Consider the following 288358-nt stretch of genomic DNA (forward strand, 5'->3'; position numbering starts at 1 on the left):
AAGGTGCCACAGGACTCCTCATCGCTTTTGCAGATCCAGACTCACACGGCTACCCCTCTGATACTTGACATTCTCAGAGAGTAGTTATTAATGGTTCATAGTCATGTGGCAAGGGCATAACAAGTGGGGTTCCACAGGGGTCTGTTTTGGGACCAGGTCTGTTCAATATCTTCATCGGTGATTTAGATGATGGCATAGAGAGTAAGATTATTAAGTTTTCAGATGATATCAAGCTGGGAGGGGTTGCAAGAGCTTTGGAGGATAGGGTCAAAATTCAAAATGACCGGGAGAAACTAGAGAAATGATCTGAGGTAAGTGGGATAAGGTTTAATAAGGACAAATGCAAAGTACTCCACTTAGGAAGGAACAATCAGTTTCATACATACAGAATGGGAAGTGATTGTTCAGGAAGGAGTACTGCAGAAAGGAAATTAGGTGCTATAGTGGACCACTAGCTAAATATGAGTTGCAAAAAAAGTAAATGTGATTCTGGGATGGATTAACAGGAGTGTTGTGAGCAAAACATGAGAAGTCATTCTTCTGCTCTACTCTGCGCTGATTAGGTCTCAGTTGGAGTAATGTGTCCAGTTCTGGGCACCACATTTCAAGAAAGACATGGAGAAACTGGACAAGGTTCAGAGAAGAGCAACAAAAATGATTAAGTCTAGAAAACATGACCTATGAGGGAAGACTGTTTAACTTAGAAAAGATAAGAATGAGAGTCAACATGATAGCAGTTTTCAAGTACCTGAAAGGGTGTTACAAAGAGAAGGGAGAAAAAATTGTTCTTCTTGATCTCTGATGATAGGAAAAGAAGCAATGTGCTTAAATTGCAGCAAGGGAGGTTTAGGTTGGACATTAGGAAAAACTTCCTAATTGTCAGGGTGGTTAAACACAGGAATAAATTGCCTAGGAGGTTGTGGAATCTCCATTTCTGGAGATATTTAAGAGCAAGTTGGTTAGACATTGATCAGGGATGAGGGGAAAGTAATTAGGAATAGTCATCATGGATTCACCAAGGGCAAGTCATGTCTGACCAACCTGATTAGCTTCTATGGTGAGGTAACTGTCTCTGTGGACATGGGAAAGTCTGTGGATGTGATATACCTTGACTTTAGCAAAGCTTTTGATATGGTCTCCCACGGTATTCTTGCCAGCAAGATAAGGAAGTATGGATTGGATAACTGGACTATAAGATGGATAGAAAGCTGGCTAGATTGTCATGCCCAACTAGTAGTGATCAAGGGCTCGATGTCTGGTTGGTGGTCGGTTTCAAGTGGAGTGCCCCAAGGATCGGTTCTAGGGCCAGTTTTGTTCTACATATCTATTAATGACCTGGATGAGGGGATGGATTGCACCCTCAGCAAGTTTGCAGATGACACTAAGATAAGGGGAGAAGTAGATACGCTGGAGGGCAGGGATGGGGTCCAGGGTGACCCAAACAGATTAGAGTATTGGGCCAAAAGAAATTTGATGAGGTTCAACAAGGACAAGTGTAGAGTTCCGCACTTGGGACAGAAGAATCCCAAGCACTGTTTCAGGCTGGGGACCGACTGGCTAAGTAGCAATTCAACAGAAAAGGACCTGGGGATGATTGTTAATGAGAAGCTGGATGTGAGTCAACAGTGTGTCCTTGTGGCAAGAAAGCTAATGGCGTATTAGTATAGGCAGGACCCTCTGTCAGGATAAATAGTTATTATGTAAAATAAGTTAATAGATTGATGTATAATGGTATTATGGGCTGTTTGGGTAAATATCAAAATGGAGTTGACAGACAAAATGGAGTTTGTAAGACATGTGACTTTGGGGAAGGGAGGAGTCATTCCTATGGAGTGATAAACAAGAACCAGTACAAACCGGATTTTCCCACACAAAAGTTTATATAAACTTGGACGCAGCCAAGGAGGGGTGCTGTCCACCTGAGAGAGAGTGTTCGCGTGGGTATTGAGAGACCTGCTCCAGCTGTGGACCAGTCTGGAGAGTGGGAGAGGAACCATCTATCACCTTCCATCCTGCAAACACCACCTGCCTGCCTGCCTCTCCGGAGTTCTTTACCATCAGTGAGACTCCCCGGTGTACCTCCCTGAGGGCTCCCAACCAGCCTAAGAGTTGTAGGTCCTGAGCAACGCTCTCTGGATCCTGTCACTCCAGTTCAAGAAGAGCAAGTAGCCATCTGTAGTTGGGGCACAACTTACCTTTATATTCGCGCTGTCTATGGTTATATAGAAGGTTTTTACTGTTCACTTTCACTGTTTTGTTGATGATTATTAGTTTGCTCCGGGCTTCTTCCCCTCATTCTTCCCTATTTTTGTACACAATCCCTAATACAGTTCCTGCTTGTTTTCACCTTTAATCAGAGTCTGTTATTCTTTTCCCTTTGTTTTCTAATTCACAGGTGATAGACCCTGAGGGAGGAGGTGGATTTGTTGTCTTTTTGACTGGGGCTTTTACCAGCAGGCCATATTAGGATGTTATCCAGGCCCCAGGGGTAACATTAGGGTGCATTAGGAGGAGCATTGGTGATCTAGAGAAGTGATTATTCCCCTTTAGTTGGCACTGGTGAAGCCACATCTGGATAATTGCATCCAGTTTTGGCTCCCCCTCTATAGAAAGGATGTGGATGCATTGGAGAGGGTTCAGTGAAGGGCAACCAAAATGATTAGGGGGTTGGAGCGCATGACTTACGCGGAGAAACTGAGGAATTTGGGCTTATTTAGTCTGCAGAAAAGAGTGAAGGGGGATTTGATAGCAGCCTTCAACTTCCTGAAGGGAGGTCGCAAAAAGGAATGAGAGGGGCTGTTCTCAGTAGTGACAGATGGCAGAACAAGAAACAATGGTCTCAAATTACAGTGGAGAAGGTCTAGATTGGATATTAGGAAAAACTATTTCACTAGGAAGGCGGTGAAGTACCGGATTGGGTTACTTAGGAAGGTGGTGGAATCTCCATCCCTACAGGGTTTTAAGTCCCGGCTTGACAAAGCCCTGGCTGGGATGATTTAGTTAGGGTTGGTCCGGCTTTGGGCAGGGGGCTGGAATCAAGGATCTCCTGAGGTCTCTTCCAGCCCTAGGATTCTATGATTCTAGACAGTGCTTGGTTCTGCCATGAGGGCAGTGGACTGGACTTGATCACCTCTTGAGGTCCCTTCCAGTTCTACTATCTATGATTCTAGGGTTCTATTATCTCTTTGGTTCTGTGGGTAGCAGATCCCTATGCTGTAATCCAGTGTCTAGATACTAGTCCTTTTTGTTTATTGTCCAATGACACTCCTTGAATCTTCTGGAATTTCTTGGTAATCTTAGATTTATTAAAAACTTATAGAAGCATACCACAGATGTTCTCAGATGTTAACTCTGCCAGGACTCATGAATGCAAATTATCCAGACCTGCTGATTATAAAATGTTTATTCCTAGTAGATTAAATTAAAATATTTTATTTGCAAATTAAAAATATATCCCTCTGAATTGAAGTGTGAGGGATGTGAAAGGTATTCAGATTGGAGGATCACATTAATGGGGATTTTGCGTTCCCCCCTCCCAGTTTCTATTCTTCTCTACTCATTAGTCAGCTAGTAGGGAGAAGATTGCAACTTCTTTTTCACTATTTGAAGTATTAAGAAGGGACAAAATTGAAGTCTTCAGCCACTGTCAGTGTTGCCCTTCCTCCAACTGAAAGGAAATGTATTTTATTCTGCTAAGACTGAGGGAACAAAACACAATAGACGTGCTTACAGCTGTTTTGTACTTTGAGTATTTAAATCTCTACTTAGAACATTAGTTCTTATTGCTTTTTACTTGTCCTTATACTTTGTTTCAATCCTAGAAATGCAATTCCTTCTTGTGTATCTGACAAGCATCAACTTTTTGCTTTGCAGCAGCCTCTGAATTCTTTCATGGTTTGTGGCTCCATCTAGTGGACATGGTGGTTTATTGAAAAGAACAACCGAAATATAATTTATGCTATCATGTGCCGAAAGTGTCCGTCTGCTATGTACATTGGACAAACGTCTCAGACACTTCGCCAAAGGATTAATGCCCACAAAACATATATCAGACAAGATCACAAAGAAAAAACTATTTCTTGCCATTTCAACCAGAAAGGACACTGTCTCAACGACTTCACCACCTGCGTTCTTCTACAAAGACCTTTTACATCTGCACTTGAAAGAGAATCCTCTGAACTGTCATTCATGTTAAAATTCGACACTCTCCGGGGGGGCGGATTGAACAAAGACCCCAACTATCTTACCCATTACCAGGATAGCTTCCCCAATTATCACCTCTAATACCATTAGCTCACAGACATCTAACTTTCCCCACCTCTAATATCATTAACTCACAGATACTTACCTTCCTTCCTCCCCCCCCATCCCCCTTCTGTTCTGAAATGTGATTTGTCCTTTTCATATGTGTTCATTTTTTTAATTGTATCCTTTGGTATATATAGTTGTGACTATTTTCTTCCACTATTTGATCTGAGGAAGTGGGTCTGGCCCACGAAAGCTCATCATCTAATAAACCATCTTGTTAGTCTTTAAAGTGCTACATAGTCCTGCATTTTGCTTCAGCTACACCAGACTAACACGGCTACATTTCTATTACCATTCAAACCCAAGCACTGTTTCATTTATACTTGTTTAGGATTGAAAAACACAGGGGATGGGAAGAAGTTGAAATGACAATTTCTAGTTAGAATGCCTGACCCGGTAACTGCAACTGGGACAGCCATTGTTTGATTCTGCTTCCACTCACAGTAATTGATTCTGCTTCCACTCATAGTCATGATGCTTAAGTATCTTTTCTTTAGGTTCAGAGGGGTAGCCATGTTAGTCTGTAACTGGAAAAACTTAAACAATGAGTAGTCTAGCAGCACATTAAAGACTAATATAGTAGATGGTATCACGAGCTTTTGTGGGTACAACCCACTTCTTCAGATGAATGGTGTTAATAAAGATCCAGTTCCAAAATATATAGGATGGGGAGAAGGAAAAAGGGGAAAGAAATAGTCAATTACAGTGTTTCGTTGTTATTCCTGATTCACATTGGTGAAACTGAAAGCAGGAGCAGGCATGCAGCATTTTAGGAAAAAAGCAAGTCTCAAAACAGACTGTAAGTCTGTGTATGTTACAATTTTCCTAGGGTACACCTACAGAGCAGCTTTATTTCAGATTAACTGACATTATGCTAAAATAACATAGTGCACATCTACACAGCAAGCCATTATTTCAAAATAATGGGGAGCAGAAGGACTTCTTACTCTGACTCCTGCAACCTTCATTTCATGAGGAGTAGGGGAAGTGGAAGGAAGAGTGTTCTTCCTTTGACTTCTTGCTGTGTAGATAGCACCAAAATCCTAATTAAGCTATTTTGACTTCAGCTATGCAATTGACATACCTAAAGTGGCCTAGCTTAATTTAATTTTTGCCCTGCTGAGTAGACGTGCTCCTAGTGAATGGTTGCATTATTTGGAAATCCAGGAGTTCCATAATGGTAGGTAAATAGTTAATAGAGGCACAGTTGCTATTGCCTTTAGAAAAAGTGCCTCTAAGATACTTGTGGGGACAGTTTGAATTTACCAAGACTCCATTTATCATATTTATTAATGCTGTGCTTGGCACTTTATGGGTCAGCTTCAGACTTTGTAAAAGCAGGTTAAACCTTCAAGAGAAATGGTGGAGTTATAGCTCTTTCTGAACTGAACATTCACAGTCCTGACTTATATCTTGAACAAAATTAGTTACAGCCTCTGAATTCTGTTTCCTGAGCTTGCAACCCTGTTCAATGAAGACATATGGTCTGCTGTACTGCATTTAAAAAAAATAAAAATAAACTTTCATTTAAATGCTAGAAAACACATCACCTTTCAAGTCACATTTTCCAGATCTTCTGTTTGATGACTGATCTCTCACATCAGAGCAGTTTTAGAATAACTCCAGAAGGGATTATGTGGAGGAAGAAGAAAAGACAATATAACCCCAGTGCTGTACTGGTTCAAAAGGGAAATCTTTGGACAGCATAGCTGTAAAATTAAAGCTGCTCTCAGAAATACCTTACTAAAATAGAATTTTTCAGTCAGTACTTGTAATATTATACTGGAAAGATGTGACCTATATAAATATAAGCCAAGCACTTTTTGACATGTATTTATATCCCCAGTGTCTAAGATAGAATCAAAGAGAAAATAGACTGTGTAAACCTAAAAGTATATATAAACATCTATACAGAACAAGAAGTTGCCCAACAGTATGGCCTTCTTTTTTAAAGCACGTAGACTACGTCTACATTGGCATGATCCTGCGCAAATACTCTTTAACGCAAGAGTTCTTGGGTTAAAGTATTTGCACAAGAGAGCGTCTACACAAGCATGTGCCTTTGAGCAAGAGATGTGCTTTTGCGCAAGAGCATCTGTGCCAGTGTAGACGCTCTCTTGCGCAAGAAAGCTCCGATGGCCATTTTAACCATTGGGCTTTCTTGCGCAAGAAATTCATGTTGTCTGTCTACACTGGCCTCTTGCGCAAGAACAGTTGTGCAAGAGGGATTATTCCTGAGCGGGAGCATCATAGTTCTTGCGCAAGAAGCACTGATTTCACATATTAGAACGTCAGTGTTCTTGCACAAGAACTCTCTGCCAGTGTAGACAGGCAGCATGTTTTTGCGCAAAAGCGGCCGCCAATGTAGACACAGCCATAATGTGTATGTAGGTAGGAAATACTACATGAAATTCATAGAAGAAAAGCTATTGAAGACTTGAAGAAAATATTTTTTAAAACTTTTTGTCTATTATGCAATGTTTAGATGTGTGATCACCCTTCACTCTCCCCTTCCTACGAGCTTCACCAGGTGTTTCCTTTTCCATTTATAATTTTATTTTGTGCCAAAAAATGAGGTAAACTTTTTACAGACAAGTATCCAGAGAAGCTCCTTATCCTGAAGACATTACAATCTAATTGCCAGTTTATTGCCTGGATGAAGGAGGAGGAAAGGGAGCAATCAAAAAAAGCAAGTGATGTGTATTCTACTTCTTGTGAATAGTAGCTGCCCTGTTGACCTTATCAGCTGAAGCACACTAACAACCTCCTCTTAGATCTCTTGTTTTGTTTTTTTCTGTATGTCTAGATAGTTTTGGTGGCTGGAAGTCCTGGGCCAGATCCCTAGGCTCATCTGGGTGGAGGGGGCTCTAAGCCACTTTCTGTGCTTCTGTATCCATTGGTATCCAAATCTGCCTCCAGTATAATTTGTTGTGAGGGCTACAGAGACAGGAATGGTTCCACAGAGGCTCTGGTTCTGCTTCCCCTGCCCTCTGAAATGCCCCCTATGCTAAGGAAGTGAGTGTATGGAATAAAACCAGGGACTCTGGCCAGGGATTCCCTCATGTAGAAAATCATCAGCAGTTGATCTTATACCCTTTGAGGGTACATGGATCAATGATCTGTCCAACTGTCTTCTAGCTTAGATGTCTCCATTTCTCATGTGTTGGCTCTTGTGAATTGCATTCTGAGGCATCAATCTCGCCCCACTCATTGCACAGGGAGCTAAGGTTTTATGAATCATAGTTATCTTCTAGGTACCTAGGTAGATTTATGATGCAATTGTCATTCCCCATCAAGGCGGCCTCTCTAGGCTCAACATTATCCTCCTCTACTCCCCTAGAGCATTTGCATCACTTGGGGAAAGCTGCCAGGAAGTCAAATGAGGTACAAGTGTAACCAGACAGGCCACTCAAAGGAGGCAGGGTGAAGGGAGGAGAACAGCTGTTCCAAGCATTCCGAGTTTTACATTCTACATAGCTATGATGTGAACAAGGCCTCAAGACATTTATTATGTTGGATAGAAGCCTTTTTTGGTTTTAAAGCTTGCTTACTCTGTTTTACTTATTATTTATTAGGTATTCTACTATATGCTGAAGTGTGCTACCTAACTGGTACTGCTGCCTTACAACAATAGAAATGCAACATCTGAGAATCATACTATGATGGTTCTTTGGCACAAAAGTACTTTTAATAGTTACACCCTTTTACACTAATATCAAGCTGTCTGTGTGCAACTGTAGCCCATAGATTTTGCAGTTTAAAATAGCTGAGAGATAGTGTTCGTCATATTTGCCTGTACACATAGGCTCAGGAGCTGAGGGGATAGGGTGCTGCAGTTTTTGGAAGGTGTCCTAGCCTAAGGTTCCAGTATTCCATTCCCAAAATGTTCATAACTCTGAGGTTCTGCTGTAATATCTTTTCTTGAAGACAAAATAACCCAATAAAAGATCTGACCTCATCCACCTTGTGTTTCTGTGACAAAGGCATTTTTAAGTAATGGCTTGAAATCAGCGATTAGTTGTTAACTCTGGAGTCCTGTGGGGATCCATGTATATGGGCAAAGGTGTGATGGTATAGATGGGGACTTCAGTTTCTGCATGAAGTGGCCGCATGTGGATTGGAAGAGGATATGGCCTATGAAGGGAGGCTAGTGAAAAGAAGCTGCTGGACAGGAGGGAGGAGAAGAATCAAAAGTCTGACGAAAGCCTAAGGCACAGTGTGCTCACGTCAGTGTGGGATCGTATGTTCTCTGATATGGTAGCAGGGAAGTAGTAATGTTATCCAGTTTAAATAGGGTAGCTTGAGCCCACTTTCTGTCTCATTCTTGGTTTGAGCTTAGCTGGCTGTTGGCAATTAGTTACTCTAAAGAATTGAAGGGGAAGCAAGGAGTAGGAGTTAAATGTTCCGGTTGTAGCCATTCTTAAATTGGTCTAAAGAGTCTTTTCCTCACTGAAGATCTTTTTCAAGATATTAAGAAATCCCGGCGTGTTAAATTTTTGCTTCAATTTTATTCCTTCAGACATTTATGGATAGAAATCATTTAGTTCCTGAACCAAATTTAACACTGCAGAATTACATCGTACCCGATTGTCCTGGGAAGAGCTACCAACTGCTCGCTGTAAAAATAATTGGCCTATGCTTATGTATACTGATGAGTGCATATTACAGACCCTCCTCTGTGCCCATTACACAGAGCATATGAACATCAGACATAATGAGTATACTAGTTCTCTTACTTTGCATTTAACTGATCAACTGGAGGCACTTTACACACACATTAATGTCCTAGGTAAGTATCAGATCTGAGGAAATGTATTTGTGAACATTCCTTGTGCTCTGAAACTGACCTTGATAAAATTCACGAGCCCGTTTATTTGTGAACATTTGTGAGAGCATAACTCTGTTTACAGAAGGAAAAAGCAATGAGTATAGTCACACACTTTTGTATTTGCACTGGTCCCTGTTGCCTTCCTGAAAAACTCTTGTAAGATGAGGAGCTGAAAAGAGAAAGACGCTGGTGTTAACTACAGAGGAGAAGAGTTGGAAGCATAATTAAAATCAGCAGCAGTAGCAAGGGGATGGTGGAGTGTGTGTGAGAACTTCCAAAGAGAAAGGGGATGACAAGGGAGAAAGTTCCGCTCTCTAATTCTCTGTTCACACCTTCCCTTTTCCTTGTGTGGTGAGCAGCGTAGATATTTGTTGTGCATTGCTGTCGCCTAAGTCACATGGGGGGTGGTTGCTGCTTGCTGCCTAGATAACCTTTATAATCAGGAACAGTGTCTGCCAAAACTGTAGGGAACTGAATGTCTCAGAGTGAGGGTGACAGACACAGCAGGAGGTAATTACGCCTAGGAAACATCAAGATACTTAACCTTTCCCTTGGCTCTTTCAAATAAGATAGATCCTTCTATCAGACTACCTACTTGGATCCCAGATTTAATAATAATACTGATCTGCAGATTGTGGGAGAGAAAAAGAGAGCCTGATTTATTGATTCTGTAATGGACTTTGCAGTCACTTTTTCCTGTCACAGTCATGCCCACAGAGTGATTACTACATGTGCAGCTGTGAAGAAAATCCAACTGGATTTTCCATGATTTTTGGGTGCACACCACCCTCTACTATAAAAAAACGTATCCAATGACCACACAAATAATAGGTCATATGACTGCACAGATTGAAATGTCTTTTCAAGTACTTGAGCCCCCAAATAATGGAAAACTCTCAATATGCTAGGGATATTTGAAGAATTCAAAAGCGAAAAGAATGTTAATATTCGTGTACAGTCTGGGAGGATGTATCACTTCCTTAGCAACAAGAGAAGGATAAACTGAGGGAAAATATTAAAAAGACCTAAAAACTAGCTGAAGCTGACAGTGCATCTAGCAGCGTTCAGATTCCCAGAGATCACCTTGGGATAACCGGTGCAAAAACTGTGGGAGGAGAGGGATATTTTCCCCCTTCCTTGACACATTTGTGTTATTCTTTTGATGTCCCCTATTAAGCCTTTGCAGGACTAATACGTTTTCTCTTCTGGTTCCTTCCCTGTCCTCACCCATCCAGATTTTCTTGTGTGGTTTCACCACTGCATTAGCATCCCAGAACTAAATGCCTTTCTACCTAGTATACCTGGGAAGGTCTTCATAGAGATAAGTGGTGAAAAGATAGTTACAAAGTAATTACCAGCTGATGCAAGATACTTAAGCGCATGCCCAACTTTAAGCACCAGAATAGTTTGTTACCTTGTTGAATGGAGACCAAAGAAAGTGCATCCTGGGGGAAGAGGATGAATTTCTACATTTCTGAGGGCTAGAGATCTGGGTGAAAGAGACCTGGAGTTTTCAGAGAAAGTCTGGTATGTTTGAGACAGGAATGTCCTCTTGGTATGACATTTGATTATAGCAATCTTGATTCTTTATGAATAGCAGGCTTCATATGCTTAAAATTCATCATCACCATAGTACAAATGCAGACTGCCTGCCATCCCATCCATCTGCCAATATCTGCCAATATTCCTAAAATGCTACATGTTACGTCCCTGCCATGAACTTCCCATTCTGTTTTTCTGCCCCACACCCTGTTCCTAGTTTTATGGTGATGTACAGCAAGGAGCACAAGAAAGAAGTGAGATCTCAACAGGGTTTAGTATTTTTGTAATGATAACCAAGAGGTGACAGCCAGCAGTGCTCTTAAGGCACCTAAGATCAACATTTATGCACCACTGATCTTCACAAAGTCACCACTCAGCTGCCACCTAACCCTGTAATGGCTTAAGTTTCTGCGGGTGGGCATGTACAAAGCTGCCCAAGAGCTGACACTTCAAAATGACTAGTGCCTTAGCTTGTGTCTAAGCCCCAGGAGGATTCTCAAACCCAGTGTAACCCCAGTTTCTCTCACCTGCAGGGCCCAATCTAGTAGGCATGCTCACAGCACACCAAACCCTCACAGAAGATAACTAGGAACAAGCAAGTCCAGAATTTGGGGGACTGGCTAGGAATACATGCTCCGCAGGATCCTAAAAGCCTAACAGATAGGACACTCCCTTGAGGTATGTCTAGGGAGGAGTATAAATATATTGCTTGAGAATGCATGGGAGTTATCAGGAAGGTGAAAGCACAATTGAAATCGCAGCTAGCAAGGAATGTGAAGGATAACAAGAAAGGTTTCTGCAGGCATGTTAGCAATAAGAGGGTGATCAGAGAGGGCGTGGGGTCCTTACTGGATAAGGGAGGTAACCTAGTGACAGATGATGTGGGAAAAGCTGAAGTACTCAATGCTTTCTTTGCCTTTGTGTTCACGGACAAGGTCAGCTCCCAGACAAATGCACTAGGCAACACAGTATGGGAAGGAGGTGGACAGCCCATGGTGGGGAAAGAACAAGTTAGGAACTATTTAGAAAAGCTAAACATATACAAACCCATGGGCCCAGATTTAATGCATCCGAGAGTACTGCGGGAGTTGGCAAGTGTCATTGCGGAGCCTTTGGCCATTATCTTTGAAAACTCGTGGAGATCGGGAGAGATCCTGGATGATTGGAAAAAGGAAAATATGCCCATATTTAAAAAAGAGAAGAAGGACAATCCAGGGAACTACAGACTGGTCAGCCTTACCTCAGTCCCTGGAAAAATCATGGAGGGGATCCTCAAGGCATCCCCTCTTCCAAGTGCTTCAAAATGGAAAGTGACTGGGAATAGTCAACATGGATTCACGAAGGGCAAGTCGTGCCTGACCAATCTGATTAGCTTCTATGATGAGGTAACTGGCTCTGTAGATATGGGAAAGTCATTGGATGTGATATACCTTGACTTTAGCAAAGCTTTTGATACAGTCTCCCACAATATTCTTGCCATCAAGTTAAGGGAATATGGATTGGATAAATGGACTGTAAAATGGATGGAAAGCTGGCGAGACTGTTGGACCCAAAGGGTAGTGATCAAGGGCTCGATGTCTGGTTGGCAATTGGTTTCTAGTGGAGTGCCCCAAGGATCTGTTCTAGCACTGGTTTTGTTCAACAACTTTATTAATGACCTGGATGAGGGGATGAATTGCACCTTCAGCAAGTTCACAGATGACACTAAGCTAGGAGGAGAGGTAGATATGCTGGAGGGCAGGGATAGGGTCCAGAGTGACCTGGACAGATTAGAGGACTGGGCCAAAAGAAATCTGATGAGGTTCAACAAGGACAAGTGTAGAGTCCTGCACTTGGGACGGAAGACTCCCAAGCATTGTTACAGGTTGGGGACTGAATGGCTAAGTAGCAGTTCTGCAGAAAAGGACCTGGGGAATACAGTGTTATGAGAAGCTGGATATGAGTCAACAGTGTGCCCTTGTAGCCAAGAAGGCTAATGGCATATTGGGGTGCATTAGGAGGAGCATTGGCAGCAGATCCAGAGAAGTGATTATTCCTCTTTATTTGGCTCTGCTGAGGCCACATCTAGAATATTGTGTCCAGTTCTGGGCCCCCCACTATATAAAGGATGTGGATGTATTGGAGAAGGTCCAGTGGAGGGCGACCAAAATGATTTGGGGCTGGAGCGCATGACCTATGAGGAGAGACTGAAGGATTTGGGTTTGTTTAGTCTGCAGAAGAGAAGAGTGAGGAGGGATTTGATAGCAGCCTGCAACTTTCTGAAGGGAAATTCCAAAGAGGATGGAGAAAGGCTGTTCACAGTAGTGACAGATGGCAGAAGAAGGAGCAATGGTCTCAAGTTACAGTGGGGAAGGTCTAGGTTGAATATTGGGAAAAACTGTTTCACTAGGAAACAGGACTATGTAGCACTTTAAAGACTAACAAGATGCTTTATTAGGTGATGAGCTTTCGTGGGCCAGATCCACTTCCTCAGATCAAATTGTGGAAGAAAATTGGCTTATACCTCCAGATCAGCAGCACAGCCATGGGTACACACGTGGCCCCACAGTACGCTAACATCTTTATGGTTGACTTAGAACAATGTTTCCTCAGATCGCATCCCCTCTTACCACTTCTCTACTTACGCTACATCGATGACATCTTTATGATCTGGACCCATGGCCAAGAAACACTGGAGACATTCCACAGAGATTTTAACAACCTACACCCCACCATCAATCTCAGCCTGGACCATTCTACACGAGAGATCCATTTCCTGGGTGCCACAGTACAAATCACCAGTGGTAAATTAGACACCACTCTCTACAGAAAACCCACCGACTCATAAAGTTACCTTCATGCCGCCAGCTCCCATCCAAAACACACCATACGATCCATCTTCTATAACCAAGCCCTTCGATACAATCACATCTGCTCTAATCCCACTGACACAGACCAGAAACTTCAGGATCTCTACCAAGCATTTATAAACCTCAACTATCCACCCAGAGAAATAAAAAAGCAAATTGAAAGAGCCAGACGAATACCCAAAAACCATCTACTTCAAGAAAGACCCAAGAAAACCAACAATAGAACACCACTTGTCATCACCTACAGCCCCCAACTTAAACCCGTCCAACACATAATCAATAAACTACAACCTATACTGGAACAGGATACTAAACTCCGAGAGGCTCTGGGAGACAGATCTATAGTCTCCTATAGACAACCATCTAACCTCAAGATGATTCTTACCAACAACCACAGGACATATCCCACTAACACCAACCCTGGAACTTTCCCTTGCAACAAACCCTGTTGCCAGCTGTGTCCACATATACACTCTGCTGATACCATTATTTAACCTAACCAATTGAGTTATAAGATCAAGAACACATCTTCCTGCTCATCCAGAAATATAATTTATGCTATCATGTGCCGACAATGTCTGTCTGCTATGTACATTGGACAAACGTTTCAGACACTTCGCCGAAGAATCAATGCCCACAAAACAGATATTAGACAGGATCACAAAGAAAAAATAGTTTCTTGCCATTTCAGCCAGAAAGGGCCTTGTCTCAATGACCTGATTATCTGCATCCTGCTTTAAAGACCTTTTAACACCAGACTTTAAAGAGAATCCTCTTAACTGTCATTCATGCTTAAATTGGACACTTTACACCTAAGTCTTAACAAGGACCCTAATTACCTTACCCATTACAAAGACAGCTTCCCCAATTATCACCTCTAATATCATTAGCTCTCAGACATTTACCTCCCTCCTCATCCCCCTTCTGTTCTGAAATTTGATTTGTCCTTTTCATATGTGTTCATTTTTTTGATTGTATCCTTTGGTATGTATGGTCGTGCCAATTTTCTTCCACAATTTGATCTGAGGAAATGGGTCTGGCCCACGAAAGCTCATCACCTAATAAACCATCTTGTTAGTCTTTAAAGTGCTACATAGTCCTGATTCCTATTTTTTGTTTCAGCTAGACCAGATTAACATGGCTACATACCTATTACTGTTTCACTAGGCAGGTAGTGAAGCCTTGGAATAGGTTACCTCAGGTGGCGGTGGAATCTCCATCCCTAGAGGTTTTTAAGTCTCAGCTTGACAAAGCCCCTGCTGGGTTGATTTAGTTGGGTTTGTTCCTGCCTTGGTTAGGGGCTGGACTTGATGACCTCCTGAGGTCTCTTCCAGCTCTATGATTCTATGAGGTATGGGAGACCAAGATTTGAATCCTCTCCTTTGGAGTAGGTACTTGAATTCATGGTTCTCTCAACCCCAGTGAGAGCCCTAATCCCACCAGGCCTATGGGTAAGGATTCTCTCAATCTTTCCTGTTGAAACTATTCCACTTTGTAAAATTAGGTATTCACTGGTGGCAGGGACTTGTAGCCTAACCACTAGGTTATAAAGTCTCTGCTTTTTCACAGGATAGGGCTGACTTGATGTAGGTGTCTAGCTCAAGAGCATGGTTCTCAGCTGAGAATCTTCAGCAGAGATAGGTACTTCTCTTCTCTCCAGCCTATCAGTTAGGTGCCTAGGGCCCTTTGTGGATCTGAGTCTTAAGTCCTATTCTTTTCTGCATTTTACCCCTGGCTAGTTTAGGTGAGTCCCTCAGCTTGATGGTTTCTGCGAGTCCCTTTCTCAGATGCTGAACTCTACCCGTACAAGGCATAGGGAACTATGCACGGAACTTGGAGGTGTGAATTCCACTGGGCAACAGAATGCCTAGCAGGTAGGCATTGGACCACGGAACATTGAATGCCTGTGTCAGCTGTGTGAATCTAGCTGTAAGTCTTTCTGTGCCTTCTAGATTATGTACCTTGTTTGTCCGCCTCTCATTGGACCTGCCTGAATACCCACTGAGGACAAGGAGACTCTTTCATCTGACTTCAACAGGAATTGGATTAAGTCTGCTTAGTTGCATGTGATCTTTGGCCAATGGTGTTTTGTTGCACCTCAGAAGCCAGAGCCCTGTGGGTGTGTTTGCACTCAAGTGACATTTCCTACTACACCCTGAATAAAGGGCATACAGTTGAAAATATTCGGAGTATAATCCAAGGCAGGGAGTACATTCCTATGATCAGTTTTTTAAAGATAGTAAATATACAAGGTGGCACTAAAAGCAGAGCATGTAATCAGAACTTAACAGTACCCTTGCGAAAAACACTCACCCAAAAATACAACAGGAGACAAGAGGGAGCCATGAGTGACCAGAGTGGCTGTTGCTCATGTATTACATGAATGCTGGTGCTGGGCAGCATTTAGGCACTTTCTCTGGCTTTGGGCCTCTAGGCATGCGGACCTTATTTCTGCCTCCCACCCCCCATTAGCAGTGGGGATCCTGCAGTCCAATTGCCAAGGTCATGAAACTAGTGTCATCTTCCCAACCCTCTCCAGAAGCTCTTGCATGTTTCCCACAATCCCAGTACAGGTGGATATGTTTTGGTTTGCTGTTTATTTCTTTGGGGCTATGCAATAGTGAAAACAAACAGGCCAACTTGGTACAGGATTCTGAATCATCATCTAATTACTTAGGTAGCATGAGAAACATGCAGTTCTATACAAAATAATAAACACATTCATAGATATTTCCCTATGGATATGTCTAGACTACATGCCTCTGTCAACAGACATGTAAATTAGACATACCGACATAGTCAATGAAGCGTGGATTTAAATATCCCCTGCTTCATTAGAATAACAATGGCTGCCATGTTTTGCTGGCTCAGCTGTTTGTCGGCACAAACTGGCAGTCAAGACAGGTATCGGTCGACAAGGAAAGCCTTTGTCGACCGATCCCTTATGCCTCATGAAACGAGGTTTACAAGTATTTCTTTAGAGAAACTTGGTTGAACTGGTTTCTTTAGCCTTCAACTGTCCACAATGTTTCCACAAACAAAAGTAACCATTCAAAGTCTAATGATCCACTCCTGTATCTGGTCTGGGAAAGACCAGCTTCAGCCCTGTCAGCAAATTGTGGATTCCACATCTACATCTAAGCATTCAGTGATGCAGCTATTTCATACTAACAACTTCATAACATCAAATAGAATTAATAAATTGTACATAGACAAATTGTCCAGATTGTCACAATAGCCCTAACTTTATCTAATTTACTTTGAAATTCATGGCCAGCTACAATAAAATAATTCAAGACTATACTTTGCACCTATCATTCATAGTTGCGATTTGTGATCTCATTATTTTTAAAATACAAACTAATTCAAAGCATCAATTACATTCATAAGTGTTAGTCAGCTACTAGTTTCTATAATGCTCTTTTATACCTATTACATATTTTCAGTTTCTACTTTTTGTTCTTTGGGCTGTATAATAGAAAGAGAAAAAAAGTGGAAAATTGCTTCAAATTTAGCTTTAGAAAGATCTTTTTTTAAAGATGCCTTGTTTGGTAGGAAAAAAGGGAAAATGATGGTGAAATTACCTGTCATCTGTTCTCATTCTAGAGAAGATTATCCCAGCAAAATGAAATTGAGGGCTTGCTACAGGTTTAATTAGCATTTGTCCATAGCTACTCCAATTGCTCAGGAATCTTTTGGCAAAATGTTTTTCATTAATTGAAAGTGAAACGTCTTGTGAGAAAGAGGTTTTGTGAAACTTCTTTAAAACGTTTTTTCAAAAGTTTTGACATTTTTAAAATCAAAATTTCTCTGTGTCAAAAAGATTGTGTTTTGAAGTATAAGCTAACTATAGTAAATTAGCTCAGTATTGGAACTAAATGTTTCAAAATTATTGAAATAAACCATTTACCAATTAAATTTTTCCTGGGTTAGCAGTCTTTGAAAAATTTCAAGATTTATTCTTATCCCAGTCTGGGATTAGAAAATTTAGTAAAAATCTTGAAAATTTTCCAGGATTAGAAAAATCACTTTTTGCCCATCCCTAAAAGCCACACAAATATTGATTGCTAAGAAATCTAAATTAGGAAGAACAAAGCCTCTAGAAGCCCTGCCCAGCTTATACTCTGATGCAAGAGCCAAGCAAAATAAAAGTCTTGCTGTTGGAGGAGTACAGAGATTGCTCAATCACAGTTAAGGTTAAGATTTTAAGTAAAAGTCAAGGATAGGTTGCAGGCAATGACTGGTCATGGGAAGGGCCAACCTTAGGGTAAATGGTGCCCTGGGCAAATTTGTGTTTTGATGCCCCTGTCCTTTGCGGGCATAGCACCATCCGTTTCCCCTGGCACCCATGGGCTCCCCAACCCCTGCCACCCTCTTATGCTCCCTTTACCACTGATCCCTGCATTGTGCCCTTTCATTCCAAACCCTGCACTTTCCTCTCACTTGTGCTCTCAGCCCTAGCCCTGCACTTCCAGTATGCCCTGCCACATGCCCTCCACCCCCTTTGCTCAACACCACCCATGCTCAGGTGCCCCTCACCCTCTGGCTGTGGCACCTTGGGCATAGGCCTGGTTTGCCTAGCCCTAAGGCCAGCCTTGGTCATGGGCAATAAACAAAAATTCAGTGAAGCCCACGATCTGTTCCTGACTTTTACTAAAAAAAACCCTGTGGCTCCGGACTGACAGAGTGCTGCAAGGGCCTGACCTATGGCAGCTGCTCCTGACATGCTGCTGATTCTGGGAGAAGGGCTGACCCAACTCAGGACACTACTCCAGCAGCTCCAGGGCTGACAGTTGCTCCAGCCCTGCCCTGGTAGACATTGCGGTGGTTCTGGAAAGTCCTAGAATCCTTAACCAGTGTGACAGAATCATACCTTTAGTCACAATCCCTGTGTGGGTATATCCCACCATAAAGATGACAGGGAAATGTGGGGAGGTGGATTTATAAACCAGCAACCCTACCACACTGTTCCATGGAGCTGGCTGGCAACAGCAGCAGGGAGAATGTCGTACCATCTGGGTACCAAATTGTGCTGATGCACATGCACACACACAAATATGATTGGCAAGGAGCATCACTCCTATAGTTTATTATGCCAGGCACAAGTCACTCTTCATATATCTACATTGTTATTGTCCCATTTGTGCCTCGAATCTACTTTTTCACATGTGCTGTCTTGTTGTCTTCATATAAATCTGGTAACAACCCTTCAGTTAAGAAATGTACCTGTGAGGCACTCAGAGCACTCAACTTACATTGTAATCACTGGGAAGCAGGGGACACTCCGATCCTCCCAGGATAATGCTCTTAGTGTGTGTATTTTTCTTACTGTATATACTTATATAGCATATATGTGGAAATGCCTTGTATATTACATACTGTGCATACAATAGGCAGAAATATCTCTTTTTTTAACCAAGTTAACTAATTGATGATTAAGATTTTGGAGATCAGTGAGCTGATCTCTTTCTTTTTTCCCATGTTAGCAAGGCTTTTTTATATAGTTGACACAGCTTAACACATGTCAGTGATGTCTTTTATAATCCAAGGAGCTCTTAAAGAGGCATTGGGGAGGCTCAATTTACACCAGGAGGATCTTATGTCTCCACTAATAAAACTTTAAACTGTATGGCTCCACATTGGTCTTTGAAGTCATTACTGTTCTAAAACTTTAACCAACACACAAAAAATGAGATTTTAAATTTTTTTCCTTATCCTTGACTTGGACCACTTTCACACACAACATGACAATGAAGGGGAAACCCTTACCTTTGCATCAATATTTGTTCTTTTTAGGAGAGATTTGTTTGCAACTCAAAAACTAATATTAAAAAATTACAATATGGTAGGTTTTCCCCTTTAAATTAAACTTTAATGCCAATTAGACTGACCTCACTTTTGGGAGAACCACTCAGTTGATTCTATAAATAGCAACACATCTGCCCATAAATGGGAGTGAAGGGGTAGTAGCCTCTCTTTAGAGAGAGAAATTATTTTTGTTTTCCTCAGCCAGAGTCTGCTAAACCGAGTGAGGCTATTCGTCCTCTCAGCTGTGCAATTTTTATTTCTCCGTTGGTAAGTATGTTTCTATTTTTTAAACAATTTTTTAGACCCCCATTGGGGAAAATAAGAAAAAGGCACAATATATGTAAATGAAAAAAGAAAAAGAAAAATGAGCACAAGAGGGGAAATATTGCATGGTTTTACTCCATTTGTTAAATTTATTTTAATGAATACTATATTTTCATCACTATCTTTCTATATGAATACAGACTCAAGGCAGGTGGGTGTATGTACCTTTCTTATTTCAAATACAGAGTTCCTCTTTCTTGTGTATTGACTTACAAAATGTGAAAAAACCATTTAATATAGAATATAAACATAATGTAATTGGGACCAAAAGTACTATGCTGTTTTTGTCAGTTATATTTTAAGTACTTTTCTTTAAAAGATAGACTTCTGATTGTTAATTCTTTGTTTTTCTTGACGTGTTTTTATCCTCCTGAAAATTCCAGATAAATACCTCTGATAGAGCTTTTGGAATTGCATTCATGCTCTTGAAATTATGCCTGCTAAAAAGAGATAGTGGAAGTGGGTGATTACACAGAAGAGCCAATGAAAGTGTTGTAATGAAGAATAATAGATATTGGAATGCTTGGAAGCAACTCACTTTCACTATCTCTGTGTTTCACATTCTTTGTCCTTCAGTTGAAAGGACATTTACAGTGTCCCTGGGAATCCCCATACGTTGAAGAGACTCCGTTGCACACCACTTTTGTATGTGGAAAATTAGGATGATTACATTTCAGGCCAAGGAAGCTTATATGTATTGGGCCAAATGCAGGTCTTGAGTAAGCAGCTATATGACTATGGACTCTTTCTAAAAGAACAAAGTTTATAGGATGATTTTTTTTACTTTGAACATTTACAATCTTCTGGAGAAAAGTTAATCAATGTATGTACTCTCTCTGGTCCAGATTCTTTCTAGAATTGACACAGGGGGACAATGGGAAGAGTTAAAAAAGGAGCCTTCACCTCTAAATAGCCTACAAAAGGACCAAGCAGAATTACAATTCTTACATTCATGGACATGCAAGAACTGTTTTCTTCCTACTCCCCTGAAGGTGCATATTGCCCCAAAGGTGGTGAGGTGAGGTATCCAGGAGGCAGAGCCATGGCTCCACTACCTAAGCAGAGCTGGACGACTGCAGAGGGGAGCCTATGTGGCAACGAAGGCTATGCCTACATTACAGGATTTTTCTGGGATACCAGAGGTATCCTGGAAAAACTCTGCCATGTCCAGGCAACACGGCTGCTCTTTCACTTTTTTTTTTTTTTTTTTTGCAGAAGTGCAGATGCGCTCTTTAGGAACCCCTGTCTTCTACCTCCCACGAGAAAGAAGGGCTCTTCTGAAAGAGGAGGCTTTTCTGAAACTTGGCCCAGTGTAGATGGGCCAAATTTTGGAAAAGCCTCTTCTGAAAAAACTATCTGCAATTTGAGTATCTTTTTCTGAGTGCAATTTGCACATCTTTCTGATAGTTCGGTGTAGTGTAGACCTAGCCAGAGGGGTGAAGCAATGTGCAAAGCCTCTCTGGGCAGTAGGAAGGTCCAGGAAGATCTTGTCTCTATGAGCCAAACTTTTTCTATATCTCCTTGTTGAGGATTATTCATAATCACCTTGTTGGGGATTATGTCAATTTTCATAATCTAGTCCTAAAGATTTTTTTAAGTGTAAGAACTGTAATTGTAGTTGACTCTTGAATATATTAGTATTTACATAGAAACATCAGCATTTAAAAAGTTTTACAATTAAAAAAGGGAAGGTAACACCACACCCCATAAATTCAATTCCATCCTGATTAATTATCTCCTGACTGTTATTTAAGAGCCATAGATGACCCTTGATCTTAACATAAAACTTCCAGCTGCAACCATGTGAGTCTTTCATATTAAGCTATGAGAGAATGTGCCTTTATATAGGAATTTCTAAGAGACTAATTTAGCCATCTGGAAGATACCCGATGTGTACTTTTCTTCCATCCCTGCAGTGTACCGGCAACTGGGAATTAAATATATTCTGGTGCTCTAACAGTTATACATTATTGGGTGTAAAGTGGGAAAATAGGAGGCCCAAAACTGAGCATTCTAGTCTTTTCTAAGTGACAAATAAATAGTGAACCATTAGGCATGTGTGGTCACAGCAGGAATTGGGCAGCAGTTATAGAAAAATATAACTAGAGGTAAACGATGCAAAATATGTGGAAGGTATCAGATTCCTACAGAAGCAAAGGAGAAGGCTATATTGATCGTTCAGTAGGTAAGGTTCAGTTAGAGCAGGCAAGAGCTTGTCAATCACTGTTTGCACTTTTGCAGCCAGACAAGGGCAGAGGTGAGCAGAGAAGTACATAGTGTGTTGTGCAGACTTGACAATGAGGAAGAAAAATATATGCAAGTAGTAAAGCATGGTAGATGAAATGTACTGTAGAAGTAGCAGATTTTACCTCTTCTCCTTGCCCATGGGTATGAAAGTTGTCTATGGTGAGAACAGTCATATTCTCTGTCTCACAGAAATTGAAAAAACTTAAAAAACAAGGAATAGTCTAGCAGCACCTTAAAGACTAACAAAACATGTAAATGGTATCATGAGCTTTTGTGGATACAACCCACTTCTTTAGATGAATGGAGCATTAAAAGTCCAGATCCAAGAATAAATAAGGGGGATGTGGAGAGCAAGGGAGAAAATTTTTCTTCTGAGCAAGACCATGTGTTTGTGTTTATACAGAACCTCACAAAATGGAGGTTCTTGATCTTGATTAGGGTCCCTGGGAGTGACTATAACAGAAATATATAATAAATAGGGCCATCAAGTGATTAAAAAATTTAATTGTGATTAATTGCATGCAACTCCTTTTTGAAACGCCATGGCGGTGTTCCAATGGGGCAGCGCTGCATGGAGCTTGGGATCAACTGGAGTTCCCAGCTGACCCTGTGCTCCATGCAGCTTTGCCCCTTGGAAGCACCACCATGGCATTTTAAAAGGGCAGCGCAAGGTGGAGCCCAGGGTCAGCTCTGCCCCTTTAAGGTGATGGAGTGGCATTTCAAAGGGGCAGTACAAATGGAGCCGGGGATCAGCTAGAGTCCCCAGCTGATTCCCGGCTCCGTATTGCAAAGCCTCTTTGTAGTGCTGAAGTGGCACTTCTAAGGGGCTTTGCAACATGGAGCCGGGCATCAGCTGGACACTCCAGCTGATCCCTGGCTCTGCTTGTGCTGCCCCTTTGAAGTGCTGGAGCAGCACTTCAAAGAGGCAGTACAGCATTAATGCCTGCGATTAATGTGTTAATTTTTTTAATGTGTTAATCCTGTTCTGTTAATCACAGACATTAACACAGATCAATTGACATCCCTAACAATAAATAATAATAATGCACCATTTGCCCTGTTGCACTAATGGGGGTTTCACAAGAAGAGAGAGGGCAGAGTGTGGCCTAGATACTATCCTAGAACTCTAGACCTCATGTAGAGTTAGGGTTAGGGTTTTACAAGAGATAAACTGGAGCAGACTCGAAAAAGACTTACAACAGAGAACATAGAAACTACTCCCATCTTGCTCTAAACTGCCTGGGGTGAATTCTGACCTTATTAAAGGCAATGGGTGTTTTGGCACTGACATTAATTGGTCCAGGAGTTTACCTCTTATTTCCTCCCAAATATGCATCTAAAAGGATTGATTTTGCAGCACTGCTAAGTATTAAACATATAGTCTACAAACATTGTACCTAATTATTATTACATTTTGAACTTGTGCCAGAGAACAGCTGCCCTCTGTGTTAACAGAAGGCTAAATAAATGTGGCTGCTCACAAGTTCTGTTAAGTGCTTCGAGTGAGGGTCTACATTAGAAATGGTTGGCCATTTGTGTTTATTCTACATTAAAGATAGTTGGCCATTCGTCTTTATTCTACATCAAGTTTGGACAAACACTTTAAAATGTTCAATCCCTAATTGTGAGGAAGTCTGGGAGTGGATTCTTTTATAATAAAGGGAAAGAGATGCACTTCCCTGAAAAGTTCATTTTATTTTTAGAAGAGAATTATGAGCAACAAAATAGCAAAACCTTTTGGTAAGGTCTTGAAAACAAAAAGCTTCCTGATCCATAAGCCACAAGCTGATTCTGCTGACTTGTATTTGGTCTTAATAGGACTTAGATGCATAGAAAGTTCAAGAACCAGAAACCTGGGGGTTCTCAGCTACTAATACTTCTGGACCACCACTGGAAGCTTAAGCTCTGCTCTCCTGGAGGATCCAGTGAATCTAGAAATTACAGGAAGGCCCATCGAGACCTAAGTGGAAACCTTCTGCAGAGCACTGATTGGCTCATGCTGGTATATAAATCAGGAAGCCAGCACAGACAGCAGTCTGAGGAATGATGCAGACTGTTGCTTGTGTCTGCTCCAAACCTTGCCTAGCTGTGAATCTTAGACTCTGGTTTCTGATCCTGATTGGTTCCTGACTCTGATTTTCTGCTATTTGTAATCTCGTAGCCTGGTCCTGACTTCCTGGTATACTGACCTGACTCAATCCCAACTCTGCCACCTGCCTCCCACCTGCATCTTGGTATCTAACCCTAATTTCCCAGCATCCTGACTGGGCTTGACAGTGACCTTGCTTCTGGTCTCCTGACTACATCATGATAAATGACCAGTACACACAATCTGTCCATGGCCTGACCCTGACAGAAGGGATACAGGATTGAGTACATGATAAAGAACATATGGTGATATTCACAAAATAGCTTAACTGGACAAATGCATCCTAAAAGCAAACACAGGTAGCTCTTAACACAGCTGTATTAACAGTAGAAGTGAGAGGAGCCAGGAACTTGTCTGTGTGCACCTACCTATCTGAGATTAAACTAACTGTAAAAAGAGAGGGGGAACACAGGACTTTTCATTGCCCGGTTAGCTGGTATATTGGAACAGGTCACATGCTCACAATGGTGGTAGAGCAGGAACACTTTTAGTATTTAATCTGTGTGTGTACACATCAAATTTTTTTAATATGTGTTATATCTATGTTGCCAACTTGCATAATTTATCAGTAGTCTTAAGCTATTTGGTGCGTGTAGTTTTTTTTTTTAAGTTCTTGGATTCCTGGGATTACATGAGAATCTCCACTGTCATTAAAATAAAAGTTTTGAGATTTGGGTGCTGAGACATGTGTGAAAATGTGACTGAAGTGTAGAAAGTGGAGGGTAAATGAAAAGCATCCAACACTTTTAAAAAAACCTCTCTTTTTTTTTTTTTTAATTAACCAAGCCCGCCAATAGCAGCATTAGCAGCGGCCAAAGCCCAGGGCTTTTTAAATTGCCACTGCAGTGCTGCACTGCATGCTGGCTCTGAGAGCTGGGCGGAGGGGAGGGGAGAATATGCCAAGCAGAGGACTGGCTGCCCTTCCCTGCCCCTTCTGTCCAAGGCCCCACTCCTTCTGGGAGCGTGGAGCTGGAACCCCGCCCCCACCCCCCCCACACACACACCATGCCCAGTGGCCCGTGGAGGTTGCTGGTTCCTTTGAAATCAACATCATGTGCACCTACCTATCTGAGATTAAACTAACTGTAAAAAGAGAGGGGGAACACAGGACTTTTCATTTATAGTGCTTTTTAAAAAAAACAAAAATTAAACAGGGCATAATTAGGGGTACTTGAAAATTTTCATGTCACATTTTTATCAAAGATATGTTGAAACTTTTTGTTTACAATTTATTTTCCATTTTCAAACTAACATTTTTGCACCTGATTTTTTACATATTTGAAATAATTGTTTAAAATATCTTATCTCAAAAATAGAAAAAGATTAATATAAATATGTAGTGGAAAATTTGTGTTTAAGCATTACACTAATGCATTTTGTGTGAAAGATAAAGAAACTAAAATTATTTAAAAAGAATCATGATCATTTCATTTTTGGCTTTTTCTATTTTATAAGTCCTATATTTTTCCTGAAATATAATATCCAGCTAAGTTGAATATATGGATTATTCATTTTAATTTTAAAATATAGGTTTGCACAATAGTTGATACATTTCCTGATCTACAGTTTGAAATAGGATATTGATTAAACTATGTCATTACCTTTGATGTTGATTTAAATAAGAAGTTATTTTAATATGTGTATCAGAAGTTGCATCTATTACTATTCAAGCCCCTTCATGTCCTTTGAATACGCAGTAATAAAGGTTACTTCTTAGGTCTTCTTGACAACTGGGAAAATAATTGAGTATGATGGGTGGGATCCCGACAACCATACCCAGTGCCATACCTACTGGCCTTGGCGTGGGTACAATGAAGGATGAGGAGGGTACAAAGAGTCCTCTTTGCCTCCTTGTGTGTACCACAAAAGATCTAGTCCCACTGTACTCCTACAGGGTCAGGACAGAGGTGGGCCAATGGCCCTGTACCTGCTCTGCTCTGCTCTAGGTTGATGAATGGGACCAGAATGCTGTGGAGGAGTAGGCTGCACCCCACGAAGGGATGTAATGGCTGGCACATTCTCCCTGAACTCCAGGGATCTAATCCTTACTAAAGCAAATACTTATTTACCCCAGTAGGAATTTGCCAGCCTAAGGACCTCAGGATTTGACCCAAAGTGCTTTGCAAACTTTATATATAGGAATTGCTCCACTCACCACTGAAATGCAACCACTTCTGGTGTGGAATGTAGCAGCTGCTCAGCTGCTTGAAGCAATCCTGTATGACTATTCAGAGAAGAAGAACAGGAAGTGAAGAATCCCTATCCAACTGAAACTGCAAGAGGAATTTAGGTCATCAGACTATAATTACCCTATCTGGAATTTATCCAGACACCGGTGGTAATATCCCTGCTTTTGGTAAAAGATGTCATTGGATTTTCTGTGAACACAAACAGATAGTACCATTGGCAGTACAATCACATTTCCTGACTCCATGCTTGGGAATTACTTTAGTATTGATTCAGTCAGAAGTATGTCACAGGAGGTCTCCAATTCTAGTACTGATCATATCCAGCCTGGCTTAGTTAGTGAGATCACAGCTTGAGGTGGCTATATTAATCAGGTATGATTTTTTGTTATTCATGAAATGACATTACTCAGGCTGTAGTAAGTAACAAATGGTTCAACAAATCACAATATTGTAAAATTCTCAGGAAAGCATGTTAGGGATTGAAACTCTTGGCTAAATATGAGTGTCACTACTTATTCTGTAGGAATCAGGGCCTACAGAAAATTGCAATATGTCGTCGAAGCGATTGCCATTTTACCAGAGAAGGCATAAACACTTTGATCAGTCCTACCGCAATATTCAGACAAGATACTTGCTCCAAGAGTATGCAGCAAGAAGGTAAGTACCATACATTTTCCATCAGTTTTAGAGGAGCTTCTGTTGTAGAGGAATCTATTTCAAAATGCAGAACTTTGTAAAGGAAAGAAAAAGTGACTTTGTTCTGAATTTCATATCTATATAAAGCAATGTATTTTTCCATGTTGGGAATCCTCTGTCCCATGATCTCCTTACTATCCAGCTGGGAACCCCTTCTGTTTAGCAATATGGAACAGTCGTGTACCCTGATATCTGTTCATTACCCCTACAAGTCGTAAACTCCTCCCTGAAAGCAAAGTAATGACTCATAAAAACTCTCTCTGATTTGAGAGATGAACATTGCTATAGCATATATCTAAGCATGGGAGATGTTTATTTTTACTGAATTATTCTTGCCAAATCAGTTCTGTGGAGATGTTCATTGCCTTGAAGTGGGGCTTTATGCATTTTGGACTATTCCAGGTTGTGGCCATTGGGATTCTTATTTTACATTTTAAAGTAAGCCGGAACTTCTCTCATGTTCAAATTGCCTTTCCTTCATCCATATGGGGGAGGTAATTTAAGTCTCAAGTTCTATTGTTAGCGCTACCTGAGATCCCTTTTCTCTCAGGGGAGTTGAGATAATCTTAGATGCTTGAGCTGATTGGCCCCACCTGCTATGAATGGGACCAAGACTTCTGGAAGCATGTAGGGTGCATGCCCCTGGAACATGTTTCATTCCCTAGTTAATCAGAGACCCTTTGGTGGCCTTCAGAACATGCCAACAATTGGGAGTTGTTTAATGGCAGGAAGATACTATAGGAAGCTTGTGCTCTCTATTGATTGTTCCATAGAAAGGATTAATTATCCTAATGATTTACTGAAATTATTTTTATATAATTGTGCAATAGGATCAGAGAAGAGATTGGGATGGGCACAGTGACTAAAAGACGCTGAATTAAATTGAGATAACATTACTGGGCACTTAAGATGTATGGGAATGAATATTATCCTCTTTCACTGAGTGAGTTCCTACATGCAGCTTAACATGTAAATTCCTCACACAACACTGTTTGGGTACCAGGTGTGCCATTTGACTGCTTCAATGTAATTTCTATAAACTTTGTACTTCTATACTTCATATGTATAGCCTTTTTATAGTGATTTCTTTTTGTATTTGAAGGGTCGCTTCTAGACAAGCAGCCTCTTATAAGTCCTCTGACAGTACAGAAAGAACTACATGTAGGCTCTGTTCCAGGAGGTTGCACACCTCAGCTGAAGAAGAGTCACAAGAATACAGGAAAAGGTAAAGCTTGCATTGGCACCTGTAAATCACTTTGTTGGGTCAAATGTCAGAGAATAGACACTTTCTTGTCAGATACTCTTAGGGAGAAATCCTGGCTTCATTGAAGTCAAGGTCAAGATTTCCCAATAGAACTAGGAATTCACTGTGAAAGGTAATTGTAAGACACAACACTACATTTGCAGTTCAGTAACAGGCACTCTGAGGATTCCATGATGGCTGTTGGCAAAAAGCTACCAAGGAACCACAGAAAAGTAGCAAGGTGGCAAAGTAGATTTACTGACAGAGCTGTCAGCAAGATTGGAGCCTTCTTTGACTTCTGTGTCATGTCTAGAATATCAAAGGGTTGCATGTCTCTTACATCTTATATTTCAGACCTTCAGTGCAGGGTTATGCTCCAAGTTGGCTATGGAAACAGATTTAAAATGAGAAGAAATTGAAATCTATACAGAATCTGGATTTTTTTTAATAAGAGCAAATATTCTGTGCCCTTACTGAATATGAAGATTATGTATTGGGGTCAGTTTAATTGTATTAGTTACCTCCCTCACATCCTGTTTATCAAGGGGATAACTTGTCTCAGTTACAGCATTGATATGAAGTCCTATACTTTATTCCATTCATCAATTTGAATGGCTGTATGTGCCCTGACATACTCCACGGTAAATACACCAAAACCCACAAACAATGTATGTTATGAAGGCTCTAGAATAGAGTGCATATACCTTTTCCTTTGAAGATAATGAGAAGGATTACAAACTATCCTTTTGTTGCCAGTATTACCATCATCCCATCATCAAAAAGAGATGTACCAGTTTTAAAAAAATCTTAATATGCTTTGAATTTGTAACCCATTTTATTATTTAAAGAGATAAAGCACATTCTAAACAGTACAAGGCAGAATAAATCTGGGACTCAAATTATAGTGAAACTATATAAAGAAATAGCATAAACAACCACAGAAATAAGGGCTTGATTCAGCCTCCATTAATGTCAATGGGAGTTATAGAATTGAAGGCCAGAAGGGGTCATTGGATTATCTAGTATGACCCTCTGTATCTCACAGATCACCACCACCATCTAGCAAACACACACTAAGCACAAACAACTGAAATGAGACCACAGTATTACAACCCACAGGAGGCTAGACTAGTATGTGCTACAGGCAGAGAACAAGAGGAACAGAGATTCACCAGTGCTTGGCAGGAAAACAGCTAAGTGAGTTATACTCAGATAATCTCAGCAAGAGACCCATTTCACACACTACAGAGGAAGGTTAAAAATCCCAAATTCATTGCCAGTCGGGCCTGAGGGAAAATTCCTTCCTGACCTCATATATAATGCTGAGTTAGATCCTGAGCATGTGAGCTAGAATGAGCCAGCCAAACATCTAAGGGTATGTCTACACTACCCCGCTAGTTCGAACTATGTATGCATTTGAATTTCCTGGGCTTCATTTGCATAAGCGGGGAGCCGCCATTTTTAAAACCCCGCTGGTTTGAACCCCGTGCAGCGTGGCTACACGGGGCTCGAACTAGGTAGTTCAAAACAATTGCATACCTTTTTCTGACAAAAAAGCAGCAGTCTAGACATAGCCTATTTGATTTCTATAGATTTTGTTCTTATAATGTAACTCTATTTGCAGAATCCCCACATTACTTTTTTAGCTGGGGTAAATGGGCACAGCTCACTGACTTCAATAGCATTATTGCAATTCATTCCTACAGATGATCTGGCCTCATGCTCACTGGGAAGAGCAAGCAAACAGAAGGCTCATTCATTTGCAGTTTTTGAGATGCTTGTTTTGAGAACTTGAGGGGGAGAAATAGTTCACATTATAAAATGTGCACCTTTGTAATGCTGCCACTAATAGGACTTCCAAATCCTCTGCCTCCTGCGTATCAGTAATAATAGGAAAGCCTTAATCCTAGGTTACTTATAAATAGTTTTCTCTTATAATTCAGGACTCATGAACAAAAGTCTGATATAAGTGAACAGAAGAGGATCCGGTTTGCCACTGATTTGGCTGATATGGAAGAAGAGCTTCGTTCAGCTAGACTCCTTGCAAGAGAACATCTGGATAGAGCTACCATACACAGGATGGTACTGTAACAGAATCATTTTATTTCCTTTCTGAGACGAACTGCAAGCTCAAGTGCAGTTTAGAACTATGCTTCAAAGCCCAACAGTAGTTTAAGAACATAAGATAAGCCACACTGAGTCAGAGTAAAGGTACAGTTGATCCAGTATCCTATCTTCCAACAATGACCAATGCCAGGTAGTAATCCATTCCCTGTCACCCATTCATAGCTTCTGGCAAACAGAAGCTAGGGACTCCATCTCTGCTCATCCTGGTTAATAGCCATTGATGGACCTATCCTTCATGAATTTATCTAGCTCCTTTTTGAACCCTGTTATGGTCTTGGTCTTCACAACATCATCTGTTAAAGAGTTACAGAGGCTGACTGTGCTTCCTTTTGTGTGTTAGAAACCTGCTGCCTATTTTTTTCATTTAGTGGCTTCTAGTCTTTATGTTGAAATAGTAAGTAACACTTCCTTATTTGCTTTCTTCACAGCAGTCATGATTTTATAGACCTCAATCTTCTCTTAGGGTACGGCTAGCCTGCGGGAACACGTCCAGGGAACACATTTGCTATTCCACTTTTTTTTGTGGAAGAGCAAATGCACTCTTTGGGAAACCCCTGTATTCCTCGTTCCATGAGGAAGAAGGGGGCTTTTGAAAGACGGTTTTTTCACCTAAATTTGGCCCAGTCTAGATTGGCCTCTTTTCAGAAAAGCCTCTTCTGACAAAATTATCGGAAAAAAATATGCAAAATGTGGAGTACATTTTGTGTATCTTTTTTCTGATAGAGCCTTGCAGTCTATACGTACCCTTTGTTCCCTCTTTTCCAAGCTGAAAAGTCCCACTCTTATTAATCTCTAATATGGAAGCTGTTTATATCCCTAATCATTTTTGTTGCCCTTTCCTGAACCTTTCCCAATTCCAAGATATCTTTTTAAAGATGGGACAACCACATCTGCATGCAGTATTCAAGATGTGGGTGTAACCATAGATTTATATAGAAGCAATATGATATTTTCTATCTTACATATCCTTTTAATGATTCTCAACATTCCATTAAGTTGCAACTGTTAATCTTTGCATATAGCTTTCAGAATCTGGCTCTGGTGCTAGATAATGCTCCACTCCATTTTTTATTTCTATTTCTATACAATAGGTAGAAGAACAAATGGCCTTGGAAAGACACACCATTGAGGAAAGTATAAGTCGTGCTCCTGAAATTTTGGTACGACTGAGGTCTCATACCGTTTGGGAAAAAATGCCTGTGAGGCTTTACTTCACCGTACAAGGATTTCCTACCCCTGTTGTACAATGGTAAGAATCTGTGTTTCCAGTCCTCTGAAATGGATGTTTAGTTTGTCTTCCATTTGGTAGTTCTGACAGAACTATTCTGTCATGTACCCTTTAAAATTCTCATAGATATGCTGGGTAGTAGCTGTGGATACTACAGTTAAAGGAGCAGAAGGACAAACTTTGTGTAATATATCAAGTAGATATACATTTCAGAATGCTAATTACAAAAATGCTCATTAATTTAACTGATAATAACTTAGCAAGTGGTAAAATACATTGAGCTTTGCTAAATGGTAAGTGTTTTCCAGGTTTTAGACCCAGGCCATAGTACCTAGCAATTAAAAAATGGAAAGTCAAAGAGGAAGCCCATACCTGATGAGATGGTAGTGCATTCTCCTGCCAGTTAAAAGGTACAGCTGGTAGGAGAATTTGGCCTTTGACGTTTACCATCCAACAAGTTCTAGCCAGAGATAAGTTATCAGGTGTCTTGTCAAGACTCAGAAACCACAGGAAAAGGTAAATTTTAGGTTTATTGAGTGATTAAAAGATTAATCATGATTAATTGCACAATTAATCATGCTATTAAACAATAAAATTCAATTTAAATATTTTTGGATTTTCTACATTTTCAAATATATTTATTTCAGTTACAACACAGATTACAAAGTGCAGATTTTTATTTATTTTTATTAAAAATATTTACATTGTAAAAAACAAAAGCAGTAGTATTTTCCAAATTCCTCCATTACAAGCACTGCAGTGTAATCACTTTATAATGAAAATTGAACTTATCTTTACTTACTGTTTACAATATGACTTGAAAAACAGAAAAAGCATTTGCATGGCACTGTTGTACCCAGAATTGCAAGATATTTACATGCCAGATGCACTAATGATTCCTTCATGCTTCCTTCATACTTTATCCCCCATTCTAGAGGACATGTGTCCAAGCTAATGAAAGGCTGTGCTTGATAATGATCCAAAACAGTATGAGCAGTATGTTCATTTTCAACACTGAAGTCAGGTGTCACCAACAGATGGTTTATTTTCTTTTGTGATTGTTTTGGTTCTGTAGTTTCTATATCAGAGTGTTGGTCTTTTAAGACTTTGCGATAATATGAAATATAAGGCAGAATATGGGACAAGCAGCAGGAGACATACAATTGTCCCCTAAGGAGTTCAGTCATAAATGTAATTAACTGATTATTTCTTTAACAAGCATAATCAGTATGGAAGCATGTCCTCTGGAATGGTGGTCAAAAGAGACATATACATTTTTAGCATATCTAGCACATAAATACCGTGCAGTGCCAGCTACAAAAGTGCCATATGAATATCTATTCTCACTTTCAAGTGATATTGTAAATCAGCATAAACAAACTTGTTTGTCTTAACAATTGGCTGAACAAGAAGTAGGACTGAGTGAACTCTGTAACAAAATAATTCTACATTTGTAAGTTGAACTTGCATGATAAAGAGATTGCATTACAGTATTTGTAGTAGGCGAATTGAAAAATACTATTTATTTTATTATTTTTACAATTTATTGCAAACATTTGTAATAAAATAATATAAACTGACCATTGTATGTTTTGTACTGTAATAAAAATCAATATATTTGAAAATGTAGAAAAATCCCAATTATTTAATAAATTTCTATTGGTATTTTATCATTGTTTAGCAGTGCAATTAAACTGGAATTAATTGTGATTATTTTTTATCACAATTAATTATTTTAAGTTAAGTGTGTGAGTTAATTGGCTGTCGATTAATCACAGTTTTCACAGAAATGTGAAAACCAGTTTATTCTTAGGCTACAATTTAAAGAAGTTTTTTGGGCAAATTAGACCTTTTGGCAACAGAAAGAATCTGGAATCTCTTTTTTTCTAGAAATCCTTATTGATTGGAAGAGTCAGGTTAATTGATGGATTTAAAATGATGACAATATTATCTTGAATGGCATAGTTATTTTCAGCACTTGAAAGAGTCATGAAGATAGTTTAAAAATTGGAAATGTAGCTGATATATAATATTAATTCCCTACTTCTAAATAACATCCTCTACCATAGAGTGTGCTGAAATATGGGGCCTTATTCTCAGTTCCTCTTCATTTTCTTTTGCACCACTCCAAGAGTGCAAAAGGGATTCAAAGTAGCTGGAGCCAGTAGCTGAGGGTTCCCATTAAATAGATGAATCATGATAAGGTTTTGGGTTGGAATAGCCAACCATGTGCCAACCCCTGCTGGCTCTTCTTCCTGAGCATGGGGCGTGTGTGTGTGTGTGTGTGTGTGTGTGTGTGTGTGTGTGTGTGTGTGTGTGTGATTGCCATGATGGATTGAAGGCATGTCAGAGTGGGAGGTGTGAAATTAGAGCCCCATGCTCTCAGATGATCCTGGCCAGTGTAGCAGCCTTTAGGGGACCATTATCTAGCAGTGCAAACCGTTCTAACCCATGCAGAGGATCAGTTTGACCCCTAGGATTAAGGGGCACAAAAGTGGCATGAAGCCACCTAAGTCTCTTCTTGGTTAGTACACAATATTGATGCTCTTTGGATCTGAGTGTACTGATTAGGCCTGAGTGTGCTCTCAGTTACAGCAGGGTAAATCAGAAGTCACTTCAATGAAAATATCAGACTGTTCTGAGAAGATTAGGCCAGATAGTTTCTCTGCATTCAGCCCTTCCTCTAACCCTTGCATGTCTCATCACCTCCCTCTCATACTGTGCAAAGTATATTTTTATTTGCATGTGGCAGTAATGACCATGCTCTTGTTAGGGCTTTCACCACTTGTGAGTTATGTGGCCAACCTTAGATCATGTGTATAAAAAACGCATTATGGTACCTAACCTCATATATTATCCATGTGCACAGCATATGCAGAGATAACTGTAAGATTTCTATAGGCTAGACTGAACAATAAGGGTTGACATGAAGGTATTCTGTCCTAGAGGAAGCCCAGAGAGAGAATTGTCTCAATAACAGTTTTGTTCCTGCTGATCCCTTTCTTAGGTGAAGTGACTTGTAGAGTTGATGAGGATGCAACTTATTTCTGTTCATGCCAGTGGCTTTGTTGGCTAGTGTGCTGGGAAGTTCAACACACTCTCACTCATTTCTACTCACTCCCCACTTGCCTGCTCAGTGTGAGCGTGTAGCTTTACATTCACATCCCTGTCCAAACTATAATTATTTCCTTTTATTTCCTTGCTTGACCATGTATGGGCAAGTCATGGTCATATTCCCTGTATTTATTCATGTATACTATTTATACAGAGAGAACTCAGTTATTAAAATATGACATCCTGATGGAATAATCACTAAATTGTACTGCAGGGTATTTGTTTTTCTTCTTGATTGTTAGGTATAAAAATGAGGAATTGATTACACCTGCAAGTGAACCAGGAAAATACAGCATTGAAAGCAAATATGGGGTGCATATGCTGGAGATAAACAGGTAAATTATTCTCATGAATAAGAAAATACTATTTAGTGTACAACTGTTAAATATTTTACTGTAAATTTCTAAAATGTGTTATAAAAATGTGAACTATAGCGCACTTAACTTCTGCTCGGCAGTTACTCTGAATTATTTGAGAGGATACTTCCTAAATAGTCTGGGTATAGGGTCATTGTAATGCAGAGGTAGGGAAATCTACCATAGCCCACAAATTGTCAGCAAAAAGAAACAAATCAAGAGGTAAGTGAACAGAAAAAAAGGTCTTTAAGTCCAGCAATGTAAATGTCCCCTTCACATGCCCAACTCTTCTCCGCACCCCACTCATAGTTGCTGCCCTTGGTCAGGGCAGACACAGAGTTCTGAGGTGCATCCACAGAGTTCACCTCCCATCCTGAGTTGAGGGGGAGGTAAGGAGGCATCTTACTCCACTGGTCGCTCACCATCCACCTGCTTGCTACTTTCTGGCACCACCTTGCTGGCCATTTGTCTCACCTCACTGCCACTGCTCCGCTGGCCACTCATTGCATCCTCCACTGGCTTGTGATGGATTTGGCTCTGGGCCAAACCTAGTGAGTTCAGCTCTCGTGAGTTTCTTGTGGCTCAAAACACAGTCTAGTCACAAGAAATTCTAGCATCTACTGAAGTAAATTAAAAATAATAAAGAGATTCCTTATGGAGTCTGCTCTAGTTCTATCATTAGAATGGATGTGTGTGTGGGGGAGAGGGGGAGGGCAGAGAAGGAGGGGGAAAGAGAAAGAGGTTGAACCAGTCTTACAGCTCACAACTGCCCATCCCTCTGGCTGGCTCCCTCTGCCCGTCCCCCAGTTAAATTCACAGAGCAGCTTTGCAGGGGAAGCCTTGTCCATCTGAAGTTCTTTACACTGAGGCTGCATCTAGACTGGCAAGTTTTTCCGCAAAAGCAATTGCTTTTGGGGAAAAACTTGCCAGCTGTCTACACTGGCTGCTTGAATTTCTGCAAGAACACTGACTTCCTACAGTCTGAAATCAGTTCTTCTTGCGGAAATGCTATGCTGGTCCTGTTCGGGCAAAGCCCTCTTGTGCAAATGCTTTTGCGCAAGAGGACCAGTGTAGATTGGCACGGACGCTTTTCTGCAAAAAGTGATTTTGCGGAAAAGCATCCGTGCCAATCTAATGCTCTTTTCTGCAAATGCTTTTAACGGAAAACTTTTCCGTTAAAAGCATTTGCGGAAAATCATGCCCGTCTAGATATAGCCTGAGAGTTTCTCTCATTCGAACTGAGTTAAACAGTCAGACTTTTCTGCATTCCCACAATAAATGCAAGCATTAGTGATCATATCTCACAATCCTTGCATTTAGTGGCAACGCAATGAGGGGCAAAACACCATTATAACAGTTGAATATCTAGCAGGTCAAAGCAAACTAAGTGAACTGTATTTACATGAACACACTTAGAATCACATTCTTTAAACAAAGAATATTTCCCTCCTCTGTGCCAGGTTAAGAACAGACTCTCTTCTTTTGTATTCCCCCAATAATTAAAGAGATTGCAATTAGTTTAACACAATTTGTAACACCAACCACGTTGATTACAGTGAGCAAAACACCATTGTAACAGCCAAATATCTAACACATCTAAGCAAAGCAGGGGCAAGCTGTCTTTATATAAACACACTCGGGCTGTGTCTACATTGGCACTCTTTTCCGTAAAAGGGATGCTAATGAGACCAGTCAGAATTGCAAATGCCGCGGGGGATTTAAATATCCCCCGCGGCATTTGCATGAACATGGCTGCCGCTTTTTTCCGGCTCGGGGTTTTGCCGGAGAAAAGCACCAGTCTAGACGGGATCTTGCGGAAAATAAGCCCTTTTCCGGAAGATCCCTTATTCCTACTTTCAAGCTGGCTGTAATGGAAGCACTGATTCAGCCCCTGCTTACATTTTCAATATTATTTGGGGTAATAAAGTTGATTATTACTTTTCCATGATTTTCCACAGTCACCACCTGAGGCAGGGAGTGGGAGCTTCTGCTATCGGCCCCACACATAGTTGGGCTTCCACTGTAAAAATTGTGGTGGTAGCTTAAAATTGTAGCATCCATAAATACTGCAATATTGCAAGTTAAGTAGGGCCTTAGAAAAGCAAGAAATAAAATCCCACTTTGATAGTACTAGCTGTACCTTTGTAGTGTAAACAAATCCTGCCTACTTCTTGAATTTGGAAGGGGAAAAAAAGATGTGATGTAGACTTTCAGATGGCAGAGCCAACAAGTTGAAATGTGCATATATCTTTTTTTCTGGATACAGGACAGCTAAGATTATTTACCTAACCACTCCTGTACTCTTCTCAGCTGTCCATACCAAAGTGCTGAGCTACATGTCATCTGAGCTGCAGCCTCTTAAAATGGCTTTGGAATTTCTTCTTAGCACTTCTCCAAGGCATATGTACTGAACTTTTACTTCTGATGCAAGTGTGACATTTATTCCTATGAATATACTGGGTATTTTGTCCCCAGATGGAAAATTCTTGAGATGCCAAAAACAGAGCATCACCCCCATTTTAGTTGTAATTGGAAACTTTCATCTGCCCATTTATCTCAGAGGACTCTCAACCTGTGCAGGAACCCAAATCACCTTCATAGCTCTGTTTCAGATTTTTAAGACATCCTTTGGTCAATTTACCATGTCTTCTGGATTCACAAGATACAACCCTTCCCATATTCTGTTGATTTCTGGCTGCTTAGAGGGGTCTTGTGCTAGTCTTTCACCTCCTAGGCTATGTCTAGACTGCATCCCTCTGTTGACAGAGGGATGTAAATCAAGCACATCGAAATTGCTAATGAAGCAGGAATTTAAATATCCTGCACCTCATTAGCATAAACATGGCTGCCGCTTTTTTTTGAAACGTAGTTTTTTTGAAAAAACGGCAGTCTAGATGCGGATCTGTCGAAAATAAACCCTTTTTCAACAGATCCTGTATTCCTCAAAAAATGAGGTTTACAGGATCTGTCAAAAAAGGGTTTATTTTTGACAGATCCACATCTAGCCTGCCATTTTTTTAAAATTTGTTTAGAAAAAAAGTGGTGTCCATGTTTATGCTAATGAGGCATGGGATATTTAAATCCCTGCTTAATTAGCAATTTCAATGTGTCTAATGTGTCCACAGAGAGGTGTAGTCTAGACACACCCCTAGTTGGGCTTCCTTAGTTAAGGCAGAAGGCCAATCTTTTCAAATTTCATCATGTGTGAGCCTTTCCTTGCCTCCACTGATTCTTATTTCCTGACCTGGAACAGGTCATGTTTTTGCTTTATTCTTTTGAGTTAGAATCAACACAGCATTCTAGATGCAGATATACCAATGATTTATATAATAGCAGAACATTTGTATTCTTTCTGCCCCATTCCTTGTTATGCACCTTTTTACACAGTGGCCGCATCTAGACTGGCATGATTTTGCAGAAATACTTTTAACGGAAAAGTTTTTCCATTAAAAGTATTTCCGCAAATGAGCGTCTAGATTGGCATGGATGCTTTTGGGCAAAAGCATCCATTCCCAGTATAGGCGTGCTTTTGCGCAAGAAAGCTCCGATGGCCATTTTAGCCATCGGGCTTTCTTGTGCAAAAAATTAAGGTGCCTGTCTACACTGGCCCTCTTGCACAAGTATTCTTGCACAAGAGGGCTTATCCCTGAGCGGGAGCATCAGAATATTTGCGCAAGCAGCACTGAATTCTTACATTAGAACGTCAGTGCTCATGCACAAATTCAAGCGCCAGTGTAGACAGCTGGCAAGTTTTTGCAAAATCTTGCCAGTCTAGATGCACCCAGTGTGTTTTGTTCTTGGCTACAACAAAATTCAGGTCTCACCTGTCATCGATTACACTGTCAATGATTAATTTAGACCCAGCAATGTTTGTGAATAGGTCAAAAGATTTTGTCCACCATGTATCACTTTGCTCTTCTCAAGATTGCATTGTTGTATTAGCGGCAGCCATTTTTATGCTAATGAAGCGCGGGAGATTTAAATCCCTGCTTCATTAGCAATTGCGATACATCTAATTTATATCCCTTTTCCGAAAAAGGGATGTAGTCTAGATGTAGCCTAAGGATTTGATTCACCTTAAATCTCTCTAGAATAACTCCTCCGTACCCCCATATGCTCTTTGCATCATGAACAGCAACTAGGAAGAGATTTGTTATTTTTCAGTAATAAAAAAACAAACAAAAAACCTGACAGGTCTGGCACCACCACCAGACTTTTCACATGAAAGGAAAGACAAGGCTTGGAAGGGGGCACTTTTTGGGCAACAAGAAGCAGAAGAAATAAACCTGGCTCTTTGTAGAGCATGGGTGGGGGGACAAGAAAAGATAAACCCAGGCACAGGGGCTATCTCCAGCTATAAACAAAGCATGCCCTGAAGAGAAGGACCAGATAGATGCAGGCTGGAGAAGAGAAAGAAAAAACAACATCAAAAGTGTTATTGAGGGTCTTGATAACAGATGAACACAGGCACTTATTGGAGTACCATTTCCCACCACTCCTGCCATCTCTGCAAATGACACACAGCCTGGATTGTGCCACTGGGGCCACAACCCTCTGGAGACTGGAGGAAGGGTAGGCAGCGGGCTAGCTAGCTCAGGGTTCAATCAGTGGGAACAGGTACTCTCCTCTCTCTGCCTCTGTTAAGGACTCTGCAGTTGCAGCTGCTACTTCCTCACTCCAGTAGCAAAAGGAGCAGACAACATTCTTAGCAGAGTGGAGCCATGCTTTCACCTGGGATCAGCTGATCCCAGTCCCGTCCTGGCCTCGCTCCCAAGGGTGGGGGAAATCAATTAGCCCCAGCATTCCCTTGGCTGGCTGCAGCATGGGGGAGGGAGGCTTGTAGTGCACTGCTCTACCTTTCCCCAGATAGAGCACGCTGGAACTGGAATGTTCAGTTGGCCAGAGGGGAAGGGTGAGGAGGAAGAAGGGACCCAAGGTGCAAGATGGGAGAGGCAAAGAAATGCCAAAAAAGGAGCTGTAGGGGAGGGGTCAGCCCTTTGTGGTGCCCCTCTGACTGCAATGCCCTGGGCCTGGGCCCGGGCCCACATCGGCCAACCGTAAGACTGGCCCTGCCTCCTTGGAAGCAACAGGGAGCAGGGAAGCAAATGTGGGTATGTTGACACTCTGGAGACTACACTGACATTGCTATGTTGAAATGGCCCTATAGTGTAGATGCAGGCTATGCAGACAGAAGGGGTTTTTCTGCCCCTACAGGAACATCACCTCCCTGAGTGACGTTAGCTATGCTGATCAAGCCCTGTGCCATCACCTTAGCTGTGTCTACACTGGGTGTCTTGTTGGCATAGCTATGTTGGGTAGGGGTGTGGTTATTTCACACCCCTTACTAATGTAGTTATTTTGATAAACTGCTTTTTACAGTAGACCAGACTTTAGATTTCCCAGGCTCCTTCTAGGAAGTGTAAATAGACACTGCCTCACACACAGGGAATACAGTTAAGACTTTATTTAGCCTTTTGTTAGGTCCCTAGCTCCAGTATAACTGGCTGCAGTCCTTCTTTAAGGAAGATCTAGAGCTGTCATAGCAGGGGCCTTGACAGAGCATTCACCGACTTGTGTGGGGGGAAGATTGCATATAGCTATGTAAGATCTGCTTCAGTATGCCTAACTAACCACAGCTCTTAGTTTTCAAATTCCACAAGCATTGCTTTAAAAAGTAAAACAGAAACCCCCCAAAATGTGTAAGTATCCTGGCTTTGCAAATGTCACTGCAGGACAGGTAAGGTACTAGTAGTGATACATTATGGCACAAGAATCTAAATGTTTTATGCTTGTTTAAATTTAAATACTGAGGGGGAGATCTTCCATCCCTTCTGGATTCTATGGGAAGCACAATCAGACTATGTCTACACAGCAGCATTATTTCAGCAGCGTTATTTTGGAATAACTGATGTTATTTGGAATAACTAATTTAGAAAAAAACAACATTATTTCAAAGTAATAGCAAGCTGCAGGACTTCTTACTCTGACTCTGGTAACCCTCATTTCACGAGGAGTAAGGGAAGTGGAAGGAAGAGTGCTCTTCCTTCTACTTCCTGCTGCGTAGACAGCGCCAAAAGCCAGGTTAAGCTATTTTAACTTCAGCTGTGCAATTGACGTATCAGAATTCCATAGCTTAATTTGACTTTTGCCTTGCTGCATGGATGTGCCCTCAATGTGTAAGGATGTGGGTGTGGCTGCAGAGTCCAAAGGTCATCTTTCATGCTGCAAAGTTGGGTTCTGGAGTGCAGAGCAGCTCGTGGTAAGCTGCCACTCAGGAGGCTCTAGCTTCTATGGGATGGAATGCTTGAATAATAAACAAACAAATATATAAAATAATACGAATGCTAATGTCATCCTTTGTGTCAGAAATCCCAAACAAACCAATTTGACATATAGAGTGTGAATCCTATATGCCACTTATGCTTAAATACCTAGAGATAACTGTGTAGATTAAGAAGAGAATAGAAAACTTACTGCAGGTTTTCCTCGTTTTTTGATCTTTTACATCAGACTGTTAGTGTTATTTTAATTTTATGCTGTATTTTCTTTCCATATTAAGAAGCTAAGGATTCATGTCCAAAGTTTCATAAGACCAGATACCACAGCAAAGGGTCAGTTCAACTTTAGATAGATTTGTGAAGAATTACTGGTTTATTTTGTGTGTGTATTAAAAGAGCAACAATTTTGAGTTAAAAAGTGATTAATTTGTTTTCCCAGCATACACAACAACCCCACATGCTGTAGTATTTATGCCACTATCTTGGTCTCTTGTGGTAATCCAAGCAAGTCGTGGGGTTTTCTATTATGTCTTTGATAATTATTGTAAAAATCTATTCCATATTTTGCCACTTTATTTTGCTACTGTAAACTACAAGGCTGAAGATCTGTCTTTGGGAGGAGCTAGGAGCCCTGTACATTTAATTCTTTTATTTGACCCATCATCTGGTCCTGTTTATGGTCAGCAAGAGGTAAATTTCTGGAAGTAAGTGGCATCAGTTATTCCACTTTGTGGCATGTCACAATCGAAAATATATGACATGGCTCAGAAGCAAATGCGTGCCATTCTTATCACTCCAGCGATATCCATATGGTATGCCACAAAACTTGGGATCCTTGCATCACACACTTTTGAGTGTGCTCTGTTCTTTCACACCTGGTGTCCATAATCTTGCAGCCATATTTTTATCCCTTTCATCTGAGAGTTTCCAAATTAATTTTACACAATCAAAATATTCAGGGGCTCTTAAAAAATACAAAGAGCTCACCACAACTTTACAGCAGTGTGACTCCAGTGGAATTACTCCTGTTTGATCATGATGGAAAAAGAATTAAGCCCATTGTCCTTGGGTGGGGAAGAGTGGGAGTTATTTCAACACTAGACCCTGTGTGGCTGCATTTGATGCAGTGTAAATTATTTTTGATCTTATAATTTCATTTATATTAACAGTACTTTGTCTCTTTTCCCCACAGAGCTAATTTTGATGATACTGCTACCTATACAGCAATTGCAACAAATGTCCATGGACAGGTGTCAACCAACGCTGCTGTGGTTGTGAGGAGTAAGTCTTATAAAACAATTAAGCCTGGAATAAATATAATAAAAAAAACCTGTCCTCATCCTCAAAGGAATGCAAATTACCCTCCAAAGATGAGCCTGGGGACGTACATTTTTAGCTCTTCTAGACACTAAAATCCACAGATTTAATAGAATAGTAATAGAAATGTAGCCGTGTTAGTCTGGTGTAGCTGAAGCAAAATGCAGGACTATGTAGCACTTTAAAGACTAACAAGATGGTTTATTAGATGAAGAGCTTTTGTGGGCCAGACCCACTTCCTCAGATCAAGCAGTGGAAGAAAAGAGTCACAACCATATATACGGTATATATGGTTGTGACTCTTTTCTTCCACTGCTTGATCTGAGGAAGTGGGTCTGGCCCACAAAAGCTCATCATCTAATAAACCATCTTGTTAGTCTTTAAAGTGCTACATAGTCCTGTATTTTGCTTCAGATTTAAGAGAGACATTGGTTTCATGGCTCACTGCAACAATTTGTAACACATACTACTGCCTGCTAATTCTTGATTGCCCATGTCATTTTAAATCTTCATACAGCATGTGTGAAACCCTTGTACTCAACAGTATATGCCCTCCTTATAATTAATTCAGACATTCTGGTGATTTTCTACAAAACTGCAGAAAAGTGCTATTTGAAGGTAAAAAGGTTGTTCCTTACACCAAGAGAAGTTGGGTCAATAAAGGATATTGTCTCTCATATCCTGGTACCAACATGGCTACAACACTTCTACAAATAAGAAATAAATGTCACCCTTATTTGGGTTGATTCTTAACTGTCCTTGTTTACAGGATTCAGAGGGGATGAAGAGCCATACCCTGGTGCAATATTACCCATCCATTGTAAGTGTATTTCTTGTTTGTGAGAAAATGTATCGTTGTGCAATCTTATCATTGCCTGGCACCTGAGTACAGTAATATTTTTTTCAGCTCAAAATAATAAATATTGTCTCTAGCTTTCCTTTCTAAATGTTAAGACATGACAATGTAAGATGTGCATGTGCTTTTAATTTCCCAGCTGCAAGTATTGACTAGCAATATGCATCACCCATGGATTCTATTTACTGCTCTTATCGGGACAACAATCCTCTAGTGCTTAATATTCTCATGATTTCTCTGTGTGCAGTGCCCCTGTCATCAGATGTTTGCTTCACCCATATTGATGTTCAGTTTTTGGAGAAGTTTGGTGTTACCTTTGGGATGGAAGGTGAAACAGTTACACTCAAATGTACTCTGCTGGTCACCCCAGATCTGACTAGGCTTCGACCTCGTGTTGAATGGTACAGAGATAGTAAGTAAATTTTCACTTCATTTGGCTCCATTTAAGTGCATTTTAATTGTTCATGTGCAGATTCTCTCACAGGCTATGTGTGTAGGTTTAGAATTCACCTTCCTAACAGAAAAAAAGATTTATTTTGACAGTTCCCAATAGATCTTTTTTACTTTGTGACTATCTCAGATGAAAGATTTCCCTTCTTAGTCTGACTCTGCTGAAGTGAGCAAAAAACTGACATAAATAGCAGTGAAGAGCGAGAAGATGTAGGTGACAAAATACATAGATATGGAACAAAGAGAATTATGGAGAAGCCAAAGAAGCAGTTTGAAGGAATCTGAGCTTAGTGTCAAGACATAGATTCAGGTCCTGAGGATTTGCATAGGTTCATTGTCCTGCAGGGAAATAGGCATCTATCATACTATTTCAAAGGTGTAGAGATTTACAAAATTTACAATTTGTGTAGCTCAGATTGTGTAGCTTATTTTGAGATGCACCCATGCTAAGAGGAGAATGTTCTCATTGAGGTGAAGATTGGGCATGAAATCCAGGCCTGACTGAAGTCAGTGGGTATCTTGCCATTGGCTTGAATGAGGTTAAGAGTTTATTTCCTATTAAATCGTTTAGATATTGGAGTAAAGAGTATTGTTCTAATGAACATGAGTTAAAAAACTGACCTCTGACACTGACATCATGGGGAGGTTTATGTGTGTATTCTCCCACCCAAGAACTGCGGGGATTAATGTGATTATTATGTGATTGTATTGGATACTTGCTATATGCCTCAAATGTTGGCAGTGAAACTTTTAGGCCAAGAGATCCACTGCATAAATTTTGAGGGCAAGAAGGTTAATAATGGAATTAACATGATGGCTGTCTTCTAAAATTCTCTGATTTAGAAAGAAATGGGCATTGAACTCAAAACTCGGACTTACATTTATTATTTCAGACAAGTTATATTGAATTCTGGTTTGGTATTAAAATAATTTATTTTTTAATTAAACTTCTACAGATTTTATTATTCAAATGATAGACAACTAATGACCTGAGATTGCTCTCTGTGGTTTACTTCTATTAATTATACACAAGAGAATTTGTGTTTGTTCAGAATTAATAAGCTTTAGAGCAGTTCTTGGTCACTAAACTATTCAAAATATATAAGTCACTTGAGTCAAATCCTCTGAATGAAGTCTCTGACAGTAAAAGGCGTTCATTTAAAATTCCTATCTTATTTAAACCAATTTAAGATTGTAAAGAACTTGAACTGAAGTTACCTCTGAAGATTGTTCATTTAAGTCCAGTTTGGATGCAATTTTGACTGGTTGCAGATTTTCTTTAAAAAGTTCTAAAGTAATAAATACATTATAAAGATGGAGGGTCAGAATCTTCACTTGGTCATATGGGTATCTAAGGACTCCATGAAGGTCAAAGAAGTTATATCAGATTTACACAAAAGTGTAAAGAGTGTGGAATGTGGCTGACATTTTAGTAGAATATGTAACATGGGAAATTATAAAGGGAAAAAATGCAAACACTGTAATTTCTATCAGTGCATATGTGATTTAAACAAAAACTAGCTGCAATTTAAGGGAATATGTTTGGTAACTCAGAACACATGGTAAAGCTCTCTGTTTTCAGTGTATCTTGAGAAAAATCAAGGTTCCTGGCACTTCCAGACTTATTCTCAAGAGCTGTGTCTAGACTGCATCCCTTTTCCGTAAAAGGGATGCAAATTAGACATATCGCAATTGCAAGTGAAGCGGGGATTTAAATCTCCCCCACTTCATTAGCATAAAAATGGCTGCCGCTTTTTTCCAGCTCGGAGCTTTATCGGAAAAAAGCACCAGTCTAGACGCGGATCTTTTAGAAAATAAAGCCTTTTCCAAAAAGATCCCTTATCCCTCTTAAAATGAGGGATCTTTTGGAAAAGGCTTTATTTTCCGAAAGATCCGCGTCTAGACTGGCGCTTTTTTCCGTCAAAGCTTCATTATGCTAATGAAGTGGGGGAGATTTAAATCCCCGCTTCATTTGCAATTGCGATATGTCTAATTTGCATCCCTTTTACGGAAAGGGGATGCAGTCTAGACACAGCCAAGAACTTTCTGGAATTGACAGCATATAGCTCATGGTGAAAGAAACATATTCTAGTGGTTTCAGTATGGAAGTGAGAGCCTGGAACTCATATATTATGGCCACATAAGAGGCCATATAACCTGGGCCGGCCCAAGCCATTTTGGCTTCCCGGGCCCCAGGTGTGCGGTGCCGCTTCCGGGGCGCATGGCCCCACCTCCAGGCACACAGCACATGCACGTGGGAAGACACATGGTGCATGCGCTGCCCAGTCGGCCCAGCCACCGCCGATGGCGTGCAGCCCAGGGCCGCCCGGGGCAGGCTGCACCTGGCCATGCAGGGCCCTTCGGCTATGGGGGGAAGGGTGCTGTTGCGGGGGTTAACATGGTCCTTGCACTGGGCGGCCACTGCAGCCCAACAGGAGTCCCCCATAGGTTGGCGCCCTGGGCAGCTGCCCGGCTAGCCCACCCCTTAGTCCGGCCCTGCATATAACTCTAGACAGACAGAACTCCTGGGTCCTATTCTAGTCTCTAAAGCTAATTCCCTCTTAGGCTTTGCTTGGGAAGTTACTGAATCCCCTACATTGTAAAGGAAGGCACCAATGTATATATTCAGGCACCTAAGTAAGTGGCCTGGTTTTCAGAGGAGCTGATCCCTCAGCCTTGAACTTCATTGGGATCACTGTGCTCTAGGTTTTTCATAAACTAGAAGAAAATTAAAAATAAAATGCAAAAGCTGGGAGGGAGGGGGGAGAGTTCAGCTTTCACTTCAGTCTGATCACATGGCTCTACCCAATGCAGTGAGCACAAACTGCAAAATGCATCAGAAGCAGAATCTGGTACGTTATTGTCCAGCCCCGCTAAAATGCTAGGCTCGAAGGGGATGCTGGTAGGATGAGACCACGACTCAAAACTAAAGAAAAATCCTGGTTTTTATTGTTACAAACACTGGCACTCATTTAACTTTTGGGAGAGTTCACCTAAATATAATTTACAGTCAACTGTAGTCAATTACAACTAATTACAATTACCTATGTGGACGCCAGATAATCATTAAAATAAAAAACAAACAGATCACAAGGCAATAACAAATAATTCCCTGGGGTTTTTCTAAATCACAATAACTGGCAAAGTGGACCCAGGGGTTGACAATGGTAAGGTTAGTGCTGGTCTCATTCATGGAGGTAACTATTTACACTTGTTATCTAAATGTGGGATAAGAAAAACTATTAGTGGTCAATTATGTGTGAATGGGTGACTAACAACTCTTGTCACCTCTAAACCAAACTTCCAAGGAATAACAATCAATGAACATCAAAGGAGACCAAAGCAGGTCAATTACAGAGTTGATGGCAAACAGTATGGGAGTGGATTATAAGTTTCAGAAGACAGCAGGAACACAAGGGCCAGCCACATGCTCTCTGACTGCCTCCACTTTAGTGGACCAAACTCGAATATGCACAGCAAACACTCCGGAGCAGGGGAGCAAGGCATCTGGGTGATCAGGCCAGGCGTTCAAAGGATGCAATTCCCCAGTGAGAGGGGTCACCTGCCTGTTTTATCATCTGCTTGCAGATCCAGCTCATTGGATGGTTTTTGCCACAGTGGGAGGAGTGAAGAGGGGAGAATAATTATTCTGTTTAAGTTTTTATGCTCTTATATGGAAGATGTTCCACCCTGCTGACAGAGCCCCCTATACCTGCTCCTGCTTGTGAGATCTCCTGTGGTCAGCTCGCAATGGGCAGCCATTTTGTATGATTCTGCCTTGGACAGTTATATAAAGAGCCCATGATTAAGAGCTGGAAAGAGGTCTCATTGCAATTACCTTGTACAAATCCTGAAAGATTCCCTTAAGAATCAGGCATGTGGAAGTGCCTGGATAATGGTATAACTTCTTGCTTCAATTTATGTAGGCATGTAGCCATATATTCATTACCCAGCCCTTTACTGTCAGCTTTATCACTTAAAGATGTGGCACTTTTTTTCCACCCACCCCCCGTGAAGCTCCATGTTCTATATATATATCTTTGGGCTAAAATGACTTGTCTGCAACCTTTTGGACATCTGCCCCAAAGTGTATTTAAGCAACAGGGCAATAATCAAGCATAGGGCTGTAGCTAAACTTTGCACATAATGCTGTTGCATTGATTATAATAGCACTCAATGGGTTAAAAATCAAGAGTTCTCCTATCAATTATTAAAAGAAAGTGAGACAGAGGGACTTCCTTGGCCAGCATAAAATATTCTGCTCGTTTCATCACTCTCATCTCACTAGTCAATCAGACTAATTTACATTAATCGCAGGGCACCACCTCTGACCTGTGAGAAATTCAGATTTAATTGGATTCCCTGCTCAGCAGGCATGCCTGGAGGATTTAAGAGTCAGTGTGTCTTTACAGCAAAGCTTCAGATTAAATTGAAATTTGGTCTTTAAATGTGCGGAAAGAAATTTGACTAATCTGACATTTGACCTGAATAAGCAGAAAAGTGTGTTTAAAATTAAATACATTACACACTGCTGTTGTTACTGTGTACTGTAGTTTTCACAGAATTATTTCAAAATGGAGCTTTAAATATTTTCTTGTCAGTATATTAAAAATGATGGTGAAGGAAAATCATTTTCTTTAGTGTAACAGGTACAGCACAAAATAGTTAAATTGTACATGCCTCTCCCCATACTCACTGGTGAAATGAGTTTGCAGGGCATAGCTTAATTCGTGTGTGTGTGTGTGTGTATTCATAATATCCACATATAACCATGATGAGTAAAGTTGGCATAAACAGCAGACTGTGCCACTAATTAACAAAGAAGTCAACTTTGGTGAAGATTGTTATTGCTAACTCATTGACATATACTTGATCACAATTCCCTTCCAGATGTGCTACTAAAAGACTCCAAGTGGACAAAAATGTACTTTGGAGAAGGCCAGGCAGCACTGTCTTTCACCCACCTGAACAAAGATGATGAAGGCTTATACACGCTGCGAGTAATTACGAAGGGTGGAGTGACTGAGTACAGTGCATTCATGTTTGTCAGAGGTATGTTTTTCATGCTTTGTTTTGAGAGGGCTTAGCAAGTAGAACATTTAGCTCTATAGTATAATGAAAGAAGCCTAAAAGAAATGAAATAAAAACCTCAATAACAATGGGAGATTTCAACTATCCCCAGATGGACTGGGTACATGAAACCTCAGGATGGGATACAGAGAAAGTTTTTTGAAACCTTACATGACAGTTTCTGGAAGCAGCTGGTTCTGGAACCTAAAAGAGGAGAGACAATTCTTGATTTAGTCTTAAGTGGAGTACAGGATCTGGTCCAAGAGGTGAATATAGTTGGAGCACTTTGTAATAGTAATCATAATATAATTAAATTTAACATCTGTGTCAGGAAAAAAAAAAAAAACAACCACACAGCAGCCCAACACTATGACATTTAATTTCAGAAAGAGGAACTACACAAAAATGAAGAGGTTAGTTAAACAGAAATTTAAAAATATAGTGCCAAAAGTAAATTCCCTAAAAGATGCAAGGAAACTTTCCAAAGACACTATAATAGAGGTTCAACTTAAATGTATACCCCAAATTAAAAAACCACAGTAGGAGCACCAAAAGAGTGCCACTGTGGCTTAAAAACCAAGTAAAAGAAGCAGAGATAGATAAAAAGGCATAATTTAAAAAGTGGAAGTTAAATCCTAGTGAGGAAAATAAAAAGGAGCACAAACTCTGTCAAATGGAGTGTAAAACTATAATTAGTAAGGCCAAAAAGGAATCTGAAATAGAGCTAGCCAAAAACTCAACTAAGTACATCAGAAGCAGGAAGCCTTCTAAACAACCAGTGGTGCCACTGGACAATAAAGATGCTAAAGGAGCACTCAAGGATGATAAGGTTACCGAAGAGAAACTCATTTTTTTTGCATTGGCCTCCATGGCTGAGGATGTAAGGAAGATTCCCAGATCTGAAACATTCTTTTAGGTGACAAATCCGAGAACTGTCCAAGACTGAGGTGTCAGAGGAGGTTTTGGAGTAAATTTGTAAACTAAACACTAACAAGTCACTGGGACCAGATGGCATTCACCCAAGAGTTCTGAAAGAATTCAAATGTGAAATTGTAGAACCACTAACTGTGGATTGTAACCTATCCTTTAAATTATTTTCTATACCTACTAGAGGATAGTTAATTTTTACAAGTGACTATAGAAGTGGTACTGTCTATTACAGGTCGGTAAGTCTAACCTCAATACCAGGCACATTAATTGAAACTATAGCTAAGAACAGAATTGTCAGACACATAGCTTAATATAATTTGTTGGGGAAAAGTCAACATGATTGCTGTAAAGGGAAACCACGCCTCACCAATCTATTCAAATTATTTGAGGGGATCAACAAACATGTGGACAAGGGGATCCAGTGGATATAGTGTACTTCGATTTCCAGAAAGTCTTTGTCAGGGTTCCTCACCAAAGGCTTTTAAGCAAAGTAAGCTGTCATGGGATTAGAGGGAAGGTCCTCTCATGGATTGGTAATTGGTTAAAAGATAGGAAACAAAAGGTATAAATAAATGATGAGTTTTCCGAATGAGAGAGGTAACTAGTGGTGTCCCACAGGGGTCTATACTGGGACCAATCGTACTCAACATATTCATAAGTTATCTGGAGAAAGGAGTAAACAGTGAAGTGGCAAAATGTGCAGATGATACCAAACTGCTCATGACAGTTAAGTCCAAAGCAGACTATGAAGAGCTTCAAAAGGAAACTAGGTGACTGGGCAACAAAATGGCAAATGAATTTTAATGTTGATAAATGCAAAGTAATACAGATTGGAAAACACAATCTCAACTACATGTATAAATTGATGGAGACTAAATTAGCTGCTACCACTCAAGAGAGAGAACTTAGAGTCATTGTGGATATTTGTCTACAAACATCCACCCAATGTGTAACAGAAGTCAAGAAAGCAAACAGAATGTTAGGAATCATTAAAAAAGGGATAGAGAATAAGACAGAATATTTTAGTGCCTCTTTAAATCCATGGTATAACCACATCTTGAATACTGCATGAAGATATGGTTACCTCATTTCAAAAAAGATATTTTTGTATTGGAAAAAGTTCAGAAAAGGACAACAAAAATGATTAGGAGTATGGAACAGCTGAGGTTGGGATTAATTAAACTAAGACTTTTCATTTTAGAAAATAGGAGACTATATGGGGAATATGATAGAGGTCTACAAAATCATAGCTTGTGTGGAAAAGTGAATTAGGAAAGGTTATTTACTTGCTTCCAAACCAAAAGAACTAGGAGTCAGCAAGTAAAATGAATAGGTTGCAACCTGTGGTACTCCTTGCCAGAGGATGTTGTGAAGGCCAGGTCTTTACCAGGGTTCAAAAAAGAACTAGATAAATTCATGGAGGATAGGTCTATCAATGTCTATTAGCTAGGATGAGCAGGAATGGTGTCCCTAGCCTCTGTTTGTTAGAAGCTGGGAATGAATGACAGGGAATGGAGCATTTGATGATTACCTGTTTTGTTCACCCCCTCTGGACCACCTGGCATTGACCTCTGTCTGATACTGGGCTAGATGGACCTTTTGTCTCATCCAAGATGACCATTTTTATGTTCTTGAATCCAAAGCATAGCACTATATAAATATGGAATTTATTCAATGTTCTACAGTGTGGTCACATTACACCAAGAGGCAATTCAAGTGGGATTATCCTCCTGAAAATATGATCCTTTGAGACCCAAAGAGCCTATCCTTAATGGTGGTACAGCCTACTTCTTTCTTTACAGATGGCTACTTTTTCTGCTGACTGGTGCTGTACTATGTAAGGGTATGTCTACACTATCCTCCTATTTCGAACTAGGAGGGTAATGTAGGCATACCGCACTTGCAAATGAAGCCCGGGATTTGAATTTCCCGGGCTTCATTTGCATAAGCGGGGCGCCGCCATTTTTAAAACCCTGCTCGTTCGAACCCCGTGCAGCGCGGCTACATGGGGCACGAACTAGGTAGTTCGAACTAGGCTTCCTAGTTCGAACTACCGTTACTCCTCATTCCACGAACTAGCGGGGTAGTGTAGACATACCCTAACAGAGCAGGGCTTAGTCTGTTCCTGCCTTCTAGCAAAATAGAAATTAGGTCATAATTCGCTGCTTGTGTATTCAAAGTGTGATTTTTTTTTTTACTTACATTTCATTCACCAGCATCTTCATAGTCCCATGAAGTATCCCCCCTTCTGCCAGGACTTTGAGGGCCTGATCATCACAAAGGTCTCTCTTTTCTGAGATCTCTGAGACTAGCCTCAGTTAGACCTGGTCTGCTCTCCTTCTCACTTCTTTCCTGTTTCCTTCTCATCAGTTTCCAGCTGAGGGATTAATTGTCTCTTTAGGTCATCTGCCCCTCATAGCTGAATAGATAATTAACTTTAATTAATTACTACACTCTGGCTTCTCTGGCGGAATTAATTGGTGTCAGAATGATCAACCTGTTAACTCAATGCATTCTGTCATAGATGGCTTTAAATGTGTCTGCACCCAACCTCTCCTCTTCACGCTGGCTTTTGCTGCTGGGCTCACTAGCTGGATCAGGCCATTTAAATTTTCAAGTTCAGGGACTGTGGTTATGCCTGACCCTTGCACAGAGGGATGGGGAATTGATTCCATGTACGCTCCCTTCACTGTACCTTCACCAGAGCCAATCACAGTCCAGCACTATGCGCAACACTTGGGGAAGAAGGGAAAAGAAAGGTTATCTTGCCGTAGGAATGGTTTTTTCACAAGAGATATGGATGAAAAGGAGAGGAATACATTAAAATAGAATACAGGTTAGAGTTTGCCCTTATATTTGCATACAGCTCCCACTGAACCCAGCCTGAGATCCCAAATGCATCTCTGGGCAGAGCTGGCTTGACATTTCTTTTGTTTTTAAAAATGAGTACATTTCTGCCTATGCAGTTCTTTAATTATGATCCTTAGCAGCTGTAAATTGGTGTAACTCCACCAAAATCAAGGGAGATATGCTGATATACATCAATGAGGGTCTGGCCTGTTCTATTTAGAAGTGTACAGTGGATGCATATGGTTTTCCTCACAAAGATTTCTGCTAAACCATTCCATTTATTTGGGTAGGTGGATATGGGTAGTGGCCAGGTTATCAATATTTTCCTGATTTGGCTCTATGGCTACAGTGCATTTCAATGTCCCTGCCCAGAAGGTGACCAATCTCAGGGACCAGGCCTACAAACTCTGGCTCACACTATGGGGATAGAAACATCTGTGTAGACATTCAAGCTCAGGCTCCGAGGCCAGGAAGTGGATGTTTTTTAGACCCTGAGCTCCAGCATGTGCCTGAATGTCCACACCACTATTTTTACTACTGTAGTGCAAGCCCCATGATCCTGAGTCTGTGGACACAGTCTCTGACACTCACTGCCATAGGATTGAAAATGCTGTGTAGATGTACCCTGTGTCCCCAGCAGCTGCACACCCTGCTTTCACTGGAGCCAGGCTAGTGGGGCTTTGTTACGGGGTCCACAGGCTCACCCCGCCCTGGGCAGCCCCGCTGCCCCGGTTGCCGTCCCAGACGCTCCCGGTCTCCATAAAGCGGCGCCCGGTCAACCCTCCCTGTGGCGGGTTTACGGGTGCGAGCGTCTCGTGCCCCCTCCCTTTTTGGCTTCGCACCGAGCCGAGGGCGGAGGGGCTCCACGGACCCACCGCCTTCGTTTGCCCTCCTCGTCCCTGACCCCAGGGTTCGTTGGCAGGGCCTGTTGAGGGTGCGATCACCTCCCGACCAGTGACGGCAGAGAGGGTTCGGCGAACCCCGAGTCCGGGCCCCCTCCTCCGGCCGGAGGGAGAGGGCGGGTTATGGCGTGGTTGGGGAAAAGGGAGTGGGGTCTTGGTCCTTGGATGGTTCCTCTGCTGGTCCAGTCCACCCAGTTCCTAGCTCTCGAGGGTTGCAGGGAGGATGGGGGAGTGGGGGACTGGGCCCTCCCTCACCGCCGGGTCCCAGCCCGAGGCCCTAAGTGGAGTTTGGCGCCTAAACGTCGCCCTCCACGACGGACGGGGCGGCAGCCCTCAACTCATCCGCCCACGGGCGCCAAAAGGGCCCTGCCTCGGGCTCCTTCCACTCCCTGCTGGCCTGCCCCGGAGATGGGGCAGGTCGGGGTTCACTCACCGCACCAGAGTCTCCGGGTCCGTCCCAGTGCGAGCCGCCAGCTGCCGACGCCGTCCTTCCTGGTCGCCCGGGGGGCCGGGAACTTGGTGCCCCTGGAAGCCAGGGCCGCCACCTCCTCGTTCCTACCCCCCCCTCCTGCTGCCCATCCACCACCTTTATGGGCACCGGGGAGTGACGTCCGGGCGCTCCGCCCCACCCGCACAACGCCGCCGCCCCCGCCCTCGCCCCGGCATGGGCCCGTGCCTTGTTCGGGGCCGCAAGCCGGGGGCGGGCGGGCTGGCCGCTTCGGCTCGGTCCGCGCCCTCCCCCGCTTCCGGCGGGGTGCCCCGGTTTGGGCTTGCCGCTGCCCTGACTCCGGGTTTTTCCGGCCGGTTTTTCCGGCGGAAGGGGGAGTCCCGTCCCCTCCTCTAGTGCGGACCCCGCCGGGTCCGACACACTCCCTTTAGTTGCCCAGATGATCCCTCGAGCGAGGAGGTGAGGGCGGTCCGGGCCCTCCCTCTCTCCAGACCCCAGCCCAGGGCCCTAAGGCAGGGGAGACGCTCCTCTCTCCCCCAGCCTGGCTGATGGGGCACGGAGCCTCAGCACATCAGCCCACGGGCTCCAGTACACCCGCCCTGGGCTGCTTCCTCACGCCCTCGTTCGTCCGCTCACCAGCCGGCTTGTCCCGCTGCCTCTTCGTGCCTCTCAGTCCCTTCCTCCGATGTCCTCCTCCTCACCTCCCCCTTCTTCTTCTGACTCTGCTGGTTTTATACCTGGGGAGGGTGCCGCCCCCGCCCATCCAGAACATCTGCACCTGCGTTCACCCGCAGCTCCACCTTCTCCTTCCCAGCTGTCTCTACTCACTCCCGGCGTCCTTCTTGCCGCCGGCAGTAGTGGGGAATAGGGCTGACTGGGGGCGTCTGCGGGGCTGCCCGCCCTGAGGCTGGTGGGGTGGCGTTCCTCCCCCGTTGCCCCTGCCAACCCTAGCGCGGGGGGTCCTTCTCCCGCGGTGCTCGGGACCGCGTTCGTGAAGCTGCCTGCCGGGCGGCGCGTCCTGGTTGCCCCGCCGACCGCATCCTCAGCGGCGGTGCTTCTTTCTGCCCCGCTGGGGGGGGCACCCTCGGTGCGGGGTTGCCTCACCCTCTCACCCCCCACGTTGCTCGGGGCCGCGCTGGCTAAGCCGTCTGCCGAGCGGTGCATCCTGGCTACCCCGCCGACCGCGTCCTCGGCAGCGGCGAGAAAAGCCATGCCGCTTCTCCCTGCCTCGCTGGGGGGGGGGGGCACCTTTAGTGCGGGGTTGCCTCACCCCGTCACAGGCTTCCTTGTACCAAGTCCTCTCCCTGGGAGTGAAATCCAACTTGAAAAGGGAAAAAATCATGGAAAGCATATTAGCTTTCTTGGGGAATCTCCGTTGTGTAGGTAGGTGGATGATGAGCATATTCTTTGGCTCACCTATACTTTCACCTCTTCCCAATCACAGGTCCTTGGATTTATGGAGAGCCTTTACAAGATGCATACCAAGGGGAGACAAACTGGCAGGGGTATACCAGAGCCCCCTTTTCACATTAGCTGTGATCTAATGGTAGAAATTAGCCTCCGTATATATAACATAAGGGTTCAACCAGACCTATCATTCTAAACTTTCAAAGACTGGTATAATATTGAGGATTGGTTCTGAGCATCTGCCTCTAAACACCATTGTCATTGTAATAGGGTAGCTGGTTGTGGACAGAGATATAGGACTTCTCTGAGTCACCCGAAATGCAGGTGCTAGAACCCTGCATAAAAACAGCATCATTACTTCAGCAGGTCGATTTTTCTTGAGGTGCAGTATCTCTCTGAGAATATGCAGAGAAAGCTTTAGGAGCAATCAATGCTTTGGAAGAAGTTTAGATTGAGGTTTCTACTTGGTTGTTGTTGTTTCCATCATCAGTAAGGACAGAGCCAGGAAAGAGGAAGTTTGGAGTACAGTATATCCTATATGGGTATACACCTTTCCTAGCAGGGTGAGAACTCTACCTCTTAACAGGTTTCATATAAGAGTTGTGGGTGCTCAACACTTCTCAGGATCAGGCCACAGACAGGTGTCTCAGCTAAGAAACGTCAGTTACTTAGGAGTGTATCTCAATATTTGAATACAGAAGTAACCTTAGAAATATAGCAAACGCTCACATGCTAAATAACCTTAGGAAATGTCTTTGTCCTGCCCACATGCTCTTCAGTAAGTACCTCTCTCTGACGTAGGAGTGACTGAAATCCATCTTTCTGAGGGGTGAGATTTCAGAAGCACCAAAGTTACTTAGGTGCTCAACTCCCTTTGAAAGTCAGTGAGAATTGGTGCCGAATATCCTTTACTACTTCCCAAAATCTATACCAAGGTGTTTAAACCTATTGGTAGATCTCCTGGGCTTGATTCTCCACTGTGCTACTCCAGGGTAACTTCATGGAAACCATTGGAGTCTCACTGGCATAAAAAAAGAGTAGTACTGTGATGCATGGGACAATCTGTATAATTCATCTTTGTTGTGATATAACAATGGAGTCTCTCTCCAGACCTTAAAGTTTTTCCATTAAAAGTATTTCCGCAAAAGAGCGTCTAGATTGGCACGGATGCTTTTGTGCAAAAAGTAATTTTGCGCAAAAGCATCCGTGCCCAGTATAGACGTGCTTTTGCGCAAGAAAGTTCCGATGGCCATTTTAGCCATCGGGCTTTCTTGCGCAAAAAATTAAGGTGCCTTTCTACACTGGCCCTCTTGCGCAAGTATTCTTGCAAAGAGGGCTTATCCCTGAGTGGGAGCGTCAAAGTATTTGCGCAAGAAACACTGAATTCTTACATTAGAACGTCAGTGCTCTTGTGCAAATTCAAGCGGTGAGTGTAGACAGCTGACAAATTTTCTTGCCAGTCTAGACTCACCCGAAATGTATGGTAGTCGATTCTAATTTGATTTTTTTTTCTGATCTAGATGCTGATGCATTAATTGCGGGAGCACCAGGAGCACCAATGGATGTTAAATACTATGATGCTAACAGAGATTATGTCATTGTAACCTGGAAACCACCAAATACAGCCAGCGAGAGTCCAGTCATAGGATATTTTGTTGATAGGTGTGTATATGTGTGTTTACATTTGTGTTTTTTGTGTATGAGCACTTATGTACTGAAAAAAGTCACCATTTTAATGCCCTGAATACTAATACTGGGTCTATAGTACTAGGGACAGCATAGTTCCCAATTTAGAGGAGCCTTAGGGCTGGTCTAATTTGGACATTGCTGGAACAGCCCACAAGTTCCAGTTGTTGGAGACCAGTGCTCCAGCCATGCCTCCTTCTCCATCATGTTACTGATACTTGTGTATTCCAGACAAGGACTCATCAATTCAAGGGGCTACTCAGCTGGAAGTTTAAGCCAATATGATAGCTCCTTATGTTAGAAGTCCTGTCCAGGACAGGCAGCTCAGGGTGAGGGGAACCAAAGGCTGAGCTGCAATGAATGCTCTTCAGCTGTAGTCACAACCAGCATCTTATCCTTAATGTTAAAAGTAGCAATGTATGATCCACACAAAGATCACTGCTTTAATTTCAATATATATAGTATTCTATATTGAAAATAACAATTTACCCACTGTTGCCACATTGGTACAGCTGATACACTAGTTATATCCTATCTCCCAGATTTCTGGGAACTGTAGGCAAATGTTGATTTTAAAATGGCAGTCATTTGGGTGAAATTCAACACACTGTTGAGATCGCTACAATGTCTATGGACTATTTAAGTTCCATTTATATACTCAAAATAAGGCATAAGACTGATGTGATGTGTAGAAATGGGTGATTTTCACCCATTAAGTGTATAATCTATTATAATGTTCCCTTTGATAAAACACAACTGATTTTCTTTCCGTAATAAAATATTATGGGCCACATACACTGCTGGCATCAGCCAGGGTTGCCCCACGGAAATCAGTGGTGCTACACTGATTTAAATCAGCTGTAGATCTGGCAGTCTGTTAGTAGGCACAATACTAATTGCACACACTCATTTCTGCACCCTCATAAATGATCTTCTTTTCTGACTCAAAGGTGTGAAGTGGGTACTGAAAACTGGATCCAGTGCAATGATGCTCCAGTAAAAATCTGCAAATACCCTGTAACCGGACTATTTGAGGGACGATCTTACATATTCCGTGTGAGAGCGGTGAACAAGGCAGGTATCAGCAGACCATCTAGAATATCTGAAGCAGTTGCAGCTCTTGATCCTGTTGACCTGGACAGATTACAAAGTAGGTAACCTAACAACTAAGAATCTGTTCCACATTTACACTGTAATATTATAAAGAAAGGTTATATTTTCTGGTTCTATTAGGCATGTAGCCAATTGGGCAGCACTAATCTCTTCATTTCAGAGCTGGTTTTCAATTTCTATTCTTTTCCTGAACTCCTCTACTTGCTAATTATAATGAAGGCATGACCTCTGTGACAGCAAGGTCCATACAGGTGACTCATCAAGAGTCAAAAGGTGCCAGTTCATTTACATATACTTGCAAAATTTGTAACTAGAAAAGGGATGCTTCAGGCATAATGGGTAATATTTTCAAACGCACACAGGCCAGATTTCGAAAGGTATTTAGAAATTGTTCTACTTTATTTTGAAACGTATAAGGGCCAGATTTTGGAAAGTATTTAGTGCCTAAATATTAGCTTTACAAACCTGGCCTTATATCTCATTCCAAAGGTGGTGTGTTGCCGATTGGATCAGCATTTTTAATATCTTTAAAAGTCAAAGTTATTTTTGAAAATAATACTCAATATGTCTGTGGTAGCTGAATGAAATTTGCTTGTTGTTTGAATTCATTCTCAGTAAAATCCTGCAGTAGTTACAGGAGGAGGCAAGTCATTGGCTTCATATTGCTCCCCTATTATCACACTGTGAGTACTCCTTTGTCTCACACATTTCTGGTTTGTAAGGGAACATTGTCAGTGCTGCTCCAGGTATAGGTCATGGTGCCACCTGGAGAGTAGTTAGATCAGCATTCCGTTGGCTGAAATTTAGCACTATGCAAAAGGGTCAGCACAAAGGTTATGGATTTCTGACAACTTACTTAAGTTCTGTTTTGTACTGGCTTTCTGTCCAAGGGTGAATTTCATCCCTTATGAAGACCAAACATTCACTTGTTCTTTGTAATATGCTATGCATCACTCACATTCATGACCAGCATTGATTCTATCCATTAAGAATATAATCCCTTGTTTTTCAGTTAATCTTTAGATAGTCCTTTATTACTCCTGAATGAGTACTAGTCAGTGTGAGTAAAGGTGGCAGAATCGGTGTGTAACAATCAATGAGAAGGCACATGTACAAAGCACTCATACCAGATTTGAGACAGCAGTCACTACACAAGACTGTGCATCAGAAAAGAGATGCAAAACTACACAAAAGTGGAGATATAGAAAAATGTTCATGGGCAATGATAAAAGATAATCTCCATAATTTGTAAATATACTACATTTGCACGGGGAACTAACTGTAAATGAATGTTTTGGTCTACAGCTGTTCATCTGGATGGAGGCAAAGAAATTGTAATATATCAGGATGACCTGGAAGGTATGTAGCTCTACCATGATTTCATTTCATCTGTTGATATTCAAGGAATCTAAGATTATAATTAGAAACATGACATATTGAAAAAATAATCCACCTAGTGAGCCAACTCATAATAGAATTAAATAAATGGAGATATTTAGGAGTGCAAGTCTAAGACAAGATCAACAAAGGCAAACTTCTCATTCCAATGAATTTACTACAGAACCCAAACCACCAAAAAAGAAAATCAACCTTTTGTTGGTGGCTTCTAACTCAGAAGATGAAAATGAAGGTGTATTGGTCCACACCTGTCTGCTGTAACTTTTAGGGACACATCTAGACTGTAAGCTTCTGTCAAAAGAAGTTTTTCTGGAAGAGATATTCCAGAAAAACTTTTTTCGAAAGAGAGGGTCTACATAGCAAAAGCACGACGAAAAAGTGATCTGCTTTTTCGAAAGATAGTGTCCACATTGACTGGACGCTATCTCGCATTTCAGTTGTGATTGCTGTGGACAGAGTGGCCACCAGGGCACCTGTGCTTTTTCCTAGGTGGCCTCTTCTTTCAAAAAAAACCACTCTCTTCTGCGTCCACATGTGCTTTTTTCCAAAAAGGCTTTTTTTGGAAAAAGGCTTCTTCATCATAGAAAGAGGTTTACCTCTGTGGGGAAAACCCCTCAACTTTCTGTCAAAAGAACACAATAGCAGAAAAATTGCTGTTTTTTTGGGAAAAACTCTGCAGTGTAGACATACCCCAGGTGACACTGTAAATAAGAAGAAGGCAGTATTGTCTCCTGTAAATGTAAATACACTTGTTTGTCTTAGCAATTGGTTGAACAAGAAGTAGGACTATGTGGACTTGTAGATTTTAAAATTTTACTTTGTTTTTGAATGCAATTATGTAATACAAATAATTCTATATTTGTAATTTGCATTTTCACAATAAGTAGATTGTGCTACAGAATTTATATGAGATAAATTGAGTAAATATTGTTTCTTCTGTTTTTTTAACAGAGAAAATATTTGTAATAAAAATAATAATATAAAGTTAGCACTATACACTTTGTATTCTGTGTTCTGATTGAACTGAATATATTTCAGAATGTAGAAAAACAATCAAATATTTATAGTAAATTTAAATTGGTATTCTATTATTGTTTAATAGTACAATTAAAATCGATTAACTAGATTTTTAAAAAGTCACAATTAATTTGTTTCATGTTAATCACTTGAGTTGCCTGTAATTAATTGACAGCCCTTATTGTTACACCAGATCACAGAATCAGAGGGCTTCGCTTATACTGGTTTTAAACTAGTGCAACTCTACTCAATTTATTTGAGAAATAATCTGCCCCAGAGTTTTGTATTTTTAATTTTGCAGGCACTAGCAATGACATTTGGATTTCTGAATATCTGATTGTGAGTGTTAGCCAGGAATATAACTATCGAAGGGTATGTCTACACTACAGAGTTAGTTCGAACTAACGGACGTTAGTTCGAACTAACTTTGATAGGTGCTACACTAGCGCTCGGCTAGTTCGAATTTAATTCGAACTAGTGGAGAGCTTAGTTCGAACTAGGAAAACCTCATTTTACGAGGATTAAGCCTAGTTCGAACTAGCTAGTTCGAATTAAGGGGTGTGTAGCCCCTTAATTCGAACTAGTGGGAGGCTAGCCCTCCCCAGGTTTCCCTGGTGGCCACTCTGGCCAACACCAGGGAAACTCTATTGCCCTCCTCCCGGCCCCGGAACCCTTAAAGGGGCACGGGCTGGCTACAGTGCCCGTGCCAGGTGCAAGCCTGCCAGCACCCAGCTAACAGACCCTGCACCTGGCACGGCTCGAGCCACCCACCCGATGCCCCCCAGCCCTCCCCCTCTTCCCGGGACCAGGCTGGCGGCTCCCGGGAGCTTGCCCAGGACCGCAAGAGGCGGGCACCTGCCTGGGCTAGTGCGGATATCGTGGACCTCGTCCACGATCTCCGCACTAGGCACAGGAAAGTAGCCGTCTAGGACAGGAGAGCTGCCAGCCTGGCCACCCAGGAGCAGGTGTGCATGAAAATCAAGGGGGTCCACTGAGACCCCCGACCCTGAGCCCTGAGCTTACTGTGGCCGTCCTGGGTCAGACCAAAGGTCCATCTAGCCCAGTAGCCTGTCTGCCAACAGAGGCCCACCCTAGGGACCCTGGAGGGGATGGACCGAAGACAGTGACCAAGCCATTTGTCTCGTACCATCCCTCTCCAGCTTTCCACAAACCTTGGGCAGGGACACCACTCCTACCCCCTGGCTAATAGCACTCCATGGACCCAACCTCCATCACTTGATCTCACTTCTCTTTAAACTCTGTTCTAGTTCTAGCCTTTATAGCCTCCTGCAGCAAGGAGTTCCACAGGTTGACTCTTTGCTTTGTGAAGAACAACTTTCTGTTACTAGTTTGAAGCCTGCTACCCATTCCTTTCCTTTGGTGTCCTCTAGTCCTTCTTTATGGGAACTAATGAAGAACTTTTCTGGATGGACCCTCTCCACCCAACTCCTGCTTTTAGAGACCTCTATCCTGTCCCCCCTCCGTCTCCTCTTTTCTAAGCTGAAAAGTCCCAGTCTCTTTAGCCTCTCTTCATATGGGACCTGTTCCCAACCCCTGAACATTGTAGTTGCCCTCCCCTCTCCCAGCCTCTCTCTTCCCCTCTCCCACCTCCTTTTCCCAGTCTCCCCCAGTTTTGTTCAATAAAGACAGATTCTATTTTTGAACACAATTGTCCTTTATTTTGTACATCAAGAAAAGGGGCTAGGGAAGGGTAAGTGGAAGGAGGTGAGGGAGGAATGGGGTACGAGCCCCCGATGGGGAGGACTGGGCTGGCTCTGCGGGCTTCTGGGGGTGGAAGCTCTCCTGCAGCCTCCCAATTGCCCCCTCTCCCCAGATGGCAGCCTGGGACAAGTGCAGCTGGTCTGATGTCCAAATGCTGTGATGTGCCCAGTGTGGGCACTCCGGGCACTCCAAGCCAGGACTGCTTTGCAAGCGGGGCACCCCTGAGAACTGTCTGTCTGGGGTGGGGGTCGGGTCCCTTTAAGCGCAGCCCTCGGCTAGCCTGAGACAGCATCTCCACGCTCTAAGTCCTCCTCTGATGCCCTCTCGGCACTGCTTCCAGCCATCCTTAAGCCCGGTTCAGGGTCCACTTAATGTGGACATGCTAGTTCAAATTAGCAAAATGCTATTTCGAACTAGTTTTTAGTTCTAGACGCGTTAGTTTGAATTAGCTTAGTTCGAATTAACTAATTCGAACTAAGTTATTTCGAATTAGTGCTGTAGTGTAGACGTACCCCAAATGCTATTAATTATAACCTAATTACTTAAATCTGCAAAATTGGAGGCCAGCTTTAAAAACGTGGTACCTTAGATCACAAAATTTATCCCTACCATTGTCGGATATTCTTGCAATCTGTAAACAGAGGTTGTTAGTTTTACCAGTTCAATATTACATAACAGATGATGTCAGCCTTGGAATTCTAAGGGGTGAATATTTATATAACACTGTATGAATTTAGCTATGTACTTTCCTGATGTTCATATCCTCTTGTCTCAATCCTTATAAATTGTGATGAAAATAGATCTCTTAGAGCTTAAAATAATTTTATTTATGAGACTTCAGCAAGTGTTATAAACTCAGCAGATCAATGTGTTGAATGCAAACAAATTAAAATACATTGCAAACAACAATAAATGATGACAATCGTTAGATGCAAACTTCAAAGCTTCTGATTTTGATTGGGGGAAAAAGTATCATAAAAGATACTTCAAGTATACTTAACAGACTCGTTTTTTCTCTCATTTCTAGTAATATTGCTCAGAGTCATCTAAATGTTTACTTTCATGATTAATATTGCCATCTGGAGAGACATTTTCTCTTGCTCTCTTTTTTAAATTCCAAATTGTAGGCATTTATCTATGCACTATGCTTGGACTTAGAAAAAGAAAATGTCATAAAATATGTTTAAAACCTACAAACAAAATCTCCCTTACACTGAATATTTTAATTCAGGGGGAGCAGGATGTTTATGGATGTCTGTTAAATTACCATTCCTGAACTTTTTGCCAGTTGGCATCTTATTCAGAGCCAGACAAATATAATATTGATAGGCCTTAGTCCTGCTCCTCATTACACCAGCATGTTATTCTATCAAGATAGATCTTAGTCTGACAATGACACTGAACTGTCCTAAAGCTGCCCTAAAAGGGCTGTTTAGTATTCCTTCAAGTGGGCACAGAGCTACACTGGCTCTTTGCCACCTTCCTTGAAGCCTTTTAGTGTGACAATGGAAAAAGTGTGAGGCCATGTCACTACTGCATGCCAACTGATCCCAGTAGGCATGATGGCTTGTGAAGAAAGGAACAAGATGGCTGTACACTTAATTTGCACTCCCCTGATCCTGAGCTTTTAGTGCTTTTTAAATTTACATTGGCTGGTGATACCATCCATATTGTAGAAGATATCATGAATACTTATTTTCTTCCCACTTTATTTTAAGCACCTTTTGTCTTTAGATTCTCCAGACTTTTGAGTGAATCCTCCTTGGGGGTTCAATTTTCTATAGTAACTGTTGGACTCATCAGTTTGATCAAACATCTCTCTTCTTTGCATATAGGGAATATGTTTTGCCAAGGCATTGGCACAGCAGATTAAATTAATTCAAACATGATCAAGGGAAAATCATGAGAGACACATGCTATGGAATATTTTATTTTGGTTGTGAAAATACCCTGTTAGTAATTTGCTTGCTTAGTACCTCAAAATAGAAATGATGCAAGCTATTAAACTGTAAAGTTGATATTCTAGCCCTTAATAGACTTTCAATGCACTGAGTTCAGAAAGATGAGCTGTAGCATAAATGCTGACCTGAGGTTAATCTGTGGTTTAACACTGACTCAGTTTATTACTCCTCCAGGCGATGTTCAGATTCCAGGACCTCCTACCAATGTACATGCTTCAGAAACCAGCAAAACATATGTTGTACTCAGCTGGGAGCCACCTGTTCCCCGTGGCAAAGAGCCATTAATGTATTTCATTGAGAAGGTACTGTACTGTATAGTTACATTGAGCTGTAAGGCATTTCATTGCCACATACAATTTAATTTAAATCATTTTCAGAGCTGCAAAATGAACAATAAAACTAGCTCTCAGTAAGGTCTCTCAGGACTTGAGTGTGTGACTTAAGAGAAGGCAGTGACAATAGAATATCTTATTATGTGATCTAATGGGTGTTGAAATTCAAGAGCCAGAAAAAATTGCCTCAGTGCTATTTTGTTACTGCTATAACAATGAAAACAGAAGTACAATGTACTTTAGCAGTTTAATGGAGAACATCACTGTAACCTTCTCTTCCTGCAGGGGTGGACTGGCACTCTGCAATCTGCCTTTATTAGGGGGTAGCTCATACTTTCCCTTCATAGAATCATAGAATACTAGGACTTCCTAGCAGCAAATCAGTGATTGAATAGTGGCTCACAGTTTGACCCCTTTCTCTATGGAGGAGTAATCTATGCTAGCCCCTTTCTTGGTGCAGTTTACCTCACCCACTCTCCTCCCTGCAGTGGCTGAACTACGCTAGTTTATACATTGGGGTGGGAGATGAACAAAAGCTCCACCCGTTCCTAATTCCTGCATGCTCACTCCCTGTCCCCTTGAGCAGGAGAAGATGTGACTGTCTGGTAGTGGCTGCTTTTCCTCCTGCTCCATTATCCATAATATAGGTAGTCTGTGCTGGTGAGCAAAGGAGGATCACCTGACCTCCACCATTTGTTTCTTCTGCTCCTGTTGTCTCACTGAAAAGCCTTCTTGGAGGAAATCCCATGATGAAGCTGACTTCCTCCATTACAAATTCAGTCTCTTCTTTCAGTTCTGCTATCTTCCTAAATCAACAGCTCGTCTTCTCAAACTTTAACTGAATTGAATGTCAAAAATCCATTTCCTAATGCCCCTTGTGCCCACTCTCATCCCCTTTCTTAACTATTTTGTTAATCTCTCACTATGCTTTGGCTTTTTCTCTTTATGATGCATGTGTGCTTTGTTCTCTCACATCTTAAAAAAAAAAAGATACTGGAATCCACTTGTCTCTCCAACTACCACCCCCATCTTTCTTCACCAGTTCATCCTTAAGATCAGAGAATATGCTGTTTACAATCACTGCCTGGAATTCCTCTCCAATTCCATGCTAAACCCTGTCCAACCTGGAATTTGCCTTTTAGACTCAATTGAAACTATCCTCATCAAGGTTTCTATTGATCTTTTCCTAGCTAAAGCTCAGAACCAGGACTCCATCCTCATCCTTCTTTGATCTGCCAGATGCCTTCAACAATATCCGTGCTCCTCCACTTGGAATATGTCCTACCTTGCCTTTTGTGACGTTGTCATTTCCTGATTCTCTTCCTACTTCTCTAATTGTATCTTAAACATCTCCTTTGGAGGATCCTTCTTATTTCCCTTCCAACTTTCTGTGGGGTTCCACAGGAATCCATCATTGATCCTTCTCTCAGCTTTCTCTGTTGCTTATTTTTGGGTAAGAGTGTTCACAAACACAATTTCAGATATCATCCCTATACTGTCAACTCTCAGGCTTACCTCTCCTCTCCAGACATGTCTCCCGTTGCCCAAAGCAAAATCTCAGCCTGCCTCTGACATCTCCTTGTGGATGTCCAGCCACCAGTTTAAACTAAACCTGGCTAAAAGAGAACTTCCAATCTTCTGTCTCAGCTTCTGTTCCACGGAGTCCTTGCTGCCTGTTTTTTCGATCACTGTGGACAACACTGCCATCCTGCCTGTCACTTAAACCTGTAACCAAAGCATCATCTTCAACTTCAAGTTCTCTAGGTCAGTGGTTCTCAATCTGTGGTCCATCACTATAATCAAGGGGGTCTGCCAATTTATATATGATTTAATTAGAGTTGAGCAGGGGATTGGACAATGACCCCCTGAGGTTTCTTCCAACACTAATCTTCTATGATTGGTCCCTCTCAGAGGCAATGTGGGAGAGGGCAAGATTATGTGGCCCCCCACCCTGCCAGATTTCTGCTTTCTATGGGAACCCATCAGGATGAGCTGCCACTGACTCTGACCCACAGGGTATTGGGTGCAGAAAAGGCTTTGGGCCACCTCTTGCCAGGACACAGAATGGTGAGGAGGGAGCAGCTGTGTGAGAAGGGAGAAAGCAGCAGAGCTGCTGGCTGCAATGCTAAGATCCCCATCCACTGCTATATTGGGCTGCTTCTCCTTCCTGGCTGCTGGCGCCCACTAAGGTAAGTCAGGGAGTGGGGGTGGTGCTCTATTCCCAAGCCTTCTCCCCCATGCAGACTGGTCCAGCCCCTACCCCTGAACATTCTTAAACAGTCACCTCTGGTTCCTGCCTTGCAACTATCAGATTCTGCCCATCAAGTCTGCCAGGAAAGAAAAGTGGGTTGCAGAGCCTCAGAGCCTGGCTGGGAGGAGTGACAGGGCCAGGGGAGGGTCAGAGAGCCACAGAGAGTCATTGACGCACAGACGGGTGCACAATCCTGAACCTGTGCCAACTGCCCTGCTACCATAACAGGAAGCACAGCATTGCTTTTCACCTCATGTGTGAGCCACCGATACCACCTCCCAGTTGCTCTTCTGGCACCCCCAAATTCCCCATCCAGCATCCTCCCAGTACATAGACACCCCTCCAACATCCCTTCAAATGCCCCCATATATTACTTAGAAATGCTGCAATTTATCATTAGTATCTGGTAAGCTGTCCATATTTTAATTGTTCACGTAGTTATCACAAATATTGCTATTGCGAAATTTCTATTACAATAACATGAAAGAAAGAAACTGTGAGTGTCAAAATCATGAGAGGTGAGTTGGGGATTCCAGGGGGTCCCTGGGATAAATCTGATTGAGAATCACTGATCTAGAGCATCACATCCAAACTGTTTACATCTTGCAGATTTTTTTACTGCATAACATCTCTAAGATATAGCATTTGCTATCCATCTGCTCTGCTAAAACTCCCACTGAAGGTCTCATCTTGAATCTCAATTATCACAGTATATCTTTTTTTCCTCTGCCCTTGCAAAATACAGTCTTGCCCTCCATGTATTCATTTGGAATACTAATGTAAAGATCATTTCCCTAGCCCTTTGATTTGACTAAGCCTTGCCTCTGGGTGACTCCACTGGCTGTTCCTTCTCTTTTTTATTTAACATATAAGCTGCTTGTCTTCATTTGCAACACTTTTCACAGCCTGTCTCCTCCCCATCTCTCATCGCTCATTTGCTATTGAGATGTCAGTTCTCACTGTGGATTGGCCAGTCATGCCAGCTTCCATCACCCATTTGTTAACTATTCAAACACGCAACTTCATGTTTTCTCTTATGCTGTCCCTCATGCTTTGGAAAATCTCCACATAATTAGAGTCAGTGTGGGTGGTGAGCATATCTTCCCCTGGCAGGAAACTAGCTCCTTGTCTCACTTTGTCTGCCTGCAGTCTGCCACTTTTCCTCCCCAGGTCTCATCTTCTCCTTGCTCAGTCTCCTCACCATGTTCCTCTTCTCCTTGCCCTCCATGAGGTGCTTGCCAGTCATATCCCTCTTCTCTTCCCTCTCCTCCCTTGCCACGTGCCGTGTCCCTCCTCTCTTCCTTGTCCCTTTTCCCTTGGAAGGATTGCCCACTTTCAGGAACAAGGCAATGGTGGGGCAGGGGGATTTTCAGGGATGGAGGAGACGAGGTATATAAGCAAGTGGTGCTGACTCTGGAGAGGAGGGTTGAGTAAAGATACTCAGCCAGGCAGTGGTAGGTGGTGGGCGCATGCAGGAACAGGTGCAAGCAGAGCACAAGCAGGGCTACCATAAGTATGAAAAATATAGGTGCAGGGGGTTCTGAAGCACCTCCAGGTTTTGCACCCAGCTGCCCTATGTGCAGGGGCTAGCCCCACTGTTGACTATCCGTGGGCTTTGCCAGCTCCAGGTCCCAACCTCCGGGCAGCCGCTGTGTCTCTGGGTTCCCACTGGCCCCACTGGCTTTGCTATCCCCCTGGAGTCCTGGTATCTACAGGCCTGGCGGCTCTGCCAACCCTTGGGGTCCTGCTACAGGCTTGGTCTCTCTGTACACATTGGTTGTCCTTTTCCTTATACCTGGATTGTAAATTATGCAAATTAAAAGAATATGAATAGTAAATTTAAAAAACCCCTTAATGCCATAGTGTACCTACAATATTGCTATAAATGTTCACATGATAATTTTCATATACACAAGATTTACTGAAAAGGCTTTACAAGTACAGAGACAATGAACTTGTTTAGACATAAGGATATCAGACCAATGAGCAATTCATTAAATACAAAACTTACTAAAGGAAAGCAAGGCTGAGAAGTAAAAAGTTAATAGAATAAGTTTTCTTTATATAAATGAATGCCCAACCCCGCAAATCCTTTCTCATGTGAATATTTCTTACTTACATGAGAAATCCATTCATTGCAAATAAGAAGCTTTATTCTTTACATAGGATAGACTATTAGGTTAGGGTATGTCTACACTACAAAGTTAGTTCAAACTAACGGACGTTAGTTCGAGCTAACTTTCATAGGCGCTACACTAGTGCTCCGTTAGTTCGAACTAGGTAATCCTCATTCCACGAGGATTAAGCCTAGTTCAAACAAGCTAGTTTGAATTAAGGGGTGTGTAGCCCCTTAATTCGAACTAGTGGGAGGCTAGCCCTCCCCAGGTTTCCCTGGTGGCCACTCTGGCCAATACCAGGGAAACTCTACTGCCCCCCTCCCGGCCCCGGACCCCTTAAAGGGGCACGGGCTGGCTACGGTGCCCGTGCCAGGTGCAAGCCTGCCAGCACCCAGCCAGCAGACCCTGCACCTGGCACGGATCGAGCCACCCACCCGATGCCCCCCAGCCCTCCCCCTCTTCCCGGGACCAGGCTGGCGGCTCCCAGGAGCTTGCCCAGAACCGCAAGAGGCAGGCACCCACCTGGGCTAGTGCAGACATCGTGGACCTCATCCACGATCTCCGCACTAGGCACAGGAAAGTGGCCAGCTTGGGCAGGATAGCTGCCAGCCTGGCCACCCAGGAGCAGGTGTGCAAGAGAATCAAGGGGGTCCACTGAGACCCCCGACCCTGAGCCCTGAGCTTACAATGGCCGTACTGGGTCAGACCAAAGGTCCATCTAGCCCAGTAGCCTGTTTGCCGACAGCGGCCAACCCTAGGGACCCTGGAGGGGATGGACCGAAGACAGTGACCAAGCCATTTGTCTTGTGCCATCCCTCTCCAGCCTTCCACAAACCTTGGGCAGGGACACCACTCCTACCTCCTGGCTAATACCACTCCATGGACCCAACCTCCATGACTTGATCTCACTTCCCTTTAAACTCTGTTCTAGTTCTAGCTTTCACAGCCTCCTGCAGCAAGGAGTTCCACAGATTGACTCTTTGCTTTGTGAAGAACAACTTTCTGTTACTAGTTTGAAGCCTGCTACCCATTCCTTTCCTTTGGTGTCCTCTAGTCCTTCTTTATTGGAACTAATGAAGAACTTTTCTGTATGCACCGTCTCCACCCAACTCCTGCTTTTAGAGACCTCTATCCTGTCCCCCCTCAATCTCCTCTTTTCTAAGCTGAAAAGTCCCAGTCTCTTTAGCCTCTCTTCATATGGGACCTGTTCCCAATCCCTGATCATTTTAGTTGCCCTCCCCTCTCCCAGCCTCTCTCTTCCCCTCTCCCACCTCCTTTTTCCAGTCTCCCCCAGTTTTGTTCAATAAAGACAGATTCCATTTTGGAAGACACGTTATCTTTATTTTGTACATCAAGAAGAGGGGCTAGGGAAGGGTAAGTGGAAGGAGGTGAGGGTGGAATGGGGTACGAGCCCCCGATGGGGAGGACTGGGCTGGCTCTGTGGTCTTCTGGGGGTGGAAGCTCTCCTGCAGCCCCCCAATTGCCCCCTCTCCCCAGATGGTAGCCTGTGGCAAGTGCAGCCGGGCTGATGGCCGAATGCTGTGATGTGCCCAGTGTGGGCACTCAGGGCACTCCAAGCCAGGACTGCCAAGACCTTTTAAGCACAGCCCTCGGCTAGCCTGAGACAGCATCTCCACGCTTAAGTCCTCCTCTGATGCCCTGCCGGCACTGCTTCCGGCCATCTTTAACCCCGTTTCAGGGTCCACTTAATGTGGACGCACTAGTTCGAATTAGCAAAACGCTAATTCGAACTAGTTTTTAGTTCTAGATGTGTTAGTTCGAATTAGCGGTGTAGTGTAGACATACCCTTAGATACTTCAATCTTAAAATGTATACATGTTTAAAATTCAGCAGTGATACATGAAAAATATAGATATCTTTAAAATTCAACTTTTATAATCAAGAGTGAAAAAGAATGTTTAAATGTCTAAGGAAACACAAAACCAAGGTGGGTTTGTCCCAGCTATATGTCTATAGGAAAGAGCAGTATCTGCTTCCCCTACCCCTGCTCCCTGCACAAGAAATGCAGAGATAGATTAAATCCAGCCACAGTAATATTTGAAAAAAATCTATAAGAAATATCTATATTTTAAGTTATAACTCAATATAAAATGGAACATTGATTTTTGTCTTGTCTGTCACACTGAAGCATGCACAATTGAATTCTTTCAAGTCAAGGCTCAATACTAACATATCAAACATGCAGCATAATAGCATTCTTTCCATATTTCACATCTTTTTTATTAAAGAAAAAACTGAACAATACTCTTTTTCCCCCTATTGAGAACAATGTTCCAGTGGAGTAACCACCAAAGAGATTTAAAAAAATGGATTTGGGATATTTTATCTTTTTTATGAAAGTGCCCATTATATGCAAGGTGCTTTCCAAACATTCATAAATGACTATTTAGGCTTCAAGAGGCTTACAATCTAAGTGGTTTTTCTTCTTAAAACTTCTATAGATATAATCTCATGAAAAATTCACATTTATGCCCCTACTTTTGTGTGTCCTAAGGCGGTTTTACTCAAGCTGTCTCCTGGACAATTCAGTTTTCCTAAAGCCACTAAAATAATCTATGGCTCAGTTTATTCTGAGTCAGCAATTTATTTTAAGAAACTAATAAAAAAGAGTTCTTGAGTACTTGCTTCCCAGAGCTTTGTCTGGGCTCTCTTCCATATGCTATAAAGAGAGTTGTTGAGCTTGTCACAGTTCACGGCAACTGTGTTCCCCGAATGGTCCACCGAGGACACCTACTCTCAGGCTTCTGGTCCCTTAGCTGCTAACTCTCTTGGGCAGAACCTTGCACTACTCTCTCCTGAGCAGAGTATTTCCAGGCTGAACAGGTCTCTGCTGACATGGTGAATTCCCCAGCTGCATCAGGCCTACTCTGTTTTTCTCCTCAGAGGCTATGTAAACTTAACTGTGGGTGATTACATTTATCACACAGCTCTTTCTAAGGAGGCATATGTATGCTTAAGGTAAAGGCATTACAGAGAAAACATTACAAACTATAAAAGAACTGACTGGCATGCTAATGAGCTTACCAAAGATCACCACAACTCCACCAAGGGCTTGGATCAATGTCAGACCTTCCAACTCTTTCTCTTGGATGGAAAGTTCTGTCCATTTGCTGGATCAGAAAGAAGACCCTGAGTCAGTTTAAATTCCAGATAATTGAGCCAAATACTCCTATCTTTGTTTGCTGGTCTCTGGACAACTTCAGTGTGAACCAGAATACACAAATCTCTCCAAGTGGTGGTACCTCTTGCGAAGTGTTGCAACCTGGCTGAATTTGCCAAATTATGACCACTGCCCTTAGTTCCCAGAGGATCTCTTTCCTCTGGATCACAATGATATAAACTTAATACAGTAAGGTCTAACTCGATGCAATAAAGTCTGTCCAGCATATTATAGGAAATTGCCGCCTCTATCAAGGAACTCACTTAACATTCTACTGAATTCTTCAAAACTAATTTGCTCATTTTGTGAAAGTCTAGAAGGGTTTAATTATTACCTGACTCTATAGAGTGTATAAAGGTGTGGTAGGAAGTAAAAAATCTCCCAGTCCTTCTATAGGTTCTCTATTGTGGTCACTTGCATTGCAGCTGAGTTCTGGGTGCTCAAGTAATTGTTGGGGCAACACTAGAGATGATATTGGCTTGCCTTTGCCTCCCTCTTTCCCTTGGCCAGCTGAGATGCATGGCAATGCAGGTTTCATGTTACATTCCATACGAGATGTCACTATTTCTCCCAGTGTATCAGGAGGAGAGGCTTAGAGAAATTATTTTTCTCTGATAGGCACAATGCCTCTCAATACTCCTCTTGGGACTATATACTCATGCCTTATTCCCTACTCTGGACATTCAAATAGTGCAATCTAGTCCTTAACTAAAGAACTGAGATACCATTGTGTTTTGCATAATATAATTGGCTAGATAGGTAAGCAGACACAGAGAGACTGTTAGAACAATTCAAGTAAGTATGTGTATGAGTATGAGCCATTCCAAAACTATTGTTTTAATTTCTTACATTAGATTAACAAATGTAGCCAACACGCCCACTTTATTTAACAATTCTGAAGTAATTATCACCTCTATTTTTTGATAGTCTATGGTTGGCAGTGGAAGCTGGCAAAGGGTCAATGCTCAGGTTGCAGTGAGATCTCCTCGCTATGCAGTATTTGATCTTGCAGAAGGAAAATCTTATGTTTTTCGAGTCTTGTCAGCAAACAAGCATGGTATTAGTGATCCTTCTGAAATAACACCACCAATTCAAGCACAGGAGACCATTGGTAAGACAACATGGTGTATATCACTGATTCTTTTACAAATACACATAAACTATGCTTTAAAAAAAAGTGTGTATGACAATCAAATTGAATTGTATATACAATGGCATTGTAGCATTCAGATTTCTGTGCAGCTGTTGCATTTCCTTTTGTTGAGTAATGGAAATGTTCAGATGTTAAATTAATTTCAGTTGGTCATTCTTCACTGGTGCTTTATTAATGTGACTTTTTACAAAAGCAGGACTAGATGTTCTGGCCAGACTCCAGATTAGGTAATTATAAACTACCTACATTTCCCTGTAGTTTCAGTTAGATAAAATAGCCTTTCCTAATAACCTCACTGAGGATTGTTGCTGCTGCAGAATTATAATTTTTCACAGGTGACTGCTTTTCAGTAATAGTTAAAAATGTATATACACATACAGTGACTCTTTTCCAAAATTCACCTAAATTATATACTTACAGCCTACATTTACATATGCAAATGAGTATTATGGGGAGCAGTTACCTACTTTGTGTTCAAACATGTGGCTGCATATTCAATTTAACAGTGGTCATACATAGAATGCACCAGCTGCCACATTATGAAACTCAGTTATCAGTATTTCATTATTTTTAAGAAAGAATAAGAAATTACCATAATATTTGATATGGCACAATATAGTAAATGCTATAGATAATGACTTATGAGCCAATGTTTTAAATACTCAGTCCATCAGCTATATAGTAATTTGAAATCATTCAGGAGAAATAACAATTTTTTCTGTTTGTGCTTCTAAAGTAGTTTCCATTCATACCTCAATAATAAATATAAATTATTTAAAAGCTTCAGAGGGGTATTTAAATTGTTTCCTTGCCATTACAGTGACCTTGGGCCCTGGTCACCTTAGTCCTCTTCATTTATTGCTTATGGCACAAAGTAGCTAAGTGTCCTGTGAGCTGTAATACTATGGTCTAATTTTGGTTACTGAGTTTCATGTGTTGATGTTGGGTGGTTTTGGTGGCCTCTGATATACAGGTCCCTTCTGGCCTTAAACACTGACTCTAAATCATACAACATTCTATTAAATTAGACAAAAAAAAGACTTGATTTATTTTATCCCACCCCACCTTGAAAATACTGAAGATGGCACAGTTATATTTTGGGGCAGGAAGGGAAAGATCAGTCACACTAGAAACCGCTGAACCTGACACAGTGACAGTTTGGAACAGGAAGTGAAAGATACCATTTCAGTTGAAATGTAAAAACATTTTAAGTAGGCAGAATTTAAGTACCTGAGCTGGGAACTGAGGTTAACTTTCCTACCATTCAAATTACAGTACTTTGTAAATGTAATGTATTATCTATATATTAAATACTAAGGGTATGTCTACACTTGCCCCCTACTTCGAACGAGGGGGGCAAATGAAGCATACCAAAGTTGCTAATGAAGAACAGGATTTAAATATCCCACGCTTGATTAGCATATTCGTGGCCGGTCGCAATTTTAAAATGCCGGTAACCCAAAATTAATTTGTCGTGTGTAGAGATGCGGTAGTCTGATCCAAAAACCCTCCAATGAGTAACAGTTAATTTGAGGGACGGGTTTTTGGATCGGACTACCGCGTCTACACGCAGCGAGTTAATTCGGACTACCGGCATTTTAAAATGGTCACCAGCCGCGAATATGCTAATATGCTTCATTAGCAACTTCGGTATGCTTCATTTGCCTTCTTAGTTCGAACTAGGGGGCAAGTGTAGACATATCCTAACAGAGCACAAATTGTGTCCATTTTCCTCCTTTAGTTTTGTGCTGCTCACTACAGTTCTGGCTACAGTCACTTCAACCTCTTACTTGTATAGTTATTCACTGCTGGATTAAATTTTCTCTTATGCACAAGCTCCGTGCACTATTTATGTCCCATGTAAATCTTATTTTGAGGTCTTAAATGGGAGTTACACGGTGCATAGACCTTGTGCAGACCTTCAGCCACTCCTACAGGTTTTAAGTGTATCCATATTCAAGAGACCATCCCTATTTAACAAAGTTCAGTTAAGCACTTGCTTAACTTCAAGCATGCCCTTAATTGCTATAATGAATAGCAATGCGTTCCTGAACCTTATCAGTTGTCTTGAAAGTAGTTTTTCCTACTGTCTTTGTCTCTTGTAGTCTTTGTACTTTGGATATTTCATTTGCTTCTGATAGGTTCAATAATAACATAGTGGTGAATTTAAAACATTTCTACTGAGTTAAGAGATACTGGCATTTATTGTGAGGGCAAGGGTTCATTCCCATACTTAGAGACTCCTTTGAACAGAAGAAACTGTTATAAGTGACACTACTTTATAAATGTTAAGTATAATCAATAATGGCATATGTGATAGGAATAGACATACGAATTACTTACAGTGCAGGAAGCATGCCAATGTGTTATATAACAAAATGAATAGGAAAAAATAAAAGGCACAGCTAGTCAGATCTAAATACTGGAAAGCATACAATGCTGTATATACCTGAATTAATCACTATTTATATTATCCATTACTATAAACCTAGTGAACCTTTTTGGTCTCTCTTTTGCATAGATATCCCATCTGCCCCTGGTCGTGTACTGGCAACAAGAAATACAAAAACATCAGTTGTAGTACAGTGGGACAAGCCAAAGCATGAAGAAGATCTGTTTGGCTACTACATTGACTCTTCTGTGGTTGGAACAAACCATTGGGAACCCTGCAATCATAAGCCTATTAAATATAATAGGTACTGGTCATACCTCTGTGCATCCAGTTATTTTGAAATCTATTGCATATTAATGTACTATACAGAGCTGATTGAAAACTTTCTAACAAAACTCTTTATATGAAAAATGACTATTTCATAGACATGGAAGTTTTTTATGGGAAATGTCCATCTTTGATGATCCTTTTCAGATTTTTATCAAGCAACCCAGAACTTGAAAACTGAAAAAAAAATTCAGATGCCTGAGCAAAAATTATTCATTTTCACTGACTTTTTCCTTAGAGGGAAAAGGCATTTCTGATAATCTGTAATAATATATCCCAATCATCTCTCAGAAACCTATGTCCATCCCACCTATACTTAGTGGCTTTTGCCTTTGGAGACTCCAAAAACACCATTTTTAAGGGCCCTTTTAAGGCTGACTGTTATACCCAGACTCCCATTTATGGAAGCAGTCTGCTGGAAAATGTATCTAGTTTTCTGCCCCTCATGAGTGTAACACTAATTCCCTCCCTTTGTTTCTCGCCATTGGTTGACTTCTTTGTGAAAGTAATCTCTGACAATTACCACTAGAGTTCCTCCAGGCAGGCTTTTTAAAATTAGGATCATTCACCAACTGCAAAGCCTGTCCATGTTAATTATAGCACACCTGTATACTGATCTATTGTATATTGTAAACTATTAATCAATGGCAGTGACTTTGTATTCTTTGACATCCTTTGATCATCTCATCAAGAACTTGCCTATTAATGAAAATGGGATTGTTTCTTGTGGATGTGATTATAGGGATGGAAACACCATGAAGGAAAGAACCATATCCTACATCTAGCCATATACTGTGACGTCCCATTGTACATATTAGAGCTTGTACAGTAGCATCAACAGCCCCTAACCAAGACTGGGATCCTATTGTGTTAACCAATGTACAAACACATAGGCTGTGTCCAGACTCAGGGTTTTTTTCGGGAAAAGTAGCCTTTTTCCAAAAAAACTTCCCCTGCGTCCAGACTCAAGCCGCGTTCTTTTGAAATTAAATCGAAAGAACGCGGCTTTTCTTTCGATGGCGGTAAACCTCATTTCACGAGGAAGAACGCCTTCTTTCGAAAGTTCCTCTTTCGAAAGAAGGCGTTCTTCAATGTAAATAGGGCTTCTTCAAAAGAGAGCATCCAGACTCACTGGATGCTTTCTTTCGAAAAAGCAAGCCGCTTTTTTGAAAGTTCAACGTGCAGTCTAGACGCTCTCTTTCGAAAGAGGCTCTTTCGAAAGTATCTTTCGAAAGAGCCTCTTTCGAAAAAGGCTTGCAGTCTAGACATAGCCATAGTGAGAGTCCCTTCCACAAATTTAAAAAAAATACCATGAACTTTCATGGGCACAACCCACTTCTTCAGATGAATGGATACTATCTATATTTTTCTGTTGGGCTACGTCTACACTGGCCCCTTTTCCGGAAGGGGCATGTAAATTTCACGAGTCGTCGTAGGGAAATCCGCGGGGGATTTAAATATCCCCCGCGGCATTTAAATGAAAATGTCCGCCGCTTTTTTCCCGCTTTTAAAAAAGCCGGAAAAGAGCGTCTAGACTGGCCCCGATCCTCCGGAAAAAGTGCCCTTTTCCGGAGGGTCTTATTCCTACTTTGAAGTAGGACCCTCCGGAAAAGGGCACTTTTTCCGGAGGATCGGGGCCAGTCTAGACGCTCTTTTCCGGCTTTTTTAAAAGCCGGAAAAAAGCGGCGGACATTTTTATTTAAATGCCGCGGGGGATATTTAAATCCCCCGCGGATTTCCCTACGACGACTTGTGAAATTTACATGCCCTTTCCGGAAAAGGGGCCAGTGTAGACGTAGCCTTAGTCTATAAGGCTGTGTCTAGACTGCAGGGTTTTTTTCAGAAAAAGTAGCCTTTTTTCAAAAAATCTTCACCTGCGTCTAGACTATAGCCGCGTTCTTTCGAAATTAAATCGAAAGAATGTGTTTTTTCTTTCGACGGCGGTACTCCTCATTTCATGAGGAATAACGGCTTTTTTGAAAGAGCTCTTTCGAAAAAAGGTGCTATGTAATGCAAACTGTGCTTTTTCGAAAGAGAGCATCCAGACTGCCTGAGTGCTCTCTTTCGAAAAAGCGGCTTGCTTTTTGAAAGTACTGGTTGCAGTCTAGATGCTCTCTTTCGAAAGAGGCTTGCAGTCAAGACGTAGCCTAAGGTGCTACATGTCATTTTTTAAGGTTTTTAAAGTTACAGACCAACACGGCTACCCCTCTGAGCCATCCATAAATGGTTTACAGTCTAATTAGACAAAGTTAGGAGTGGAGATAGCCCCAGAGTGTGTTGCTTGAGGTAACACAACAGGGAAATGACAGAACCAGGCATAGAATCCATATCTCCTGAGTCCCAACACACTAGCCCTTCCACTGCATGCTACTGCATCACACTCATACATAGTGTTGTGTTTTTAAATAGACTGTGTCCCACTTTGTAAAGCACTCAAGGTGCTGAACTCATTACAATGCTACTGATACCAAGACTTTTCAGTGAACATTAAATTGTGGAGCCTCAACAGACTCTTGAAAAAACAGAAATCTATTTTTTTTAAAAAACCAGGTTTGTGGTTCACAGTCTGACAACTGGAGAGAATTACATCTTCCGTGTGAAAGCTGCCAATGCTGTGGGCATCAGCGAAAATTCTCAAGAGTCTGAACCTATCACAGTACAAGCAGCCCTCAGTGAGTGCTCTGTTTTGCCTTTCTCTCAGGGGTTAAAATTTTGATAAGAACTAGCACCTATTGTCTCATTTAGAATAATCCTTTTCAGGCATGGAACATCTGTCTGTGTTAAAGTTCATTATGCATTTGGCTACTGTGCAAAGGAAAGACAGAGCAAAAAAGAAAATAAAAGTTTTTCTATGGAAGACAATTTAGAAATATAGGGCCAGATTCACGCCTGTGCCATGGGTGCTTTGTATTGCTAAACTAGCCTGTGACCTATGTCTAATACTCATTTAGGGCAAATCAGCCTACTAGTCAGTCTGGTCCCCCAAGAAGAGTTTTGGGTATTGCAGGGTTACACCCAACAGAAAATTGTTTGACTGATCTAACAACCAGAGGAAAAACCTCTTCTGTCCATCACTAACAGCATTGGACACTTTCTATTTAGCCATTTATCATTTATGTATTTATTTATGAGCATCACCAAACCACTATCACAGTCATATGCAGGAAGTATATTTACAACTTTTCCTAATCCTCAGCCCTTTCTCCTGAAAGAGAAAGAACTCTCACCATCCTGAGATCCTTCTTCCTCTGGCTTTGCAAGCCCTTTCCTTTGTACGTGAGTGCTTTCAAGTAGCTTCCTTTCCTTGTGGGATAATTATTTCCTTAGCTCATAAACTCTCAGTCTGTGTAGGCAGTTAAGTACTTTCCTACTCCATCAGGTCTTTCCTGCTGCAGCAGCTAATGAATACTTAAGTGATCAGAGTGCTGGATCAACTACTGTCTGTCACAGAGTAGTAGGTTTGAGAAAACTCAGGTTTCTCTTTAATACAAAATATATCTGGGAAGAGCCATGTCTTCTAGTGTTATACAAACAAAGCCCCAATTTAAGCAATCTATTTCTTCCCTTGGTTGCATGTACATGGCTCTATTGGCTTCAACAGGCATCATCCTTGCTAATAGGAGAGCACAATTCCTATTTGGCCCAGAATGCACACACACAGGTGAACAGTAATCTTTATTTCTGATCTGCCTTTGATCCCCCAATTGCATCCACAGCCTTGAGATTTGAATGAAAAGTTTAAAAAAATCTTGCCCTTGAGAGATCAGTTTGATTAATAGTGTATTCTTTCCATAAGAATAACTTTCAATTTAATATTTGAACATGTTCTCTTTCAGAGTTATACAGGAGGGACAATCAATGTTGATTTCAGAAATAATGTTTTAAAAATTTGCATATTAGAAGACTTTCTTAACCTTTGATGTTTTATTATTGAAAAATCTATTCTATCTGATTATTATAGGAGGGAGTGTACCTCATATCGGTAGGTGGTAGGAAAGCATGTTTACAATTTGTTTACTTAAGATTCTCATACACCTGCACTTTTTAACATTGCAATATCTTTTCTAAGACACCATGACAATCACTTAGTTGGAGAACATACAAAACCCACAGATTTTTAAAAAATTGTCATCACATTTTATTTGAAGTTATGAGTTGCATGGGGTGCATCATCTAATTCTGCACAAACTTATGGCCCAATGTTGCAAACCGTTACACCTGTGAGTACCACTTATGCACGTCAGCAGTCACAGTTAGGTACTTACCTAGCTAAAGTGCTATGTGTGGGTGTGCAGCATAGAGTCCTCATGGATCATTGATTTTTAAGAGTTCACTGATGTTCACTGCTATTTAACTTGTAGTGGTAATAGCAAGAAAGCCCAGGTTGTTTTAGAAAAGCCAACCTCCCTCTGAGGTGCTGAACCATTTGTTGAGATATATTTTAACATCTTTTTTACAACTGGCCTTGAATGGTATTCTGGAGCTTCATCCATATTTTGGAAAGAACAATACCTGCCTTTGCTGATTGCTGTTAGTACTTCATGCACATCACTAGTACAGATCTAAAAGCAGAGAGACTATATCAAGGCCTGTAGGTAAAAACAATTTCCTTTTAAATGTGATGGGCTAAATTCCATGCAGTAAGACCCGGTAACTGAGGAGAAATGCTCCTGGGAACTCAAGGCAAGGGAACCTAGCTACTGTTATCTGTAGAACTCCAGGTACAGATAGGAGCACTGCTAGCAAAGATTATGATCACAGAAGGCAATGTAGGACAGTGTTGGGGAAGATGCATGCTGCACCAATTGAATAGGTGGAACAAGCAGCACAGGCAACATATGCTCTGAGAATATGCTTGTTCTTGACTTAGGCAGGTATGATGCCTCTGAAAAAACTCATGAAGGACATTGTTCTTCCTTGTTCAATGTAGCTTAGGCTTGCGGCATCCCAACTGAGCTCAGAGTGGTCTGATGTAAAGTCTAGAAGATTTAGGAATCCTTTGTCAAGAAATATTTTCATTAATGTCAGCACTGATGAAAATCTTTCAATATTGAGCGAGGTATCCTTGCATCTATTTAAACAGTTCAGCATATTAGGAGTGGGGATATCTGGACAGTTTTCTGTGCCATTCCAGTCATGTTATATCTTGCATAATAAGCATTGTTGCCAAAGAGTGCATAATCTGATCCTATTGGGGCAGACAGAGCAGCAAAAATGCCCTTGGCAACGGGGCTCTTACCTGTTCTCTCTTGTTCATCACTGTTATGTCCAGGTTACTAGTTACCTCAAAGTGAGTTTTTATGACCCTTAGAGTGTGTCCACACTGCACTGGTAGCTCAAAATAAACTATGCAAATTTGAGCTACGCAGTTTGAGTAGCTTATTTTGAGTGTGTTTTGAAATAGCTCATTTCGAATTTCAAAACAAACCGCTATTCTGAAATGTCCCTTAATCCTCGTGGAACAAGATTTACAGAGACGTTGGAATAGTGAGCCCATTATTTCAAAAGCTATTTTGAAATAATGGTCTTGTTTAAAAGACGCGGAATACCTATTTCAGGATACCGGAAGTATCCCGAAATAGCACCACAGTGTAGACGTACCATAAACAGACCTAGATGTGGTAACTTGAAGCCATATGTTATAGAAGAGAACAGGGAAAAATGACTATATTTCCTCTAACACTGTGGTTTGAACATTGTATTAATGCTCAGTACACTTATTTTCTTACAGCTTGCCCATCACATCCATATGGCATCACACTCCTTAACTGTGATGGTCACTCAATGACTCTTGGATGGAAACTGCCAAAGTTCAGTGGAGGATCACCAGTCCTTGGTTATTATATAGACAAGAGGGAGGCTCAGCACCATAACTGGCATGAAGTCAATTCTTCCCCACTTAAGGACAGAATTTATACGGTTGGTATTACTTTACTCGTGGATATTTGGCAAAGTTTTACAAGTTTGGAAGGACATTATTAAAAATGGTCCAGTTCCCTCAACTACGCATCGTTGAGGGCAGCAAAATATGTCAAACTTGAAAACTGGGCTGGAGAGGCATGTGGAGAAGAAAGATAACAATGCAGTGTAATCCACTGTCCCCAGGTACCTACAGAGGAATAGCTAGTTGGATGAGGGAGACTTGAGGAATAGTTGGAAGCATGTTTCCTATTCAGGACAGAGTAACTTATGATCTAAAAAGGTGTCATGCTTTGACAGTGGTACAGGAAGACTTTTAGAAGTGGAGGTGCTGAAAGCCAGCCCTTTACCCCATCTCCTGTCCCAAGCCGGAGGCAGGCGTGCAGCCAGAAGCTAAGACTTGGAGGGAGCAGCAAACGAGATCCAGGGGGCAGTCGCAGATGAGACACAGATTGCAGCAGAAGCTGAGACATGTGTGTATGTGGCAGCCAGGACCCTGGTGCACGGGACCAGTAGCATAGACCCAGCTAAAAGCTGGGGATGTTGCAGCACCCCCTGCACCCTTAGTTCCTATGCCTCTGTGTTTTGATAAGAACTACCTAATCCACCACTTCTTAACATATGGTGAAAGGACAGAGGCATGTGGCTGGGTATAGGCTACTATGCTGCAAGCAGCAGGGGAAGCCTGGAGGGAGGACAAAGATGGGACAAGATAAAAGGGAGTAGACCTGTCCTTCTTATGGATCTGTGCCCTCACTATTTCCTTAAAGCATGTTCCTGACCCTTCCACTCTGCCTCTGGTCCTGCTTCCAGTGCAGAGCAAATCAGTTCCCTGCCTTGGAAGTGGCATCAAGCATCAGTGGCAAATCAGTCCCTCTTGTTCTCCATCTGTGGCACCCAACAGTTTAGTCCCCTGAGGACTGAAATTCTTTAGTCTAACCAGGGCTGTCCCCTGGGCAATTCCTTCTGTAGGCCCCCATTCCACACCTTCCCAAGCCCCGCCCCTGCTCCATCCCCAATCTTTCCCCTTACCCCCTCTGCCAAGAAAAGAAGCCCAGAGGATTATGGGGGCCTAGAGTGACGACAGAAGGGGTCGTTCTCCCACTCAGCCCAGCAAGGTCTGGTGTGTCCACCCTGATTTATCCTCCAGAGGGGACAACTCTGGGTCTAACCTAAGATACTGGACTCCGGATAAGGATAACTGGGTTGAATGTAATATGGGAGGTTAAATTAGATGATCTAATGGTTCTTTCTGGCTTTGAATTGTATGAAACTATAATTTAGAAATTATTCCCGTAGACTTCTCACAATTATCAGTATGAGTCATCTGGTTTCCCTATACATCTCACAGCAGGAGTGAGTCTTTAGGAGAGATTTGAATGCAAAGGAGGCAATATCCTTGCTGATGAGCTCCTGAAGGGTATTTCCTGCATAGGAGCCAGCCTGGAAGACAAAAGGATGTATGTGGGAGAGCTGGCAACTGAAAAGGAAAGGCAGGCATCACTGGCAGATTGGCTGGGTCACTGAGAAATTAAAGGAAGTCAGAGAAGTATGAAAGGGCAGATTTAGTCAGGATGTTAAGGTTTTTTTCCTTCTATGCATTTGTATGCAAATATAATGTAAAGTAAGAAAAACAAATTGGTCTTTAATTTGGTATCTAAGATCTCAGTCCACCAAGTGACTGTGCTTGGATGGAGGAATGTACCTGAATGTTTCTATTTGGAGAACTGAAGACTGAAATACTGATTGAAATAAAGAAAACAAAGTTTTTAGATACACAACATATTTTATTATGTCTGTTAATCAGACTAGGCCCTCAGATATGAAGTATTAGAACATAGATAAATGGAAACCAGGACATATATGGAATTTCATCATTTTCCTGGATTAAATAATTGTACCTTACTCCATGAATATTCTTTGCCCTGAATATTTGGGTTAAATCTTTTTTATTGGCTGTACTAAGTTCTTCTGCTATTAGTTACTTTATACATTAATTCCTCGTATTAAGAAATTCCAGCTAAATTATTTTAAAGCCTGGCATTCTTCTAGCTCAGTTTGGTTTTGCTTTGATCTTGTATTTGACACTAGTTCAGATAAAATTTCAAGCATAACTCTTTCTATTCCCATCAAAAACACTACATTAAGATCTTTCTATTATCTCCTTTTTCTCAAAGTCTATTGACCTAGTTTCTCTAACATATGTGAACATTTAAGATTCTCTAGGCCCTCCATAATTGTGCCTGCCATTAGCTTAGCCTTCCGTTTCACAATTTTAACAGAAAATAAAAAGAGGAGAAAATCTGCAGGGTCTCTGGAATGTCCAAATGCAGAAGCCCCATTAGGATTGTGCTGCTTTGAGCACAAGTGGTGAGATGTTCATTGGAAATCACAAAAGTCCTTGGAAAGCCAGGAGAGTGACAGAAGTGTGGCTAGTGGCTCTGGCTTGGCTCTATTGACCACTAGTTGTACCCTGCTAATCCCAACCTAAGTGCTATCTCCTCCCTTTCTAGTGTCTATAATATTTATGGAAAATAAACAAAAGCTCCACCAAACTAAGAACAACAGCTGAGGAAAAGCACCCAAACAAGCCAAATGCAGGATCTGAGTTATTTAAGAACACTTCTTTTTCAAAGGGTTTATTTTTTTTGCCTTAGATTTCTGTTATCTGCCCTTCTTTCTCTCCACCCCTCAGGGTCTGTCATAATTTTCTGTTATGACCTAGATCAGGCCCTTATTTTACTCAGCTGAGCAGAAAAAAGTTGTCTCTAACAACAAAACCCTGTAGTCTAGACATACCCATATTCAGCTTGTGGTCCACTATAACCCCTAGATCCGTTTCTGCCGTACTCCTTTCTAGACAGTCGCTTCCCATTCTGTATGTGTGAAACTCATTGTTCCTTCCTAAGTGGAGCACTTTGCATTTGTCTTTATTAAACTTCATCCTGTTTACCTCAGACCATTTCTCCAATTTGTCCAGATCATTTTGAATTATGACCCTGTCCTCCAGATTAGTTGCAACCGCTCCCAGCTTGGTATCATCTGCAAACTTAATAAGTGTACTTTCTATGCCAATATCTAAATCGTTGATGAAGATATTGAACAGAGCTGGTCCCAAAACAGACCCCTGAGGAACCCCACATGTTATGCCTTTCCATTAGGATTGTGAACCATTAATAACTACTCTCTGAGTACAGTTATCCAGCCAGTTATGCACCCACCTTATAGTAGCCCCATCTAAGATGTATTTGCCTAGTTTATTGATAAGAATATCATGCAAAGTAACTTAATTCGGCTTTTGGTGCTGTCTTGATAGCAGGAAGTCAAAGGAAGAACACTCCTCCTTTGACTTCTCTTATGCCTTGAGTAATGATGGTTACAGGAGTCGGCATAAGAAGTCCTCCATCTTTCCATTATTTGAAATAATGGGTTGTTGTGTAGACACGCACTATGTTATTTTGAAATAACGATAGTTATCCCAAAATAACACTGCCATCTAGACATTCCCTGACTGAACACAGCAGGATTTGATAACAGCTTTCAAGTACCTGAGGTGGCGGGACGGGGGGGGGGGGGGGGGAGGGGAAGGTTTCAAAGAGGATGGAGAGACGCTGATCTCGATGGTGGTAGATGACTGAATCAGGAACAATGGTCTCAAGTAGTAGTGGGGCAGATTCAGGTTGGATATTATGCAAAACTGTTTCACTAGGAGGATGGTGAAGAACTGGAATGGGTTACTTAGATGATTGAATCTCCTTCCTTAGGAGTTTTTAAGGAGAGGCTCAACAAAGCCCTGGCTAGGATGGCTTAGTTGAGGTTGATCCTGCTTTGAGAAGGGGTTGGACTAGGTAACCTCCTGTGGTCTCTTCCAAATCTAATCTTCTGTCATTCTTTTATGATTGCATCTCAAAGAGGTGTGGGTGAGGGACAATATTAGGGCTGATTGTGGGATGGTAAGAGCTATGCTGATGTGAACTGTTTTGTTTATCTTTGGAACAGGATCTTATTTTATTTTCTTGTACAATCTATGGTGCTTAATAATGATTACATCAATAAATGAATAAGTGTATGATATTATTTACCTTAAGCCTTGAATAAAAAGTAATGGATTTTCATTTATATTAATTTCTCGTTGGCTGTTTTGAAAAGGTAGAGAATTTGAAAGAAAACGCCTTCTATGAATTCAAAGTTGCAGCTACAAACCTGGCTGGTATAGGCCATCCCTCAGATCCCAGCGAACACTTTTTGTGTAAAAACTGGACCATGCCAGAACCTGGTAAGTCCATCAGTTCCTCATAATATTCTATTTTAAATCCTAATGTGACTATATAAGGAAGGTGTAATTTTCTTATAAGGCTGATTGTCAAAGTGCTTCAGTAAGATGTATCTGATTTTCAGAAACCTAAACTAAAAGTGTACTAAAACTGCTGATGCATTGTGGGTGGATTGGATGGTGCAGGTGATAAGAATCATGTCCCTACAAGGCTTGAATCAGGCATTGGTTGGCTATTGGATGGCTGCTCACTGTGCTGTGTCAAATGAACTGCTGCTTTAAATCAATTGCAAGTAAACTGATACCCATATCACCATATATATCTTTACCACTGTAACTGTAGCAATCCCAACAGGTAGGTGATCCCTAATAATGCATTTATAAATAGGTTGATTCAGGAAACAAGTCACCAGTTGGAAGGTGTGGTGGACTGGACTAAGTCCTGCTGGAGGCTTGGCCACACCTTCCCCCAGGAAGAGAGCAGTAAAGGAGACCTTCAAGCTCCTTGGAGCCTGTGTATGAGGGGCAACCAGTCAGGGCCCAGTAGGCTACTATAAAGAAAGTTGCTGGGCTTGAGCCAGTCAGTTCCTCTTTGGAATTCAAGGTGTCAGACTTGATCTCTGATTGACTGGGAGATGGAAGTACCATGGACAGCTCACTGTAGTGCAGACTGGACTATGGTTTAGGCAGTGGTCCCCAACGCGGTGCCCACGGGCGCCACGGTGCCTGCCGGAGCATTTATATGTGCTCGCTGAATGACCAGGGCCAGCCCAAGTCATTCTTGCGCCCCCGCCCCTGGGCGCATGGCGCATGCACGGCCCCCGCCCTCGGGCGCCCAGCAGCCCCAAAAGGTTGGGGACCACTGGCTTAGGGCTGCTACTGTAAACAGGGGATTAGTTGATTGGAATAGCTGCAGAACCCTGGACAGGGTGCCACAAGTATCTTGAGAGAAAGAGTGCAGCACATGCAGTCGGCCAAAGGGGCACTGGTGAGAGGTGAATGCAGTCCCATTATAGAAGGCTATTGGCAGTGTTTAGCAAAACTTTAAGCATTTATCTAGCTCTCACTGAAGTCAATCCAGGAATATCTATGCTAGAAACAAACCACAGCACCAAGTCTCAGAACCCTAGTCAACTGACTCAGGCTTGCAGGACTCAGGCTCAAGGGCTGAAAATAGCAGGGTAAGTGTTCCTTTTCGGGTGACAGCGTGGGCTCTGAGACCTTATCCCCTTGCCAGGTTTCAGAGACCAAGTGGGAACATCTCCACAGCCCTGCAGCCCAAGCCCCTCAAGCTTGAGTCAATTGACCTGCCCTCGGTGACTCATCACCGTGGTTTTTCTTTACAGCATAGTCATACCCTTAGGGTACCTCTGCACTACAGTAAAAGATCTGTGCCACAACTGCAGCTGACCTGGACCAGCTGACTAAGGCTCAGGCTGTAGGTGTAAAATTGGCCATTTAGATGTTCAGGCGTGGTGACAGGGCTTTGGAATCCTATGGGGGAGGGCAGGGGGAATGGGTCTCAGATACTAGGCTCTAGCTTGTGCCTGAATGTCTACACAGAAATTTTTGGCCAAGAGCTGGTGTCAATTGACCCTGGGCTCTGAAAATCAGTGCTGTGGGTTTTTATTGCAGTGGAGCTATATCCCTAGATTCTTCTCAATGACCTCAGAGGGAGTTAGGTTGGGATCTACACAAGAATGGAGATAAACCCCCTAGTTGTGGTCTCAACAGGGTATGTTATGGCACATTGGCGAATTACTGAGAGAGAACTTGCAGTTTTGCTCTTCATCCTCTTACAGCTTTGGGCTTCAGCACTGTTAATTACAAGCATGAAATTCACTTTTAAAAAAATGCTTAGAGAAGAAAATGTTAGCTGTCCAAATTCATAAGCTGTGCTTAATTGTAAAATATACATCTTCTCCTGGTTCTTATTGGGAGCATTCAGTGTGATAATTTTAACTCCAATTTTATTTGATATCAGGTTTTTTAGCAAAGGCTACACTCTGAAGCCCTTATTCACATTAAGTAGTACCTTTCTTAATAAATGGTCTGATTAACACTAGTGGCCCTATTCATATCTGCGTCCTAAAAAAAATGCCTTGTAGTGTTAATTTTCTCTGAAAAAAAATAAACTGGTTTTCCCGAAACTAGACAAAAGTTTTTATTGACTTTGTTGTGGCTTGATGGAGGTGTAAGTCAGAGGAGAGTTTTATGTTTCTTTTTATTTTATATATGGAAAATAAAATTGGCTTGGAATAAGAATCATTTCACTAAATTCTCCTTTAAGTTTCCAAGTTGGCTTCTGTAATGGTGCAGTGGCATAAGAAGGAGAATTTGACATACCATCTATTATCACACATGAGTTTTTTACATTCTTATCTGAGTGCTGAGGATCAACTTGATATCATAGAGGCAGTTGCTCTTGTGAATGGGCAACTACTGCACTGCTTTACACCCTCTGAAATCTTCCATAAAGTCAGTGGGATTACTCAGGGTGTGAACAAGCAAAGAATTTTGCGCCTTTGAGTTTATATCTAAAAATAAAATGAAAGGTATCTGCATGAAGCAAGGAGGGAATAGCTTTCCTTTCCATGATGAACTGCTTGACCTTTTGTGCTCCACAGTCTGATTACATTGTTCTCATTACGCAGTTAACTGGACAGGTGGTATTAAATTTCTTTCTGCTAGAAAAAAAGCTGTTATAATGTTCTCCAGACCTCTTTGAAAGTAGTGTTAGAAAATGGCTTAACAACAATGAAAAGGAGGAAGTGTGATTTGAATTAAGATGGTGTGAGAGTCTGAGACTTTTACATTAATTTCTTAAACAAATTACAGAACAATGTACGTGTCTACCACACATCTACAATTGATGTGACTATTGGAAGTGCTCTTACCCATTTTGATACAGAAGTTAAGTTCTGCTATAGAAATCTAATACAAGATTTTCAATCTGACTGACCAATATCTGATCCAGTGTGTAGGGAAATAGCTGGTGTCAATTTTTCCACTGCAGAACACCAGCCTCGGGCATATTTGTGAGCCTCTATGAGTTAACAATGTTATCTATGAATTATTCTGCTTGAATTAGAATAATGAAAGTCAGTGGGATTTCTACACACTGTCTACAGGTAGCATAAAGTCCCCTTCATCCTACCCCACACTACATTTTTCTTCTGCATTATAAGATTTTAGCAAATACATCTGGCTATAGGAAATTAATTATCTGTGGTCATAAAAACATTTAACTTGGGATTTTCAAAGTCAGTTAGGCATCTAAATTTACCTCATTTAGGGTCCTTTGACAATCTCTGTCTGACATTTACATGATAAATTTACTTACCGGTGCTCATTCATCTAAAAGATGTGCATATGCTTATAAAGAAAACACACTGGTAAATTTACGAATGGGTTCTATGACAAGGTTGCCTGAGACAACAGAGGACTGAACTTGATGACCAAGGTGGTTCCTTTCAGTCCAATGTTCCATATTTTTTAATTATTGAAGAATCACTCCTTTATTGCTTTCTAATGATAGATGGATGTCTACAAAACCATATCCCGATAGAATTTCGTGTTGGTCACTTATCATTATTGAAAGTTGATTGGAATGAAGAGAAACGTTTAATCAAAAGGACTTGCCTTTTTTGTGTTTTTGAATGGCAGTTGATGTTGTATACTGCTGTAGGTTTTGTTTGTGTGATAGAAAACTGATGTGATCACTGTTTTGTACTCTATTAATAAAACTGAATTTGAAAATGTTTTTGTATAAAGAAATGAGATAAGTTGTGGGTGCTAGAACAATTTCAATGTCAGAAAAAGATGTGGTGGTCAGAATATAATATACAAACCACAAAAACACACATACATTGTTACAGTGTCAGGGGAATTTGAGTGCCTACTGTTTTAATACTTCTGTGTCTAAATGCCCTCTTAAATTCCCTACCTTTTAGGGCACTCTCCATCCATCTTCAAAATTGAAAAGTGATCTTCTGTCAGTGCACATATAGCCTACTCCCAAGTTCAGTAGCCTTTGCAATAAAATGGAAACCAGAAATGGAAGTATCAGTGCTTAATCATTAATTTTGTTCCAAACTCAATGGAGCAGCCTTGAATTTGGAATAGTGAATTAATATAGCAATAAAAAGAGGCACCTATCCCTTCTCAGATTATGTTCAAGAAAAAAAGGAAACTACTAGGATCTACCTAACAATGTGCAATTTGGAATACAGTATTAATGTTACTTTTGCATAAGGGAGGTAGTGCAGTATACAGCTTTCTTGAGCTGACATAGTCAAGAGACATATTCACTTTAACTTGGGAAAGGATAGCAATATATAACTTCTTTTTCTAAAGGAGAGGAAAATTTAAACCAAGCCAAATTAAATTGTACCTCCCCAAAGGAGCGGGTTGTAAAACGTCATCAAGTTTGACTAATTTTTCAATATTCAAAATGTTTAGGGCCTGCCTATGATCTGACATTCTGTGAAGTTAGGAATACATCACTGGTACTTCTGTGGAAAGCACCTGTGTACAGTGGTAACAGTCCCATTACTGGATATTTTGTGGACTATAAGGAAGTGGATACCGAAGAGTGGACCACAGTTAATGAAAACCCAATTTCACACTGTTACTTAAAGGTAACAATTCATTCACTAGAAGGTTATTGTAATTATTGTTATTTTAATGATAGTGTGACCAAGCAAGAAAACTTGGAGGTGAGAAGCTGGTCCCAATGAACTTAAAAGGAGTTTTGCCATTTACTTCAATGGGTCCAGGATATAATTCTTAGACTTCTGCTAACAAGTTCTTACTACTCAGTGGTACAAATGTACATAGTTAACACATACTTCATTCTATGTCCTTTTAAAGGTCAGTGATTTACATGAGGGCAAAACCTATGTTTTCAAAGTGCGTGCAGTGAATAAAGATGGTACAGGCAAATCATCTGATATTTCTGAGCCCGTGCTTGTAGAAGCAAGACCAGGTATGAACTAAATTATGTGATCTTGTGTACAAGAACTTCTAAATTGATGATAAAATTTAGAAAATGGTGTAAACAATACTGTAGCAGAAATAAGCATGTCAGGAACTCAGGATAATATAGCAGCGTACTAAAAACCTTGTTAGTTCTACCTGAAATAACCATGTCTACTGATATAGTTATATAAGTATTGTACTTTCTTTTACTTATGGAAGGAAAATAACCAGATTGCTACAAATACTGAGATTAGCTATCTGCAAATCTTAGTTATTTAAAGTGACTGGAAAGTTTTTAGTTGCTGCCTTATCTGTTAAATCTAATTATAACTAAGCCATTTACAACAAATACTATTAATGCCAGCCTCCTTTTGGTAGATGTTGAAAGAACATGTATTACATGCACGTGTATTTAACAAAACCCCAAACATTTTGTTATCATGTTTCTAAATAGTAAAAGCCACATTTTGCCATCCTTATTTACATTGAGTAGTACTACTCAACTAGTCTTGCTCATTTCAGTGAGTCTGCACATACAGTAACATAGTGCCTAATCGGAGTGTGAGAGCATGCTTATTGTTGCATACATTTTTAAATAATTTAGTTTATTTGTTAGAATGTATGTTACCAGTTTACTTGTCAAGTTTACAGTCAGTTTTATTTCAGAGCTTAGTATCTCACTAAGCACCCACTTCTGTTTTTTTGTACATTATAAAAAACTTCATTCTAGTGTGTCAACACATGCTTAAAGTTGGGAATGTGCTAACAAATCCATCCCTATTCAGCAATGCATTTACACAAATGCTTAAGATCTCTTGATAAAGAATATGTGCTCAAGTGCTCTGCTGAAGTGGGGCCTTGAAGAATAAATGCTATTTCTTGACTGATGTGTTTATGAATTGATTCTTAATTTGCAGGAACCAAGGAAATTACTGCAGGTGTGGATGAAGAAGGTAATATTTACCTAGCTTTTGATTGCTCAGAAGTTACAGAGGTATCCGATTTTACTTGGTGCAAATCCTATGAAGAGATTAATGACCCTGATAAGTTTAATGTTGAAACAACAGGTGATCAGTAAGTTCTGCAACTTTCTATAAAAGCATTAGAAGTTTGTTCTTGTAACACTGCCCACTTATGACAAATCTCTTACCTGTATATATCTATTTTTAATTATTTCTTTAGTTCTAAGTTGTACTTCAAAAATCCTGATAAAATGGACTTGGGAACCTATTCTGTAGCTGTTAGTGACACAGATGGCATCTCATCCAGTTTTAATATGGATGAGAAAGGTAAGAGCACTATTATTTAAGCACTGTCTCTCTTTACCTTAGGGATATATTAAAAGAATAAGCTGTACAAGAAAAATAGGTAATTTTATAGGACATTACTTACTGTTCATGACACTAAAGCACCCATTCTATTTTGTGCAGAAAAAAAAAATTAACATGAATAAACATGCATTCAGGCAGGGGCTGTCTATTTTCCTAGCTAGCATTCAAGTGAAATTTCATCATTGTGTACTTAAGGATATAGTTAATTTAAACAAATATAAAGGATGTACACAATTAGTATTCATTTTCAATGTTCCTGCTATGCTAGGATGCAATATAATCTGCAAAAAACCAACCAACCAACCAACCAACCAAACAAACAAAAAAACCAAACAGAAAAAGAAAACCAATAAAAAAACCCCACCACCAATGAAAAACCTAGTTTTAATTGCACTAGCAATTAAGTTAAATTTCTGAAATTCAATTAGCTGCGTGCATTATTTTGTGAATTTGTGTCCCTACTTCTTCAGTTAATGCACTCTGAAAATCAGGCCCGGAGTAGGTTTCTTTTATAATAAACTGTGTAACAGATAATCGACGTAAGCTCAACATTCTATACACCAATCAAAGCGACTTAAAAGTTTTAAAAATTCATATATGACATTTAGAGTTAAGTGTACAGCTCATGATTCTATATATTTTGATTAGTCTCTATGTATTTTGGTTACCCATGGGACTACTTGTTTTTCTGTATTTCCTGGTATTCAGAATCTTTTATGTGTAGGTGCACTTGATGCTCTAAAGACATTGATGGTCAACCTTCACGCCGAGTTAATGAAGTTTTGGTGCACTGAATATCCATTATTAATCTATCTAGTCTTAGACAGCCCCAACCATAAATACTACTCTAGATGTGGACTAATAAAGGCTTTGTCTAGAAAATATAATTTATCATTGTTATTGTTAGCTTTAAGTTAACACACATCACTTATCCATCCAACTACATTTTAGTGGGCCCATCATCACATCATCTGTATGCCACTCTAACACACTTGGTTGCTGACAGCCAGGCACTGTGATCCAAAACTGATGGTATTTACTTTTTGTTCACTCTTCCCATGTGTATCATCTTACTTATTCCACCATTGAAAATAATCTTTTAGCTCTCCAGCCATTTCCTAAAACTAGATTTAATCCTTCTGCAACTTTGTTAAATCCTCCACTGTGTCCTAAAATCTTTGATCATTTCCTTTTGTCTTTGTATTATCTGTGAATTTTGAAATGACGTACTTAGTTTAATCTTCCAAGTCCCTAACAGTAATAAATATGTTAAGTAGGATTAGTCCCGGTTCCCAGCTATGTGGAACTTCACCTGGTACACAGTCTTTATAAGGATTTATTGCCATTTGTATCTTTCCTACAAACCAGCTCTCAATCTAACCGTCTTAGTATAGATACCTTTTGGAAATGATACTTCAGTGAGCCAGGTCAGCAGATAAAGAGGGTGTTAGATGCAGGTTAGATGCTTATTGCCTATACATCTTTAGTGTAAATCCCACTGAAAATCTAAAATGAATTTCAGCTCCATACTTAGAGTCTCATGCATTTTAAATATGAAAACTTACTAAATCCATGGACCAGAATTTAAAGTTTTTTCCTGTCTTCTTAAATTTAGCTTTTGAGAAATGCATTTTCTGAGGCTTTTGGGGTATTTTTCCCACAAGTCATAAGCAGATTATTTATGTACTGGTACTGATTTGTACACTGTTTTAACAGTTGAATTTTTACTCTGTCGGAATAAATTAATTCATGAAACTTTTTCTTAATTTCAGAGCTTGAACGTTTGATGACACTAAGCCATGATATAAAGAACCCAAGTAAGTAGAACTTCTGAGTTGAATAGACAGTTCATGAAAGAATATAATTTCACACTGATGGCTTTGCTACCCATGGACTCCTCTTAAGACAACGAGAGTCTCATTTTTCTCAACAAAATTTGCTTGCTTAACTTTTTGAATAATTGAAAACAAAGATTAGCTTTTATCTGATAGCAATCTTCAACTCTCAAGAGTCTTTTGATGTTTGTCCATGTTTATACCGGAGGGGTATCTATTAAGGAAACTCCTTGAATACTGCATTAAGTATGTAGTGGGTATTGTGCTCCAGTTCCTAAAAGGAAGCTTTAAAATGCACAAGAAGAGTACAGTAGAGTTTTGTTTTTTATTTTTTGTTTCAGTGCTCTGCAGTTTAACATTCCCTAAATAACAGAAATGTACTAATATTTTGCTACATTATTCCACTCTTTTTTTTCTCAGCAAGTTTCATGCATTGACTTTTGCTTACATTTATTCTTGTAGCAATTCCTCTGAAATCAGAATTAGCTTATGAGCTGTTTGATAAGGGAGAGGTTCGATTCTGGGTTCAAGCTGAGAGTTTGTCATCGAATGCCAGCTTCAGATTTGTTATTAATGATAAAGAAGTTGAAAACAGCGATGTAAGTACATGTGGAAGGCTATAGTTGACTGGTTTTCTTTACATTGCTTTTGCATGTGAATTATGCTGCTTACAATATTATTGATGTTGATGTGTTGGTAGTACCTGGAAGCAGTTGCATGCTAAGTACTATACATACATCGCATACAGAAACAGGCCCTGTCCCAAAGATCTTATAATTTAAGCATATCAGGAGATATGGAAGCTAGGGATAAATGGACAAACAAATAGGAAAACAAGGTAAAACTGAGATAGCCTACTTGGTAGAATAAGCAGCAGAATAGTATGCCTGCTGCTCAGCCTTTGCCAAATATTTTGTAGGTATTGCAGCATAGATGAGATTTAAGAAGGAACTTGAAGGAGGACAATGAGGTGGCTGTGCAGGTTTTCTGAGGAGTTCTTCCCATGTGTTGGAATTTCTAATATTTAGGCAGGATATTACCACAACACTAATTTAGCCATAAATTCCTCTATTAAATCCAAAGGCTGAATGTTATTTATTTAATTGCTCTCAACATGCCTTGAAAGCTTAAATAATAAGCAATTTACTACATTAAAACCGTAACAGAACATTTATAAGTATTTAGATGGGTTAGATTCATATTGATTAGGCAGGTATTAGCAATGAAACCTCTAAGAGTTTAGTTGTTTATAGCCTTTAACAAACAAATAATTGTCATTGCCAGTTGTCAGAGCTCAGCTAAGCAGAGATGAATTTTTTATTAGTTGTGAAACAAACTTATATAACCAATTATTTACTGCACCCATGTTCCAATTAACCCTGTTTTATTTCTATTACTCTAGCCCAAACCTTATATAAGATAATACAGTTGGACCTCTCTGGTCCGGCACCCTCGGGACCTGACTGGCCCCAAATGAATAAATTTGTCAGACCAGAAGAGTTCCCCTGCCACCGGCTCCCCAGACCACCTTCCCTCCACGCTGCCAGCCCCAGCTGTACCCCCCTCTGCTGGGCTGTTATGCTGCTGTGGCTCCAGCAGCCCAGACTGCCCTGGCCCAACCCCATTATTGGGGCTGCTGTGTCCCTGGTCCCAGCCCTGCTTCTGGGGCTGCTGTGGCTGTTGCATCTCCAGCCCTGGCCGGGGCTGCTGCAGCAGCTGTATCTCCAGTCCCAGCCCCACTACCATGGCTGCTGCAACTGTCATGTCCTAGCCCTGCTACTGGGGCTGCTACAGTCCCTGCTGCACTACTAGGGCTCCAGTGCCGGTTCCAGGCCCATCCCTGCCACCCTCCGAGTCACCGGCCCCCCTGCCGCTGGGGTTCCCAGCCAGGACTCCCTGGTCCAGGAGCAGCCAGACCATGGATGTTGCCGGATGAGGGAGTCTCAGTGTGGGTCCAACTTGTAGTGGTATTTTGCAGTGTCACTACAAATTTAACACTGCAACTCTTCTTTCCTTTTTGGTCACATGCTTCAGGCCTATTGCTCATTCTAATAGCCCAAATCAATTTAAAGACACAGTTGACTCAAATCTAATGTGGGCCTATATTGCAACACTAGATAATCCTGGAGGATTCTACACACACACACACACACACACACACAAAATAAAATAAATAAAAATTAAAAAATCAAAATTCTGTGCCAAAATTTCAAAATTCTGCATATTTTATTTGTCAAAATAATGCAATATGATTATACCAGTTGCAATTGGTTTGGTAATTTATTTAAATTACAATCAAGAAAAAAATCACAATGACTGTTCAACATCTGCTAAACGTGAAAATTAAGTTACAAACACTTGGACAAAGTCTTCACTGCGAGTTCTTCTGGCAGAAAATATGCTACTGAGGGACAGGCATAATGGTTTTTTTTGCGCAAAACCCCCTGTCCACACTGCTTCTTTTTGCTCAAAAAACCCTCGTGCAAAAAGAAACAGCAGAAAATATGATAATGAGATGATGAGTCCCTCCTTAGCATATTTTCTGCCGGAAGAACTTGCAGTGAAGACGAAGCCTTGGTAACTAATATGCTATATTCCTGTTAAAATCCTGGATCTTCATTTAAATTACATTAGAGAGCACCAAACAAAAATTCTCAGACTTTTACTCATGAAAGTCATACAGTTTTGCCACTCATTTTTCCTGGACAGGGCTGTCCGCAGTGGGAGCACAAGGCCTGGGCAATCTCCCCTGCCATAGGCCTTTTCCCTGACCCTAGCTCTGCTTCACTCTTGCCCACCCCCACTCTCCCCTTTTCTACAACCTCTGTGCCTTTTCCATCCCTGCCTTCCCCAGGATGATGCCCCATCCCCCAAGTGACGTGAGTTGGGGAATTACCAGGGTGCCTGGCATTGGGGAGCAGCAGGGGTCACTAACTCTCCCATGCTGACTAAGATGGCAGGAACTGGAGTGACTGAGCGGCCTGCTGCATTCTGCCCTGCAGCAGCAGCAGCAGCAGCAGCAGCAGCAGCAGGAAGCAGAGTGTTCTGGGGTTAAGGGCAACTGGCTGCCCACCGCTGTGGTGAATGCGTGGGGGGCCCATGCCACGTCTCCAGGTAATCCCATAGGCTGCCCTGGGACTCCTCCTTTGGACGTTTGAGGTGACCGATGCAGGGCTCCCCAACGTGTGAGACCTGGGGCAGCTGTCCCGAACTGTTGGTTCTAGTCCTGGACTTGGGAGGGTAGTTTGGGAAGTGCTTGGTTCCAATTGTCCTGACATTTTATTGACTGCTTGGTATTTGCCCTCAAAGTCATATTTTTTAATGGGCAACTAAAATAAATCCTGATCTGTAATCTACCCTCATTGTACTACTTTGGTGCAGGAAAAAAGTAAGATATCACATTGATCTTCCTAGCTGAGGATTCCCTTTCTGTCATTTATAAGACTCCTTTACATCACCCTGGCAATGTAGGGAGCTTAAAACTTTCACAAGGTTTAAGCTATTGGAGGAATTGAGTGAGAATGGGAACAGTTAACTAACAATAGGAACAACAGGCATGCTGTTACATTTATGCTTCAGAGAATGAGATCAATTAACTCAGGCTGCTTCATTTGTGCCTCTAACCTGCCTCCTGCATAATAAAAAGCCCAGGGCTTAAATGCCAGGGAGCTACCCTTACAAGCTACACTGGCAATTGAGGGACATAGCTTATGTGGATCACAGGTATTTAACCCTCCCCCCTCAGTCCTCTTCAAGGGCAAAAGCTTTCCCTGGACATGGCAAGTCCTAGTGTTAACAGAGCTTTGTCAAGCCAACCTTGCTTTTAGGGTGGAAGATTTGGTGGGCAAAAGTGGGGACAAACAGTGCTTATACTTATGGTGCCCATATTTTCTGAACCAAAAATAGGGACACATTAGCCATGCCCCTGGCCTCATTAGCCATGCCCCCTGACCTCTTAGGTCACACATACCTGACATATGAAGTCCCACCCTCTGGAGATAGTACTTTCGAAGTCAAGATGGACACATGACTGGAAGTAAAGGATGTCATGTGACCCCTCCAAAAACTCCTCCCACTGTCCTCTACCAATAGGGATGAGTTTGGGCCCCTTAGGAACCTTCTCCCCCCCATGCAGCTGTACTGCAATTGCATTAATCCAACTTGCATTACATTAACTTGGGGCGGAGAGGGAGAAGAGGATAAGAGTGCCTCTATATCAGTGCCTAATCGGAGTGTGGGAGCATGCTTATTGTTGCATACATTTTTAAATAATTTAGTTTATTTATTATAATGTATGTTACCATGTACTTGTCAAGTTTACAGTCAGTTTTATTTCAGAGCTTAGTGCCTCTATGAAATATGGGCTAAGGGATCTTTCAGAAAAGGCTTTATTTTCCGCAAGATCAGCTTCTAGACTGGCGCTTTTCTCCGGCAAAGCTCTGTGCCAAAAAAAGCGTCAGCCATTTTTATTCTAATGAAGCGGGGGAGATTTAAATCCCACTTCATTAGCAATTGCGATAGGTCTAATTTACATCCCTTTTACGAAAAAGGGATGTAGTCTAGACGTAGCTGTAGACTATACAGTAGAAGCTTATTCTAACCCTTTGAGGTGGAAATATTTGCCTATGTGTTAAGGCCTAATACAGCTCCCACTGATGTCAGTGGTAAAATTCCCATTGATTTTTTTAAGGAAGTTTGATTGTACCTTTCTGTATTTTATAGCTCTTGTCAATTGAGCATAGTTAGAACAGGCTTTCCCTGAGCTGTCACCATTTTCCTATTTCTGCTGTTAGTCCTGTCCAAAAATACCATAAGAACAGCTTTTCTTGTGTTATTTTCGCATTGCCAGTTTCAGACAGAACTTGGAAGTGGAAAGCACAACTTATCTGAATTTATCAAACCTTAAATGTCCATCTTCAGTTAGAGTCTATAAATGGATCGATACAAATCTGGGGGAATAGAGGGCAGAAGGGATCTCTTTGTTTCATGTGGTTTGTTGTAATATGAAATGTATCTGTCACTTGCATCTAATTGGATTGCCCACAAGTGAGCATGTTAGTGTGCTACAGTGTTTTGGCTGCCGCATAAGCATAGCTTTGCAGCAGAGGTGCTTCTGTTTGGGTATGTCTACACTACAGAGTTATTTTGAAATATCTAATTTTGAAATAGTTAATTTGAAATATCTTATTTTGAAATAACGCGTCTACACACAAAATACATTTCAAAATAGCCTTTTTCTATTTCAAAATAGCGCGTCCACACTGAGTGGATGTTGAATCACATTTAAGGCTGGTTGGAACCAGTTCCGGCAGGGCATCAGGTCAGAAGTTACCTTGTGACCAGGGCGGCAAGCAGGGCACCCTGGGAAGGGCTGGAGGCCCCCTATTTCAAAATAAGCATCTACACAGTGCTTATTTTGAAATGCAGTTTCAAAATTGGAGCTATTCTTTGTGGAATGAGGTTTACCAATTTTGAAATAAGCCCTCCACTATTTCGAATTAATTCCAAAATAATGGAATGGCTGTGTAGATGCTAGGAAAGTTATTTTGAAATAACTGCTGTTATTTTGAAATAGACATACCTTTTAGTGGCAAGATTATATGTTGCCACTAGCATAGACAGCTACGGACACTGGGCCCAGTCACGTGGCTCTTATTCATATGGGAATTCCCAATGATTTCAGCAAGATGCGGCACATATTTTGAATTTGGAGGTTACATTGGGAGTGGCTATGGTTGCCAAGGCACACAAGGGTACGGCAGGAGCTTTCCTTACCTTTGGACTGCTGCACTAAGTCCACTCACCACAGTGGATCCTGTAAAGCAATCAGGGAGGGAGAAGGGGAAGGCAGAGCCATGCTCCCGTCTCCCCTGCCATCATGGTAGGGTACAGAGCCAGCACACAGGAGGGAGCAGCATTATGAGAGCATGTGCCTGTCTGCAGAACAATCCTTCCAGGGTAGGGTGCCTTCATACTGCTCACTGAACATGGTTGTGACTTCAAAGCAATTAATCTGTCCCTTAGGTTCCAGAAAACATTTTTGATCAGAAAAGCTTGTCTGCATTTTTGCAAACCCTAGAGAGGAAAGAGCATTCCCTTGGATTACATATTGACAGGATTAAGAGGGAATATGTCTCTGTTGGAATAATACATTTCTTTCCCCCTTATAGCTTTTCTTGAGAAGCAATAAACTGTAACATTGAAAACATGAATAAAAGATGAGTAGCATCTATTAAGTTGCAATATTCTGGACTGGGTACTGTTTACAGAACTGATTCATCTATTTTTAGTGTACATCTGTTTGAAAGAGTTGATATCATAGATGTTGAGCTGTATTATTTCACCATTTTAATTAGTAATCTACAAGTGACATTTACTTGTGGAGATTGATGATATTTTTGTGGAAAGTCAAATAAAAGCCTTGTATTTATGGTACCCATAAAATCATTGAACTTCATCTTGCAGCATAATGGCAATAGCTAGTAGCCTAATTATTTTCCAAAACCTGCCTAGAAACTGGACTGCAGTCAGTGAACATGTTCAATAGCCCATTGTGCTGGTGAGAATGTAGTTTGATTCCTGTCATTGGTTAGAATGTAATAACTTTCTTCTGGGTCCTAATTGGGAAAACTTCCTTTGGTTCCACTTCTGAAAGATGTTTGAAATACAGTAATGTGCAAGCAGAATTAACTGCCATAGTTCAGCCTCTTTATTTTAATCTTGTTCCCTATGCCCAAAAGTAAGAAATATAACAAATTCAAGAAGCAAGAGAAAGGACAAGATTGAGCCTTTGTGTTTCTCCCCCTTCTAATTCCCTTTCTACTGTTAGAAACACCACTTTAATTTCTCTCTCTTTGGTCTGTTTCTATACTACTGAAATCAATGACCATTTTGCCTTTGACTTCAATAAATACTGGATCTGGACTCTCAGAGAAATATTTTCTTCATTTGGTTGCACTGCTTAATACTTAATGCATAATATGTACGTAGCTTCTTTTAATTTGAAACACAAACTCCTATTTTTAAGCATTATGGCCACCAACTCTTTTGTACCTTCATTTCCTACAAACTTTGATTACATGTGCCAGTGTCCTGTCTAATGTTGTGATTTAGCCAGCTCTCTGTTATCCTGCGATAATACTTTACTATGTGTGTTCAAAGAACGATGTACACATCCAGATTTTATGACCATATCTCATAAGAACATAAGAATGGCCATACTGGGTCAGACCATAGGTCCATCTAGCCAGTAGCCTGTCCGCTGACAGTGGCCAGCACCAGGTGCCCCAGAGGGGATGGACTGAAAACAATGATCAAGCAATTTGTCTCGTGCCATCCTTCACCAGCCTCTGACAAACAGAGGCCAGGGACACCATTTCTATCCCCTGGCTAATAGCTTTTTATGGACCTAACCTCCATGAAATTATCTAGCTTCTCTTTAAACTCTGTTATAGTCCTAGCCTTCACAGCCTCCTCTGGCAAGGAGTTCCACAGGTTGACTACATGCTGTGTGAAGCAGAACTTTCTTTTATTAGTTTTAAACCTGCTACCCATGAATTTTATTTGGTGTCCTCTAGTTCTTCTATGATGGGATCTAATAAATAACTTTTCTTTATTCACCTTCTCCACACCACTCATGATTTTATATACCTCTATCATATCCCCTCTCAGTCTCCTATTTATAAACTGAAAAGTCCCAGTCACTTTATCCTCTCTTCATATGGGACCTATTCCAAATCTCCTTTGCAATTATGTGCAAACAATGTACATATTCTCTTCTCTGTATTTCATTTAATCAGTAAATATTGTATTTTTCTTACTGATTTTTTCTTTACTTCTCCCTTCATTACTTTTTTTTCTTTTCCTTACATTTGATAGTTGCTTCATTGATATTTTAAAATTAAACTTTTGATTTCAGTACCAATAATCTATTTTTCAAAATGGTCTATTGTCCTTAACAAGTAAAAGCCCAATCCTACTACCTCTTCTTGACACAAATTATTGTTGTTCATACTGTAGTAGGCACATTGACTTTAGTGGAACTCTTCACATAAATAAGGGTGTAATATGGGAAACTAAATCTGAACCCATCTTTATTTTCTATTTCTTCCATAATTTTTGTTCCTCCGGATTCTGTAATTTGTAAATCCTTGCTCTTAAATTCACTCCACGTCAAACCCACCATTTTTTCCCCTCAACAATATTTCCAGGATTGTCACCCTGATTCCGACAGCCTCTGTCCATCATGTCAGTGATAAGAACATAAGAATGGCCATAAGGTCCATCCAATTCAGTATCCTGTCTGCCGACAGTGGCCAGTGCCAGGTGCCCCAGAGGGGGTGTACCGAAGACAATGATCAAACAATTTGTCTCTGCTATTTGGATTGGTTACAGTAGGTTTGCCTACAATATTATGATATTTTTTCTAAATCGTGACCTTCCATCTAGTGTCAGTTTGACACTACTCAGGAATAAAGCTCCATGCTGGTAGATACCTTTGCTGAATTGAAGCCAGTAATATCCATTAAAAAAGGGATAGAGAATAAGACAGAAAATATCTTATTTCCTCTACAGGAAACCATGGTACATTCATATCTTGAATACTGCATACAGATTTGGTTTCCTCATCTCAAAAAAGATATATTGCATTGGAAAGGGTTCAGAAAAGGGCAACCAAAATGATTGGGGGTTTGGAATGGGTCCCATATGAAGAGAAATTAAAAAGACTTGGACTTTTCAGCTTAGAACAGAGGAGACTAAAGGGGGATATGATAGAGGTCTATAAAATCATGAGTGGTGTGGAAAAAGTGAGTAAGGAAAAGTTATTTACCTATTTGCACAATATAAGAACTAGGGGTCGCCAAAAGAAATTAATAGGTAGCAGCTTTAAAACAAACAAAAGGAAGTTTTTCTTCACTAAGTGCACAGTCAACCTGTGGAACTCCTTGCCAGAGGGTGCGGTGAAGGCTAGAACTTTAACAGGGTTCAAAAAAGATCTAGATAGATTCATGGAGGTTAGGTCCATCAACGGCTGTTAGCCAGGATGGGTAAGAATGGTGTCCCTAGCCTCTGAATGTCTGGATATGGGTGACAAGGGAGGGATCGTGTGATGATTACCTGTTGTGTTCCCTCCCTTGGGGGCAAATGGTATTGGCTACTGTTGGTAGACAGGATACTGGGCTAGATGGATCATTGGTCTGACCCAACATGGTCATTGTTATGTTCCTATGTTCATTCTGTGGACCAGCTACTCATTCACACAAAACCAGCATGCTCCATTACAATAAGAGTGATAACCTGAGACAAAAGGACTGTTGTTATGACTATTAAACAATCATGTCACAGTTCCAAAGAGGCCCCGTTGTGCTGGGTACTGTACAAAAACAGATAAAGGGACAGTCTCTGCATGAGAAAGCTCCATAATAAAAGGTGAATGATACGAGACTGGGACAAAAAAAATCAGCAAATGACTGGTATGTTATGGAATTATAAATAACTTCCACTACACATCACATTGTGTAACTATATTTACCTAGTGTAATGCTTATTTAATTCCAGAGACATAAAATTAAGTGTGACTATTCAAATGGCATTATTGAGATGTTGATGGACCAATTTACAATTGAAAATGAAGGAACTTACACTATACAAATTGAAGATGGAAATGCCAAGAACCAGTCTTCATTAGTTCTTATTGGAGATGGTAAGTTCCCTGAAACATTTGTCTCAGCCTCTGAATAAATAGTGTACTTCGGTTGTTCTTTTGAGTACTGCAGCAACTAACGTTGTGTTTAACACTTTTCTACCATTAATATAGCATTCAAGGCTGTCTTGGCTGAGGCTGAGCTCCAGAGAAAGGAATATCTCAGAAAACAAGGTAAGTAAGGGAAGGTGGGTGCCTTAGGGCTGAATTTCTGCAGCTAACAGAGCACCTCTTGTGAACGAGGAGTGCCTTCAATTCCCATTGACATCATTAGATCAGGTGACTCATAGGAGGGACACAAAGGTAGCTAAATGGTGTGTGTGACCTTTCCATGTGATACCCCATGTGACTCTGCTTCTCCTGATCCCCAGCCTGGGACCCCACATTGTAACTGTCCCTTTCTTGCTCCATATTACCTGTGGAGAGGGCTCTGTCCTTCCACTGCCTCCCGTACACAGACTTCTGAGTCCTACGGTCCAGGTTCTCCCAGGGACAGCAGCAGCAAAGAATGTGGAGCCAACAAGTAGCCGTGTTGGCACCTCCACCTGTGAGGCTGTTCTGGTATCACCCCCTCTTGTTGACTTCAGTGGGAATTCTAATGATGCAAAACCTTGCAGGATCAGACACACAATTTGTGTTGTTAGGCCCTGAACTTGCAAACATTTGCACATATAGATCCTCACATGAATCATTCCACTGAATTCAGTGGGGGCTATCCCTATCAGGAAAGTTACTCATGGGGATGACTATTTGCAGGATTGGAGCCTGAAAGGGGGAACACAAGTAGTTCATATTTCTCTTTGGAAATATTATAATATCATTTAAATATGCAAATTTAATTTATTTTGGAAAAGTGCTTAGTCCAGGAATTTTTCTTTGAAAATATAATTGGGTGAGCATTATGAGGGATTGGTTTATTCTCCAATTCCCTCTCCATTGATACATCATTTGGACATTTATTGGCAATCCTATTCTGTCTTATTCTTATGCTTAGTTGGCAACTGGGTAAGATCAGATTTAATGATTTTATTTGTCTCACTCAGTAAGCTGTAGTGCATTCAGGAATGGTACATCGCTTCAGCTGCAAACTGAGATGGGTCCCATTTCCCCCTCCTTTCTGTATTCATCATTAATAGAAAAACACTCGCTGAATGGTTTTCCCTTTAGGAAATGTGTGATGATTGGGACCCAGGATCCTGGAATATCATCTGTTTTTCCCTGCTCACACTGAAGTGAGATGTTTCCTTGTAGAATACATAACACATGTTTGAAATTCATTTTGTCTCCCAGGTCCTCATTTTCTGGAGTATTTGCACTGGGAAGTCACAGAAGAGTGTGAGGTTCTACTTATTTGTAAAGTAAGCAAAACTATCTGGAAACATTTTTTAATCAATTTTAGAAAATCGCACACTAATATGTAGGAGATGCCTTAAAACATTATTTGTATTTAATAGTGAGCTAAGCAAACAAACATTTCTTGCATGAATTTAGATGACAAAGTGTCACTTTTCATATTTTTAGTCAATGATTTTGAAAAAGTAAAATCTTAATTTCAAAGTAATGTATACAGAGCTCTGAGATAGCTCTTACAGTCATTAATTGTCCTTACATGCTATTCTAGGAGGCTTTACTATTCTAGTTGCTTTACTTTTTATAAGAACTCATAATGAGAGGTATGAATAATTAAAAGGGTTTAATTTGGGAAGCATCACACTCAGGATGTTCACAGCTTTTTGAGCAGTGCAGACACTTTTGTATTAGTTTTAACTACTCATTTTTAATAGGTTTTGAGTTTCTAATTAGAATTGATTTAATAATTCATTATAAGTAATTTATCTCACACATTTAGTGACTTTTTCTGTTCACAAATTAACTGTGAAAACACATTGGATTTTAACTTTGGCATAACTGAATGGGGAGGGAAAGTGGCTCTAAAAGTGGCTGCTTTCCCAATCCTGGAGCTGAACTCATGTAAATTAGAGCAGACACCTGTATTGGTTACAAGATCACTGACAAAGGAAAGGGGGTGCAGCTGCTCTGGGATCCAGTGATTTAAAAGTGCTTGGGGCTCTGGGGTCCATTGTGTACTATTGCAGGCTCTGCAAGGCTGAGCATCTGGCTCATAAATTAATACAAATCAATTCAGTATTAATAATTGTTGGAACATTTTCTGCAAATTTGTTCTACAGGTTGTTTGCAAACTCTTCACTTCAACGAAGTCATTGGCTTTTGGCACTAGTGACATTTGACTTTGGTCATGTAGTTAACATGGAGGTGTTTCTCTTGTCCAATTGTTTAACATTTTATAATGAGGGGCAGATGGAAGAGTGGTTACCATATTTGCTCTCACTCCCTTTTGTCCCGTTTAAGAATACAAGTAGGCATATTTATATGAAAAAGAAACAAAAAGACCAGGAATACTATCAGACTAAATGGTTACTTTGGATTAGAATTAATGCTCTTGGAAGCTGGTCTGCAGTAGTCTCCTATTCTACTGCAAATAACTAGTAAGAGTATATATTTTACATTGACTATAAAATGCAGTAGTTATGAACCAAACCAATAGCGATAGTGATCCATAAGGTAACACATGCATTTATATATATTTAAACAGAGTCTAAATCAATTCTTCCATTATAGCCAGCTGGAATGGGAAAGAAATCCTGGCTGTGTTTATGTAAATACAGTTTGCCCTCACTTTGCTTAGACCTGCTAGATATTCAACTGTTACAATGGTGTTTTGCCCCTGGTAACCAATTTGGCTGTTATGAGGTCACAAACTGTGTTGACACTAAATGCAGGAATTGTGAGATATGCTTGCAGTTATTGTGGGAATGTAGAAAAATCCAACTGTGTTCAAAGTCTGAACTCAGTTCAAAAGGAGAGAGGCTGTCAGTGTAAAGAACTTCAGATGGACAAGGGCTCACCTGTCAAAGCTGCTCTGTGAAGTTAACTGGGGGGGGGAGAGGGGGAGGGCAAGACTCTGCATTAGTAGGCTGTGTGCCCTCCAGGCATGAGCTGTAAGAATGGTTCAACCTGTTTCTCTCCCTCCATCCATTCTAATGATAGAACAGAGCAAATTCCATAAGGAGTATCTTTATTAATTTTAAATTTACTCCAGTGGATGCTGGAATTTCTTGTGGCTGGACTGTGCTTTGGGCTAAGAGCTGTAATCACTAAGAGCTGAAATCACTAGGTTTGGCTTGGAGCCAAATCCACCACAAGCCAGGGGAAGATGTGAGGCGCGGAGAGCAGAGTGGCAGTAGTACAATGAACAGAGAGGTGATGAAAAGGTGTAATGAGTGGCTAGCAGAGCAGCGGCAGTGAGATGAGATGAATGGCCAGCAAGGCGGTGACAGAGAGCAGTGAGCCGGTGGATGGTAAGTGACTAGTGGAGTTAGTAAGATGCCTCTTTACCTCCCCCCACATGTGCATGTGAAGGGGATGTTTATATAGCTGGACTTAAAAGTCTGAGAGGAAAAGGACATTGCCCAACCTACTTGGGCGAGATTGTTACTCGTGGTGTTGGTTAGGATCTTGTTTGTGGTGTTTTCCCAAATTAATGCGACGTTACTTCCTTTCCCTTTTTATTAAAGGTTTTCTTTTCTACACTCAGACTCTGTACTTGCAAGTGGGGAAGCATTGCCTCTCAGAGGCGCCCCGCAGTGTTGTGTGAATTTCCCAGGTTACTGGGTGGAGGCTCAAGCGAGTTCTGTGTTGGATGGGTTGAGAGGAAGCCCTAGATGTCCAATGTGGCCCTGGCTGCTGCTGGTGCTACCTGGCAGAAGGGTTAAATATATGCTCTCTGTGTGTATAGTAAATGCATTATCTCATGGATCAATTTGCTGATGTTTTGTATCATAGTTTTCAAATCCTAAGTTACGGAAATTCATGTTTAATTTTAAATTTGTTTGGTTTATAGACCTGGCTGGTGTAAATTGTTGTAGCGCATTGAATTCCATTGTGTTATGCCATTTTACTTCAGCTGATATTTGGTGCTGAATTGGTTTGTTTTTATAAATGCAGACCTCTATTAAATTAATTTCAGATGAGTCTAATTTCCACTAGGAATTGTTACTTAGCCAACTGGAAGCATCAAAGATGCCCTGGGAGCTCTTATTTTTGTCTACATATTTTTGTTAAAGACAGTAGGTTTGTCTATCAGCTCCATGTTTTTCCTATTCACGAAGGTTGCATTCCTGATAGCAACCATCTCAGCAAGGAAGACTGATGAGCTCCATCCACGTTTGCTATATTCCATAGGGACAAGTTTCATTATGTTCACCCCCAAAATAATTGGCATTTCATCTGAACCATTAAATTCACTTATCAGGATTATTTCCCTTTTGTATTCCTTTATTTGCCCTCCTTCCTCTCTGATAGGGACCACACATGTCAAAGAAACTCTAATTACTATAAGGCAAATAATTCTCTCTCATTAGTAGCCCAGCAACAACCAACACTCAATTTACACTGGATTTCATATTTTTCCGGTGTTTAACAAAAGAATAAAGAAAATACAAAAGAAACATTTCTACGTTTCACATATTGTATTCTATTCACTCAGAGGGCTTCTAAACAGGATGCTTCCAAACAGCACCCTAAACTCAAAATAAGATACGCAATTTGCACTATGCAAATTGCATATCTTATTTCAATTGTATTTCAAAACAGGTTATTTTGAAATTTGGTGGATCTATACAGTACCAAATTTTGAAAGAATGTGCTATTCTGAGACTCCCTTAACCCTTGTGGAACAAAGACTACAGGGATGCTGGAATAGCACATCCACTATTTCAAAAAATATTTCAAAATAACTGGCACGTTTAAAAGAGGTGGGGTAGCTATTTCGGGATACATTTGGTATCCCCAAATAACCCCACTGTCTAGATGTAGCCTCAATGAGATAATGAATTAGACACTATGCAAAGACTAAAGAACTATTGTAGACAGCAAGGAAAACTCCCAAACAGTGGTCCAGTTGCTCAGCTGGGCTAAGTGGGCATTTCCCCTTTGACTCGGAGAGAAATTCATTTCTGTATCACAACTTGTGCAATTTTGACAAAGAATTCAAAGCTCACTCTAAGAATTGAGCTTACTATTGTTGGTTCTGTTTGCTCCTGGGGCTCAATCACACCGTAAAAACAGTCACAAGCATGCTTGCTGTACATTTCTTAACCATATATTTGAAAAATTGATTCCTCTTTCATTTTAACTTCTAAGCTCTGATTTCAGGGTTCTGTGGTGTGTTAGTGTAGCTCTGCAAAATGAGGCTGTGTTGAATGCTTAATAGTGTTAGGTAAGAGTACTTCTGCTGAAACCACAATATCCTTTTATTTGTCTTGCCTTCAATTTTATGACACCTGTGTTTCTTGGTTTAGGTTAGGCATGAACGCAACCAAGCTGAAACTCTGCACCTTGCAAATCTCTTAAGTGACAAACCTTTTATTGAGAGACATGTTAAATAACATAAAAACAATATAAAAATGACATTGGCAGAATTTCTAGAGTGCTGAATTTCTGCTTCCAGTCATTCTCCTTTTAGTTGCTTCTTTGATGTTACACTTTAAACTTGCCCATCCAGTGATATTTTAAGTGCCACCTAGAACAGTTATATTTCAAACATAAAGCAATGCTAAACCCACAGCTGTAATCTCTTTCTACATTGTTACTAGTGAAAGGCTACTGCTACTTCAAGGTCATTTTAACCTACTGAGCCTCTTCTCACAGCTGCTAATGGATAATTTTGTAGCCAGAACTACCAGATCTGGCCACTCCCCCTTCTACCCATAGCTGCTCCTCATCCTTGGATACTCCCCACATCATGACCCTAACAGGATGATATATGGCTGTGTATGTTACCTCTGTGCAATGCAAGCCTGAGGGAATACTTTTGGCATTGCTTCTGATCCCTCTAAGACTCCTACCAAAGCAGTGTAAGTGGCCTTTGTGGGGATTAGACTGCACAACGTGCATAGGCCTGAAAGAATTGTGCCAGACTGTGCATCTTTCACAGAGAGTAGGAGTTAGTGCTCACGTGGAATGGATGCAGGTCTGGAATGCTCATCAGGATTCTGAAGGTTCTGTAACCAGCAGGCAGGACAAGACATAGAATCTATATGCTACAGTTGTGTTAGGACCAAGAATTGGCCCAGTTCAATTTGCTTGTAACTGTTTCACACTTTATCTGAGCTACGTAATAGATAATAGAAAATATATCCTCTTGCATTTCAAATGCAATGGAAGGGATGGCTTCTGACAACATATAATAATCCATGCATTTTCTGTTGCGCAGGTGGCGAACACTAAGAAGGAGACATTTTTCAAATGGTACAAAGATGGTTCTGGGCTTGAGGATCAAGAGTTGCCTGATTTGCAGAAAGCAGTTTGCCAGCTAACTATTCCAAGGGTATGATATAATCTACTAATTAGTAGTGACAGTTTCTGCTTAACATTTTACCAGGTAGAGTTATAAACCAAGTGTCACTATTTTTATGGATCATTTTTTTTAAAAAAAGGTACTCTAGGTCACTTGCATAGTAGCTAGTGCTTTTCTATCTTTCGTTTTACCACTTATCGACAACAGATTATGTGCTTTCTCTTTGGCTTCAGTTATGCTGAGCTCCTATTTACTGAAGAATGCCTATGTGGCTTGAATAGCTTCTTGTTCCTTGACCTGTAGATACACTGAGTTTTTCCTTCTGTTTTGTGCTTCATTTTTTATTTAGGACTTGAGATGCTATTAAATAACCTTCATGCTAATTCCAAATATTTATATTTCCCCACTTTGACCGACTTCCTCATTTAAATAAAATACAAAAAATCTCACTTTCCATAATGCCACTATAGTAGATTTTAATATTTAACTTTGAGGATATTGAATTTATTTATACCATGAGTAAAAGGGTCCTACATCAGCAGATGGGGCACCGCTGACTCCCTAGAGTGCCCACAAGTCCATGGGGCATGCCTCAGACTTGGCCGAGTGACAGTTTGTGAGGGCCAGCCTGGGGTCAGGGCAGGCGGAAAGACATGGTGTTAATACAAATAGTCACCAGTTCACGGTTTAAGGCACAGCGGTGAGTCAGGGTGACAAGTGTCTTTCACCACTTGTCCAGCAATCAAAGCTCTGGCTGGGTCCCAGCTGGACAGGGGGCTGGGTCTCCTCACTCTGGGAGATCCGACAAGCACAGGGGTTGGGAACCTCTTCTGGGTCAGTGGGTGGCCATGTTGCTGTCCCAGGCTCATTACACTGTAGTCACGATTGCCTCACTATTATTCAAATACTTTAATTGGACTAAATCAGGAATATTGAGGCCATTTTATGTGCTTTAGAGCTAGTTGTTCCAAAAAGACAATAATTATATCTGAAGAGAAATTGCGCCCCTAATCTTTATCTCAATGGTGTGTCCCGTTTGACTAATTTATTTATCAGTAGTTAAGTGCACCCAGGATTAGTGTATTTTTTAGATTTTATTTGACTTTTGAATCTCACTAAACTACTCTTGCTTTTACATTGATTGCAATTGGGCCATATGTATTTGTTTATATGGAACATCAGAGAGAATTAATCTTTTGATAGATAATTGAGCTAACTTCATATTATAGAATAGGATGAGTGATTTAGCACATGTGAATACAATAGAAAAGAGTTTACTAATCAGGCCTAATCCTGAGTTTCTTCTCAGTGGTAGTCATTGTTGAAACATTTCAAAATGAGATCTTTGGTATAGAAAATGGTACTTGCTTACATCTCCAGCTCTAATTTCAATTATACAGTAAACATGCTATGTTTTATTTATAGCTATCTAAAAAGAATCAAGGTGAATATAAGGCAACAGTGACAGATGACAGAGGTCATGATTTGACGATTCTTGATATATCAGGAAAAGGTAAAGATCAATTTGTTATAGTGAAGTAATGCATGACTTTAACGTTTCTTCAAAAGATATCAAAGCATCTTCCCTTGCAAATGGATAACACAGCAAATTTTTAGTTTCCTTTTTATTTCAAGGCTTTTGCTGTGTTGTAGAGGACTTAGAAACATTGACTTTGGACCAAATTCTTTGAACCTTGGGCTGAAGCAACCATTCTTCTTTAAGTAGATATTAATTATTCTTAGAAGATAATATGCATTAATAAGGGAAGCAGATACTGGTCTCCCTTACTAATACTACCTTAGATCACTGGCAGCAAAAAAGGGTTTTATATGTCATTAAAAATGACTGTGATAGTGGTGGACTGGTCCAATTTAATGTATATTTCCACACACTGTTCAGTTAAATGGTGTCAGACTTAATTAAAATATGTGAATAATATAGAATGATTTATTGTCAACATAAATGTTTCTATATAACTATTATAATTTCTTTCCTCCTCCCCACCTTGTTGATTTGCAATATTGCTTTAAACCTAGCAAGGCTATATTCTGAACAAATTTTACTATCTGATGGCATGTTTTCTTTTTTTCTTCTACTCAGTGTTTGATGATATAATCCTGGCAATGAGCAGAGTCACAGGTAAGTAAATCTGTCTCTGACTTTCATGTAATTTTTTTATATTAAAATCTAAGCGCCTGAGGCAACTGGGAAATATCTGGGAGTCACAATGCATATCCTATTATGGGCTTGTTATTAAGTGTCTAAATAGGGATTTGATTTTCTAATTGACATTATTAAAGGGGAACAAAGTACTATTCCAATAGCCTTGTTTGTTTAGTTACTATAAGCATCTTAGGGCAGAATATTTATACTTCTCTGGACAAACTAGAGAAATGGTCTGAGGAAAATAGGATGAAGTTTAATAAGGACAAATGCAAAGTACTCCACTTAGGAAGAAACAATCAGTTTCACACATACAGAATGGGAAGTGACTGTCTAGGAAGAAGTACTGCAGAAAAAAATCTAGGGGTCGTAGTGAACCACGAGCTAAATATGAGTCAACAGTGTGACACTGTTGCAAAAAAGTCAAACATGATTCTGGGATGCATTAACAAGAGTTTTGTGAGTAAGACATGAGAAATGATTCTTCCGCTTTACTCTGCACTGATTAGGTCTCAGTTGGTGTATTGTGTCTAGTTCTTGGCACCACATTTCAAGAAAGATGTGGAGAAATTGGAGAAGGTCCAGAGAAGAGCAAGAAAAATGATTAAAGGTCTAGAGAACATGAGCTATGAGGGAAGACTTAAAGAGCTGGGCTTGTTTAATTTAGAAAAGAGAAGACTGAGAGGGGACATGATAGCAGTTTTCAAGTATCTAAAAGGGTATTACAAAGAGGAGGGAGAAAAATTGTTCTTCTTGGCCTCTGAGGATAGGACAAGAAGCATTGGGCTGAAATTACAGTAAGGATGGGCATTAGGAAAAAATTCCTCTCAGGATGGTTAAACACAGAATAAATTGCCTACGGAGATTGTAGAATCTCCATCATTGGAGATATTTAAGAGCAGGTAAGATAGACATCTATAAGGGATGATCTAGTCGGTGCTTGATCCTCCTGTAAGAGCAGGGGACTGGTCGCAATGACCTCTCAAGGTCCCTTCAAGTTCTGGTATTCTATGATTCTATGATAGTTTTCTTCACATTAACTTCAGGTAAACAAACAACCATTTCTACAATAGGTCTGATTCTGATCCTATTGAAACTGATGCAACCCAGGAGTCAGTTCAAATTACCAGTAGAGCTGCATCTGTGTAAAGCAGTTGTGAAATCAGTATCAGATAAATATTATTTAATGATCATTCAACAAATGGTTTATTACTTTTAAAATAATCATCCCGGTAATAAACTTAATAAATAGCAGCAAAAGAATAATCCCGGGCCACTCTCTGATCATGTGTAAATTTACATAGCTACACTGAAACCAATACAACTATGCCACTTTACACTAGTTGAAGTTCTTGATCCTAAGATATTATTTTTTTCCTATATTAACAATATAGCTGTGGTATTTGTACATGAACCCATGTGTTGAGCGTATACAGTATTATGAAACTGCAATTTGCTTCTGTTATTTTTGTACTACTTTGTGTTCTTTGATAAGCATATGTTTTATTTTGTGCAGGTAAATCTGCTTCTCCACTGAAGATCCACTGTACTCCAGAAGGAATAAGACTTCAGTGTTTCTTGAAGTACTACGCAGATGAAATGAAAGCTAACTGGTATCAGAGGTAAGTGAGAGTGCACATATAGGGCTGGCCAGTCCTTGAATTCAGTGGGAGATCTGAACAGATATTAAGGTCTGCAGGATTTATTTTTGTTGTTATCTTTTTATTTCATAACATTCAGATAGCACCTCCCATACAATTTATCATTTCAACATTTCTCTAAGACAAGGAAATGGTCATCGTTCCCATTTTACAGATGGGGAACAAAGGTACAGAGATATCAAGTGGCTTGTTCATGGTCACAAAGAAAATCTGTAGCAGAGCCAGAAACAAATAGTCTCCAAAATTCCAGTCTCACAGGAAAGGAGGGTTTGCAGGAGAGTGTTTTTAAACTAATTCCTTGATATTCACTGAAGAGAGTGTAGGAAACGAAGTAATTTGAATTAGACATAAAGGGCTTGAACCACCAATACATTAACTGAACAGTTTTATGCTCATGTAACACCATTGATTTCCATGAAGAAACACAGGTATATAATGAGAGTAATACTATTGAATCAAGTTCAAGGAACACAAAGAGCAAATCTGTGAGACTGTTCATAAGGTGAGCTTAGTATCAAATATGTTGCACCCTTTGAACAAATGTGTTGTTAATAGGACTAAAGTAGCAGAAAACCTATTTTTTTATTCACTATGGCTGCTTGAAATTTAAGGCAGCTTATGCCAAATCTGTATCCATTGCATATGGATAGAGTTCCAGAAAATAGACATTGGCAAAGGGGAGGCATCTACAGACATACATTTATACACACTTATTAGAAACGTGCCATCATATAACATGCTTTATGCACAATTTTGTCTTTTAAAATGAAAAGCAGCTATAGCTAAACCAGAAAGGAAATTGCAATCCCACTATGAACAGAACTATTATAAAGCAGAATTATGTAGAGTTAAATCAAAAACTGAAAAAAATATCATCCTGCTTTTTTAAATTAAATTCCAGCTAACCCATTCCTAGAAGACAAGGAGGGGAGACAATCCTTGTTTTTCATAGTCATTAGCTTGGCACACAGCATAGCATGCAAATCCCCAGTCAGCATTGAATCAACCACCACACAGCATACAAATCCTAAAGGCAGCATGCAATCATCCACTCATTGCACAGTGGGGAGCATAGCATAGTTTCTAGGCAGATACCTATCTCGTCTGGTGAGCTAAAGCTAGTTCTCTTCTGAAAAGCTAAGAGTGATGGAAAAACATTCTTTTTCTCATCAGGGTAACTCCTTATAGGTATGAGGCCAAATGAACTCTGTTTGGGCAAATTATTTATTCAACCAGAGAGGTGCTAATTCTGACTTGATAAATTTAAAAATTAACCAGGGAAAAGATAAGGAGAAGGAAGGAAGGAAGGAAGGAAGGAAGGACAGAAGGACGGAAGGACGGAAGGACAGTCCATATTAAATTAAGTTTGGCTAACTAGAGACAAGATCAATTTTAGGAAGTAATCCGGGACAATAGAATTACATCAGTGATTTTGAAGAACTCATTGATTTATTGTAATTGGAAAGTTTGCTTAAAAGGAATGGCACAATATGGCCTGTGATATGTAGTCTCATTTCCTGCCTTTGCCTGCTGGTTGGTAATATAACTGGCTGCAATAGGAGAGTGTAACTGAGGGTATGTCTACACTACCCCGCTAGTTTGAACTAGCGGGGTAATGTATGCAGACCGAACGTACCGGTAGTTCGGAATAGGAACCTAGTCCGAACTACCTAGTTCGAGCCCCGTATAGCCGCGCTACACGGGGTTCGAACCAGCGGGGATTTAAAAATGGCGGCTCCCCGCTTATGCAAATGAAGCCCGGGAAATTCAAATCCCGGGCTTCATTTGCACGTTCGGTATGCATACATTACCCCGCTAGTTCGAACTAGCGGAGTAGTGTAGACATACCCTGAATGTTTATGTGAGTCAGATATGAAGTTCAGCTATTTTTGAAATATTTTGTTAAAAGTTATACATTTTTGTTGTTTTTAGAAGAAAATTCCTACATTTTGAAAAATGCACTGATAACTCTCTACTGAAAAAGTCTTTGTAATTTACCCCCAGACCTTCATCTTTGAGATAATAGTATGCATGGAGAGATTCATCCCAAAGAAGAGGATTTTTTTAGGCGATTAAGATGAAAGTCATATTGCAACCTAACTATAGCAAATAAAAATAAAAATAGACTCTCACAGGCTCAAGACCACCATCATCTTGATACACAAGACTCTGCACATCCGGGAATCTCTCTGAACATACATTTGTCTGAGCGCCAGACGCCTGGAAATTTGACGCAGGGACAGCAGATTATCTTTGATTACCCAGAGTCCCATCCCATCTCTGATGGCAGTTCATAAAAGCATGGGCTGGATTCCTTAAGCACCTTGTCCAGTCGTTGCTTTGCTTCTTAGTCCAGAAACAGGGATCACCAAACTCCATGGAGTTTTACAAACAAGTGAGGAAAAGAGATGCCTCAATGTGTAGGCTAAAGGCCCAAAAATACCCCGGGGTGTATGATTTATGGATACCTGTAGGTGGAGTGATCATATGGTCACAAAAAGAGAAGAAGATATATGGAACCCAATAGATATTGCTTCTGATAGATTCATAGGAATATCAAAATGGATCTGTACCCCACCCTCCAGTTATTCCCAGTGAAGTCAATGGTATTTTGCCAGAATTAGGAATTCAAAGTTAGGCCCTAAGTGTCAGAGATGCATCCTACTGCAAAAAGAAAATCTTAAATTACATGCCAAAGTTCTTACTATTTTTATTATTAAATTATTTCCAATAAATTAGGTGAAAGAAAATAATGCTGTACATTTAGAAAGGTGTATCCTTTTTAATAGATTTCCCCATCAAACTGGTTTAGCATTGTGATATTTTGTAATGTGCAAAAAGCTTTAAAAATATTATACATAATGCATATTTATTAGCACATAATATACATAATGCATATTAACATATGTGTATCACTATCTGTGTGCTTATATACAACTGTATGTGTGTCTCTTTTTACAAATTTAATAGCCAAATATTTATGGAGAATGTACATCAAAGAATTTTCAAACTTTTTTCTGTTCTTTTTTCAAGGGAGTCTAAGGTTTCTTCTGGTGAAAAGATGAGAATTGGTGGAAGTGAAGAGGTTGCCTGGTTGCAGATATGTGAGCCCACTGAAAAGGACAAAGGGAAATACACCTTTGAAATTTTTGATGGCAAAGAATCCCATAAGCGCATGATTGATCTATCTGGACAAGGTAGAATACTGAACATATTGCAGTTATAAGTCATGATGCATTTTCATAAACTGGATTAAGCAAAAGAATCCTTATAAAATGGAAAGCTATCTGTCAAATTCAAGCATGCTGTAAATGCAGCCAACTTTTCTGGCTGCCTTAGTGTTAAGATAATTTCCAGCAGGGTTTATTCTGGCATGTTCAGTTTTCATTAGCAGTGTTGGGCTATGTCTAGCCTGCAGAGTTTTTCCAGGATACCTCACAGCCGTGTCCAGGGAACGCATCTGCGTTTTCGGAACAGTTTCCGAAAAAGCAGGCACATTCTTTCGGCATCCCAGTATTCCTCATTTTATGAGGAATAAGAGATGTTCTGAAAGAGGAGGTTTTTCTGACATTTGGCCCTGTGTAGATGAGCAAAATGTCATAAAAGCCTCTTCCAAAAAAACAAGCAGAAGAATACCTCCCAACTACCCCCACAGGAGTGTAGACATAGCCTTGATACTCTATAATTCTATGAAATGTTTTAAAGGAACATTAGCATAGGACAACATTTACGTTTGCTCATAGATAAGAATTGCATTACATTTTATATAATGCATTGAAATATTTCATTACAGCTTTTGATGATGCATATGCAGAATTCCAGAGACTCAAGTAAGTCCTAAAATTTTTATTTAGATCTTGTAGTTAGTGCCTTAATTATACAGTGAAATATTAATTTAATTTTTTCTTTCCCACCCTCCCCAACTTTAGGGCTGTGGCTTTTGCTGAGAAGAGTAAGTATATTTCATATATTTTAAAGGAAAATCTACTTCTAGTATTGTGACTTTTTTTTACTTAAAGGTAAACCTAATTCCAAGGTCCCATATATTTAATAGCTCTGTCACAGAAGAATCAACACATTGCTGCAGAATTCAGCCACAGATTTTGCTGTCTTTTTTTCAAGTGTGTGTCTATTCCTCTTATTTGCAAAGGAAACCTGCCACATGAGAATGGTCTTACAGGGCCTGAAGCAATAAATTTAGGAGTTAGGAACTTCCTTCATCACACTGGAATGTTGACTCTGAAACATAATGATAGCTATCAACTGGATGCCAGTTTATGTTGTGTTCCAGAGGCTTACACTGTTCCATACTCAGCAGTCAGAGCTTCTGTAACAACTTCTTCAAGGCAATTTTGTATGTTTACAAAAAATCTGTGGTAGATTGTAAATTGAAAATTTGAGGGAAGCATAACATTGCATATCAAAATAAATATTAGGAATACTATATTGATATGATTATTTATTATCCTATTTCATGTAATAAAAATCCCTCTTGTTAAGATGCTTTCTCCTAAATGCTTGAAACTGCCCAAGAATTTCCATATGGTCATAGGTCACCAACTTATTGCTAATTCTACTCCAGGATTTATAAGGATGAATATATTTAGTAAGTAATAAATTCTTTCAGCTTTTGTGATTGTTTGTTATAATAAGATTCTTTTTGTTTAATTCTTAGATCGTGGTAAAGTGATAGGTGGTTTGCCCGATGTGGTGACTATAATGGAAGGCAAAGTAAGGATAACTTTTGTCCTTAAGTAATATTCGTGTGTTGGGATTTTTACATTAGTGGGGAGAAGGCACTCTGATGTTCTGTCAAAGCTGATGTCCTCTGCAGTGTGGAATTTTGATGAAATTCTACCATTCTGTTGATTTTCTTCTGACTGTCAAGTTAATCACACACGGTGTGTCTAGACTACAGGTTTTTTTTCCAAAAAAGTAGCCTTTTTTCGAAAAAACTTCACCTGCATCTAGACTGCAGGTGCGTTCTTTCGAAAATAAATAAAAAGAACGAGGCAGTTTTTTCAATTGCAGTAAACCTCATTTTACAGGGAATAACACCTTTTTTCGAAAGTACTCTTTCAAAAAACGGTGCTATTGAATGCAAACTGTGCTTTTTCGAAAGAGAGTGTCTAGACTTTCTTTCGAAAAAGCAGCTCACTTTTTCAAAAAAACTGCTTGTAGTCTAGACGATCTTTTTTGAAAGAGGCTTTTTCAAAAGTATCTTTTGAAAAAGACTTTTTTGAAAGAGGCTTGTAGTCTAGCCGTACCCACAGAGACAAAGCAAAATGAATGCTAGCTACTGCAGCTTTATTGTAAAAGAATATAGACTACCTCCAGTAATCAGTAAAGGTGTGCTGTATTAGTCTTCATAAAGCTAGAGATAAAGTATTATTAGGCAACCTTCTTTGGTAACATATTCTAGTACTTAACTATCCTTAGGGTTAGAAAATTTCTCCTAATATCTAACCTTAATCTCCCTGGCAGCAGATTAAGGTGATTACTTCTTGTCCTACCTTCAGTGAACATGGATCATCAAGCACCCTCCTCCCTTTATATCAGCCTTTAATGTATTTGAACAGTGTTATCATATGAATGGACTACTGTAGTTCAGTAAAACAGAGCAGCCCTGTAACAGGGTGGACGAGATCCAGAGGCCCCCTACTGGAGGCCTTGTGGTCCTGCCACATTCCACCCAAGAAAAAGGCAGTAAATAGGTCCTCCAAGCTCCTACAGTATCTGTGTGGGAAGCAGCAAATAAGGAGTCAGCAGGTCAGTATAAAAAGAGCTCTAGGGCTAGAGGAGAGCAGATAGTGCTCTGGGCTGACTACTGGGACAAAGCCTGCGATAAAGGTGAAGAATGTGCTGGAACAATGGGGAAGTGGCCCAGAGAATTATAGCAGCAAAACATTTAAAAGGGCATTTCAGACCACTGCTACCTACAGGATCCCTGAGCCAGGACCTGGAGCAGTGAGTGGGTGAAAGTACACCCCAAGCTCCATTAGCTACAACAAACAGAGAATGCAGGCACACACACTTGAACTTGGGAGAGATGAGTGCACCCCCCATTTCAGGCCCCAAATATAGAAGATTGACAGTTTGGGATATGTGCAACACTCTGATTATGAATATTAACGTATTTAAAAAATCTTCAATATTGATGGGTTTTGAGGGCAAAGTGACTTTTAACCATCATGTTCTCTCTCAAATTCTGCAGCTTAATTATTAAGAAAATAGTCACATTTTAAAACTACGCTTTTATTTTAATGAAGTCTGAGGCCTGATCCTGCAAGCACTGACTCATATTAATACAATATTTTTACCCATAAGAACAGTTGCATCAATATCAAAGTTACTCACATACATTACTGTTTTCAGGATTGGGCCCAAAGCTGGGGAGTTCTCTGACATTGGAATCACATGGCACCCATAACCCCTGATTTTAATGTGCTGTGGTTTTGAACACATTTATTAAGTTGCTCATTTTGAACTGTTTTAATAAGTCCTATGCTCTTGAATCATTTAATTGGAGTTCAAGTAAATGATTGTGCACATATGCATGCACAATTACCTTTCTGGGTCTTGAGTATGTGTAATTGGGGAGCTGGAGTGAATATGAAGGAGCAGGCAGTATATCTGTGGAAGAGCCTGGAGTTTTTTAGTAAAAAGGTGGATGTTTGAAGCTGTTCAGTGGCCTGAAATATGAGAAATAACTCCCATCAGAGAGAGAGCTGTAAGCAAAATTCAAAGGAAACAGTCAAAAGTGCATGTTATTTTAAATGAATCACATGACTATACAATGTTTCACATAGGTTTTCTATTAATTGTACAGATATCATTACCACATATATAGTGTATATAGACAGACATAGTTATATAACTATCTGACTTAAATTTCTACATCTTTATATAAAGACACATTCTTCATAAAGTGTTATTGTTTAACCATTAGACAGAACCTAGATGACTTACTGGAAAGTCTATAATATGAATTGCTTTCTCAGTGAATTTAAACATCTCCAGTTATATTTGTAGGAGGTCTGCAGCTGAAGTGGTTGGCTTAGGATTTCCCATGATGCATATGTAGAAACATCAAAGATGTTTTTTAATGTATCATTGTCTGAACATCATGTTAGACTAATGACATGTCAGGAGTCTGCTGCAGGCAAGACTGCAATGACAGTTCAACTTACCATTTTCAGACAATGTTACCCTTGGGCTATTATTGAATCACAGTCATTGGTAAAATGGTGGAAAGTTTGTGTCTAAAACCAAGGAAAGTTAGAATGTACTTAACCATTCTGTATTTGTATTTTCAGTCTTCATAAGTCTAAATATATGTATATTAGCCACCACTTAATTAATGAAGCCAAAGTTAAATCTCAAAATGAACCCTTAAACTAGTAATAATATCCTTATGTATGTTGTGGAATCATAAAAATGAAGGGACTTTGAAAAGGTATCTAGCTCAGCTTTCTGCACTGATATGAGGTCAAGGATACTCAAGCCATCCCTGACAGGTGTTTATCCAATCTTTTCTTAAAAATGCCCAATGTTTGGGATTCCACAATGTGCCCTGGATGTCCATTCCAGTGCATAACAGTATACTTAGAAAGCTTTCCATAATATCTAACCTCCAGATTAAGCTGATTGCTTTTTGGCCTACCTTCAGTGAACATGGAGAACAATTGATAACCTTCCTCACTATAACAACTCTTAATATATTTTAAAACTGTTATCCAATCTCCTCCCTCAGTCTTCTTTTCTCAACACTAAACATGCCTAGTTTTTAAAAGTCATATTTTCTAAACCTTTTATTATTTTTGCTGCTCTTCATTAGATTCTCTCCAGTGTGTCCATAGGTTTCTTATGTTTCTATGGCACCCAGAACTGGACACAGAACTGCAACTGAGGCCTCAAGAATGAGTAGTGGGACAGTCACGTCCTCCATCTGACGTACAACACTCCAGTTAGTATGACTGAGAATTAATTTATCCTCTTCAGCAACTTTATCATGTTGTTGAACCAATGGAAAAGAGTGCCTATGGAGGTTGTGGCAGCTTCTTCACTGGAAGCTTTCAAAAAGGAGCCTGAAGAACCATCTGTCTTGGATGGTTTAGACCCAAAAAATTCCTTCAATCCCTATGATTCAGTGATCCTTATCTTTAGGCGTGTGGATTTGCATGGATTCTAAGATTTTATATTATTACTATAGGTCCTTTTTTGCAGCATTCCTGCTTAGCCAGATATTTCTCATATTGTACTTATGAATTTGATTTTTCCTTCCTAAGTGTAATTCTGTGTTCTTGTTGAATTCAGATGAATTCTTTAATTTCTCAAGTTCATTTTGAATTCTAGTTATGTCATCCAATGTGCTTGAAACTTCTTCTAGCTTGGTCTTACCAGCAAACTTCATAAACATACTCTCTTCTCCTTTATCATAGTCAATAATGAAAATATTGAACATGATCCAGAACAGACCTTTGTAGGATCCCACTAGATATATCCTCCCAGTCTGACAGTGATAATACTCTTTGAGTAGTCTTTCAATCAGTTATGCACCCACTTTAAAGTAATTTCATTTAGACTGTTATGCTTATAAGAAGCACACAGGATCTTTTTCAGGCTGCATCTAGACTGGCATGATTTTGCGGAAATACCTTTAATGGCAAAGTTTTTCCGTTAAAAGTATTTCCGCAAAAGAGCATCTAGATTGGCACGGATGCTTTTGCGCAAAAAGCGCTTTTGCGCAAAAGCATCTGTGCCCTGTATAGACGCGCTTTTGCGCAAGAAAGCTCCGATGGCCAGGAGCTAGGCTCTGATGGTCACAATGCAATGCTCTGAGGCTTTGTAGGACAGAACCCAAAGAATCATGGCAATACACCCTATTTTTATAGCTGTAAATTCCCATTTGAGTCTATGGATTTTGCAATGTCATGCTGTGATTGTCAACCCTTTCCCACATCTGGCTTTGCCTTTATATGTTTCTTTGTCTTCAGGCGTGTATATCTATGCTTCAGGGTGTCAATCTGCTTACTCACTTAGCATTGGGCATAATGGGGGATCTTTTCTGATTGCCTCCTGGTGTCTCCAAGTCTCCCATTTCTTTTGGCTTTCACACCTGTCCTTAATTCTGTATACATCCTTTACTCACACCAAACAATTTTACAGAGAATTTCAGACAGGATTGCATTTTATAAAGGATTAGAAAGTTACTAAAGATATTAAAAAGAATATTTTACAACTTAATTTGTCTCTTCCTGCCTTAACATTGGGGTATGAATTTATCAGCTTACCCAATGCATATCTACCAATGGCACAAGCTGTTCCTTCCGGCTAATCAGAGTGAAACAGAAGCATGCAGAATTTATTAGCAAAACATTATAGAGGACTTATTGTCTTCATTATACTTATTAAAACACTAAAATACTACATTTTGGCTGCAGGACCCCCTTTTCCCACTTTGCTTAAGAGAATGTCATGTAGGACTATGTCAAAAGCCTTACTAAAATCAGACTGTAATACCTTTACAGCTTCTTTCCTGTGATCCAATAGGCCAATATCCAATTAAATAAGAAAATGAAGTTGGTTTGGTATGATTTGTTCATGACAGACCTATCCTGGTTATTCATTATATAACCCTATTATCCTTTAGGTGCTCATAAACTGATTGCCTAATAATTTGTTTGACTATCTTTCCAAGTACTGAAGTTAGGCTGTCTGGCCTATAATTCCCAAAATCATTTTCCCCACCCCTTTTTAAAGAAAGGTACTATATTTGCTTTTCTCCAGTGCTCTGGGACCTGAGCCATTCTCTGTGAGTTCTCAAAGATAATCACTAATAGTTCTGAGGTTGCTTCAGCTAGTTCCTGAAGCACAGTCGGATGCATTTCACCAGGACCTTCTAACTTGAATATGTCTAACATATTTACATATTTTGGCTTGCAGTCCTTCCCGTTTGTTATTAATATGGTGTTAAATATCTCGTCATAATTTATCTTTTTAGTCAAGATTGATTTTAGTCAAGCTTGATAGAAAATAGATATTAAATTCCTCAGCCTTCCAGATATTCTCCATTGTTGGCTCTGCTTCCCTGTTGAGTAAAGGACCTACACTTTCCTCTGTCTTTCTTTTGCTCCTAATATATAAGTGTGGTAACAAATGGCGTGCTCAGATCAACATTATATTTGACTGATGCCTAACATGATTTTTTCTTTTCCTTAGACTTTGAATCTAACCTGTACTGTATTTGGAAACCCTGATCCTGAAGTGATCTGGCTTTGGAATGACAAGACATTTGAACTTAATGAACACTATTCAGTTTCACTAGAACATGGAAATGTTGCCAGCTTCTCAATTAAGGGAGTGTCCTCAGAGGACTCAGGCAAATATAGCATCAATGTCAAGAACAAGTATGGTGGGGAAACAGTGGATGTCACTGTAAGTGTGTACAAACATGGTGAAGAGATGCCTACTATTAAACCTGGTCAGGTTGCTAAACCACGGATAATACCACCAGCCACAGCACATTCGGAAAAAGCAAAAACAACCTCCTGAGAAATCCAGCAGTAAATAAAGTTGAAAGGCCTATTTGACAGACAAGATCATATAGATGAGCTGTAGTTGAAGTGTTGCTGCAAATAGATAACTGGCAGTGTCCAAGGAGATGAGCTTTTAAAGGCATGCATTAAAGACACAGTTGTGCAACACTATTGTACATTTGTGTAATTATATCTTTATGAAAAAAATGCAATAATACATGACTTTTAAATAGCAACAGGCCCAGTACCTGCCATTGGGTTTAATTATCAATGGTAGTTTCCATAAAATTACAGTGATATACATTTTCTTCACTGAGAATCAGTTCCCTAACAACAGAAGTAGCATGCTGAGTTAAATATGCATACAGAACTCTACCTACTTATTACTCACATGGGGAATCTCTTTAACTTTGAAGGTGGTACTCACGTGAGTAAGGCAAACTGAAATGGCCCCTGCAGTCTGTATTTAGTAGCATTGTTATTCTGTAGTGCAAGCTGATCTTTGGTAGTAATCTAGAGACAATGACAGTGGACTTGTTAAAGCATAATCTACATGGTTCTATTTTGTTGTTCTTGCTTTGTGCTGATAAAACATAAAAAGTCACCTTGTGCTTCTCACCGCACCAAATCTCACCTAACTAATTTCGGTTATTTTCTTTCATTGTTTAATTATGGTTTATTGCATAATTTCACAGCTGGTAGCATGCAGACAATGGATTTTCAATAAAGAAAACAAATTGTGGTTAATCACAGTCACTGTGTGGCACTTACAACATTACATTTGCTCTTTATGGTGTAGGTCAAGATACAAATTTAAAATGGAAAAGCAAGACTTGTATACAATTATGCAGTGTTCTAGGGTTATTTTGTGTCTGTTCCTGTTTCTGAGAGTCAATGTCTGTGGCAGCAGGAGCTTAATATTAGACCCTGATTCTGCAGACACTTCAGCATGTGTTCATCTTGGAGCATGTGAGTAGTCCAATGAAATCAGTTTTAGTAGGATTACTCATGTGCCTATCATTAAGCATGCACTTGATTGTTGTCAGTATTGGGGTTTTAGGGCCAGATTATCTACAAAATTATAGGCCATTGTTCACTCAGACTCTAATCTGTCCATAAATGCCCATCAAGAATTCTTCTCTTGGGAGAGTAATGTCCAGCTTACACAAGTAGGCACTGCACTGTGGCCTACTCTCTCCTGAAGCAGGGTAAGTATCAAGGATGAAGAACACGAGAGGGAAGGAGGAATGGAACTCTGCTATTCAAATATTTCATTGGGTAAGCACTTATGGTAGCGGCACAACTCAGTGTAGCCAGCTGAGGGTGTAAGTCACGTTGGGGCTACAGCTGGCCCTGAGAATCAGGGAACCATAACCAGCTGCCTGATGGCTAGCTCCTACATCAAGTTATGTCTCAAGTGTAGGAATCACAGAGCTGGAAGAGACTTCAGGAGGTCATCAAGTCCAGCCCCCAGCCCAAAGCAGGACCAATCCCAACTAAATTAACCCAGTCAGGGCTTTGTCAAGCCAAGACTTAAAAACATCTAGGGATAGAGATTCCACCACCTCCCTAGGTAACCCATTCCAGTGCTTCACCACCTTCCTAGTGAAATAGTTTTCCCTAATATTCAATCTAGACCTCCCCCACTGTAACTTGAGACCATTGTTCCTTGTTCTGCCATCCGTCACTACTTCGAACAGCCTCTCTCCATCCTCTTTAGAACCTCCCTTCAGGAAATTAAAGGCTGCTATCAAATCCCCCCTCACTCTTCCCTTCTGCAGACTAAACAAACCCAAATCCCTCAGTTTCTCCTCATAGGTCACATGCTCCAGCCCCCTAATCATTTTGGAGAGGAGAGAATCTAAATTATGGCCCAACTTCTCAAAGGTAGATAGCCTCCAAGATCCTATTGAAATTAGCAGGAGTTAAGTGGCTAAATACCTTTGAGGATCTGGGCTTATAAACCAAGTCCTGCTTCCCCTTCTCATGTAAGTAGTAGCCCTCTACAGCAATGGGACTACTAGTGTGACTAAGGCAAGCAAGATTTGGTTTGCTAGTATAGTACCATTTGGACAGCTTTGTCATTAAAAAGAAAACTGATTGACAACTTTTAAACTTGGCTACTTTTCCACAGAAACACTTAATGAGGTATGGAGTTCTTGAATAAAAAAATCTGCTCTTGCAACCATTATTAACTGTTAGTAGGCAATGTAAAAATAAGCATAGAGGCTCTGGAAATGACATATTTTTATAATTGTAATGTCTTTTGAACTGTTTCATTTAAGAAACAGCTCCTTTAGGAGCTGCATATCCTTATGGCTATGAAATAGAAAGGTGAAACATATCACCTATCAAACAATGTAAAAAAAAGTTAAACAAGGATCAGAAATGTGTGAATAAGTCCTGTACTGATGACCTGGTTATTAACTGGGATGACCTGAGAGAGAAAAACTGCATTTAACATGAGCTCATTTGATCTGGAGGGTTTAGAGAAGACAAAGGATTTATCACTAAGAAAATGAAATATTTTATTTGACTTTGATATCACAAGGACAAGATTGACCTTCTGAGTAAACTAAAATAACCCAGTTTTTTTCATTATTATTCCAATTTAGTATTTAAGACCTTTTTACAAAACATCAGTGCCAGTCTCCATAGCATGCAAAGTGAGCATCAGCAAGAATTTAATATTATTCTTATCTCCTTCTACAGTACACAGGCTAAATGCAGCTGAGACTATCAAATTATTGCATGTTATGGCAGCTTTTCAGAGGTATCCTTGGGCATATCAGACAAGGTTAGGCTCATCTCAGTTGTACCTTTTAGCTGGCCTCTTTAGTTAAGCAAGTTTCAGCTATTTCCTTTTCAGGCAGAGGGAAATAATTTATTATGACAGCTAATCTTCTGCTGAAGTACAGAAAGTATCATTCACTAAAATATTATATTCAAAAGAAGGATTTCTTATAAGATGTTTAATCTTTTTCAATTTGGAGTGTACCTGTTTTATTTTGTACACAGGGTTCTCATTTTAAAACCAGTAGTAAGAAAATTAGGTGAACTGTCTGTTAAAGGAGATTTTTCAAAGCAAACTTGCATTGAATTCCCCACAGGGATTTTAAGGTCTAATGGGTACTAGAGGGGCAGATAGGTAGCTTAGTAATCAAGCCAAATTGAATTCATGATTAGGTGTGTTACCATTTGCATGTACCCTTTGTAAGCTTAGTTTCTCTTTTAGTTTAATTGAATTACATTTTAGGATGAGGTGAGAAAAAACTGTATATTTACTGGGCCAGATCCTCAGCTGGCACAAATCACTTGAAGTCAATGAAGTGACAGAGTCCATATAGCAGTTGAGGGTCTGGCTTGTGATTTTTACAAAGCCAGGGTACCATTAAAGTTATCCATACTACCTAGAAAATACTTTTATTACAATGATTTTCTGTCACTTTGTGTTCAGTGAGTTTCATGTTGTGCTTTTCTAGGCAATGATAGCCTAACATGGCATAGCTGGCTTTTCACAGGAGACAGATAAGATGTCAGCCAGTTGTGCTGATGGTCCTGAAGTTGCTGCTGGGTCTGTCACATTGGCAGAGTGTTGCAAGGCTGGCAAGGCAGCCTTTCATCTGTGCACCTGCTTATTTGGAATCATTGTTGATTTGTATGCTATTTGTTCTCAAGCAAGCAATCTGAAAATTCCTCTCAAGATCAATTTACAGGTGTTTTTATTGGGAAAGGTTTTTTTTTTTTTGTAAATAGCTATATTTGTCTATAATGTAACTGTTTCTCCAATCCATAGGGTTCCTTTTATATTCTACAAACCAAACATATGCACACATTGCATTAATCTGCTCTCACATGGAGAAAAAGTTTTTGAGGTATAGCGCTCTATGTGCTGTTAACCCAAGATTGTTTTCAAAGGAAACTTTTGAAAAATAACACAGCCCTTTCTTTCTCACTTTGCAGAAGGAGATTTAATCCTCTAGGTGGCACCAAAAGAACAAAGTTAAAAATTAACAAGCCTTAAAAAATTCCGCCAACTTTAGCTTATCCATCTTTTTGATGCAAACACATCACTTATGGAATGGAAGATTATTAAAAGCATTATGCTTATGCCCATGACAAGGACAGGTCCAGCAAATTCTGTTTCCAGGAAATAGATGATTTTGCAGGCTATAATGCTGCCTCTTAATCTTTGCTTTATACACTTTAGGAGGAATAAAACATTCCTTGCAAGATATTACAAGACTCTTCTGGCATTAAGTGTTTTTCATGACATGAAACATACAGAACATGTGACGTACCTATACAGTGTAGTTTGAAGATGAAGTTTAAATGAATACTTATCAAACCTAACAGCCTCAGCAGGTTTTCAAAGCACTGTTTCAAAGCTCTGAACATTTTGCACAGAGGACCAAGTCCTGCTGTTCTTATTCTGTCCTTACCCAGACAAGACTTCTTTTGAAATTAATGTGAGCTCTGCAGGAGTGAAGACCGCAGGATCTGGCTCTAAGCACTGACATCACAAGATCTGTAACAAATTACTCATGGTATATATTAATATTTCATTCCTCCTTGGAATGTGCAGTGGATCGGTGCCTGCGATGTCCTTGGATATTAGCTCAAGGTTCATCAGCCTGCTACATTTTAAAAATAGCATATTTGACCTCTGATCACTTTGTTTATGAACACTTGAATTTTGTGGCTGAGCATTAGAGCACCATTACCCAGCAGTACACTTGTCTTATTGTTTAAATTAACATAGCCTGCTTTTTGGTTGGTGTTGCTACTTTGTTCTATTATTGATGTGGGTGGAAGAAGCAGCACACACTCTAATATAGTTAATGTGGAGGCTGCAACTTTATTTAAAACTATTATATAATTGGGGTAGCAACCCAGCAGGGTGCTTTCTTCTCAGCTGGTTCCAGGAAGATGATTGTAAAGGTCATGCCCCTCCCCTATGCCCTCAAGCATGCTAAAAATCCCTGACTAGAAGTGTGGTTCCTAAATTGCTCCCATGCTGGAGGTGGGAGACATGAGATGAGGGCACTAACAAGCGGTCTAGAAGCTGCATGCTGCTTTTGGTGGCATGTAGTGTATATTCTCAAATAGCCCTAGCATGCGTATAAATATTTGTTTAGACAGTGAGGCATGGCTTAGTTGAGCAGCACAGAAACATGCCTGAAAGGGATGGGTATGTATGTGACTGCATATTCTACAGTTCTACACTTTCCCAAGTAGTGTCTTCCTGTCTACACTACTATTTTAGCAAAGGAGTGTCCTATTGCCTCCCCACTGCCAGAGTCTTTCCTTACTGCCTTCCCATGGTTAGAGCTTTTCTTTGCTGCAGCGAAATGCTCTAGTAGCAAAGTGCTGCTAAAGGCTTTCCATCTAACTCCCTTTGCCCATAGTCTTTCACTGACACGTAGCTACACACCACATAATGGAATATTCCTGCTTTTCATTATGGTGTGTAGCTACAAGTACTGTGCACTGCCACTAAGGCAACCCCCTTATCATCAATGCTGTACTCAGGACTAATGCCCAAAAGGTTACAAGGACCACATGTGGAGGCCAGATTGTTGAAGGCTCTCAGCTTCCATCTAACCATCTAAATAAGGATCAGATTTTTAAAAGCACCCAGCACTTACCACCTCAGCTTTCAAAGTTCTGGGCACTTCTGAAAATCTGGCCACTTATTTAGGTACCTAAAAGCACCTGAGTAATCATGAAAATCCAGTCTCATTCAACGGGCTGAGTCCTTCTGAAAATGGTGGCCATAAACATGTAAATGACACTTACGCATGTAGGATCTGTACTTATAGCAAACAGCCTCACGGTGCCCAGGTAAGCAAGGCAAGATGGGTTATCCCCATTCTACAGAGAGGGAAATGGGGCACAGAGAGATTGAGAGGCATTTTAAAGGCACACATGGAAGTTAGACACCCAACTCTCGCTGATTTTTCAGTGGTGCCTATCTCCCATTTGTATCTCTGAAAATCTTTCCCAAATGACTTGCCCATCGTCAAGCAGGAAGTCACTGGTATAGCTAACAACCGAACAGAGAACTCTAGAAATGCAGCTCTGTGTCTTACTCATAGACCACCCTTCCTCTCTCCACAAACCATTTCACAGTTCAAAACAAAACAAGATTAGATTTAAAAGAAATCTTTTTTATTGTTTTTTTTACAAAAGATAATTGAGAAGTATGATATCAGAATTGCCTATGAAATGCTAGCTGAAACTTAAAGTTAACAAATATACAACTCAGGCCAAGGGACACAATTATTATGGTGTGTAGAAGGTACTGTGTATAATCAAATTATTATCCCTTTAGACAGTGTTCCCATGACCTCTGATTCATTTGATTTGTGATACAATTTATGTATCGACAGACATACTTGGAAAAATTCTGTCTAGCACGCAGGATCCTCTACTCTTTACAAGCTGTCCAAGCTCATAAGCCTGAAGTGAGATTAACTCACTGCTATACTACCACTTTTGCTGCTGGACTGCTGCATGCTCTGTTTTATAATGAGTCAGTGGCTTTGCTCTCCTCCCTTTCCATCATCTTACATGGTATTGAAATAGAACAGGAGAAACAGTGACTTTTCCCAGTTTCCTATATAACCCTCTCCACTTGAACTCCACGTTGCTAGGTCTTTTCAATCCTGGAGTGGATTTGAAGGGGTACAGAGTGGAGAGCAGAGCAAGGAAGCAGTCCCTCTGACTGCCATGTTCAGCATATTTCTATTGCGTTTAATGCAGCTCATACCAAACCAGCATTGTTTTTACAGCTACAGCTCCTACTTCCTGGTAGAAGGCTCTGAGCAGAAGTAAAAGCTTGGAGTAAAAACTGTAGGAGTTGCTGTATAATATATAATTTTTTGCTGGATATTATTGTCTCAACTTACCACAAAAAGTTCTGCATGATTGTACGACCTGTGCTTTAACTGCATTGTGAGTTAAAAGCTCCCTGGCATTCTACCCCAAGTAAACAAGGCTTTGGAAAGTCGCTGCATCATTTCAAATTATCCAGTTGTTTCTCTGGGCATGTCCACACTACACAGCTATAAGCGACACAGCTGTATCAGCAGAAAGATGCTCAGTATAAACACGGTTTGGTGGAAGTTCTGCTGACAAAAAACTTCCATTGCCTATGAGCTGTGTTTGCTTTGTTGGCAGGACAAAACACTGTTTAGAGAAGCACTCCCCCCTACCCCCCTCCCATTAAAGCTTTTGTTGTTCTGGGGTGTGTGTGTGTATGACAAAAACTTTGTTGCTGAATTGTCAGTGTTGACAAAGCCCCTGTCTTCCTTTTCATGCATGCTCAGTGCTCCCTTGACCTTTTCCTTCTTAGCTGCCTCTTGCATTGTAAACCATTAGTACCCATCTCTCTCTTTGAACAGTGACTGGGGTTCAAATAATGCCAGAAGTCATGATAGCAATAATATGCACTTATAGATATATATTTCATGATATGATGTGCCTTTTCATTTGCTGCAGTCTGCAGTTCCTATCTTACTCTGCTGACTAGACTACTGGTATAGCTGACTCATTGGTGAAAAACAAACAATTCAGTTAAAATACTTTCAGAAAATAAACACAATTTAGGCAGTAAGTACAAGACATACTGAGAAATAACAGGACTTTTGTTTCTTTAGAAAACAGAACTTCCTTATGTGTATTACGAATAACACCACAGACTATCCCACACGGAAGAATTAAGAAATCAAATATACTTTTCATTGTTTATGCTCTTTTATTACTTTTTTTTTTTGCCTTTCAGTTTGCACAATGAATATAAACTAGTCAATTTCAATTCTGTTTATGGTCCATTTTGAAATCAATTTCAGTTTCTCAGGCCGTAGCTCAATTCTGCAATATTTGGATTGCAAACCTTGCAGACCACATGCATTTGCTTTTCTAAAATCTGTCTGTGCGTTGGAATTTTAAAAAGTGGAAACATTTCTAGCAGGTTCTGTGTCTATTGTTATTACAGAACCAAAATTTGAGGTAAGCAAACTAACATTTTTTTCTATATATAATTTTTATTTTCCCATACTTCTGCACAGGGGGCCAAGTGGAGACACTCGGTGGTTTTTTGTTTGTTTGTTTGCTCAACAAAAATTTTTAGCTGTGCGTTTGGTATTTTTTGGGAGAGCATTGCTACTTGTGGCCCGCAGCTGTTTTCTTTGGGGTAATATGACCTTTGTCATTTTCTGAGCTGTGCAGGCCTGTTCTATCCCTTTTTTACTGATTCCAAACGTTCTGCTTTTTTGACTGCTGCTGCACATTGAGTGGATGTTTACAGAGAACTGTACATAATGACTCCAAGATCTCTTTCTTGACTGGTAACAGCTAATTTAGACCTCATTATTTGATATATATATTTGTGATTATGTTTTCCAATGTATATTACATACCAATCATGATTAAATTGCGTTTGCCATTTTGTTGTCCAGTTTTGAGAGATCTTTTTGTAGTTCTTTGCAGTCTGCCAAGACATTAATTATTTTGAGTAGAGAGGGTGAAAGTGAATTGATTTCTGAGATGTTATAAAGGAAAAACTAACAGAATATGACATGGCCAGAGTTAGTAGGGAGGAGAGAGAAGAATCAAATACAACACCAACCATGTAAGCCTCACAATGGGAACAATAATGGATATTTTGATTAGTGATAGAAAGAGGAGTTTTCAGGGGGAAGATCAGGACTTTTGTTTTCAGCATTTGGAGTTTTAGCTGTTAGCAAATGTGAAGATATACCAGTAGTCATAATTATGAGACTGGGCAGAGGACTTGTCTTATAAATGGTATCTAAGTTCATGAATGCAGTCACTGATGATTGGCATGTAAAGGAAGAGGCAGAAGGGTTAAGGATGGAAAGTTTCTGGATAAACCTCTGACTAACTTGCAACCATGTGGTCCATGGCTATATCCTGTGTGTGTGTGTATGTGTATTGATGTATACATCACATAATATAAAAGCTTTGTTCAAATGAAAATGCCCCCAAGAGCAGAAAAGCCCTTTTTAAACATCATAATGATGGCAAGAAAGGGCACTAACTTAGCTGTTGATCTCTTTTGCAGATTTGCTGTAATTCTGTGGTTTGACCTAATGAAGTCAAGGTTTCAGAATTAAGTGGGGGAGGGGGCACAGCGAGTTCCTATTCAAAGGAAAAGTTTAGCCAACAGCACAAGGCTCAGAATGCTTTTCAAAACTAGTGGACCGGGCATTGTGGAGCTGTGCTTGGGGCAGACAACTCTCATACTGAGAGAGAGATTTGCAAAACTGAATAGGGATTCAGCTTCTCGCTGAAATTAATGAGCATAATGGGAGCTGAGAGGCTAAATGCTTGACTTGGGCTTGAAAATCTTAATGGCAGCTTGAAACATTCTCTGCTCAGCTTACCAAGCAAGGTGCCATTTCGGAAAGGTGGAGGGGGCAGCAGCCATGCACTCTGGGACACGGCTTGCTTTTCATTCCATTCTCTGGACACTAAAGAAGTGAGGGGAAAAGTGCTTCCATTCCATGCATGCCTCTCACACCTGGCTGGTGAACTCCCTTCACCAGCCAGGTGTGAGAGGCACGCACAGAATTCAAGCACTTTCTCCTTACTCCTTTAGTGCCTGGGGATGGGATTGAAAAGCTAGCTGCATCCAGGAACACACAGCTGCTGCCCCCCTTCTGAAATGGCACCCTTGCTACCTGTCCCACATTTCTGGAGCTATGTAGGGCATGGGAGCTGATAGAATGTTAGAGGTGGAATTTTCACAGCACAACCTATATCACAAGTCACGGAATGCTCATAGGTCCCACTACTGTGAGGAACTAACTTTCCCAAGTGTAGTGGGGCTCATTCTCTTCCATCCTATGGGCCAGTGAAGGGAAGCAGACTTCATGCCAGTGAGCTCCATCTCCTTTTCCTATCTCAGTGTCACAGCAGATCAGTGAGTAAGGAAGCATTCTCCTTCTGTCTGCAAAGCCCCTTTAAATTTCCTTCCCTGGTTGGCTGATAGCAGGACAGAGCTGAACTAGAGCACAGCAGTAATTGCACAGCTATCAGTATTCTCTGTGCAGTGATTTCATACATCAGGGTGTATACAGCCCACTGCTGTGGCTCTACAAACCCAATAATATCTTTAATAGAAAGAAAAGAAGAACTACTGTGCAGTGTCAGATTTACTGATGCGCTCAGGTTTTCTGCACCACTCGAGTGATGCAACACAGCCATAAACCTGGTTTTAGCCAGCTTTATGGCTGCTCTGCATTGCTAGTCTGGTTCAAAGCAGCCAGTGAAACTAGCCCTATATTTTCATGAAGTTCTTTCTGTAGACACTCTGAGCAAGAATTTCTGATGGTTTCATTTCATTATCCTAGTATAAGATATTGACCAATCAGTTGCAACATTGCAGTAGCTGGCAAAAAAGAAAGCTGTCTTTTATTGTATCTACTATTTTATGTTTTTAAAACATCCTGCCCTGTTAGGCATCTTTTATTTTGCTGCATTGTTACAAACTGCTTCCATGCAAAAATCACCTTGTGAAAGTTATGGGAAGCTATTCCATCAGCTTTCACTTTAATTTTGCCACTCTTTTATTTTTGGTGAGTACTTCTATGTCAGTGAATCTTCCTGGCTTTTGAACATGTTATGAATATATCACAAAGCAAAAGATGTAAAATGAATCAGGGAATATTACAATGAAATTCTTTCAGCTGCACAAGTGGGTTGTGCCCACGAAAGTGCATGATACTCTCTTACATTTGTTGTTAGTTTCTAAGGTGGTGCATTTGTTGTTTAAGTTTTTTTTCTTCAGTTACAGACCTTTCTGAGACTTTTGAACCAAATTACAATAAAGTTGCTTGTCTTGGGGCAAAGGATCAGCACTTAATTCTTGTTCTGAAGGTTTAATTAAGGTTGGTGCTTTGACCAAGGGTGAACTGCAACCATGCTATGTAGACACTTCTAGGATGTCAACCAAACTCCTTGCACCACTTTGCTCCTTTCCCCCAGGCTTCCCAAAAACTGCTCACACTTCTTTACTCCTCCCTTAGCCACTCAGTGCTACTGTGTTTCTCTTTGCTCCCTCCCCCAGAAGCCCACTTGTCACTCACAGCTCTTGCCTTCTCCCCTTGCCACTCAATGCTTGTGTGCTTCTCTTTGTCCCCTCCCTGAAAGCTGCCTCCCTAGCACAAACACCTCTTCATTGCCTTCTTCAAGGCCCCCATGTGAATGGAGCGGGCACAAAAAGAGGCAGAGAGAGGAAGGAGTCTTGGGGCATAGCACATGCTAGGCCATGGCTCAAACACCCTTTCGGTGGCAGCTTACTCCAAAGGCAATGGGCCAGCTGATTAGAGAGGTACACCCCTGGCCTCTTATGTCTGATATCCATGGAAGTATCCTCACTCACGTTGTGCTTCTTGCTCTCTTTGTGGTGAGAAATCCAATGATTTGCGATTTTCTGTCTTTCATGGCAGTAGCTGCTGACAGTGCAAAGATAAGCAGATGAGCAGGACAGGTAATATGCAGCAGTTCCAGTTTCTGACTGGTTTCTAGTTTCTATGCAAATGTAGCTATGTAGGAAGCAGAATCTGTGTTAGTTGTGGCTACATTTTCTCACAGAAATCAGCACATCTCAAACATGTCAGTTATTGCTGCATCAACAGAACAGCTGGAAACAGAGGGGATGAATGTCACATCAGACCAAAAAGGTGCACTTATTTGCGTTAAAATTTAAAAATGCAAGTAAAAGGTCAAGAATTGGGCAGGCCAGAACATCTAGTCAAAAGTCAGACTAGACTTTTCCATCAGTTCCTTCCAGCAGTTTTGACACTAAAGCATCATCATTTTCTTTAATAATTGCAACAGGAGTGCCAAAGTGGGGATAGGCGGCCCACTTCTTTTTACCACCCACACAAGTGAGCAAATAGGGGAGGAGGTAGAAAGGAACAAGTGGGTTTGTGGTTGAGGGGAAGAAGAGGTGGCTTGAGGAAGAGCCTTGGTCAGAAGGAGCAGGGCGGGGGGAAGTAGCAGTATGGGGGCAGAACACATCAGGTTTTGGTCATGGGTGATGGGACTTGGGCCTTGGATGGTGGGGTTTCGGCTTCAGCCTTGGGACCCAGCCATTCTGGCAACCCTATTAACACAGGTCACGACCCACTTTGGGATTTCAGCTCACAGTTAGGGTGTGTCTAGACTACCTAGTTTTGTCGACAAAAGTGGACTTTTGTCGACAAAACAATACCAGCGTCTACACTACCGCGGAGTTCTGTCGACATAACGTCGACAGAACTCTGCGGTTTTGTCGACGCTGGTATACCTCATTTTACGAGGCAAAACACCTTCTGTCGACAGACTTCTGTCGACAGAAGGTGTTATTGCCTGTAACGTTGCGTCCAGACTACGGAGTTCTGTCGACAAAGCGGCTTGCTTTGTCGACAGAACTCCATGTGTCTGGACGCAAATTGTCGATGGAAGTTTTGTCGACAGTATCTGTCGACAAAACTTCCGTCGACAAAACGCGGTAGTCTAGATGTACCCTTAGAGAACCACTCTAGACTAGCAGTTCTCAAACTTTGGCAAAGTGAGCACCCTTATTTTAATTTACAAGTTTTTGGGGAGCTCCACCCTGCCTGTTCTTTGAGGTTCCACCCCTTTCCCACCTTTTGTTTGAGGTTCCTCCCCCACTTACTCCATCCACCCTTCCTTTGCTGCTTTGCTCTCTCTCAGCCTTACTCACTTTCACTGAGCTGAAGTAGGGTGTTGGGGTGCAGAAGTGAAGCGAGAACTCCATCTGGGAGTGCAAGCTGTGGGGTAGGGCTGGGGATGAGCAGTTTAGGGTGCAGGAGAGGACTCTGGGCTGGGGCAGAGGGTTGGGGTGTTGAGGAGATGCAGGCTCTGGAAGGGAGTTTGGCTGTTGGAGGGGACTCTGGACTGAGGTTTAGTGTGGGAGTATGGACTTTGGCATAGAGTTTGGGTGTGGGCAGGACTCAAGGCTGAGTTGGGGGATGGGGTGCAGAAAGGAGTGTGAGGTCTCAGAAGCATTTACCACAGCTCCAGAAGCAGGCACTAGGTCCCTGTAGCTCCTATATGAGGTTCTATTTGCTGCCCTTGCATCCACAGGCACTGCCCCTGCAGCTCCCATTGGTTGTGGTTGCTGCATAGTCAGGTGGGGGCAGCACATAGACCCTCCTTTGTCATCCTTGCATGTAAGGGCTGCTGCAGGAACCTGATGGCTACTTTCAAGAGTCATGCTGAAGAAGGGCTGGTAAGAATCCTGGGACAAGGTGGGGAGGAGTTCATCAGCAGGGACACTGGAGTTTTTTTTCCTGATTCCAGTTTGAGAAGTTTTGCTCTAGATCATGCATTTTGTGGTGAAATACAGAACTGAAAAATTAGAAACTGTGTCCACTGAAGAAAGAAATACGAATGACAATTTAATAACAATTAAAAGTAAAAGACAAGGAAAGTGTTTCCTGAGCTTTCTGTGAGATAACTTTCATCTAGTGATTATGTGTGAAACTTTCCTCAGACTCACAGATACGTGTTATGCTATTGGAAGTGTTTGCAGCAAAGAAGTGAGACAATTAACAGTAATAAGCTATGTGCAACCTCTCATGTATCAGGCTGAAATTTTGATTCTCACTGTCTTGCCAAGTCATTGAAAATAATGGGCTTACTTTAAATGACAGTTCCTTGGGCATTCTGGGAGTTGTGGCTCCCAAAGGATTAATTATCTCTTGGGCTACTTTGAGAACTATTACTTGATTTCTATGGTGATTCTAATGATAATAAACATGTAGTTCACATTTAATCTTGAGATTAAAATGTTATTGCAGGGGAATCTTAATTTGTGAGCCTATTGCATGCGCTGCAGGATAAGGAAGCGAGACAGCTTGGACATTGTCCTTTTTTTTTATTGATCCTATAAGGGGAAAGTCTCATAAGAAAGAGTTCACAGCAATGTACCTCTCTGGAATATTTTTCATTACAGTCATAAGAAACCTTACTTCTAAATTGTCTTTGTGGTACATGAAGAATTTTATAGAAATAATAAACACATTCATATTATTTGGACTGTCAAGTGATTAAAAATTAATTGCGCAATTAATCACCATTAAACAGTAATAGAATACCATTTATTTAAATATTTTGGATATTTTCTACATTTCAAATATATTAATTTCAATTTCAAACAAAAATTTATAGTGTATAATGATCAATTTTTAATTTTTGTATTACAAATATTTGCACTGTAAAAATATTTTTTTCAGTTCACCTAATATAAGTACTTATCATGAAAGTTGAATTTATGAATGTAGAATTATGTACAAAAATAACTACTCTCAAAAAATAAAACTATGTAAAACTTCAGAGTTTACAAGTCCACTAAGTCCTACTTTTTGTTCAGCCAATAGCTTAGACAAGCAAGTTTTATTTAAATTTATGGGAGATAATGCTGCTTGCTTCATGTTTACAATGTCACCTAAAAGTGGGAACAGGCATTCATATGGCACAGTTGTAGCCAGCATCACAAGATAGACTCATAGACTTTAAGGTCAGAAGGGACCATTATCATCATCTAGTCTGACCATCTGCAGAATGCAGGTCACAGAATTTCATCCACCCCCTCGTAGAATAATCCTCTCACCTATATCTCAGATATTGAAGCCTTCAAATAGTTCGTAGACCCCAAGATGAAGAGAATCCTCCAGCTGTGATCTGTACCCCATGCTACAGAGGAAGGCGAAAAACCTCCAGGGCCTCTGCAAGATATTTACTTGCCAGCTGTGGTAAGATTCATATGTCCCTTCATGCTTTGGGAACCTTTTCAGAGGAAAGGCATCCATGTCGATGGGTTCTGTGTCATATTGATCCAAAGCAGTACAGACTGATAAACATTAATTTTTATCATCTAAGTCAAATACCACCAGCAGAGGGTTGATTTTCGTTTTTTGGGAGTTTGGATTCAATAGTTTTCATATCAGAGTGTTATACTTTTAAGATTCTGAAAGCATGCTCCATACCTCACCCTTCCCAGATTTTGGAAGGCACTTGAGATTCTTAAACCTTGGGTTGAGTGCTGTAATTATGTCAGAAATCTCACATTTGTACCTTCTTTGTGTTTTGTCAGTTCTGCACTGAAAACATTCTTAAATCAAACAACATATGCTGGAATGTCATTCAAGATTGCTATAACACAAAATATATGACAGAATGCTGGTAAAACAGAGCAGAAGATATACAATTCTTCCACCAAGGACTTTAGTTGCAAATTTAATTAACACATGTTTTTTTAAATGGTGTTATCGGCATGGAAGTATATCCTCTAGAATGGTTGCCAAAGCATGAAGGGGCATATGAGTGTTTAGCATATCTGTCTTACAAATTTCTTGCCATGCTGGCAACAACAGTAACTTGTGAACACTTGTTCTCACTTTCAGGTGACATTGTAAATAAGTGGGCAGAATTATCTCCAATAAATGTAAACAAACTGATTTGTCTTAGTGATCAACAGAATAAGAAATAGGGTTGAGTGGATTTATAGGCTCTAAAGATTTACTCTTTTGTTTTTGAATGCAGTTATACAATAACACAAAAAAGAGAGATGAACTGAAAAATGATATTTCTTTTGTTTACCTTTTTAACAGTACAAACATTTGTAATAAAAATAATAAAATAAAATGAGAACTGTACACTCTGTATTCTTTATTGTAATTGAAATATATATATTTGAAAATGTATAAAAAATCCAAAATATCAAAAAAATTGAGTTAATTGTATAAGTTAACTCCCATTAATCAACCCTAATTATTATTACTTCTTGAAGGTTTATTATTACTACTAAAAAGTTGAAGAATGAAGATAATGTAAGATAAATGTGTATGATAAAACTACAGCTGGAACTAATAGCACCAGTCCTCAATGAAGACACTGAAACATGAGAAACATGAAAAGCAAGAAAGCTCTTGGATTTCCTGGCATACAAGCAGAAGTACAGAAGGGAGAAATCATACATTTGTCCAGTCTCTGTGAAAATTTAGATTATCAGCTGTGTCATTAAATACTAGTTTCACTGGAAAGTAATCACAGTGACTTGCTACTAAAAAAAAATCCAAGTTTCTCCCCTATTTTACACCAGTGTAAATCAAGACAAGATAGTAAAATAAATGTAGTTTCACCTGTATAAAACTTATGTACACTTGTATCAAACTGGTATACAGTATGTCAGAAAATCATCTGGACCTCTAAGTCCAACAATCCCTGAAAAAGTCATAGATGCCTGTTCACTTAGGCCATGTCTACACTAAGAAATTATTTTGAATTTACTAAATTCAACTTCTGGGCACTGATTTTACAAATTTGAAGTTCCATGTCCTCACAACTGGGAAACATTGAATGTAGTCTGAGGCAGGCTCCATTAATATGCATGAGTAACCCACACACCTAGGCTATGTCTATACTGGCGGGTTGTTGCGCCAGAGATATGCAAATGAGGCTAAGCATGGAATATCGCCGAGCCTCATTTGCATACCTAATGAGCCGCCATTTTTGCAGAAGAGGCCCTTGCGCTAGAAGGAGTTGTCTACACTGCCCCTTCTTGTGCAAGAAAAACCTTCTTGTGCAATGTTTGTCATTATTCCTGAAAGTGATCAGCATAGCGGCATTGTGCAAGAGGGTTTTTCTTGCGCAAGAAGGGGCAGTGTAGACAGCTCCTTCTGGCACAAGAACCTCTTCTGCAAAAATGGCAGCTCATTAGGAATGCAAATGAGGCTCGGCGATATTCCATGCTTAGCCTCATTTGCATATCTCTGGCACAACATTGTGCCAGTGTCGATATAGCCCTAGTGTGATTACTGAGCAATGCAAATGGTACCTAGAACACAGCAAATTTTAAGACCAAGAGACCTTTACAGCATAGGTTGGGAGCCAGCTGGCTTTTAGCTCAGAGGGTAGAGGCTCCTATACTCTGCTTCAGAGGGCTCAGGTTCAAATCTGCCTGGTGGTGGTTACACATGCACTACCTAAGACTCAAAGCCACAGGAAGCAATCTGAGGAGCTATGGGAGGCCTCCTGGAGACCAATTAGTTTGAATTAGAGGCATCAGAGCATCCACACTAATGTTATTTTGGATTTAACAAGTTTGGGAATATATATGGCCTAGTCTACACTAGGATCTTAGTCTGAAATTAGCCCCGCAAGGTCGAATTTGTAAGTGTTGTATCCACACTACCAAGCCCATTTTTTTGGAATAAGGGGCTGTGGAATTTGAACTCTAGACCTGCTTTTCACAAGGAATAACATGTGTCTAACTCCCACGGACTCCTATCTCAGCCCTTGAATTCAAGTCCTTTACTGTCAGCAGCCAATGAAAACTGAGTGATTTCAGGCCCTGACCTCTTTAGAGCTCATTTCTATCTCACTGTTATTCAGTTCAGTTGGGGAGAATCATCCCCTCATGCTGCAGACTTCATAAATAGGAAGCAAGTTTCCGTGAGGTATTCAGTGTCTACAAAACAGTCTTCCCCCAGGAAAGTGGAGCCATCCTTTCCAATTGAAGATCTTCATTGGAAGAAGCACTGGGGATTCCATTTCTGTTGACCTGGAGCTCATGCTGGTTCAGACCCCAAAGGGTTTCAGTTTGACCACAGAGTCAATTATAGATTAGAGCAACTTAATAAATGCGAAGGCATTTTGCTGACAGTTGATGCAGAAAGAAATTGTGCTGAATTTTTGCCCAGTCTATAATTAAACTTCTGTCAGGTTTATCAGGAAAAAACAACAACAACAATGCCATCATTCATACAAGGATCTGCTTTTTGGTCACAACAAGGTGCTTATCTGTGCATGAAGCCTACTTGATCATATTCTCATAATAGTTTACTTACTAGAACATGCAGACAAAACAATGATATGATGTACGGCTTTAATGACACACTTTTATCATGAGGACGTAAACTCATAAATAAGCCTCGTTATCTAACCAAATGGGCTGCCCTTTTTATCTTTCATCATTTATTGCTGCTACTCTAAAGCAAATTACTTTGTATTAATTAGCATAATTATCAAGTTACTATAGCAAAAATCTTGACTTGAGAAATGTGTAATAGTAGCCTTCTCTTTTCATTCTGTGGAAGCACTTCCACCACTGTTTTGAACACATGAAGATCACAGTGGGCAAAATTCATCCCTTATGGACCTTTTAAATTTACTGTTAGTGGATTTATGTGGTACATAAGTGACATCTAGGCCTTATGTTAGCCTTTGTGATGAGAGTAAGTCTTCTTTTGCCATTTTTGTTGATAAGTAAAAATCTACCAGAGTCTGAACTGTTCCCCAACAACTTCATAAAATAGATGTCCTTTTAGATGAAGGGCCAAAGTAAAAGAAGAAGGAACATAAGTCATGTTTTTCTGAGAACATAAGGCCCATTCTTCTGTTGTATTCTAGCAAATGGCAGGCATCCAGCAACTCAGAAAATCAGGCTACTTAGGGTACGTCTACAGCGCAACGTTATTTTGAAATAACCTCTCTACTCCTCTAAATGCTTCCTTCAACCAACAGACATCATTGCAATCTGTTCTAGGTTTTGATCAACAGAGATTAACTGGATTTCAGTAACACAGACTCTAACTCCCCTGCGGTACGACTATACAGCAACATTATTTCGAAATACATAACAGGCAGTTATTTTGAAAGGATGTAGAAATATTGTCAAGCTGGAGAGCGTCTTACTCTGATTGTATGAGGAATAAGGGAGGTCAGAGAAAGAGTGCTCTATTTAGAAATAAGGCTGTGTCTAGACTACAGGGTTTTTTCAAGAAAAGTAGCCTTTTTTTGAAAAAAACTTAACCTGCGTCTAGACTACAGCCTCATTCTTTTGAAATTAAATCAAAAGAACGCAGCTTTTCTTTTGACGGCGGTACTCCTCATTTCACAAGGAAGAACGCCTTTTTTCGAAAGTGCCCTTTCGAAAAAAGGCATTCTTGAATGCAAACAGGGCTTTTTCGAAAGAGAGCATCCAGACTGCCTGGGTGCTCTCTTTCGAAAAAGTGGCTCACTTTTTCGAAAGAAGAGGTCGCAGTCTAGACGCTCTCTTTCAAAAGAGGCTTTTTCGAAAGATTCTTTCGAAAAAGCCTCTTTCGAAAGAGGCTTGTAGTCTAGATGTCCCCTAAGTGCTGTGTAGAAATAAGCTATTTTGAAATAAGATACGCAATCGACATAGCTCAATTTGTGTAGCTTGTTTCAAGTTAAACCCTGCTGTGTAGATGCACCCTTATTTAAGTTCCTGAAGTGTAAATTTTCACCCACATATTTTGGCCTGAGTCTGCTCTGTAACATGCTACATCTTCTCTACCTCAGAAAATGGCAACACTCTGCAAATTGCCAAGTGCTAGCAGTTGAAATGCAGCAATCAGAAATTGTAACATTTACTAGCTATCTATACCCACCTCCCCTCATCAGAATGACTTGCTGGTAAGACATCTGAGGCAGAGCTTCTGCCACCTGATTTCTTGTGGCATTTGTCTCATTGAGCAGTAGTTTATTGCATCATGGTTTTTATTGCCTTTTGGTAACTTTGGATCAAAGGCATGTCATCAGTATTCACTCCTGCTATGAACGTAAGTGAAGTGATTTCAACATTAATAGCCCAGATTCTCAGCTACAGCCAAGAAGCACACACAGATGCTTTAAAATACTTCTGCAACTGCCATCCTGACCAAGGCCAGCTGTGCACCAGGTCAGTCCCCTGGCATGAATAACAGCATGCTAAGTGTTGCTCCAGTGACTACTAAAAGGGTTATGCCAGCTATGTGTTACCAAGGCTAAGTGAAGTCCCTTCTGGATCTCTTCTCCTCTGGCCATGCCTTTTATGCTAGTCAGACAGATGGGGTGGCATAGTAGCTATTCTGTACTTTCTATGCCACTAGGCTTCCTCAGATTGGGGTGGTTTTTTTATTTTATTCTGCGTGGATGACAGGCTGCAAATCATCTGGAACACAAGGCACATCTGAGCCAATACATCCTTCCTTGATTTGCATTTGTTTCCATGTTGCTTTCTATTTTATCCAAAAAGCATGGCTACCAATTTTGTTTTAATTGTAAAGCCCTGATCCAAGAAAACCTTTTTAGCAGAATCAAAGAAGTATTCATGTGGGAAAATATGGTAACTGAAAAGAAATGTAATTGGTGAAATTATCCGTCAGTGCAACAGCATTTTCTCTTCAGTCTTTACAGTGTGATCATATTAGCGCATGTGAAAGCTGACTGCCTGCTTTTCGGTGATAAGTATTATCTACTATATTGCAGAGCCTGTGGTCAGAGCTTTGTATGTTTTGCAGGTTTTTGAATATACTTCAAGATCTTAACTTGGAGTTTTGTCATCTGCAGATTATTGTCACAGACAAACTAGCAGAAATGAAAGAACTCCAAACAACATCTGCAGCCAGGAGCGCCAACAAATGAAAGCTCTGAGGTAACACTTGAATCATGTGAAAATAGGACAGGCCTCGCTGAGAACAGCTACTGTTCATCTGTGCAATACAACCCCCATGCAGTGTAAGTCACAATTGTAAAGTTAATGGAGTTTTGGTGAGCAGCAGCTTCCCAGGGAGTATATCCAACATGTAAGAAGCCAACCATACCTTTCTTACTCTCTGCTTTCCCTATCCACAACCCTTAGGATATGTCTACGCAGCAGCGTTATTCCAAAATAACATAGTGCGCGCCTATACTACAAAACTTTATTTCAAAATAATGTAGATCTGGAGGACTTCTTAGTCTGACTCCTGTTAACCCTCTTTTCACAAGGAGTAAGGGAAGTCAAAAGAAGAGTGTTCTTCCTTCGACTTCCTGCTATGTAGATGGCGCCAAAAGCTGAATTAAGCTATTTCGACTTCAGCTATGCAACTGATATTGCTGAAGTTGTGTAGCTTAATTTGACTTTAGCCCTACTGTGTAGATGCACCCTTACAGTTCAAAGTGAGCAATGGTGTATTCAGTTTGGGGCAGTCCAATAGAAAGTCAGGGCTCTTCTGGCCTGCTACCTGGATGGCCCTCTCCAGTACAGTTCCTATTCAGGCAAATAAGTATTCACAGGTTTCTAAGCTCTCAGTGTTTCTCACTGGTGCCCCTCTCTAGGGTTGCTACCTTTCTAGTGGCTGGTAAGTAGACGCCCCCAAGGTTACTCCATTGCTCAAGGTTACTCCATTGCCCCAGTGGGCCCTGCCCACTGCCCCACCCATTTCCCCAAAGCCCATCCCAACTCCGCCTCTTCACTCAAGGCCCTACCCTGTTCCAATTGTTCTCCTGAGGCCCCACCCCTTCTTCACTTCTTCACTCCAAGGCTCCATCCCTGTATGCCACGTGCCATTCATTGTGAGTCACACGAACAGCCTAGCACTTGAGGTAGCAGTGTCTGCTACACTACTTCCTTCCTTCTGCATAGGGTTTCCAATGATAAAAAGGGCACCAGAGTCTGTCAAATGACATCTGGACACACAAGTTAAAACTCAGACTCTATGGATGAAAATTGGTCAGATGACAACCCTATTCTGCTCTAGTTTCTTCTGCAGGTGCTGCTCTGCCACAAGTCCACATAGATAAGCAGCAATTAGAGCCTGTTCCACATGCAGATCTTTCCACAGTTCCTGGAACTTCCCCTTAGCTTCCTATTGCCATCATATGCTTCCAACTCATATTGCAATCATAAGAGTACACTTTTCACTTATCTGGCCAGAGGAAGTTCAGCAAGGTGGGGGCTGATGGGAGTTGTAGTCCCCTTCCATGACAGATCCACCTCAGAGAATCATAGAATCATAGGGTTGGAAGAGAGACCTCAGGAGATCACTGAGTTCAACCCCTTGCCCAAAGCCTGACCAACCCTAACTAAATCACCACAGCCAGGGCTTTGTCAAGCCAGGTCTTTAAAACCTCTAAAGATGGAGAATCTGCCATCTCCCTAGGTAAGTCAATTCAGTGCTTCACCACCCTCCTAGTAATCTAGTTTTTTCCTAATATCTTACCTAGACCTTCCAACTTGAGACCATTTCTCCTTGTCCTGCCATCTGTCGCTAATGAAAATAGCCTTTCTCTATCCTATTTGGAACCTCACCAGTGTCAAATAAAGGGGAATAATCACTTCTTTAGATCTTCTGGCAATGCTCCTCCTAATGCACCCTAATATGCCATTAGCCTTCTTGACTACAAGGGCACACTGTTGACTCATGTTTAGCTTCTCATCCACTGTAATCCCCAATTCCTTTTCTAATGAACTGCTGCTTAGCCAGTCGGTCCCCAGCCTGTTACAGTGCTTGGGATTCTTCCGTCCCAACTGTAGGACTCTGCACTTGTCTTTGTTGACCCTCATCTGATTTCTTTTGGCCCAATCCTCCAATTTGTCTAGGTCACTCTGGACCATATTCCTAGCTTCTGACATATCTACCTCTCTCCCTAGCTTTTGTCATCTGCAAACTTGCTGAGGGTGCAATCCATCCCCTCATTCAGGTAATTAATAACGATGTTGAACAAAATTGATCTCCTAGATCTTACCCTTGGAGCACTCCACTTGGTACTGACTGCCAACCAGACATCAAGCTTTCTTTCCACTTTATAGTCCATTTATCCAATCCATACGTCCTTAATTTGCTGGCAAGAATACTGTGGGAGACTGTATCACAAGCTTTGCTACAGTCAAAGTATATCACATCCATTTCCTTCCCCATGTTCAAAGAGCCAATTACCTTGTCACAGAAGGCAATTAGATTGGTCAGACATGACTTGCCTGTGGTAAATCTGTGTTGACTATTCCTGATCATTTTTCTCTCTTCCAAGTGGTTCAAACTGGATTCTTTGAGGACCCTCCATGAGTTTTCCAGGGGCTGAGTTGAAGTTGACCAGTCTGTAATTCCCTGGATTGTCCTTCTTCCCATTTTTAAAATATAAAATTGCCAAAGGGAGTCGAGAGAAAGGGTTATGGGCTACTTCAGATCTCTCTCTCTCTCTCTCTCTCTCTCTCTCTCCCCCCCAGATAACTGCACTTAAAAGATAACATAGCTGGCTCTCAAAACCTTCATTTGCTTAAAACAAAATGTATTGCAGTGAATCATGGATTATATCCATTCAACTGTCTTTGAAGACATTGGGAAAAGATTTCACTATCAGCCCATTTGTACTGCTTAGAAATTTAATAGATCTGTAATTAGCCAGTAACTGTGCAATGACATTTCCATTTTCTTGGGTGATGTCATTGTTGGAGTTTAGCTCACAAGCTATATTTCTGAGAATATCTTTTGCATAAATGAGCAAATACTCTCTAGAACAGTGTTTCTCAACCAGTGGTACGAGTACCCTTAGGGGTACTCAAGAGAAGTCTGGGGAGGGGTATGGCAACACAACTGATATTTGGAGAAAACTGAATTTTTGTTTAAAGTTTTATAGCATTTTATTATTTTTGTACTTTTAACACCGAAAAATTGCATCACCCGCCTGGCTACGATTAAGTTGTTTAAAGAAATGTATTGCAATGGTAGAAAAAAATTGTGTGTGTCTGAAAACTGTAGGTACTGAGGGTACTTAAGGGTTTTTTTTTTTTTAAAAAGGGTATTTTATAAAAAAGGTTGAGAAACTCTGGTATAGAAGGCCTCTTCATTCTAAAGTTGTATACTGTTTGCCAAAATGCTGATCATTTCTTTAAGTCTTCTAAATGTTATCAGAACATCTAATTTCTCTTCTGGTGTAGGGTCATGCTAAGCTACCAATTTAGTACAGTTGCTATGATGTTGACAGTTGTAAATTGTTCCACATGATTAGTTAGAAGGCCTATTGTTCTTTCAAAGTAGAATTTCAGATTGCGAAATAGATTCTATATCTACTGAACACAATGTAATTTGTACTCATATTGCAGCTTCAGATACTTCCTTGTGGACAAGACTAATTGAAGTTGCTTGATTTTTGTTACCAATTCACAGTCTTTTCAATTTCTATTTCTTTTCATCCTAAAACACTTAAGCTCCTGCTGTATTAGCCGACCTACTCAGGTGTAACATTTTCTCCTGGGTCTGATGGCCTGACCTCATCTCTTCTCTTCTACCAGCTAACATCTGAACACTGCCTCATCAGCTTGGATAATTGTGTGAGAATTTGTTTTTTCTTCTAAAAATTATTACTTTGAAACTAATCCACAAATTCAGGGTCAGACGATCATGCCCTAACAAATTGAGTAGCATCTTGCACCATTGGCTTCAGTTTTTATAGAGTAAGTTATTAATCATTGTAAGAAAATGAACTACAATCTGCCTTTTAATTCTAGAATCATAGAATCATAGGGTTGGAAGAGACCATAGGAGGTCACCGAGTTCAACCCCCAGCCCAAAGCAGGATCATATAATATTAATTTCAAATGCTAAAATTTCAGAAGTGCTTGGGCTAGTCACTCTGCTTGAGCATTGTGTAGAAACTGCAAATACAATTCTCCATAGGAAAAATGGCTTTCTTGTCAGTTGTAATAATCATGGAGTAAGTTATTAATAGAATAATATATGGTCGTACTCATTTTGCATCATCTTTAAAGGCACTTGTTAAAGGCAATCAAAGAGTTTAGTTGGAAATTTCCACGGAAGCATATTCTGCATAGTATATGAGGCTTAGATATAAGAGTGCTGAGTCTAATTCTAGGAAAACAAAATCAAACAAAAATGCATCTGATGGACTATGGTGGGAGCTTACTAACCTATTTGGTTTCAGCAAGAACTTCACATTGACATGTCTTAGATGCCTTCAAAAACAAACAAAAAATGTTACATCCCACCCTTCCACAGAACTAGCCTTTTTAAAAAATTTGTTTTGTTTTGTTTAAAAATGCAAATACATTAAAATGAAAACTGCTTGTAGAACAGGGTCAGATTCAGCAGAGTTCCTGACTCAATAATATGTTTTGAAAAAGTTTTACATTGTCAAATTTTGAACATTTTCTGTTGAAAAAGTCTGTTTTTCTAGCTTGAAGGCACTTCCATTAGAAATTTAAGTTAAGTAGATTGAAAGAATGGTGATAAAGATGAAAACTGAAACAAAATGCTTTGTAATCGTCAAATGAAATGTTTCAGTTGACTCAAAATGAACAAAAAAGTTTTCTCTTTTGTTTTGCAAATATTTTTCACAATTTCTGTTCTTTATCTTGATTTAACATAGGAAAAACTAAAATACACACCTAGGGAAGTTAAGAAATAGATTGAAAGAGCCAGGAGAGTACCCAGAAGTTACCTACTATAGGACAGGCCCACTGGCTATCCTCATAGCCCCCAGCTAAAATCCCTACAGCACATCATTGACACTCTACAACCTATCCTGGAAAATGATTCCTCACTTTCAATTTCATTTGACCTTGGAGATAGGCCAGCTGCCACCTACAGACAACCTCCCAACCTGGTGCAAATACTCATCAACAACCACACACTGCACTACATAAACACTAACCCAGAAACCTATCTCATCAACAAACCCCATTGCCATCTCTGTCCCATATCTATACAAATGACACCATCACAGAACCTAACCACATCAGCCACACCATTATCTACCTGCACATCCACTAATGTTTTATATGCCAGCAATACCCTTCTGCCATGTATCTTGACGAAACCGGACAGTCTTTGTGCCAAAGGATAAATGGACACAAATCAGACACTTGACAGTAACAAATGTAAAAGTATCCATCATTTTCAAAAAAATTTCAAAGACAGGCTACAAAGAGAAAAGAGCTAAAATTAATTTGCAAATGTAACACGACCAATTTGGGACTGAATAAAGACTTAGGATGGTTCTCTAACTACAGAAGCAATTTCCCCTTTCTTGGTATTCATATCTCCACATCTGTTGCCGGGATTGAGCCACATCCACCCTCACTGAGTTGGCCTCATTGGTCTTACACTTGATAAGTAACTCCCATTTTTTAGTGTTCTAGTACTTATACATATCCCTGCCTCTATGATTTCTATTCCATGTATCTGATGAAGTGGTTTTTACCCACAAACGCTTATGTCTAAATAAATCTGAAGTCTCTAAACTGTGGTCTACATGAGGGAGTAATTCCAAAATAACCCTCTTTATGTCAAAATAATAAGTGGAGCGTCCACACTACCAAGCCAGTTATTTTGAAATAATGGGTTGTTATTTTGGTTATTTTGAAATTTATACTCCTGCTTTCCTCAGAGAATAACGCTAACTTCGAAAGAATTATTTTGAAATGGCAGTAATGTGGATGCTCCGGTGCTGCTATTTCAAAATAACTACTCCCCAGAGGTGTATGTCTACTCTGCAGGGTTTTTCTGGGATACTGTTTGATCTTCCACTTTTTTTGTAGAACAGAAAACACGCTCTTTCGGGGAGCCCTGTGTATCACGTTCTATGAAGAATAAGGGCTCCTCCAAAAGAGGAGGATGTTTGGCCATTTGACTCTATTTAGAGGCAGAAAAGCCTCTTCCAGAAAAGCAATCAAAAAAAGCTATAGTGTAGACCTAACCAGAGTAATTTCAAGTAATTACTATTCAGTGCTTCCTGGGCTCTAAGTTGAGGTAGTGCATCCACAATAACGGAGCCTACCTTGGACTAATTTCAAAGCTCCCATGAAGTGGGGATACATTATTTTGATTTTGTTATTTCGAGAGTTATTATTTTGAAATAATTTTCTAGTGTGGATATGACCTAAGGAGCCACAGGACTCCTCACTGTTTTTTCAGATACAGATGGACACAGTTACCTCTCTGAGGGTATGTCTACACTACCCCGGGATTTGAATTTCACGGGCTTCATTTGCATAAGCCGGGCGCTGCCATTTTAAAATCCCGGCTAGTTCGAACCCCGTGCCGCGCGGCTACACGCGGCATGGAGTAGCTAGTTCGGATTAGGCTTCTAATCCGAACTAGCTGTACTCCTCAGGACTCCTAATCCGAACTAGCTACTCTGTGCCGCGTGTAGCCGCGTGGCACGGGGTTCGAACTAGCCGGGATTTTAAAATGGCGGCGCCCGGCTTATGCAAATGAAGCCCGTGAAATTCAAATCCCGGGCTTCATTTGCAAGTGCGGTATGCCTACATTACCCCGCTAGTTCAAACTAGCGGGGTAGTGTAGACATACCCTGAGATTTGTAACCAGATATAGTTTGAGAAAAATTTCAGACCTCAGTTTTCCAGAAATAGGCATAGGAAAAGAAAGAAAAATAAAAGCTAAGGTCTTGATTTCATAACTGAATCCATCTTAATGTCCACCTAAATAGCTCACCTGCTAGATAGGGCTCCTGAAAACTGATGCCATATTATATCAATTTTGATGTTTAAGCATATCAAGACTCACTGGGGATGAATTACATAAGTGAAATTAGATCATGCTGTGAAAATTAGTCTGGCTCTACACAAGTCTTAACAGATTTTTGCTGGCTGGTGGTATTTTTCTTAATCTTTTTCTATTGCATTTAAATTCTGCTAATGTGTAAATCAGCCAGTTGAAAAAAAAAAAGATTAAACACAATAAAGTCTGAGGGAAAATGATGTACTTCTTCTTTGACATCAACAGTTGTCAGCAGATTTTGACTTTCTCATTTCCCCCTTCCATTTAAACAATTTCCCGCAAGCAAAAATAATATTTCCAAAATAATGTTTTATATTTATAGCACATGGAGGCTATATAAGCCTATCAAGAACATGAGTAGTGAGTTCTATTCAACCCGTCCCATCCACAAAGAAAGAGTAGATTATTTTTTACATCTACTTGCATGAATCAGCAGAATTTAAGAGTGTTTCTAGCACATAATATAGTCTTTGAAACTAGATAGTATATGCATATTATTGATGCATAGCAATCAGAAGTAGCTTCCTTGGTTCATCACTCTAGTTGTGAGGTATATTACTGTGGGCTTTTTACAGCAGAAATTACAGTGAGAGTTTATGGTTATAGGTGTTAGGTATAATTGAATTTGTAAAAAGCTATTTCCATTTTAGACAGTATAAATCTGTAGACCAGAATTTTTAATTGAGCAAGAACCCAGCACATCATATTCATGTTACTTAACTTTGAAAAATAGTAGTGCTTGGCTTTCAGTATCAGAATCAGCTTGCAGAGCACTTTGGTGTTGCAGAGGCCTCTACACAAGCTTAATATTGTTGACAAAAAGAGAAGGAAAATCTTAAAACACCAATAAAACTGAGCACTAAATCTTCTGCTTAAAAAAGAGAGAGGGAATATTTCTCATTGCACATAAAAGGTATGGGATTAATTAGTCTCACTCCAATTAACAGTTGGGTTGACTAGAAGATGGTTGATGCTGTCTGAAATGTTATCCTTCGAACATGTGGCATCACAGAACATAGAAAGAGTTTTCATCTTTTATGTTTGTACTGGTATCTTTAAGCATGACAACCTGGAGTCTGCCTGGAGTTGTTATATCGTATGCAGTGTACCATTTAGGGTGTATAAGAAATTATGTTTTAACTATTTACAACATATAAAAGAACTGATGCTTCCCAGTGAAAGGTAGTAATGTTTGCCACCCATATATATTATTAATTTGGGTTCAGATATGGCTCTTGAAATATACACAGGGAAGACTGGATTTATGAGGGTAGAAGAATGCATGACAGGAGATCCATGCACCAAGCAGTGATGGCTGCTGGCATTAAGTCTGAATGAGGGCTCATGCACACTGATAGCCCTTGCTATGCTTGAAGCATGCATATAACTTTTGGTCTGTTCCTTAATACAGAACATTAGCCTCTGTGTGATGAAGGGATGGCTATGGTTGCACGTTGACCAGCCTTTTCCCCCTTGGAGAAATTTAGGCTCTTCCCCCTACCCTTAAGAAGATTTTCTTTGCCATATATTAATTTGGCTCATGATCTTAAGATTAGTATCATAAAGATGAGTAGACTGGAAGCACTATCAATCCTTTGTGGGTATATTTTCCTAGCAAGGTGCAGGGGACAGAAGAAGATCAGAATCACAAACAAGGGGGCTGTCATGGGAAAGTGGTCTGTATATCTATATATTTCTTTCTTGCATTTCCTTTTCCCCAAGTCTCTTTTTGTCTTTCCATGCCCATTACTCCCCTTTACCTTCTCTTTTTGCATTAATTTTTGTACACACTGCTCCTGGGGCTCTTGCAAAACCCAGTAAAATTCCAGTACAAACTTGAGCCGTGATATATATACAGTAAGCCCTTTACACTGCATTTTAATGTCCCTTTTTTACTAGCACAGTGCCCTGCATGCTTGTGTTTCTCTTTCTACCAGGGGGTAGGTTTTTTTTACATCTGCCTCAGGTAAAGTGTGTGGCTGTGGTTCATGAAGCTTGGGGTATCCACTACATCCCAGCTAGTACAGGAACTGAGCCAGCAACTTCTGATGAGCAGCTCTAAAATGCACCCCTGCTGTACTGTCCACTATGGGCTACTATAGGGATGCAGAATTGCATTCAGAGCTGCCTTGGCCATACCTTCTCCTATACCCTAGGGCTACGTCTACACTGCAGGCTTCTTGTGCAAGAACATTTGTTCTTGCGCAAAAACTTGTGGAGCGTCTACATACGTCTGCACACGTGTTCTTGCACAAGTAAATTTACAGTAAGGCATCGGAAAAGAGGGCTTCTTGTGCAAGAGTTATTCCTCTCCCCATGAGGAATAAGCCCTCTTGTGCAAGACTCTTGGATGGGCCACAGGGGTTTCTTGCGTAAGAAACCCTTATGGCTAAAATGGTCATCAGAGCTGTCTTGCACAAGACAGTGTCTACACTGCCATGGATGCTCTTGCGCAAAAGCAGATGGCAGTGTGGACGCGCTCTTGCACAAGATCTTTTGTGCAAGAACTCTTGTGCAAAACATTTTTTTGCACAAGAACCCTGCTGTGTAGACGTAGCCTTCGTTTTTCCCCTTTCCTTGGAACATCTCATGCAGCAGTACCACAGAGTTGCTGGAGCAGGTACTTTTTGTGCCAGTCTGCTGTATAAGAATGGTTTCAAGCCTGTTGTTTTCAGTTTAGAAAACAGACACATAAGTGAGGGTATGATAGAAATCTACAAAGTCATAAACTGTATGGAGAAAGTAAATAGAGACATATCGATTACTCTTTTCCATAATATAGAAACTGATGAAATTAAGAGGCAGTAGGCTTACAAAAAGTACTTTTCCAGACAACACACAATCAAACCATGGAACTCATTGCCATGGGATGTTGAGATGACCATAAGTATTACTGGGTTAAAAAAAACCCTAAAAAAGTTCACAAATGGTAAGTCCAACAAAGACGATCAGCCAAGCAGAGATGGAACTACATGGTTGGGTGACCCTAAACCTCTAATGGCCAGAAACCAGGAGTGAAAGACAAGAGTGCATCACTCCAACCCTGTTCCATTTATCTATCTGAAACTCTGGTACCGACCACTGTCAGAGACATGATACTAGAGAAGAAGAACCATGATGTTGCATAACATTTCTTATATCCTTATGTGGGATCAGAAGATGAGATCAATTAAGATCACCCATCTCTAGCAATAACAAAATAACTCAAACAGAATGTTATTAAATGTTAATTTCATACATGTTTTATGCTTCAACACTATGTGAATTAATCCAGTTCCTAATAAAGAAATTAATACAAATTCAACATCATAAATATATTTGTTTACATACCTTGCTCTATGAATATTTTCTATAATGAAGTGTATTTTCTGCACTGTTGCGCTCAGCTTACCTATGTGTCTCTGCCCCTTTTGGATTTATGCATTTGCTTGAGCATGAAACAAGAGAAGGACTTGTATGCTAGAAGAACTGAGTTTCATGAATCAAAGAAATAGCAAATTACAGGTACCCAAAGCATACCTTATAATGTTATGGCATAATTTGCATGGTAGCAGAACAATTATTAAATTTACAGATGTATAACATTGAATAACTACTTGGCTTTTTCTTCCTCAAAGGTTTTTGGTTTTGCAGTAAATATAGTGTTTTATTGTACTTGAACCTGTAGTCTGTGAACATTGCTTTAACAGTGTAGAGAATGAGTTAGATAAAGAACCGTTGTTATTTTCACTTTTTACCGCGTGCAAAAGATTCTTTCCTTGTAAATTACATTCTGAATAGAGTCAGCCTTGGTAGATTTATTTCTTTGTCATGATGTAGTTTTCTTTCATGGAATGAAATGGGAACATTAGAAGTAAGATCTTCATTTGGTATGGTGGACAATATATTGAGTTTTGCACCATTAAAACTATGTTCCCAGACTATTAATTCATGTGCATGAATACAACTACATATCTGCTGCAAAAAGCATATGTATATAGTGGCATTATGAAAATATATAGAAAATATAGTGCCACACTACAAATTCATGGTACACCTATGATTTGGCTACTACATATAGTCCTTGTTACCTCATCTCAAAAATAATTATATTAACCTTGGAAAAAGTAAAGCGAAGGGAAGAAAAAATGGTCATGGATATGAAGCAACTCTCATATGAGGTGAGATTTAAAAGAATGGAATTATTCAGCTTAGAAAAAAATTAACAACTCAGAGGGTATATGACAGAGATATATAAAATCATGAAAAAGTGAATAAGAAAGTTTATTTTATCCTGTAGATTTCACGAGTACCAACGGTCACCTAATAAAATTAATAGGCAGCAAGTTTAAAAAAAACAATAAGGAAATATGGTGGCAGCCATGTTTATGCAAATGAAGTGGGGGGGATTTAAATCCCCGCTTCATTTGCAATTGCAATGTGTCTAATTTGCATCCCTTTTATGGAAAAGGGATGTAGTCTAGACACAGCCAAGGTTACATCTGTAAATTGACATGAGTGGAGTTATACAGTATACAAAAGCTGGAGAACTGCCCCCAGATTTCAAGAATAAATTGTTATGCCCCTGATTTTGTTTCCATTAGTTTCCACTTTAGATAACTTGTTTCCCTTGGCTCCTGCACATAAAGATGGTCAATGCATGTCTCATTACATTGGACAGTAATGTTCTTATGATAAAACCAGGCTGTAAAGAAAAGAGACAAGGTTGTTCAGACAGTGGCAGTGAGGAAAAGAAAAGGGAAAAGAACTGCTATACAATACAAAGCTGAAAGATAAAAGACTCAAAAAAAGAACCAACATAAAGTTTCAAGAAAGACTGAATAATGTAACAGAATCAGAAGAATAGAAATGAAATGGCAAGTGGTACGGAGACAGAGTAAAATAGATTCTGAAATGTAATAAAAGTATGGTTTATTTGTGAATAACAACAGAGCGGAGAATATTGTATTTTTATATTTTCCTTGCACATTGTCAAATGTTCCTCCCCTCAGAATAGAAAATACCAACAATAGGTACTCTATTGATTCTGGAAATAAGGGTTAGGACATTTTCAATTTCTTCTAGAACTAGATCCATGTAGCCACCAGTATTACTTAAACAACTGATTTTATAAGTATTCTGTGTTAAAAGTATGATTTTATGACGGTATGGTGTCAGCAATAAAGAACACTATACTATTAAAACATTTTTGAATGGCGTTTCAAACTTTAATTAAACCAATGACAAACAAATAATTAAATACAATAAACACTGAAACCAGGAGAGAAAATGCCAATATAATTTCTATGCAGCCGTATCATCATACACTATGATCTTGTCACACTTCAGTAGCTAGGTAAGGTCAGGCTGCATCAGCACTTGAAAGGAAAATTCTGCCTGTTAGAGGAAATTTGTATTTGGGATTTAGTACAGTAGGTACCAATTTTGGTGGTTTGGGATTCAGTACAGTAGCTACCACTCTCTCTTCTGAGTCAGGACTGAATCAGTACACTTGTGTGGCACTGGGGTCAATCTGTGGTTGGAAATAACTGACAAAAGAGAGGTCCTGACCACTTGAAGACATGAAAGATCCCATGCTACCTGTGCAAGTTTTAGCTTCAGTGTTTGATACTTAGAGAAATGATCTTTAAAATGTTATCACATGGAGAGGGGAAGGATGATGTTGCAGCTAAGGCATTGACTGGCCTAGGCTCTGTAAAATATCTCTGCAACAGAAAATGGGATATAGTCAACTAACTTTATTATATTACTTGTCAGAGACCACAGAAAATCCCTCCATGTTTCAGTTTGCTACAAATTCTCAAAACTTATATGGTATAAATATTTTGTTGAACAAAACACAACCCTGGTGTATAGTAACTGCTGGGTATTAAAAAGATTTCAATCATTAAAGGGATAGCAGTCATGGTGTATTCTCCTACCATAGCCATAAATCATGTCATAATACCAGAATATTTGTACCTCACTGCATCTCCATGACTGTAGAACAAATGAAGAAACTCTCCTGTAGTATGAAAATGCCCTGGGAGATAAATGATAATCCTGAATGCAGTAAAATCAAACAGTATGTTTTTCCCTTTTTTGCTTTTTGGTCTTTGAAATATGCATATAATCATGCATTTAAAAGTCACCAACAACATAACCACATTTTGAATAGTGGCATGCAGAAATTATTAATTATTATTATTTATTCCACATGGTTGATCACAATTATTTGATTTTTTCAGCTTATAAAGATTCTGAAAATGAAAACACCACAATAACATAAACATTCTTCCAAGGATATGAATGTGAATATCATATTTTGCCACTTTGAAAACATTCATTAATGAAACAGAACAGCTGTTTATAAATAGAAAGCTCCGCCCTTTATTGGATTATGGACTTTAGTTAGCTCGATAGCTTGGTAGGATTTGGAAAATTCATTACCAGAGTTTACATCTTCAGATCAATTTGGTAAAGTTTTTGCAACTCTGTAAACTGCACAGGGGAGACATTATCCCCTAAAGCTAAATAAAAGAAGTAAAATAACCCTACGAACATTCTGGTTTTCTCTAAATTGCTAATCAGAAGTGACTCTGTTACAAAGTCTGATGAAACTTTCCTCAGCAAAACTTGATGACTCTAAATTGAATGTTAATAATAACATCAGATATAAATTTGTATTTCTAAATATATCAGGGACCATGGTGAAAACACTGCATAGCTTACTTCTTAGTGCATCATACTGTGGGAGGAAATATTCACAACAAACCAAAGGTCTAGATCAAAAATGTCTTCTTTATTATATTCCATGGAAGAACTAACTAGGCAATATGAAGTAATCCCTGGAGCTTTGTTGCCTGTTTTTCCTGAAGCATAAGGCTGGCTTTTCTGGCCAGGACCAGATTCTCTCAGTCCTTTTGTATTTCCTTCATACCTCTGGGACATACATCATTAGTTGCTTGGCATATTCACAGGGTGCTCATTTTTTAATTATTTTAAATATGGAATTAAGGAATAATTTTATGCTTGAGTGATTTTCTATGTATAGTGTATAATATAGTATGGTCTTATCTCTAGAGTATATATTTTAGTTTTTGTGTAGTTTAGTTTGAATGCCTCAAGCATCTGGCATGGCTTCCTTTGGGAGATTACAGATATAATCTAACCCTCACTGTTCCATCTATAAGCATCTTTCCTTAATGCCACTACCAGCTCTTACTCTCATAGATCACCCTAAATACAATAATCTTACAGTAAATATTTCCTTTACATCACTGATATTTACAGTCTTTAAATATTTATAGATAACATGCCTTCTCTTTTCCTTTACTAGACTACTGATTATTAGCAATTTATCATACAAATGTCACCTCCACATATATATGCAACCCATACATCGACTGGAAATGATTTACTATTCCATATAGTGGTACTTAGACCACTTACAGAGAGGAAGAATTAGTTTACAGCCTTAGCAGAGATCCAGCTGGGTTTTCCACATGAACTGCACTCCATAGGTCCCACATTTGGTTCTGCCTGTTGGTATTACATATGCATGTTTGTTGTATTAAATAAACTTTTAAAACATATTAAGAAGTTGATAAAACAGATAAGACACAATAAATTTGAGTTCCTCTCATTATTTGTAATCCCTATTTATAATTGATTTAGCATAGAAGTTCTGGAATTTTTCCATGGTTTCTTGGACAGAACAGTTTCTTCAGCAACATAATCATGTTTTTGAAGTACTCTGAAATTTGATTTGCTTTACAATAAATTATTTTATATGGACTTCTCTATGTGGCACAAAACATTACATATTTTCTTTTCAGGAGCCTATTCTTTCAGGGAAAGACCATACCTCTGAAGAGAAATATAAGTTGTTTTATACAAGAATCATGGTGATGTCTGAATACCAGATATTAGTTCTTAGCTGAACTCTAACTTATCATTACTATATAATTTATACTTCGCCTCCTACAGGACTTTCCCTTTGTTTGTGGTTTTGCCCTTGTGATAAAGTTCTGTGGAATTAAATTCTTGCCATTAATTACAGAAAGAGCTAGATAAGTATAGATGTTCATGATAAAATATTCAGAAGACAATGGGAACTTGCCTTAAGTACTGCAGATTTAACTCCACATCCTAAAATGATCAGATGTTCACACTCTTAATGGAGTATTCATTATTTGTTATTGCCACATTCTTGAGTCGCCTAGCTGTTTTATTGGAAGAATTTCATCAGCAGCAGCTGTCAATCAGTTTTTAAAGGGACCTTTCTCTGTATAGAATTTTAACATCTCTGAGCACAACCAACCTTGGAACCTTAAACTGTTTCATCCTTACAGAAGTATTCTTTCCTCTTTTGGAACCTCATATAAAATTAAGGGCTTGAAATATCTTATATCCCACTCCTTCTGAGTACAAAATAAATTCAATCATGGAACAATTATAATTACATATAACATAAAATACAGTGGGCCCATGTCCCCTTCATTTAGGCTCTATTTTAGGAATGCACTTAAGGGTGTCCTTAAATCCCACTGAAGACATTGGGATTTAAACATATATTTAAGTGCTCTTCTGAATTTGGACCTTATTGCCATTATGTCCAACAGCTGCAAATGAGGGCAGAACTCTGCCATCCACTCATTTCTGATCAGTGATTGTTAAGAAGCCATAGAAATGTGAGAGTTTTCACTGGGCACAATAATCAGTGTTTTAATAACAAGCAGTACCATCAGAGCAAAATGGGTATAAACATATAGAAAGTTTTCCTGTTTAATCTATTTGAGTATTTGTCACTGAGTAGGACGATCACTTTAAGGCAATAACCTCAATAGCTTTAGAAACTGAGATTTCTAATTAAATGTTAACTCTGCCTTGGGCTATGAAGGAAGATAAGAAGCTTCGTGCTGATAAACAAATATGTATTCAATACAACAGTGAAAATGAGATCACTAACTTTGCTTTTGCAACATGTAAAATTATTAGTTTTGTACTTCATTTAAATAAAAGTTACAATGATTCAAAATTGCTGGGGAGTCTAGAGCCAAGAAAACAAAACAAAAAATAAATGGGATAAAATGCCCTTTTCTTCATTCTGCAAAATGGTGGAAAACATAATTATCTATTCAGCTTGGTTGAAATCTGCAGTTTGTAAGAATTAAAAAGTGATATTTTTTCTGATTTGTTTAACACAAATTATAGTGATATCAGAATCTAATTTGGAGAACTACATTTACCATTTCTCAGGCATTGCATATTTATTTGCTGTCACTTTTGTCAAACAAGCTTTGCTTTGTTCTCTTATTTATGTTGCTTTTGACAGTCTCTAATGGGGTTCAGTTCAATTTGAACAAAGAAACTATTTAATTTTTTGTGGTTTATATACCATATCACTAAACAGATAAAATATTTAAGTGGGGGCTAAGCTGTTTCATATTGTATCATTCTATAGCCTCATAGCTGACTAGTTTTAATATTTAGGGGTAAATCTAAAGCAAGGCACCCAAAAATGAACCTAAAATATGTGAGCATATAGGTAAAATGGGTATTTTGAATGAACATGAATATCTCCATCTCTCCTGCTTTCCCCTGCACCCAAGGCAAGATTAAATGAATTCTGTACTGACATTGTTCAGAGAAAAAGAGGGAGGGACTTGTGGTTGTGACACTAGAGTAGAATTCTAACACAGTCCTGGCCCCAGAGAAATCCTGCATTATCTTTGTAAATCATCTTATTTTTAAGGGTGAAATTTTCCCCAAGTAGCACTCTAGCATAATGCACATTTATCTTATTTTAAGGGCACAATTAGGAACTAAATTGCCAGGTTTGTGCCTTTTGTACACAGGTGAATTTTACCCTCCATGCCTGAGTACTAGGGTGATCAGAAATCCCAATTTTATAGGTGAAACAAAATACAGGACTATGTAGCACTTTAAAGACTAACAAGATGGTTTATTAGATGATGAGCTTTCGTGGGCCAGACGCACTTCCTCAGATCAAATAGTGGAAGAAAATAGTCACAGCCATATATACCAAAGGATACAATTTAAAAAAATGAACACATATGAAAAGGACAAATCACATTTCAGAACAGAAGGGGGATATGGGGGGGGGGGGGAAGGAAGGTGAATGCCTGTGAGTTAATGATATTAGAGGTGATAATTGGGGAAGCTATCTTTGTAATGGGTAAGCTTCCCCAATTATCACCTCTAATACTATTAACTCACAGACATCTACCCTTCCCCACCTCTAATATCATGAAAGCTCATCATCTAATAAACCATCTTGTTAGTCTTTAAAGTGCTACATAGTCTTTAAAGTGCTTGTTAGTCTTCCAAAAGAGGAGTTTTTTTCTGAAATTTGGCCCAGGGTAGATGGGCCAAATTTTGGAAATGCCTCCTCTGAAAAAACAATCACAAAAAGGTACACAAATTGTGCGGTGCAATTTGCGTACCTTTTTCCAATAAAAACGGCAATCTAGATGTAGCCTAGGATAAGAAGGAGTGGCCCAGCTCAGTCTCTGTTGATTGCAGGAGTAGAAGGACTCTCCTTGCTGGCTCCAGCTTGGGAGCAGCTGAAACCCCTGTCACTTCAAAACCTTCTCAATATCTAAATGGAATAGGATGAAGAGGTTGCCACTTGAGCTCTAGGACTGAGATTCTATTCTGAAAGCTTCTTAATTTTTCCCTTTTTTGGACAAAAAGTATAAATTATTGACTTCAGCTGATGTGCTTAGGATGACATACTGTGTGCGCATTTCATCAACAATTTCTTTAGCACTTATTCAGTAGGCAAGCACCCTGTTCAGTAGAGAGAAAAAATTCAGATAGTTTTCACCAAATATTTACAAACTGGATAGACTGGGAATTTACTATCCAGCAACAGTTCAGCTCAAAGAATATAAGGGAAGCAGCCTGACTAAAAAAGGAATGAAAACTTCCTAGAAGACAATTCACACCGTTGTGTTTATAATTCCACTGTAACTCTCTGCTGGAGAGGACCCAAAATAAAATGCATATAGTGGAAGCACAGCCAACTATAGCTCGGAACTCATAGCTATAGTCAATTTCAATTTTCAGTTTTAAAAGGAATCCTTAACTAGCCACAACTCACTTAATTCACTATAATTAATACAAAACTCCACAAGGAAGACCACAAAAAGAATGGGGCAAAAACAAATCTCTTGCTACATTATTCAATTAATGTTGTGGCACTTTATTTTGTACATGGGACTGATTTTTATTGCCTCATATATTCTGAGACAATGGTGATTACTGATTATCACTTAATTAGAACACAGGGAAGTTAAATGTTGATTAGCGAACACTTCATTTAAAATCCTTAATGAACTGTATTAAGACCTCTTTTTAGATTCTAATATTATTTTTGTAATTAGATGAGTCACACAGATTTCTGCATACCAAAATATATGTGAAAGAAAAAATTATGTATATTAAAATTGATGGTCAGAGAAACTCAAATTACTTAATAAATGGGCCTGAGTTTCCTTGGAAAACCTTCTTTCTACTGATGCCACCAGCATCTGATTTCAAGTATTAGATACCAGTCTATTATATAACACAAAATTAAGTACAGGCAGTCCCTGGGTTACGTACAAGATAGGGACTGTAGGTTTGTTCTTAAGTTGAATCTGTATGTAAGTCGGAACTGGCATCCAGATTCAGCCGCTGCTGAAACTGATCAGTTTCAACAGCGGATGAATCTGGAGGCCAGTTCTGACTTACATACAGATTCAACTTAAGAACCCCAGGCATCCCCAAGTCAGCTGCTGCTGAAACTGATCAGCAGCTGATTCCAGGAAGCCCGGGGTAGGGGCTTCCTGTAGTCAGCCACTGGTCAGTTTCAGCAGCGGCTGACTTGGGGACACCTGGGGCAGAGCAGCTGGGGTGCTGCTGGGTTGGTCCAGTGGCGCCCAGAGCAGCGCTACGGGACCAACCGGCAGCACCCCAGCTGCTGTACCACAGGCGTCCGGAGCAAAGCCGCGGAGCACGGGGGCAGCGGGACAGCCCAGACGTGCCGTGGCTATCCTGCTGCCCTCGGGCTCCGTGGCTTTGCTCTGCTTTGCTCCCCGTCCCCCTGGTCTGTAGACCAGGGGGATGGGGAGCAAAGCGGCGGAACACGCGGGCAGCAGACAGCCCAGACGCGTCTGGGCTGTCAGCTGGCCGCGTGCTCCACGGCTTTGCTCTGCTCTGCTCCCCGTCCACCTGGTCTGCAGACCAGGGGGACCGGGAGCAGAGCAGAGCAGAGCAAAGCCGGGGAGCACGCGGCCAGCTGACAGCCCAGACGCGTCTGGGCTGTCCGCTGCCCGCGTGTTCCGCCGCTTTGCTTCCTCTCCCTGGTCTGCTGGAGACCAGGGAGAGGGAGGGCCCCGTTCGTAACTGCGGATCCGACATAAGTCGGATCCGCGTAACTCGGGGACTGCCTGTATTTGTTTCAGACCTCAGAAAGCTTTGACTGACACATGCAAAATTTTTAAATGATACATAAGAATCAATTGTTCTGTTAATATGTCTTTAAATATTGTTTCCCTCTCCCTTCTTTGTTTCATGTAAATAGTAGAATTTTAACTTCTCCAATGAAAAATGGAAATGCTTCATGGGAACTCTAATATTTAAAATTTAAACAACTACTAACAAAAAAGGGTTTCTGCCTTGGCTCTGAATCTGCAACCTTTATTTCTAGAAGTGATCTGTGAACAAATCAGGATGGATAATATGTGAAAAGTGTAATAGATAAAACTGATGTTTATGAGTATTCAGTGGAAGACAGGTTAATGCCACAAATCTTCCAACATTCAAACTCTAGTTTATAATTACGTGCTTGTAAAACCAGGATCGGAATCAGGATCCATATCCATTTCTAATCCCCATTTTCAGTTAGAAGGTTCTATTGACATGATACTCTTATTATGTACTCAGTTATATACGAACACTCCTTTATAGAGGAGGAGATTGCAGTTAGGTAACTTCTGAAAGGTTCATAATTTTTATCTTTCTCTCCTTGTAAGTCCCACATAATGACACTAAGAAGTCTTCCGTTCTATAGGTGTAGGGATAAAAGGATTGATAATAAAGGAATAAAAACAATTATAAAACATTTTTGACATAATTACCTTAAAAGTGTTCTGTAGCTGTCATATATGATAGTGCTCAATGTTGCTGATGGGAGGGGGAAGAAAGTTGCCGTAGGGCAGGGTTGGGGAACCTTTTTTGGGTTGGGGACCGTTGACCCACAGAAAAATTAGTTGGGAGCCTCACACAAGTGAGAAGCAAAGTGAGAAGCCCCTGACTGAGAAGGAGAAATACACTTCCCATATTCCCCTAACACACCAGAGCCTGTGGCAGGGTGGGGGGGCAGGCTAGTAGATTTTATGTGCTCCAGCCCTTTGGGTGGGTGGCAGGGGGGCTGGAGTGCTAGTGTGGGCTCCCCAATGTTGAGCCTTGGGGGCCAGATCCAGGCAAGCTGAGGGCTGCATCCTGCCTCCAGATCTGAGGTTCCCTACCCCTGCCATAGGGCCTGGTGATTTAAGTATGTCTGGGAGGGCTTTAGAGCCAGACTCTTTAAAAATCATTGTCAGAGCCGAGCACAGTGCAGTCTGGATGGCACTGAGGCCTGGGTAGGGGAGGTGGGGCATGCTCTGGGTGGCACTGAGTGTTCACTACCCTTAGCTCTGCCCAAGGCTCTGTCCCTTCTGGATTGCCCAGAGTCAAGGCCCCACATATTGCCCAGAGCCCAGTGAAGTCTGTTACCAGCCCTGACAATGTTGTATGATATAAAAAGCTATAAAGTCGAATATTTAGGATCATTGCAAGTTTCCTTAGTGAGGTGGGTTTTTATTTTATTTTATTTTATTTTATTTTATTTTTTTGCCTTAGAGGAAGAGAGAAACTCTTGGCAACTTAAGCTTCAAGGGCAACTGACCAAAACATTACAGATGGTGGCTTCACCAGTAACATCTTCCCCAAATGTTATTGTTCTGTCCTCACACCTGATTGGTAGGCACAATGATTGGTCAATGATAAATTAGCTAGCAGAGGTGCTGAATTTCTCACTTCCCATCAGCTTCTGTTGACAAAAGTGTGCCTCTGATTTACAGAGCAGCTAGTTAATGGTTTGAAATTAATTTTTTTAAACAAAATGTTATTAGAATCAAGTGAATTCACAAACCAGTGAATGAGAAAATAATATAATAATATAATGTCAGTAAAAAAACTGGAGAGTATCTCTGGTGAACTGGTGCTTACAGCCACCTGCTGTTCTCAACCATACCCCCAGGGCACATCTCCAAATCTCCACACTCACAACACAGTGCATTATGAAGGAGAGTCTCAAATCACAATCTTTCTTAAATATATCTCTACAGCATTCTTAGCAGTTTAAGGCCATCAAAGGGAGAATGAAGTCTCACTTTCTCTGCTGTTTCAGGTCACTGGTGCTGACTCCGCCAGCTGGAGCTGGTGTTTCAGCCCTTCAAATGCCAACCATAGATCTGTCAGAAGATGTTAATAGCAGTGGGAGCTAAGAAAAAAAAACAAAAACAAAACACGGCTACTATTTGTCTCAAAGTCATATTTCAGAGGAATCCTTTGAGGATGAGGACTAATAAGTGATTTTTCTATCTCTGACCTATCAGTCCACATTATCACAGGAAATCTGCACAACATTTTCATAAGACAAGACTCGGATCTTAAATTAAAAAAAAATTGCTAAACACTAAAAATCATGGTCTTAATAACATACTATATTTATGGCTTATCACAACTAGTTATAACCCACTAACCACCCTTTGTATCTTATGACTAAAAGTGTATTCGGGGTCATTTAACCTTGAATAGTCCCTTAGAATTTATGCTCACTACTTATACTTATCCTACACTGTCTGTCCAATCTTGTATTGAGCTGAGACCCTCTCAGGACCTTTTCTGGACCTGAAAAAAAGGTAACTTGATAAACACTCTCTCTCTCTCAGAAACAGAAGATGGTTCAATATAAGATATTACCTCACACAGCTGTCTTTTGAATATTCTTGGACTTACATAGTTATAACAACACAGCACAGAGCAGTGGTGGGCAACCGTGGCCTATGGGCCATATGTGGCCCATCGAGATCTTATGTGTGACCGAAGACATTTTGTTTACTATTGTCTATGCAAGTGTGCCAGATTCCACTGATTTGTATTCATAGGTTTTTCATGATAGTATTAATGCTAGTTTATGTTGGACATTGGGGAAATTGTCAGCGTGGTTAAACACTGGAATAAATTGCCTAGGGAGATTGTGGAATCACGATCACTATAGATATTTAAGAGCAGGTTGGAAATGATGAGCAGGGATGATCTAGATGGTGCTTGGTCCTACCATGAGGGCAGCGGACTGGACTTGATAACTTCCCGAGACCCCTTCCATTTGTAGAATTCTATGATTCTATAGTGATACACACGTAAAGCAAGGACATGTGAAGTGGACTGCATGCTGATTACACAACACTGACCATAAAAGTCATTTACTCCCACTGCATCCAATGAAAGGGCTACTATAATTTAATCAGCACATCCAGCAAATTCTGGGTATGCAAGTTAGCAAAACTACTATCTGGTCATCTGAAGAAATGGGCTGTGCCCATGAAAGCTCATGATACCATCTATAAAGTGCCACCAGACCATATGTTGTTTTTTAAGTTTATACTATCTGGGGGTATGTCTACAGTACCACCCTAGTTCAAACTAGGGTGGTTAATGTAGGCAACCAAAGTTGCAAATGAAGCCCGGGATTTGAATTTCCCAGGCTTCGTTTGTATCTTGCCGTGCGCCACCATTTTTAAATGTCCACCAGTTCGGACTCTTTGCCCACGGCTACACGCGGCATGGACTAGGTAGTTCGGATTAGGCTTCCTATTCTGAACTACCATTACTCCTCGTGGAATGAGGTGTACCGCTAGTTCAGAATAGGAAGCCTAATCCGAACTACCTAGTCCATGCCACGTGTAGCCACGGGCACGGAGTCCGAACTAGCGGACATTTAAAAATGGCGGCGCCCGGCAAGATGCAAATAAAGCCTGGGAAATTCAAATCCTGGGCTTCATTTGCAACTTCGGTTGCCTACATTAACCACCCTAGTTCGAACTAGGGTGGTAGTGTAGACATACCCTGGAAGATCATCTTGGTTACAACAGTCTTGTAGTCCAAGTAGATGAAGTAGGCCCATTCATGTGGCCCACTCACTAGAGTTTGGGTAGCCCCTTGATGAGGGAAAGACTTCACTCTACTCCATTCCATTCTACTCTGTGCTGATAAAACCTCACAGCTAGAGTACTGTGTCCAGGTGTGCATTCCACACATCAAGCATGATGGGGACAAACTGAAGGAAACCCATAAGGAGAGTAAGAAAATATAAAGGTCTAGAAAACTTGACTTCTGAGGGAAAATTAAAAAAACTGGGTTTGTTTAGTTGGGAGAATAGAGGACTGGGTGAGAGAGACAGTTTTTAAGTACATAAAAGGTAATTACAAGGAGGATGGTGAAAAAAATTTCTTGTTAACCTCTGAGGATAGGACAAGAATAATGGACTCCAACTGCAGAAAAGGATTAGGCAGGACATTAGGAAAAGCTTCCTAACTGTCAAGGTAAGTAAGCACTGGAACTAATTGCCTAGAGGAAGCTGTGAAATCTACTTTATTGGAGGTTAAAGAACAGGTTAGATAAACATCTGTCAGAAATGGTTTAATTATTACTTAGTCCTGGTTTGAGTACAAGGGACGGGACTAGATGACCTACTGATCTCACTTCCAACCCTTCATTTCCATGATTTTGAGAGCAAATACTGAAAGGCTTTAGCTTTGGAACATCAAGTAATTGGCTCACTTAGGCAGTTTAGAACAGGCTGCAGGTAGGCACAATTTCCACACCCTCGGTTCAACTTTGCAGTGTTTGCAGCAGAAGATGGCACGTAAAGAATCAGGATGGCAGTATTAATTTGCAGAATTGATGGGAAGATTATTTAAAGATGCTCTTCACTTTTCCCCTGTAGAGACAGGAAACCATGCTGGATTCCTACCATTAATTCTAACCCAGCTTTTCATTCCATTACAGAGTGGTTCTATCGGTAATGCTATCATCCTATGGTTGCCAAATCTGCTCAGCAAATGCCATGAACTTGCTCAATGCATTTAGAGAAGTCTATAAAAAGTATAGTGTTCATTAAACTTAGCCATCTTCTTGGAAAGCTGTCTCAAGTTGAAGATCTGGTTGACAGTAAAGCCCTGACCCTAGCCATGAAGGTCATTGTTGGTTCAAGATAGTAACATGGATGTAAGGATGTTTCCTTAGTCTGACAACAGTGTGGTAGTTGTTACATTTATCCTTATGTGTTTTGAACAGAGGCAGAACAACATCCTTCTTCTTCTGGATGATATTAAGTCAATGGGGATGATAGTTATGCAATAGGGAGTCTAAAAGAGACAGCCTGTGCAGCTGTGATATACAAATACTCTCAGCTGTCTTCCAGTCAGGGGTGATGTTTTAAACTCCTCATGCCTTTCCAACTTTGACTTATGGGCTGTGATCCAGATCTCTTCTTGGTTGAAAGAAGGTGGCTCTACTGAAAATTCCCACCCCATTTCAAGACTGGGTTTAGTCATCATAATTGCTGAATCATCAGATTTGCTGATGGGTAAGCTGGAAAAGGTCACAGTGAGAAAACATGAATTTGCTTTGAAAACACACAAATGTTGAGGACATTGCCTTGCTTGTTCATTTTGGTGAATTACTGCAGCAAATAGTTAGTCTGGTTGGATATGAAGCAGTGCCCACTGAATTGGTGATCAATCCAGAGAAAATTAAGTCTCTGGCCATTACCATCAACCAGCCTACAATTCTAGATGACAACCAATACAATATTAACACACGAGGAAAGGATATGGTACAGGTGGCAATTGTTAAATAGATGGTTCTTGATGATGTTAAAAAATGTGGATGCATTAGCTGCTGTCATGTTTTAGGCCCTTCGGTGGTCTCTGTGAAAATATTGGGGCAATAAGCTGTTTATGAAGTTGCAGATCTACAGAGATCATGGTTATGCTAACTTGGCTGTATGGCTGCAAAATGTGAATGCAGAAGAAGGTGGAAAAGCAACAGACTGACATTCCTGATTTTCATCATCTTCATCAGCTGCTCCATAATAAGTGACAAGATCAGAAAAGAGGATATTCATAGTCAAACCCAGCATCTGCCTCCATCAGCACTGGCCTGGTTTTGGTGACATTCATAGAATGTATGTATTATTAAGATGGAAGTCCAACAAATTACAAAGAGTGTTGATCCAGGGATGCTGTTAAATGAATGGAGATCATGTGGCCAGGAAAGGGATTGGTGGCATGAGCAGATCATCAGTGTCTGACATAGATTGAACACCCAGATTTTTTGAAGGATATAGATAAAGATCAATCCAGGTAGTGCTTGGTCTTCAAGAAAACTATATCTCTTTGAAATTTGCCTTCATAATAGTGATTTAGGATCATGTGTTTGCTTGTTGTTTGATCACTCTTGACAATTGTGGCCTTACAAAACAAATGCAAATATTTTTTTTATAATCACAACGCTGTCTCTTTATGTATTCTAAAAGGTTTGGCCCATATTCCCAGTGATGCTAACATTGCTGGCTGTTCCCCTATAGCAAGGAGTCAGGGGAAAGTACGTGGTTTGCTGCATTCCACACTCTGGCTGGGGATGGCGGGGGCAGTTGAACCAGGACCTATTCAACATGGGAGACATGCGACCTCCCCCAGCTGTGCCTGCTGGAGCTGCAGCAGCCATTGAGAGGTGCTTCTCACCTGTCTGCAAGCTGCTGTGGTAAGGGAGAGCTACATATTGAACCCCTCATCTGAAGTCCACCACAGAGCAATGATTTAAATTTAGAAAATCAAAAATTAATTCTATTAAGGACCCGAGATATGCCAGGTAAATCTTCTAGTATCATATAAGTGGTATACAAATATATATGGAACCTGTTCAATTGGCCGGATGAAAGATATATAGTATAATTAATTATTTTTATCGTAGTGATAGTCATTTGTTTCATTGGCTGAATGCTGTTTACTTGATATCAGCTGCAGATATTCTAGACCAGGTTTTGTTGGAGACTCAAATTGCATTTTGCAATCATATTTATTTCAGTATAGTTCTTAATGAACCTGACTGGAGAATGGGGAGGCTTTTAGATGGGGGGCGGAGGGGGTGGGTGGGTTAAAATTCTTATTAAACTTCCCCCCTTTTTCACCAAAATTCAAAATGTTGGTAAAAAATGTTCCCATTTGAAACATCTCAGTAGTTCTAGTTGTTAGCTTTCTAGATTAGCCTTCAAATCTGGATACATTGTGCCCTACATATAATAATGAAAGGCAGAGCCATAACTTCCATTGACTTCCATAGGGTCAAAATATCACTGTATTCCAATGTCATTCCTTTGATTTATCAATTTCTAAAGTGGGTTGACCTCAACATTACTCTGTCTCTTAAACACTACTTCAACTGCTTTCATGTACAGAATATAGTAGTTATTCTGTGGAAATGTTTTCTAGAGTTTGTAAATGTAAACAACTATCTCCTTTCTTAGCCATTTGATCTGAGGACTACATTACCCCTTTTTTTGAGTTTGCAAAAATGTTCTCTGCATGCTCCTTATACCTGTATGTGTACAATAAAACTGGTTGGGAGGAGTTTTGCAACTCCTGAACTCTTTTTCTTGTCAGAAAATGTCAGTTTGTCAAAACCAAAACTTTTTGCAAAAATGATTTGGTTTTGATGAAGCTTGCATGTGGAAATATTTTTCAGGGTCAAGATGGAATTTCTGGTCAAAATGAGAGGAAGAGAGAGAAAACCCAGAATAATTGCCTATTCTTTTCTTGCTCTATCCCTTTTTTAATTAATTTGTGTTTCATTAATTAAAATGAAATCCTCAATTTTTCCCTTAGACAAATATATTCTCAAGTGTCTTAGAAATTAGATTTGATGGTAGTATATCACCCCTATACCTTCCATATGAATGAACATACTGACAATAAAATCAAATGATGCCTTTGCTAGTATGTAAAAACCTGCATTACAGTATTGTCTGTGAATGACTTATTTAAAATATAGGCATCTGGGATTTGAAAAGTCCCTTTTCTTTTACTTTCTGTTGCTTTGATTGAATCTGTGACTTAGATTTATTATATATCTAATAAGCAATGGATTGGCCGAGCTCCCACTGCAATGTGCAAACTGACAATATAATCTAGCTGAAGGATACAAATCTGTACTATCAGATAAATGTGTTGAATGTATTCTATCAAGTCTGTGTCAAGCATTTTGTAACTTTCTGTCTATCGAGTTTCCATAAGAAGTATGTTGAAATTGCTTACATTTGTTTCTCAAAACAAATCAAGTCCCTACAGGAATGTTTTCTATCAGAGATTTATTTAGTAATGACAGTGAGGATGGAGGATAACTTTACATCATATATTGCCCTTCATCTTCATGTGTATCTATGAAGAATATATATTGGATTTATATTATTGTGGGTATGTGGGAGATAAAATGTGGGTGATAGATAGTTTTAAGCATATGGAGTCTTGTATGGCAGATTGGGTTGCTAGGAGCCAGTCTGGAATGCTTCTTCTAAAGTCAGAGGGTGGGGAAGTATGTGTAAATGGAGACTTGCCAGGCAGAAGTCTTGCTTCAGGCTGGCTGAAGTTGCCTAACAAAGCTCTCTCTTGACTTCAGAGACTGGTCCATTAGGGGAAACAGAGGTACAGGCTGTCCAGATGTTTGTGGAGAGACCAGAATGGGAGAACAATGGACTCCATGATTTATGAAAAGGAAGCCTGGAATATGAAATTAGTCTCTGTGCCCTGAAAAGGACAGTGGGCACTTTCAGATCTTCAGATCACCGTACTGGAGTTCAATCCTAGAATTCAATTGTAACTAGTAAATTAAAAGTTTCTTAATTCATTGTGGAAGGGAATTGTGGCAAATGAGGATTTCTATAGCTGTCTTCAAAGAATGCAAACCATATGATATGGATAATTGTGAAAAGTTCATTTACAAAAGGATAGTTTGCCACATTCTCACTACATGCAGATGTTATAGAAAGCATTCTTGGCTGGAGCACCTAGCTTGTCATGCAGCTATAGAGCCAGCAGATATCTCAGGTTGTGGGCTTGATTAACAAAGGGGACCACATTTTCTCATCTGATCTATCAAATATAAGCTTCTTACCCTACAATAATCCGCCCTTCCCTATACAGCCCATTGGCATTATTTCTCTTCTATTGTGAATGATGTTCAGCTAGCTAACTCTTAACTAAGGCCTGCTGTTTTTAGATAGATATTTAAAAAATATGATCAACCATAGCACACTGGAGGCGGGGAGAGGGGGAGAGTAGTCCTGTGCTTTCCTGGTCAAAACCACTCTTCTTCAGACGGGCTGGAATGATACTTTATATATTTTTGAGAAGTAATAGAGAGGTAGCTGTGTTAGTCTGATCTTGGTAACACAAAAGAAAAAATTATGTAGTACTTTAAAGACTAACAAGATAGTTTATTAGGTGATGAGCTTTTGTTGGGCAGACCCGCTTCTTCAGATCATACAGTATTCTGAAAGTGAACTGGAATGACCATATATAACAAAGGAATACAATGAAGAAAGTAAACAAATGATGAACTAACAAATTAGATTTTAGAACAGAAGGTAGGGGTGAGGGGCAAGGAAGAGATAAGGAAGGAGGAAATAGCTTATTGTAAGTCAATAAGTGGCTAATGTTTGTTAGTCTTTAAGGTACCACAGGACTACTTGTTGTTTTTAAAGTTACAGACTAACACAGCTCCCCATCTGAGACTTTGAAAAAAACCCCAACAGAGTTCTAGAATGGAGTGCTATGACACTGGAAATCATATCAATATTGCCCTTCTCAACTAATTGGAAAATGCATCAGAACAAAAGATCATCTTAAAATGCCCCCCCACCCCGAGATAGTGAGTTTGACTTCATATAGCTTAGTGCCACCCCATCAGAAATAATGGAACCAACACAAGTATACCTCCATCTATCCCTGCTAGTGCACATAGACATGTCTACAATACCTTATGTTTTCATCACTCATTTTAAGCATCCTCATATTCTATTTCATTACTTCACACACAGACAACTGAAGCATATGTGACAGGCATGATTTCCTTTTATTAATCTCTTCTGATGGTATCTCACTAAATTAGATATGAAACATAAGTTTCAAATTAATTCTGGCTATTATTAATATTTCTAGTGTCTTTACAGAGCTGTAGCGATCAGGAATTTTATCCTGGGCCTGAGGAAATTTTCACTGAAGACAAGTTTTCCACACAACATTTTTGTTTCAATTCTCTAGGATTTTGTGACAGAAAAATATTATACCTAATTTTTTTTGTACTAGCTCTGAAGCATGGTGAATATCTCTATGTATCAGTCTCTGTAACACAGGGACATATTTATATATAAAAAAATTATCTGCTATATATCTAAACATCTCTAAACCTTAATTTCTGACAGTGCAATTCATTTTGTCATTATCTTGGTTCACAATATTAAAAATTCTAAGCTCACTTGTTCCCTTCCTTAATCTTGTGAATTGTCTTTCTCATCCACATATTGTAGGTCTCATTATAATTCATGCTAATTTGTTACTGATACACATGGTCTCAGTCAAATCCAGCTCTGGTGTAAATAAATGCAACTCCAGTGATTTTAATGATGTTGTACTTGCTTATCCATAAAGTGCATTTGCATTCTATGTCCACGTCTGTCCCCATTTCCCTAATGTATCATTTCCTTCATGTGATTCATTCTACTTAATTTTGTTTAGAATATTGATGTTTTCAAGTGTTTAAAGTTTATTTTCCCCTTTCTCCTTTGTTATTTGAATCCTAAATCTGTTCTTGAATATTGTTATGTGTAATCATCACCTTTATTAGAAAATTAAAAAAAAATCATAGCTGTTAAGGTCAGATAGGGGGGATTATTAGCTCATTTAGTGTAAGCTTTTGTATAACACAGGTAATAGGATTTCTCCACAATTTGTCTGACTATAGCATATCTTCTGGAAAGACATCTAGTGTTAGTTTGACAACTTCCAGAGACGAAGAATCCATCCCTTTCCTTTATAGTTTGTTTATCATATTTCCTCTTAAAAATGGTTTCCTTATTTCTAATTTGAATTTATTTGGCTTTATATTCTTGTCATTGGTTGTTTCTCTGCCAAGTTACAAAGCACCAGGCCCACGGATGGGTGTGGGGATGGAAGGGACAACTGCCCTTGGGCCCAGCAATTCAAAAGGGCAGGACTTGAATCCAGGGCCCTTTAAATTGCCACTGGAGCACCGGGTAGTGCACTCAGGTCAGCTCTGAGGACTGCAGGGGGAGGAAAGCCAATTGCAGTGCAGCACGCTCCAGGTGGCACGAAGGTCTGGATGCTCCTTCTGCCCCTTCCTAGAGAATTGAACTGGTGCCAGACTTCAGCTTGTCTGGGTCCCAGCAAGTCTGTCAGCCCCCATGAAGAGTCCTATAATATTTGAAAATTTTTCTTTATAAGTACTTACAGTTTGTTAACAACTCGTCTCTTAATCTGCTTTTTGGTAAGCTAAAGAGACTGCTTTGTAGTGAGAGACTTAAGGAGTTAATTTTCTCCAGCCCTGAGAGTTAAACCTTTTGCTGCACTCTCTCTGATTTTTCAAAATTATTTTTAAATTGTGGGTACAAGAACTGGATGCAATATTCCATTTTCAGCAATGCCAGATACAGAGGTAAAAATCACCTTCTACTCCCACTCTCTCCTCTCCTGTTTATTTATTCCAAGGTCACATTAGCCCTTTCTGCCAAAGTATCACACTGGAAGCTTATGTTATTTGGCAAATCTAGTGTTTGTTACTTGTTTATCTAGAGATCAAATGAAAGAAGAATCCTAGTACGTGGCAGGCTGCCAGATGCTGTGCTTACCTGAGTGTCCACAGGCTCAGAGCCTCACAGCTCCAAGTGGTTGCAGTTCACCATTTCCAGCCATGGGAGCTGTGGGAAGCAGTGGACTGGCCTGTGCTGTTTCCTGTAGCTGCCAGTGGCTGGGAACAGTGAACTGCAGCCACTGAGAGCTGAGAAAGGCCATGTCTGCAGACACTCAGGTAAACAAAGCATCAGGCAGCCTGCCAACAGATAATCCCTATAAACCGCGTGAAACTGGCATGCCAGAGGTTCCCTAGCCCTGCTATATTGTATGGACAAGTATGTCACCTCTGGCTTATGTCCTGATCCTGCAGTCTTAAATTCATGCAAAACTTTCATTGACTTCAGTGGGAGTTAAATACATATACGCTATGCAGTATCAGAAGCACAATAGTGCATAGGCGTACAGTCTGTACACTCCAATAGTATATACACTCCATCCTTACAATTACTTTCCTTCATAAGATAGCAAAACAAGCTGTAGACCTGAAAAGAAATGCTTCCTCTTTAGAAATTCATCTGAGACACATAGCTCAGAATATTTAGCCAGATTTTTGGTCCCATGTGCTGCTTCCAGCATTTTGGCCACTGTGCCTTATTGGCTCTTCTTTTCTAAACCTCCACCTCAGATATGCACACCAAGGACAATCTTATATTAGCTTGTCACCCACGAATCACTAGTCTTCCCTGAGTTAGGCTGGTTAGCCCAGTCTCTGACAGCAGCTTCCCAGGGTGGTCTGCCAATGAGGTACACTTTTCAGATGCAGTAGACAGCCCTTCTGTTCTTTCAGTTCCTTTAATTTTTGTTTCCTCCCAGCCAGCATCCCTTACTCTTCATTCTTCACCCCACCCCATCACCCACACCCCAACCAGAACCCTTCTCCCCCCCAAATTTTCTGCTCCAGCCTGGAGCCCTCTTCTGCCCCCTGAACCCATCATTTCTGGCCCCACCAGGAGCCTGCACCCCCAGCCCAGAACTCATACTCCTTCCCTCATACTAAACCCCTGACTCAGCCCAGTGAATGTGAGTTAGGTTCAGGAAGATCGAGCTATGTCTGCATGAAGGATGGAACGAGAAGGGTGCAAGAACATGGAGAAGGGGCGTGGCATGGGCAGAGACACAGAAGTGGTGGGGCATGGGAAAGCAGAGATTTGTTTAGTTTCATGTTATTAGAAAGTTGGTGATCCTATATCTACAGAGTACTGTACAGATTCCTGCTCTCTGACAATAGCCTGAATGCTGCTTTGCAGCAATTCTTCCCAAATCTTTGCTACTCGTGTGGCCACAGAGGAGGAATTAGCAAGATCAGCTTCCTACTCATATGTCCCTCACCCTCCTTTTATGCCAGTTCCTGAGGGTCGTTACACTTACTGCCCTTTCTAAAAACAATTGATACCCCTGGATATTAATATTTGAATTATTATCTTCTAGCAAAGCTACAGTTAGGCTCATAATATCACTCATTTATTATCTGCATGCGGATAGTTCCAGATCTCATTTCTTTGCTAAGCTTGTTGCATTTGGAGGTAGGCACTTTAATAACTCTCTATTAATGAGGTTACTTCCTCCTTTATTAGTCTATAAATTCAAAAGTTAACCCGAAGTGCATATTTTAGTTTGATCTTAACCTGTCTTTACACTTTCATTCCTCCACTTTATCCCCTCTGTGTATTTGCCATTTCTCCTAATGTTCTACTATATAATACGTTGACAAATCTGCTTTAAACAAAAATAAAACAAAGCAAAACTAAACACAAAAACACTTAAGCAGCCTTCCAATTCTTGTGCCGTGGTTTGTTCAGACATGCTATACTCCATTATATAGTCCCTCTAATTCAAAATCACTGCCCCTGACTGGCTAACAGTAGCTGCCTCCTGGTCTTTGTAACATAGCATATGGGCCAGCTTTAACTCTAATTTGTACTCTACTCCCTGCTCTACTCACTTGGCTCTCGCCTTTTCTATGTCCTTTTACTTTTGGTGCAAAGAGCCTTCTTCCATGTAGCTTTCTTTCCTCTGTAAAAGCCTTTTTTGCTTCTTAACCTCATCCGTTCTCCAGTTGATTAAGATAACTGAAGGCATCTTCCCCCCCTTGCTTCTGCCTCAGTTTATATCTTCTTCACTTGTTTATTAGTTCTCTGTTGTAACATTAGTTAATGCTGTAAAGTACAGAGTTTCATGAAAGTTGCTGTATAAATAAAAGAAATATTATTTGCAATTTTTTAAAATTTGAACTGTATTTTGTATTTCTACACAACTGTTTTATACATTCTGGTTTTCTGCTTTGGACTATCCTTCATGGGTTTTGATGACTTATGGGTATACATTTCTTTGTCTCCTTCACAGTGAGTGCAGGTAAAATTTAACTCTTCATATAAAAATTATTTCCAGATAGTTGTTACATTACAATGCATGAAGAAAGGTTCCTCAGCAGGACTGTTGCTGTCTAACAAATTCCATATATTAGAACATGGTTTGCCTCCTTTCTTGATTAGCCCTTTTTAGCTAAATGATCTTTAAAAATCAACTATATTAAACAAACCAGTTGCACAGCTACTCTTTATTCTCAAACAACATACGGTACCACATATTCCAGAGATAGAGATTTCATTTTACTTGCTCAGTAAACAGGAAGGCCTGAGAAAAATAGTTTTTAGATCAGAACCTACATTTAATTTATACGAATATATACATACATTACCCAGATGCCCAGTATGATATAAGTTTCCATTCAATATCTTAAACTACATTATTTATAGCTAAATACCATGTGTTAGCTTGGGTGAGTTTGTCAGGCCTGATTGGACTTACTGTTACATAAACAACCCTTTGCCACTAGAATTTGAGGATATCTTAGGGTTACAAGTCTTAACCCCAGTCCTCAGACTACCTAAATATCAGTCTGATATAGAGGGCAGCTCCAGTTCTCCGTGTATACCCTAGTGAAAGTCAGTGGATAGGGAGAAAGTGCAGAAAGAAAGGAAGAAAAAGAAATGGGCAGAGCTTTGGTTTTAGGATTGCCAACTTGGTTGGACTTAAGACTAACACGGCTACCCCTCTGATACTTGGTTGGACTTGACACCATTGCTGCAAATGATGTCTGGTACATCTGGTCCTAACAAGCTGGCAATCCTATTTAGTTTTTGTCCACTATTTACTGACCAAATTAGCTTTAACTGAAACCAGCAGAGGCCAACAGAAGGAATCTAAGATAGCAACTTGAGTGATTAAAATTTAAATTGTTCTCCACCTTCTCACCCTCCAATGTGAATGGGTGAGTTGGATCTCAGCATGATGCATCCAACTGGAAATATAAAGATTTTGGAATTACCAATAGTAAGGTAAAAAAGACATTTCCAATAGTTCCTGTAAGAGTGGTTTCATCAAGAAATACCTGCTGAAGGAAGTGCACAGTTTCCACAAGCTTCAACTTTCCTGGTGATCACACAGGATACATACTCAGAAGAGGATCATAAGGTTACAGCGATGAAGATGAAACAAATAAGTTGATCAGTTTCTGTTATTTTTTTTTCAGAATTGTTCTTTTGCAGAAGATGATTAGTATTTTACCCATGCCATGTCCTTGTTACAATGTAGACAAGTGTCTTTTAAGTTATCTACATCATATAGCAAAGTGTTCTATTACTGTGGGTGTATGGAAGGAGCAGAGCTATTCCTGTTAACTGAATGACTTCAGATAGGATCTATTAGGCATAATATGAACTGATCATCTTTAAATAAATTATCTAAGTATATGAGATGACACGTTGACTTCAATGAGTCTACTTATGTGCTTATATTTAGTCATATATTTAAGCACCCAATCCTGAACATTCTTACTGAAATAAATGGTAACATTCACAGAAATAGTCATTTGCAGGACCTAGGCCTTAATATTTTAATAGTCATCTTGCTGCAATAATCTGCAGCTCCTCCTTGAATGGCAAAACATTAATGCAATTTTATTCCTGTGATTATCTCAAGAAGATTTTTATAAATGCATCCTAAACTGTTTGCAATTGAAATGTATCTGTGCTGTGATTAATAGTTTTTACATGGTAATTTGGTCACATTTTGATGCCTGATGAAAATGATGATTTAATTATGGTAACTTGATGAGGCAGGCACTTTAAAACACTTCTCTTTTTTTTAAACTCTTGATTAAGGATCAAGGTCGTAGTTAACATACAAGGTTATGACACTAGTAAAAGCATAATCTATCTGCCTGGTTGGAAAATTGAAATGTCTCCAAATTCCTACAAGTTACAAAATGGTCAAACTCTCATATTTGTATGAGTGATTTTTCTGAGCTGGCTTTTAAACCAAGGAGTATTTGAGGCCCTTTCTGAGAACCCCCAAGCTCAATGAAATGGACCACTTTCGGCAAACAGAATCACTTTTGTATCCCCTTCCATTTTCTGAACATATACTCTGGCTGCCTCCATCCAATACTCTGAGGATTCAGTTCTGCTCTCTTACTCAGCCAAAACTTCTATTCGAGTCAAAGTTCAAGATGAGGTCACATGGTAATACTTATCAACCCTGAAACTTTTTACTTCACCCAGGAAAGGTGTGCACTGGAGGCGTGGAGGTAGTGATAGTTTTTGCCAGCAGACATTCTGAAGATCTGGGTTGAACTGAAAGAATAAAGATTTGACATTCTCACATTTCACATAATGACATAAGGAGTTGGCTGGCTCAGTGGAAACCTGAACATTGAAAGATAGGTGGTGTTCAGGCTATCTGCATAGGGAGAACAGGATGCAGAACTAAATAGCTGGGAACCAGTATGTAGGCAATCACTTTTCTTGGAGATTTGAACTGCAGTGCATGCACATTCAGTAACATAGTCAGGATCCTTCATTGAGCATTGCTTCTCACTAATCTCTCTGCTCCTGAGTTCCTTCTCTTCAATCATAACTTGGCCTGTTGCAACATTACCCATCAGCCATCTCTCTCTTGCCCTCTCACTTGCTCTTTTAGTGACTTCCAGCTTACTAGCACTGATGTCTTCTCATCTATGCTCAGCTCTTTGCTCAGTGCCCTCTTTTGTGCTGGACTCTTCTGTCCCCATGCCTTATTGAAAAGTCTATCATACCAGCCCTGGCTCATTCCCAGTATCCATTTCCTCTGTTCCTGCTTTCTTGTGCTGTGGAACATTTCTGGCAGAAATCCTGTGACTAAGCTAACTTCCTTCACCACATTCTTTTCTTTTCTTTTCTTCCATTAACTTTTCCTCGATAAAGAATTCTACTCTACTTCTTCAACTTGACTGAATACAGCAATCCAAATGCCAGCAATCTTTTCAATACCTTTGACTCACTCCTCAAATTCTTCCCACTCACCTTCATTTCTCTCCCATACTAGATATTGACAGTTTCTTCCAAGAGAAAATGTATCAAACATGACCTTCCTTCTTCCCTGGGCTCACCTTCCCTTTTACTGTTAAAACACTTTCTTCCTTCTCTCTTGTCACAGACACAAAAGGTTCTCATCTGCTTTCCTTGGCTAATTCCTGGTTCACAACTGAGACTCCTAGGGTACATCTACACATCATGCTTATTTTGAAATAAACTAGTCTGGAAGAAATACTCTGAAATAGCTTATTTTGAAATAGTCTACACTCCAAGGAAGCCTCAAAATTAGTCCGTGGCAGGCTTTCCTAGTGTGGACATGCTACCTTGATTTGGAGCCCCAGGAGGCACTGGGGAGTAATTAGTTTGAATGTCCCTGGGGAGGAGATATTGGAGCATTCACACTACTGCTATCCTGAAATAGCTATTTTGGATTATTCATTATTTCTCATGGAATGAGATTTACAGAAGTTGGAATAAGCTGTCCATTATTTTAAATTTATTTTGAAATAACAGAAGTGCTATATAGATGCTCACTTTGTTATTTTGGAATAATATTCAAGCTGCCTTGAAATTTTAAATAGAAAGGCGGGGTAAAAATATTTAAATAAATAAATAAATGATGGCTCTCATTCTGAAAAAATGCTATGTATAAACGCATTATTCGGTGTTATGGTAAAACACATAATAAATACAAATAGTAGCAATGCAGAAACAGTTTTGTAGGAGTACAGTAGGTGTAACTGATGAAGAGGGACTGGGCTCTGATTCAGCAAAATATTTACACATATACTTAAGTTTAAGCAAATGCTAAACAGGGTCTGATAACATGTGTTTAGAGGAATCTGGGTCTTAAAAAAGAGCCAGACTACCTGGGAGATTTAACCAAGGCATGACAAAGTGGGATCAGTTGTGAGGATAGGGATGAGATTTGGACAGAGCAGGAAATGTTCAAAAGTCACCCCAGAGATGCTTTGAGAGGGACTGTGAGCAATCACTGAAGCTGGAAAGAGATGAGTCACACAGGTTTGAACTGAGAGGTCAGGAAAGGCAGCAAACAATGTAGTAAGGATCTTTCTTTCTTTGCATGAGGGACCTGACCGAATGCCCACTGAATTCAGAGGAAAGCTTTTCACTAATTTCAGGCTATGTCTACACTACACCGATGTATCAGAAAAAGGTACAAAATTGCACCCCTGCAATTTGCGTACGTTTTTCTGATAGATTTTCGGAAGAGGCTTTTCCGAAATTTGTCCTTTCTACACTGGACCGAATTTTGGAAAAGCCTCCTCTTTCAGAAGATCCCTCCTCTTTTCAGAAGGCAAAAAAAAGTGGAAGAGCAGACCGTTCCTTGGACGCAGTGGTGTTTTTCTGGAAAACCTGGTAGCGTAGACATAACCTCAGTGAGCACTGGCCTACATTCCCACCCAATACACACACAAATTTGCCATCAGAGCTTTAACTGCAATCTGAGCGAGTATATCAGGGATAGAGAATAAGATGGAGACTATCTTATTACCCTTATATAAATCCATGGTATGCCCACATCTTGAATACTGCGTACAGATATTGTCTCCTCATGTCGAAAAAGTTATACTGGCACTAGAAAAGGTTCAGAGAAGGGCTATTAAAATGATTAGGGGTTTGGAACGAGTCCCATATGAGGAGAGATTAAAGAGACTAGGACTCTTCAGCTTGGAAAAGAGGAGACTAAGGAGGGATATGATGGAGGTATATAAAATCATGAGTGGTATGGAGAAAGTGAATAAGAAAAAGTTATTTACTTGTTCCCATAGTATAATAACTAGGGGCCACCAAATGAAATTAATGGGCAGCAGGTTTAAAACAAATAAAAAGGAAGTTCTTGTTCTCACAGTGCACTTTCAACCTGTAGAACTCCTTGCCTGAGGAGTTTGTGAAGGCTAGGACTATAATAGGGGTTAAAAGAGAACTAGGTACATTCATGGAGGTTAAGTCCATTAATGGCTTTTAGCCAGGATGGGTAAGGAATGGTGTCCCTAGCTTCTGTTTGTCAGAGGGTGGAGATGGATGGCAGGAGAGAGATGGCTTGATCATTACCTGTTCAGTTCATTCCCTCTGGGGCACCTGGCATTGGCCACAGCTGGCAGACAGGATACTGGGCTGGATGGACCTTTGGTCTGACCAAGTATGGCCATTCTTATGTTCTTATAAGAGGGCTTTGCAGTCTTTAGTACCTGCAATGTTTGGAAGATAACTTCAAACCTCAGTTTTTGGACTAGAGTGTGCAAAGCAAAGCAAGGGGGATTGAAAGAACTAAGACCCAGGTCCTCAAAGGTATTTAGGTGTCTAACTACCATGATTTATAGGTATTTGACTTCTGTGCCTAAAAGCCCATATTGTGGCTACTATTTGAAAAGAACAGGAATTAGTTAAACATCAGTGCAAATGACAGCAATTAGGAATAACATTGACTGAGGGTTTATTTGGGGATAACAAGGACATTTCCATGCTAATCAATTGGAAAGATTTATAATGTTTATTTAAGACTTCCTATCAACTTTTCTGAAATAATATCAGTTGATTAAATAAAGTTGAGTGACAGAGGGACAATTCACTAATTGAGTAACAAATACATTAATCCTGTTCAAAATCCCAAAGAGTAAATTAAGTACTTTCCATACGTGTATTGGAACAAGGACACAAGTAAACAGAGGCTTTAATTGCTTGTTTTAGTCAGATCATTCAATACTGACATTCAGTTAAGAAATAAGAACAATCCAAAATGGTGCAAACTTTGCAGGAATTAAAAAAGGAGGGGGAACAGGTTATTGCTTGCCAGATAGTTAATGAGAACTTCAACATTTTGTGTTAGTTGATCCTTCTGAAGAAAGATTTACACAAAAATAATATTAATCGCAGAATAAAAATCTAAGGAAAGCTAGCTCTCTCAGCTCAGTAAAGAAAAATCCTATTCAACAGCTCTTACATACACGCTTAAACTTTAACTCTACAGGGATGGAGCATATACTTAAATACTTTCCTGAATTGAGGGCCTCTAGCAAGGATGTCAATGGTCATTCAAACTTCAAAAATCTCCTGCAGATTTACCTCTGAATACTTCATGAGGTTGGTAATTATCCTACATAACTAGAACTGTAAAGCCAATTTTATATCTATATCTGTATCTATACACTCTTATATACTACATGATATTGAAATAGCTGTTCTGATGAGATTTTCAATGAAAAATATTTTGAATAATGGTCAACAGCCCACATAACGTTAGTAAGAAATGTACAAACATAGAAAAAATTAGGGATATATATATATATATATATATATATAAATTGAGACCTAGGAGGAATGAAGAGAAAAATGGCGTATATGGAGAAAAATCCATCATAGTCATAAGAAACAGGACACCAAAATAAAAACCAAGGAAATTTAAGAGCAAGAAAAAAGAATGAATTTTAAAAGTGATCAAAATGCATAACTAAAAATAGAAAGCAGACTGGAACACAATGAATAGGAAAATGGAAAAGGATAAGTAAAATGATGAAGAGAGACCTGGAGGAAGTCTAGAGAAAGGAAGTCATAAAGGAAAAGGAGGAAAGGGAAGGTAGAAAACTCTGAACAGAAAAAAAAAACAGTGAAAAGACAAAGTTAGTGAAATTTTGCTCCCAGAGCAGCATGTACTTAGACATTTTTTTCTCCCAATATTTATCACTGATGTAATATTTGAAGCACCAATTCAGCTTCCTTCACCACTACTTATTCAGTAAGTAACTTTATTTAGTTAATAAACGATGCTAAAGCATGACCACTTGCAGTTGGTCAGTATTAAAACAACTTCAGTGAATACACCAAACCAAAACTGGAGGGCTGCGTCTAGACTGGCAAGTTTTTCTGCAAAATCAGATGATTTTGCGGAAAAACTTGCCAGCTGTCTACACTGGCCACTTGAATTTCCGCAAAAGCACTGACGATCTCATGTAAGATTGTCAGTGCTTTTCCGGAAAAACTATGCTGCTCCCGTTCGGGCAAAAGTATTTTTCCGAAAGACTTTTGCGCGAAAGGGCTAGTGTAGACAGTATAGTACTATTTTCCAAAAAAAAGCCCCAATCGCGAAAATGGCGATCGGGGCTTTTTTTCAGAAAACAACGTCTAGATTGGCCACGGACGCTTTTCCGCAAAAAGTGCTTTTGTGGAAAAGCATCCTGCCAATCTAGACGCAATTTTCCTAAAATGCTTTTAACGGAAAACTTTTCCGTTAAAAGCATTTTTGGAAATTCATGCCAGTGTAGACGTAGCCGAGAACTTCACTATCCAGTCTCAGTGTTTTCCAATCATCAGTCCCTCCGCCCTCAACTTCTGTCTGTATCTTTTGTATTATGAGTAGGATTTTCAGATGCATTTAGCATTGTCTTAACTTGACTCCCATTGACGCTAATTTCAACAAGAACAGAATTAAGACAATGTTGGATACTTTTGAAAATCCTCACCCTATGATTATAAAATGTCCTGGGCAGGAACCTCATCTACTTTCTGTAAAGTTACTTACACATTTTGGGTAACATAGAAGTAAATAAGTAATATTTTTACTACTATTACTAATCATGATCTGGAACATAAGAATGGCATACTGGGTTAGAAGAAAGGTCCATCTAACCCAATATTCTGTCTTCTGAGAGCGGCCAATGCCAGATGCCCAAGAGTGAGTGAAAAGAACAGGTAATCATCAAGTGATCCCTCTTGTGTTATCCATTTCCAGCCCCTGAAAAACAGAAACCAGGGACACAATTCCTCCACATTCTGGCTAATACATATTGATGGGCCTAATCTCCATGAATTTATCTAGCCTTTTTTAACCCTGTTAAAGTCCTGGTCTTCACCACATCCTATGGCAAGGAGTACTACAGGTTGACTGTGCACTATGTGAAGAAAAACTTCCTTTTTGTTTTAAGTTAGCTACCTATTAATTTAATTTGGTAACCCTTGGTTCTCATTTTATGGGAACAAGTAAATAACTTTTCCTTATTTACTTTCTCCATACCTGACATGATTTTATAGATTTTTATCATATCTCCCCTTAGTATCCTCTTTTTTAAGCTGAAAAGTCCCAGTCTTTTTAATCTCTCTTCATGTGACATGCATTTCAAACCCCCAATAATTTTTGTTGCCATTTTCTGAACCTTTTCAATGCCAATATATCTTTTTTAGATTAGGCAGTTACATCTGTATATAGTATTCAAGATGTAGGTGTACCATGGATTTATATAGAGGCAATAAAATATTCTCTGTCTTATTCTCTATCCCCTTTTTAATGATTCCTAGCACTCTGTTTGCTTTTTTGATTGCTGCTGCACATTGAGTGGATGTTTTCAGAGAACTATGCACAATGAGTTGCCTAAGGAGGCTGTGGAATCGCCATCTCTGGAGATATTTAAGAGCAGGTTAGATAGACATCTATCAGGGATGGTCTAGACGGTTCTGGGTCCTGCTGTGAGGGCAGGGGACTAGACTCGATGACCTCTCAAGATCCCTTCTAGTTCTAGTGTTCTATGATTCTATTAATGACTCCAAGATCTCTCTCTTGAGTGTGTATAGCTAAATTAATACCCTTCATCTTGTATGTGTAGTTGGGATTATTTTTTCCAATGTGCATTACTTTGAATTTATCAACATTAAAATTCATTTGCCATTTTGTTGCCAAATCACCTAGTTTTGTGAGATCCTTTTCAAGCACTTCACAGTCTGCTTTGTTCTTAAGTATCTTGAGCAGTTTAGTATCATCTGCAAATTTTGCCATCTCACTGTTTACCGCTTTCTCCAGGTCATTTATAAATGATCATATTTTCCCTACTACTAACAGTAATGATAATGATAATAACATTGAAAGTCATGATTTGGTCTGACAGGGGAATTAAAAAGAACATGAGAATCAAATATTACCTTGCTTTGAAAGTGGAATATATATTGTAACGTTAGTGCAGAGAGTACTTTCTTTATGTTAGTGTTAAAGAGTTGTTTTGTATATTATGATGTTATAATATGTAAATAGTCTGACCTGGGGGATTAGCAGGAAGTTCAAACCTACCTGCGTATTCTAGAGTTGGTACTTGCAGTGTCCCATTAAATCTCTGTGACTCTACAAGCGAGTATTACAAATGTTGGCAGCAGCTTCCAGATGGCAAACATATCTTGGAGTGACAAGAAATTTATTGGGTATGTGTAACCCACACACCTTCTGGGTGGGGTGTACTGTCCCATATAGTGGCACTGAGATCACTTACAGAAAGAACAATGAGTATTCTACAGCATTAGCTAACAGCCAGCTGATGTTTAGTTCATGTGATAGAGGCTCCAAAGGTCTCTGATTTGATTCCATCTGCAGATGACCAGAGTCTGTCAGTGTTACACATGAAAATGTGACTGGAATCTGTGAGCCCTTGACAGATTTTTAAGCTGTTGATCTCTGTGAATGAATGGACTGATGAGACGAAAGCATAGTATCTAATAGTACTTTTGGATGGTGATGCCAGAACATTTTACCGGCAGCTTCCCAGTAAGGGTCATGGGTCTCAGATAGTTTATTTATTCAAAAACATTTATTTGATTGCTGTGAGAAGAGGCTGTTTTTAACTGAGACAGTCAGTCCTAATTTTGTAATGTTTGTCCTCTGTCCAGAACTGAAACAAAACCAGGGATAGTTCTGTCTGGTATCAGATGACATTCTGAAGAGTACAAAACCCTGCCTCAGTCACTGTGACTTTTCACATATGTGGCATACAAAGTTATGCCAGTGTGGGTATGGCAGTATGTTCTTCTAAATAGTGACCCTGAAGTTGTGTAAACTCACATGTGTGGTCATGCCAGCTGAGGTGTGTTAGACAGGCAGGGGAGTGCTCATGTCACTTGTGGAAATATAAGGATGCCCAGTATTCTGAGGGTGCATGATAGGGCACCTTATCGCCACACAATTATTTCTGTACATCACAGAGATTGTTTGATAGGGCTTTCCATGTACCACCCACTCTGAGAGGTGGGCCAATGAAGCGGAACCTGTTGTGCTGAACATGAGACTGGCAATACGAAGAGGTTATATCTTTTATTGTGCCAACTTCTGTTGGTGAGAGAGACAAGCTTTTGAGCTTACACAGAGCTCTTCTTCAGCTACTGAAAAACGTACTCCTAGTGTAACAGGTAAACAAAAGGTGAATCAGACTGTTTAATGTAAGCAGTTAATACATATTTCAAGGGACCATTCAAGGTAAAGTGGCCTGTTAACACCCATCTAGTCAGATGGAGGAAAGGAAGGGTGGGAGTAAGGAATGCAGTTATGAGAGGGTTGTTAGTAGGTTACAGATTGTTGCAATAAGCCATAAATCTAGCATATCTATTCAGTCCATGATTTTTTGTGCCTAGCAAAGCTATGAATTTAAGCTCCCAGACTCATCTTTTGAAGTATTGTGCAGGTTTCCTTTAAAGTTAGGACAGAGGTCACATAGAGAGTGATTGCTTTGTGAAAAGTGTCCACTCACATGTTATATGACAGTTTTGTCTTTTATCATCTTCCTGTGTGAGTTCATTTGAGAGCTTTGTAATCGCCTGTTTGAACCCACATAGTTGCTATTGGGGCATTCATTGCACTGGATGCCCTTACATTTTGTGTTAGGCGTGTGGAGGAACCTGAAGGTGTGTGAGGATATGCACTGATTCCAGGAGACTTAAAATAGTTATCTAACTTCTTACATAGCAGACATGTTGAAAAAATGTCAGGAGCTGAAAACATCTTAATTATTTTGATAGGATATCTGGATGCTATGAGATTAAATGGCATCAGATATCCAAGAAAAAATGGCTTGGTTTCCTAAGACTTACTGTTTATTTAACTGGGTGTGGGTGGGGGTGGGAGTGGGGGTGGGGAGTTGGAATGTAGAATGTAGATAGTGTTATATCTTTATTTTAGTATTAAGTTCATTCCTGCTTCTGTATACTAGAACTAGTACTTGCAGAGTCCTATAAAATCTCTGTGATTCTATAGGTTAATATTATAATATTTTACTTAATGAGAGTGCATAGGATCATATTTTTGAGATTTTGTTAGTGATCATTTTTGTGGGTTAAAAATTTTTGCTTTCTTTTTAATAATAATTAACCAATAATTTCTTCGAACACACTAGTAAGCTGGGCATTTAGAGAAGGCACTGGAACATATAGTTCCTGTCCAAACCAGCTTATAGTGTATAGTAGATGTGCCACAACTGGGAAGGCTGACAGACACTAAAGGGAGAACAGGATGTGGAAGTGTGCATTACAGCAATGATATGGTTGGTCACCTTATCCAGGTGCATATCTTGAGCTACATCTGCCCTATGTCCTGGGACGGGATTCCCCATACTCAGCTAGATCTCAGAGAGCTGGTGCAAGTATAAATAGCAGTATTGCTGTAGGACCATGGTTATCAGCTGTGGAAGAGTGGCTGAGCTGTACTGAGTAGATATCCACTGGTCACAGGCTGGTGTGTACTCAGCACAGCTCAGCTGTACCTCCACTGCCATTCCCAGTGATATCATGGCTGTACCTGCTGTTTATACTAGTTCCATTTTGATGAGAGCTAGCACAAGTACGTGTACATAAGCAGAGGAAATTATCCCTGTAGCAACGTCTACACTGCACAGCTATTTTGGAATATTGGAGGTATCCCGAAATAGCTACCCTGTGTCTACACAAGCCACTTGTTATTTCAAAATATTTTTAGAAATAACAGGAGCGATATTTTGCCATCCCAGGAAACCTTGTTGCACAAGGGATAAGGATGGCTCAAAATAGCACTTTATTTTGAAATTTGGCACTGTGTAGATGTGCCAAATTTCAAAATCAATTTGAAATAAGATACAGAATTTGTCTTATTTTGAGTTAAGGGTGCTGTGTAGATGGACCCTTAGTGTTTCATAAAATTCCCCCCCCCCTTCCTTCTTCTAGTGTTAAAATAAAGATGATAAAGAGAAGATATTTCCAGAAAAACACAATTTTCTTCATAGATAGTTCTCGGCATGCAGAGATTAGAGTGATACTGAATTTGCATTTGAGATCTGGAAACAAGATTTATTTTTAAAAGCTAGCACACAAAATGAATCTTTTATTGTGCAGTATCTTTCCCCCTTAAATCACAATATCCACTAATGGCATTTTCAGTCAGATAATGCCAGGAAAAAGAAAAACTGAAAGATTAACAAGTATTTAGTAGGTAGTGCTGTGCATATTTAGTTCAATGCTACTTGCTAAGTGAGTTTGTGACTAAAATGCATAAGTCATGCCTTATAAAGTTTAATCTTACTTTCCCCTTTCTTTCCTCTTTTGAGAACAGCTATAGAGAGCAGAGCTGTCGGACTCATTTGTAGTGAGGACCATTAAATGGAGCACCTTTGTGTTCATGAATGGTTCAGGGTTTCTGAGCATGTATTTGTTATTTGTAACTATTTACAGTATTAAGCAATTTTGACTTATGTCTTGCTTGCCAGCTATGCAATATGTCTATGCTATTAGTCATTTATGGCATGGGACTGGTTACTAAAGCCTGGCATAGTTTTGCTATCCTGATTGCATAACATAAATTTATAAAAGAACACTGAACAACAAATATTCTTATTCATGCAAAAATAAAAGTTCGAACAGAACAACCATAGGTGACATTTTTAAGTTCCAGTAGAAAATCAGAAAAGTTTGTAAAAATATTTTCACCAAAAATTCTATTTTTTTAAAAAAAGGTCATTTGTGGATGAACAGATATGTTTTGTTCAAAATCATTCTGATTAGCTCTCATTGATAACTGTCATGTGGCAATCCCATGGTAGTCAATGCAGTGTGACAGCAACTCCAGGATCTGTCATTAAAACAATTATGCATGGTCTGTAGCACATTTATAAACAATATTAACAAGAACTGTACTTAAACGATTGTTTGCTAATTCATCAATGTAGATATGGTCAGAACATATAAGGATCTAATTTAATCTAGAATATAATCTAACCTGTGCAAAGTTTGAGAAGGAGAATTACAGTGCCACATAATGTGTTCCATACAATGGATATGCCCTATCAACATACAACACGATCTTGGGCATGACTTTGCCAGACAATGCCCTCTCTTGTGGCTGTGCAAAATGTCACTGCAATTTTGTGTTACCTTCCTGAACAGTACTAGCAGTTCTTGGATCCTGTGCCAGACAGCTACCCATTAGGATTCCAGCAAGCTGTTTTATTGTATTTCCCCAGAAGGTGAGAGTAGTCTGATAGAGTCTGAGTCCAGTAATCCCAGCAAAAGATTAATAATCTCAGTTGCAGCAGAGTCCTGACTCCTTTTGCTCAAGGGGGTTTGACTATGTCCTTTGGTAGGGGATGGTGGAGGAACGTACGCCCCCCCACTACTCTTTCAAGAACCTAAAAGGGTATTACAAGGAGGCGGGAGAAAAATTGTTCTCCTTGACCTCTAATGATAGGACAAGAAGCAATGAGTTTAAATTACAGCAAGGGAAGTTTAGGTTGGACATTAGGAAAAACTTCCTATCTGTCAGGGTGGTTAAACACTGGAATAAATTGCCTAGGCAGGTTGTGGAATCTCCATCATTGGAGATATTTAAGAGCAAGTTAGACAAACATTTATCAGGAATGATCTAGATGGTATTGGTTCTGCCATGAAAGCAGGAGACTGGATTTGATAACCTCTCAAGATCCCTTCCAGTTCTTGTATTCCATGAATCCACAATTCATGGATGCATTAAGCAGCTAGGCCCAGTTCCTCAAAATCCCTTTCTGCTCCTCTGGGCAGCTTCCCACTTCATCTCGCTTGTAGGCCTTTTCCAGATGCACATTTTCTGATAATATTTTTATGGAAATCCAACTTTCTGGGTAGTTTCCTGATAATTGGCTGCTGAAGAAGACTTCTCTGTAGCTTCTGGGACAGTTACCCTCACCTCTGTTCTGCAATATTCTTATCCCTCAGCCATTGACTGTAGCTGAGGAGATAGTGAGCCTACTTAATAACCCTTAGTGTCCACGATAGGGTGGATTTTATATACCCCATGACAACATGTACATCATGTTAAGAACAGTTCAGTTAACAAGATTATCTTGTTAGTGAAAACTGTTGCCCTCTTCATTCCTCTCCTTCGTACTCTTCCCTTCTTTTCCCCTTGTTCATATTGTTCAATCAGCGTCTTAATGAGTATTTTCAAGATTCTGAGTGTCCTCAGCTCTAACAAAAGCCATTGGGTGTTAAGGATCATATTTCTGACCAGCATTTCTTAATGTTGGAAGTTCTTAACTCGGGGAGAGAGATAGAAATAAATATCTCAAGACTGTTGTCATGTTGTTAGGGTACATATACACTGTGGAGCTATTTCAAGATACTGGAATTTCCTTGAAATAGCTGTTCTGTGTCTTTTGACCAAGCCTGTTATTTTGAAATATAACGGGCTTGCTATTCCGACATCCATGTAAACCTCATTCCGCGAGAATTAAGAGACATTTTGGAAAAGTGCTCTATTTCGAGATAAACTGTGATAAACAGTGATAAATTTTGAAATAAGCTATTTTGAAATTAACTCAAAATAAGCTATGCAATTCGAGCTATGGGCACAGTATAGATGCACCCATACTAAATACATTAATCTGTTCACTCTTTCATCCAAGTTCTTTTTCTACTGCATTATCATCATGCAGTCTGAGAACAGCATTTGTTGCCATAACAAAACTGTAGTAAACAGTTTCTGGCACATGTTTAGAAAGTATGAAATCAAAGTTTGAGAGGCATCTTATCTTCTATCAACTTTATCCCTGAAAACAAATAATATTTCATAATTAAAGGTAATCATAGAACCATACAATCATGGAACACTACAACTGGAAAGGACCTCGAGAGGTCATTGAGTTCAGGCCCCTGCTCTCACCGCAGGACCGACCACCATCTAGACCATCCCTGATAAATGTTTGTCTAACTTGCTCTTAAGTATCTCCAGTGATGGATATTCTACAACCTCCCTAGGCAATTTATTCCACTGTTTAACCACCCTGACAGTTAGGAAGTTTTTCCTAATGTGCAGCCTAAACATTTCTTGCTGCAATTTAAGCCCATTGCTTCTTGTCCTATCATCAAAGGCCAAGGAGAACAGTTTTTCTCCCTCCTCCTTGTAACACTCATTTAGTTACTTGAAAACTGCTATCATGTCCCTATCAGGAACAAACAACTCCGAAACTGATGACAGTCCCTTCTCCGTCTTCTCTTTTCTAAACTAAACAAGCCCAATTATTTCAGTCTTCCCTCATAGTTCATGTTCTCTAGACCTTTAATCATTCTTGTTGCTCTTCTCTGGACCTTCTCCAATTTCTCCACGTCTTTCTTGAAATGTGGTCCCAAGAACTGGACACAATATTCCAATTGAGGCCTAATCAGCGCAGAGTAGAGCAGAAGAATGACTTGCTCTCAACACTTCTGTTAATACATCCCAGAATCATGTTTGCTTTTTTTGCAACAGTGTCATACAGTTGACTCATATTTAGCTTGTTGTCCACTATGACCCCTAGATCCCTTTCTGCAGTACTCCTTTCTAGAGAGTTGCTTTCCATTTTGTATGTGTGAAACTGATTGTTCCTTCCGAAGTGGAGCACTTTGCATTTGTCCTTATTAAACTTCATCCTATTTGTCTCATACCATTTCTCCAGATCATTCCGAAGCAGTTGCATCCCCTCCCGGCTTGGTATCATCTGCACACTTAACCAGCATACTTTCTATGCCAATCTAAATCATTGATGAAGATATTGAACAGAACCAGTTCCAAAACAGACCCCTGCGGAATGGCACTTATACCTTTCCAGCAGGTTTGTGAACCATTAATAACTACTCTCTGAGAATGGTTATCCAGATACTTTATAGTAGCCCCATCTAAATTGTCTTTTCCCAGTTTATTGGTAAGATCATGTGAGATATTATCAAATGCTGTACTAAAGTCTAGGTATGCCACATCCACCGCTTCTCCTTTATCCACAAGACTTGTTATCCTATCAAAGAAAGCTCTCAGATTGGTTTAACATGGTTTGTTCTTTACAAATCCATGCTGGCTGTTACCTATCATCTTATTTTCTTCCAGATGTTTGCAGATGAATTCCTTAATTACTTGCTCCATTATCTTTTCTGGCACAGAAGTTAAATTGACTGCTCTGTAGTTTCCTGGGTTGTTCTTATTTCCCTTTTTATGTAAAGTAAGGAATTATCTGAAGTCTGGACATATCTTAAAATTCAATAAATATGTTCGGTGAACTTCTGTTTTCTGCACATGTACCTGTGTGGTACAGTTAAAATCATATTTGGAGACAAATTATGCAATTAGCTATATTGACATAAATTCTGAGAAACTCCACTAAAGTCAGCCTTAAAGGTGCACCTACACTGCACCATTATTTCAAGATAAATAGTGTTATTTCCAAATAACATTGTGAACATTTACATAGCAATTCCGTTATTTTGCAATAATTTCAAAATAATGGATGGCTTATTCCAAAATCTGTCAACCTCATTCTCTGAGGAATAATGTCTATTCCAAAATAGCTATTTCAAAATAAGGTGTGTGTAGATGCTTCACTGCTGCTATTTTGAAATAGCTCCTCACCAGGGCCATTCTAAGTTATTCCTCTCCAGTGCCTCCTGGGGTTCTAAATCAAGATAGCACCTCTACATTAGGGAGGTCTGCCTGAGACTAATTTTGAGGCTTCCCTGCAGTATAAAAATGCTATTTCAAAATAAGCTATTTTGGAATAACTATTCCAGAATAGCTTATTTCGAAATAAGCGTGCAGTTTAGACTTATCCTAAAGAGTCCTATTGTTGTAACACTAGTATATACACAGTTCACTGTTTGTCCATGCGAATGTGTTGTCTGTGCTATCACACACTTCTCATGTACAAAATCCCACTGAAAATAGAAACCAGATCATGTATTGCTGTCATTAATGAATTAAGAATAGTGTCCATATAAAGGATGAAAAGAGATTCTGAAATAAAGTTTTCCTTTTTCCTTTATGAAATCCAGCTGGGGAAGCTGTCTGAAACTGTTTTCACATGATCATATTTCTGCTGAGGAAGACAAAAGAGTGGGAGGTTGTTTATCAGCTTTCTATGATCAGAAAGTAGCATTCTGGAATGTTTCCACTGATCACAGTGCTTTAATATAAACAAACACAGGTGCATCTGGTTTAGCGTTATCTTCTTGTTTTGCCTAAACTAATGCTCAAATTTTAATATAGTTAAACAAATAAGTGGCTGTAGGGGTCAATCGCAGAAGAAGTTTGTACGTGTGAAGTATAGGGGTGGCGAGGCATGTATTCGCCCCACTTTTCAATTCCCCCCCTTTCTCTACTACTGATTTCAAGGAGCCTGCCTCAGACTGATTTCAAGGCATCCCTGTATTAGAGACACACTATTTCAATTTTGTAAAATTGGGAGTTGTGTCTAATTTAGTTGTTTTGAAATAATTTCCTAGTGTAGACAAGATCCTAGATTGACTTATAGCATGGTCCCATTGCTTCCCAGGGGAAAAAAAAAAGACATTTCAGAAGCAACATGATCTGTTGATAAGACACTGGACCAGGACTCAGCAGAGCTACATTCTATTCTTGGCTCCACTAAACTGAATTGTCCATGAACATCTGTAATGTTTTCCCTCTGTGGCTGTATTTCCCCTTCTATCCTTTGTTTGTCTTGTCTGCTTAGATTGTAAGAATCTTAGACTGACTATGCCTTATGTGCCTAGCACAATGGACCCCGATTTCACTTGGTGTAATATAAATAATAGTAATAGAAATGATTTTCATAGGCTTTGGGATTATTAGGTTCAAAGTACATAAGCATGAGTCATTATAAAATGGCTGAAACTAAAAGGGAAATAAAAAGCTACTTTTGTAATAAAAAAAATCTGACAAGTGGGCAAGATAACTACCTTGATGAGATTTCTTATAAGGGGAGTCACTGTTGCTGGTAAGAGTAAGTCTGAGGTCCGACATTGGGTTCTCAAAGTACAAAAAAAACTACACAGGTATCTGTCAAACACAAGGGCTGTGTCTACAGTGCACCCTTTTTCCGGAAAAGGGATGCAGATGAGACAAGTCGGAATTGCAAATGCAGCGGGGATTTATATTTTCCTTGCTTCATTTGCATGAACATGGCTGCGGCTTTTTTCTGGCTCAGGGCTTTGCTGGAAAAAAAGCGCCAGTCTAGACGGGGATCTTTTGGAAAATAAAGCCTTTTCCGAAAGGTCCCTTATTCCTCTTAAAATCAGGAATAAAGGACCTTTTGGAAAAGGCTTTATTTTCCAAAAGATCCCCATCTAGACTGGCGCTTTTTTCCGGCAAAGCCCCGAGCCAGAAAAAATCGGCAGCCATGTTCATGCAAATGCAGCAGGGAAAATTTAAATCTCCGCTGCATTTGCAATTCTGACTTGTCTCATCTGCATCCCTTTTCCGGAAAAGGGGTGCAGTGTAGACACAGCCAAGCACTGTATTTCCTGACAGCTATCAGCCGTGCCCCTTAACTAAAAGAACAACATGATAGGAAAAGCGGCATTTCTTACATCCTTTTGGCTAGCCAGGAACCCCATTTTGACTGTGGATGAAATGGAAGACTGTCTCAGCTTCCGAATAGTGATAGAAATGTAGCCGTGTTAGTCTGGTGTAGCTGAAACAAAATACAGGACTATGTAGCACTTTAAAGACTAACAAGATGGTTTATTAGATGATGAGCTTTCGTGGGCCAGACTCACTTCTGCGGAACTGGTACCCAAAGCCCATCGGTGAGATCCAAATTGCTGTGCTCTGGTGCAGCTTTAAATACTGTATCTCTACCTTGTTTGTGGCAGTTTGGAAATTTCCGGGGGTTATTCATTGCTTGTTACAGTATGGCTTAGTTGTACAGCTTGTCCTTTGACTTTGTTTACATGATCAGTACATTTAGGTAAACAAGATTGTTATGTTCCCACCCTTATATACAATTAATTCTTGCTACAATGGCATATGTTCGTAGAGGCTTGCTTCTGGCTCATCAATAGTAGGGAAAGGGAGGAGGGAAATTAGAAAGGGGGGAGAATGCAGGCCTTGAAATCAGCCTGAGGGCACTCTACCTCAACTTAGAGGTCCAGGCAGCACTAGAGAGTAATTAGCTCAAATTGCTCTGTGGAGTCATTATTTTGCAAGAGTAGCACAGGAGTGTCCACACTAATGCTATTTCAAAATAACTATTTTGAAATGAGCGTTATTCCCCAAGCAAAGCAGGAGTAAAGATTTCGAAATAAGCAACTCATTATTTTGAAATAATAGGCTTGGTAGTGGACACTCCACTTATAAATTCAACCTAAGAGGGGTTATTATGAAATACTGCGCTAGTGTAGACCAGAGTCTAGAAAGAAAAGGTATCCATGAGTACTCAGTGAAATTCAGGATACGTGTCATGTGCAAACCCCAAGCTTTTTTAAAATTGGCTTATGAAATATATATAACTCAAAGATGCTTTATGCAAAAAAAGTGATGTAACATATCAGTGTTATAGTTATAATCTCATGAATCTGTATATCCTATTTTTTGCATGTATTATTCTTGAATGTGAAGTTAGAAATAGGAAGTGTGGATTTGTTTGTAGTTCTAAATGTGCTAATGAGGGCCATTACAGGTGCCCCTGAAATGTAATGTCTCATATCAAATCAAGGAACTCTGAATAGTCATTTGTCCTGTAATTCCAAATGGGGGTTGATTCTAGAAAAACATGTTACTATGCCACCTGCCATTGGAATCCATTTTGAGCTTCGTATTTTCCCATGGGAATGGAGGGTACTAGACAAAGGGTTCCTGCCCTGGGGGAAAGCCTGTTTAAGCAATGGGAAGCAATCAGTTTGTTTTCAGCTGGGGGGAGAGAGGAAACTTTGAAGAAGCTGGAGATGCAAGCCAGAGTAAAAGATCAATTCTGATTTGAAGTGTTTACCTGAAATAAGAACAGTTATTTAGGAAAAGAATTTGCATGTAACTGGTTTCTTAGTGGATTAGAATTAGTTAACTGAGTTTTAGTCATTTTAATTTAGTAAGCAACCGTGATCTGACTCTTTTCACTTGCAACCACTTAAATCCTACTTTTTGTACTTAATAAAAACACCTTTTATTTATTATCAGGCCCAGTGTAAATAAATGCTACCTGAGGGGAGCAACACACGGTATGTATCTTGCTTTCATTAATATAAGGTCATTCCCCTTTAAGATTTCTCTGTGTAAAACTTTTACATGGATTAAGATGAATTTATTTGGTATTTTAGTCCCATTTGGAGATTGATTTCCTGGGTGCTGAGCCCTAAAACTGAGTTCTCCCAGTGCTGAACTGGTTGAGGGATAGTAACCCAACTCTGTGCCTTGTCTGGGGAAAAGCAGAAGATCTGGCCCAGCAAGATACGGTGGTAGGGAGCCCAAAACAGGAGGAAGACAGGTGTCAATGGCATGATCAGTGCACTAAATTAAAGGGACTTCTGTGATTTTAGCCCATCTCAGTAAGCTTGTCCTGCAATGAGAACATGGGTATTATTCCTGGAAATGCTCACGTGGCTAAATTAGTTTTGTCTTTGTGGGTCTAGGAGTGAAGGTAGTATTTTGCAGAGATTTACAAGAGGATTGGAACACTCTGGGGGAATGGTTTCACATCCCGTGACAGTTACTCACCTTGAAGTATAAGAGAACTGTGTAAGGTGCATAGTTATAGTCACTGATAAAGGAGAAGGAATCAACAGCAGTTGAGCAGGAGTGATTCCTTTATACCTATGGGTACTGTCTCATCATCATGGAATCTAAGTGTATGTCGACACTGCCACCCTAGTTTGAACTAATGTAGGCATTTGAACTTGCAAATGAAGGCCGGGATTTAAATATCCTGGGCTTTATTTGTATGTTCCCGGGCGCCGCCATTTTTAAATGCCCGATAGTTCGAACTCCCTGCCCGCGGCTACACACAGCACGGACTAGGTAGTTCGAATTAAAGGTCCGAATTCGAACTACCGTTACTCCTTCTGCAATGAACCCAGCAGAAAAGCACTAGATACACAAAGTTTAGTGTGTGTGAAATCAGGATCTAGAGTACAGTTTGTTGGAACATTTTCTCTCATTTTCATTTTTTATGAAATACTATGTTTCATCCAAGACAAACCATATCACAAAGCATTTTTTCAAAGCTAAGACTGAGGCTCTGACTCTATATCCTGGTGTTAGGGTGCTGGGCTGGGCTGGAGGTGACCCAGGGGCAGGTCTCTGTTCTTTCTCATTTGAAGTGATGCTGGATGCAAATCTTTTCTCTAAATGAGGCAGAAGAAGGGCATGACTTCGACCCTTGGATGAGAACAAATTTTGTAACCTTAGAAGTTGCTGCAAAATGGAATTGTCATCCTCTGGCATCCAGCCAACTCAATCGATTTTTGTGGCTCATGTGAGAAAGAGAGAGTACTCTGATTTGAAACCAGCTATGTGTCTGATCCAGTTTTGTATTAGATACCAGATGATTTTTTCATGTTATAGTGGTGATTTACTTTTTTATAAAAACTATCACCATAAACACATCCTTAGTTCTTCTAACTAATGGATTTTTCAGCTTAAAAATCTGACATGACATATTTAGTTTTCTTGTAAGATTTATTACACATCACAATCCAAATTCAGTGCTGGCTTATACATCTGAATGGGACTGAAAAGTACAATGACAGAATTTGTTCCATAATTTATAAACAAGTAGTCCTGTGGTTCTGTAGAGACTACCATAAATATATAGGATCATGAGCTTTCACGGATAAATTCCACTCTCATCTGATGAAGTGGATTTTACCCATGAAAGCTCATTATCTATATATTTTTGTTAGTCTCTAAGGCTATGTCTACGCTGCTGGTTTCTGCCAGCAGAGTGTATGCAAATGAAATGCTGATTAGCATTTTGTCACACTTCATTTGCATAATCTATTTGAGACATTTTTGTGCAAGGGGTTTTTGCACAAAAATAATCAGTATGGACATTTTCTTTTTTCCTCTTCCAGAGAGGCATAAGGATCTTGTACAAAAAGGGGTTTTTGTGCAAAAAGAAAATGTCCACACTGCTTGTTTTTACACAAAAACCCCTTGTGCAAAACTGACTTGAATAAATTATGCAAATGAAGCATGACAAAATGCTAATCAGCACTTCATTTGCATACTCTCTGCTTGCAAAAGCCAGCTGTGTAGACAAAGCCTAAGAGTACATCTACACTACAGGACAATGTCGAATTAAGATACGCAACTTCAGCTACATTAAGTGTGTAGCTAAAGTTGAAGTACCTTAATTTGGCTTTTGGCACTGTCCACACTGCAGGAAGTTGAAGGGAGAACACTCTTCCTTTGACTTCCTTTATTCCAAATGAAAGCAGGATGCTAGCATTGACCAGAGTGCCCCTCTCAGTTCGAATTAGCTGTCTTAGCTAGACCTGCTAATTCTAACGCTAGAAGATCTTCCTCTGTACTGTGCCTAAGGTGCCACAGGACTACCAATACCTATTTTTAAAATGACAGACTAATACATCTCAACCACAGAGACTTTCCCCATAATTTAGTATTTCTTCTTTTAGCCCTGGTCTACACTAGGGAGTTATTTCGAAATTATTTTGAAATAGCAAGCTGAGCATCCAAACTACCAAGCTCGTTATTTTGAAATCACGGGTTGGTTATTTCAAAATAATATCTCCTGCTTGTCATGAGGAATAATGCTTATTTTGAAATTAGTATTTCAGGAGTTATTATTTCAAAATAGTTTCCTAGTACAGACATGCCCTTACTGATTGAAATTTCATACTGGAAAACTCTAGAATGTACTGTTTAGGGAAAAACTAACCTGAAGAGACTGAGTGAGCTGAAAATTGTTTAGTTTTTCAGGAAGTGATAAGGACTGGAAATATAAAATCCTGTTACATTCACCTGAACTTAAAAGAGAAAACTGAAATAAGATTAAAGTTTCTAGGTTCTGATAATCATTTCAGCTACTGGAGGTTTGCCACCTGACTCCAACTTTGAGTACAGCCGCTCTCCGAGTTACGAACGAGTTACGGACCAACACTTGGTCCGTAACTTGGACTGTTCGTATCTCGGACTGTTCGTAACTCGGATCCCATAGAGTTACATGGTGACTGAGCTGTTCGTAAGCGTGGAACGCCGTTCATAACTCGGATCCGTATTAATGACCGCTTTGGTCGTAAGTGCAGATGGTCGTAAGTGGAAGTGGCCATAAGTTGGGGAGCGGCTGTACATCTTTATGCTTAATATAATGAAAAATTCACATTTTTGCAAATGTGAAAAAAGATTAAAATGAATAGTGATGAATGAGGAGCAGATATGTGGTTGGAAACAACAGGACTGGAATAGATTTATCATGGGAATGGGAGGCAGGGGACTGTTTTCTAATTCCAACTTTGTCATTGACTTTGCTATGTTATTTCACATAACTCACCTAATCAATAGCCCCATCTGTAAAATAGGAATAATACTTTAGAGAGTTATGTTAGAGCTATGGATTCAAGTGCTAAATATCATAACAAACTGACTTCACTAGTACCTTAAAATCAAAGCTCAGGAGATGTGAACTCCCAGAGACGGAATTTAAAAAACTGTTTTTTGCATCTGTAAGAATCTGTTGGTTTTGAAATAGAACTTTACTCCCAAATCATTATCCAGTCTATCTTTTATATCATGGTCAGCTGGCTCAGCATGAGTTGCATATGATTTTCCCCTTCTCTCCAGTTTTTATTCCACTGTACTGCGTAATGCTTCGATTTAAGTTTGCTAGTAGAAGAAGCTATGTACACAGGACCTCACTTCAAAAATCATTTAAGTTGAAAAATAAATGATTGCAACCTCCTCAATAGTTTAATGATTGGGGAAAGATTATGCAAATATAATACAGCCATCTGGAAGAGGTACTTGTAGATGCTTGATTGTCATCCAGTATCATGGATGGCTTTCACTCTCTCTTTTCAATATTCATTTAAAGCTGGGTTGAGTCTTTAAGGCACAGCCCTAACATGCGGTGGAGTTACACCATGCCAGAAGGAATACTAGAAGGTATTCAGCCTCGGGTTTGTCCTGAAACTTCCCTGAAAGTAGAGGGAGTAGACATACTACTGTACCCTATTGGGAGGGAGAGAGTGCAGGTTGTCCCTGGTGTAGCTCAATTTCCACTCTGCAAGTTGGAGTTCCCCTGCCTTGTCTTCCTCAGATCCTTTCCTTGCACAGACTGTATTTCTGAAATAACTGTAATACAATGGGGCTGCGTCTAGACTGGCAAGTTTTTCTGCAAAAGTAGCTGCTTTTGCGGAAAAACTTGCCAGCTGTCTACACTGGCCACTTGAATTTCCACAAGAACACTGACGATCTAATGTAAGATCGTCAGTGTTCTTGCGCAAATACTATGCTGCTCCCATTTGGGAAAAAGCCCTCTTGTGCAAATGTATTTGTGCAAGAGGGCCAGTGTAGACAGCTAAAAACCATTTTGTGCAAAAAAGCCCCGATGGTAAAAATGGCGATCGGGGTTTTCTTGCGCAAAACCCATCTAGATTGGTACGGACGCTTTTCCGCAAGAAGTGCTTTTGCACAAAAGTGTCCATGCCAATCTAGATGCTCTTTTCCGCAAATGCTTTTAATGGAAATTTTTTTCCGTTAAAAGCATTTGCAGAAAATCATGCCAGTCTAGATGTGGCCTGGGTTTCTGGGGCACTGCTGAGTGAGTCAAATCAGGGTTAGTTGCTTAGAGTTAAGCTACTTACCGCCCAGGACTGGAATCCTCCCCTATAAGGCACACCAAACCACAGCACTTCTATTTGCCAAACTGGACAACAAGGAGTCACACAAGTAATCCCTTTACATACTCCTATTTCTCTTGCTTCACAGCTAGTACCACTCCTTACAAAATGAGAGGTTTTGAAAACCAGTCTCACCAAATCTGAACAGATTCTTCCAAAGGACCAGCCACATTCCCAGATCAATTTATACCTCAGATCTTACCCAAAAGAACACACTGTTAGCCTACCCTATAGACGTAGCCTAAAGGTTTATTATAGGGATGTAAGCGACTAGTCAACTATCTGATAAGTCACTTGATTTGGTATAAACATGTAACAATGATTTGCATGTTCATATCAGAATCCAATAATGTCACAGGAGCAGTGAAAGATCAGTTCAGCTCCTCTGTATCTTGAGCGTGCCAGGAAAAAGTGGGGAGTGAAGGCTTCCCCTGACCTCCTCACCCACAGCGTTTCTGGACAAAGGCCAGTTAGAATCTAGCCATTTGTTTTGTTGTTCCTACTAGTATCAAGCACTAAAAAGTTGTTTATAGCATTTAAAAAGAAGTTATCTTGTCTATTTTCTATACATGAACAATTATGCTCAGTCAAGTCTTGGAAATCTTACATGTCTTGTTGGAAGAAACAGGAAGAACTGGGTTGGCAAATGTAAGACAACTACAAACTTGGGTAGTTTGGGGTGCTTTCTTATTTGGCCTTCAAACAAGTGTGCAAAGCACAGATGCTGAATGGTATAATTCCCTATGCTAGAACCATGTAGCTATCTACCTTCTGACCCATACAGCTCCCAACAATGTAACATCTACTTCAGTCAGCTGTGCAAAATCATGCATCCATCTAATGTTGAGCATTTGAAGAAAATCTGCATTTTCAGTCCTGATCACGTCTAATTTCATTTAAAGTTAATCAAATCATTAAGATAATATATTAGTCATCAGATCAGATCTAAATGCCTATTTTAGTATCTTCTGATGGGTAAATTAAACATATAGGCTGTGTCTAGACTGCCCAGTTTTCCCGGAAAATCAGCTGCTTTTCTGGAAAAACTTGCCAGCTGTCTACACTGGCCGCTTGAATTTCCGCAAAAGCACTGACTTCCTACTGTAAGAAATCAGTGCTTCTTGCAGAAATACTATGCTGCTCCCATTCAGGCAAAAGGGCCAGTGTAGACAGCTCAGATTTGTTTTCCGCAAAAAAGCCCTGATTGCCATTTTCACTATCAGGGCTTTCTTGCGCAAAACCGCGTCTAGATTGGCACGGACGCTTTTCCACAAAAAGTGCTTTTGTGGAAAAGCGTCCGTGCCAATCTAGACGCTCTTTTCCGAAAATGCTTTTAACAGAAAACTTTTCTGTTAAAAGCATTTCCGGAAAATCATACCAGGCTAGACGTAGCCATAGAGTTTCATATATACAGGAACCCCTCAACTTCTGACCACCTAAGTTACAAAAATGTTGTAAGTGTGGGGGGTTGTAAGTGCAGAAGGGGCCAAAACCTCACGATTTACGTCCTCAGCTCCCGCATTTATGATGGCGCATGGCACCTATTGTAAATGAGGGTTCGAGTTATCACTTGTCATGTCACAAGTCAGGGCCCGGCTGTAAAATATTTTAAAATGCTCCCAGGAAAGCTATATGAACTGTATTTTAATGCAGAGTCTGTCACTATTGTCTTCCCTTCCCTTAATTTACCTGCTTTTTAGGGGTCTTGTTTCATGAATGTTTCCAAAGATTTTTGAAAGGGATAGCTGCACAGGTTGAATGAGGCATGGGTCACAAGAACTATATACAGTCTCAGGATTAATGGGTTTTTACTTCGGTCTGGTATAGTCAGCACAAAGATGATATGACTCTCACTGCAAGGTAATGGATAGCAGAATCTGATTTATGATCACACAATATGGAACCTGCATGTGATACTACAAGAAATGAAGGTAACATAGCAGAGGAGATAGGCTGACATTGCTTTTCTTGTAGGAATGCTGGTTTACACATCTGCAGTCTGTTGATTTGTGGGAAGAGAAGAACTAACATTCTATCACAGATTGTCTTAGATATGGATAGAGAAAGGAGGAGAAAGAGACATTGTAATGTATCTATGTGAGGAGTATGCAGTTTTATTGAAAGCTATTACCTACTAGGACAGTCACCCCAAAATGCAGAGCAGGGTTGCTCCAATACAGATCTCAGCAAGCACCAATTGCTGTAGCGGACTTAACCTCAGGGTGAGTATATAGGCTATTGCCCCAACTACAGCCTTAGGCCTGCTAAAGGACCCTTCCTGGAAATCAGATTATTGAACTGCTATGCCACGTGAGTGCCAAAAAACTGATGCCCAAGCAGTCCTCTGCATTACTGGGATCATAGTTGGAATCTTTGAAATGCATGAACTACACTGGAATTCACCAAAGTTGTCACAATTGTAATTTAAACTATTAAACTGGACCTCCTGTCTTCTGGGTAGAAAGTGAAAAACCCCACAAATGTTGCCTTATAGAAAAAAATCCCTTTCAGATCCAAAAACTAGTCAGCAGGCAGGTATCACTGGAGATCCAGCAAATAGAAGAATAGTGTGGATGGTTGGACTGAAATGAGGAACCTCACTGGCTAACCTGCCTAGCCTAGCCAACAAACTGCATCAACCCTACTTATTCTCCACAGCCAAAAAATGGGAGCCAATTATTCAGCTCCAACACCATCTCCACTGCCCAGTGGAAGCAATGTTAAGTGGTGCCAGAAGCCAGGCCCAGCTGCAATATGTGACTCCCCCCACTTTCTCTCCCCACCCCTCTTGCAGCACAAGAAATGAAGAGGAAAGAGAGAAGAATGTGGTAAAAAGGGGAAGGTCACTAGAACACAGCCTCATCTGCTGCTAATGGAAATCTCCCACCTCCACTTCACTGGACCCAGAAAGAGTCTCCACTGCTTCCAGCCACATAAAGGATGTATCTTGGCTAGCAGCATGAACATTTGTAAATTTCAAATGTCAGCTCACTTTTTAAAATTCTCAGAACTCCTTAACATCTTTCACCCAGAAAATGATGGAAATGCAAAATTGAGAAAGAACAAATTAAAATATAATAAATGCAAATGCATTAGAAGAACAGACTTGTAGAGAAACATTCTGTTCAAGGGTTAGGTTAGGATATAATTGGAGGAGTAATTGCTATTTTAATAAGCACTAGAAATACTTTGTATGTACTGCATCACATGATAGATTGCTATGGTAATTACCAACGAATTTGAAAAAAGTAAGTATACAGTGCATGTCATTCTTAAATAGCCATGTAATTAGTACAAAACCTTCCCATTCACATATGCTCTGCATAGCTAAACCTAACAATTTTTCACCTCAAATAATAAAATATAATTTCATTTTTTTGCAATGTCTCTCTCTCCTATTTGCTGTCATTCTTGTTGAAGTCTGTGATGCATTGAATTCATGATGGAGAAATAACCACTTGCAAGACACATGTAATTATATGTCACTTTCAGTCACATATAGCTTAACTGAAAATTGGGCATGCCACGCTTCCTCTGAATAAAGAGTGAAAAAACACCATTTAACAAATGTATAATTTTTTAATGAAGTGAGCTCAGTGCTGTTTCAGGTTAATTCCCACTATGAATGTTTTTCTGGAAATCAGCTGATGCAGAAAATGAATATTTGAATTAATGTGAGTACAAATTTGTAGTGTGGTTTAAATAAGTGACTTTCTAATTAGTTTTTGCCTACTTTTAGCAGAACTATTTGCCAAGAAATTTAACAGTGCAATATACTTACATTTCCACTACATATATTGCTTGGTACCTATGGCAAAGCTCCAGCTGTTCACCACACTACTGGCAGATAGTGTTAGCCTCAGAGGCTCATTGTAGCCCTCCACACAGCCTCTTTCTCTTTGCTAGAGGCAGGAGCCACAACCTACTGAACCATGTTCATCACAGACCAGTTCATAAGTTTGGAGTAAAATTCCATTCTGGAGTCCTGATCTCTCTTCTCAGGGCAGATTTTTGTGATGTCCTGGGGAGGCTTGGGAGGAACCTGGGCCCACCCAATACTCCAGGTTCCAGCCCAGGGACCCTAAGGCAGCAGCAACAGGCAGGGTTACTGTCACTTTCAATCTGGCAGTTTTTCCCTGGGCCACTTCCACAAATGATCATTTCCAGTACCTTTCCTTTGATACCTGCGCATCAGTCCTTAGCTAACACTCACACAGCTCTTCTACACCATACTTCCTTCTTCCAGTCCTTCTCTCTTTTCCTCCCACCTCCCCTTTCTTACCTGGGTGAGATTTTTTTTAAAGCAGCACCACAGGCCTTAATTGGCTGCAGGTGTCTAATTAGCCTGTAGCTTCTAGTAAGTTCAATTGACCCCAGATGCCTGCCTGTTTATATTGCAGTTAGGCTTGTGAAGGCTGTTCACCCAAGCCCCAGCATGTCTTCTCTCCATCAGTGTGCGGTAGACAGCTAGTCTGGATCTGTCACATATCCTAATAAATGGATGGAATGGCCCCTCTGTCTGAAATAATTTACTAGTATTTAAAATTATTTAATTGTTAATATTAAAGTTATGTAATGATTTAATTATTATTATTACTCATTCTGTCTTCTACAGCATTGTATACAGTACTTGATGTACTTGATGTTTTCAGTGTCTCAAACTAGTGCCTCCTAAAATATTAAATAGTAACATAAACATGCAGGCAAATGTATTAGATGAACCTTCCTTATTGTTTGCACAAATTCATTAATTGGACTGACTCATGCAATGCTTTTGTGACCTTTTTAGGAAAGCAGTTAGACACATGTTTAACTCTAAGCACATGCTTTAGTTCCACTGGCTTCCTCAACTGAAACTTGTGTGCATTCTACCCTGAGAGTGTTTCTGGAGTCAACTCACTGCTGATCTCAAGCAGGTCTTGCTCCAACTGAGTTTTATAAAAGTTCATTTTGCAGAATATTCAATGTGTGGTGGAGACAGGGAGAGGCAACATAGGCATAGGCAGAATCTTCTGCAGTCTTTTCTACACTAGAATTTGCAGTGGCAATAAAGGTATAGTATGTATCCTTTCAACAGTTGTAGCCCCTCTTTCAGTTCCAAGTAACTAGAAATACGAATAGATAAAAATATTTGTTAAAACCTCTACCTTTCCTCTCAATTCACCCAAAGAAGGATTACTGCCTGACCAGATGATACAGATAAATCCAAGTTTCTGATGTAATTCCAAAAATCATTCCAAACAATTAAAGAAAGAAGCATCACATTTCACATAGTGCAAAGCAGTTGTTCTGATAGGCTACATCTAGACTGAAAGATTCTTTCAGACTAAGCTTTTCTGGAAGAGATCAGAAAAAAACTTCTTCCGAAAAAGAGCATCTACACTGTGAAAGTGCAATGAAAAAGCGATCTGCTTTTTCAAAAGATAGCGTCCACACTGATTGGACGCTATCTCACATTTGGGCCACCTGAAATCAGTTCAGGTAGGTCATTAGGTCAGCAGTTTCTTCCGGGTGCTGTTGCCTAAGGCTAGTAGACACATGTGCTTAAAGGGACCCCCCCTGGACAGCCATTTCTCAGTTTCTGCTGCTTGCTTGCTTGCTTACCTCTCCATGGGTATGTCTACACTACAAAGTTAGTTCGAACTAACGGACGTTAGTTCGAACTAACTTTAATAGGTGCTACACTAGCGCTCCGCTAGTTCGAATTTGAATCGAACTAGCGGAGCGCTTAGTTCGAACTAGGTAAACCTCATTTTACGAGGACTAACGCCTAGTTCGAACTAGCTAGTTCGAACTAAGGGCTGTGTAGCTAGTTCGAACTAAGGGCTGTGTAGCCCTTTAGTTCGAACTAGTGGGAGGCTAGCCCTCCCCAGGTTTCCCTGGTGGCCACTCTGGCCAACACCAGGGAAACTCTATGCCCCCCTCCCGGCCCCGGACCCCTTAAAGGGGCACGGGCTGGCTACGGTGCCCGTGCCAGGTGCAAGCCTGCCAGCACCCAGCTAGCAGACCCTGCACCTGGCACGGCACAGAGCCACCCACCCGATGCCCCCCAGTCCACCCCCTCTTGCCGGGACCAGGCTGGCGGCTCCCGGGTGTTTGCCCTGGACCGCAAGAGGCGGGCACCTTCCTGGGCTAGTGCGGACATCGTGGACCTCGTCCACGATCTCCGCACTAGGCACAGGAAAGTGGCCGTCTAGGGCAGGAGAGCTGCCAGCCTGGCCACCCAGGACCAGGTGTGCATGAAAATCAAGGGGGTCCACTGAGACCCCCGACACTGAGCCCTGAGCTTACAATGGCCGTACTGGGTCAGACCAAAGGTCCATCTAGCCCAGTAGCCTGTCTGCCAACAGCGGCCAACCCTAGGGACCCTGGAGGGGATGGACCGAAGACAATGACCAAGCCATTTGTCTCGTGCCATCCCTCTCCAGCCTTCCACAAACTTTGGGCAGGGACACCACGCCTACCCTCTGGCTAATAGGACTCCATGGACCCAACCTCCATCACTTTATCTCACTTCCCTTTAAACTCTGTTCTAGTTGTAGCCTTCACAGCCTCCTGCAGCAAGGAGTTCCACAGGTTAACTATTTGCTTTGTCAAGAAGAACAACTTTCTCTTACTAGTTTGAAGCCTGCTACCCATTCCTTTCCTTTGGTGTCCTCTAGTCCTTCTTTATGGGAACTCAGGAAGAACTTTTCTGAATGCACCCTCTCCACCCAACCCCTGCTTTTAGAGACCTCTATCCTGTCCCCACTCCGTCTCCTCTTTTCTAAGCTGAACAGTCCCAGTCTCTGTAGCCTCTCTTCATCTGGGACCTGTTCCCAACCCCTGATCATGTTAGTTGCCCTCCCCTCTCCCAGCCTTTCTCTTCCCCTCTCCCACCTCCTTTTCCCAGTCTCCCCCAGTTTTTTTTCAATAAAGACAGAGTCAATGTTGGAAGAAACGTTATCTTTATTTTGTACATCAATAAGAAGGGGGGCTAAGGAAGGGTAAGTGGAAGGAGGTGAGGGAGGAATGGGGTACGAGCCCCCGATGGGGAGGACTGGGCTGGCTCTGCGGGCTTCTGGGGGTGGAAGCTCTCCTGCAGCCCCCCAATTACTCCCTCTCCCCAGATGGCAGCCTGCGGCAAGTGCAGCTGGGCTGATGGCCGAGTGGTGTGATGTGCCCAGTGTGGGCACTCAGGGCACTCCAAGCCAGAACTTCTTTGCAAGCGGGGCACCCCTTAGAACTGTCTGTCCGGGGTGGGGGTCGGGACCCTTTAAGCGCAGCCCTTGGCTAGCCTGAGACAGTATCTCCATGCTCTAAGTCCTCCTTTTATGCCCTGCCGGCACTGCTTCCGGCCATCCTTAAGCCCTGTTCAGAGTCCACTCAATGTGGACTTGCTAGTTCGAACTAGCAAAACGCTAGTTCGAACTAGTTTTTAGTTCTAGATGCGTTAGTTCGAACTAGCTTAGTTCGAATTAACTAATTCGAACTAAGTTAGTTCGAACTAGCGCTGTAGTGTAGACGTACCCCATGGGACAGCAAAGCTTTAGCAGTGTGTGCTCTGGTTGCCCAGCGTTTGGATGCCACATCATACTTCTTGGCATGGAGCCAGAGCAGTCTCTGGGCATGCGATGGCCCCACATTGCTATACTGCAGCTTCTGCAGATCATCTTTTGATGGTCCTGTCGCAGCTTGACTCCGAGCCTCATCAGTGAAGTCCCTCTGCTTGGATGTAGAAACAATGCCCTTGCAACTGCACCCCACAGTGGAGAGATGATTCAGGAGGCTAGACACTGGTTCCGACTGGAGAGACCAGCTGGTGATGGAGTAGTAGGACAACCAGCAATGGCTTCAAAACTTTCGCATGCAGAAGCTCACCTTCATGGAGCTGTAGGCCTGGCTCACCCCTGCCCTATGACAATGGGACACCCACCTGCGACCCGCCATCCCCCTGGAGAAGTGGGTTGCTAACGCCATCTGGAAGCTCACTGCCCCAGACAGCTACCAGTCGGTGGGCAACCAGTTCGGTGTGGGGGAGTCCACCATCAGGGCCCTCTCAGGCTGCAGTCCAGGCAGGGGAAGTGTGGAGTCCTGGAAAGGGAGGACCCTAGGGAAAGAGGGGTGAGGGTGCGGGGGGTGACCTGGGGGGGAGCCCTGTCCCCAGGGGGCTCTGCCGTCCTGCCCTCACACAGCACTGCTGGGGGACGGCAGGTGGTGTCATAGGGGGTGGCTCCTGGGGTGTTTGGAGGGGCAAGGAAGGGAACAGGCACTTCCCAAGGACTCAGGCATTTCCTCTGATTCTGTGTTTTGTGTGTTTGTCTCCTTCTGCAGGTGGTGAGGGCCATCAACTCCATCCTGCTGCGCACGATCATTCACCTGGGAGACCTGGAGCTGATTGTCACATCATAGAGTTGCCCAATACATCAATAGGAAAGGCTATTTCTCCATGGTGCTGCAGGCCCTGGTCAACCATCATGGACAGTTCACAGACATTTTCGTCAGGTGGTTGGACAGGGTGCATGACACCTGCATTTTCAGGAACTCCAGCCTCTACCAGAAGCTAGAGGCTGGCACATTCTTCCCCTATTGTGACTTTCACATGGGGGATGTGCAGATGCCACTATGCATCATGGGGGATGCGGCCTATCCCCTCATGCGGTGACTCATGAACCCATACACCGGCTACCTGGAACCCCGCAGGGACCAATTCAATGCTTACCTCAGCCGGGCCTGTATGCAGGTGGAATTCACCTTTAGGCACCTGAAGGTGCAGTTCAGGTGCCTTCTGACCACCTCTATGTGGGTATGTTCGAACTAGGGAGGCTAATGTAGGCATTCGAAGTTGCAAATCAAGCCCGGGATTTAAATATCCCGCACTTGATTTGCATCTTCCCAGCCATTTTTGAAATGTACAAGTCCAGAATAACTGCCCACGTCTACACACGGCAGGGACCCGGTAGTTCGAATTAAAGCCCTAGTTTGAACTACCTGTTATTCCTCCTGGAATGAGGTTTAACAGGTAGTTCGAACTAGGGCTTTAATTCGAACTACCGGGTCCCTGCCACATGTAGACACGGGCAGTTAGTCTGGACTTGTACATTTCAAAAATAGCAACCGGCCGGGAAGATGCAAATCAAGCGCGGGATATTTAATTCCCAGGCTTGATTTGCAACTTCGAATGCCTACATTAGCCTCCCTAGTTTGAATTAGGGGGCTAGTGTAGACATACCCTGTGGGGAACACAACATCCCCAAGGTGGTCTCATCCTGTTGTGTTGTCCACAACATCATGGAGAGGAAGTGGGAAGCCTTCCTATTACGGTGGGGGGCAGAGGGTGGGGAGGAAGGAAGGGCCTTAGAGCATCTGCAGACAGCTGCAATCTGCCAGGCCCATCAGGTGGGGGTACACATCCCAGAGGCCCTGAGGGAGAGTTTCCCTCAAGGACCCCAATAACTCTCCCCAGGGCCTCCCCACAGGGGACTGTGCCTTGCCTCCCTATGCCTTTCCCACTACAACCCCTCCCTTCCCCCCTCCCTGTACTGTCAATAAACACACCAGTTTTTAGTTGAACAACAAAATCTTTGTGTATATTTTTTGTATAATAAAAGTAACTGGGGAGGAGTGGGGGCTGAGAACCTGGATGGGAGAGGGTGGAGGGAGGCTCAGGACTGGTAGTGGTGTGTGGTGTGGCTGGAAGTGAGTATGGGGACCTCAGCGACCTCTGGGATGGATGGGGCCTGGGCCAACAGAGGAGTGGGCAGGAAGGGAGTCTGAAGTGGGGTCAGGTATGGCAGGGGATGGGGGCATGGGCATAAATGGGCAGGAGCATGGAGGGCAGGAGTAGGGACAGGAGCCAGGTGTGTCATCATTTCCCAGAGGGTGGTACACATGTTTTCACCTTGCCACACAAGTTGGTCCCACATGCAGTTCCGCCATTTTGCGTCATTCTGTACCTTGTGGGCCAAGGTTTGCTGCATGTTGTGCAGGATGGCCACGTGATCCCTCATGAGGTCTTTATGGACCCTCCTGTGCTTGTGGCTCCCCTGGGGTCAGGTGGCTGCCTTGGCTGGTGGTGATCGACCCTCAGTCACAACTGGTCCAGCTATGGAGAGTAAAGAGGGCAAGGCGGTCAATCATCCGTGCAGACACTGTCCCTGTCTGTGAGCTGCGAGTAACAGTTCTCAGGCCAGAGGATGAGGAGGTCCCAGGGAGTAAGGCCATGTGTAGCCTGCACAGTGGGACCTGCCTTACAGGGGCCCTGAGGTGCCCAGGGGACCATGCTTCCCGCTCCCCCCGTCCCATGGACAAGCAGACAAGGAAGAGGGGCCTGGAGCAGCTTGGCCTTCCATGGGTCCCGCACACACACAGAAGCTTGGCAGCGCTGTCTGCAGGAGCAGGTGGTGCCTTATGCAGGCAGGCATGCCTGAGTGCTGTGTGCGGCACTCCTCGGTCTGTGTGGGTGTGTCAGACCGGGCCGGGTCTGGGCACCACTGAGGGCGTTTGCATAGGGTGAATTGCTCAAAACCAGGGCTGCTTACAGCCCCAGACTGGAGACCTTTCCTAAACAGGTCACAAACTAGTCACATAGAGCTCTTCAGCTGCCAATCCTGCTAGCAGGAAGCCTCACTAGCAAAACCCCACAGACACCCCAGCTCTCCCTATGTCACAATCAGCCCTGGCCTTACACAAAGGTGAGGGGTTATAGAACCCAACCTCACCTACCCCAAACGGATTCTCCCAATCCCAAAGAACCAGCCACAAATCCCTGGTCAGTTTTCACTTTGGATCTTACCCACAAGATCACGCTGAGCCAATCCTTTAGGGCATGTCTACACTACCCCGCTAGTTCGAACTAGTGGGATAATATAGGCATACCGCACTTGCAAATGAAGCCCGGGATTTGAATTTTCCAGGCTTCATTTGCATAAGCGGGGAGCCGCCATTTTTAAAACACCGCTGGTTCGAACCCCGTGCAGCGCAGCTACACGGGGCTCGAACTAGGTAGTTCGGAATAGGAATCCTAGTCCGAACTACCTAGTTCGATCCCCGTGTAGCTGCGCTGCACGGGGTTCGAACCAGCGGGGTTTTAAAAATGGCGGCTCCCCGCTTATGCAAATGAAGCCCGGGAAATTCAAATCCCGGGCTTCATTTGCAAGTGCAGTATGCCTACATTACCCTCCTAGTTCAAACTAGGAGGGTAGTGTAGACATACCCTCAGAATCTAAAATCTAAAGGTTTATTAATAAAAGAAAGAAAAGGTTGAGAGTAAGGTTGTTAAGGAGAATACATTACATGCACCAGTCACCAAGTTCTTGATGCAGGCTCTCAGCAGAGATGTTATAAACTGCTATCTTAAAGGTCTCTGGTGTACAGCCTATATCAGGATGGGTCCATGATCCTTCCTGGCTCTCTGTCCCTTGCAAGGCGGCATCTGGGATCAGTAGCAGAATTGAAGACAAAATGGAGTCCACCTCATGGCATTTTATATCCATACCTGGTACCTTCTAAGCTGGAGCAAGTCACATGGCCAAGTGACCTATCCCTGTGTCCCATGCTAGCAGCAATTAGATACTGACTGGTTTGCTGGTTTGCCCATGGCTCTGTCTCAAGCAGAGAACATTCACAGTATAAGCACAGAGTCCATATTCATAACTCCACATGCAGACATCATACAAGTACACGAGTAGCATACATAGGATTAGAAGAACATAAGCTTTCATTTTACAGCTCACATGGCCCCCTTTGTATAGACTTTGGGGAAAACCCTGCTCCCCCGCCCCATGGGCACAGCAGTGATCTGGCTGCTTCCCTTAAAATGCAATAACGTGACAGTGGGATCATGCCTATTCCCTTGTTCCCAGCCTGCTTTCAGCAGTGGCTGGTGGTGGGAGGGCATCCCCCCAGGGGTCAGACGTGTTTGGGGTCTCCCCTGAGCCTGTGTGCAGGAGCCCACGGGTTCTCCAGAGCTGCCTCCTGAGGCCACATGGCACAGACTGGTGCTGTACGTGGTTCCATGTGCACGGAGTGCAGCATGATGTCCAGGCCGAGCAGGCTGAGCGACAGTCGTACCCCAACCCTTCTGCAGCAGCCTCCCGGGCCCTATATGTGTGACAAACTGAGAGTACTCACTTGATGATCCCTCCCTACAGCGGATGCCTGCAAGACATCTAGGTCCTGGGGTACCACCTCCGGGATCAGGGCGATCGTGTTGGCTGTGTCCTTCTCCTGCAGCTACTCCTCCTCCTCCTCCTCCTCCTCCTCCTCCTCCTTTTCTTTGGAAGGGAGCTCCGGGTGGGCAATGACAGGCATCTGTAGCCCCGAGTCCACCACCCTCAGTGGGGAAAGGACTGCATCACCCCCCACGATTTGGTGGAGCTCCTGGTAGTAGGGGCAGTAGTGTGGTTCTGTCCCAGAGCGAGAGCTGCCTTCCCTGGCCCTGGCATAGCCCTGCTGGAGCTCTTTACCTTGCTCTGCACCTGTTCTAGTGTGTGGGGGGAGAGGGTTCCCCTTGCAGACAGAGCCTCAGCCATCCAACTGTAGATGTTGGCCCTTCCCCTCTGGGAGCGGAGATCCTGAGGAGTTTCCTCCTCAGCTCACAGCTCCAGGAGGGACAAGATCTCCGACCCGGACTAGGAGGGTGCATCCCATTTTATTCCCCTGGTTGGGTCCTGTGAGTCCTGATGGTGCTTCTTTTGAGGGCCAGGAGGATTTTGGGGGGATTGTGGTTGAGCCATAGGTCCAAATGTGGGTGGCAGTCAGAGCTACATGGTAAGGTGCAGATCGTAGGCCTGACTTTCTGCCACAAGGTTTGTCCCAGGTGCCTGCAGTTTTAAGAGCTTCCAGGAGACAGGAATGATAGAGTTCTGATTAGTTTGATTGGAGTGGCCACCAAGGCACCTGTGTTATTTCCTGGAGGCCACTTCTTTCAATAGAACTCCCTCTTCCGTGTCCACACACACCTTTTTCCAAAAAAGCTTTTTCAGAAAGAGGCTTCTTCCTTGTACAAAGAGGTTTACCTCTGTCAGAAAACCCCTTCCATTCTTTCGACTCTCTGTTGAAAGAACACAATAGCAGTGTGGATGCAAGTATTGTTTTTCCAGAAAAACGGCCATTTTCCCAGAAAAACTCTGCAGTGTAGATGCATCCATACTGTGCACTTGTAACTGGATGACATGTGAAGAGCTCAATTTTGTGTTTATCACTTCTGGTTGCTTGGTTGGTTGGTTCCAAGTTTATATGTGTATTTTCAGTAATGCCTCAGGCTATAAATCAGGGCTCAGATCCCCATTGTGAAGCACTGTATAAACACTTAACAAAAAATGATCCCAGACTGACTGTGCTTTGTCCAGTCTCTCTAGGAGCATCAGTTTTCTCCTAACTGGCTCCCTTGAGTTTACCTACAGTTAGACCAGTCCATATGTTCTTAATCTAAATATTAGCCCTTAAAATCCAGTACTTGCAGTCTTGTTTTATCTCCTAGTCAGTTTCTTAGAGGCAGCCTAGCATAGGTATGTTGTTCCTCTGCTATCTCAATATTCTTTGTTTGTCTTCCTTATACTTACGTTTATTTTGTTTATTGGGCACAGCTCTGGGTGTAAACCTTCATGAGTGGTACTTCTGGCAGTTCTGTGGAGTTATGACCATCCTGATTCCCTGTAAGCAAGGAAGACTCTCCTCTCCCTTCTGCCTCTGCTCAGTATGGGCTTTGTAAATTCCTTTATAGAGATACAATCAGTAGCTATAATAAAAATATGACGGGGGCAGCATGGGGTAACTAACATGAGTATAAAATCCAGCAAATTCTTAACTTCAGAGATCATTCTGGAGATTGATTGGAGTGCAAGATATATTCTGAGAAGATACTTTTTCATTAATTCCAGACATTTTCAGGGTGCATTTTATAAGCATATTTTAAATTTGAGTTTTGAATCATATATGTTCGCATCAACTCCTTGCTAATTAAGGGTATGTCTACATTAGCTCGTTAGTTCGAGCTAGGTAGGCAAATGAGGGCAATCAGAGTTGCAAATGAAGCCCGGGATTTAAATATCCTGGGCTTCATTTTCATGTTCCCAGGCACTGCCATTTTTAAATCCCCCTTAGTCCGAACTCCATGCCCGCGGCTACAAGCGGCATGGAGTAGGTAGTTTGAATTAGAGATCCTAATGAGGAATGTATCATGAGACAAGTGTTAGAATGGAATCCAAAGAGAAAGAGGAAAAGGGGACGTCCCAAACAAACATGGCGATGAAGCTGCGTGGACAAAGTAAAAACAGCTGGCTTAACATGGGATCAAATCAAGACTATTGCTAAGGATCGCAAGAGATGGAGAATGACTGTGGAGGCCCTATGCTCCATTAGGATCCCAAAGGACTAAATAAATAGATAGTCTATTTAAAGGAGCCATGCATATCAACACTCTATACATGTATGTCATTGCACCTGATGAATAGTGGCCTCAACTTAAATGGGACCACTCACATAAATGAGTGTTACAGGACTGGGCTGTTATTACACTGGAAGGTACAACAGGTTGAATGTCCCTTGTCCAGCACCCACGGGACCTGACCAGTCCCGAATGAGGGAATTTGCCAGAAATAGGAAGGTCTCCTGCCACTGGCCTCGCAGAACCTCCCCCTCCCTGTAGTTGGCTTCACTCCCACCCCATGGCCAATGAGTTGCACCCTTCAGGGCTTGGATTTAGGCTTTGGCCTGCTGGAGTTCTCCTGCTTCAACTTCCCTGTTTCTCCCCTGCCTGACCAGGAATCCTTGCCTGGGATGGAGATCTCCTGTCCAACTGCTGCACCGCCAGCTGAGGGTCCCTGGGGACAGGGCTTGCTTTTGCCACTCATTGGTCCCAATGCTGTTCTGCCTGGCTGGGGCTCCCTGGGGATGGGGCTCCATCCTACAGGGCTTAGACTTGGGCTCCGGCCTGCTGAAGCTCCCCAGAACAGAGCTTCCTAGCCTCAGCAGACACTCTTCTTCCCGCCTGACCGGGGATCCCCACGGGGGATGGGGCTCATCTGTCCACTGCTGCCCTGGCCAGCTGGGGCTCCCTGGGGATGGGGTTCCCCAGCTGTGTGGGCCCATTTGTCCCTGGCCCGACCAGGGCTCCCCAGGGACAGGGTTCCCACTCCCAGGCACCGGGGATCTCTCATCTAGCATGGATGTTGCCAAACTAAAGAATCCCAGATTTTGGAGGTTCAACCTGTTGTTTCTTTCACCACTGCCATTTTGGACACTCTCCAAAGCTGACTAAGAAAAACAAATAAAAAATAGTCTTGAACTCAGAACCTTCTTCTCAACAGTACCTGATAATGCCTTGGCTCAACAAAATTTACTCCCGGGTTTTACCAGCGTTCTATATCTTATACTGAACTTCACAGAGATTTTCCAGAAGCCAGAATCACTTTGGAAAAACATTTCTGACAAGCCACATTAAGCAAGACTTCAGTTTAAAGCAAGTCATGCCACAGGAGAGACATTGCTATTGCATACACTAAGTGATGTTACCACTGGCAACCGTGAGAGGAATGCCACCACCAAAGAGCTGCAGCACCACAACTGTTTCCAGCGCTGACCAAATACAGATATTAGTTGTTTCTTCATTCTAGTGTGAATCCTGAATTTGTCCTTTCAGCTTCACTGATGGTTAATAAAAAAGTCATTCAATTTCCCATCCTACTCTTTAGTTTTAATTAAATCCTCCCCCACCCAGCTTATCTTGCTCTTTTGCTTCATTTCAAGAGATATGTTCATTCTGTGTCTCCAGAAAATAGAGGCCATCTTTCTTATTTTAATATCTCTCCTTACTAGTTTTTCTCCACTTGCATTGCTTGAATAAACATCTCCAAGTGGAGAGGATGTTAGACGCTGATAAAGACGACAAAAAAAGCCTCCCACCCATAACATAATAGCACTAATGATCTCTACTGCTATCAACCTGATTTATAGGTGCAAAAAAAACCCAACAAAAAACAAAAAAAACCATAGACAGGGGGTTGTTTACTCACAAAAGCTACTAAATCATGCCTTGCTTTTTTGTTTGTTCGTTTTTCTTCCCTTGAGCATTTATTATTCAAAATGCCACAGAGAAAAAATATTACAATATTCAACATGAAAATTCAGTACCCTGATGAGCATAAAGTGAGTGAATGTATTGCATAGGAACTGTATGGATTTTACCTGTATAATATACTCAGCATTAGTAAGTGCTATGCCCAACTGAAAAACAGGGATACAAAGGAGACTGTTATAACATAAGCACTATCTTTTCTATTGTTCATAAATAAGGACAGTCAGATCGTATCATCATGGTTTCATTTTAGATGGTATAGAGTTATCCTAGCTCAAGAAAGCAGTGTGCCTCTTGGCGCTTCCTGGTGTGAGCCCTTCAGAGGGCTGCAGCATTTGCTTAGTTCTGTGGCTGGTGACAGGCCTACGGGGGAATAAAATCTGGAGCTGTGGTCAAGTCTTTTTACCATCCCTTTTGAGAAGTGTCTAGCAGGAATATTTCCAGGTTTGAGACTCTGGCCTGCCCACTCTGGGTGGGCTACTTGACCCATATTGCATCATAGAACTGCACAAGGGCAGACACATTTCTGCCTTTAGGAAGATGCATAGTGAAGAAAGAACTTTAGAAGCCTGTTCAGAAAGGTGCAAATGCCCTTTCCAAAGTCCTTTCTGCCTCACATAGCCAGCATCCAGAGAAGAACTCTGCTAAACGTTGGCTAAACCACAGCAAGTCATTATATTAAAATTTTTCTAACTAGGATTTGGCTCTAAATCCCAAGACTCTATCTATCTCAGTAGTGAGCTATGTCTAAAGTCTGTCATTAGGTCTATATTTATGCTTAGTGAAAGATGTCCATTTTGAGAGGAAGGGATTTTGAAGTTACATGTGGTTGGCTTGCACTAGAGAGATCAGTCTGTGGCACAAACATGACTTCAACATATCAGACACCCCTAATATCTCATCTCATGCAAATTACTGAACATTTCCTGATTGAAACTTCTCCCAGGATATGTGTTTTGCAGTTAGTCTAATGAGTATCAAGTCCCGCAAGGTCTTACCAACTGTTTTCCAAATCTTCACTTAATGAAATAGTCTTCTGTCTAAAATGTTTCCATATTATTAAGGTTTACAGCTAGTGGATTTTAAATTCCCCTTCTTTTTTCCAATTAAAGTATCACACAGGCTAAAATCAGCCAGGGATTGAAAAGTAGGCTCTAACTAAATGAGGGCCGAATGGAATAGATTACTAATTAGAGAGCAGTCAGAAATTCAGTTTGGAGTTTTTTGGAAAACTTTTAAAATAAGGATGGTATATAATGCAAGAACAGAATTGAAAAGCCAAACAAAGACATGCCTAAGAAAAAGGATTTATTTTGAAAAGACTAAAGAGATCACCCTTGCTCTAGTAATCAGCAGCTTGACTGAGAATTTCACACCACACTAGTCACGGTATATTTCTCAAACAGAATTTCTAGGTCCCAGAACATCCATGTAAACAAGAAATTAGATTTGTTTTCACTGCAGAACCCCAGAGTTATGAATACATGAGGAATGAAGGCTGTTCATAACTCTGAAGTGTTTGTAACTCTGAATAAAACATTATGGTTGTTCTGTCAAAGTTCTCAGACTGAACATCAACTTAATACAGCTTTGAAACCTTAAAAGCAGCATTTTCTTCTGCATTTAAATGAAATAAGCATAGAAACAGTTTCCTTATGTTTTCATTTTTTTGTAAACTTTCCCTCATCCTAAGAAGAACCACACTGACTCAGTAGGTTTGTATGTTTTTTATAGTTTGGGGAGCTCAGAGCTATCCAGTCATATTACAAAATTAGATGAACACAGAGGATAATGAGAAACTACTTCCTGGTAATGTCACTCATTTAAATTCATCTGTAACATTCTCTATCCCTTTGCAGAAATAAATGTAACAACTGGCTAAAATGAAGTACATTCACCTGAGATCAGGGAGCAAACCCATCTAAATATGAGTTTTTCTGACCCTGTTGAATGTACAAGAAATTGAAATCAAGCAAATAAAAAAATAAACAGTTTTATAATCAGCAATTAGAATATGACTTTGTTCTCACAATGAAAAGAAAATGTGATTGTGGAGGAGCATAGTCTTTACATTGACCTGCTCACTCATGTAACAACTTCTAACTGCCTTGTCTTTGGATTTCACTTCAAGTTAGTAAGAATGCACTGTTTTTCATAGTGAAGATAAGGCATAAGAAATAGAAGATAATGTCATACTGACACAGCAGGACAATTTGGTATTACTTTTATAGGAGCTTAAAGAGGTATAATAAATAAAGAACTCAGATAGAGCCCCTTTGGTTACAGAAAGGAAGAAAGAAATCTTTCATCTTTTATAAAGTTAACTCCTTGCAGGAATTATCAGTCATCTGGCCACTATAGTATATTATGAACAGAATGGTATCAAGAGAAACAATTTATTGTGAGCAGAACGATGTACAGAATAAAGTATCAAAATTTCTACTGTTCTGTGTAGCTATGGCCTGAGACTACCTCTTCCTGCTCCTTTGCAACTTCCCAGCAGGAAGTGTGTTATAGGAAACAAAAGACTGCAGCCAGAGTGTACAGGAAGTGTGGTTTTACCTACATTTCCTCAAGGACTTATTACTGTATATAGAACATCTTCCTTTTTTTAGATCCCTTTACTGAACTAAAACACTATTAAATTAAATTAACCAACCATAACAAGTAATATGTGATTTAATAACCCTTGAGATTGCTTAAACAAAACATTAAGGCGACTTATTAAATTTAAGATTATTTCCTCTCTCAGTCTGCAGTGTTGTCGTCAGTTGTTCTTGAAGTTCAGTGTCAGCGCTGGCCCAAATTATTACACCATCAGGGTATACTTTCATGTGTGCTGGACCCCTCTGGCACTGGACTCCTGTAGGGTGAAATAGTTCTGAGGTAAATATATTCTGAAAGGTAGTCTGAAGAAGCAGTATTCTGCCAACAGGTGCATTAAAAGTCTCAGGGTATGTCTACACTACCCCGCTAGTTCGAACTAGCGGGGTAATGTATGCATACCGCACTTGCTAATGAAGCCCGGGATTTGAATTTCCCGGGCTTCATTAGCATAAGCGGGGAGCCGCCATTTTTAAATCCCCGCTGCTTCGAACCCCGTGTAGCGCGGCTACACGGGGCTCGAACTAGGTAGTTCGGACTAGGGTCCTATTCCGAACTACCGTTACTCCTCGTGAAACGAGGAGTACCGGTAGTTCGGAATAGGCACCCTAGTCCGAACTACCTAGTTCGAGCCCCGTGTAGCCGCGCTACACGGGGTTCGAAGCAGCGGGGATTTAAAAATGGCGGCTCCCCGCTTATGCTAATGAAGCCCGGGAAATTCAAATCCCGGGCTTCATTAGCAAGTGCGGTATGCATACATTACCCTCCTAGTTCGAACTAGGAGGGTAGTGTAGACATACCCTCAGTGTCCAAGGGAATCTACCAAAATCTTGCCAAAGCACTAATTTACTGGAGAATTTGGCTCCTGCCATTTGAGATAACAGATCACTTATTGCGGGCAAATGAAAATGTTCTTTTTTTATGTTTTTGTTCAGCGTAGTAATCTACATACACAGCTGTAGTCCCCCAGCTTTTTTCCTCTATAATTAGTAAAAAGAGGACTAGTGCCTAATTTGTGCCTGGCAGCTCTAGGCTTGTCAATTCATTGCTCCAGCACCTCTGGACTTACTGTACCAGTTATGAAAATAAAATAAATATTTCTGTCCTGGAGCTTTATTACAAGTTAAGCACTGTAGTGAATCCAATCTGTTGGTTTTCTGTTGTCCAAATAATATATTTGCTGTCACATATTGCAGTTCTTCTAGTCTTCTTCTTAAGACCTTTTTGGAACTTTTTGTATAGCATATGCCACAGGTTTTGTGTCTTCTCTTAATCATATCTTATATGTTACTTGGTATCTATATCATGTAAATATAGCTTCATACAATGGTGTTAATACTTCCATATCTAGTTCTGTGGTATCATATATCAAGTTGTCATAGAATAAGAGGAAAGGTCCTCTCATGGGTTGATAACTGGTTAAAAGACAAGAAACAAAGTTAGGAATAAATGGTCAGTTTTCAGAATGGAGAGAGGTAACTAGTGGTGTTCTGCAGTGGTCTGTACTAAGACCAGTCCTATTTATCATACTTATAAATGATCTGGGAAAAGGGGAAAATAGCAAGATGGCAAAATTTGTATACGGTACTAAACTACTCAAGATAGTTAAAAGAAAAGCAGACTGTGAGGAGCTTCCAAAGGATCTCACAAAACTAAGTGATTGGGTAACAAAATGGCAAATGAAATTTAATGTTGATAACTGTAAAGCAATTCACATTGGAAAAGATAATCCTAACTATACATTCAAAATGATGGGGATTAATTTATCTATAACTACTTAAGAGAGAGATCTTGGAGTCATTAGGGATAGTTCTCTGAAAACATTCACTCAATATGCAGTGGCAGTCAAAAAAGCAAACAGAATGTTAAAAAAGGGATAAAGAATAAGACAGAGAATAACTTATTGTCACTATATAAATCCATGTTACACCCACATCTTGAGTACTGTGTACAGATGTGGTCACCTCATCTCAAAAAAGATATTTTAGCATTGGAAAAAGTTCAGAAAAGGGCAACAAAAATGATTAGGGGTATGGAATGGCTGCCACATGAAGAAAGATTAAAAAGCCTGGGACTTTTCAGCTTAGAAAAGAGGGAATATGATAGAGATCTATAAATCATGGCTGGTGTAGAGAAAATGAATAAGGAAAAGTTATTTACTTATTCTCACAATATAAGAATTAGGGGTTACTAAATGAAATGAATAGGTAGCAGGTTTAAAACAAACAAAAGGATGTACTTCATGTAACACACAGTCAAGCTGTTGAACTACTTGCCATAGGATGCTGTGAAAGCCAGGAATTGTTAAGGAAAAATCAATCTTTTGCTCATCCTTCAGTTTATTTGCCCCAAAGCTTTTCACATACTGCTCAAATTACTGTTTGAATTTTTTTGGGGGAATAGAGAGCATATCCCCTGATTTTCAGGGCTCCTGGGGAGTTGATAGCAGTTTCAAGGCTCAGTAGCAGCAATTTCAATGTTCTGTCACACATGGGCTGTGTCTACATTTCCCTTTCCGGAAAAGGGATGCTAATGTAGCACTTTGGAATAGGCAAATCTGCGGGGGATTTAAATATCCCCCGCGGCATTTGCATTAACATGGCTGTTGCTTTTTTCCGGCTTGGAGATAAGCCGGAGAAAAGCGCCAGTCTAGATGTGATTCTCCGGAAAATAAAGCCTTTTCCGGAGGATCTCTTATTCCTACTTGAATCACTGATTAGAACAGGGGTGAGTAAAACAGCCTCCAGAGGCCATATCCTGCCTGCCAAGTGGGTCAATCTGGCCTGCAGAGGCCCTGCCACTCCCCTACCCCATGGCCAATCAGGACCTGAGGGCAAGGGGTAGTGAACACAGTTTCCTCCACCTTGCCCCTGCCCAGCAATGAGCGTGTGGCCCTTAAAAGTGCCCTGATTGGCCAGGGGGCAGAAAGGGAAGCACACAAAATCTCCACCTGCCAGTGGCATGGGCACATAGGGGAAACCTCTGGGGAAGGGGAGGCAAAGATTTCATGTGTTCCCCCTCCCCCAGCTCGCTAAAACAATCATGGTCTTTTGGTGGGGAAGCAGGGAAGTATCCTGATCCCGCCCCTTCCATTTGAGGCTCCATCCCTTCTGGTGCAGCCCAGGGCCACTTCAAAAATTTCTGAAGTGGCCCCCGGTAAAAAAATATTGCCCATTCTTGGGTTAGAAGGATGGTGATTGAATTTTTAAAGCCAGCTTTGAAATAGGTTGCTAATTAACCATTGATGGTGCATGTTCAAGAAATTTGCTTAAGCTCCTGCAATCAGGATATGGAATGCCAGCACCCCTCCTCGCCTTACAATTCCTCTGTGGCCTGCAAGTATTTCTTGTATTTGCGTAAATAATGTAACAATTTGGGTAGATCCTGAGAGAATTAATATGACAGAAAGCACAACTCCCACATTAGAGAGGCCAAAGTATGAAATTATTTTTATTTTAATCTTATTAGAGAATTGTCATCATCCACAAAAAATTACCAGCTCATATATAACAGCCAACTCCCATGAGCAGAGTGAAAATTAAATATGAAAAACAGAAGGTGTCAAATTCTTTGCTGATAGAATTGTGTGAAACCCTATTCAAAGCAACAGAGCAGCACATTTATACCAGTAAAGGATCTGGCCCAAAACTTTTTAACTCGCAAAAAATTACCATCATTATATTATTCAATTACAATAATGTACTATTTTCTGAAAGGATGTAATAGCAGCTCCACTTCAATTTTTCTTGGTAGAACATTTGTATCTGCTTGTAAATACCACGTTAGTTGAATTACTAAAGATTTTTACATATACCTAAGTGACATGATTCTCCTTTAAAACATATTACCTATGTTGTATTATTATATATGAAAAGGCAATTTTCCTTGTATTTGCGAGTTTATATGTAAGGCCATATAATGCCAAAATAGAAAATGTCTAAATGGCATGGCAAATTAGTTTAAAATGTTACTTTATCTATTTTTAATATCTCTATAATATTATAGAGAGATTGAAAAATCTTCAGGTCTGTTCAGAGACTTGTTTATATAGAAGAACTGAAGTTATTAATATTTTAATGAAAAGGCTACAGTAAGAGCAACCAATGCAGTCAAAGCAAATAACCACAAGCTAGATACAGGTCATCTGATGCCAAGTAATCCACAGACTGTATAGAGTATGATATTTACATCTCTGACAGGACATGACAACGTATGAATCCAAAGTACAAAATGCCTAATGTTTTGTCGTATACAAGCCTATAGGAAAATATGAAGTGGACAAAAAGTAACAAACAGGATTAAAAGACTAAGAGAAACAATGAAAACAACTATGATTCTGACCAAAACTGCTGATCTGGTTCAAACAGGTCAAAAATAAAACAAACAAAAGAACTCTGAGTAAGAAAATAAATGCACAAAGGAAAATCATTGGTTTATTCAATGATTATATAAGTAGTGCATGACGTTATGTAAAACTCTCATAAGAAAATTCCATATTCCAGATACCTGTATCATTTGAAGGTGATCTACAATTAAATTGTATGGATTTATTTAATATACTAACCTGGGATGGTCAATAAGTGGCCTGTGGGCTGGACAGGACTTACCAGGTTTAGACCCTGGCAGGCTGCCAGATGCTTAATCTGAGCATGCGCAGGTATGGCCGCTTGCAACTCCCATTGGTTGTGATATGCTATTCCCAGGCAATGGGAGCTGTGGGAACTGGTGGCTCGGCCCATGCTGCTTCCTGCAACTCCCATTGGCTGGGAATAGTGAACTGCAGGCAATGGGAGCTGAAAGAAACCATACCTATGGATGCTCAGGTAAACAAAGCTTCTGGTGGCCCACCAGTGGCTAACTCTGGTCAACTGCATATGGCTAGCAGGCTGCTTATTGCATACCCTGTACTGATCCAATAATCTATGTAGGCAGCATGCAAATAATTAGAAGATGCAAGCCTTTTCTTTTTAATTCTTAGATCCTAGTTCTATTTGCAAAGTAATATCCCAACTTACATTTTGCCATGTTTTATAACAACTCACTGAAAAAATGGAAGCAGTCCATTTAAAAGTTCATTATGAATGCTTTAGTATTATTTTTAGTAGGAACTGATCTGTAGTGAGGTTTCTTACTGCTATTCAAATGCCTAATATTGGGGTGAAATCCTGAATCCATTGAAACCAATGGAATTTACCCTAGATGCTCATATCGATGATGTCTCAATCTCTCTTGTTTTCAAAACACTCACTGGAGTCCACATATTGTCAAGTCTACCTGGTCTTTGTGTAGACAAAACGGTATGAGGTTCTTTGTATTCTCCATCTATACAATAGATTTCACATTTTGTTAGTGCAACACCACATTCTCCCATGCTATGCTGCACTTTAAATGGCCCAAACACTCACTTTACAAATATAAGATTAATTAGGGAATATAGAACATGCTTCCCAAGAAAACAGATAGCTCTCTTTTTCTGGAAAGCTCCAGGACAAGGCTTGATAATGAAAATTGGAAGTGCCTTAAACTTAATAAGACTGCTTCAGTGCAGGACTATGAGGATGGTGGAGCAGTTAACCTTCAAAAGGTTCCCTTCTTAAACAAATCATTCTATGGTTCTGTGAAGACAAAATAACCATCTTGCATGGCTGCAAGATAAGCAACATGTGTATATAAACCAATACTTCTAACCATTAAGGGTCTATTGCCTTTGCTTCACCTGAAAATCTAGCTGGAAGTGATTGATGATTCCAAGGTCATCCAGGCAGGAAACAATTCCATTAGCTGCTCTCCATTAAGTAGACTAGTTTAGTAACCTGAACGGAAACTGTGATATACATACTTTTATAGACACCAGTTACAAGTGCATTTTATAGGTCAAAATATACATAAGTGTTAATAAAATGTACATCCTATACAGTGAATCTAATGCAAATGTCATTCTCACTCAGTTCAACATTTTTCATATTTTGTTTGTCACTTTGATATCGAAAGCTCATATTAATAGTGCAGATCAGCAATATGAGCCTTTGATAACAGAGTCACAAATAAAATTTCAGAATAGTGCAGATATCCAGTATGTTGTAACTGTGCCTGGTTTGAGCCATTGAATTTTTCTGGTGTCTTCTTCTGATATTGAGCCACTAACTACGCACAAAGGGTGAGACTCAGTTCAAGAGCTAAATGCAGTTCATCTTTGAAGCTTGCTCTTCATTGGGAACGTGACCGCACAAGTTGTTCAGAACAAACACATTTAGTCAATGCTTCATGGGAGATGGGAGGCAGCTTCAGGAAAATATTGCCCAAATGAAGCCAGGATCTGACCAGCAAACTTTAGAAAGCTCTGTTCTTGAACCTCCAGCTCCGGAGGACCATAAATAGTGCTGGCCAGCATCTTTATATTGTGGAGACTGTTGATCCTCTAATAGTTGTTATGGCATGTACAAGCTCAGATGAAAAAGCTTGGATTTGAGTAATTAGACTATTGGATTGAAATGAAGAAAGCACTGACTGGGATGTTTACACAGTGGCTGGGACCAAGCCTCCTAACTTGGAGAGATAAATTCATGCTACTTTGGCTCAAAATAACATGCTAAAAATAGCTGTGTGGATGTAGTGGCTCCAGCTGAGACTCATGGTAGACATTAATGAGCAAAATCTGGGGTTGAGTGGGTTTCAAAACCTGAGCACTATCCAAGGTGTAATTTCCACACCGTTATTCTTAGCATGCTAACTTAAACAAGCTGTCTGCCTGTGCAGGTTTGCTCCTAATTTCAGTAAAGACATAGACAAGTGACCTTAGAGAGGCTAAGAGGCTAAGGGAAACCACTATGCAATGATGAGGTTCTTTAAGACTAGTAGTTAATGAGCTGAGCAAAGAATAGATATACAAGAAGTATGAGAAGGGTGCCAGATGATAAAAGTGGTGACAGACCAAGTGGGCAGAAAGCTCCAGATCTAGTGGATCCAATGATAAAGGATGAAAATACCTTTGGAGTTTAGGTAATTAATATATATGAAATCATTCCCAGACCCCACCAATCTATTATTGGAGGAGAAAAAATATTATAAAGCCAGGAGTAAAAGGTACTCCTTTTGATCTCATCAACTGGTAAAGGAGTAAGGTCTTTTCAATCAACTAAACCACGTAAAATGAAGAGAAAGAGGCAGCTTTCCCCACAGCAGCTACATGGGAACTCAGGTAGTGTTTGCATTCTCTAAAGATTCTTAAAGGGGGGAATGACTTTTAGTGATATTTAAAAAGTCCTATGGCTCCCAACGGTGGAGGCCACTTGAAGTATGTACTGAATCAGAACATACTCCAGCATCACTGCCTGAAAGCCCAACACTGTCCATTTTTTTGATAGAGCTGATTGGCTCCAATTCCCTCAGAGTTTATTGCAGTACTTTGATCCAATCATGATAAGTATCTCCTCTGAGATATCATGGCCAAAGCCATTGCAGCAATTGGCTGTATTAAGCTCATGTGTTCACCGTCCTCTCCTCCTAAAAGCAAGCCTGTCCAGAGGAAATATATTGGGAAGAATATCTTGTTGTATAAAGCCTCTGCCCAATACAGAAAAACACAAATGTAATTTTCAGTGTACTGTGAACATAAGTTTTCTGTCCTTTGGAGCTCTGTAACCTTCCATTATGTGAGAAAGAGATCTGAAGGATTATTGTGATTCAGCATGATCATACTCTTGCTCTTGGAAGTAATTAGAATAAAGATTGTGTTATAAAGAAAATATGAAGAATGATTAAAGTTTGTACCAATAGAAGCTTTGTATTGCAATAGATTGATACCTTTTGTATGGGCAGTTGTATCCCTTTTCCCATGTGTGAAATGATTGTGTAGTTATGTGAGGGGTAGTGAATGAGTTTGGAATGTGAGAGTCTGGAGAAGAGGCTGTAAGACTCAGAGATGTCAAGGTACCATAAACTGAGGCCCAAAACAAAGCAGACCAATGAAGGACATTATAGACGGCCTTGGAGTGTTAAGAGCAAGCATTCCATTACAACAGCCTTGAAATAACACTGGGAAGGAAGCACCAACTTACTGATGTCAGAGTAAAGAATAACTCCCAGATAAACAGATGCTAAACAGAATGGACTGTGATTGATTAATAACTGACGCAGCAATATGTATAGATATTCAAAATGGGAGAAAAGTCTTATAAAAGATGGGGTGTCTCGCATGAATCTCTGGGTCTCGTCTTGTCAAGATTGGAACATTGGTCTGGAATGAGAGAAGCTTCTGCTTCTCCTGCTCACACTTAACTCACCTGGCCAGTGAGTTAATGTGAGCAACAGACTGGTAACTTTAAGCAAAAGCAAGAAAGGGTTTGTTTGTTTGCATATGAGTGTGTGGATGTATGTGTGTGATCAGATTCAATCCCTTTTCCATTGAATTCAACAGTGGCATTTAATAAAAGCAATATTTGTGTAACCCTGGGTTGGTCTTTAGTGAAAATAAGGTAACATATCTAATCTCTGGCACTACTGTAAACTAATTTTATTTTGAAGATTATTAAGAAAATTGTTTATTCTATCAAGGATCCTTGTAGAAGAAGAGAATTGAAACACAAAATTCCAGGGCTGGAATAGGGAAGATTATTGCATCAAATAAATGATGACTGAACTGGGCTTATTTGGCCTTTAGAAGAGACGAAGGAATGGGAGGAAGGGAGGAGTGATTACAGCCTTCAACTACTTGAAGGTGTGTTTCACAGAGGGTGGAGCCAGACTATTCTCAGTGGTGGCAGATGAGAGAACAAAAAGCAGTGGTCTCAAGTTGCAGTGTGGAAGATCTAGGCTGGGTAATAAGAAAAAAAACTATTCTATCAGGAAGGGTGGTGAAGCATTAGAATGGGTTATCTAGGGAGGTGGTAGAATCTCCATCCTCAGAGATTTTTAAGGTGAGACTTGACAAAGCTCTGGCTGGAATGGTTTAGATGGGTTTGGTCCTGAGGTCTCTTCCAAACCCAATATTCTAACCAGCTATATACATGCTATAGTTAGAGTTAACTCATCAAACTGAATCAATTATTGTACTCCCAGTATTTTCCAAGGACCAAGATAATACCAGGAAATATGGAGACATAATGAGAGATTGGTAGCAGTTACATCATCCACACCAAAAGAATCCAACTGTTAAAATGTATTATTGCATATTGTACTCAGTTTCACATAGTCTGCGATTAAGATCCAAGCTATGGTTTATTTGTCTTATACAAAATAAAGGGATTCTTTTAAGAAAGATAATTATTTTGGATTATAATTGGTAGTATAACTACTGGTAGAAATGTCACCTTTCCAAGGGATGAGGTTGATACTTCATCATGCCCTTAAATCAAGACTGGATGTCATGCTAAAAATATGCCCTAGATTCACCACAAGATACAGGCTTTATGCATAAATTGATGAGGGAAGCTCTATGGACTGGGTCAGGAACAAGGTCAGACTAGTTATTTTAATGACCTCTTTTGGTTTTCACATCTGCGATCCTTAACTTTTAGTAGTAAACAGCTTTAATATGATTTTAAAATTGGTTGGGTGTTGTTCCATATACTGTTAACTCAGAAAATAGAAAATGCTTTATTTGGTTGCTTTATTTTATTCTCTTTCTATCAATATTTTTTATGACAATAAACTTTTCCCTCATGGCCACCAGACAGGTCAGGTAAATTTTTTGGGAGATGATACAGTGGAACAATCGGAAATCCAATTCCAACTTTGTCACTGGGGAACATATAGAAAGTATTTCTCAGATGTGTAACTAACTTCACTGTTAGTATTTAAATCTTTTCAACAAGAGTTTATAAGCCATAATCTAAAACACAAGTTTCTGTTATTTTGCCCAAAGAATACTTCTTTCATTTGGATTCACTGAGCATATAACCAAGGTGGCTGACAAACTGGCTGAGCCTCTCAGCAAGGTGAAGCGGGACCACCTGGAAAGGGAGGAGCCTCTGGAACTTTGGCAGAAGGGGTGGGGCTAGACAGCCAGACCTCAGTGCTGCCCAGAGTGTGATATATCATGCCTTGCTCCTCTCCCAACCATCACTCAGAGCTTTATGACTATAGTTAGACTGGAAAAATTTGGACCAGGAAATCATGATTTATCATGCATTTGACTTAAAGCAGTAACAAAATTCTGTCTGTTCATTGCAGAGGTGAAAGGGAATATGTTATTTTGAATTTCTTAGAGAAATTCTGGAGAGATGACACATTTTGATAGAAAACTGCTGTTTCTTATAAAATAATACATTGTTCCACTTGACTAGATCATCACTCACAATTCTGATTAGCACTACACAAGGTGTATTCTAATATTGAGTTTAAATACAATGGACTCATTTAGCACTCTAGAATTTTAAAAAAATATATATTATTAATTTATGGCATGAAAAGGAAATAAAGGAGTTTATACTTCCACTGTTGTTTTAGTAGAAAAACAGTCATTTACAGATTTTTTTATATTTCTGGAGCTTTCTATCCATGTAAGTTTTAGCATTAAGTCTATGTTGATAAAGTACAGTAAAAAGAGATGGTTTTGATTGTGAAACCAGGACTTGCTATGTATATGAGGGATAAATTTGATGAAGTAAAATTAAAAATATGAAAACATACAAATGAAAAACCGGACGTTGACTGGAGACAGATGAAAACTTGCTAGTCTCAACATGGGCTTGTTTGATCAGCAAAACGGGATCTTGTTGGTGATTAGAGTTTCTGGTAATACTAATAATAAATAATGAGAAGAAATACTAAAAATATAAATAATGTCTTAAGGTTGTCTGATCATGAAAATAGATGTTGGTCCTGATTCATTTCTGGGGCTAAGAAATATCTCTATAATATATAAATATATATATATCTATAATATATGTAATATATGTAAATATCTCTATAATATATGTAAACAAAAACATGGTGGTCAAAAATATGTAGCAGAGTTCCCCGGTTGTAATACGACCAATGCAACTTGTGTGCACGGCAAACAGCTTTTTGTGTTTTTTTCTTTATGTAGAGCTCTCAGCATGGGCCAGGCTGCCCCACACTGCCCCCCTTAGTATTGGCTGTACTTTAAAAGTATGATCTAGCTTGACATTAGGGTCCAGTTTTGCCACCCTTGCCAAAGAGTGAGGAAAACATCCCTATGCAGCATAGCAGTCAAGCATCTTTGTCCTGAATCTGGGCGATTGATTAGTATAATACTTGGTCTCTGCCAGTAGTCACACTGAAATAAATAGGATGGCTTTCAGAGAAAGGTACTACTAAAGATGAATAAAGTGATCAGAATACAGTCATTAGGGAGTAGTTTCATTCTCGTTCCAAGTATGAAATTGATGAGACCTACTTGGAAAAAAACGGGGAGTTCTATAGTATAATCTTCTACCATCCACTGTGAATCCCTGTAGTAACATTATATTCTGTATTATACAGCCAAATACAAAAATTATTCTCTAGACAAGTGGAAATTAAAGAGTTTGTGAAAAAGAACCCAGTCTCAGTGCTTCACTGTGGATCTGATCCTTCTCCCATTGAGTTTCACCGTTAGTATCAGCTGTAGTATAATCAGTCCTTATGTCACTGCTTAGTAGAGTGGCAGCAGTTCCTAGACATGGTTAATGATAATGTAAAGCAGCGTCTGTGGGAAAAATCAGTTGAGAACATGAAGATTCTCACTTGTTTTGCTGACCAATTTGAGCAATCTCAAATACCTGTAAAAGGAAGATCTCAAACTGAGGGAGTCAAGACCGGGAGGGAGGCAGCATCCCCAATTTACCTCTGGAAGGAGGGAGCCTGGCTTGGAGGCTGGCAATGCTTCCCATGTTCACTCCCCCTATATTCTTCCTAAATCTCCTATATGGACAAAAAAGCCTAAAAGATGTTATTACTGTAATTCCATTGATCACTTAAGAAACAAATGCCCATTGTGGGGGAAAAATAAGCAGCAAGTAACCAATGAGGGTGCTGCTTCCCTAGCAGTGACTATTTTTCATACAGAGTCTGTAAAGCGGGCTAATTCAGCACACAAATTCTGTCAGGTTAACCGGCCTGGACACTCCTACCTGGAGAGACATTGGGACAGAAATTTCTGTAGTCCGAAGGGAAATGTTGCAAGGTAAAAATATGCTAAAACCCTTTATCATTAAAATGGAAAGAGATCATTGCTATAAATTCTTTATATTTGCTAGCTGAGCCCCACCTCACGGCTGCAGTGCAGCAGGCTGAGGGGCAGCAGAGATGGGAGGATGCGGCGGTGAGGTGGCTCAGGTGAGTGTGTGGCATGGGGGGCAAGTGTGGGGGAGGGCAGGGCATGAGAAGATCCAGGGGGCACCAACTCAGGGGGCTGAGGGAGGGACTGGCAGAGCACAGCAGGCAGGGACTTGCCATCACCCCCACCACTTGCATCTCCCACTTCTCTTTGTCCCCAGGCCTGATGTGCTTCTTGGAGAATTCATTGTGCCATGGCAGCAGCTGTTCGATGGACCATGAGACAGTGCCCCCCACTGCATTCTGCTTCCCTCGTCACCCCCACCTGCTGGACAGACTGCCCCTGGGTAGCAGGAGTAGCACAGGGCCCCAGCCCGTGAGCCACCCACCACAGTGGGCACAGGTTGGTATGGTACCACCACCACTACCAGCTCCCTGCAGCACCTGCCAGATACTTGCTGGGGAGGTGCCGAGCTCTGTCACTTGTATTATTCTCCATTGTGCAGCTTTTCAAGTCTCATGTACTGGTTTGATGCTGGGGGCAGGGGGGAAACAGCAGCCACCAGCCCAACCCAGCCTGCCCTATCCTATCCTTCCAAGTATATTCTTGAATGTCATGGCTCACCCACTAACCCACTGGCAGCAACTTTAATTTTTCTCCTACATGTTCCTACCTGCTTGTGCTGCTTTTCAAGCCTCAAGACCTGCCGCTTTGGTGCGGGGGGAGGTGTGCCACTTTTCACATCCCTCTTTGTTGTGGGAGGGGGGCAGAGAGGAGGAAGTCTTTCAGCATATTCTGGAAATCTTCCTGTGTATCCCTGTGTATTCTCCAATGTTCTCTGTGACTGATGTCTCTCCTTTTCTAATAGTATAGATTTTTGTACTGATATTAAAGTGCTATTCTATAAACTCATATTTTAGAGTGCCATTAAAGTACAAAATGCATATAAATGTAATAATAAAAGCCAATAATCAAGCTGCACAAACATATGTAATCATTAAGTAATTAGCCTAAAGTATGACTCAAGATAATATTAGAGCAGGGATTCAATTAAAAGTATTCATTTTTGTACCAGACATTTTCAGCTTTGTTGAATGGCTGTTTAACTTTATACTAGTGTCTTTGGTCAACAGCTGTTGTAACAGTGAATATCAGAACAAAATCTAGCCTTATTTCTCCCTTATTCCTCAAGGGAATTTTCCAGGGTTTCCCCATTTTGAGATGAGTGCTTTTGTGTCTCCTAAGAGGATTGTTTTCATATTGCTTTTTATAAATACAGGGCAGTGACAGATCAGTAACCAGCATAAAGCCTCTGAGAATTAATGGAAGAAAACACTTTTTAATTGTCTATCATCACTATCTTAATTCCTTTCCACTCCCCATCTTTTGTAGCTGCTGACTCAGCTCTTTACCAGTTGCTGACAATTCACAGTGCAACCTGGCTATCCTCATTCTCTGCTTTTATTTTACTCTGATCAGCTTAGATGGTTGAATTGCCCACTAGAGGAACATAGGAGAACTCTTAAAATGCATGTTGGCAAGTGATATGAGCAAATAAAATATTAACATTTTTATTTAAAAGCATATATATAATATATATGCTCTTAAATACATGCGTCATACATAACAAGCACATAGCAGGGTGCTAAATCAGTCAAGGGAAAATAGTCTATGGACCTGACTAATTTTACATCAGTGTAGCTCTATTGACTTCAGTGGATTTAACCCTATTTTACAGCAGCACAGATAGGAGCAGACTAACACCAATGGCTGGTCATGATTCTGGTGTCATTAAAATGCTAGTGTTCAGATGCTTTCAGATGTTACTACTAATTTTGTGTCATTATCTCCTGGTGCAGGAAAACTAAGAGGGAGAATAGAAAAGAAGTACAATATAAGTCAATATTTATGTTGCAAGCAAGATGATTCTTTTTCTGTTTGGTGGGAAAGTTCAATCAATTGTGATTGAATTATCTAGTATTAACTGAAGTGGACATGTGTAAATAAGCAGTGAGAAAACACAGTACAAATCAATGCAAATTATTTGGTTCCTGGAGATCAGATCAAATGATGGATAGGATCAAACTAACCAGTGATCAAATTAAGTGAAAATGACTTACTAGTAAATTAGCTCTATACTAAGCTTTCATGAATGCAGTTCCATAAATATTCACTGTTAAATAGTGAGATGGAAGTCTCCATTTATTTATTTCACTTGCATCTGAAGCACTTATCACTGGCACAGAATGCTTTTAACCACCCTTACAATATACCGAAGTATAAATTCACAAAATAGAGATGCCCACTGGACTGCTTATGCACAAAACCACAATCACAATTTTAATAGACAACTCATAGAAGATCATGATCTACTTCCTACCCATTAATTCACCTCCTCTGAAAATGCTCAAGGGAAAACAGTTAACTTTATAGCATGCCCTGAAATGTAATTCATCTGGGCTCTGCTCCAGAGTGCCTCAGTCTCAAATGTAAGAACAGAATGGTTATTCTGTGACAATCAGTTAATTGCCACCGCCACAATGCCATGTCAGCTAATGATAAAGTATATACCTGTTTGGATACTACATAGTAGTGGTTCTGCGGTGCCATCTAATCAAGTCTCAGTCGTACATACAGAGTCAGAGGTTTCAATCAAATTGGGAATGTTACTAATTGTATAGTGCATTTAATAGCGTGAAGAGACAAGCCACACACCGACACCTCATGTTCTCGAGATTCAAAATGTGAGATAAATGACATTAAGAGTAAAGATCTTGTCCTTAGTTTCTGTACAATATCTATTCCCCCCTCTGCTTACCTGAACTCCTTTTTCTCATCACAAGAAGGATAGAGAGGCTCATATCCTCCTTATCAAAGTTGTCTGTGTTCCCCATGTCATTAGCTCATAGTGGTGTAGTGTAGCATTTGGCCATCTAAAGATGGTTAAAGATATGGCAGTCATCAGAGATAGATGACTGAATAAATGTTTCTGGGGCAAGTTAGAGGCAATTAAAATATCCCAACATAGATATATAAATGACTTAAACACAGCCAAGAATAGCTCATCATCAAAATAGACTCTTTTCCAAAGTTTTCCTAGCTTCTTTCTTTCCAGGTTATAAACCTCTTCAAATCCTCCCTGTAGTATGAGATTTAACTACAGATGGGCATTTCAACCACATTTCACTGGACGGTCACTACCCCAGCTAAAACAAAAAACAGGACTATGTAGCCTACATTTCTATCACTACCCCAGCTAAGTTTATCGGCACCTGGGCCAGGATAGTGGAAAATTACAGGAGGGGACAGAGAGAAGTTTCATAAAGAATTAATGTGGATATCTCATCTTGTCAGCCGACGGTCAGGGCAGTGTGTGTGTGTGTGTTTCCGAGAAAAGGTTTAACGTCTGTGTCTTTACTGCTAGGACCGGGGTCCCATCGCAGAGGGTAGCCAGCAGGCTAACAGACGCCCCTTTATAGGAAGAGCTTATTATACTTCAGATTTTAGCTGCTAGAATGCAAGATTCCTTTGCAGCGGGCAGCCTTAGGGAAAGACTGAAAGGTGCCCCAACGGACCTGTCACCTGGGAGTGACACAAATCCAAACACCCAAGCTCTTCCTATACCTATCCTTTATGACCGGCTGAAGTTCTTTTAAATTGTGCTTGGTTCTGTTACAGCAACTGAAGGAGTCAGGTTAAAAACTTAAACAGTTACAGGTTTATAAAAAAAACTTATAAAAGCATATGGTTACAATGGCTATTGCTCTCTTTCTTAACTGTTAGCAAATACAGATTTTAAAAAATAGTTACAAAGAAAATAAAGATAGAAAATAAAAATAATGGTACCAAGTGACAGCTTAATCTTTAAAGAGCTCTAAGTCTATGTGTACACTTAAGACAAAGGACCACATCCAGGTACAATTTTTACCCCTTTCTGTGCCTCCCGACTCCAGTGTGTCAGGCCAGGGCCGGTCTCTCAATTCCTAGGAAAGACGAATACGAGGTGGGCATCCCCTTGGAACCTCGGGAGATCAAACACCTAACCTGACCAGCAGATAGATGGTAGATTGATGCTCAGAGTAAATATGCTGCTGGACCCATCTTTATACCCCTGGAGGCCCGTATCCTCTTTCTTATCTTAAGATGCCAAATTATACTGGTCCATTTTGTGGTGCCAGTTCTTACAGGCAAGTTTCAACTTAATTTACACTTGCAAGAGAGATAACTAAATTGTGAGTACTAGACATTTTTTTACTGGGCGAGAGATTCCTCCCCCCGTGGACAGCTGTGTGTTCGTATCAATATGGGTTCAGTCAAGGGCACTCCTTGGCAGCCTCATGGTCAGCAATTGGCATATCTCTGTTTACAGCCATTCACAGTCACACAGCCTGGGCCTTCTGCTCTGTGTGCCCTTTATGCTCCAGGCAAGTAAAAATGGATGTTACAGGAGGGTTCCTGTCTGGCTACACATCTCCACTCAAAAATCCTACTTATTCTGCATCTCTGCTCACTCTAAATGGTCACTGCATCTAGGAGAATAAAAGTATTATACAATTTTTTCCAGATTTGAGTCTGTTTGCTAAATGGGCTAAATATTTTTAGATATATTTTTCTGTAATTGTATACATTATCTTCTGATAAATAATGAATTATCTTCTTTTTTAGCTTGGACTTTAAAGCCATAAACTAGTGATCAATTCCAGAAAATAAAAAATTGTCCAGTTAGGATTATCAGCTCAGTTTGAGATAGGGAGAAATACATTAGAGGTAGTATATACAAATGCAAATCTAAACATACCACACCATATTAAAAAGGCTCAGAGGGGTGGCCGTGTTAGTCTGTAACTTTAAAAACAATGAGTAGTCCTATGAGACCTTAGGTCATGTCTACTCCCAAAATAACAATTCTGAAATAGGGCTATTCCTCTTTACAAGCAGGAATTATTATTTCAACATAACAAGCCCTTTATTTCAAAATAATGGTCTTGGTAGTGTGGATGCCCACCTTGTTATTTTTAAATAAGTTATTTCAAAATAACTCCCTAGTGTAGACTTGCTCTTAGGCTATATCTGCACAACAACATTATTTCAAAATAACTAGTGTTATTTTGAAACAAAATAGCCTGTGTCTACACAGCTGGCAGTTGTTTCAACATAATGTTGAAATAATGTCAAGCTGGAGGACTTTTACTCTGACTCCTATAACCCTCATATGAGGAGTAAGGGAAGTTGGAGGAAGAGTGCTCAGTTTTGAAATAAGTGCCATGTAGACAGAACTAAAACTTGAAATAAGCTATTTTGAAATAAGCTACGGGATTGATGTAGTGCAATTTGTGTAGCTTATCTCAAGTTAAGCCCTTCTGTATAGATGTTCTCTCTGGGTATGTCTACACTTGCAGCCTAATTCGAACTAGGGCTGCAAATGTAGGCATTCGGAATTGTAAATCAAGCCCAGGATTTAAATATCCTGTGCTTGATTTACATCTTCCCAGTTGGGCACCATTTTTGAAATTTAAAAGCCCGAAGTAACTGCCCATGTCTACACGCGGCAGTGAAACGGGCATTCAAAATAAAGCCCTCGTTCAAACTACCTGTTATTCCTCCTGCAATGAGGTTTAACAGGTAGTTCGAAGTAGGGCTTTATTTTGAACGCCCGTTTCACTGCCGTGTGTAGGCGCGGGCAGTTACTTTGGGCTTGTAAATTTCAAAAAAAAATGGCACCTGGGATATTTAAATCCTGGGCTTGATTTGCAATTCTGAATGCCTACATTTGCAGCCCTAGTTCGAATTAGGCTGCAAGTGTAGACATACCCTTAGAAACTAAAGAAATTATATATATAGTATCATGAGCTTTCGTTGGTAAAATTTCATCGGGGCTTAAGGAGATATAGGCTATGTCTACACTTCAGCGTTTTAGCACAAGAAAATTTACAGTAAATCTAAAGAACAGTGGGGTCTTTGCAGTGTAGGTAATCCTCTTTCTCTGAGGAATAACTCCTTTTTGCTTCAAAAAGAGCCAATCGAAAAAAGCACAGGTGCTCTGGTGGCTATTCTGTGAATAGCAATCAGAGCTTTCTTTCGAGAGAGCATCCATGCGCTTTTATAGTACGGATACACTATTGCACAAGAAGTTTTTGTGGAAGATCTCTTCCGCAAAAAACTTCTTGTGCAAGAAGCCTGCAGTGTAGACATAGCCATAGTGAAAAAGCAAGAAAGTGTAAATAAAATAAACCCCTTACAAATAGACAGTCTGAGCATCAATGGATCAGAAAATCAGAGTACCTATTCCTAAAACATTATATGCTGTCATGCTTATTAAAATAACTTTTATAAAAGGATTGTAGCAGCCATTTATCTACATACAGTGAGTAGATTATGATAAAATAATAACTTATCTGTGCATTTAGCTAACAAAGTTCTGAGCTGTAAGATTTCCCCCCATTCTATTTGATATTGCAGTTCTTTGCTGAGAATTTAAAAGTAGCTTTAATCACACATCCTTTTTTCAGAATAAGACGCTTTGGGTAGCGAAGCAGGAAACCTTGAAGACAATAAACATACCCATGGATTTTCTTTTTGTTTTTGCCAATTAATTCTTTCAGCAGTGTCTGAGTGAAGTAAAATGGTCTCTTCTCTTTCTGAGCTCCAGAGCATGAATGGGTTCGAAGAAAGAACCCTATATGGAGCGTAAGCACCTTTCAATTTCTAACATTTTAGATGCTGACTGGATCTTTGACATACACGATAGCAGGAAACTGAAATTTGTCTATGAGCTTGGGATGGACAAGCTGACTTTAACATTACAAGTTTGAAATTAGCATTAGGTGAATGCCACAAAAGCCTTTTTTATGAATATTCATTCAACTGTCAAAATGAATTTGCTTCAGCCACATGCAAATGTTTATAGTATTTGCTTACCATGAATATTCAGGTGATGATATTTTGCTGGCAGGAAGGCCAGTCTTCTAAACTCACACTATAGAGTGCTCTGGGATCATGAATTATAATTCACACACAGGAGTAGGCAAACTAAGGCTATGTCTACACAGCATAATAACTAACATTATTTTGAAACGAGGTTTACAGGATCGGTTGGCAAAGGCTTCCCAAGCTGAGAGATCCGTGTCTAGACTGCCATGCTGTGCCAGATCAGCTGATCATTGGCACAGTGTGCCGGCCATGTTTATTTTAATGAAGCGGAGATTATTTAAATCCCCGCTTCTTTGCCTATGCCGAGTAAACTAGTTTATACGGCTCCGTCGATGGAGCCATGTAGTCTAGATATACCCTTGGAAATGGTAGAGATGCTTAATGACTTCTTTGTTTCTGTCACCTTTACCTTCACCTTCACTGAGGGGTCTGATGAAAGAATGCCTAACATAGTGAATTCTAGCAGGAAGGGGATAGGTTTAGAAGATAAAGTAAAAAAAGATAAAGTTAAAAATCACTTAGAAAAGTTCGATGTCTGCAAGTCACCAGGGCCTGATGAAATGCATCCTAGAATACTCAAGTTGCTGATAGAGGAGGTATCTGAGCCTTTAGCTATCCTCTTTGGAAAATCATGGAAGACAGGAGGGATTCCAGATGACTGGAAAAGGGCAAATACAGTGCACGACTATAAAAAGGGAAATAAGAACAACCCAGGAAACTACAGACCAGTCAGTTTAACTTCTGTGCCAGGGAAGATAATTGAGCAAGTAATTAAGGAAATCATCTGCAAACACTTGGAAGATAATAAGGCCAGCATGGATTTGTAAAGAACAAATCATGTCAAACCTATCTGATAGCTTTCTTTGATAGGAGAATGAGTCTTGTTGGATAAGGGAGAAGCCGTGGATGTGGTATACCTAGACTTTAGAAAGGCATTTGATATGGTCTTGCATGATATTCTTATCAATAAACTAGGCAAATACAACTTAGATGGTGTTACTATAAGGTGGGAGCATAACTGGCTGGATAACCATTCTCAGAGTGTAGTTATTAATGGTTCACAATTCTGCTAGAAAGGTATAACAAGTGGGGTTCCGCAGGGGTCTATTTGAACGTTGATCACAAAATAACAAAACTTATGAATTCTTAGCTGTTCGTCTCCCACTAACATATTCGCTAAGTAATGAATGTATGAAATAAATTTTAATAATTCTTCATGCTCACATCAGAACACTTGTGTTCTGCATTGAAATTGAGATACTTTGTGTTGGAGTATGTAAGAGTACAATAAGGGGTCTTGGTAGTTGCATGATAATGATAATGGAGCATGGCACATGCAGACCCTGCTTCTTGGATTAGTGTTTCTGTTGTGTTTTGTGTAGTTAGTGGTATTTGTTTCAGGTTTGGGCCTATCACTCAAGGTCTGTGAGAGTGAGGGATTGTCATCTCAGACAGGTTGTAGATCTTTGATGACATGTTGGGTAGGTTTTAGCTGGGGGCTGTAGGTTATGTTGCTTTCTTTGTTTGGGCCTGTCCTGTAGTAGGTGACTTCTGAATACCCACCTGGCTCAATCTGTTTCCTCTCTTCCCCAGGTGGCTATTGTAGTTTTAAGGAGGTTTGATAGAGATCCTGTAGGTTTTTGTCTGAAGAATTGAATGAATGGACACAAATCAGACATCAAGAACAGCAAATAGAAACTATTATTATATGTGTTTTTTCAACGATACTTAAAGAATTTTCATGGTACGCACTTATAGTACAGGACTGTATCAGATTTGCTTTTGCTGCTCAGCTTTGGAAAACAGATTTGAAGGCACTGACTGTGACAATGTTTAAATTCCACTTCAGTGTTTTCTCTGGAGGTTTATAATTAGACCTATGAAAGTAACAGTGCTTTTTCATTATTGGTGCTATGATGATGGATTCAAAAGTGGAGAAACAGGCAGCAGAATATCAATATGAGTTCATTTAAATTATCATTTTAAAAAGAAAAAAAGGTTTATTTATATTCATGCAGACGTCTGTCAATCAACAATACTTAAGTATTTGTATGGAGACATATGGCAGAATATTTGCAGGAGGAAATAATAACATTAGTATGGATTTCAGCACCATCGTTCCCCATTGGCATTTTTTCTTAGCATTGCTTCCTTCCTCCAGGGTTGTTATTGACAATGAAAGATTTTGCATGCTGTCTTGAGGTAGATATTATAAAATTGAAACACATAAAAATATGCTTCGATTAAATTTGGAACTGGAACTAGATAATACCAGCCTTATTCAGGAATGGCTTTAAAAGTAGAAAGGAGCACTGTGATGTATTTACACTAGAAAAGAAAAAAAAGCCATAATCTTTTCATCTATGTCCAGCCTTGAGTCTCATTTGTTCACCTCTCCTGAAACCATGTATGCACCTTCTTCAAGGATATTCCTTAGTGCTGGAACCTTATCCTAAGCCAGTAAATAAGGCCATTACCCTCTGCCTTCAAATATCTCTTCAAAACTTTTTCTTGACTATGCCTAAAAAAGAAATTATAGTTAATTATTGCTATCTCGAGAAGCAGTTGAGTACAGCCAGTGGGTATTTACTGAATAAATACATAATTAAACATATACAACGAAAAAGAAAGAAAAAGGGGCCAGAAACTCAGCTGGTGAAAATTATCCTAGCTCTGTTTTTTTACATCAGCTGTGAATATGGTTCAATGCATATATGAATGTATATATTTGGGCTGTATTCCTTTCCACTAACTTTCATATGTGATTCGTCTTTTTAGATTGTAAGCAATCTGAGACTGGGACTGTGTGTGTGGATAAACACTATGGTTACTACTTAAATATGAATTATAGTACTAACCACAATGATTGTATATCTGTGTATGTGTACACTCCAACATAAGCATGGTGTACTTATATCCCACTCTATTAGCATCATTTAGCACAGACACTCTAATTGACAATATATTTTCCCTATTTTCTCCCTTGTCTTTCTCTCCTCATCCCCTCTTTTTCTCGATTTATTTGTACCCTGGATCCCTCACTCCATTCATCAGAAGAAGTGTGTTGTGTCCACGAAAGCTAATGGTACCATCTACATTTTTTGTTAGTCTCTAAGGTGCTGCAGAACTATTTGTTGTTTTGTAAGTTACTCTTACATACGTAATGAAAGAGGGAAGCAAGAAAGGAAAACCTCATGGTTTGCAGTTTTGGAGGAATCTTTCCAGACACTAGGTGGCACTCTTGTTCTATACTTCCCAGGCCATTAGTTATGTTTCAGATAGACAGCCAATGGGGACTTGAGCCTCTTCTGCAAAACATGAGCTCTTATATCCACTGTGTTTTAGCCCTGAATAATGTATGGTGGTTTATTATATGCACTACTGTCCCCGGGAGATCACACCACTAACCAATTTTCCTTTGTCCTGCAGGTTAGTGTCATGCAGAATACAAGCATGATGGAAAATGGGCTCTTTACATAGCACCGCTGTCTTCTCCAGTTCCTTAAAACAAAACAAAATACAAAATAATAAAAAGCAATTGTAATATTTATTTATAATTATAATTTGTATTTGAAATGTTCAACATTTGGGGGTACAATCCACCTTCTTTTAAATAGGTTGTTGACATGGCTTTTTATGCAAACTCTTTATGCACTTACATGAAAAAGCACATTTATTTATTTCTAGATATTATTAGGAGAGGAAAGGACTGTACCTTATATTCAAACTATCATCACAATGGTTGCCTCCTTAAATAGAAGTGTATAAGTGCAACTTACTTTGACCATTTTGTAACCTTTTAGCATCTCCTTTGAAGGCTTTCCCATTGCTTGAATTTTTCTGGCATTCCTTGGAAACAGGCACTGGTTTTACATCTAAATCTTATTAATATCCTTGGTTTCAGTGAGGATGCAATAGCCAATCAATTTATAAACAGCTGCAGAAGAATAGACAAATTTTAAGTGGGCACTCAAATGAAATTACAAGAATGACCAAGATGTCCTGAATGTATTTTGATGAAAACTACATTGTCCTTAATGTGAGTCCTGTCCATATAAATCCAAGTATTGTTGATGAAAAGCCTTGAGAGTTTTCAAGATTCCTTTCATGCATTTCTGACACATTAACATCTTGTCTCTAAATCAAGTCAGATTGGTATTTTACCTGGCTGGACTAAACTATCCAACTTGGTGTGCTTAGTTTACAAAACTCTAAAAAAGTGAATTTACATTTGTTGGCAGACTTAAAACAATATTGCAAACTAAATGGAGTGTTATTCAGGAGCAAAAATGCAGTAGAAATGCATTGTTTTAAAGAGATACTGATCATTTTAGTGAGTTTTGGTTTATACTTTTCCATGAATGATAAATTACTAGAAATAGTCACCCTTAAGTAGCTTTCTGTAAATGTGCTATATTCTGTATTAGTTCAGAGAAGAATGCACAATTAGCCATATATATCAGAAAGCAAATTCCATCTTTAGAAGTTAGCAAAATTGTGCAAGCCAATAAACACAGCCCAAAACCTGATGTGTGGAATTTTACCTCCTCTTAGTGTTAGTCTACTTTCCAAAATCAGAGTGCTACAAAGCAATCTGGGTAGCAGTGTGTCCTGTGTTATAGGATAATGAAACATCTGGACCACACTTCTGTTGGTTCAAATGATAACATAGAGAGGCTAAAATTAGAATAGAGTTTGTTCATTTTTATATTATTAGAATATTGAAAAAAAAATAGATTCTGTGTTCCAGATTGCCCTTTCAGGTCAGGGTGAAAGAACATTGGGAGGGTTGTGCAGTGAAGCATATGCTGTTGTGACCTGTGCTGAACCTCTTGTTTATTTTATCATTTATTTTTATTTTAATCTATAAAAACAACAACTCTCCTGCAAGGGTGACTCCTCAAAGCTCTGCTCATCTTTGGCATATATTTAAAAACACATCTCAAGTGACTTAGCACCACAGCAACATTCCTCTTTTACCTTACACTGCCGTACATCCTATAATCAAGAGCAAGCACACCACGGTCCTGACTTGTGGATAGAACATTTCATTTTCCTAATTCTTAATTCGCCTTCTTCTCTCACCACTGAATTCTCAATACTTGCTGTTCTTTCTGGAGGATGGACAAACTGTTTAGGATAAAATAAGAGCAAAGACTGAGGCAAGCTGCAGACAATTATGCCACCATCTGTATGTATGCCCAAGAGTCCTCCTACTCCTGTATCTGTAATTGGTGATTTGTCCCTCCCCTTACCTGATGGGCTATACACTCATCTGTATGTCATAACTAACATTTATATTGTAAGCTTTTTAGGGCATGAATCTCTTTCATATGGGTTGGTCCTTGTGCAAGTGTGCTTTGTGGGAGAGAGAGAGAGTAAGGCTGGGCAGAATTTTGGTTCTTGGACTCAGGGGACTGCAAGGACTGCTCTGTCATTACTTTCCCTGTCAATGCATGTTGCCCCAAATGAAGCAATGGGGGGCAGAGGTGATGCGCTGTCATGGTTCTGTCCTTACATCCACACACAGTGTCACGGGTGCAAGGGTGAGCATGAGGCACCCCATGGAGAGGAGTAGCAACATGCTTGCTCATCCGCTGCACCTGGGATACATTCTGGCTCCCTGAGGGAAAATTACTCTAGGTTCTCCCTCTGAGGCGATGCTACTGCTTACCTCTCCTAATGAACACCTCTGCCTAAATGGCACAGTCTGTGTAAACCATTGTAATCTTGTGGACTCTACACTCTTATTCATGTATAACATAATGTATATTATTTAATACAGGTTGACTTTATTAATCACTATTAGAAGAAATGAGAACCTTGTTGTTTGCCCCAGAAGCAGAGAACATACAATGTGTTGCCTCAACTCCTGGCAATAGTCAGTGGCAGATCTTGGAACTGGAAATTTGTGATGGGATCTGTACAGAATATTGGTTTATGATGTTTCATTTAAAGGTATACTGTCAATGGTACTCTTGTTAAAGACACATACATTTAGAAGCCCTGTACCAGAGATATCTATCTACATTAAGATAATTTCTATGCTATTAGAACATCTTCTTAGCATTAAATAAGTGAAGCAAATTTTGTGCAGCATTTGGCCATGTACAGTATATAATGGACAACTGTTTGCTTAAATGTATGTTTTACATTGTCAGTAGTTGATCTGTAACCTGAAAATAAGTGGAAGATTGTGAATTTCCTAGTTGCTGTAATATTTTTTATTCGAAAGATGGTAAGTGTGTATTAAACAGGGAAAGGATATAGGCCAACAGTCTAAGTAGTTTAGACAGAGCTTGGTATTAACCGCCACCTAAAAACTATCTAACACCAAGGAAGATTGCCATTGGAACACACACTTTTTTGTTGTTGTAGTAGTGGCCACTATGGTGTTTGAACTCCACTTCCTATCCTAAAAGTGTTAGGGGGAGGTGATCTTCTGCCAGGAGGGGATTGATCTTGTCTAATTTTATCTTTCCATCATCTCCTAAAAACAGAACCATGTTGGGAGTTGGATAATTGTACAGATGAACCCTTGTATTTATTTTATTCTGAACTGCATTGTGGGAGAAATTCCTCTGTACTAGGTTTACGCTATTGATTATCTTTAGGAAGGATATATTTTTGTTGGGATACTGTGGACAAAAAGAAAAAATTGTGACAAACTGCAGATTTTTATTTTCCATTATATTTAGCAGTGTTTACTGCCATCTAAAAACCTCTAAGATTTCCTAAAACCACATATTTGGGAGTCCTTTAATTTTTTACATTCTCATACATGGCTTGTTTTGATTTATCCACATTTTAGACGATCATTTTCTCCTACTTGTTTCTGTATCTGATTTTAGATCTGAAGTCAGTGATTCATTAGTTTCACTCCTTTTCTTAGCAGACTACAATTTCACTGTTGTATTCTAGTTCTCATCACTGATTCAGAGAGGAGCCATAATTTAGCTAAAACTACCTGTTACCAATTCTTGCTTGAATTTCTCAACCTTTACACTTACATTCTGACTTTGCATCAGGCGGCCTGTAGTGTTTCGGCAAATGCCATACCACCTCTATCATATTCAATTCCCTGGATCTGTGGCAATTTTTCCTGATTGAAAATCTATTTCAACCTGCCAGCCCTGCCAACGGCAAAGGAGGGACAAAGAGCATAGTTGTCCCAGGGCCCAGTCATTCAAAGGGGCCCAGGGCTCTAGCTGCTACCCCCTTCACCTTGCCCAGGGGCCCAATGGAAACTGTTGGCACCCCGAAACCTGCATATTACTTGCAAGGAGCCATGACTAGGAAAGAGAAAGAATATTATTTAGCTCACTTCTTCTCTCTTGAAGAAAGGCAGTAGACAGAGGGTGATGGTGTGAAGAAGTACAATGCAGTGTAAAGTGAGAAGAAAATATGTACAGAAGATAGTATTAAATACTGCACATGTACTCAAAATTAATAAAGGTAGTTGAGCAGTAGGTGGGTTCAGAGTGCAGGCTCTGGGAGGGAGTTTGGGTTCAGGGGGACTCAGGGCTAGGGCAGTGGTTTAGAGTGCAGGAGAGGTTCTGGACAGGGGCAGCGGTTTAGTGTGCGGGCTCCAGCTGGGCACCGTTTGGCACAGGTAGCTTTTGGGGGGTGGTGGTTCAGGGGACTAAGGCAGGCTCACTCCTACTCCCAAAAGCAGCCAGCAAATTCTCTCCATCACTGCCCTCCCATTCTGTGGAGATGGGGTACAGGGTACCCTGACATCAGCACACCCTCCTCTTCTTCCTGCACGCTGAGCCGCAAGCAAGAGGCTCCCGGGGACGGAGGACAGCTGCAAAGCAGAGGGCAGCAGCAGCACGGCAGTACTGAAAGGGGCAGATAAAGTGCTGGCACTTGATAGCCTCCTGGCCAAACCTGTCAGGATCACCTACCAGTAGATCCTAATCTACTGGTTGGTAACCTGTGCTGTATAGTGTATAGAGTTCTGGACCAATAGGGTAAAAATAACCCTATTTCAGCGAATATAGACCTTGAAAGTTCTATTATTTCTTGTCAAAGACAGAATGTTATTTTAAATCAGTATCAGTAATGGGGGAGAAGGAAAAAGCAATATTTATAAATAGGCATTCTCATTCGTTAAACTGATTCTGCAAATCACCATGCTTGCAGGTACTTGCTCTGTATTTTCTTGTTAAGATGACTGATAAAAAAATACTGTGATCCTTTTAAATTAGAAAGGAATAATTTACTTAGCCCAGGCTTATAGTAAGCACATTGTCACTGCACAGCATTTATCTGGAGTTTATATTATAAAGAGTAGAGTGGAGCTATAGATCTTAAAATAAACTGTATTCTAGCCATGCCTGTGTGCTTGAGCCTTGGAAGAGAAACAGAAGGGAGTTTGGGTTTAATGCTAAGCTTGAACAAATCTCATGAAATATTATTAACTATATTTTTCTCCTCTGTTTTCCTTTTATTCTATCATTTCAGTGAACCTTGCTGGAGGATGGCCTGAGGGATTGATAATAGGACACAGAGACATTCCACTCTAGTGTTCCAGTCCCAATATAACGTATTAAGTGACCATAGTTCATTCTCACCTGAAGTCCCTTTAGTGGTTATGTAAAATGTGCTTGGTGTATCAGTCATTAGGGGCTCACAGCGTCCCAGCTCCCCCCAGAAAAGTCACATTTTAGTGAATTGGCACCAGGGTGAGAAGAGAAGCAATGATGAAATGAGCATGGAAATTAAACAGCACTCTCGCCCTTAAATACAGCTCATTAAGATTAGGGTGGGAGTGGGGATGTTTGCATTCTTACTGGACATTCAGTGTTTGCTCTGTGACTACACAGACTTTCAGTTATTAATCTCCCCACATTTTACTTGCACTAAATTCATAAAAAATAAGCACTGAGATTCCTTTTCAAGTTCATCTGGCAAATACAAGAGGCCATGTATCAATACTTGCACATGCAGCAACGAATGATTCACAGGCTACTGGGAATAAAATGCAATAACAAAAGAGTCTATAAAAAGGCTATTCCATGGAAAAATCTTTGGGCTTAATTCTGTTTACATTTATACTGTTTTTGCCTTTGTGTGAATTCTTCACAATTAATGGAGATGAGCCAGAGATAGACCTATGTAAATGAGAAAAGAAACAGGTTCTTCTTTATTCCCTTTATATTGTTTTGATGATTTTCCATGTTATGTTGTTATTGCAGTCAAGTGGAAGGCTAATGAGACAAAACATCGTACGATCCCGTTTTTGCAGATGGATTATCAGCTTATTCTGGCTATACAATGGCACCTGTTCATTGCTCATTTTATTTCAACAGAAGGTGTTTTGAAATCTCATCCAATAAACTACTCTTTATACATTTGCATGTGCATATTGCTGTTGAAGCCCATTAGGTTAAGTTGCTTGCCTGCCATATCAAATAACATGCTTTTCTTGGGTTGATTCATACTAATTTATTATATCTAGGATACATACATAATATGTATTCATTATATTATTCATGGTTATCCATAGTATTGAGTTTTAATTCAAGAAACCTAGAGGCCTGTATCTTGTCTGAACAGCCACAGTAAACTAGTAGAATAATTTACCATAAGAGATCTTTGGCCTAGATAAAATGCCTAACTGTATCCTCTCGACTTTGGGGAACTAAACAGGAGAACTGAACCTTGAGGTGAACCAGTTCATCTGGTGCTGAGAACCAGTTGGAAATCCCAGAACAGACAGGCAGGGCAGAGAAGCTGCTAGAAATGTCAAAGGTAATGATTTTGGCAGTAAGATAATGCTCATTAATATGTAGGGATAAGCATCATGATCTACTAACCCATAGAGCAAGTGTACCAAAAAAATGTTTTAAGGTGAGGAAATAAAATTTGGGTGTGGTAGGTTGGGCCAGAAACAAGCAGTCCCAAGACCTTATAAAAATGTCAATGCTAAAATTGATAAAAGTTGTCATCATTGCTCCTTCTTGAGCTATGCACTATGTATGTTCTAATATTCTGCAGGTTATCTACCTTCTATCAATGATTGACTTAGCATTGCAGAATCACTTACCCACTCAACATTCTACCTTTTTGGACCTTCAACTCATAGGGCATGCCAGCTGCAAGGCTGTTATTACATCTCTCCACATCAGGAAGCGATGTGAGTATTCTAGGCTAAGCGATTCGTTGTATCAGAAATGTTACTAGAGCTAATCCAAGAACTGTAGTATGTTCTTGTAACATTTTGCTTCCTACAGTTGCTATTTTTTCATTTTTTTCAATAAAGATTTTAATGAATTGGTATTTTCCTAAGTTTGAGTGCCCTTGCCACATGCCCCAAAATTCCTTTTCCAAGATAGAACTCCCTGGGTTCTCTTTCTCCTGGTAACCCAAAATGGAATAAGAATCTAAATATCTTCTGATCAGATGCAGCCACTAGTGAGCCATAACCCCTACTCCAGCAGTTCCTAACCGCCAGTCCACAAACCACTGCTAGGCCACAGACCTCTGGCTGCCGGGCCACTGCGGCTCTCGGGGCTGGGATACGCTGCTCCCGCTGTGGTTGTTGGGAGAGGTATGTCCTACCCTGCCTCTCAGCCAATCAGTGCCAGGCATGGAAGAGCATTTTGCTGTGTGGCAGGAGGGCCATGCAAACCCTGGCACAGCAGACTTAGAGCAGCCACAGCCCGACAGCAGTGCTCGGCGGGCAGCTGGGAGGCAGCGCAGGGCTAGGTGAGGGGGTGGGGAGCTCTGGGGAGCTCTGGCAGTGTGTGTGTGGGGGTTAAGAGGTGGGGCTGGCACTGGGGGGCTCTGGGGACAAAGCTAATATTGGGGGGCTTTGGGGATATGGCTAGTACTAGAGAGCTCTAAGGGGGGGGTGTGACGGGGCAAAGGAGCCCCGCCCTGCAGTTGCAAGGTCTAGCCAGGGTTACCTGGCTGCAGAGGCCCTCCCCCCGCAACCCTACTGGGCATTCCTGGACTGCAGCTCAGCTATAAAAGCCTGGGGGAGGGCTCAGTCTGGGCTGGCAGCCAGAGGAGAAGGGCCTACGAAGGGAGTTCCTGATCAGCAGCAACTGGAGATCCCAAGTGAAGCCAGCGGGGACACCAAGGCGAGGGAAGGCACCACCGAGATCACCCACCATGGAGACGCCACCCCGGAAAAGGCAGTCAGCCGGACAAGTACCAGGAAAGTGAACCTCGGAGTGTTTTAGCAGGACTTCCCCTCTGAGGGAGTGGCACACCGTCCTGCCACTCACAGGGCCCTGGGCCTTGCCTTGAAGGGCCATACTGGGACTGGACTTATTGAGATGGTGCTTGTTGACTCCGGCTGGTGTGTCATTCTGAAGGGGCAGTCAGTGCCGGGATTCGGAGACTCGGGGCCTTTCCTGACCCCCCAGAGGGGGTGGGAGTGGAGGCCCCATCACAAGGGGGCTTTAAGAGGTGGGGAGCTGGGCTAGTCATGGGGGCACTATGGGGGCAGGCTGGCACTGGGGAGCTCTGGGCACAGGGCTAATATTGGGAACTGGGGGCTGGCACTGGGAAGGGCTTGGGGGGGTTGGGTGCAGAGTGACTCTGGAAACGGGAGGCTGGCACTGGGGGGGGTCTGGTGGTGGTGGGCTTTAAGGGGCGGGGGGCTGGTACTGAGGCATTTGGGATGGGGGAATAGAACTGGGAGGGCTCTGAGAGTGGGAGGCTGGCCTTGGGGGGGTTGAGTACAGGGCTCTAGAGGTTGGGGCTGGCATTAGAAGGTACTGGGGGGCTGAGGTTTTCGGTGGACCATCAATATTTTATTCACATATTTGCATATTCATTATGCAAATAATGAAAATGCAAATATGCAAATACAATGTTGATGGTCTGCCAAAGTTTGTGAATGGGTTTGCCGGTCCCCAGTATAAAAAAGTTTGGAAACTACTGCCCTACTCCATTCAGGTCTACAATGTGTTTTGTTTAATTCCCATTAATACCTTATGGTTTTTTTTTTTAATTTAAAACAAATCTTGTATCAATCATGATGCAGTGATCAAACAACAAAAGGAAATCTAGCTGTGGCATATTCACAAGAATTATAGCAATACATATTTGAGACAGAAGCATCTTTGAATCCTTTTTTTTGTCAACTAGCAAAAAAGGTAATCTCTTTTTTTACAGAAATTTTCAGTTGGCTTTTGAGAAATTTAAAAAATAAAAGCTACCATACCACTGACTGTTTGATTTTTATATTCATATATTCTTTTGTACAGGAAATCTTCATGTCACATTTAGGGGGCATAAAAACATACCAGAAGAATAAAGAATGACAGCATACTTTATTGATTTTCAAAGGACCCTGTGGTAATCTGGGAATAATAATTGACCTTGTCATTCTAAAAGGCTACCATAAAAATATATATTATTCTCAAAATATGCATGGTGTTTTTATCAACTATGGCCTTATACCCCATGGGAGTCTTCTCATTGATTTCAGGCATATTTGGATCAGACCTTAATAAATAAACTTGCTGTGAAGTTGCTCTGTATTGAATGACTGACAATATAAGCTGATGTCTGTTCCATATCTTCAGCCATATTTTGTATTCTGGCCATATTATTGACTTTCTTTGTGTCACTAATGTGCTGCAGGGATTGTTGTATGCTTTCATAAACTTGTGCCAAGCTATATTCACTGCACAAACTTTTGGATGTAATATGGTAAGGAAAGTAAAGCAATTCAGCATGGACAGCCAGAATCAAGTCCTTTCAGAGGATTCTGAGGGTTGCTCATTTCATTCTTGAATTGCATAGTCTAATATTGTAACAATATGGTTTTTCTGTAGCCATATTTGAAGGCCTAAAGCTACGGTGACCATATTTACTGAACCAAAAATAGGGACAAATTAACCATGCCCCCAGCCTCATTAGCCACATCCCTGGATCCCTTAGGCCCCTCCCACCTGTCACATAAAATCCCACCCCTGGAGGTAGTAATTCCGGGGTTAAGATGGACATGTGGCTGGAAGTAAGGGGTGTTGTGTTACTCCTCTAAGAACTCCTTCCACTGTCCTCTGCCAATAGGAATGGGTGTGCCCCCCCCCCCCATAGGACCCTCCCATGCAATTATACTGCAACTGCATTAATCCAACTTTCATTGCATTAACTCAGGGGGGGAGGCCAGGGGTGCCTCTATTTCAATGGTTCTCAAACTTTTTGGCCCGTGAAACACCTGGCTCAATGTAAACCTTTCTGCGGACCACCAGTGGCTAATGGAAACTCACTGTTAATTATAAAAATATGCTCGAGCCATTTTGCTAGTGCTGCAGCTAGGGAGAATGGTTTAATTTAAATTATTCAACAGATTAAGCGTTTTAACTTTCTTGAGCTAGTTTATCAAACTTCATGTTGAATAAAGTAAAATATTAATTTATAACAAACATGACAGGTTTCATAATTTATGGCGGGGTGGGGAACTTTTCTTGGGTTGGGGGCCACTGACCCATAGAAAAATCAGCTGTGGACCATACAAGTGAGAAGCAAAAAAAGTCCTCCAAAAAACTCCAACCCTCACTAATCAGAGGCCCCCAACTGAGACACCTCATTCCTCTGGCATCCCAGCCCCACAGGGCAAGGGGATGGGACAGAAGTAAAGATGTTAAATTGCAGTTATCAGGCTAATCGTGTAGGTGATACAATTTGTATCAACCACATGATTAGCTGATAAGTGCTGCTTTGCAGAGCCACAGTGGAGATAGCTTCAGGATCTGGCTTGAGCTGAGGCTCAGCAGTCTTGGCTTGTGCCAGTTCTGGGATCCACCTGTGCTGCAGCCCTGCATTTTAAATGTATTAACAGCTGTCGGACTCTTACTACATTTAAAATGCAGAGGTGCAGCGACCAGAACGAGCCGGGACTGCTCTGCCTTGGCTCTGGCTGAGTCCAGCAGCCCCTGTTCATGACAGACATCCCAGGCCACCATGAACAGAGGCTGCTTGGCAGCAGCAGCCCTGGTCCCATCGGGACCCCTGCAGACAGGGACTGCTGCCCAAACAGCCTCTACCCACAGTGAGCCTTGGCTTGCCATGGACAGAGGCTGCTTTGCAGCAGCCTCCCTTTCTCCTTCCCCTTCTCCTTCTGATAGAGGCAGTGGAAGTGGCAGCAGGCGGCACCATGGAGAAGGTATGGGGAGAACTGGCTTTTAAGATGGCTCCCCCCAGCACTGGCTATTTCTCCCTCCTTGCAGCAAGAGGGTTGGGGGAGAGGGGGGAAGCAAGTAGTCAAAACTTTACTCAACTCCGAATAATCTTCTGCTTTTCGGGTAGTCGACTACTCCCTAAGGGTATGTCTGCACTAGCCACCCTAGTTCATTGCAGGCATGGGCAATTGCAGGAGGAGTAACAGTAGTTCGAATTAGGAGCCTTAGTTCGAACTACCTAGCCAGTGTTGCATGTAGCTGCGAGCAGGTAGTTCGAACTACGGAGCATTTAAAAATGGCCGTGCCCGGGAACATGCAAATGAAGCCCAGGATATTTAAATCCTGGGCTTCATTTGCAAGTTCGAATTACTACATTAGTCACCCTAGTCCAGACTAGGGTGGCTAGTGTAGACATACCCTAATATCTCTAGTTCAGTGCTTCCCATAGGTCAGATTTACTTTTCTGGGATTCTGGAGTTAGTGGATTTTATGGACCCCCTTAGGCTCTGGCGTGGGGAGAAAAAAAGGGGCTCAGTGTGCAGGACAGGGCTGGCAGTGAGTGGGATAGGGATGGGGTACAGGATCTGGGCAGAAGGTAAAGTACAGAAAGTGAAGAGGTTGCAAGGTCTGAGTGGGAGGTAGGCTGCTGAGACAGGCTGGGGTTAGGAATCTGGCCAGTTGGGAGGCTGCAGGAGCAAGGGAGGGTGTCAGAGCAAACTAGTAAAGCAGGGTCTTGGTGAGGGGAGGGGAGTGAGTGAGGGGGATTTGAGTTCAGGGTCTAGACATGAGGGGGGATGCTTATCTTGCTTGGCACCCCGTTGCAGCAGGAAAAGCCTCTAGGGGGTCATTCCCTCAGCAGGGGGAAGGGAAGAGGAAGCTCAGTCCCCCTGCCCATGCAATGGGGATCCCAGTGCAGCTGCTGGGCTGCAGCACCAGGTTGGGCTTTCTGCTGGAAGGGTATGGGGTGTGTGTGTGAAGAAACCCTGACCTTCCCTGCCAGACCAGGCTCGCTGCCATACCCCCAGCAGGGTGGGGAGGGCTATGTGGGAGAGACAGCAGCAGCACATGGAAGGCACTGATCCCGAGCACGCCCTGAGGGGGTGGCAGAGCTCCACCTGGGTTCTGCAAGGCCCCTAATGGGGCTCAGCCAGTAGTTCAAAAGTGCCAAGGTCTGGGAGCAGCTACTCAGTGCCTTTTGGCTCAGACCCAGACACTTCTCCCCGTCCCAGTAGCAGCGGCCGCTCTAACAAGCCACCACCTGCACATGTGGAGGAGGAGGCTATGCAGCCGGACTGGGGACCTGTGTGACAGAGGCTGCATGGGGGTGGGGCAGTGGATTGTGGAGAGGCCAGGACTACTTGCCACCAGAAGCCTTTCCCCAGCCAGCAAAGCTCCAATGGGAGCTGCCTACACATTCTGCAGCGGGGTGGTGGGAGAGGGGAGGGAGGATGCTATTGCTGCTGCTGTGCTGCGCCACGCCAGGAGCAATGGACTCTGTCACTTCTTTCTACAAGTGCAAGTCTCCATAAAGTAGTGAAATATCTGGCAGGGCTTTCCAGGACATTTCACAACTTGATGGGAAACAGGGACAGAGTACTTAAAATCTGGACAGTCCTGGAAAAATCAGTATGTACAGTCAGCATACCTAAAGCCCTTCTCTGCAGCCAAATTGAAGAGCAGCACCCATTAGCTGTAAAGCCTGGAGTCATAAACTCACATTCCATCTAAATTGCATTACAGTGGTGTCATGTCAGGCTGTTAAGAAGGAGATTCCATTCTATTGGCACCAGACAAAGAAACAGCTTTCAAGATGGGTAAAGAAAACTTAGTTTAATAGCTTTCTGTCTGCAAATACCCACTCACCAACTATCTATTTTTTCTTTTGAGGAAGGTACATTCCAAACCTGTCACTGAAAGCAAGGTTGATAGCTTTCTGCCTGGCAAGAACCAACTCCCCATTTCTCTGTTGTTTCTTTGACTAGCTCTGTCAAAGAATTTTGCTGTATAATTAATTTTGCTGGGTGTAAACCAAGATGCAAAGATGGTGGGATATAAATGATTAGACGATCATGTTATAATTAATTAGGATTGGTTAGTTTAGTTTTAGCAAAATGATTGGTTAAGGTATACTTGAAAATATTACTATATATGTGGGGGAGAAACAGGAAGGAGGGGGAAACCTAATGAAGGAAGGAAAGGGAAAAGAAAGAAAGAAACAGAATGAAGAAAAAGAAAAGACCTGGAAGGGAACCAACTCCAGGATCAGAGCTGCCAGACATCAATCCTTTGCCAATGACACAATTGTGAAACTGGAGTCTCCCAAATGGACCAGGTCCTGTTTGGCCATCAAGTCAAGTTCATCTGTCTCAGAAGGAGTGGTGAGCACTGTACACCTGGTGTGTACAATTCTGTTTTTGTTCATTAATAAATAGAGATTAGGTAGGACATGACTGTGTAAGGTTCTTTCAGTGAAAAAAGATCCTGCAAGCCTGCAGGAAGTTATGCTCTGAGCCCTAGGAATTGGGTATGGGTGTGTATTTAAATTAATAGGGTTACACCTTGAGCCTTAGGAATTGGGGCCTGCCAGATATGTCCCTAAAGTGTGGGAATGACAGAGAAATCTATGCATAACAATATGATTATTCTGAGACAAGACAACAACAATTCAGATCTACCTGGGTTCAAGGTGAAGGCTCTGTATAAAGTAGTTGGTGCCAATTTCTCGAAGGGTATGTCTACACTTGCAGCCTAATTCGAAATAGGGCTGCAAATGTAGGCATTGGAAATTGCAAATCAAGCCCAGGATTTAAATATCCCGCGCTTGATTTGCATCTTCCCGGCCAGGCGCCATTATTTGAAATTGACAAGACCGGACTAACTGCCCGTGTCTACACGCAGCAGTGAAATGGCCGTTTGAAATAAAGCCCTATTTCAAACTACCTGTTAAACCTCATTGCAGGAGGAATAACAGGTAGTTCGAAATAGGGCTTCATTTCAAACGGCCATTTCACTGTCACGTGTAGAAGTGGGCAGTTAGTCTGGTCTTGTCAATTTCAAAAATGGTGCACGTCCGGGAAGATGCAAATCAAGCATGGGATATTTAAATCCTGGGCTTGTTTTGCAATTCCAAATGCCTACATTTGCAGCCCTATTTCGAATTAGGCTGCAAGTGTAGACATACCCCTAGTTCTTTACTGTTTCCTTGGCCAATGATTCCTACCATGTTTCTCCTTGTGCCTGGTCATCTGGTTCATGCCTGCTTCACCATCTGATCATCTTCTCCTGACCTTTTCATTTCATGAATGGCTTCTCATGGTCTGTGATTCCTAAGCGTCTCTGGAATGCATTGATCTTATAGTCTGAACTGTCCTAATGGTATCCCACCTCAAGGCAGGAGTTCTTCCCAGGTCCCCTCCATTGAGCTGTGGCTAGCTGCTGGTTAATGCCAGCTTCAACTTTGGTTGGCCTCCTTTGCCCAATTGACCCACCAGCTTAGAGTTTAGCAGAACAACCTGCTCCTGATAATGTTTGCCCTGCTATGAAGGAGAAGACATCATATATGCTGGTCCCTTTCCAATAGCTGAATCCAGTTGCTTTGGATCCACACACTCTGCAAGGTACCCAGTTTCAGGACCCGTAAAAGTACTGTAACAGGATTCCTTGCAAACACTAAGTAATCCCAGGAACATTTCCTCACTCCCTATGTCTTCTCAAGTTTTGTATATCAGACATCCCAAACTCTTAAAGGAGCCGTTCCATGTGACAGAGCATCCCATTACACTCTGTAATTTAAAACTTGCTTGTTATGGTATATTCGATAATGAATCAGTGAAGTACTGTCCATCACTTTGTCAAAGATGACATTTTGGTAGTATTTATCAGTATACCTAATGACTTGATTTAGCAACTGCAGAATCTAGTGGGGATGAGCCTATAGTCAGAGGTTATAGTGAGTCAATATAGCAGGGTCAGATAATCAGTTTTAATTGTCAAAACATTAAAATGGCTATACTGGGTCAGACCAAAGGTCCATCTAGCCCAGTGTCCTGTCTGTCGACAATGACCTATACCAGAGACAGGGAACATAACAGGTAATCCTCACATGATCCCTCTCCTGTCACCCATTTACAAACAACCAGAAGCTGGGGACACCATTCATACCCATCCTGGCTAATAGCCCTTGATGGACATAATCACCGGTTCATTTAAATCAATGAAACGAGGCTTACAGGAGCTGCCGACGAAGGTTCTGGGGTCGACAGATCCCTATCTAGACTGCTGCGCTGTGTTGACAAACAGCTGATCGGCACAGCGCAGTGGCCATTTTGATTTAAATGAAGTAGTGATTATTTAAATCGCTGCTTCATTTCCCTTTTTCGAGTAAACTAATCTACATGGCTCCATCGACGGAGCCATGTAGTTTAGATGTACCCTACATTCTGTTGTTGTTACAAAAACGCACCATTAAAGTCATTTGTTCCGTATGGCAGATGTCAGGTGTGCAGTCCAGAATAACAGAGTAACATCTTGCTGCCTTCAGATCTGCCACAATCTTCTGTTTGACTTTTGTTGCCAGTAACTTTACGATCTCATTTTGAATTGTTTTTCCAAAGTAGTGGTGTGTGTTACTTTCTTGGGTGGTGACTCTTCTTAGATGCTCCTGGAGTACAGCATCAAACTCAGCCATCAGCTCCACAACTTTAAGGAAGTTTCCATTGTTTGGCACATACAGCTGATCTGAAGTGCCACGCAGTGCTAGGTTTTGGGCAGCAAGCATTTTCACAATGGCAATGAGCCTTTTCAGAACATTTTGCCAGTAAAGAGACTCTGGTGCAATCTTCTCTTGATGCTGATCATCTATGTGGCCTTTTACCTTAGTCTCATCTCAAATTCTTTCCACCTATGGAATGCTCTCTGGTGATTTGCTGCCTTCTCGTGGCATGCCAGATTTCAAGCCAGATTTTTCCAGTCCTTTGTTCCTGTAGAAACCAATGGCTATGTCTAGATTGGCATGATTTTCCAGAAATGCTTTCAATGGAAAAGTTTCCCATTAAAAGCATTTTCGGAAAAGAGCGTCTAGATTGGCACGGATGCTTTTCCGCAAAAGCAGTTTTTGCGGAAAAGCATCCATGCCAATCTAGACGTGCTTTTCCGCAAAAAAGCCCCGATCGCCATTTTCGCGATTGGGGCTTTTTTGCGGAAAACAAATCTGAGCTGTCTACACCGGTCCTTTTGCACAAAAGGACTTTTGACCGAATGGGAGCAGCATAGTTTTTCTGCAAGAAGCACTGATTTCTTACAGTAGGAATCAGTGCTTTTGCGGAAATTCAAGCGGCCAGTGTAGACAGCTGGCAAGTTTTTCCGGAAAAGTGGCTGATTTTCCGGAAAAGCTGGCCAGTCTAGACACAGCCAATGTGGCTGGAACATTAGAGTGGAAGACTTTGCAACAAAAACAGTATGCAGCATTCTGGGTTTTAGAGTACATAAGCCATGGCCTCTCTACTTTATCACCATTGAGGATTTCACGCCAGTAATGTGTTGGATAGCAACTTCTATTTTCATTGTCTTTGGGGAACATGAAGTTTTTCACTTGCTATGGCCTATGCAGTACAAGGAAGTCCCTCAGGCTACTGCTCAAGTGGGTCCACAGTCCTGGATCATCTAGACCTAAAGAACTAAACTCAGCAGCAGCTGTTTCTTGCGCCTCCTCCACACTCTTCTCTGATCTACACTTCTCTTCAGGAATGTGCATGGTTACATCCATTTGAGATGGAGATATGGATGCTGCAGTAGCTGCCGGGTCACTTGCACTCTGACTAACTGGAAGATCAGGAATCTTCTCACCACTCACATTCTCACTGGGGTGGAAGGCCCACCTTGAACATTTGTGTCTATGTATTTCAGGAGAGCTCCTTCTTGCTTAGATAGAAAAGCTTCCTTTGCTTGCTTTCTTTTTCTGAATGCTGCCCCAGAGGAGCTTTTCTTCTTTCACTCATGACTGCTGTTCTGTGCTAGCTATATTGACTCTCAACACTCAATTGAAGAGGGCAAATAAGCAGGATGCTAGTAGGGCCTGAGTGAGGGAAGATATCAGCATCTTAAGGGCCTAACTGGCTCCTACTACTTCAGTTGACTGCCTGTTTTCCTCAAATGGGTTCAGGGAAGCAGCAGTAAACAGGAAGCTCCTTGAGAAGCTGGTGTTTAGAAGCTCCTAGAGATGTTAGAGAGGTGCATAAGAGGCTCCTCCTCCCTGCAGCTCCTGCTGCTTTCTGTTATTCCCTCTCAACTTTTTTCCTGACTGCCTGTTTGTGGTGTTTTAGATGCTGCTTGCAATTATTAGAACTGGGAGCAGTGGCTGTTGGGAATCTAGAAGCACAGGAAACAGGAAGGGCCTTGCTTGCATGATGCAACACTGTTATGTCTCTTGTGCCTTCCTTCTAGCACAGTACTCCACTATCTCTGTGTATTTAGAGCAGAGAGAATACATATGCACCAGTAGCAGACACAATTTTCTACACTCTAGGTCCTAGTGTTGTCCCCCCACAGTCTGGCACTGGAGGAGGCCGCCTCAGTTTGCCTCATGGTAAGGCCAGCCCTGTATAGGGGACATCCCTGAAGGAGAATTTGTGATTTTGCATCAAAGTGGTTGGCTAAGTGTGGTTTACCAAATTACATCAATGGTGCCATGACCTCACTGGTCAAAGGAATAAATATTCCACATGGAAAACTCCACCATGATTTTCTCTCCCTTAAACTCTTCCCATAGATTTTTTTTCCATAGGAGGAGGTGTTCTGACTCTTCATGTCTGCATCTCAATTTCTACAAGGGGATTCTGCTATTTATTCACCTCACAAGGGTGCTGTGAAAATGAATCTGTGTAAAACATAATAATTATGTAAATCATTAAATTAAAGATTATTATTCCTTACTATTATCATTTACCTTGGAATGGTGACTGATTTCTGAACCTACATGTTTTCAAATACATTTTTAGATACGTAAGCAATTTCTATCTCATCTCTGGCATTTAATGGAGTATGTGGTTTCAAATGTGCTTACCCATGGAGCTAGTTATTTTATATGTATACTCTTTTATTACAGGAGCTTAATTGGAAGTTTGCTCATCAGGCTATGAAGAGTTTAATTAAACTCGGTGAAGAAATCACTGAGAAAAAAGCAGGGACTTACATATGCTATTTTTGTTCTGATCTCACAAAGCCATTTTTCTCCATGATTGTCCCACTCTTGTATTAATAAACAAAACAATAAAAAACACCTCTGGAATCTTCTAATTTAAATATTGGCAGCTTTTAGACTTGCTTTGCATTCTCAGCCTGCCCTGATTTTTCAGCATCTCCTACTGGGCCTAGAGGGTTTTTTCATTGGCGTTCATATGTCAAGCAAACACAGAACAGCTTTTATTTGCTGAAGTTAGTTTGTGATTTTTTAAGGCATCTGTGTTCCCAGAAAGCCATTCTTATCACCCTCACTGTAGTTAATGGGAGTTATTATGTGTGTATACAACAGGAAGAGAGAGAACAGGTCACTTTGTTAAGGAAAAGGGAGGATGGAGAAAGATATTTTGGTATGACGCTATATTGCCTAAATGTAATGCCGCTCTAGACAAGAGAATGAGGAAATAGTGATGCAGGGCTAAATGTAGGTGCTATTCAAGTGTGCAGCCACATAGATCCCAGCCTAATGTCTGCATCTCTCACAATGTATATCCAAGGAAGCCCTTTCCCATCCTGTTACTTGTCATGACCCTCTCACCTGAAAAGGGGTAATAGCAGAACCAAATCCCACAAAGATTGTATTGATCATACTTGGCCACCAACTTGATGAAATAATTATGTTTCTTTCTCTGCAACCTCATTGTGGTATGCATGCCGAACCCTACTCCTGAATCCCCTAATAACAAGTACTAATACCCACTCAGCTACCAGATCCTCCTATCCAAGATGTATTGTACCATCTAAGGTATTATTCATGAGTCCGTGGACATTCACCACAGGATTTTGTAAATCCTATGTCTAGCCCTGTAGAAATCTCAGAAATAGATACATGAAACAATGTTCTAGGAGGTACGGGTTGGGTAGAAGTCCCCACCCTCGTATCAGTAATGGATGTCTCTGATGGTGAGTTATGAAACACAGAAACTCTCCTCTTGGCCACTGGTTTAAATTTAGTCCATAGTTTCCCTTGTACAAAACAGATATTCACAAAGCCATATCAAAAGAAATAGTGAACTAGATTCTGATCTCACATACAGTGGTAATATTAGAGATATTTTAATTTTACACTATTGAAAAAGCAGAACATAAATCATGGGTTACAATAATTGGCTCTACTCTACATTTTCTGTTAACAGACTCCAAAGGACTCCACAGACATCTGCATCACTTTATTGTTTCTTTTGTTGTACCACAATATGTAAAAAATTACATCAACACGACAGCTTATATTGACAGAACTTACACTCAGGCATGTAAATAAACTACATCCCTGCATGATGTAAGTTATACCAACACAAGCACCTTTGTCAACAGTGCTATGAGGGTAGAAGAACATCTCCCACTGACATGGGTTTTGAACATTTCTTGCTGAGTATTTTTATAATGTCAATGGGACAGCTCTTGCCCATCAGCATAGAGTAGTGGTCACCAGCTGGTAGATCAGGATCTACCGGTAGATCTCGGAGCCTCTGACAGGTGATCCTGACTGATTTGGCCAGGAAGTTATGAAGCACTGGCACTTCAGTTGCTCCTCCACCAACTGTACTGCTGCTCTTGCCCTCTACCTTGGAGGTGCTCCCCTGGGAGGCTCCTGCTTGCTGTTCAGGATGTGGGAGGGAGAAGGGGGGTGCTGATTTTAGGGTGTCCCCCCGCCCTTTTGTACCAGATCTCCACACATAGAGAAGGGGATGGAGGGAGCTTGGCAATGCAAATCTTGGTCATTCTCACACACTGTTTGTGTTTGTCATTTTCACAAACACACACTGTCCTTCACTGTCATCTCCTGACTCAACAAACATGTGACCCAAAAACACAGTACAATTCCAGAATTTGCCAACCAGGTACCTTTCTTTATCATACAGCCACTCTGTGTCCAAAGTGGTCAGGCTCAAATTCAAGAGGTGGATGGAAGGTACATTAGAAAACCAAAGTTACACATTAACACTTTTTCTTACATACATCTTTACTAACATCTATATTCCTGATTATACATTGCATCATATGACTCAGGAGCCAGTCCCTGTATAGCATCCTCACTCTATATTCTCTTCAACTGGGGTATGTCCTGTAAACCTTGTTGCACGAGGTATAAGGGATCGGTCGGAAACGGCTTTCCTTGTGGACTGATCCCCATCTAGACTGACGCTTTTTGCCGGCAAATTGCCGCGTCGGAAAAAAGTGGCAGCCATTTTTATTCTAATGAATATTTAAATCTTTGCTTCATTAGCAATTTCTGTATGTCTAATTTACATTCTTCTGGATATCCACATTTCTGGTTTATCTCATCTGCTGTCTCTTGTATGAGTCTGTTCTTTCTTACCTTAGGTAAACTGATCCCAACCTTGGTATGCTTTGATTTGCAACTTAATCTTTCATTCACCTTACCAATCATGCCTCCTGAGAAATGATGTCTTACTTGTGTCAAGTTCCTCATGTCAAGTTAGACATGCACAGGGAGAAAAAGGAAAAGTATCCACTACCCTTGGGAAGGTATAACTCAGTTATGAGAGTGAAAGACAGAGAAACATTCCCATGGGAGCAGTCACAAGAATGCATAAATGATGGACTGGGAGGCCAAGATTGCCACATTATAACATAGAGTCTACTCTGCCTACCAGGGGCACATTGCATAGCTCTAACTCATGGTAGGGACCAGATGTTCTTGTGGAGTCTGACAAGGCCACAAGTGGCATCAAAAGAATTCCATTTACACTTCATTTGTTTTCAACCACCTTCCTGGAAAATTCCTGAGCAAGATGAAATGGAAATTCAGGATCTCAGATCGATAAAGGCTTTTCTAAAGCAGGAAGAAATAATAAAAAAACACTTTTATTTTTGTTTCTACATCTATACTTTAAATCCTTGTGGGGCTGAACACTCATAGGCTAAAATGTTTTTATAACTGCATGAGGGAAAAATTCTTTAGTTTGTCTTAGCTGTGAGCATCAATACATTCTGTAACAGAGACAAGCAACTGGGGAGTAGTTGCAAATCTCCCTTCAGATGTATAGCCACGTTTGTGTATTGAAAGGGAATTTTCACATGTTAATGTTGCATTGGGTTTGGGGGAAGGAGACTTTGACATTGTCTAAGGAATCTAGGGGAAACTTCTGCTGTCATTAACACCAGAATAAATCTGAATTAGCTGCTCTGAAGTTTCAGTGTACTCAGTGCAGCCACTCCAGATTTACTCTATTGTAAATGACAATAGAGGATGACCCACTACCATTGTAGTTAATTAGAAGAATAGATTTATAATACTTATTTTTGCTTTGTGACAGACCTGAGAAACCCAGTCATGGACCAGGAGCCTATTTGATATTATACACAGCATAGGGACTGACTCTGGGGATGCTCCATGGCTGAAGCAACTATGAGGAAAAATTAGTGGGTGTAGAACACCTACCAGCACCAAGCTCCCCCCTCTACTTGCCTCCCCATGCCTCTCATGTGCTGGTGGTCCCACTGACCAATTCCTCCCCACACACTCCAGAGTGATGTGAACAGCTGAGTCACAGTGCTCTGGAGACTCCAGGATGGCAGAAGAGGAGCAGAATGGGAGGAGGAGAGTGAGGGTTTGTGTGAATGGGGACAGGGCCTGGGGCAGAATGGGAGGTTGAGTGCTCCTGGCTGAAGTGGATTTTGGCTCCTAAAGTGCTGTGACTGGGAAAGCAGGGATTAACCAGGTTCACTTGGCTGAAGAAGCCCCCATAGGCCTGCTGGGAATGCTCAGACTGCAGCCCAGGTATAAAAGCCTGAAGAGCGGCTCAGTCTGTGCTGTTGAGGATGAAGGAGGCATTGCTTGAGATCCTGCAGGTGAACCTCCAGAGGGACCAGCCCTGGAAACCACCAACAAGACACCAACACTGCACCAGAGGTGGAAGGGCCCTCGAAGGAGGCCAGCGGAGACTGGTAGGAAATAACCCAGAACAGGATATTGTAGCCCATGGCTCTCAGCGTGTTGTGGTGGGATTCCCTGCTGAGAGGGCAGTGGACAGTGCCACTGATAATTTGGCCCTGGGCTGGGACCTGGTAGAGTAGGGAGGGCCTGGGTCCCTCTACCACCTCCTCAAACCCCAAGCCTGGGGGCCCACCACCCTTGTATTACTGATTCCATCTGTTAGTCTGCACTGCCAGCATGAGTGGGACATTGATTAGAAACCCGGCTGCTAGGCCGCACTTCCTTGGTGAGATGGGCATTTACTATGGACTCCAGAGGTTAGGCTGCCCTGTCCTGATGAGAGGGGCTTTTACTATAGACTCCTGCTGCTAGGACACATAGCCCTGGTGGGAGGGATGTGGGTATATAAACACAGTTGCGTTGCAAGATATGATGGGTTGATTGTGATCCCAAGAAGCCCAGGGACATGGCAGCTCCCCCGGGGGAGGGATGAGTATATCACCCCATGACAAATACACAGAACTAAAAGATGATTCCTGTCACAAAGAGCTTACATTCTAAGCATAAGATGAAAGACAGCAAGTGGGGAGCCAGACAGATAGGCAGAAGAGTATAAAGAAACAATTAAACAATACTAGTCAGCATGATAGACCCAACCACATCAACTGCCTAGTCACTGTCAAGTTCAGACAAGAACAATGACTGTTCTCTTAATGGATACTAATTTTTTTTTTGGTTTTCTGTATTCCCTCCCTTCCATTTAAGAGATTAATTTTGCATTGGTAGTTGTAAAATAAACCTGAGGTTATGTAGTGCTTACTACAATCAAGGAACCTGTGTATAATGCAATTATAGAAATGCATACATGGTTGCATAATTGCTCTGTTTAAAATTGCCAGATAAATCCACTTTTATGCTGCAAAAATGTAAGTAAATGCAGAGCTGATGAGCTTGGGAGAACAGTACAGGTTGCACCTCCCTGGTTCAGCACCATCAGGATCTAACTGGTCCCGAATGAGAGAATTTGCCACACCAGGGGAGATCTCCCGCCACCAGCCCCCAAGCCCATCGCCTGCTGCTGGTAGGCTGCCCCATCAGGCACCTTGCCTAACCCTCCCCCAACCCCAACCTGGCTGGGCTGCTTCGCCAGTTGCTGCTGGCTCCCTAGGCAGCACAGGTTCTGTGTCCTGCCACAGGGATACCAGCCTCACACATCCAAGGGCAACCATGGGGCTCCGGCCCTACACTCCAGTTGGCTGCTGCTTGGCTCCAGTCCCAGCCCCACACTCCTGGGGGCTGCCATGGTGCTCTGGCCCCTGGCTCCTGAGGGTGCCAGGAGACTGGAGCCCCATTCTGCTGAGGGGCTCCAGTCTCAGCCCTGAGCTCTTGGCACTGCCTCTGGGTATGTCTACACTACCCCACTACCCCGCTAGTTTGAACTAGCGGGGTAATGTAGGCATACCGCACTTGCAAATGAAGCCCGGGATTTGAATTTCCCGGGCTTCATTTGCATAAGCCAGGCACCGCCATTTTTAAATCCCGCGCGGCACGGGGTTCGAACTATCCGTGATTTAAAAATGGCGGCGCCCGGTTTATGCAAATGAAGCCCGGGAAATTCAAATCCCGGGCTTCATTTGCAAGTGCGGTATGCCTACATTACCCTCCTAGTTCGAATTAGGAGGGTAGTGAGACATACCCTCAGGGATTTGGCTCCAGCGCCAGCCCTGCATTCAAGGGGGCTGCTGTGGTGCCCTGGCCGTGTGCTCCTGGGGGTGCCAGGAGACTCTGGCCCCACTCTGCTGCAGGAGTCCTGCCTCAGCCCTGAGCTCTTGGGTGCTGCCGAGGAGCTCCAGCCCAGCCCTGTGCTGGCTGTCCTGGCCTTCCTGGACCTCCTGCCCTTAGTCTCCTGGACTTTCTGGTCCAAAAGCATCCAGACCAGAGAATGACAGTTTTTAGAGGTACAACCTGTACAATGATAAAGCACAGAGAGGCATCTAAATTTCATCACTCTTCCTCTGCTGTGGAGGAGTTTGGAATGCTCAGGGCCGCATTCTCTTCCTTTACAGTTTCCTCGTTTTGGATCTTCCTGTTTCTCGTAGTCTACTGTATGCTACTCTCTCTACTGCTGAAAACTTTCCTTTCTCACTCCTGACCTCCAACCACATCTTGGGTCTGATCTCTTGCTACTTCTCAGGGCTGTGCCCTGGATGCTGTCTTAATACTTCTTGTTAATCCTTTTAATCAAATACTTCTTCATTTTCTTGTGAGCTGTCCCTCATTCCTAGAGGATGTCTCCTCTTATACACTTTAGAGAAAAAAGCTGTATGTAAAGATTCTAATTCATTATGAAAGCATAATTAAAAAATCTATTGCAAACTTAATTCTTGGGCTACGTTCTACACTGGCATGATTTTGCGCAAATACTTTTAACGCAAAAATTTTTGCATTAAAATATTTGTGCAAGAGAGCGTCTACACTGGCATGTGCCTTTGTGCAAGAGATGTGCTTTTGAGCAAAAGCATCCGTACCAGTGTAGATGCTCTCTTGCGCAAGAAAGCTCTGGTGGCCATTTTAGTCATCAGGTATTCTTGTGCTAGAAATTAACGTTGCCTGTCTACACTGGCCTCTTGTGCAAGAACAGTTGCGCAAGAGGGCTTATCCCTTAGCGGGAGCATCAGAGTATTTGCACAAGAAGCACTGATTTCCTACAATAGAACATCAGTGTTCTTCCGCAAGTACTCACGGCCAGTATAGACAGGCAGCAAGATTTTGCGCAAAAGCAACTGCTTTTGAGCAAAATCTTGCCAATGTAGACACAGCCTTGGTGTATTGTTAAAATGGAATATCTATCAGGGCTTGTATTTTACCCTAAGTTGTAGAAATAATGGAAATAATTCCTTCATTATGATGATTTAACTACAGGGATGTATTTTTTTTTAAAAAAAGACCTATAATGTCCTTTACTCTTCCTTTCATTTTATTACATATTAATTTTTAACTTCTCTTAGACAATGTTTATACTCTCAACTTCATCCCACTCCTGCTAGTCCTCATCAGATGTTTTATAACCTTGATAGGCCACTTTCAGTCCCCAATTATTTTTAAATTTACTTGTTCATCCCTCCTGACCTTTTTTACTCATTCAGTATTTATTGCTAGATGACATGCATAACCTTTGGGAGTACCTGAATTTAGCTTTAAATGTTTCCATTTCCATTCTCTGTCCTTTCGCAACATTATTCTTCCTTCCCACTGCCATTTAGTTGAATGCATCCCAGAGTCTTTCAATATTTCCGTGGTGGTAATCCATGTTTATTTCCCTCCTTTTCTGCTACAATTTACTTCTGATTCATCATACTCCAAACCTAATAATGTTATGTTCTTTGGTGATTATGTACACCATACCTTTATATAGTCAGTGTTATGTTGTCAGGGATTCTCTGAACATACTAAAGGATTTGTCCGTGCAAATATTTAGCCTGTAAACTAGGGGTGGGCAATAATTTTAGAAGGGGAGCCTCTTCACACATTTTTGAAGTGGTCACAGGATGCTCCGGAAGGAACAGGGCATTGGATGGAAGGGGCAGACACTTCTGTGCTCCCCTTCCCACAGATCCTGATTGGCCTAGGGACAGGGGTAGCATGTGAAGTCTTCTCCCCCAACCTCACTGTTCTGAACAGTTGATGGCTCCCTCTTGATGCCATGCACCTGTGACAGTGGAAAGAAAATTTGTGCACTCCCCCAGCCCCCAGGTCAATCAGGACCTGGGGGCGGGGGAGCAAACAAAATCTTTCCCTCCCTGCCCTCACCCTGCAAGGGGAATGTGGCACTTAAAGTGAACTGGAAGCTGTTCTGACCAGTTGGCAGTTCACTCTAAAAGCTGCATATCTCTTGCAGGACAAGAGGAGACTCTCCTGCCCCCAGGTCCTGATTGTTGGGGAGTGTGTGAAATCTGTCACCCTGCAAGAGGTATGCATCACTTAGAGTGAACACTTAATGTGTTTTGAATCACTGGCGGTTCATTCTATGTGGCGTGTGACCTTGGCATGGGGAGGAGACTTCGTGCAGTACCCCATCCCAAGGTCTCGATTGGCCTGGGAGTGGGGGAGCAGCAGGGCATCTGTGGGACAGATCAACCCGGTTGGTGGGATGGATCTGGCCTGTAATGGCTCTCTTGCCCATCCCTTCCATAAGCTTTGGAGCAAGGATTGTACAATGAATACGTACTGGAGAGCCTGACTCTCAGTTGGGATTCCTAGGAGCTACCCTAAAACAATAATAATATTATGACCATTGGTAAAGAAGCTGCTGTTCCATTTCCCTGGTCTTTTTTTTAACTTACTTCAATTTATAGGCTTGATTTGCAAACACAGATTGTTATTCCAAATTTTCACACCTGAGCATACCCACACATATGTGCGTTTTGGACACAAATCCTAGTTGCAACAAAGTATTTAAGCATGTGCCTAACATAAGAATATAGCACTTCTTTGGCACCGTTCATGTTCTGAAAGTTAAGCACATGCTGAAGTGCTTTGGGGATTGGGTCTAAGACTTTACATCCATAATCAGCCACAGATCCAACAGTGATGAGTTTGGTTTGAAAACATGCATTCATGCAGATAGAGATGATACATAGAATGTTGTGCTCAAAAGTAAAGGTAGAATGACCTCCAGATACTATTGCGTGATGATAAAAAGGGAGAAAAACTTAGCTCTGCCATTCCAATTTATGTCCAGAGAGCTAAAAATCTCCCACCAGCTGTTCAGAACAAAAATCTCCCAGAGATACTATAAGTCAGATTCTGGACTGTATTAGGAAGCTTTGTACTTTCTCCACTAGTGCAAAGCTATTTTTTAATGTAGATCAACAAGCCACTAGAGGAGAAGGAAGGATCCTTGATGAATGTATAGGAAACATAGTTGTGTCCCAGTCCCCAATTACTATAGTACCCCCTTGGGAGCCCTAGCAGCTAGCACAATCTAGATTGATGCCAAGACAGAAGACTGGCATAGAACCATCTATGGTCAAAACAGCAAAAATGGTTTAAAGCCACCTTTCACTACTACATGCCTGCTTCTGGAACTGAGCTGCGTAAAACTCAGTGCTCAGTTCAGGCTCTGAATATGTTTACTCCTTTCCTAAATCTTATTGTTTTGTATTACCTATCCAAAGGATTGATCGTCTGTAACAAATGCTGTAATCAGTTTACTCTTCTTTTTTGTCCTTTGTAAAATTTGGGTGTTATTTCCTAAACACATTTACACACTTTTAAATAAATCTATCCCACAAAAACAGTATTTACTCAATTTAACATGCAATACAAAAAGAGACAAAAATCTTATATTTGCTATAGGTCTTTTAAAATGGTCAAAAAATTAAAAACAAATCCTCATGAAAGAACATTGCTAACAGTGTTCCAAATGGCTCTATCCTTTTTTTCTTATGTACTATCTTTATATGCTATCCATAACTACTTACTCATTTCACTTTAATTAAATCAATTACGAATTCCCACAGCACTGTAATTAGTAAAATATATTTAACAAAATCAATCAATAATTATTTTGAACATCTCATAATATCACAGCTAGAAAAACACTCAAGTGAAAACTCTAATTAATTGCTATCAACAAAATAAAGTGATTCTTACCTCTTGAATATCAACCACACATGCATAATTGGCTAACAAATTATAAATGAGCAATTGTCCAATGCAAGAAAGAGGAAAGGAAAATGTTAAAATGTCTCGCTCTGTCAAGATGATTTATTTATTATCCTGGTGATTTTTTTTATCCAAAATAACTGCATGTACGAGCCGTTTTCTAAGTCAAGGATGACAAATATTGACCAGTATAGATAAAAATAAAGTATTACTTCTAAAAGTTGTCAGATAATTGTTCATAACCCCTTTCCCTTCCCTTGTTGTTAAATGAGATGCCCATTATGCAAAAATGAATGGTAGTAGAGAAAAGCCTGAAAACTACTCATCTATACACCCCAAGTAAGGAGTCTGAAATTTTGCATAGTGGAAGAGAGAAGATTTTTGGCAACTGAATGGCGAGACACTCATCACTGGGAATGTGCGGAAGGGTTCAACAGCTGGGAATACATTTCACTTGTGATTTTTGTCCTTGAAGAAATGAGCATGATTTTATGAAAGGAAGTGATGCTATCAGTAGATGAGAGTACCAAAAATGTCAAGTTGTTTGCTGATTCTGCTGGATTGAAGGACTTGTCAAGTAATTTGTGTTTCCTGTCCTGTCTCTGTTCATATAACCTTGTTTGTCAAGGTGACAAAGCCGATACCACATTACAGGACAGGGATCAGTAGCCACTGGCTCCACTGATTTTATGCTTCTTCTGGAGGAGCCTTAAAAGGTCCTCCTCCCCGCTCTTCCCCAGCAACTATTCCAATATTATAGTCTCATCTCGTTGTCCAGTTCCACCACCTATGTGTATCCTTTCATTCTATATAGTGTTGAATCACATGTTCAAATGTTCCTATTTCCAACCGAATTAAGTGATACAGTTTTTATGAATATATCAGACTACATTCTGTCCAAAGGAGTAAAGAGGTCTTGAGGACACTTCCTGTTAAGTAGCATCAAGTATGGAAGAAACCACCTAGTTTAACTCACAAACATATTCCCCTCCCACAGGTTTTGCATTTTGAATTTCATAGTTTGATTTTGCTAATTACCACTCTTTGACAATCTTAAAGCAAGGTGCACCCTTTTATTTCACTGTAGCAAATAACCAGATGAACAACTTAATTGCACATCCATTTAAGACACTTATATGGGAATTAATTCTATATTCTACTTTTGCAAAATAACCGTGTGATGTGACATTAATAAAATTTGACCATAACTCATTCAGCAGTGTGTCCTTGGATGTGGTAACTATATAATTAATAAGACTGGCAGAGGAAGATAACATTAAGGATGAACACAATTATATGTGGAAAAAAGGCTCCTTCTTAGATTCCACCATTATTCCAGATTATTTAATAGCTAAATTTCTAAATTTGCCAGTGATGCTTTCTTTGGGTAGAAATTACATCAAAACTAAATGTGAAGTCAAACTCAATTTACTCATTGTGGTTATAAAATATTTTTTCTTTATACCTTCTCGTAAATATTTTCAGGTGTGTATGATCATTAGTTTTTGCATTTGGTAAACTGTGCTATCTGAATTGCCTGACTATTTGAAAATGAACATACAAAATGGGAGTTGATTTTGGTTTCACTGATGTGAATTCATGGATGGTGATAAAGTACAGAATATCATTTATTCATTATCATTTTGAACACAAAAGACGATAATCCTTCACTTGAATCAGGTGATACATATTATAAATTCTATACTCCATTACATTAATTAACAATTTTAATAATAATTGTAAGACATCTGTGTGGTCAAAAATACATAACTGTCAAATTTCAACTAAATATCAGCAAAAATAAAAAAATTCTAATAGACCTTTCTTCAAGAGCTGAGAGACTAAAACCAAAACTGAGATGAAATATGAAAGAAAACAGTTCAGGAGAAGGAAGCCAGCAGAAATGCCAAAACATTTGATGAGATAAATGTTGATTCAGCATGAATTTTTAAAGTATGAAAACCATTAAACCACCATGCATGTTTCTGGTACCTAAAATACACACAATATGTGTCTGAAATATTCAGATGTTAGAACAGTTTTATTTGTTTTATTGTGGCAAAACTAGGACTACAGGCTTCTGAGGAAAAACTCTCATAGGGTATGTCTACACTACAGCGTTATTTTGAAATATCTTAATCAAAATAGTTAATTCAAAGTAAGATATTTCGAAATAATGCATCTACACACAAAATGCATTTTGAAATAGTGTTTTGCTATTTTGAAATAGCGCATCCACACTGATTGGATGCTGAATCACATTTAAGGCCAGCTGAAATGGTTCCAGCAGGGCATCAGGTCAGTAGTTACTTTGTGTGGCTGCTGCCTGAGCCTATCTGAAGCTTATGCTTAAAGGGACACCTCTGGACAGCTGGTTCTCAGCTTTCCCTGCTTGCTGCTTACATCGCTGAGGGACAGCAAAGCATTTTTGTCTCTGGCTGCTTTGGTTTCCCTGACTTGGGACACCGCAGCACTCAGCGCCATGGAGCCAGAGCTGCCCCTGGGCACTCTGGTGCTCATTTTGGATGTCTTGCTGCAAGCCTGGCAGCAATTGTTGGAGCCTGCCTTGCAGCATCTGCTGCAGCCCGACCCCCAGGGGGATGAGGAGGAGCAGCAGTGCCCGGACACCAGCGTGCCCTGCCGCATCTGGTGTCTGGACACCAGCAGTGACTGCTGGGTCCACATCATTCTGGAGCACTGGGGAGACCAGCAATGGACCCAGAACTTCAGGATGAAGAAGGTCACCTTCCTCGAGCTCTGTGAGTGGCTCGCCCCTGCTCTGCAGCAATGGGACACACACATGAGGCCTGCCATTCCCCTCCAGAAGCATGTGGCCATTGCCCTCTGGAAGTTCTCTACGCCGGATAGCTACCAATCCGTGGCAAACCAGTTTGGCATGGAGAGATCCACCATTGGAGAGGTGCTCATGCAGGTATGGCAGTCTCTGGCCACTGTGCCTGGGGAGGTGGGGCAAGAAGTGGATGGGATGCCCCAGGGAAAAGTGGGGGAGGTGGTGTAAGTCCTCTGCTTGGGAGGGTTTGTTCTGTCCCAGCCGCACTATGGACTGCCCACGGTGGCCAGGATTGCAGGAGGGGTGCTCCTGGGGAGGGAGGGGTTGTGGGGAAGTTGCAGGGAAGGAGTATTGTCAGCCACCCTGGCACTCCAGTGACTCTCTGTTTTGTGTGTCCCTCTGCAGGTGGTCAGGGCCATCAACAATATGCTGATCTGCAGCGTCATCCACCTCACTGATGTGGACATGGTCATCGAGGGCTTCGGTGCCCTCGGCTTCCCCAACTGTGGGTGGGGGGCAATCAACGGGACACATATCCCAATCCGTGCCCCAGACCACCAGGCCTCCCTGTATATAAACTGGAAGGGATACTTCTCGGTCATTCTGCAGGCTGTGTCTGACCATCAGGGCTGCTTCCTGGACATTAACATGGGTTGGTTTGGCAAAGAACACGACACATGAGTGTACTGCATGCTGGGAATTTTTTACCCAACCGCCACATCAGGGTCAGGGACATGGACATGCCTGTGTGCCTGGTGTGGGATACGGCCTACCCACTACACCCCTGGCTCATGAAGCCCTACACAGGACTTCTCAACCCTTCCCGGCAGGCCTTTAATGCCAGGATCAGCAGGGCCCACATTATGGTGGAGGGGGCCTTTGGCTGGCTGAAGGCTCGATTTAGATGCCTCCTTACCTGCCTGAACATCTCTGAGAGGAATGTTCCGCACATGGTGGAGAAGTGCTGTGTGCTACACAATTTGTGTGAAAGGAAGGGGTAGGATTTTCTGTCAGCCTGGATGGCAGAGGCTGACCACTTGGCTGCCCTGTACACACAGCCCCTCATGGCTACCAGCTGGGAGGCCTAGACAGGCGCTGTCAGTATCTGGGAGGCCCTGCGGGAGAGCATCCATATGGAGGAGGAGTGAAGTCTACTTGGCATGCCTCACTGGGGCCTTGTGCCTTATTTCACCCTCACATCCTTCCACTTTCCCCTCTCTAACCCCCCTTCATGATGTCAAATAAACACACGTGTGTTGCCAAAAACAAACTCTGTTGAACATAACTGGGGTGGGGGAGAATGATGGTGGAAGAGGGGAGGGGTAAACATGGGAGGAGGGAGCTGGAAAGGGGAGGCAAGCGGAGGAAGGGGGAGGAGAAGCTCAGGGTTGGGGGTCTTACTGGTCGACCTATCTCCTAGCACTGTGGGTGCGGGGGCCTCGGCGTTCCTGGGGGGGAGCGGGTATGGAGAGTGGGGTGGGTTGGGAGGAGGGAGAGGAAGAGGCGGGAGGGGGAACAGGAGTGGGAGGAGGAGCGATAGATGGGGCTGGAGTGGCAGGAGGCACCAATCTCTGTACCAGGATCTGTAGGTGGTCGCAGACGGCACGGCCCTGGGCAAGCAGCTCCTACCAGCTGTCCCACCACACCTGCAGGTGTTTCTGCACCCAGTGCTCCAGGATGCAGACCTGCCTTTGCAGGAGCCCCAGGTGCTGCCACTGGCACTCCTTCTGGTTCCAGGTAAGCCTGCTGAGTGTCCGGGTGTGGGAAGATGTCCTGGGCGGGGTGGTGCACCCTGCACTCTCAGTTGCTGTGGCTGTGGAGAAACAAGAGAAGTGGTTAGTTATCCCTGAGGACACAGTGGGTGAAGCCCAGCCCCCCTCTGCAAGGCAAGGACAGCAGGTCTCCGCACCATCAGAGCTGATGTGCTTGTATACAGGCCATGTTTGGCATGTCCTGCTATCCCTAGGAGTGTGAGCTGGCTATGCCCCTGTGCTGTGTATAGTGTGGAGATGGGGGGAAAGGGGAGATGTGCCCTGCTTCTGCATATGTAACCCACACACCTAGTGTGGTTACTGAGTACTGCAAGTGGCACCTAGACCACTGCAACAGTTAAGATCAAGAGACTTCTACAGCATGGGCTGGGAACCAGTTGGCTTTTAGCTCAGAGGGTAGAGGCTCCTATAGTCATCTCCCTATGTCCCAGGTTCAAATCTGCCTTGATGGTGGTTACACATAGAGGGGCTCATGGAGGGAGGGCATTGTGCAGTGTCCCTCCCCAGGGTCAGGAGCATGTCATGTGCCTTCATACATACACATGTGTGGGTAACAGGCCAGGGCCCCTGTGTGGCAGCCAGCCAGGGCCACATGCCTAGGGTGGCACAGCAAATGCACAGGTTGCTGTGTGCTCCATGGTCAGCAAAGCCCACGCTCACAGTCCCTGGTCTCCCACCCCCGCCCCGCATAAGGGGATGTAGTTGTTGAACCAACAAGGGGAGAAGCCGTTTTAGATTTGGTTTTGGTGAGTAGCGAGAACCTCATAGAAGAAATGATTGTAGGGGACAACCTTGGCTCGAGCGATCATGAGATAATTCAGTTTAAACTAAATGGAAGGATAAACAAAAATAAATCTGAGACTAGGGTTTTTGATTTCAAAAGGGCTAATTGTAATAAATTAAGGAAATTAGTTAGGGAAGTGGATTGGACTAAAGAATTTATGGATCTAAAAGTGGAGGAGGCCTGGGATTATTTTAAGTTAAAGTTGCAGAAGCTATCAGAAGCCTGTATCCCAAGAAAGAGGAAAAAATGTATAGGTAGGTGTTTTAGACCAAGTTGGATGTGCAAGAATGTCACGGAGGTGATTAAGAAAAAGCAGAAAGTATATAAGGAGTGGAAGATGGGGGGGATCAGCAAAGAAAGCTACCTTATTGAGGTTCGAGCATGTAGGGACAAAGTGAGAAAGGCTAAAAGTCATGTTGAGTTGGACCTTGCAAAGGGAATTAAAACCAATAGTAAAAGGTTTTATAGCCATTTAAATAGGAAGAAAACAAAAAAAGAGGAGGTGGGACTGCTAATCACTGAGGATGGAGTGGAGGTTAAGGATAATCTAGGAATGGCCCAATATCTAAACAAATACTTTCCTTCAGTATTTAATGAGGCTAATGAAGATCTTAGGGATAATGGCAACATAACAAATGGGAATAAGGATATAGAGGTAGATATTACCAAATCTGAGGTAGAAGCCAAACTCGAACATCTTAATGGGAGTAAATCAGGGGGCCCAGATAATCTACATCCAAGAATAGTAAAGGAACTGGCACATGAAATAGCAAAAATTTTTAATGAATCTTATTCATGAATTCCTATTTTTAAGGGAAAAAAAAGTGACCCGAGTAACTACAGGCCTGTTCGTTTGACATGTGGGCTATGTCTAGACTGGCATGATTTTCCACAAATGCTTTTAACGGAAAAGTTTTTCTGCTAAAAGCATTAGTGGAAAAGAGCGTCTAGATTGGCACGGACGCTTTTCTGCAAAAGCACTTTTTGTGGAAAAGCGTCCGTGACAATCTAGACGCGGTTTTGCGCAAGCAAGCCCTGATCACCATTTTCGCCATTGGGGCTTTTTTGTGCAAAACAGTTTTTAGCTGTCTACACTGGCCCTCTTGCACAAAAACATTTCTGGAAAAGGGCTTTTGTCTGAATGGGAACATCAAAGCATTTGCACAAGAAGCACTGATTTCAGACAGTAGAATGTAGGTGCTTTTGCGCAAAATCAAGCGGCCAGTGTAGACAGCTGGCAAGTTTTTGCACAAAAGCAGCTGCTTTTGCAGAAAAACTTGCCAGTCTAGACACAGCCCTGTAGTATGCAAGGTCTTGGAAAAAATTTTGAAGGAGAAAGTAGTTAGGGACATTGAGATTAATGGCAATTGGGACAAATTACAACATGGTTTTACAAAAGGTAGATCATGCCAAACCAACCTTATCTCTTTCTTTGAGAAAGTAACAGATTTTTTAGATAAAGGAAATGTAGTGGATCTAATCTACCTCGATTTCAGTAAGGCATTTGATACAGTACCACATGGAGAATTATTGGTTAAATTGGACAAGATGGGGATCAATATGAAAATTGAAAGGTGTATAAGGAACTGGTTAAAGGGGAGATTACAGTGAGTCATACTGAAAGGTGGACTGTCAGGCTGGAGAGAGGTTATTAGCAGAGTTACTCAGGGATCAGTTCTGGGACCATTATTATTTAATCTTTTTATTACTGACCTCGGCACTAAAAGTGGGAGTGTGCTAATAAAGTTTGCGGATGACACAAAGTTGGGAGGTATTGCCAATTCAGAAAAAGATTGGGAAATCATACAGGAAGATCTGGATGATCTTGTAAATTGGAATAATAGTAATAGGATGAAATTTAATAGTGAGAAGTGTAAGGTTATGCATTTAGGGATTAATAACAAGAATTTTAGTTATAAGCTGGGGACACATCTGTTGTAACTAACGGAAGAGGAGAAGGACCTCGGAGTCCTGGTTGATCACAGGATGACTATGGGCCACCATTGTGACATGGCTGTTTAAAAGGCTAATATGGTCTTGAGATGCATAAGGCGAGGTATTTCCAGTAGGGATAAGGAGGTGTTAGTGCCATTATATAAGGCATTGGTGAGACCTCATTTGGAATACTGTGTGCAGTTCTGGTCTCCCATGTTTAAGAAGGATGAATTCAAACTGGAACAGGTACAAAGAAGAGCCACTAGGATGATCCGAGGAATGGAAAACCTGTCTTATGAAAGCAGACTTAAGGATCTCGGCTTGTTTACCTTAACCAAAAGAAGGCTGAGGGGAGATATGATTGCTCTCTTTAAATATATTAGAGGGATAAATGCCAGGGAGGGAGAGGAATTATTTGAGCTCAATACCAATGTGGACACAAGAATAAATGGATATAAGCTAGCTATTAGGAAGTTTAGACTCGAAATTAGGTGAAGGTTTCTAACCATCAGAGGAGTGAAGTTCTGGAACAGCCTTCCAAGGGAAGTAGTTGGGGCAAAAGACCTATCTGGCTTCAAGATAAAGCTAGATGGGTTTATGAAGGGGATGGTTTGATGAGGTAACATGATATTGGAAATTAATTGATCTTTCAATGGTCGGAAGATAGGAGTTGCTATAGAGAACTTTTTTCTGGGTGTCTGGCTCGTGAGTCTTGCCCACATACAGCTGATCACCATATTTGGAGTCGGGAACGAATTTTCCTCCAGGGTAGATTGGCAGAGGCCCTGGAGGTTTTTTGCCTTCCTCTGTAGCATGGGGCATGAGTCACTAACGGGAGGATTCTCTGCATCTTGGGGTCTTTGAACCATCGTTTCAAGGACTTCAATATCTGAGATATAAGTGAGAGGATTATTCTAGCAGCGGGTGTGTGAGATTCTGTGGCCTGCATTGTCAGACTAGATGATCAAAATGGTCCCTTCTGACCTTAAAGTCTATGAGTCTATGTCGAGGCCTTCCCAGCCTCAGATGACACCAGGGACATGTCTTCTGTGATGCCTCGGGGGTCCTGGGTGAGTGCCACGCTCCCTCCGGGCTCCTGCAACTCCTGGTCATTGTCCTCCTCCTCCTCCAGGGTCGATGACAACCTGGGGAGCACAGACCATCTGATCCCCCAGGATACGGTCCAGGGCATCATAATAGGGTAGGAGTCTGGGTCAGCCCCTGGCTGGGAGCTGCCCTCTGTGGCCCTGGCACAGGCCTGCCGCAGCTCTTTGATTTTCATGTTCACCTGTTCCTGGGTGCACATGTGGCCTTTGGTGGCCATGCTGTCAGCCATCCGCCTGTAGACAGTTGCATTCCTGCATCTAGTGCAGAGATCAAGAACATTGGAGACCTCCCCCCAAACCTCAATCAGGTCCACAATCTTCACACTAGACCAGGCAGGCACCCACCTTTTGCGACCTCTGGCAGGCTCCTGGAAGCTGCCAGACTGCTCCTGGGGAGTGGTGGAGGTCTGGGTGCCAGTGGGTTGCTGGCTTATGCTGGGCCAGGGGCAGTGACTGCTGGCTTTGTACTGGCAGGCTTGTGGCCAGAGTCTACTCCTTTAAGGGCTCCAGAACTGGGGGGAACCAGAAGAGTTTTACTGGCTTGGCCCAGAGTAGAAGGGCTGGAGGTCCCCTATTTCCAATTTGGCATTATTCCTCATGGAATGAGGTTTACCAAATTCGAAATAAGCACTCTGCTATTTCGATTTAATTTCGAAATAGCAGTTTGGCTGAGTAGATGCTGGTAAAGTTATTTCAAAATAATGGCTGTTATTTCAAAATAACTTTGCTGTGTAGAGATACCCATATTGTCTGAATAGTGCTTGAATTTTTTTTTTTTTTGATGGGAAAATTTTGGCTGTTGATTTGAGCAGAGATTTTAGTGTTTTGTTATAGATTATTTAAATTAAAACTTATTAAATCATTTTTTGAACAATATGCCATCGCTGCATCACAATATCTCAGGTAATATTTCAGAAACTAAGATCTCCTGACAGTCTGTACCACTATTTTAAAGCTATCATATACAGAATGGAAAAAAAATGGAACACATATTCCAAAAGGCTGAAGTTCTGGTCAGAGTGCTCTAAACCCTGTTATTATGACATTTAAGAATCTTAATATGCCCTAGTGTCGTGGTCACCAACAGGTCGATTGCGATTGATGCCTCGACCAGTCAATCGCGAGGCCTTGACCAGTCGATTGCGAGGCATCCTGTCCACCCCACCCACATTTCCCTCCCACCCGCGAGAAGCCCCACTACCTACCTCAAGTGAAAATGGAGGTAGTGTCGGCTTCCCGGGGATGGCCAGAAGTCCCGCAGTTTAGCGTCACTTCTGGCGATTCTGGAAGTGGCACAAGCTGCTCTGCCAGGTGTACTGCAGGAGGGAGCATTGGCTCCCTGCACCACACAGGAGGGGTGTCAGCCCCAGAGGAGGCGCGTGCGGGGGCGGAGGTCGGCCCCGGGGCAGGCACGCGGGGCTTTCCTGCACGGGGAGGGGAGTCGGCCCCGGGGCAGGCATGCGCAGGTTTCCCTCGGTGAGGGGGGATCCTGGGAGTAGGGAGATGCAGGGTACTCTCTGCCTCCATTGGCACCCCACTCCCTGCTCCCTAACCCCCACTCCCCAGCTACAGAATTCTGTCCCCACTCCCCTGTCCCCAGCTACAGAACGCTGTCCCCACTCCCGTCCCCACTCTCCAAACTCTTTCCCCACTCCTCTGTCCCCAGCCACAGAACTCTGTCCCCACTCTCCTGTCCCCCAGCTACAGAATTCTGTCCCCACTCTCCTGTCCCCAGCTACAGAACTTTGTCCTTATTCTCATCCCCACTCCCCAAACTCTGTCTCCACTGGCACCCTGTCCCCAGCTGCAGAAACCTGTCCCCACTGGCACCCTGTCCCCTGCTGCAGAACCCTGTCCTTTGCCCTCCCAGCACCCTGTTCCCTCTCTTCTGACCCCAGCCGCAGAACTCTGTCCCCACAAAATGTAGAATTATAAATGCTTCATTTTAGATTTAAATAGCATGAATAAAGAACAGACCATTTATTTCATAACTATAAACACGTGATTTTAATTATATATATCGCATAATTTAAAAATAAACTGTTTATCAGAGAGTGTAAGTAAGGGTTGGGGATAGCAAGTGATGGACAGGAGGAGAACAGAGAGGGTGGGGCTTCAAGGAAGGGGCAGGGCGGTAGATCTTCGCCTGTTCTGAGATTTAAAAAGTGATCTTGGGTGTAAAAATGGTTGGAGACCACTGTCCTAGTGCCTCTCTAAAGACATCATGACATGTTTAACCACTAAAATGTCAGTAAAAATTAATATGGTTTATAATGATTTTTTTCTATAGAAACTCTTATGTTTAAACTTCTCCCACTACAGTGGGGAGGGGGAGAGAAGGGTAATAGGACGGAGATGGTTCACAAGGATCAGCTAGTAAAGGACACTGCTTCCCTCAGCTCCCATTGGCCGAGAACAGCAAACCCTGGCCAAGGAGAGCTGCAAGCTGCTATGCCTGAGTACGCGCAAGTAAATAAAGTGCTGGTGGCCTGTCAGGGGCTAACCCTGATGAACTGTGTCTGGACCGTGGGCTCACCCCTGCTCACCCCTTCATTAGAGGGAGTGTGTTTTGTTAAAGGGTACCTCTACACAGCAGGGCTAAAGTCAAATTAAACTACGCAACTTCAGCTACACCATTGATGTAGCTGAAGTGGAAATAGCTTAATAGAACTTTTGACACTCTCTGCACAGCAAGATGTCAAAGAAAGAACACTCTTCCTTTGACTTCCCTTACTCCTTGTGAAATGAGGGTCACCATGAGTCGCAGTAAGAAGTTCTCCAGCTCAGCATTATTTTGAAATAAAGGCTTCTAGTGTAGACATGCAATATGTTATTTTGGAGTAACTTCATGTACAGGCAGTCCCCGGGTTACATGGATCCGACTTACATCGGATCCCTACTTACAAACGGGGTGAGGCAACCCCGCACTAGCTGCTTCCCCCCAGCAGACCAGGGAGACGTGAAGCTAGCGCCCCCCCTCTCCGCCCCTCCAGCAGACCAGGGAGACGCGGAGCGGCTTTTCTCGGCAGACACCTCAGCTTGAGAATAAAGGACTGAGGGAAGTGAGGTGTGGGAGAATAAAACTGAACTCTGGAGAAATGTTTGGCTAGAGTTTCCCCTACAACATGTACCAGTTCCGACTTACATACAAATTCAACTTAAGAACAAACCTACAGTCCCTATCTTGTACGTAACCCGGGGACTGCCTGTATACCAAAATAACGCTGCTGTGTAGATGTACCCAAACAGTCCTAGTAGTACATTACTATCCATGTCAAAACATTCTCAATTTATCACTATATATTTATAGCACAATTATAAGCACAAATAGCTTCTGATGAAATTCTGTCATTATGGGCCACCAGATTTGGAGCAAAAAACAAATACAACTGCATATACCATAATAGTCATAAAGCTAGAGCTCAGATAAAGACTAGCTGGCTGAAGCTTATTCCTGATAACATTGAGCTGATGTTACTGAGTTCCTCATTATCAGGAACAAGAGATTTGAGAATGTTTTGACTAGCAACAAAATAGTGGATAGAAGGAAACCAGCTCAAATCAACATTTTCAAAAAATCTTTGACAATGTCTCTTAACATGTTATTAAAGAAGCTTAGGTTGTCATTAGGTGGCGCAATTAAAAAGAAGCTGAGAGAAAAATAGGAGGAATAAAAGTTCGATTTAAAAAAAGGCAAAAGGTTAATAGCAGATTTCTCCAATAAAATATATTAGAAATAGAAGATTTTTTATGTATAGTTATTAATGATCTAGGAAATTAAGTGGTGAATGGACAGCTAAAGTCTGCAAATGACACATTATTTAGGATAATCAAGACTTGAAGAAATTTGAGGAAATTCAGAAAGACCTTAAAAAGGTAAGTAGATAAAATGTAAGGTAATGTACATTGAAAGGAATAATTTGAACTACTCACATGCATTATGCAAAAGCTTGGAATAGATTATTAGAATGGTCCCTTCTGGCTTTAAAATCTATGAAAGGAAGTAATGGAAATCCAGAACATGTGACAAATGCCTATGGAGTTTTAATCTATAAATCAAAATAGATAAATTAAATGTTTGAGTGCAGTACCTGTAATATCCAGTGACTAGCTATATTCATCTTATATAAGCGTTCTACTGCAGATAGCTATAAGTGCATACTAACTATAGTACTAATTCATTATATTAAACAATAATTTTTAATATCATCTGCTGCCCCAATTTGTCTGATCTTAATTGGTAGCTAAAAGTCTGGTCTTTTCCTCTGAGAGATATTTTTTGAAAATACTAAATTTTATGTGTGTCATTTTTTTTGAACATTTCAGAAGTAAAAGAACATATTTGTATCTTACAATGTGGTTAATGACTCATCACCCAAGATTTGTTTTCTTGCATAGCAATATTTTTCACTGCAGCTGTCATAATTAAATGTATGCATATCAAGTTTTTAGATATTCTGAAAAAAAGCATGTAGTAGTAAACTGTTACTCGGGAGTGTCTTTCCCTCAGTGTATTTACAATACATTGAAATGGCTTTTGCGATGGAAGTAGTTAAAACACTGACTATACATATGGGCTGTGTCTACATGCCAGTGTAGCTGCTCTCTTGCACAAATACTTTTAACGCAAGAGTTAACTCTTTCATTAAAAGTATTTGTGCAAGAGAGCACCAGTCTAGATGCAGCCAGGCTGTTTTAAAAGAAGTGAGCCTTAGATAGTCTACTTAATGCTGTTCATAAACATTTATGTTTTTTCTATAGCATATACAGTCTATGTGTTCCTTACAAAATATTGCCAGCTGTCTAAATTGGCTGCGAGTTCTTGCTCAAGAACACTGACGATCTAATGTAAGATCGTCAGTGTTCTTGCGCAAGAACTCTGATGCTCCCGCTTGGGAAAAAAGCCCTCTTGTGCAAGTATTCTTGCACAAGAGGGCATTGTAGACAGGGACAGGAATTTCTTGCGCAAGAAAGCCCTGATGGCAAAAATGGCCGCCAGAGCTTTCTTGCACAAGAGAGCATCTACGCTGGCACGGGAAGCTCTTGCACAAAAGCACAGCTTTTGCGCAAAGGCACATGCCAGTGTAGCTGCTCTCTTGCGCAAATACTTTAATGCAAGAACTCTTGCATTAAAAGTATTTGTGCAAGAGAGTGCCAGTCTAGACCCAGCCATGCTGTTTTAAAAGAAGTGAGCCTTAGATAGTCTACTTCATGCTGTTCATAAACATTTATGTTTTTTTCTATAGCATATCCAGTTTATGTGTTCCTTACAAATTTCCTGCTCTTCCTTGGTCTTCTTAGATGCAAACAAAATTTGTATTCAGCCATATATTTAAAGATGAGCTAGCCAGAACTTTTGTTAATTTTTCTTCAGTTAAGTCTTTTGTGAAAGACATCTCTCCTTTAAGAAATTAACATTTCAGTGTATTTATTTCATTAACATGGCTTTTCATGTTGTACCAAATAAAAGCAAGCAGGATCTTATGAGGGGGATAAGGCAAAAAGCCACATTTATTGTAAAGATAATAATAAAAAATAAAGAAAAGATAGAAGCAAACAACGTTGTTTAACTACTTATTCCTAACCCTACTTAACCCTTATACACTTATATATATATATATATAAACCATTCATTCATACATCCATTCATTCAAGTTCTGTGTATAGTTACCAGCCTGGAAGTTGCTTGTGACAGGATACTGGCCAGGTACTCTGTACACAAGTGATGGTAGTGGGGAGCGAAGTCCTGATCAGATGCGCATCTGAAGCTCCTGGTAGGCTGGCAGCAGAACCTTGGACTCTGATTCCATAGTTTTTTAGTCCAGTTCTTATAGGAATTCCTTCCTATGCCAGTCTATGGAAATTGCTGTATCATGCTGATGTCTCCAGGGTGGCTGCCAGGTGCTCATCAGTGATCTCATCGGGTGGACCTCCAGTTTCTCCACTTGACACCTTTTGGTTGCACTGGCACCTGACGCCTTCTTCAGCCCTTTGTTGCTGTATTCTCAGGCTGGCACCTCTTAGAACCATTCACTCATCATCCAAGCACTCTCTCTCTCTTACATACATTCCTTAATGTTTCCCATACAATGTTTTTGTATAATAATAACTTTACATATATCAGAGTTGTAGTTACAGAAAGTTTCTGGGTGGTATTGCTTAAAACATTCTCTGAGTGCTGAATAAAGTTACAATGTTTTAAAGAGAACAGGCCTCAATTAAGTAACAATGCCCTTAGTCAATTACAGGGCTTGGCTCCCATAGCAGAGTTAGTGGCTTGACAATGCATTGTTACAATGTATCTCTGCAATGTCAATTTCAAGCAGCCCCTTGCACAAGCTTGAGCATGCCCTGGAGCACAGAGGGGGGGGGGGGGGGGGCTGTTTCTGGCTACATAGGATTATATTCTTAACAGTTCTAAGTTACATGAGCTAATACATTATATTCTAAAGGGGCAATAATAATAATAAATCTAAACATTTAACAATCTTAACTAATAATAATAATAAGAAGAAGAATTAATAATAAATCTAAACACTTTAAGTTGTGGGGAACAAATTATGGGGAGTCACTTCCATTTGGGGGAATCACATTTTTAATACATTAATATGTTATCCCTACATACTCCCCCTTTTGACACTACGATATCTGGTATACTCGTAGTGTCACTTTGTATTTAATCTGTTTAAGAGAAGGTATCGTGAGGCAACATGTGTTTGATTGTAATGTAACAAATGTTCTTTTTTTATCCAGGTTAGGTGACTTGCCCAGAGCGAGAGAAAATAGTGATTTTATCCAGGGCAGCTTGGGCAACAGTTTGAAACCCAATTAACAGTGCATGAATGTATGTGCTCTTATTCCACATAGTGTAGGCATTTTTGCATTTAGCCCTGAAAACAAAATTGGTGGTGTGCCTCAGTTTCCCTTTTCACATCACACACCAATTTTGGAATTCCCCTTTCTCAGGTGAGAAGCTTCAACACTAATTACAAGTACTAACAGTAAAATACCAGTGTTACAAGGCTTTTGAACATACAATGTGCTCTTGGGTACATTTCTTAACCATTTCCAGGGTTTTGGTATAAAATCCTGCACATTGAACATTGTTACATTCTTAGTAACTGCAGTACAGTGGTTATGAAAGTTAGCATAAGTAGCAGGAACAAATTCATCCCAAGTGTACGCTGACAATTTTGGGTTTTTAGGTTGAAAAATCTGCAGCCTTCCTTGGCCACATAGGTCTTGCCCCATTGCCCTGTGGTTTCAAATGCAAAACTCCCTCTTCCAAAGACAAAAGGCCTGGCTGGGTGTGCCTCCCCTGGGAACACTCCTGTCCCAAACACACTGACTGCCCAGCAAGCTGGTCATACCCAGTTACTTGGTTGCCAGACTGCTCCAATTCCCTGGCTGATTCTGCCTCTTCTGAAACAACTATCAGTTCCTCTGAGATTTCTCCACAGCCATTTACACTGGGTTTCTCTAAATGCAGTTAACATGTTTAATGCTTATTGAACCTTTCCTGCCTAGGGAAGATTATTTTTAACACAGTATACTAGCTAGACAGACAGACAGACATGAGACAAACACAAAACATAAAACAATCTTTGTTGCAACAATACATCCATGGTGTTGTAGGGTATTTAGCTGGTACCAGCTTGTCCTGATTTTCTGAAAGAC

The 288358-nt window shown here is 40.9% G+C and overlaps 1 protein-coding gene across 1 annotated transcript; it reads left to right on the forward strand.

Moving 5' to 3' along the window:
- Nucleotides 1-19444: 19444 nt before the first annotated feature.
- MYOM2 (myomesin 2) lies at nucleotides 19445-125701 on the forward strand. The gene is made up of 37 exons (XM_006137769.4): nucleotides 19445-19602; nucleotides 26768-26901; nucleotides 28043-28165; nucleotides 30127-30265; nucleotides 31402-31559; nucleotides 34895-34987; nucleotides 42479-42567; nucleotides 43373-43423; nucleotides 43707-43871; nucleotides 48800-48961; nucleotides 57037-57178; nucleotides 58153-58352; nucleotides 59621-59674; nucleotides 64588-64715; nucleotides 73222-73405; nucleotides 75969-76143; nucleotides 78717-78838; nucleotides 81898-82085; nucleotides 86235-86361; nucleotides 90820-90998; nucleotides 91231-91345; nucleotides 92256-92412; nucleotides 92521-92627; nucleotides 94442-94486; nucleotides 94967-95103; nucleotides 104063-104207; nucleotides 104322-104381; nucleotides 105498-105565; nucleotides 110503-110616; nucleotides 112012-112099; nucleotides 112688-112726; nucleotides 114267-114372; nucleotides 117445-117608; nucleotides 118205-118241; nucleotides 118341-118363; nucleotides 119087-119142; nucleotides 124633-125701. Exons 2-37 carry the CDS (start codon nucleotides 26795-26797, stop codon nucleotides 124963-124965), a joined length of 4380 nt encoding a protein of 1459 aa, XP_006137831.2. The 5' UTR covers nucleotides 19445-19602; nucleotides 26768-26794; the 3' UTR covers nucleotides 124966-125701.
- Nucleotides 125702-288358: the final 162657 nt, after the last annotated feature.

This window comes from Pelodiscus sinensis, chromosome 3, assembly GCF_049634645.1.
Source record: "Pelodiscus sinensis isolate JC-2024 chromosome 3, ASM4963464v1, whole genome shotgun sequence".
NCBI classification, from domain to species: Eukaryota; Metazoa; Chordata; order Testudines; family Trionychidae; genus Pelodiscus; species Pelodiscus sinensis.

Excerpts from the sequence above, each read along its gene's own strand:
- MYOM2 (XM_006137769.4), top strand. The coding sequence starts at position 26,795 with ATGTCGTCGAAGCGATTGCCATTTTACCAGAGAAGGCATAAACACTTT. Across the intron at positions 58,353-59,620 it reads TGACCTGGACAGATTACAAA|CTGTTCATCTGGATGGAGGC; the intron begins GTAGGTAACCTA and ends TTTGGTCTACAG. Across the intron at positions 105,566-110,502 it reads AGGTTCTACTTATTTGTAAA|GTGGCGAACACTAAGAAGGA; the intron begins GTAAGCAAAACT and ends TCTGTTGCGCAG.